Below are 237,141 nucleotides of genomic sequence, written 5' to 3' on the forward strand. Positions count from 1 at the left end.
GAATACTTTGATTTAATTTTAAAAAAAACTACTTTTAATGCTCGTTTATTATATAAAAGAAAGTGAGAGCATGTTCCTGAGATAATTAGCATGAAGTTTTTCCATGTTCACCACCTTTGAATTTGAGTTTCTTGAATATGTAATTCAACATATGAAAAAATGAATTTTATTATATTGTTTATGTTAAAATTTTCTATTTCAAACAAATATCTCATGTACATAATACTGTGGTCCTGTACAAAAAAAAAATCTATATAAAAGAATTATTATTTAAATCTTAATTAGTGTTTTTATATTTTATGAAAAATATAATTGGTATTTTTCTTTTTACCTCATTATTTAATACTGTATTATATAGTATTAATTAAAATATTTATTCAATCATCAGTTGTTTGACCATAATTAGAGTTGTGAACAGTTAATAATTACATTATGTATTAATGACTGATTTGATTTTCAAAATATTAAATTTTATAATTAATGATTAGCGTTGATTAACACAAGTTTCTAAGGATGTAAAGTCCCATTCTATCCCTCTATTTCACTACTAAATTATCAACATTTATTTATAATTGAGGAAAACCATTTCCTTCTTCCATTCATAACAATTACAATTTTAATATTTTAAAAATAAATAAATTTACTATTATTAGTTTTTTTTACAAAACTTTTCATATTTTTTTTATAAAAATTCATTTTTTTTTTATAAAAACTTTGATATTAGACATTATTATAAAACTTAACATCTCAATTATAATGACATCTCAAATAACAACAATCATACGTCAACACATGAAAAAATATTATTAAGATGATTATTTTTTTTAATAGTTAAAAAATTTGTCTAATCTTGTCAGTAATGTTTGATATAAATAATTTTTTAATAGTTTCTAATGTTATTTTAGACAACTCTTTTTTTAAAAAAAAATACTAATTCTATTTTATATATTTTTTATTTATTTAAATATTTATTAAATTTATTTGTCATTTTTCTAAAATAAAATATTTGTTCACTTAAATTTATTTATTTTAGAAATTTCCTTTTTTTATATTGTACTATTTATTTTAACTATCATATTATTTATAATATTAACTAATTCATTGTTGTATTTCAAGAAATTGATAAGAGTAGATTTGTATTTTATTAATACAATGTTTTTATGCTTAACCACTTAGATTTAATTATGCATTAATTTTGTTTAAATTTAAACTTCGTTGAAACTATTTTAAGACATAGAGTATAAAAAATTAATAATATAATATAAAAATACAACGATTGAAACTAAAAAATTGTAAATAAATAATTCATTTACAAAAAAAAAATTGATTTTTTTAATAAACATTTCCAAATGTATTTTAACCAGAAAATAAAAAATTATATAATAAATGTCATATTTTGTATATTTGTTATTTTATATTTTCAATCACTCAAACTAATTTTTTTTCTAAACACTCATCATTAAATAACTTAGTTTAATAACATTAGGCTACCAACTAGTTTTTTCAAGTTGTAGCCAAATTTTGAGCCAGTTTATCGAAACGAACCTATTATAATTTTTAAATAAGTCATTAACTTTTTATTTTCTTTCTAATGCACTCTTAAATTAATTACCATTTGCATCTTAAATAAAATAATGTATTTATTAAAAGTTTAAAAATATTTTAATGCATGTGAAGAAACTTTAAATTTAGATATTAATCCTTTAAATGAATGAGTGTTGGCAGACTTCAATATTTTACAGAAGCCATGCCAATAATATTATATGCGTTTCCATATTTAAACTAAGCAAAATAAAATATCATTAATGTTTTAGCATATAATAAATGCAAATCAAGATAATAGAATTTACATGAATTTAATGATTATGTCGTTTTTAAATCCCAAGACTTATATTCAGATTTTCTTTTTTCTTTTTTCTTCTCTCAAAATTATTATAATTCACAATTTTATTTAAATAAGTGCTTATTTGCTTCCATCAATGAATTTTCACTAGTAATTCAGCTTCACCAAACATGTTACCCAATTCTGTGTTGATACCCTCTTGTTCAATTTCTCGGTATCTTCAAGATGATAGAGAGGTTAAGTGATTATTCTTGCTACGTGTTTGGTTTGGATCAAACGTGCTTATTTTCTTGAAAAGTGATTTTTTTTTTTCATTTTTTCTTGATGATGAATTGAACAGGGTGGCAATTTCAATCTACCATTGGATTGCAATAACAATTCAGTTCCATCAAATTTGCTCACAAATTCCATGGCCATGTCCCCTTATGTGATGTCTCAATTTTCTCAAGACAGAGAGGTTAAGTGATTCCATTCATACTCTATTTACTTATTCCCTAAAAAATCACTTATTTTCTAAATAATCACTTATTTTGACTGTGAAATTAAGCAGAGAAGCAGCAGCAATTTGGTTCCATCAAATTTGGTAACAAATTCCATACAGAATCCCTTTTATCCCAGGTTTGAGTACACTCAAGAAGATAGAGAGGTGAAAAGTGATTCCATTGAAACTTCAGTTTCATGTTTTAGTTGATTTTTCCCAAAAAAGAAAATGAATTATTTTAACAAATTTTGCAGGGAAGCAATTTTATTCTACCATTGGATTTCAATAATAATTTAGCTTCATCGAATATGGTATCAAATCTCATGTCAAATCCCTTTTATTCAATGCCTCAATCTAATGAAGAAGATAGACAGGTAAAGTGATTCCTTCTAAACCCCCAATTTTTTTTTGGTTGTTTTGACTTCATTTTCACTATGTTTATAGTTCATTTTGGTTTCAACAAAATTTTCACTATAGTTTTTATGTAAGATAAGAGTTAAATTTGATATCTTGAATCATGAAAAAAAAATTCAAAATTGTGTCTAAGATAGTAAATCATAATGGTTTAGAAAGTTAATATTAAGATTACGGCGCGATTAGGGTTGGAGTCGGAAAGGTGTTACGCTGGAGTTTCTTTGTTTTTGGGTTTACTAATGTAGGTGCGTTTTGAGTATATTGTATAAGGGTTGAAACACTTATAAAGTGTTCAATTTTATTTTATTTATTTATTGTTGAGAAAAAAATATTAACTTAAATTTAAAAATTTTAAAAATAAAAAAAATTCTAAATTGTGCTTTTTAGTACATGTTATAAGTATTCATGGCCTTAATCTTTAAATTTTTTGTTTTTGTTGTTTTAGAATATTTTGTAGGGTGGAAAATGTGCACTTACCATATATATTCATGCATGAATCTAAAATTTTGTTTTTTAAAAAAAAAGGATTATTTATTGTTTAAAACAATTCTACGACAATTTATTAAATGTTGTCAATGGAGTTTTTCAAAAAGAAAATGCTACTCAAACACCTCAAAATATTAAAGATGATACTTAGAGATTGAAAAAAAAAACATATAAATTTCATAAGTGTTATGAAGTGATAAGAATAGACAAAAAAAATAAAAATCATAAATGTTGATGATGGTCTTGTTTTGTTTTTAAAAATGAGAAAAATGTGTTCATGCTTAGAGAAAGAAGTGTTATTGATAAAGCAGGGAAGTAATTGCAATCAAGCAATGGATTTCCGCAGTAATTCAATTTCATCAAATCTGGTACCAAATTCTATGTCAGTGCCCTCTTGTCCTATACTTCATTATCATCAAGAAAAAAATAGAGAGGTAAAGTCATTCAGTTTAAACTCCAATTCCTTTGTTTCAACTACATTTGATTTGTGTGTAGAAAGTTACTCTTTGAATTTTCTTATTTTCTGTATAAGGTTGAACCACCCATTAAGTGAATCTATTTAATTTTATTATTTCTTGTTGAAGTAAAAAAATCACATTTACTTAGTTAGAAAAATGACTTTTTTTTTTTTGTTTATCTTGACAAATTTAGAGGAGGAACACTTTCAATCTACCATTGGATTTCAAAGGTAATTCATCTTCAACAAATGTGTTATCAAACTCCATGTCAATACCCTCATATCCAATGCCTCAGTATTATCCAGAAAGCATACAGGTAAAGTAATTGCCTTTCTCACATGCTTTTTTTTTTCTACTGTTAATGGTTTGAAGCTTAATCATACCATTTTTTTTTTCAGGAGGGGAAACTCCGATCCTTCTGGGAGAAGCAGTTGTTGGATATTCAAGCTGCTGAAGGTTTTTAATGACATTTTTTTAAACTATGATATTGTTGATGTAAAGTAATAAACTAATGACTATATGTTAAAAACAATGTACTATGTTTCTTTGTTCCATTGTATTCAAATGAAATCACAAGTAGATTTCAGTTAACCACTTGATTTAATGGTATGTGTATGTGATTTGCAGCATTTAAGAGCCAGCACAAGTTGCCGCTAGCTCGAATCAGAAGGATCATGAAAACAGACGCAGATGTGCAGGTTTATAGTTCTGATTCCACCACATTCTCTGTTTAGTGTTTATTGCCTGTTTATAAATAATATCCATAATTGATCAATATTGCATCTTAGAGGTAGTGTGTTGGAGATATCGTATCGATTAGAGATTAAGACATTTCATATATATAAGTAGATGCAAATCTCACCTTATAAGTCGGTTTTATGAGGTTGAGTTAAACTTAAATTTCACTTCTTAATGTAATATCAAGGTCATTTTGAATTTATCCTATCGATGGTTTGTTAGGCTTATCAGGTCACCCATTATCGGATTCATAATATTTAGTCTCACGCACGAGTTGGTAGCCTCGGCGTGAGTGGGTGTGTTGGAGATTCCATAAGCAACACCTGATGATGAAATGTTTGTGTGGTAAGCAGATGGTGAGTGCTGAAACTCCCATGCTGATGTCAAAAGCATGTGAGATTTTCATCCAGGAGCTGACTTTTCGTGCATGGATGCGTGCTGAAGAGAGCAACAAGAGTACTGTGCAGCCATGTGATGTTGCCAAGGTTATTATGCAAAATGATGCCTTGCATTTCCTCACTGATATTGTCCCAGATAACCTCCAAAATTTCTGTGCTTATGGTGCTGCTGAGGTATCTCCATTCTTTTCTTCATCTTCTATTTCCTGTTACACCTTCCATTTACATTCATTCAGTGACTTCCTTAGTTAAAACACCCTTGTTTTGATTGTTCCAGAGAAATACAAGAAACACACCCTTTACTCTTAGTTGAATTTTCTATAAGTCTCACTTTCATTCTTGATTTTGTTGTTATCAGCAAATTTTAATTGATAGCATAGAAGGTATTAAATGAAGAATGTTAAAAAGTGTCTGTCACAAAGTACTCTTTTGTTTAGAAAAATAAATATTGTTTGTTTAGTATATAATGGAGATCTGAAGTTATTATTTAGCAATACTATACAAAAAGATAACAAGGCCTTAAGTTTTTCTTTTTATTTAAAGTTTTCACTTTAGATATCATTATTCAGTTAAGCCAACATCTTTAATAACAATAATCATCTGTCATGACATGAAAAAGTATTATTAAAAAAAATATATATAAAAAAATTATAATTATTAGATAAAATCCATATATTAACAAAAACCATACATAGTAGACTATCCTATTCATAAATTTTGTTAAGAATAAACTAGATATAAATCTATTATACAAGTTCTTTAAGTTTTCTCTGCATCATATGATGTAAAGTTGGGTGAGAGATTTGGTGTTATTATGATTCAGACTATTTGGTGATCTTGCTCGAGTTATTTGTGTGCTTGTGATAAAAAAAAATGGTTATTTTATTCTGAGGTAAACAAGCAAATAGGTTATTTTATTCAGTTTTAGAAAATTCACAATTGAGTTATGGTACACTTGTTATAGCAGGAAGAGCATGCTACTGGAAACTTTCCAGAAGGAAGACATTCAAGCCAAACTGCCCTGCCTGACACAGCTGGTTTTAGAAATCCTATGAATATGATGAACATGAGCAGAGTAAGTATGAAGTAAATTCAAATTAGTCTGAGAAAATTGTTATTCCTATTCGTGAATGTTTTTTTTATCAACAAAGAATAAATAAAATAAAATAAGACATTTCAGAGATGTCCAAACCTTTACACAGACACTTTAGGAGTGTTCCAACCCTTATACAGACAATTCTCTTACTCGTGAATGTGTTGATTTGTTTAGTTAAATTAATGGAATTTTCTTTGTTTACTTCATAGGGCTTGGGGGCAGGAAACCAAGTGATTCCTCAACCCAACAACAACAACATGATGCAGCCTCCCTTTGTTATGCCTTCAGATCAATTGCCTTACAATTTTCATCCCAAGGTAAGAGGAACATTGTTAAGTACTATATAATGAACATAGTGTTTCATATACACTTTACACCAAAGCAAAATAACCTTTTATTGTACCTTCTTTCACATGTTGATGTCAATGTTAAGATCAATGTCTTGCATAATGCAGTGAGCTTAGGGATGCACCACAGGGGTGATGAATGAAGTCATGGTGTGCCTCAAAACTGTCTTCAAAACCAGAGCAACAATTTACATTATCAAATAATTCCTCCATCCTTTTTCTGTTTTTGGGAAACATTACCCTATGTCATCTTCATGTTTGAACATCCTATAGATTATCTGCTGAGACCATCAATGACCCTTTTGGAATGGTTACATCAAAATCTAGTTTCAAGATTGGTTATATTATAACTGACAACATTTGCATAATTCACTTCATCATAGAGCAGTTTAGTGATTACATGCACGAAATTACCACCATAAGGGATATTTTAACTGCTTATTTTTGAATTTTGGAATGGATGATACAAGTTGATGAAATATGAAATCTAAGCTTTGGTATCTATGTAACACAGACACTGACTCGGATACTGATACAACATGGACTCAAATACAGAGATACGTATAATCTCTAAAATGTAGGACACGGGAACACATAAACACGGATCTACACAAGTATGTTTCAATTTTTGTGTAGGAGAAAGATGTTTCTCATGGCTAATTCAAAATGATTTATTCTTTTTTTTTGTAATCATAATAAAAAAATTTACAATAAATTTGAATTTTTAGAAAATTAATGTATTTCTCATTTTTAAAATTGTGTTAAAACTGTGTTAGAATTGTGAGAAATCCGACAAATACTCTTTGAATTAAACACTTCATTGATACGTTTCTTAGAATGTCGTACAAGTATCGATGTCCGACATAGACACACTATTTAAGAGACGTGTCCGAACCTCTTTGTTATACAATTTGGGCAAAACACTAGTCATATAAAAGGGTTATGCTCAAGTTGTCAGCAATGAAATTCTGCTTTTGCGAGAGATTGATTATTGCTGATGAACTTTGCATTACTTGATCTGTTTTATACTGCACATTTACAAAGCGAACATTTGTGGTAGAATCTTGTTAAGAAGATTAATTACCAAATTTTTTCAATTAAAAGCATATATGCTGGTGACAAAATGCAGTTCAAATGAATTTAACTCTGCATCTTGTTCACGTTCAACGGTTGAAAAGCAGTTCCATGCTTTCAATCAAAATCAAATTCATGATGCACTTAGAAAGTGGAGAAATTAGGTACATTTGGACAGGCTAAAATAGCAAATAAAAAGCAAAAAAGAAAGAAAGAATCACTTTATGAATAAAGTGGAGAAATTGGGGAACCACGCACACGTTTTAAAGAACCGATTGCAAACGCAAGTATCCCCAATTGGTTCCCTGCTAAAGTGATTTTCATTCAGCTTCTTCACTTTCTTTTATTGCCACCATTTCAACAAATTCCTCAGCTTTGCATCATATTTATCAGTATAACAATAACAAAGTGTTGATATTTGTAAATAATCACTCCATTAGACGCTTAAGAATTGCTTTTAAGAGGAAAAAAAAATCCTCTAGAGAAGAATATATATGAAAAAATGTAAAATATATGTTTGATAGTAAGTTTAAGGTGAGTAATGTTGCAACCCCACTTTCACGAAGATGCTTTATACCAACCATGCTTTTGTGTTGAGGGAATCTTGAAGCTTTAAGCCTTTAACTTTACGTAAAGTGGTGTTTTGAAGAACGTGACTTAAGGGGTGAGGCTTGTTATATAAAGGAGTTGGGCTAAGTGATGAATCAAGTGTAAGATCAAATTAACAAAGAGCTGGGAATGGGAGACTGAAGCAATCAGAATTTGTGGGAATGGGCTGATTGGGAAGCAATGAAAACTCAAGCAATTGTGTCTACATTTTCTTCCCAATTCCGCCCATTCCTATGATTTCTGATGATTCTTCCCTTTCCTCTTATTTGTTTTTTGCAATGTTCCTCAAGCTATTTTACTTACTTTTTTCTCTGTTTCTGTTATTGATGTTAGATTCTGGTTCAACACATGAAGTTCTTAGTTTTGAGTTTTATGTTTCTAGATGTTTTTTATATGGAGAACGGTTAAAGATGTCACATCGATTATAGATTAAAATATTTCATAGTATATAAATGGATACAAATCTCATTTTATAAGACAATTTTATAAAATTGAGTTAGATTTAAAGTTCATTTCTTAATAAGAACGAGTGGATTACTTGAGTTGTGATCATTTATTATACAAGTTCATCATTTATTTTTTGTTTCTTTTGTGTCTTTGATAACTGTCAAAAGATTTTACATCGACTAGAAATTAAACTATTTCATAATATATAAATGAATATAAATCTCACTTTATAAGACAATTTTATAAAATTAAGTTATATTTAAAGTTATTTTTGTTTACAGTGAATTACTTGTGTTATGATAATTTATTATACAAATTTATTTATGTCTTTGATAACTGTTTGTGTTTCTCTGTGAACGTAATCTTAAGCCATAAACCTTAAATTTTGGGACTTCATGTTGTTTACTACATCCAATTTTTCATTCTCAAATGTTAGATAAATTATTTGTTGGAGTGAATTTGTTAAGATAAAAATGTAAGTAATGTTCTTTAAAAGTACTATTTTCAATACACTTTTTACGGTTGACTTGTATTTATTAAAATATTATTAAAAATTATAATTTTTGCAGGTCTCGCAATTTATTTAATGAGTTTTTCTTTTGATTTTATATTTTAAATCAATTTTAATCAATAATAAATGTGTTGGAAGAACATATAAAAAAGTTTGCTACTAACACTTCTCTTGTTTATTTAAGAAAAAACTTACAAAATGTGGTTAATATTATCTAAATTTCTCAAAAAAAATTACCGTTCCTTTTCATGAATTTTAACCAGAAATTTTATTTCTATGAAGATGAAAATAAATATTAGAAAAATATCACGTCATAAAATATTTTTGTTGTCTTTTATTAGACAGGAAAAACTTTTATTTTCATAATAATAATTAAAGTATTTATATATGATAAATATAGATCTATTAGATTTAACAATATATAGAAATAATAAAATTCATTATTAAAAAGTTTAATATAAATATATATATATATATATATATATTTATGTAAAATATCTAAATATTTATGTTTGTTGATGTATATAATGGTTTACTTTTAATGAATTTTTTTATGAAGTATTAATTATTGTATTTGTTAAAGTATTAAAGTATTTCAAAATAATAATTAAAGTATTAAAGTAATTTTAATAAATTATAAATGCATTAATATTTGTATTTGCTAAACATTTATATATATAATTAAAAGTAGTAATATAATCAGATATTATATTTATTAAATATATTATAAGAATAACGTTGATTAACTATCATAAATAATCATTAATCAAGAAACGCTACGCGTAGACGAAACCTACACAAAGTAAACATAAAAATAAATGAAAAAACTAGTTTCATCAAAAGTTATGAGGTTCACACACGTCTTTTAAATTGTGCGTCTGTTATCTGATCTGGACATTAATACGATATTCGTAGGACATGTATTACAAATTTTCAGTAGTTTTTTTTTAATGTTGTAGCACGGTTCTAACACAGTTTAAAAAAAATACATTAATTTTTTAATATCTCAAACTTATTATATAATTTTTTATTGTGATTACAAAAATAAGGAACAAATCATTTTGAATCAGTCATGAGAAACATATTTTTCCTAAAAAAAATTGAAACATACTTGTGCACATAAATTTTTACTGTCAATTTATATAATTCATAATTATATAATATATAAATTCGTATTCTCATGTCCTACATTTTAGATATTATACATATCTTTGTGTCTGAATCCGTATCAGTTCTCATGTCATTGTCTATAATACATAGATAAAAAAATGTAAAATCCGCCTTAATAGTTAAAAAACAAAATAATTATTGTTATTTAGTGTCGACATGAGAAACACGAAATAATAAGATATAATAGGAAATAAAAAAAATACTCATTGATTTGATGGATGTTAAAGTTTTTATAAATTTTATAATTTAATTTAAATATGTTATATGTGTTATAAGAAAATTATGAAATAGAAATCAATTTTAGATACTAAAAATAATTAGTTACTATAGAATCTAAATAACTAGTAGTTAAATCTTTGGTAGTTAATTAGATATCAATTTATAAACTATTTAACAATAATAAAAACTAATTTAGAAACTATTTTTTTACTAATTTTAGTTTGTGATTGGCAGTTAATACAATATAAATAATTTTTTTTTTGGCCTAGCGTGAATAGAGCACTGCAATGCTGAGTGAGACAGTTGTGTGGGGTTAGTCCATGCTTATTGGTTATACAGGGAAAAAATAAATATAAGAGTGAGTTTTGTTTTTTATATCAGTACTATTTATGTTTGTTTTGGAAACATAATGTATTTAAAATAGTAATGATTTTTTTTTTCATTCTTATGCATATTTTTTTATATTTGAGATGTGAATTCAAATACTATAATTAGACAATATTAATATTATATGATTTTAATGAAATAATATGTAAAATAGTATACTTTGACAATATCTATATAATATGATTTTAATTAGTATTAAGACATTCTATTATTATATATATATATATATCATAATTTTTATATTATTGAATTATATTAAAATAGTAGTATATTTGAGAAAATTTCGTATAAGCTTAAAAGGTAACATAAATAATAATACTCTTTTATGAAAAACATTACGAATATAAAAAAAAACACCTATTTCTTGTTTAATTCTCATAAAAAGAAGTACTTAACCATTTATTTTAATTTAAATATTAAAAAATAAAGAAAGATATAACTTTTTTTATACCACATTGTTATTAAAAAATGTTAAAAACAATTCTTTAATAAATAAAATACATCCTTATGTTGATACTTAATTTATTATTATTCTTTTATAATTATCTACATAAAAAATTAAATAAATTATATTAGATATTTATTATATATATATATATATTAAAAGTGAGTACGATTTGAGATAAATATGATGTCAAGAAAGATTCGTTTAAGAAGAAAAAGATAGCAAATAAAACAGAATAAAAATATATACTATCCAAAACCTAAAATAATAGATATATAAACTAGTTACATTTTTTTATATAAAATGTAGTAATAGAAATTTATGGGCAGGTATTTTAAATAAATGTTTTAAATTCAATAATAATTTATGACTTGTGAATATTTAAAAAAAAATACAAGAAACATTTATTCTCTCAAACTTTAAAAAATAAAAATAAAAACTTTGTAGCATTTGTTAGAAATGTAAGTTAAAAAGTTAGTAATATTTGATGTTAAATAAAGAAACATAAAATTAAAATAAAGAAATAACATTTTACTTTACTTTTTTTATCACCAAATAATAAAATCCTTACACAAAAAATTGTTTAGGCTATATATCATGTCCCTTTTCAATTCATACAATATATTATTATATAGACCAAAACTACCTATTACATGTTACAAAAGTGATACAATAATTAACATACTCCTAATAGAGAACCAAACTTTCAGATTCACACAATACAAGAATATATACTTTATGTTACTAAATATATATGTTACAAAAACGTAATATAACTATCTCAATTTTTTTCATCTCATCCTTATATTTGACAATTTTAATTTTATACATTAAGGAAACTATTTGACAATGAACCAAAGTTATATATGAAGAAAACAAAAGATGCCCATAAATGTTAAGGGATTTATGGGAATTATAATTACACATCTATCAACTTTTTCGATCTCTTGTTATTCGTTTTTTTTAGGAAAACAATAATTGATGGTCCTCTTCAATACAAATGGATGTATTATTTTAAAAGGTAATCATCTCGTCCTTATTTATAGTGTTGATAGTTGGTGTACAATGTCACATAACTGTTGTCAGATGATGGGAAATGCAAGATGAGCAGTAGCTAATTTGGTAAGGGTAGAAAAATAAATATATGCATTCTACTTGTAGTGTGAAAGAATTATTTTTTGTTTTCATTATTTCAAACATGCAAGTTTGTTCTTAAATACAAGCTTGAGAAATGATCATTGAACTACTATAAACGAGAGAGTCCAATCAACATTCTCACTTTTTAGTAAGGATCCATCAGATGTCGATCGATCCGGTCTAGCAAGATGAGTTTCATCTGAACCCAAATCACAAGGTGGCCCATAACTAAGCGAAATTAACCTAGATTTTTGGAAATATTATTAACGAATTCCTCGTAATTATCATCAATAATAACAATAATTTGGATAAATATATAATCAATTATTATCGTACAAATTAATAAATTTTCATGGAATTTGATTTAAGAACACAATATCCCGATTTCCTCAAATACACTGACTTGATCATATAATACCTCTGATCATATATGTAATATCTCTTCTCTATTAATACGTTGACTTAATCGTACAATATCATTGATTATATTACATAAATAATTTGATTATATTACATAATACTCCGATCTTATATACATGATATTCATATTACATTTGACACAATACTCACTATATACAAATATACAATGAATTTAATACTCTTACCGACTTGAGTATCAAACTGCAGGTGAAGTCTCCATCATTCCTTAAAGCCAGTTCACAAAATTCGGACGGACCTTGTCTCAACGAGAACACTTAATTTTAATTTATAAAAATAAAAATGATTTAGCAATGGGTATAGTGGAGATAAGGTTGGATATTATGATATTGTATTCCTCCTCGTTAAAGGTAAAGCTAATTATTAAAATGCATGTACATATTATTTAGGGATATCCATTAAATGTACTTTTTGATACCCATTGTAGATTTTATATGCAAATATTATTCATCAAGTTTATATTTACCACATAATACTTTCATCTATATTATTTAAACTATTAATAAAACTTTGATATCTCATTTATAATATTCTATAACGTAATACTTATTCCATTCTCACACATAATAATATTATCTTTCTCGTAGCTACTATCTCAAATTAAACAACTCATAATATTCATCTTGCTTCAAAAATACACATTTATGCAACATTAGCAAATATGCTCATTACACTCCAACTATATATGTGTTTATTCATCTTTTGTCAAAAACAATTCAATAATCAAGTAAAGACAATGCAAGTGAAATAAGCATTTGAATTACAAGACACAACAATTAACCATTTAAAACTAACCTAAACTAGTAAAATATGTCTTAAAAAAACGGAAACAGTGAGGTGATTTTGCTTATACAATATTCTTCAATAAATATATAATTTTTTTTCTTGACAATCTCCTTGTCAAATAATGAGTAAAAGCTTGAAGTTTCCTGAGAAAATTTTCGCTTGAGTTATAGTTGTTTATTAGTTTAAACAAGAATATATATGCAGAACTTGTTTACCAACTAATTTAATGTTTATTGTTGAAAAATAAAATAAAAAGTTGAGAAAATGTAGGACCATAACAAATTAATTAAATAAGTATTCTTGATGGACGCTTTAAACCAAGTAAAAATTCAATAATGGTAGTAGTTTCAATAATTTACTTTTACATTTTTTAGGGAATTATTAGGATTGTACTGCTTTTCAATGATAAATTAAAAAATGAGAAAGGTTAGATAAGATCCAAATATGTATATATTATTATATGCATTTTATGTTGCAGCAGTGGCAATTTAGAAATTGAAAGAGATGTGTTATTGTTGTGGAAAAGATGGTAAATAAAATAATGTAAAGGTGGTATGCTTATGGGAATAATTGGTTTGTGCATCATTATCTGTCAGCAACATGGCAGACAATACCTAGATTTTTCCCATTTTGGAGAATACCTTTTCTGCATTCCAAATTTGGGAACAAAGTCTCCTACAACACTCTTCAAAATTCTCTTCCTTTAATTATCTAAAGGATATTTTTTTTTTAAATCTACGAATTTAGGTATCATTATAAAACTTTTTTAATTAGGTTAACACTTAAGTAATAACAACACTACTACAAGAAAATGATGAAATAAAAATCAATTTTTAGAAACCAAAATAATTAGTTGCAATAGTAATTAAATTAGAGACCATTTGGGAAACTAAAACAAAAATTGGTTTCTAAATTAGTTTCTATTATTGTTAAATAGTTTCTAAATTGGTATCTAATTAGCAACCAATGTTTTATCTACCAATTATTTAGTTTCTAAATTTAGTCTCTAAAATCTCGGTTGCTAATTAGAGACCAATTTAGAAACTATTTAACAATAATAGAAACTAATTTAGAAACCAATTTTTGTTTTAGTTTCTAAAATGGTCTCTAATTTAGTTACTATTGCAACTAATTATTTTGGTTTCTAAAAATTGGTTTCTATTTCATCATTTTCTTGTAGTGCAATCATCTATCATCACATAAAAAAAATACAAAAAAAATTAAACAGAACTAAACCAAAATTCATATATTAACAAAAATGATATATAGATAATCTATATATACTAATAAAAAACTCTAAAAAAATATTAGATAAAAAACTATTATACTAATAAAAATATTCTATATAAATAAAGTCTAAGTTAACAAGTTTATCCGCACATGCATCCCCTTCATATTAAAATGTGAGAAATCTTAAACTTGATTTTCCCCACAATAATTAAGAATTATGCAAAGGTTTTGTTACTACAATTTTCACTATTTTAAATGTATTTACTTTTCTCACTATAATTAATCATAATCTCTAATCTTGCAAGTTTAATTATATATACATATATAAATTTACAGGAATATATATCATCAAACAGTTTTTTTTTTATTTCCTTATATTAAATTTAACATTTTTAATTACTAAATATATTTTTGCACCTCAAGTTATATAATACTGTGGCTAGTTTTCTCAAAACATCATAGAACAAGAACAAAGGTTGACAAAGAAAAATGAGAACAAAAATATAAATGCATTGGTGAAAGAAGAAAAAAACTTTAGCATTTCTAGATTTATTGTACAATACTGGGGTAAAAAATATTTTTTTAATCTATTCTAATTATTATACACAATCTAAAAATCCCAGTATTATACATAGGATAATACTTTTAAAATTGGTTTTAAGAGAAGGTTTATTAATGCTGACATATACAATTATTTTTTAGAAAGCATTATATTTTTTTTAAGTTAATTAAGTGCTTTTTTCTGCTATCAATACATCTATCTCTTGGATATTAGCTAATATTTAAAAAATTCCATAGATAAATGAAAATGAAATTAAAAAGAGATGATAGGATTCGTTAAAATACAATATTTTTTAACATTATCAGCAAATTATTGCATTACAATATTAATATTATTCTTTTTTCAATAATCACTTTAACATAATTTAATATAATTTCTAATTAATTAACTGTGGCTAGATAATATTACATTAATAATTAATATATTAAAATTAAACTCTATAAATTTATGAAGTTAAATAATGATAGATCTTGATATCATTAATAAATATATATATTTTTAATTAAAAACTAATAATTTAACAACTCTTAAAATTATATATAATTTTATATGTAATCAATTTTAAAATAAATATATATAATAAAAAATAAGTTTATAATTAAATAATATAAAAATAATAATATTAAAAATTATAATATAGTTGTATAAAAAATTAGAGTTATGAATATATCTTTACTCTTTTACCCTACATTCCTTGAAAAACTAAAGAATGAATATAGAAGAGTGGGATATGAGTGGCATCAAATAAAAAGTAGGAGAAGTTGAACAAGTTGACATTGAAAAACAAAGAGATAGGAAAAATGATGAATAGGTATGTCACATGGCACTTGTCGCCGCCCCCATACATCTTTATCAACTTCACTTCAAAAAGATCACATCTTCTTTCTATTCTTCTCTGCATCTTACCAACTTGTATGAACCCTTCTAATTTTAAGTTCAAAAGATATTATTGTTAGATCAATCATCGAATTTGAGATATTGTTCGTTTTAGATGATGGGTGTTGTATAACGATTTTGTCTTTAAAAATACTTCGGTGAGTTAAGAGAGAAAAATGTATTTAAACTGTGAAACTATATTAACCATACCAAAACACCTTCTTTCTCCAATTATTGTTTATCAAATGAGGAACTTTCTATTTGCTGTTATACAGAAATGAAGAACAAATTCATCTGGTTTATGTGTTTGATCTATATACATATACATATACTTCACCTGTTATGTATAATATTAATCATCTGCAACAGCAACTTAATTTGATGGAAATAATTGGGTGACAGATCATAGATCTAGAGAGCAAAAGAATTGATATTCTTCAAACCATTATATTATTCTTTTAAAGTTTAGCTGAGAATTTTGCCAAAGACTTGAACTAAAGTAAAAGTGGGCTGTAATGTTCTTTGATGCTTATGCCAATAATGGCAAAGAACAGAGACTGAAGAAAATCAATCAATAGATTCCCCCGTGCTATGTCATCTATATCCTGTCTTCCAACGAACTTGCAAACCCTTATAACTGTTCAACACAATACAATCATAACTCTTACATTGACCACATTTTTCTTCACCTTTTTTGAGAAATTATTTGTTCCTTAGACACAACTAGACTAATCATAATACAATTAATTAATCACTCCTTAAATAGAATTAGAGAAGTATTAAATTTTTATCAACATGAGATAATCCTTAGATCCAAAGAAAAACTATAAATAGATGAGAATCTCAAAGAAAAAAAAGTAATAATTCTCTCACTGTAATAACCGTAATCTAGACATATTTATTATTAACTTATGTGTTAAAGTGTCTTTGTAAATACTTAGAGAAAATTCGACCATGTTCATGATGGAAAAAATGCACACGGAAGCAACACACAATCACGAATCAACTGCAGAAAAATAAACAACACAAGATTTAACGTGGTTCGGTTTCCAAGTGCAACCTACATCCACACAAGCAACTATTAGGTTTTATTAATTTCCTGTTGCGTACAAAATTACAAGCACAATGATCTCTTTAAATAGAGATAATAAAAGGATACAATGATTAAGCCCACTCACTAAACATGTGTCTAGTCAGCCCAACCCAATTGGTCCTGACTTCATACCCAACAGTTCAACCGTATAAGAACATAATAAAAAAACCAATGAGAAGATGTATATTGCAGTAACATGTGATATCATATTTTAGAAATGAGGCAGGGGTGTTGCAGAACCGGATCCTGCAAGTAGCACAATGAGAATATCAAAATCAAAGATGGATCAGAACTAATGACTAGTCAAAAAAGGAAATTGTTCAAATCTTATAAGAAAAACTTTAACATATTCCCATTGGACGTAAGATCATAACACTTTGTTTTTTGCATGGCACGTTTGGGTGAGTACATTCCATGATGATAACATTGTCTGTCATATTAAGTTCCATTTGAAATGACATTATTCACGCATCCCCATTATTAATATCTAGGTGATAATATACTGGGAATTAACTAAGAGGGATGTGTGAAAGCAATAAAGAAAGTGAAGGGGAAATGGCTTATTAATATTCATTTAGTTGTTGCAGGGAAAGAACGGTGTAAGGGAAGCATATATGCATTAGTTCCCTCTATAAATAGAGCACTTTGACACACATATTTCCATGTCTAATCTCTTCCTCTTGTTAGATAAGCAAGAAGGAAAGGACCATGTATCTCTCTCAATTCTTTCTCTCAGAAGCTCAAAAGCAATCTTATTTGGAGTTCTCATTTCAATTTGGTTTTCTCTGTCACCTTTTTTTCTGTGTTTTTTTATCTGATGTTCTCTCTTTTTTTATTTTACATCAACAGAAGGAGGTGTTGGTGCTGCTGTTGACAGAAGATAGAGAGCACAGATGATGAAATGCATGAAAGGAAATTGCATATTGCTCCTTTGTGCTTTCTATTCTTCTGCCATCATCCTTCTGTCTTCCCTCTTACTCCTTCTGAGAAATAATGTTTTGACAATTCTGAAAGTGGTATTCAACTAATTACATTATATGAAAATAGTAATATTGGAAATTGTAATGTGGTTGTATGAAAAATATAGGTTGTTAATGTATCATTATTCTTACCTCTTAAATTTTATCATGAAAAAACAAAATCCTTTATAGTTTTAATAGCTATATTTATTTGCTTTTGGCTCTATAGCTACTATAGTATAATCTGGGGTATAATTAGTTGATGTCATTTATGTCAGTGTCTTTTCTGTACTTTGATTACTTTATGAAAACTTTTTTTACTTAGAATCTGTTCTGTGTCGCAATTGTTTTGTAAAGGAAAAGGGACCACGTATATGCTTTTCAAGAAGATCATGCTTACCATTGCCAAATGAAAAGATTTGATTGAGTCTATTTAGCCATTGAATTTTGTTCTTTAAAATTTGACAACGGACTTCAATTGTTGCAGAAAGGCAGATGCATGGTCATTATAATAGAAGATACGTGGATTGAAGTTGTGATTTTTTCTTGACACCTCTTTGTTCTTGTTTCAATGCACTTCTTCTAGCTTGGTGTCGTGCTATCGATGTTTGTATCGGTCAGGACCGAACGACCGAATGGAAGCTCAATATTTGGTCAAGGTCGACCGACATCATCATATCCTAAGAAGATTAGTATGGTCAATCTATAACTAAATATATTAGATAATACGTTCTTAATTATCGTTCATATCTTTAATACAGTCCAATAACAAAAAGTCCATGATAATCATATAAATAGACACAAATTCCAAGGATCAGGTACGTCATCATTAGACATTGAATACACCAAGTGTCGAATACCTAAATTTTACTTGAACGTCGGAATATTTTTTGCAAGTACCATCCAAACTTGGAGTTCATAAGAACGAGAGATAGAGAAGCAAGAGGAGTACGGGGAGTTCACACAGAAGAGAAGGAGCAGACTGATCAGCAGACTGAGAAGAAAGGACAATATTTTTTTGATTTCAATCCGTTCGAGAACAATGTTGTTACTACCTTCGAAGGAGCCTTCTCAAATACAGATGCCATGAGTGTGGCAAGTAAGAAGCTGGTTTAGTGATGGTGAGGAGATTGGCTGAAGCATCTGTTATAATGGATACATACAGTACAATGTCAGCAATAGTATTATTCTAATAAAATGGCCCACAAATATAGTTTTGCTATGTGTGAACAAGGATTCTGCCATCACACTCAGCAGCAGTGTGAACAATGATTCTGCCACCAAAATTATTGAAATGATATATCTTGTTTTAAATATCCATAAGCTATTAATTAGGTGAAGAAAATTTGTTACCGCAAAAGGATTGAAAATGAGGTAATGTTTGTTCTGCATTAGGGAGAATGGAGCGAAAATGGAGGTACAATTAATGAAGCACGTTGCTTATGCCAACTTTTTTAGTGCATAGGGTGAATTTTCTGTACCAGAAGGGTGAAATTTTAGATAATATTTTATAAATCCGATAAAAATAAATCAGATAATGTTTTTTTAAAGATATGTATCGAATACAGTCCATAAATGAAATAATTCACTATTAACATTATAAACAAACATTGTTTACAATAAAGTATGTTTTTATCAATATATCATTCACTTTTATAAAGATCATTTATTTGATCGTCGGATAATCTTTTGTTGGTTAACTCTTAACCGAGTATCAGAGAATGAGAAGGGAGGAGAAGAAGGAGCGATCAAATGTCAAAGAATGAGTATGAAAAAAAAAAAGAATGACCTACCAAGAAACCAGAGACAATTGTTCAATAAATTAAAATAATTAAATTTTTAATAAATTAAAGTTAATTCATGTCTTATTTACAAAAGTTATTTTATATAATTTTTCCACTCCAACCCCTGCACAAACAAATCCAACAACACTATTTCAGCAAATAGAAACGTAGCAGAAAGAGCTCGTACTAGACTATCTGAAGAAAAAGACCAACACACAATGGGAACAATGTCTGCAACATAATACACAACTTCCTCGTCATTGCTATAAGCATATCCTAATATATGCCTAAAACAAAAGAAGAAAGTGCTGACAATAACCCCATCCACAATTCCAAGAATCACAACACGAACACTACATTGTGCTGCATTTGGATTCCCTGCTCCTAATTCATTGGAAATGCGAGTACTATAAAGCAAAATTCATAAGATCATTAACAATTGTGCAGTGCCATTGATCTTGTGTATAGAAATGAAGAAACAAATTTGAACCAAACCTTGCAGAGGCACCTACTGCATATGGAATTATGTAGTGCATGGTATTTGTGTTAAGGCTGAAAACAATGAAACATTTTAGAAAAAAAAACCTCTTAAGAGTTATTTCAACAACCAGAAATATTAACATTCTTTAGCCAAAACTTATTTGAACTCATAAATTTAAGTAATGAGCTTTCGATCGTGATTCTGTAATTCCCAATTTTTTTTTTAAAATGTTTTGTTAAAACCCTCTCTCTATTAACACAGACTTGATGTCGTAGACGTGACATTGGGTGAGAATGTGACATTGAGATTTTTTGTAATACTGATGAGAGTAATGTGGCACTTGAGGGCAATGAGAGTGATGTGACACTGAGGGCAGTTTTGTAAGAGTGTAAAAGTTTAGCATTTGAGTGTGGGTGCTGAGAATTTCGAATAAGGAATATCGAACGAAAGGGAAAAAGAAGCAGCGGTCTCATCAGAGGAAGGGAGAAAGAATCAACTGAAAGCACCCGTCAATCTCACTCTGCCACGTCAATACACCTCTACAACGTCAAATGTGTGTTATGTGCAGAATGTGTCAATATATCGGAAATATGAAACTGCAATAGCATATGCTGCTTCAACATGGCCAAGTCCCAATTTTTCGTAAAATCTACAGTTATGCAACTATAGAGCTACAGAGCTACTCTTACTTTTTCGTATAGTATTATCATATATAAGCATCAAGATTCAAAATATGGACTGTTACTGAACTTTTGATGTACATTAGCAAAATATTTTTTTTATAGGACAAAAGAATATTTTAATAAAAAGCAACCAAAGCACAAGAAATGTCAAGATAAATATGAGAATCATAAAAATTATGATATCATGGGATTAGGTTAATTAATCTTTGATTGTGTTTTTGTTCTGACTTGTCATGTGAGAAAGTTGGCAAAAACAAATATCTTAGGCTCTTAGCTCCATCAATAAGGAAAGTTAACAAAATTATTCACTAAGCTCCTCATGATGTCAAATAGTCAAAATGTCTGTTGCCTCTGATGTGCCCACATCACTTATTTAATCAGGAACATCTCCTTTTTAAAATATATTTTTGTTTGAACATATTCCTTCTTCACAAAGAACATATATATATCTTTAATCTACCATGAATTCTTTAACTGCTAGAGAGAGGTATAAGAGTTATAGTAAAGTTTTTCTTTCAATTTATTTTCATATATATATATATATATATATATGTTTATAAACAAACATTAACTTGTATATGTTTAAGATATATAACTTGTATACGTTGAAAACATGTTTTGTAATGTGATTAACTGATAAGATGAAATGAAAATTGTTGTTCTTGGTGTTTTGTATTGTAAAATTAATGAAATGTTTCTGTGATCTGTCTCTCAGTATAATTATCTTGCTTTGTTATTTGTTGAATTCAGTGACTAATTTGTCTCTTACAAATTGATGTACATGAAATTGTTAAATTAAATGGGAAAGAAATAAAAAAGTTGGATGACATAATCTAATTTTTAATATAACTTTGAAAGTTTCGTCAAGAAGTTTAATATGCCTCCATCATTTTGCTTTTCTCTCCATATATGTTTATCTTAATTAATATAAATTTCTATTACACAAAATACCCAAATAAACCTCCAATTATAATTAAACTGCAATAGAAAAAGATTTACATAAAAATTTAATCTTTTCCAATTTTAATCTTCTTAAAAGAAAAACAATGATAGACTGAGTTATAGATACTTCATCATCTCAAAAACTCAACTCATATTTATTTCTCTATCTTTCCTATATTGGAACATTTCTTTGGGAAAACCATAACAAAGCAAATTTTGAATTTTTTTTTGTTAGGTTCTTAAACATTAACTGGTGATGTGATTTGATCCATTTTGGTAGGGTGCTCTGGCATCAAATATTCTCTCCCTTGCCATCATTGCCTGAAAGAAAAAAAGCATTAATCCAGCATCTCATTAACACCAAACATGTGTTTCTACATGCAAAAGAAAAAGCATAATTGGATAGTGTTAAGGGTAGTATGAAATTTTTTGAACCTGTTTTTTCCAGTTTGTAAGAGCAGTGATAAGGGAAAGGAGAAAGGATTGGAGAATGGAACCAGTTACTATTCCAATCCAAAGACCCTTTGCTCTGTAATGTGCAACAAAACCAAGTAGGACACCCACAGGAATTCCAACCAGATAAAAAGCTCCAAGATTCACATAGGCTCCAAGATGTTGCCACCCACTTCCTCTAGCAACCCCTTTTTTTTTCAATAGGATCATTGATTAGCAGAAGAAGAATGTTGATTATTACCAACAAAATATGAGGAATTAACACACCACCAAATGTTAATAAGTCTTTTTCTAACACTTGTTTCACTGGCTAAGAAGCCCAGACACGGATACGGGCACGGATACGACACTGACACGGACACGGACATGGAGATACGGTTAAACTGAAAATTATAGGACACGGGACGGCTATATATAAATTAAAATGTAGTAATATATTTTGCTATATGAAAAAATATCAAGAAAAACATAATGTTTAACTTTTACTTTTTTTTGGAGATTTTAATATTTTGTTTGAGATTTTGTTTATATTTTATCAGAGATTTAGTGTGGAAGAGAAGAGGTCTTTAAAACACTGAACTGCGTCTTTTTTTCTAGCTTTTCTGATGTGTTTAAGGAGGGAAACGTGCCTCCTCCGACGTATCTAGAAAGAGGGTCGTTTCCGGCCCAATATAAAGCGTCCGACACCGGGCACGCTTCTGCCATGTGTCCGCGGTGTATCGGAAACACTGACGGCACCTTTTTAGACGTATCCGAGCTTCACAGTTCACTGGTTTAGATTTATTATAACACACCAAAATGAAAGGAGAAACATTGAATGATAAGTGAATTTCATGCAACTGTACAGTTTTCAGTCAATTAAAACAAATATCAAAGAAAACATTTGAAGGATTATGATCTGAGATATATCAGTACTGAGAGGAGGATAACTAACCTGAAAGAACTGATTGTAAACTGTCAGTAAAAATGGAGAGACAAAGCAGAGGGGTCATAACAGCCACGTAATGAACAACCACATGGTCATTGCTGTAGGCATAACCCAACACATGTCTGCAACTGTACAGCACTGCACATACAATGAGACCTTCTGTCACTGCAATCAACATTGTTGCAGAAACAGCCACTCGAACTGCTGCAGAATTTCCAGCTCCTAATTCATTCGAAACTCTAGTGCTGTCACATACAACACAATCAATGTGTCACTTTTTTAGTTACAATGCTTGCATTGCATGTCAATATTACAGTTTGATGAAGTGAGAGACAGACCTAACAGCAGCCCCAAAGCCATAGGGTAAGGTGAAATGTAATGTGGAGATTGTCAAGCTGACAATATAACAAAAGAAATCAAGTTAGAGTAGTTAATAAACTTTATAAAACCAGTATAAAACCGATATGTAAAGTGAGATTTTCACACATTTATATACTATAAAATGTTCTAATCTCTAGTTGAATTTTTAGTTAATATATGAATTTTTAACACACATCCTTCACGCAAGTTACCAACACGCAAGTTACCAATTTGTGTGTGAGACTATATATTGTCCGAGAATCTAAATCAACCTTATAAAATTGACTTATAAAGTAAGATTTGAACTCACTTATATACTATAAAATGTTTTAATATTTAGTAAATTTACGATCTCCAACAAATTCAAAACTATCATATAGATAAAACAGACAAACACACTTAATCTCTAGTTGATATGAGATTCCAACACACTCTTTCTCACGAGACTATTAACTTGTGCAAGAAACTACCATATAGATAGAACAGACGTCTCCAACTTTGGGTTAGGAAGAACTCCAGCCAGCAAAACAAGTATCTCGCAGGCCCACCATTTAAGACTGTAATCAAGGCAAAAAAAAGTTCAAGACAATGAATGTGCTGAAAAATATCAATTTGAAGAATATATATGGTGAATTCTTATAATCGAAACATGAAAATTTGAGAAACAGTTACCAAACCATGACTGCAGAAGGAACAGCAAAGCGAAAATACTCTCCAACGCCAAGCAAAGCTTTGCTGGAGAAAGGGATGCGTGTTTTGTGACAAGCTGAGGAAAACCTCACAAAGGACAAAAGCAGCATCACATTCAACCAAACGCAGAAGCTGAAGGCTATGGCGGCGCCGACATGTCCCAACTCCAACTTAAACACGAGGATCCAACATGTTACCACGTGGAAGCACAGAACAAGAGCAGAGGTTAGAATCATGGGAAAAATCAAACTCTGGGTCTGGAAAAATCGTGTGAGGGGTTTGAGAATTGCAGAACCAAACAAAGCAGGTATGAGGCAAAGGGCATATTTGCGAGCTTGGAGGGATATGATTGGGTCTTGGTGTAAGAGGATCAAAATTTTGTCCATGAAAATCCACAGAATAGTGATTGGGATAGAAACCAGAAGAAGAGATATAATGGCAGTGTAAGTGTATAGTCCAAATTTCTCATATTGTTTTGCTCCAAATGCTTGCCCACATAAAGTTTCCAATCCACCAGCCATTCCTGACTGCAGTATGAACTCAAATAATCAAACCACTCATGCATGTCATAATGTTTGTGACAGAAAGTAAGAGATTTTATCAAATCTAACCCTTTTTGTATACTTGTTCTTTGTGTGATGAATAATTGAATGAATTTGACTAGAAGAGAAAGTGCTTCTCAATAACTATGCCAACATCTTTTAATTTTCAAGTAACCATGCAAATTATAAATTTTTTTTGATATATATATATATATATAATAATAATAAAAGGTTTTGAGATTATTTGTCTTCCGAACTTATTTTGGGACAATTTTCTTGTACTGAAGTTCCTTGACCTCTTTTTACAGAGCCTCTGGTGAGAATTTGTATACATTTATTTATTTATTCGTAGTTAACGTTAATTATTTAATGCGCTCAGATAAACAATTTAATTAAACAGTTATTTAATAAATATGCATAATGTAAATGTTTATAAATAATTTTTTTTATTATAAAAAATAAAATTAGATTGCATTCGTATAAATAAATTATCTACTACGCTATACTATTTATTTACAAATAAACATTTTATAAACTCTTCAAAATATACAATTTATGATAGCCTCATTTGCATGAAAAAATATATACAATTGATACTATATAATTTATGTGCAGACTCTAAAAATAACCTAACATATGCCTAATGAAGGATTGTTCGTAGGAAATTGCACTCTCTAATAATAAAAGATGAAATTTTAATTTATTTTCTCTTAAATATTTTTATCAAGAAATAATAAATAACTTAACTCTTATACCAGAATTAAAAAAATAAATAAAATAGAACCTCATTTCTTAATCTATTCTAAATTCCTAAAAAAAAACTACGAGTTATTCCTTATTCTTTATTCAAAATCAACTAAAGAAGCTGAAGCTCATCTTTAAGAACAACTAGAAAAAATCAACATATCAAACACCAAAATGCATAAAAACATAAATAAATCATCAAACACTATCTTCTAATAATATTAAATTTTTTTAATCTCTTTCAAAAAATACAAAAAAGAAAACCAAAGACACAAGAAGAAAACCATAGAAATAATGAAAAAAGTAGAGAACCTACTTACCAAAACACTAAAGCCAAAAACATTGGTGAGAGAGGTTGCAATTGCAACACTTGAAAGAGCTAGCTGGTTAAGATGGCCAACCATTATCAATGACACCACTGGCAGAAGATATTGCAGCACAGTAGCAACCACCATTGGAGCTGCTATTCTTCCCACCTTCTTCATCTCCTCTTTCATTCCTCCCTTCCATGAACCTTCTTCCATCATCACTGCCTTATTCATCATCCTCAACCTTCTACACACTTTTATATGCACTCACTTTCAACTCTTTGCCTCCTCCTTTGTCCTCTTTCATCACAAGTAAGACAACTTTGCGTTATCACTCATCTCAGAACAAACTAATAAACAAAACAACCTTATACAAATCAGAAAACAGAATCTGTGCCCATAATGCAGATAATTTTAAGAACTACAACGTGCACATAATTAATGTACCAAATGGATGTATTAGTAAAAGCTAAATCACATAGACAGGATCAGAGTGATGATGTGTTATGTATATATTACCAAATGGAGCATGCAAGCTGGCTAAGATATGATATAGTATTCCATGAGTGCACATGACCGAATCCTTTCTGTACGCCAATTAATAGCAATTGGTAGAAACTGGTATATTTTTTATAAAAACTCTTACATTTCAATTAACAATAATCATCAATAATCATTTGTTATTATTGTTGGAGATCCACATCGACTAGAGATTAGAGCCTTTCATTGTATATAAGTGGGTGCAAACCTCAACTCTATGAACCGATTTTATGAGGTTGAGTTAGGCTTAAAGTCCACTTCATAATAATTATATGAAAAAAAATATTATTAAAAAATATTTTAATTAAAATTTATTTATTAACAAAAATGGTACATATTAAAAAACTCTAAAAAGAACTAATAGAAGTTTGTCATTTTCATATGGAATCTATTTTTTTTGTTGGGACCAATAGGAATTATTATTAGTCATCATTATATATCTTATTTGGCTAAATGCTAAGTTTTCTTCTTCTTAATACCATTTTGGTTTTCTTCTTCTTCCGTCATTTCACTCTTTGGATTTTTAGAAAACCTGCAATTTTAGTACAATTATCAAATTTCCATGTAATTTTTGTATTTTAGTTTAATTGAAATTTAGATATTGCATATTTATTTAAGGGTTAAATTTACCATTACTCTACTTTCACTCACGAAATTTAATTTTTGTCTTTAGTCCAAACTTTAAATTTCAGATGTATTTGTAGTAAGGAAACTATTAGAATAACTTCTTAACCATTTGTTTTTACTTAGCAAAAAGTTTTCACTATAGACTATGATTGTGAACTAGGATGTTAAAATATTTTTTGTTAACTCATCACCAACGTAAATGTTATAATATTATGATGCAGTTTATCCTGAAAATTTATTTTTCAAATAAAAAACAAATGTTGATAAAACATATCTCAATAATTTTTTTGTTATAAATATCTCTAAATCAGGGAGAAAAATCAATTTCACCTTAGATAAAAAATATATTTAACAAATGTAATCAATAAACAATTGAACATAATAAAATATAAAAATAAAATAAATAAATGTATGAGGATAAAATTATAGTTTTTTTTTAAATATAGAGACTAAAACTGCAAGAGCTTAGATTACAAAATCTCGTATTAAAAAAATCACACTTAACCTATTATTAATTAAATGGGAATAAAATACCTTTTGGTAAACAAAAAAAGTGTGAAATTATGAGATAGTTTTCTAAATATTCTCATACATTAATATTTTAATTGGTAATAGAGATTCAATGTAACAAAATCTTAATAATAAATTACTTATTTGTTTTTTTTTCTTTATTTTCAGGATTCTTTGTCTAATAGCTCATATCAAACCTCACTTTGGGATTATTATTACACAGATACTTTGGGTTGACTAATCCTCTGTTTGCACGTAAAGCCAAACTCCACCGACTGCAACTAAGCAATTACAAAAAACATTATTTTATAATTTTTATATAAATAAATACGTATATATTTTCATAAATATATATATATTATATATATATATATATTTTGGATTGTATAATCCAAAAGTAAAAAAAAAAAACTTATAGATTATGAAATATGGAAACTTTTTTTCATAAAAGAAAATACTTTTAGATTTTACAATGAAGAAGTAAAAAAAGTTCATAGATTACACAATTGAAAAATAAATAATTTTTCACATTCTGAAGAAAAAATATTTTAAAATTACACAATTTATTTTTTTAATTTTAAATTGTATAATCTAATTTTTTTTATTAAAAAATACTTTAAAATTGTACTAAAAATTATTTTTTCAGGTCAATCAAAATTTTCATATTTATTAGGTTGCAGAAGAAAATTACGGGGTTGTAAAAGGAAATCCTCAACAAATTCCATGGGGTACACCCTCATATTCCAAAGAGGATATTTCTGTCAAAAGATATAAAAATGTACACTGAAGAAGGAGAAATAGGAAGTGCGAAAAGCAGACAGCGTCTCATGGGTATTGGTCTATGAGCCCAAAAGGATTAGAAGTTCAAGCCCATTATTCCTATCAAACCCGGTTTCAAACTTTCGGTTCGGAGCTATGCCTCTGGTTTCGCCACTTCCCAACGTGTCTCTGCGCCTCTTCTCATTGCTGCCAAGTACGTGTAAGCTCTCTCTCTCTCTCTCTCTCTCTCTCTCTCTCTCTCTCTCTCTCTCTCTCTCTGTAGCAGCTTCGTTCATTCACTCATCTATGCACTGTTGCTTGCGTTTGTTATCGGTGAAGTCTCTTCATAGCGTGAACGAGCTTATTGGTTCAGTAGTTTTCTTTACAGAACAAAAAAAATGATAAAGAGGAGGTTCTTCAAGCTCGACCACGGTGACAGAGATGGCTCGGATCCGTCTTCTTCTTCTTCGGACTCAGAGCTCGAAGCCGAAGCAGAAGCCACTGAAGAAGAGTCGGAGGACGATGCTACTGCAGAAGCGAAACCGAATCATGATGAAGCCGGTTCAACTTCTTCTGGTTGGTTTATTTATTTAACTGTTTGTTTTTTTGTTTCGCTCTGTAAAATGTGTTTAGTAGTATTAGCACTTACGAGATATGTAGAATTGCATTAGCTGGTGTTGCTTTTTGATTACGGAATCATAGAGTTCACTATAAGAGCGACATGTGTTTTTGTTATAACGGGGTTTGTTATTTGTTAATGTTAGTCACTTTTTTTTGGTATTTTGGCACATTCAGGGTATGCAAGTGAGGATAGTTCTGCGAATGATATTGATGTCGACTCGACAGGTAACACAGAATTATGCTCTATCAGTAAGGAAACAAGTCATGCAAATGTACTCTTTCAGCTTATTGATGTAACGGAATAATGGTAACTACTATTTGTTAGGATATAAGGAGAAGATGAAGTTAATTAAGATAGTTAAATATTGATGAGGTATTTAGTTAGAGGGGTTAGTTAGACGTAAACAGAGGAGGAAGGATTAGATAAATTCAGATTTGTTGTTGTAAATTGAGCATTGACTCTTTATGAGGGAAAACACAGGGAGAAGAAGTTTCTCTCATATTATTTTTTTTTCCTCTTATTCAATAAAATTCTTTCTCATATCTATTTTTGGTTCCTAACATATTAGGCTTTGACCTTGGGTTTTTTCCTTTTCACAATATTAAATTCAATGAACAATTTTTCAGGGATATGTAGTCAAGAGAAAACCTTTATGCAGAAGATGTAGTTTGCCACTAGGGTTTGGTCTGTGCTTGTCTACTTGAGATTTAAGTCTTGAGCTTTTGTACTCATTCAAAATTCTTTTGTCATTTTACTTTTGAATGTCAAGTAGATGTCTATTATGGGATAATAGCATTCGTTGTATTAGTTATTTCTGTAACTTCCATGGCTTTATTCCTTGAGAAATAATCCTTTCATGATTATTTTAACATTGACGTAAAACATCAGGTATGCTCTTCAGTGAAGATGACGCTGGAGCTATAAATGAAAGACGCATGCTTTTTAACAAGGATTTACTGAGTAAACGTGATACTGAAAATTCTGATGTGATTGCTGAAAAGAAAACCTTACCGGCAGATGTGCCATCTTGTGTCTTAAAACACAAATCAGTATTTAAGTGCAAGATATGCCCCCGAATTACCTGTTTATCTGAAGACACCTTGAGGGATCATCTGCAATCAAAGGTAATGTGCTTTTCTTTTGGTGGCTTATTATGCTTAAGCAACAGCTTTTATTATTCGTAGTACTTTTAGTTTTGAGAAAAAATTCATAAACTCCTATCTTATTTATTCTTTGTCAATTACTGCATTTATTACATACATTTGGCTGGAAATTAGTACTGGGTTTGAAAGTTGTTCTGAGAAAGGAAACAGCGATAAGTTCATGGTTAATTACATACTCTAGGATAGGACCACCATACTTTGGGATCCTTCAACACATAGCTACATATTTTTATACAATCCTTGTAAAAGCAAAAGTTGTTCACCATTGAGTGTATATCGATAAAAAGGATGTTACGGTATATTGCTGGCAGCAAGTGTAGATCAGTATTATAATTAAATGAAGTGAGTTAGGAAGGGGAATTATTGCTGGACTCCTTTAAGTGAGTGACAGTATATAACTGGGTCAAAATGGCATGGAATTTCTGCAAAGGATGTGATGAATGTATGTGTAATTTATCTAGAGTATTTACTTTTTATTGGTCGAAAGGTTTGTCTCTCTAATCCGAAGAAAAAGAGAAGAAGATACTCTAATGAAACACTAGAAAGACAAAATAGTCTAATCTCCTCCCTTCTATAACTTAGCCACGATGTCATAATAAGTTCAATCAAAGAGAGATGGGTTACTTTTTCCCTGACAACCTGCATTTTTTTTATAAAACCCAGTAGTAGACTAACGTTAATAGTATTTTCCTCTGGCCTAATAAACCAAAAAAAAACTTCATAGATGTGGTAATGTCAAAGATTGTTCCCTCTGGAGGTGGAGGACTTGCTTTTAGTTTGCGTTTGCTAATAGTAATCGTTCATTCCAACTAAACCACCTAAGAGGGTAAAACTAGCATTTCATTCAACTCTCGACAATATGATCAACTTCGATTATCAACTTTTTCTTGTCATTTTGTAAAGCTTCTTATTGATTGAATGATGACTTTGTAATTACTGTAGAGACATGCTCGATCTGAAAAACTACTTAGTGAGGGTAGACTGAAGGCTATGCTCAACAGTGATGGTGAGATTGAGAATCAAGAGATAGCAGAGATGCCATCTAAAGATACCGAGGTTGGTTGTTCAACAGCTCAATTGCATTCTACTGCAACTCAGTTAAATAAAATAATTATCTGTTACTGAATTGAACATGCTTGGAAAACTAAATCATTTATGAACTTTTTAGGATGATGCTGAGAAGAATGACAAAGGGCAGAAGCAGCATAAAAAGAGATTCAGAAAGAAGGTAACGAACACCAGTATTTCATTTATAAGACATTTTAAATTGAAATTTTGAAACTGTAAGGTTTATGGAAATGTTTTCAATGGCAGAAAAGTGACAGAGGAAACACAAGAAAAATGCTTTCAACGAAAGGACCAGCCAAGAGAAAGCGAAAGAAATGACAAGTCTAATCTGTAGTGTAGTCAGCATTTTGTAGAGCAAATTTTGCCACCAATGCCAAATGCCTGCGTGTGCAAAGTCTGCGTAATCTGATACATGTATACTCTACTGAGGGTGCAAAGTCTGCGTAATCTGATATTTTGCTTTTTTTCTTTTAATTTGTTAGATGTTGCCCTCTGCTTCCTACAGTGTCTGAAAATATTTAATTTTTGGCTTTTCCCGTAGCATACCAATGTTTCCGAAATGAAAGTTTCCTTGTAAAGACTTGCCCAGTAAAGATTATTCAGATTATGAGGTTAAATTTGGCTGTGTTTTTTTTATCAGAAAATATTTAATTCTGTGCATCTGCCATGCCTCATAAGAATCTAAGGGTAAGCATTTATTAATTTAAAGAACTTTGGCAATCATAATTATAATTTAGAAAGTTTAAATCTTATGCGAACATGTCATTTAATATGGACTAACCAGAAAAAAAGGGGTGAAAAGCTATATCTTGATTTGAGATTATGGGTTAATCTAGTTGAGAAATTAAATTGCATAAATAATATTTAACATGAAAGTATTTTTATAAAATAAAATAGACTATATTTAAACTCTAGTAAAAATAATAATAAAGTAACTAAAAAAAGTTCTCAAATAATTAATCCATTAAATGCCACTAATATAGTTAGAAAGTGAATCTCTCCTTTCATAATGATGCCTGGAACTGGAAAATTTTAGCCTCCGAGCCTAAAAAAATAGAAATGGGAACCTGAAAGTAACAAAATGTGCATGTCCCTGGCGATAACTTGTATATTAGTTTTGGCGCCAGCCACAGTCACTATATAAGCACCTGAAATTAGTAAGAAAGAAAATAGCATTCCATTTCTGATTCCAGACCTGAAAATCCTCTTTCTTCTTCCATTCCAATTCCTTCTCCCAAATGTGATTGATTACTCTTCCAACTTCCATGGATTCTGAAACCCTAGACTCCACTCAGCTATACCTCACCGCCCTAACAACCCTCCAACAACCCCCTCCTCCACCCTCCGCCGCCCTCCCCCCACTCCCCTCCTCCGTCCCTCACTCCAAACTCATCCCCCACACCCGCTTCCTCGTCGATGCCTTCCGCCACGCCGGCCCCCACTCCCACTCCTACTTCCTCTCCCACTTCCACTCCGACCACTACACCGGCCTCTCCGCCTCCTGGTCCCGCGGCGTCATCTACTGCTCCGCCACCACCGCCTCTCTCCTCCGCCACATCCTCCACGTCCCCGCCGCCCTCGTTGTCCCCCTCCCCCTCCGCCAACCGCTCCTCATTGACGGCGTACAAGTCTCCCTCCTCGACGCCAACCACTGCCCCGGCGCCGTCCAGTTCCTCTTCGCCCTCCCCTGCGCCGATGGCACCGCCGCCCTAAGGTACGTCCACACCGGCGACTTCCGCTTTTCACCTTCCATGGTTTCCGAGCCCGCCCTCGCCTCCTTCGTCGGTGCCGATGCGGTGTTTCTCGACACCACGTATTGTAACCCTAAGTTCGTTTTCCCCTCGCAAGATGAATCCATTGATTACGTTGCCAGTGTTGTGGAGAGGATTGAACGTGAGTGTGGTGATAGTAATGATAAGGTTCTGTTTCTTGTTGCTACTTATGTTATTGGGAAGGAAAAGATTTTGCTTGAGCTTGCACGTAGGTTTAAGAGGAAGATACATGTTGATGCTAAGAAGATGGAGGTTTTGAGGGTTCTTGGGTATGGTGAGAGCGGTGAGTTTACTGAGAATGGGTTAGAGAGTAATATTCATGTAGTTGGGTGGAATGTGTTGGGGGAGACTTGGCCATACTTTAGGCCTAATTTTGTCAAGATGAAGGAGGTTATGGCTGAGAGAGGGGGTTCCTACTCCAGGGTTGTGGGCTTTGTTCCAACCGGGTGGACCTATGAGGTGAAGCGAGGTAGGTTTGCAGTGAAGTCCAAGGATTCATTTCAGATTCATCTTGTGCCCTATAGTGAGCACTCGAACTATGATGAGCTGAGGGAGTATGTGAAGTTTTTGAAGCCAAAGCGAGTTGTTCCGACTGTGGGTTTGGATGTTGAGAAGAGTGACAGCAAACATGCTGACAGAATTAGGAAGCATTTTGCCGGGTTGGTCGATGAGACTGCTAACAAGCACGAGTTTTTAAGGGGTTTTTGCCGTGCACCTGGTGAAGAGGGTTTCAAGGCTGAGAAGGGTGTTAGTGATGCTCTGGAACCAAGTCAAGGCATGGACAAAGAAAAGGTCATTCCATTGGAGGAGATAGAAGGTAATAAAAGTGTGGGTTTGCCTTCTTTTATGGGAGATACTTGTACACAAGATCCTACTTTGCTGAATGATGAAGAAAAAGAGAAAATAATTCGAGAACTTAGTTTTTGTTTGCCCAAGTGGGTCACCCGAGTCCAGATGCTGGATATGATCAGCATCTCAGGGAGCAACGTTGTTGAACTTGTTTCTAATTTCTATGAACGTGAAACTGAGTTTCATGAGCAAGTGATTTCCTGTCAAACTCCTGTTTCAACATCCAAGTGCTGCACAATAAATGACACTGATTCACTTGTAAAACCTAGCCTTAATAATACAAACAGGACATGCGAAAATATTGACATTTTTCCGAGTCAAGACTCCAAATCAACTATCCTGGGGCGTAAAGTATCCAGTCCCATATCTCCTGCCAAAAGTCCTGCCAAAAGGAAGAGAAGTAATGACAGTAAGCTAAACAAAAAAGGCAAAGTCAAAGCAAAATCTGAACCAAGTGGTTCGAAGCAGTCCACACTTACAAGATTCTTCAGTAAAGTAACACCTGAGATGCCTGGTGGTACTCAATCTGATAATTCTGAACCAAAGCTTGACCAAAGCTCTGAAGTTGTGGACTTGTTGCCGACTGATGTTGGACAAATATACAAGGATGAAATTGATCAATTTTTGCAGATAATAAATGGGAATGAGTCATTAAAGAATCATGCCATGACTATAATTAAGAAGACAAAAGGAGATGTCAATAAAGCACTGGATATATATTACTGTAATTCTGGAAATCTTAGCGAAAATGAAAATGAATTATCAGTTATAGAGGAGAGCACAATTGATAGACCTTTAGTAACGAAGCATGCGTCAGAGGGATTGAGAGTTACGCCTGATATGTCTGGGCAGAAAGTGTTAAAAGATAATGTAGATGCCACTCAACTATCTCTACCACCAGAGAAATACAGCCCTAAAGAACATGGTTTGTTTTAATTTTTATCCCCCCGGATATATTGGTTTAGAAGTTCTTCAACCCCTCACTTTTACTTCTACTTTTACTTTTTAATATTCATGTTCTGTCTTGTGACCTATGTATACAATCGACATAAATGAGCAGCATGTTGGACAGATGGACAGCCTGCACCATATTTACATATTGCACGAACCTTCAACCTGCTCGAGGGTGAGAGAGGAAAGATTAAAGCTACTTCATTGTTATGCAATATGTTCAGAAGGTTCACTTGTTACTAGTCGCACTCTTTGTATTATCCATTTCCACTCTCCTTTTTATGAATAATGAAACAGTTTTTCTTGTAATTGGCTAATTATAAAGAACATTGTTTGCATGCAATGTTTCTATCACACAGTCTGTTGGCCTTATCTCCAGCAGATGTGCTTCCTGCAGTGTATCTATGCACAAACAAAATTGCTGCAGACCATGAAAATAAGGTAAGTTTTCCTGGTCTGACAATTTGGGCTTATAATCTTTATCATTGATGAGAATGAAATGGCTGCTGAGTAATTTGAAAAAAAAATGAATAAATTAAAGTAAACATTTAACCTTTCCTTTGCTCTTTTATTTGTGCTGTATCAAGTTTTTGAAGCCTAGGACCTGAGTTCCTTGGCGAACACATTGACAATTTGTTATTTATGGCATTTCCCTTCATTGTTGTTTGAGGGCGACTGTTTGTATCAAAACTAGCCATTTTGCATCTCTAGTTTTTCTTTGAATTGCTATTCCTTTTTCTTCATTTTTTTATCACAACAAGGACTGTAGCTTTGATTTCAACACCCTAGTTATTTATTTATTGTTTTATGATAAAAGAGGTATTTCGAGCCTCTATTTATTTTTTAAAAATTAATAAATTCAATGATATCAATGGGTGGTTTGAAGAGTGTAATTATAAGAATAAATAGAGAATTGTTGGAGAACCTACGTCAACTAGAAATAAGGTCGGATTATAATATATAAGTGGGGTACAATCCTTACCTTACAAGTTTGTTTTGTGAGGTTGAGATAGACATAACCCACTTACTAAGATGGTATCAAAGTCATTCATAGCCTATCCTAGTTAAGTTCTTTGGGGTTATTATGCAACCATTATCAAGCCTATTAGATCACTTATAAATATCTAATCCTATGCTCGAGATGTTCATTCCTCAAGGTGAGGAGGTGTGTAAGAGACCTCACATTGATTAGGAATAAGGCCGAATTATAATATAGGGGTACAATTCTCACCAAGAAGAACTATGGAGGAAGATATAGGGGCAAAATGGAACACAAAAATGAGTATACCAAAGTCTCATATCCCCTTTATATATAGTTATAAATAACATGTGAACATGTAGGATGTAGGAAGCAGGGTCCACTATGTCACTCTGCATGATTTTTCTTCTCCCCTTGAAGTGAATAGTATTTCTTCTAGATTAAAAATTTACCACTAAAATCTATCAGCCAATTTAAAGGTCACTTTATTTATACCATAAAAATACCTATCTGCAAACATACATTACTGTTTCTGGGTGTTATTTAAGTTTGAATGCGAATAGGAGTCTACAGTATTGCAATAAGAGTGTTATTATGAACTAACAAAGTTCCTTACATTATATTATTAATTTCAGGAACTAAATATTGGTGGAAGTTTAGTCACTGCAGCACTTGAAGAGGCATGTGGAACAAATCGTTTGAAAATAAGGGAGATGTACAACAAATTTGGTGATCTTGGTTGGATGATTGTTTCATAATTTTTTACTGTTTTACTACTATACCTGTTCTATCTTTGAGGATTTTGAATAACTTAAATAACCTGCAATGGTTAAAGGTGATGTTGCTCAAGAATTTCGTCAAACACAGAGATTGCTTGCACCACCTACACCACTTCTAATTAAGGATGTTTTCTCTGCGCTACAAAAGATAAGGTATTGACAGCCATTCTGTTTCGTATGGTAACCTAAGATCACACAATGAATATAATACCTCCCAATTGTCTGTTCTTCAGATGTTTAGTTAAAGTTGGTGCCAGACTTAGGGTCATGGTTAATTTAATGTAATTCAAATGTTTGTATTGCTCTTTAGTTAGGTGGACTTTTAGTTCTGCTCCACATGCTCTTATGTAGTGTTCATCAGTGTACAAACAGGCAGTGGAAGTACATCTCGGAAGAAAGGCATTATTGTTCATCTCATGCACTCCTGCCGTGAGAAGGAGATGAAGTTTCTTGTTCGTACCTTGGTAAATATCTTTTCTTTTTGGTGCATAGAAGTTTGGTGGGAGGGAAGTTTATCCTATTTCAAGGTCAAGGCACTTACAGTTACAGATTGTTATATAGGTATTTATCCTTATTAGATGCACTATAAAGCTTATTAATGGCTTATAGTGGCACTTACAGATTGTTATGGTTAGGTATTTAGCCATATTTTAGATAAATTTCATCAAGGTATGTGTACATATACTGCTTCAACTGGGTCTATGGAAAAGAAAGATTCTAAGTAGTAGTGAGGAATTTGGATTTGGGCTTATCTTATCTCCAAACAGATGAGGATGTGTCTTGATTTATTTGCTATGCTGCAGACATGACATTTCTTATTGTGATCATAAACATGAGAAAGGGGACAAACCAATAAAGAATGAGAAGTTGACCAAGAAGTCAAGAATGAAGCACAGTTTATAAATTCACCCAGCCTTTACCTCACTTTATTCTTTAATCATCAGTGTCCCATAAATCACCTAGAATAAGTCCCTTTGTAGTCATCCTTGATTTTAGGGTCTTCAACTTGGTGCACATGACTTGGAATAGTTGTGTACACTTAAGAGTGTTTTTTCCCTTGTCATGGTCTTAGTTTGCTTTTGTGATTACTTGTTACTCTTTTTTCTTTTTCTTTTTTGTGTAATGTATATTGTTGCAAAATCATTGCTAAGTATCTTCACTGAATAATATAATTTATTAAGCTCAAAAAATAATGTTTGCCTTTAAAGATTAAGCAGAGAGGAAACATGATTTTGAGGAAATACTGTTTCCTAACCTTACCATTTAATAATACGGTCGTCCTCCATGCCATTAAAAGGCAGAAGCATGCGGCAACCATTCTTCTCAATATTGAATATGTAGAAACTATGTTAATCTGAAAGAAGAAGAGAGGGAAAACTAAGGTTTATTTCAACCGAAAAACTGAAATGTATTCATATGTTTAATCCGAGTACAACTGTCTGTATTTATATACATATTTAAAGGCAGCAAGCTAAGCCAATCATCTTACACTGACAGCTCAGCCTAGCTAACTGATAGATAATCAGTAGAACAGAGAGCTACTGAGTGAAATCCACATGTACAAAAACATAAAGATTTTTGTGTTTTATTATATAACGACAATCCCTCTGACAGATATTTGAAGGAAAGATGCGGTATTTTGTATTTTACACACATGATAATCAAGTTCAGTAGTAGGCAATTCCCTTGCACACCTTATCTATCTTCTGTTCACCTTCAATTTGGATATCTGACAGCTTCAATAGTTCCAACTTCCATTGCCTTTTAATGAATGGTGACTTAGAAATGGTAGTCGTACTTCATGTTGTTACTGAAGTTAAAAGGTTAAGTTATGGACATGAATCACTTTTACCATCATCAACTGTATGCAATTAAATCCAAAACAGATTTAACTTACCATTATATAACTTGTCACTGTCTTCTATCATAAGTTTTTTCACAATATGTGCTTAAGTTAGTTCATCGGCAGTCATATCAGGCTAGGTTGTGTAATATTCTCTCTACACATTAAATTTCAATATAGAATGTATGTATATGATGGTAACTGGTGGTATACACTCAAGTGCCTTGATATCAATAGATATTTTTATCCTTGTATGCTTGAGTCCAAGTTTGAACTCTGCTTCATGTGTAGGTCAGGAACCTAAGGATTGGGGCCATGCTTAGAACTGTTTTGCCTGCATTGGCTCATGCTGTTGCTATGAATTCTAGCCCCACTTTTCACCAAGGAGGAACTGCAGAAAATTTGAAGGAGAAACTTCAGGTTCATTCTGCAGTCATCTTTTACCTATGACTAAGTTTATGCATTAACGTGCTATTTTGTTTCCCTATCTGCTTTTTAATGATTGATTATTTTGTCATAATAATCACTTTTCATCTACCATTTACTATGTAGAGGAACTTCAATGTAATAGGAGATAAGATTATGTTAATGTTAGTATATAAGATAACCATATCGGAGAATACATTTAGAAAAAAGCATGAGTAACACATAATACAAGGCATTGTTAGAAGTTTCTAGTTCATGGGACTTGTTTTGTCGGTTAAAAATGCTCTAATAGTAGAAGTGACAATTTATATCTGCCAGACTGTCACTAAATATTTTTCCCTCACTCCCCAGGTTCTTTCTATGGCAGTTGTTGAAGCATATAACATACTGCCTAATCTGGTAAGTATTATACATTTGAATCGTGAGTCTTGTGTTTGGTAGATTTTCTGATTGAAACCACAGAATTCATGCATTCATTAGGCTGTTGTTAAGACTCTACAGTACTCTCATATAGTAGGAGATAGGAAGCTTGGTATCTAAATGTTTCTTTGTTTCTGAGCAGCTGTTGTTGAAAGTGAGAAAGTATAGGCATTCTAAGTTTATATCTACTGCATTGATTAATATGATCAAATACTGATCATGTTTGATATACAATTTTAGCAGTAATTTATCTTCAGGTTCCAATAACTTTGTTTGAGTTGTTCTGGTTTTCTCTCGATGGTCTGTAATTAATATTTGTTTGTTTTAAGGTTGATTCATGAAGAATAATCTGCCTAGTTTTGACTCTTAAGCAATAAAGCAGTCTCATGATGTTAAAAAAATGTCATTTACTTTATGCAGGATCTCATAGTTCCATCTCTCATGAACAAAGGCATTGATTTTTCCGTTTCAAGTTTATCAATGGTTCCAGGAATCCCTATTAAGCCTATGCTAGCAAAGTATATACTATTCGATATATTGCCCCTTTCTTGAAATCTTGATGATTTGATTTCAAGTTTCTAGAACCTTTTCTTAACTTCAGGAGTCTTCACGAGTCCTTTATTAACTCCCAATTGATTCCTGTATTTTCCATTTCTTCATAGGATCACCAATGGTATTCCTCAAGCACTGAAGCTATTTGAAAATAAAGCATTTACATGTGAATATAAGTATGCCCTATTCCTTAATTAGTTAGTTGTTTTCCTTTTATGTTCACTTCTCTCTTGACATCTCATTGCATTCAACGATGAACATAAAGGAGCAAGTTGTCATGTAATATTTTGGTGGGATATTTTAGTGGATCATGTGAAGTTTCAATCACAACAGGTTGGTTGTTAAAGCAATGTGCATATTAAAATAGTAATTTTATATGCAATTCTACATGACTTCAATGTTTATCAACTTTGTATGTCAATGCTATACAATCCTGTGTCCTATTTGATGAATCCTTTACAGTTGCACTGCCTGTCTTCTTGGTTATGCCTTTACAAACTTATGGGACAACGAGCTGTCTAGTTTCCTAGACTGTGAATTCTAAAGTTTTTGCGAGTTCACTATTAAAAAAAAAAAAAAAACATCTTTATGTATCAAAATTAAAGATTTAATCTTTTAAAAATGGTCTTGGAAGGTCAGGAAAGCTGGTACAAGGCAGATTCATCAGATTGCCTGTGAAAAAAAGAACCTAAATTTTTAACATTCTCAGTTTCCTAGACTGTGAATTCTAAAGTTTTTGCGAGTTCACTATTAAAAAAAAAAGAAAACATCTTTATGTATCAAAATTAAAGATTTAATCTTTTAAAAATGGTCTTGGAAGGTTAGGAAAGCTGGTAAAAGGCAGATTCATCAGATTGCCTGTGAAAAAAAGAACCTAAATTTTTAACATTCTCAGTTTCAAAATTTGAAATTCTAATCTGGTTTCTTATAGAAGAATTTCTAAAATTGGTCATTGTGCAGTGATTACTTGCACTATTGTACAAAATAGAGGTAGTAGTAGGTGCAGAAAGGTCAAGATAGCTTCATGTATAATCAATTTTATGTGAAACTTGTAGAATTGCTTGGATAGATTTAAAATTATGATCTTGTGTGTTTATTAATATCTTTCAATGTGGTGATTTTGTTAAGTAGTAAGATCCGCTTTGGCACTACTTCTCTCTCTTGTTCAAGATTAATTACATTTTTCTTTTACATCACTTGTTTGAGTTTAATGTAATCCCATCCCAGGTATGATGGTCAACGGGCTCAAATTCACAAATTAGTTGATGGATCCATTCGTGTTTTTTCAAGAAATGGGGACGAAACAACTTCAAGATTTCCTGATCTGATTGACATAATCAAGGAATCCAGCAAGCCTGTTGCATCAACTTTCATAATGGATGTGGAAGTACAAAAAAAGTTCTTTCCATGATATTCTTTATATTTGTTCTTGTTAACTTAGCTCCTAGTATTCATTCATAATTTTATAGTTCCTGCTCCTTTCAGGTTGTTGGTATTGACAGGAAAAATGGATGTAGGATTATGTCTTTCCAGGAGCTATCATCACGTGGGAGAGGTGGCAAAGATGCATTAGTGACTGCAGAGAGCATTAAGGTTGGACATTTGCATTTGGCCTATGAAACACGTGTCATCTGTATTAATTCTGTTCAGTAGTACAGTTCAAAATAGAAGACTCGACCTTAGAGGGAGCTTTATATTTTCACAAGGGTTGGCAAGAAGAAAACTACCCACCCCTACTCAATAAATATTTCAATAGAATGGATGTTGGTAACTGTTTGTTCTATGGACAGCATAGCTGTTTAACTTCAGGTTGTAATTAACTTAGATCAAAACCAATGAGTTGACAATGTTAGGTTAGGAATGTTATTATGTGACTCACTAACTTTTTGAAGGGTTTAATAGGATGAAGTATCAAAACATTTGTTTAATTATCAAGAACATGGACGTTAGAGAGGGATTGGAGAGCTCTGTTGAAATTATGCTCTTTTCTTCTTCTTCTTCTTCTTCTTCTTCTTCTTCTTTGTATTTTTCTATTTAGGTCATTTTGCTTTGATTTGGTTCCTTTGTATTTGGTGTGGTTTGGTTTTTGACTTAGTTCTTGTAGTAGGATTTCTTATCTTTCTTTGTACTTCTCTAGTTCTTTTCTTCAAATCTATTTACAGTTTAATTCTCTGGATTTAATTCTGATATCTTCTGTTCGTGCAGGTGGCTATATGCATCTTTGTCTTTGATATCATGTTTGCAAATGGAGAGCAGTAATTTTCTTTCACTCAAGTTTATATAAATTGGTGATGAGTTTAGCAAATGTGTCTCGTGAACATGTTGGCCTTGTTTGGTGCACTATACTAAATATGTTTTATCCTAACTACTGGATAGTATATTGATTGTGTGGGAGTATAGGGTCGTTTACAAGATGGTGCAATGTAGGATGGACCATAAAACTAGATAGGGTAAAAAAATGTGTGATTTTCTCATTTGTACAATAGTGCAGTTAATCAATGATGATCAAACATGTGAATCTCTAATTAGATGCAAAGTAGGTCTATGCGGGCAGTATTGATTTGCTCTATAATATATATGAGACAAATTATCCTTAAGCAGTTATTGATATTTCATTTGAATTTGCAGGTTATTGGGTTTTCCTCTACGCCTTAGACGAAAGTGTATGCATCTAATCATCTTATATTGTAAATCTCTGCATTTTCTGGCAGGCAAGGCAAAAATGTACTGTAACTTGTAATTACACTTTCATATTAATCTTTTTTTTTGTCTTGGAAATTATACAGATCTGAAGGATTTATTCTATGCTGAGAAACCTGGGTATTTTGAATATGCAAAGGAAACAACTGTAAGCGCTTCAGATTATGATTACTATTTTCTACAGAAATCTATTTAGTGAAGGCATATATATATGAGTACTTAAATGTAGATTGAAGCAGATGATGCTTGCTTAGCCTGTGAAGCCACATTAACTAAGATAAATGCTTTCCTGGAAGATGCACTCCGCTCTTCATGTGAAGGAATTATGGTGAAAACATTGGATGTTGAGGCTGGCTATTTTCCATCAAAGCGTTCTGACAAATGGTTAAAAGTTAGTTCTTGTCCCTCACGACTATGGACATTTTAGGTATTAAATCTGTATCATATTCTCATAATTCATTTTGTAGGTCAAGCGAGATTATGTGGATGGATTAAATGATACCCTTGATTTAGTACCGATTGGTGCTTGGCATGGAAATGGAAGGAAAGCTGGATGGTAATTTTAATCTTCATACTTTTTTTTCTCTTAAAATCATTTTAAGATGCTGCAATGAAACTTGCATTAACTTACAATCATTTTATCTCACATTTTTAGTAAGTTCTTTCAAAAGAATGTTTAGGTGAAGGCTAAAGAATGTTTTTGTATCTCTAGAAATTCCATGTCCTGCTAGGTTTATCAATCTCATGTAGTGACGGTAGCTTGTAACAACTAACCCCCAAAATGCTAGTTTATACTGCATGGTGGGTGGCTCTGCCGCACTTGTTGCCCTGAGGCAGAGCAGATAGAAGAGATGAGAAAGCATGGGGGAAAATATGTAGAGGTCAGGCTTTTTTAACCTTTTGGGTGGTTGAGTTTACCCCTTAAAATCCTAAAAAATGACAGTTTTGAGGGGGGGAATTCGTTTTCTGTCAGCTACCACAAAATTATCACTTCTTTGGCCATGAGAGTGGCTACCACTCCTGAAAACAGAGAAAGCACCACACTAGGAATTCTGTGGCGGTTGACATTGGCTTCACTAAAAAATCTAATTTGAACTACTGGATGGAATATAAGTTCCTCCCAACCAATGAAATTATTTAGTTCTGGGCTTGAATGTGCAACTGACCTATCAAACAGCAGTGTGACTGGACATCGAACTCTTACTGGAGGTTAGGTTGCGAAACAAAGGGGCTAGGTAATTAGAAACCCTTACATTCAGTAGTTACAGTAAACATATAATTGGGGTTTGGATTTTGAATATTGAGAAACAACTGTTGGTGTCTTACTTTTTATGGATCCTAGTGAATTATTCTTTAATCATCCATGGATGTAGGCCTACACTTCTCAGTGCATAGTGCATGTCGTTTCATTCTCAGATGCTTAGGTATGAAATTTTTAGTATGAAATTTTTAGGTGAATTATGTGTTAGGTGCAACCAATAAAACAACAGTCCTATCTAACAAATTTAAAATAGAGTATAATCAATAATTGTGATGCATTGTAGTAAGTATATCAACAAAAGTCAGAGTGACACTTTAGTTTGAAAAAGGTGTTTTAAATATTATGTTCCATGTGATTGGTAAAGAATGAGGATGATTATGTCGAACAACAGGCTAGGCTTGGTAATTGGGAGAGAAATTTGTGTCTATGTAGTGAAATCATGAAGTTTTATTATTTTGCTCACTGGTTGATATGCCATAGGACTTTGTTAAAAAAATGGAAAATGAAGTGGCAAAAAAGTGTATGCATTTTTCTGCGCCTACACAATGATTTTGTTTTTGTTATATGAAAGCATTTAACTTTATTGCTGTATATGTGCATCTTTTACTGTCGCAGGTATAGTCCATTTCTTGTGGCGTGTTTCAATCCTGAAACAGAGGAGTACCAAAGTGTATGTCGAGTGATGTCTGGATTCTCAGATTCATTTTATATAGAGGTATAAATTGTTGACTTAAAAACATTCTGCGCTGTGCCAGCTAACTCAAAGTTCCACATACTCTTTTATCTTTTAAGTTAAGGATGTAATCTTAATTATATTTTTCCTAACCTGTGTTTGAAATATGAACCCTTAGAAACATCAAGGTCGTATCTATGTTATTTTTGCTTACATTGTTGAAGTTCATGATAGTTTATTGTTAACCGTCTTATGCTGACTTCTGCAAGTCAGTACTCGTTGATCATTCATATTCAGGTTAATGGTATTCGAGGTGCTTGAAAAAACATTTTAAACCTTGAAGAACAGCAAAATAATTTTTCAGGGTGGGGCGGACAATTTTGTCTGGCTACTTAATCAGAATATTTAAAATCAAATGAATCCTTTGTATTAGCAGAATAATAATTTATTTTGGTGTCCTTTCCAGGTCGAATTTGCATTCTGGGAGCAATATTTTGAGTATTTTGTTCATACAGGCTTGACAATATTTTTTTCAGTTTAGAGGAGTCAAGAATTGAATTAATTTGCTAAAATTTAATAGACATTAATATAAAGGTCTATTACGGTTTTATTATTTCTATGGCCTACTATCTGTGTTTATCATAGAATCTGGCTAGAACAGAGAAAAAGGTTGGGTGGGGAGGATGTTTGTGACAGTAATATGTAAAATTGGCGGATCTTTTATTGGTATCATGAAATTTATCCTGTAGTAATCATGCAGATTGAACTGGTCTTTCTTCAGTATTAACTCATCCAAAGTGCTTATTATTGCTTTCTTTTTTCTTTTTGAAGTTGTAATATTGATGCCAACATTTTTTATCATCACTGACACGAAATTATATTGCACTGCAGATGAAAGAATTCTTCTCTGGGGACAAAGTCTTGTCCAAAAAACCGCCATATTATCAAACAGGAGAGGTACCAGACATTTGGTTTTGTCCACAAGTCGTTTGGGAAATAAAAGGAGCAGACTTTACAGTATCCCCAGTTCATCATGCTGCAATTGGTTTAGTTCATCCATCTCGTGGCATTTCAATCAGATTTCCGAGATTTATTTGCTGTGTCTCAGACAGAAACCCAGAAGATTGTAGCACAGCTTCCGATATAGTTGAAATGTTTCATTCTCAGACTCGGAAGATGGATGTCACGGCTAAATAGTGAATGTGTATGGATGTGTATATAATCAGTTTTTTGATGTAAATCACTTAGGTATCAGCTTATTGAAGGTTTTAACGTTTTACATGTACAGTGTAGACATTTTAACGGCAGATATATTGGCTTGTAGGACTCTTGGTAGGACACAAAGAAGTTACCCTATCCCACTTAAGTTTTGCTAGCTTTTTTTTTTGTTCCAAACTGAGACTTTATGTCCATATTGATGTTGTGTTTCCTTTCGGTATTTGTGAGAACCACATTTTGATCCAACTTCTATTTGGACAAATGGATACACTACTGTCATGATAAAACTTTGTACGGGTTTGAGATACTTCAACAAACAGTCTTAGCATTCAATGTGGAGCGAAACCAACATTTTCTTTGTACTGGTTGGTTAAATGTTACATATTGTTATTCGTAGGATTGGTCTACATGAGTGCAGGTGGGGCCATTGCAAGTCATGAGTGTAGTGGTAATTCTTGGGAATCATTCCTTCAAAGAAAACATCAAACGTCTTGGTTGATGTATTTATTTTCTTTCACTTCTCCTTGAGCCTTTCTTGTCAAAGATGTCAATGGTGAGTTGGACCATCTATGCCATGAAGGATAAAAATATTAAACCATCAGCGGAAAGTGTTTAGAGAATGGTTCTAGAAGTTGAGAATTTCAAGGTTGAGATCTGAAATACAAGAAGGTTAAAGCTATGAGCCAATCACTTGGTCTAGGAGACTAACTAACTGTATCCAAATATATTTAAGATACTCAATAAATAAAATGACATTAGTGGTAGTTATAAAAACGAATCATGATCATATTCTACCGAATCCGGCTAACACTTTTGAGAAATCAGTCTCCAAATATATATTCCTATAAATTAAGGATATTCCTTAAAATCAACCAACACTGATATTTCATAGATTTGATTCATCACAAGAAAGATTCATAATTAAATACTATAAATAAACCATTTACAAATAAGTAATGTTTGTTTGTTTTCAAATACATTGTGTTATACTTATTGTCGGAATATCTTTTCAAATTAATCTAGACGAAACACTAACAATTAAAAGAGGACACAAACAATTGTACAATCAATCTTAAATACTATCTAAACCCAATTTATCTACTACAATTTCTTTTACCCTATGAGTGAAACTACTTGTAAAAGCACATGTGCATTAGTTCTTGACTTTTCCCAAGAAAAATATGGAAACCCGGTTTTCGATTGAATGCGACTTGCGAGGAGAGGAAACATGCGTCTCAATTATTTTAAGGAGCTTCTTTCAATCCATCACGCCCAAATTAGGAGACTAACCTGCTCATTCCATCTCACAACACTCATTTTATTTTTAAAATATGAAAATATTTTAATAATAAACCAGAAAGTTTATATTTCAACATTACGTTTATTTCATTTTTTTTAAAAAAAACTAACTAGTTTTTAGTTCCAACATTTCATTAATAGTTGATTATTTATTCTTCAAATTTTGAAAACCTTAGGTACCTTTATGAATAGTTACATTATTTTGCATGTGTTTTATTAACTTTTTAAAAAAATAGACTTATAATTCAAATTGGGTTTCTTTAAAGTTTAACCTATCTATTTTTCTCATGTCACGTACATATTTTAATATTTTAAGTAGCAACTTGATCTTAATTTTCTCATTTTACGTGGATAGGTCAGATTTATTTTAAAGTTTTAATATGTTAGACATAAATTTGATCTGTCAAAGGATCTAGTTTGCCATCTGATATATGTTCAATTCCCATAAATAAATAAAACAGATAATTAAACCTTGTAAACTAAAAATTACCTCAAACTTTTATAAATAGTCAATCCTAAAAAACTATAATATATAAGAAGTCTAGCTTCAATTTTACATGTTATTAGACTTAAGCAAACCTGATAGTCCTTAACCTACTTCCATTAAAATTAAAATACTTGTTACATAAATTTGTTTGAAAAGTATATGTAAAGTAAAAGAATAAATATATTGTTTTTTTGTTATATTTAATCTCAAACTAGTATATTAAAATTTTACTTCCATAATGTAAAAACTATTAGGCAAATACTAATAAATAAAAAGAAAAACTGTTATGGAGATAGAAAAACAATTTCTTTATGATTTCATAATGTAAAATATGATTTTCAATAAAAAAAATAGTTTTAATTTGTTAAGGAGTGATATTTAGACATGCCTTTTAAATTGTATATTCGTATCGGACACATGTATCAGATATCTACACTAGTAGAATATATAAAATGTCAAATTCAAAAAATATTTGTTGAATTTTTCAAATACTATTAAAGTTCTAACACCATTTTTTAAAAATTAAATATATTAATTTTTTAAAAATTCAAACTTATTTATATTAAATTTATTATAATTATAAAAATAATAAACAAATTTTTTAAAATCAACCATAAGAAACATTTTTTATTAAAAATAAAACCTAAAACATACTTATGCATATAAATCTTTATTATTAATTTATATAATTTATAATTATATAATATATAAATATGTATTTTCATAGAAATTATACGTATTTATGTATATCCGTATCTATACTATTAAAATGTAAATAGTAAAAGTGAGAAGGGTTTTGTTGGTATATGTGCAATTGGAGTCCATAGGGACTTGGATCCGAAAACCCGTACCCGGTGATTACGTGACAAACTGTCACTCAGTCCGTCTCACACACAACAGAACGGTGCAGCGGTAGTAATAGAAAGTGGTCAGCACCAACAAACAAACTCATTTCGTTACACAATACTCCACGCGCGATTCCAAATCCCTTTCTCTCTTTCTTCAATGGCCGGAATCCGCTTGCAGCCGGAGGACTCCGACGTCTCCCAACAGTCTCGAGCGGTGGCTCTCGCCGCCTCCGATCTGGTCTCCGACGACGACCGCTCCGTCGCCGCCGACTCCTGGTCCATCAAGAGCGAGTACGGCAGCACTCTCGACGATGACCAGCGCCACGCCGACGCCGCCGAAGCTCTCTCCAACGCCAACCTTCGACCTAACTCCGATTACAGGTTTTCCTCTCTCTCTCTCTCTATATATATATATATATGTATATATTCTCTCTCACTCACTCACGCACGTTCGTGCCTTGCTCTGGTGAATACGAGATTGTATCGAATTAATTGGAATTTGTGTTTTGTGAATTGCTGCTCTGTGGACCGGACTGTGTCGAAGTTGATTGCTAATTCGTTGATTGCATTTTCACTTCCTCGGATTTTGTTATGATGTGAGATTGCAAATTCGTGAATACTCATACTGTGAAATTAAAACTTGTTGGTTAGCTCTGAGCGAAATAATTTGAATTGATGTTAGGAGGAGGAGGAGGACGTTAGTGAAGTAGAATGTTAAGATCTGGTTCGTTTGGTTTTTGGCATTTGATTTTAGGGGAGCGACGGTGGTTTATATTTGTTGTCCGCTGATAATTTACGGATCTGATCTGAATCTTTGTAACCGTGAGGACTTTGGGAATTTGGAGTTTGTTTTTAGGATTTACAGTTGAGAAATGGTGTTTATATGAATAAATCGTCATTCTGGATTTACCAATGCAGACTGCCTTTCTTATTCCCTGTTCATTCTTGTGTGTGCAGTTCTGATAAGGATGAACCCGATTCTGAAGCGGTCTCATCCATGCTTGGATTTCAGAGTTATTGGGATTCTGCATATGCAGACGAGCTTACAAATTTTCGTGAACATGGTCATTCTGGTGAAGTCTGGTAAATAAAACTTCGATTGCGTAATTTGCTTTGCTGGTTTACATGACTTCGGTGTAGATGTTAACTGTGATTTTAAGTGGTGGAGAATTATAGTGCTTTTTCTGATTTTGGATCACCACGATTACATGTATTATGATTATATTCCTGTGTTTGAAAAGACGGATGGACATTTTAATGTAGGAACTTGTGGAAGGTATCAGAATAAGTTGGAAATATTATTTTGCATCATTTTATACCTTGAGTTTGAGTTTCTCTGCTTCCCCTCAGTGAGGGAGAAATTTGTTTGTTGGAATCACTACTTCATATTTTTCCAGTCTAGCCTATAATTTTGAGAATCTATACCTGTATTCCTTAACATATTAAAGAAATATGGATTCTCTTTTGCCTTTTATTAAAGTTTATTTGAACTTGTCAACTTCTATGCAGTGGTGCATTTATGTACAATTTGTTGGAAGTGATGCATTATTTTGGTTTTCATACCAATAATGTTTAGTTTTTTTTTTCTCTTTTATTTTCCATATGTGTAGGTTTGGAGTTGATGTGATGGAAATTGTTGCATCTTGGACAAAAGCCTTGTGTGTTGAAATTTCTCAAGGTCGCATACCAAATGATGTTGATGCTGTTAAGGCCGAAGCTGGTGAACTAGATGATAAACTTTTGTCTAGTTGGAGCGTATTAGACATTGGGACTGGCAATGGTTTACTTCTTCAAGAATTAGCTAAACAAGGGTATGGTTTCATGTTTAGCCATATTTCGGTAACAACCACTAATATATGTGTGTGAGTGTGTCAATAAATGAAAAAATATATTTCTAAATAACCGCAAAGGCCATTGTCTTTCTCTACTCTAATTTTGCAGCTACAATATTTTACCATCTTTTTTCTCTTCTCTAGACAAAAATTTGTCAGTGCCTTGTTCTATTTGTTGGACAGCAGAAAGTCTTACTATCTTGTACCAAATAAAGATGTGAAAACTTTTTGAATGATAATTTCTCGATGGTAAAGGTAATAAATGGTTTATAATAAATACTTTATAAAAATATATGAAAATTTAATTAAATACTTGAATCAAATCAATCCATATAATATAAGCTCATGGTCATGCATACCAGTGAAGCTATAAGGATGATATTTTTCTATACAAAAATCGTTTAAAAGTAATCTTATCCAGTTCATGATTATTTTTTTTAAAGGAAATGAATTGAATGACTAAAATGAAAATTTAGGGATGTGTGTGTGTGTCCAAAACCTCACTGGTTAAACATTGATAAGAAAGTTTCTCGGAATGAAACCAAATTTTTCTCTCTCTAGCTTCTTGCAATTCTGTATATAGGTTGTGAAGAGATGTCACAAGCATCTTATTAAGAAAAATCTTGCTATTTTTCAGGTTCTCTGATTTAACTGGGACTGATTATAGTGAAAGGGCTGTCAACCTTGCCCAAAGCCTTGCTAATCGTGATGGATTTTCCAATATCAAATTTTTGGTATGTTCTACTTTTAGTGTTTGTGAATATGCATATGCATCTCTAAATGCATAGTTTTGCTGAACTATTTCCTCGTGTATCCCAAAGGTAGTAGATTAGTAGTATCTGAGATTATTTGTTTAGCATGCCAAACATATATTGCTGTACTGTTTATAAGTGAACATCACAATATCCGGCTATTCCCCTTGATTTTTGATTCTCAATCCTAATACTGCGAGTATTTTTCAGCAAACTTACAAACTGAAATGATGATATGCAATTTTGAAAAGTCTGGATTATGGGCAACCTCTATAAGCTAGGTGACATAGTTCCACCTTTGGCCATTTGAATCACACTGCTTGCTCTATTCTTTTGCTGTTTCTTAGTTTGATCAATTTGTTTGGGACCCTCAATACTAGAATAAATCAGTTGGATCTTTGTTTTCTTTGTTATTTCCTCCATTTGCTGTTGTAATTTGTACATACATCTACCATACCCTTTTCATTGTACTTGATTTCTTGAATTGTTGGTATCTTTTTCATCAAAGTTACCACCAGTCTTCAACGTCAGGACTTAATCTGCAACTGCATGCCCTTTACATTGACCTGATTTCTTGAATTGTAACATACCCATTTTCATCAAGTATCACCAGTTTTGCAATACTTTATTACATAAGTTACACAGGCTTTATTAGCTTAGCTATTGGCTAGCATATATTCTAATATATTCGTAACACTTTTATCATATTTCATTATGTTTTGTTGTATTTGATAAATTGCATTTGTTTTGACCTTGGCATCCCTGTTCTGCATACAAGACTCTATCTTTACATTCTTGAAATGTCTTGTGCCTAATACATTGGTTTTAACTATTTTAAGGTTGATGATGTCCTCGAGACAAAGTTGGAACAAGAGTTTCAGCTTGTCATAGATAAAGGAACGCTCGATGCTATTGGATTGCATCCTGATGGTCCTGTCAAGAGGTAAAGAAAGTACTCATTTCTGTCGTAAGTCTATTGGAATGATGTTATTTTGCTTTATCAAACTGTGTTTAACATTGCTTTCCTGCTCATACTTATACAATAGTCTAGTTTGCATGGTACCGAGGAATTATATTATTGCTTTCTTAATTTCAGGATGATGTATTGGGATTCTGTTTTGAGGTTGGTTGCTCCTGGTGGAATACTTGTAAGCACTTCAAAATTCATTCAAATCTGATGTTGAATGTTTAAATTTACTACCTAGTTGTGGGGTCTTGTGGGTCATGGCATGAACTGTACCTATTACTAAGTGGTATTTATTCATTAAATTATTATTGATCTTTATCTCTTGTTTACTCGCTATCTTCCTCCCAAATTCCCGTGTTCGTGATATAGTTGCAGCAGCTCTTACTACTTAATAATGCTTGTCGTTTTGAACTTTCTGCTTGTTTGTTGTAAGGTGATCACATCATGTAACAGTACAAAGGATGAGTTGATACAAGAAGTGGAAAGTTTCAACCAACGAAAAATTTCTTCTGCTCAAGAACTTGAGGCAGGGAAGGACGAGGAATCGTGCAGAGAGCCCCCATTTCAGTATGTAAGTCATGTCCGCACATATCCGACATTCATGTTTGGTGGATCCGTAGGCTCCCGTGTTGCTACCGTGGCATTCCTTCGGAAATGAATATGCCTGTCATTTTCACTCATGATTTAGGACTCTGGTCAAATGGATTTGAAGTTGTGTGTGCGTAATAGGTAGATGCTTGTTCCTGACTTGTTTTTTGTCAGAGCGGTAAATAGTTTTACAAGATTTCTGTACCTTTGTCCTTTCGTTTGGGTGCATAGTTGCTCTCATTCGGAGTTTATACTTTACATTAGAAATGGGAAATACAACTAGTTCAGCGTGGCAAAAAGTTATGTTACTGCGGTTCTTTTGTTACTTGATTAAATTAGGTCGATGAAACAATATAGAATGAAAATTTCTGAAAACCCTCTAAATCATTTTACTGATTTTCTCATTTCCAAAGCATTGATTGAATTTATTATTTATTTAACACTTTTTTTAACAAAGAAGTAGGAGGATTTGTAGAAAGAATGGTTAGAAAATATAATATTTAATTTTATTCAATGGTAGAGTTTTACTTCGCACCAACAAATTCGTGACAATTTATTTACATTCTTTAATTAATTAATCCAGGATTTTTGAAAGGAAGATATGATATTAATATATAATTTTTTTTTCTTTATGATGATTCTATTTGGACAACTTTCTCTGAAAGTATTTTTATGAAAAAATTCTATTTTTCTTAAATCGAAATTAGTTTGTATATGTAAAAAAAAATAAACTTTTTTAAAGAAGCCAAATGACTTTAACTTATTGAACTAGCAAAATACACTTTTAAGTTAGTGTGTGTGGTGTTGAAATAGGAAGCTAAACAACATTTAGAATTCAATTCAATCCCTTTTTCTCAAGCGTACTAGCGAATTAGGTTTAGGAGGTATTACACACGTACATATATATTAAAATTAATAAGTAATAGTGGCATATAGTAATAAAAAATAATATTGAAATACTAATAATTTAAAATTTATATAAATTAAGTAATAATATGAAAATTAATATTAATAAATATAAGTTAATAAATGTTATAGATCGAATAATGTTAATTAAAATACCCAAGTTAATTATTGAAGAATTAATACCTAAATTTTTTTATCAATGCATTAGCAAAAGTAGAGGAAAATATTAAAATAAAGATGATTTAAGGTAATATAATAAAGGCAATAGTTAGTTAGATAAGGTAATAAAGTTTATCTTAACAATATTGCAACTGATATTGGAATTATTTTAATTTAACTTTAATCTTCGCTTTTTCAATCTATTAAATCAAATTTAAAATTTGATGCGTACGTTTATAAATATTATATTATAAAAACTAAATAAATACAAAATTATAATCGCGTAGTATTATTTAAGTTCCTATGTATCAACATCCTTACAACTAATTATATATATATATATTAAAAACTATTTTTTATCAATATTACCTTTAGAAAAAAAAACCAATAATTTTTTAATTAGATCAATTTTATATTACTTAATATAAAAAATTTATTTAATATTTATCATCTCACAAATCTGAAAATGTAATAGTATTTTGACCTCCTATTATATTTTTTAATTAATTAAGGAGTTAAAAAGAGTAAGAAATGGAGGCAATAAACCTTAAGAACGAAACCTCCTCCACTCACCACAACTCAATCCCAAACAAACCCCAATTTCTTCATTTCCTGCAACATTCCTCTATGGTTATGGCATCAATTTTGTCCTTATCTCTTTCCGTCCCCAATTCTCAATCTCTGGTAAGCTATTTCTTCTTTCTTTTCCCATTTCCATCACCGCACTCACCAACAATTGCGCTTTCTCTCAGGACCCCAACAAAATCTCCCATTCATCTTCCTCTGGTGCGTTCAATTATCGTTCCACTCATTAAGACTCTTCACTATGCTCCACTCTCTTTCTCATTTATACTAACTTTTCAGCAGGCAGAAGCAACACCAGGAGTGAAAGCTGTTGCTCTGCGCCATCGTTCCAACGAAGAAATATATTTCTCTCTTCCGTAGCCATTGTTGCCGGAACCTTGTGCAGCACTTCAGTTCACCAAATCGCTTTGGCCGCTGAATTTGCCGATAGTAATAACTCTATAAAACTCAACCGTGTCCATTTTCATTTTTGAATATGATGATGCTACTGTTACAATTATAATTATAATAATAACAAGGTTAAACATATAATTTATTTGTATTAAATCAGATAAAAAATAATTAGTTGATATTAACGAACTTAGAAACTATTTATTAATAATAAAATTAATTTAAATATCTATAATTTTATAATATTTCAAATAATATCTAATTTTGAACCTTAATTAAATTGGTCTATCACATTTTTAATTTAGTTAGCACCTCTATACCAAATTTAAAATGTGCTGTATTAAAAATGTATAAAGGAATGCATAAAGTAGTGACGGTGACAATAACCTAATCGATCATAATTTACACGTATCCTATTTAGTAAGTTTTAAGAATACGGACCAAATGGAGAATTGGCAATTTTTTAACCAAATAATATATATGACATTGTTGTGCTGCGTTGAGCCATGTAGAAAGTATAAGATAAGAAGTAGCATGGCGAAGACTTGCAATGTGATCTAGAATTTGTGTATACAGTGCCAGCTCTTAGAGGGAAGGATTATGGCAAGACAAAAATGCGATACCCAGACTATACTGAAACTGAATCAGGACTCCAATATAAGGTGATGTAGTAGTAGTAGTAGTTGTACATACTTTATTGGTTGATTAAGATGTTTTCTGTTATTAAAGTTTTTATTAATTTATGTACATCAAGAATACAGGACTTGCGACCGGGGAATGGCCCCAAACCCAAGATGGGAGAGACCGTAGTGGTAAGGCACTGAGACGTTTTGGCATTTTTTTATTTTAATTTTTTGTTACAGTTGATTGGTTAGAAATTTGAAGTCTTATATAGCCTGTTATGAAAAGGTTATAACACTCAGCGTCAAAATTGCTTTGGTGCTCTAGAGTCTAGAGATAGCAAACTTTCTTGGTTCACTGAAATGATTTCATTTGTATGGGATAGCTTTTTGGCAGATTTGACAACTTAATTGAATAACTCATTTCTTCAAGTGTAGTTTGCTTAAAAAATTATTGAGTTCAAAAAATATGGATAGAAAAAATGAAAAAATAGTGTTTGATTAGTTTTGAATGGCAAGATTTACAACTGAACACCCTGCAATTATTTTGCAACTGCAAGGGATCCACATATTTTAAACAGTTGTTCTCCCTTCTAATTAAAATAATTGAAACAACTTTGGGCTTTCAATTCCATCCAGGTTGATTGGGATGGCTACACCATAGGTTATTATGGCCGCATATTTGAAGCACGGAATAAAACCAAGGGCGGTTCCTTTGAGGTATGAAATTTGCATTTTATAAATCAATACTGTAGGTTTGATTGATTATTACACACCTATTCTGCTATTTTTCTATCATGCAGGGTGATGACAAAGACTTCTTCAGATTCAAAATAGGTTATAATGAGGTGAGAGACCTCATCATTTAATGATTAAACTAGTGTTCCTTGCAACTTTAGTAGGATCTTTGTTATACATTTTGAATACTATATCATGAACAATGTTTACGTTTTTTTGCTTCTATGTATGGACCCAGTGATGCAGGATGTGCTAGGGTCATAATTAAATTGCTATTTCTTATGTGAACTAGTTTTATACTTGACATTCTTTTTAGTAATTTTGTATTCCAACCGTTGGAAATGGGGTTTAGGATTTTCTCCCAAGTAACTGATATAATGTAAAAGAAAGATCTTTATTGAAACCCCTTTTTGCAAATGAGTATCAGCTCCTTGTGTTTCTGTTGTTTTGGAACTCTTTTGTCCATGTACTACACTTCCACAACATCCTGTAATGGCATTGTTTGGTTCCACTCTTATAACAAAATTATGAGTGATATAATATGTTTTTTCACCAGACCACAAGGTGCTCCCGTGCCATATGACTGTAGGACTAAATCCTTGTTGGGCATTGGCTTCCCCTGTTCACAAGATCCTTTCAGTGGGTGCCATATAACTTGTTTTTGTATACCTTTTTTTTTCAAATGAATTCATCATAATTGTTAATTCACTATAATTACCCAGTCCCTTATCAAAGCAAATAGATCCTTGGTTGAAAAAATAATTCCTTGTCTGCCTTGAAATGTTTCTTAGTTATATCCTCTACATGAATTACTACCAGATGTAATGCTTTCATGTAAACCCTAAACCCTAAACTACTTGATGTAATTTCACTTTGAAATTGCCAATAGACATTACTACCAGATGCTGAGATTCGAGAATATTAAGTGCTCAATTGTGCCCTATTTTTTGGGTTCTGCATCTCTCGTTTTGTAGACAGTCCTCTTACGTACTTTGAATGTTCAGGTAATACCTGCTTTTGAAGAGGCTGTTTCGGGCATGGCTCTTGGGGGCATTAGAAGGTGCTGCGTCTAATTGCTAGAAATATTTGATGCATTCTAGAGTTGTTTTATGAACAAGTTCTTTCCTGCCATTACAATAGCCTGAACTTTATTTCTTTTGCGAAGAATAGTATTTTGAAGTACGTCTAATTGGAAAATAGCACCATGCATATCACGCCTACAATTAGCAGTTGCAAGTTCATTAAGTGTAATCTTATTTTATTGAGTTGCAACTTTGTCGATTCTAACTCTAAATTTGCGGAACATCCTGAGTTTCATTTGCTGAATTGAAATCATGAATCAGTGGAAATATTTAGTTTAGAATCTTCTATTTAAATCATTTTAATCCATCAAAAAATCTGAACACGAAAGAAAATGTAGGCAAAATGTATTTTGGGTAATTTTTTGTGCGGAAGTAAATGTACAGGGAGAAAGATGCAAATTTCATTATGTTTGTGGATGTAGGATAATTGTGCCCCCAGAAATTGGATATCCTGAGAATGATTTCAACAGGGGTGCCCCAAGACCAACAACATTCTCGGTAAGAAGTGAATGTTTATGTTCATCCACTATCTGAATGGATTATGAGCAAGATGTAATGCAAATATATTTTACAGGGCCAACGAGCCTTGGATTTTGTGTTGAGGAATCAAGGGTTGATAGACAAGACTCTCTTGTTTGATATTGAGCTGTTGAAGATTGTTCCGAATTGATTGTCCAAATTCTAAATTGACTCTCAAATATTATCGTCAGAACAGTGAGGTTAGTTTCCCTGTCTTGAGCATGAAGAGTCTCAATTGACTTCAATTTTTAATGCCTTATTGCTAATTGTAGTAACGTTGTAGGTCTACCAATCTACAGAGGATGCATGGAAACCACTGTTCTGGCCTCGGGAATAGATGCTATGAGTTGTAAGTATATTGTGGTCCTGGTTGTTGGTGTCAACAGCAATAGTAACATATGAAGCATACAAAGTAATTCTTCCCCAACTATTGCAAAGTTAAATATACCGTATGGTACTGTAAGTACATGGAATGGATCATCATATGATCAAATACAAATTAGAAGTGGTTTGCATAAAAGGATTGCATGACTGCAAAACAATAGCTGTCGTGATGGCTACTACAACTTTTATTTATCCGTTTCTTTAATGTTCATAAAATTATAATATATAAGTGAATATAATTTTTTATTTTAATATATCGGTTCTGAAAGGTTGAGTTATATTTTGAAGCTTATTTCTTAAAATATCTTTTGGAACATATTATAATAAAGCTAATTGGGTCTAAATTGTCATTTGCTATAGGTTCCTTCTCAATTCTTGATGTTTTTTTGTCTGTTTAAGGAAATGTATTAAAGGTTTCAAAGGGTGTAAAAATATGATTAATTATAATATATATGGAGAACTAAACACTATCTAACAATAATTAACTTTTTTGTTGTTGTGGAATTGGTATAAATTGTTGATATTGCAGTCTCCCTGCTACTTGGAATGTCCCTTTCGTGTCCCGTCATCCTCTACTCCATTCTGTGTGCCTTATACAATTTTAGAAGAGGTTATTGGAAGGATGTGTAATCAATTCTGTGTATACTTATAACTTATGAGACTCTTTAAAATGTATGTGTGTCCATAGTAGATTAGTAGAGTATTTAATTTAAAAATTATTTATTAGATTTTAAATAATTTTAACACAGTTTTAATATAATTTAAAATAAATACATTATTTTTTAAAAACTTAAATTTATAGTATAAATTTTTATTATAATTATAAAGATTTTTTTAATCACATGAAAAAATATTTTTTTTCAGAAAAACTGAAACGTACATATAAATCTTTATAAATAATTTATAATTATATAATATATTCTACGTATATTTGTGTCAAAGACCAAAAATCAAAATATAAAAAATCTAAAAGAGTTTACACACGAAAAACTGAACCCTAGATTAATTTTACATCAAAGGTTTTAACGTAGTTATAATCGTATCAACTCATTAACATAACCATTCTAAAAAATAAGGAAATACACATTAACAAATTTGTTTATTTTAAAACATGTAAAAATAACTCGTTAAGATTAGTCTAATTTTGAATTCAATTTATAAAGAAAAAATGAGTAAAAATTGTAAGGAATCGGTAAGATCGAGAATGGTAATATATATAAAAATATGTAAACAGATTGAAGGATAATATTTATTATTTTTATTTATTTATTTTCATTATTTGGAGGATAATATTTTTAATTTTCTGAAGCATGGCTCCAAAATTTACGTGGTTCTGCTCGTGCACGGTAACGTTACTCAATTCGTCTTTTCCAACAAATTGTGATTAAGTATTCAAAAACGACACCGACATTTGGATTTTGTGATTGCATTTGGTGAATCTACATCAAATATAATTAAACAAAGTGATTGGACAATGTTTTGAAAACTAATAAAATCATAACATTTTGACCTTTCTTTAAATAAATGTTTAAACAAATTAGGGTTTGAGAACTCATATGGATCAAAATAAGTCTCTAAACTATATAAATTTTTACAAATTATTCTTCTTTTTTAAATCTATAACTTTTGTCTTTCCTAATCCTTTAACAAGAGCAAATTACAAAAATATATTAACTTGTTATTTTTATGCATAATAGTGACATCAAAATTTAGATTTAATAAAATATTACATAAACTATACAAAAATTTCATTTGCTAAATTGATCCCACTATATATCAAAATACATTAACTAAGCAGTACATATTGATGAAATATTTGTAGTATTTTTACGAAAACTTATTATACATATAAATACACATTAAATAATGGCATTTTTATTGTCAAAAATTGTAATATAGACTATTAGAATGGTCAAACTAAAGTGGATTTTAATTATATAAAATAAACCTTCAGTCTATAGAGAGAGAAAATGTCAAATTATATTAAGGGCATATGTAGTAGTTGTTAAACCATCCAATGATTTTCAATTATAAGTTATTAACAAAGAGCAATGATCTACTTATCATTATTTTTATCTAATTCTTTTTATTAGTAAAGAATAAAAAAATTAAACAAAATATTTATGGGATGAAAACAAAAAAAAATCTTATGAAATGATCATATATTATTAATATATCCTCGATTTATAGCCCAACCTTCATAGCATTTATATCATTATTTTTTTAACCATAGAAAAATCAAAGAGAACCCATTGCACATAATGATTGTGATATAAAGATGATCTCATATAACGATTAAAATCCACTCTATGAAATTATATCGGACTTTTAACTTATGTTCATCTTGTTTTTAACGAATTAATCTTGTTTTCAACGGATTAAATCTCCTCCAAAGTGATTCATATTGAGAGTCGTCTCCATAACAAATTTTTTCCCAAATCTTTCAAGCATTATAACAATTGTATCAAAATATATATAGAACACTACATGCAGTGAAAACAAGAAGATCCCTAATAATTAAAACTCCTCAACTTAACACTAATAAATCAAAATTAACTTTTATTTAATAATTTTTTTTATTATAAGATAATTAATAGAAGTTATAAATCTAATCATTCCATTATTACTGGAGAAAGAAGTTTTTCACACCTTTAATCAAAATCAAATCTACATGGTGATGGTGTTTGAGATACCATGAATCAAATTGGTGATGGTGTTTGAGATACCATGAATCATATGAACAAATCATGATCATAAAATGTGTTAAATTTCCAAATGGAAAGTTGTTGAAGCCTATAATACGATCGAATATTAATGCAGTTATGTGTGGTGCATCAAGTGAAGACACCAGAGTGAGTTTTTTTAAGGGAATTAGGGGCTTAAACTTCAAAGACAGCAAAGAACAAGAAAAATGTCAGAAATTATGAAACAAAAAGTATATATTGTTTCGTAAACTTCAACAATTGAAGTCGCATTAATTGGTAGCTGCATGCAGCTAGCCACCATGTGTGTGAGCTTCAGACAAAACTCTTTGGCACAGTTGTTAATCTCCTGTGACAGTGTAATGTTATCATATTATTATTATTATTTCATATTCGACAGCTACTTACACAAAAACCATCATCCTCTTAATATACGTACAACTCCTTAAAAACCAAATACCTTAAATACTCAGAAAAACTAATAATTAATCATATATTCTCTGAACAATACTCTTTGAGAAAGGGGTTGTTGAATTGTTCCTTATGCATTTGTCATGAGAATTACAAAAATGAGTCTGGGAGTATAATTCCACATAACGAATTTTTAGTTGCTCTCTGGTCCTTAAGTCAGTAAAAACATAAAAATGGTATTTTTAATCATATAAGAGTATGACATAATAATATTGTACTTTGGAACGAATATTTATAAATTAATCAGGTGGTATCATCTGAGTGGACCATTATGAGTAATTTAGATTAATCACATAATTGTTATTTATTATTTCATAAATAACTGTTCATTGTTTAAGCTCATTGATTAGGTTCTTTTACTCATGATGGTCATCGATGACAATAAAGACTCGATTACCATCTTCCGAACTCTTTAGCATTCTCAATTTATACATATTTTTATTTTAATCCTAGACTTATTTTTATAGTTTTAGAAAGGGATTACTATTATTATTTACCATTCACTGATTACTTTAAAAAAAATATTTATGAAGACTAAAATCAGTATATTCCTTTAAAATAGTAAAATTAAAATGTATCGCAATTTGCCCTGACTAAAAACATGTTTTGAGGAAGATTTAAAAATATTTTAACTTTTTAAAACTTTGCAATATTATGAAAAATATCAGGGGTGGGTTGATAACAAAACAATAATTTGACTGAGTTATCAGAATTCATTTGTAAGTTTAGAAATTGCACTTAGTGTGGCCACAAAAACAAAGAATTGTTCTTAAAAGGCAGATATGAAGCAGAGGATGTGTCCATCTGAGTTTCGTCAACGACGTTATAGGGTTCGATTATTACGTAAATCACAATATATATATATATAAGCAATGTCGTGTAATTTGTCGTTAGAATCAATCAACGTATTCGAGATATATCAGTTTTGAAGTTTTTGAGTTCTATAATGATTTTATCTTTAAAAATACATCGATAAATTAAGAGAAAAAATATATTTAAACTATCATTGATTTCAACTCTTTAATACAATGTGAGATTATATTTATTGAACGAAAATGCTTTGTTTTATGAATAGAATATGAACATTTATAATAGTTAAAGTTACATTCGGTGGAGTATATTTGTTTGGGTGAATAAAATTGTGGACGTTAAGGTGATGAATGGAAATTATCTTCTTTAAAGAAGGGAGCATTGTCGTTTATGTATGGCAACTACCTAAAAGTAAAGGACCCGTGAGAGCCATTAAAGAAGATAAATAACACAAAATTGTCGTTTATATATGGTCATATATAACTAAGGACGAGGTGTTGCCTCCTCAGAGGAAAAGCTCTATGCACGTTTTAAATTATGGCGTCTTTCAAACTCCATACACTTAATCTTGCAAATTTTGTCTTTAATTATATGTTATTATCTCTGATGTTCGGACACACCTTTTAAATAGTGTGTTTGTGTCAGACACACATATTCAACACTGATACTCGTACGACACTGGTAAGATATATATCGGTGAAGTGTACAATTTAAAAAATATTTATTGAATTTCTGATAATTATAACACGGTTCTAACACACTATTAAAAAAAAGAAATATATTAATTTTTTAAAAACTTAAATTTATTGTATAAATTTTTATTATGATTATAAAAATAAGGAACAAATCATTTTAAATCAGTCATGAGAAACATCTGCTAAAAAAAACTGAAACATATATGTGCATATAAATCTTTATTGTCAATTTATATAATCCATAATTAAATGATATATAAATCTTTGTTTCCGTGATATTTTAAAAATTATACATATCTCCGTATCTGTATCGTATCAGTATTGTGTGAGTGGACACGCTACATAAGTCAATAATATATCACATATATAGTTTTTTAAAATCTCGTAATTTTTGGAAAGAGAAAATCTTTATGTCTTCCAAAAGTTGAACAAAACGTGATGGGAAAAATCTAGAAATATAAATAAATTATGGTTGAGGGGAGATAAGTTAACCTTATTTTCAAAAGAATCTAAATAATGACAATATAGAAGTATTAAAAACATCTTTTTACACTGTTGCTTTACCGTGATGATGTTTTAAATTATTTACATCAATGACGTTACCATTATCGGATGAAATAATACTCAGTCAATATATAAAATACTAAAATTATAAAGAATTATTTTTTATATATTAATTTATATATATATATATATATATATATGCAAAGAAAATTGAAGTAACCAAGACTTTCTTACATTCGACAAAGCTCCCTCGCTGCTTGAAACTAAATTGATTTTGTTGGTTGTGCAAATCATCTATAATTGTTATAGCTTATTATATACAAGCTTAAGGAGATGGCAAAGAACTCCATGAAAAGAGATGTCTTTAAGTGTTAAAGACACTTTTTTTTTAAGTAACACATGTACTTTGGTAAAATTTTAAGAATTATAAAACTATGTGTTCGTACAAAGTATTCTTGTTGGAACGGAGTGTTCATCATTTGTTACGGGTTCTTGGTTTTCGACCTTCTGTTTTCAATCTTCAATCTTGTTATCACTTTGGTCTTTTGGGTAGGAGTATTTGCGATAACACTTTGATGTTCAAGTCAATTTTAAGGATAGGAGTGTCGAAAGTTCTAGGATTAGAGTTTTATTACCATATCCTTGAGGGATGACTTCTTATCTATAGGTATAATGTGTCATGTACTAATACCGCATAATATTTATTTAATGGTGATACTTAATTAATCTGAGATGTGGGACAACATGATTGAGAGACCCACTGATCGAGTGCTTACGTGTACACGGGTATTCGACCTCTTAAAGTTAATCAATAATAAAAAAGTATATTTAACATTTCTTGAAATCTTCCAAGTTGTCCTCAACTATCAAGTTTGTGAGTGTAATCTTATATTTTTTTTACTCTTTTAAACAAACAAATTTAAATATTGAAATATTTTGCCTTCTTTCATGAGAATGTGATTCTTTTAGAGGATTAATGTAATTGTATTATGTTGTGTCCATGTCTCCTGTTTCGTCTATGTCAATCTAGTTGATATGTAGTATGTCTTGGATTTCTAGTTAGTTGGGTATTAAAAAGTTTAACCTAGGTTTTTCTGTATAAAAGTTGAGACACCTGAAGTGTCTTGTTTTATTTTATTTATTTTTTGTTGATAAAGAAAATGAATTACTTTCGTGTGCCTTTGTTTTAAGAATAAAAAGGAATTGAGCAATGAATGATGAATAAAAAATTGAAATTCATTAAAAAGGGTAGCAATAACTAAAACAATTGTAATCCCCTCAATTTCCATGGCACAATGCAATGGATGGACAAAAGAAAAAACCAAACATTCTTGAACTCTATACATTTACACATAATAAATTTATAAAAATAAAAATTGCAGACGAACAAGTAGGGAAAGAAGACAAATGAAGAGTGTTCCACCAAAGCAAGTGAGACCAAGAGTACCACAAACCAAACCACTGAACTCCATTAAGCTTATTAACTCTTTGCTTCCTTTGGTTTTGTGGTTAGAAAGTGAGACATAGTTCCAACCATTTTGAGATTTGCAACACCTTTCCAATCTTTCCTTCACCTTCACCATCTCTATCCTCTTCTTCAGAACATTCAAATTCGCATCTATGTTGATCGATCTCTCTGATCATTCATCATCATCATTATCAGTATCATTATCATCATCATCGTTATCATTAGTATCAATATCATAGGATTATTATTATTATTCCAAATGAGATTACTAACCATAAGAACCAAAAGAAAAGAAAAAAAAGAAGAAAAAGATAGTGAGATTATTACCTTCATCTTGATAGTTTTGAACTTTGATCACTAGATGTGTATTGTTTCTCTTGAGATATGACCTTCTTGGTTGAAGAGAAAAGAAAGAAGGGAGAGAAGCAGCCATGTGAGTTTGGTAGAATAAAGAAAAATGGTGGAAGGTATTTATGGGTTTGTTAGGGTTGTAGGTACCCTTTTAGTTCTCTTATAGGACACTAGAAAAGGGTGTTTTAGGGGTCAAGAATGAAGGTGCAATGGCATGCTTTGAGGAAAATGATTTGATTTATAATATAATAAGAGAGATAAAAAAATAAAAAAATGCATATTGAACTAGGTAACGCGTACGTGAAGAGGAAAGGGTGTGGGAAAAGTCATGCTTGCAATTAATAAATGCTAATCACACCTTCACTTTGGTGTTATCTATTCATGGATTAGTTCAAGTGACCGGCTTAATTAACTAATCATTTTTGTTTTCTTCTCTCAACACATTACCCATGCATGCACACTTTTATTTTTCATTCAATTATATAATTAACCAATTCTATATCCTATGTTTCATATCTTTCATAATATATATCATGCAAAGTATTTATTTTGAAACATATGTGTATTTTAAATATTTATTATTATGATTTTTTACCATATGAACTAAGAAATGAAGCTCCATGCTTATTTTATCAGCAAAGAATTAAATAAATAAAACAGAGCATTCAGGATGCTCAAACCCTTATACAAAATCTATACGACGTTCCTACTTTATCATAAACATTTCACCGGCTAAACTTTAAGTTTTTCCACCTAAGTCCTTCAACAAAATAAACACAACAAAAAAAAAGAGAACTATTCAATATTATCGCATGCATTAGCTATATGAAGTTTAAATTCTTAGGACAAAACAAAATAAAAAAAAATCAACAAACTGATCCAAATTGTAATAAACAAAATTTCAAATTTAGTTAATGTGTAATATTTGTCATTCTTCAATCTATCAGGTCGACCTTTGCGCTAAATGCATTTATCGAACCATTCTTCTTTTCTTTTCCTCTGGTGTCGACCTTTGCGCTAAATGCATTTATCGAATCATTCTTCTTTTCTTTTCCTCTGGTGTGTATGAATTTTGTAATATCTTGCACCAGTCTATACACGTTTCATTCATCTTACTCCCTTAAAAAAATTGTATTTTTATGAAAATACAGTGCTTGACTTGACACATTCAACATTATTCTACATTAGTTTTGACAATAGTCTTGAGAGATTTCATGAGTTTACAATACATATTTGGCAAGCTGTATTCCTTGAAAATAATACTTTGAATACAATTTGTGTATGTTTTTTTGTGTGGATTTGTCTGTCATGTTTCAATCGGCATTAGTTTTACCAAGTCCAATTTGTACCACGTTCTCTATAACAAAAAAAAAAATGTATCCCATTTACTAAGGTAGTACTCATCTAAACTATTCTCAACATTTTTTTCCTTTTAAGAAAATATGCATATTTTTTTTGTGATATTTTGGATTGAAACCATTGATTAATTTATCACATAGTTATTCAAATTAATCAATATATAATTTATAATATAGCATTTATTCAACTATAATATGATACTATTGTGTCACTGGCGCCGCTGCAAAAGAAGAGAGAGATCACTTTGTGAAAAAAACTTTTATTTTTAAAAATTCATACGCAAAAATATTATATTTATTATGAAAAACTTATTTTAGAATATATTTCATGCATTCTGGAAATTCTATCCCAGAAATTGAGTTTTGGAAATCATTTTTCATAAATTACGTTTCAAAAATCCAGGTTTGAAAATTTTATAAATTCCTTTTAAAAATTCTAGAGAGTGTGTTTTGGAAAAATTTAAAAATAAACAACCCGAAAGTCAATTTAAAGAAGAATAAAATGATTATTTTCTAAAAATTTTGGGGTGCATTAAGAAATTATAGGAGTACAAAAAGAAGTAGCCGCGACCATAAGTTAGTAGAATAAGATTTATTCAATAATTAGGTTAGACCCAACCAATTTTTTGTATTACATTTTTAAATTTGGGTTTGCGGAATATTTTTCTCTTTTTAAATATGTTCCTGTATTTTTTTTCAGAAAAAATAAAATTTAATCTGATTTTTTTTCCAGAATATATATTTTAATTTTGGAATGAAAGATAAATTTTAAAATTAATTGAGTGTAAGTTTAAAAACACTGGGTACAAGAAGCAATTCAGCTGATTCAATGAATTGTCGTTGGAGAACTTTTATTGGGCTAACTGAAGCCCACCCAAGTTAGTTTTAACTTGTATTTGAAAATTATAGCCCCACCCACGTGAGGCAGATGAATAAGTACATAATATAGATGCGCAATAAAATTTGAATTTAAGCACTGCAAATTATGTAAACCTATTTCATATTTTGCTTTATAATAATAACAATAATAACAATAATAATAATAATAATAATAATAATAATAATAATAATAATAATAATAATAATAATAATAATAATAATAATAATAATAATAATAATGTATACCTATATATAAAGTCATTTCTCACTTTACCTGTTCTATTTTTTATTTTATTTTTATTTTATATTTTATTTTATTAATTAATTTTGGTTATTTGGTTATTTGGACATTTGAACATTTTATAAATTTAGAAGTTAATAAAATAGTTTCTTAATTTTTAAATTTTATTTTATTTGTTGTCATTTAACGAAAGAGAGTGGAGAGATTAGTAAGTTACTTTTATGTTTTAAAGTGATATTTTCTATTAAATAAAAAATTCAAGATATTCTCTAAATTCTTTTCCTATTTTATCCTTACTTCATATTTTATTTTATTAATTTGTTGGTTATTTGGATATTTTATAATTTTATTTTATTTATTGTTATTGAAGTGGAGGATTGATACGTTACTTTTTGTGTTTTGAAGTGATCTCCTTTTCTATTAAATAAAAAATGGTATTTTCTAAATTTTTATTAGATAATAGTGGAGAGACAAACGGGAAATGTGGGTTAATGAAGATGTGAGTTTATGGACGGTTAACTTTATATAGGAATACTGATTGAGAAAGAATATAGAAACATCCAAAAACAAAACTATTGTCTGATGTTATTTCATATCCCGCACAAATTCAATTCCGGTGTCTCTTATTTCATAACAAATATATGTTTATCAAGGAAGAATCGAAACCTAACATTAGTCAAAAAGCAAAGTGAGTGAAGACAAAATCGAAAAGTTACAAGTTATGATGCACCACTACCTAAGCAAACGCCTTCACTGGCCACCCTTCCAACATTTAAATGCGTACACAGTCTTCCTTGGCTACCACTACCGTCAAAGTGTCTCAAAGTTCGATCAAGGAAATCCTGTCTTGTGCCCTATTCACTAAGATCTTCGAATTAGCCCGTGACTTCCGCCTCCTCAATGCTTTTGAAATCATGAGATTCTAAAACGGTGTATTGTTCTTATACATTTCATCACGTCACTCCAGTGTGTCTTTTGCCTTCTGAATGCTTCAAAAACCCTAATTTTGAGATTCTAAAATTCTCTTCATATTTCATCTTTTTTATTTATCTTATTTTACTTTTCCTATTTCTTTAATGTATACATTTAATTTTATTTTTTTCAATAGACATTTTTAGTTTAATTTATAAAATAATAACTTCAATTTCTTTACTCATTAAGAATCACATTGTTAAAATATTAAGTTTTTCAATAATATTAAGCCTATTTAATTAAAAATAAATATAAATATAGGTAATAAAAGATTAATAAGATATTATTTAATTTGATTAAATTTTGTATTTATTTTTCAGATTTTAATATATTTAAATAATAAACGAAAAAGGATCAATAAACTGAATGATAAGATATTAATTAATTTGAATAATCGGTTTGTATATTTGATTTCAAATTTAAAGAAAAATATAAGTGATAAAACAATATGAATTGAATGATAAGATATTAAATGATAAGATATTATTTAATTTGAATAATTGGTTTTTGTATTGGATTTGGAAAAATATAATGGTTGCTAGTGGAGAGAGTGAAAGGATTGATATCTTACTTTTATGATTTAAACTAATTTTATTCACTATTTTTAAAATTAAAGATATTTATTGTGTCCTTATTTATTTGGTTTTATTTTGCGCACAGTTTCCAATATAATAAAGATTCAGATGTACAACAACACCAAAAGTTTTTATTATCTTGTATATCACTTCATGTATGAGAAGTATATATTAGTGTCTCATTCCAAATTAGTAAATAATATCAAACAATATTACATACCATAAATGTAAATAATTTACTTAATAGTAATATTTAAATACGTTGTTAGTACATATAAATTCATCAATTTTGACTTTGGTATTGTAAACTTTGTTCTCAAATATTGGTTTATAATTTTTAGAATATATATATAAATTTGTTGATTTTAAGAGTTTCTCTATATGCTAAAATGATATGTAATATTATTACGTATCAATAAAAAATAATCACTATAATCACTTATTTTTGTGTTGAACACATAATTATCTAGAGTCAGGTAATACTATGATCAAATAACAATTTTTAATTTTAAATAAATAAGAAATATTTTTGTAAAACAATCAAAATCAAAACTATTTCTGATGCGTTATTAAAAGAGACAAAAGGAGATGTTAATGTTAATAATTTTTTTTTTCACCTATTTCTCTATTTTTATTTTCATTAATTCTAATTTTCTCGCTGTACAAATCAATATTTTTGTATCCAAATTATAATACTATTTATTTATAGATTTGTTGATTTTTTTCTTAATTTGAAATCATAGTTACGTCTTGTGTTTCTTTAAAAATTATTGTATATTTATATTTAGAAATAATTTAATAGAAGAAATTGTAAGAAAGAGATAAAGATGACGCGTATTAGGTTTTTATTTTACGTTTTTACTATCCTTTTTAATTTAACCTACGTAGTAAAGAGATATTGTTCTGTTTGATTAGTACGTGGCATTACGATGAGGTGTGATGAATGGTTACAAAAGGAGGTGCGCGAAAATCGTTTAAGAAGTTAACGTGATGAAGGGTCAGGATTGAACCCTAGTGAAGATTGATGTGGTAATTTGGTTACCACAAAATATAAACCGGATCATGGCGCAACAACCCAACAGCACTGAATTTTTATTTTATGTTATAAATATTAGAGAGAACAGAACACAGAAGGCACAGCGCCGCCTCAAGCTCTATCCCTAATCCCTATCTCATTCCCTTTGCTCTCAACACGCTCTTGCCTCCGATCTAAGGTTCGTCTTTTCTTCATCTTTTTTCTTCTGATTGTTTCTTATGATTCACTTGCATCTGCACATGGTTTTTTTTTTTCATCATCGTGATCGTAATATTAATCTGAATAGTAATGTAAGTAACCCCATCGAACATGGAGCCACGCGTGTTCTATGTGAGGGTTTCCATCTGAAGCCCGCACCCAAAATTAACCCTAATTTGATTATTTTATTTTATTTTGCGTTTTAGGGTTAGGGTGCTCACCTTTAGACAGATGAATGAAAAGTTTGGGAATAATAATTTATGGTTTTGGTTTTGGTTTTTCATTAGCCTGATGTGTGAGTGGGTTGTTCGTGATGGGTTTTTGCTTGGTATTTTTCATTGGTTTCAATATATTGTTATGTATGTTTCGATGCTATAATTTTGACTATTGTTTTTTCTGGATTTGAATTGTAGGTGTTGTTGAAGCTTCGTTTTGTTGGCTTGGTATCTGTTTGGGTTCTGCTGTGGCAGATTCGAAGTGAAGGCGTCACGTTAAAGTTTCTTTCATGTTTGAACAGGCTACTATCCATTTGGGAGCAACTGAGCTGCTTGGAGAGTATTTTTCTTCTTCTAGGAAAAATTATAGACCCTCATCACCGCAGAGAGTTAGCTGTATGCATCGTGAGACATACCAGAAATTCACTCAGTTTTCTGGTAGCGGTTGGCCACCTTCCATTACCCCTGAAGGAGATTCTTTAGAGGCCGAAATTGCTGCTGCTTATAACTTGAATTCTAGCGTTTGCTGTTACTGAATATCTCTGAAACTCAACATGGCTTTACAGAACATTGGTGCTGGAAACAGCGATGATGCCTTCTACAGGTACAAGATGCCTCGAATGGTCACCAAAATTGAGGGCAGAGGTAATGGCATCAAAACAAATGTTGTCAATATGGTTGATATTGCGAAAGCCTTGGCTAGGCCAGCTTCCTACACAACAAAGTATTTCGGATGTGAGCTTGGAGCCCAATCAAAGTTTGATGAGAAAACCGGGACTTCCCATGTTAATGGTGCACATGAAACTGCAAAACTTGCTGGCCTTCTTGAGATCTTCATCAAGAAATATGTCCAGTGTTATGGTTGTGGGAATCCTGAAACTGAAATCTTAATTACTAAGAACCAGATGATCCAGCTGAAATGTGCTGCTTGTGGTTTTGTGTCTGATGTTGATATGAGGGACAAGCTGACTACTTTCATCGTTAAGAATCCTCCAGAAGTAAAGAAAGGATCTAAGGACAAGAAGGCCATGCGGAGAGCTGAGAAGGAGAGACTCAAGGAAGGGGAAGCAGCTGATGAGGAACTGAAGAAAGTGAAGAAAGAGGTTAAGAAGAAAGGTTCTTCATCTGCAAAGGATGGCACTGCAAAATCCACCATTTCAAAGAAGAAAGGAAGTGGCTCTGATGAAGACCGCAGATCGCCTACTCACAAACAAATTGAAGAGAAAGAGGAGGCTAAGGATGAAGATGATGATGATGATGATGGTGTGCAATGGCTGACAGATACGTCACTTGATGCTTCTCGTCAACGTATCAAAGAACAGTTAAGTGCCGTGACAGCTGATATGGTTATGCTTACTACTGATGAACCAGAGAAGAAGAAAAAAGCAGCAAGTAATCAAAATGGTGGTTCTCAGAATGGTAATTCAAAGAACTACGGGACTGTGGTCGCTGAAGTGAAAGCAAATTTGAAGAAAGGTTTTGGAGCAAGTGAATTGCTTTCTCATCTTGCAGCACTTCCTGTACCTGCTCAAGAAAAGATGAGTGCTCTGGTTGAAGCTCTATTCGAGGGAACAGAGAAAGGTTTTGGTAGAGAAACTCTTAAGAAGAAGAATTACTTCGCTGCAGCTGTTGCCGAGGAGGGATCCCAGATTTTATTGCTTCATGCTATTGAGGAATTCTGTTGCAAGCCTAATTCCAATGCTTTGAAAGAGGTTGCCCTGGTTCTGAAGACACTGTACGATGCTGATGTGTTGGAGGAAGAGGCCATAGTTCTGTGGTATCAAAAGGGATTGAAAGGCGATAACAAGAACTCCAAGATTTGGAAGAATGCTCAACCTTTCATTGACTGGCTTCAGAACGCAGAATCAGAATCGGATGAAGAATAACGTGTGATCATTATGATGGAGGAAGAAAAACTCTTTAAGATTTTCCTTTCCTTATGTTTGCTTGCTTGTGTCATGTCCTTTATTTCCAATAAAGGGTCCGTTGGCCCCATGTGTTGAACTACTCTAATCTTTAAACTTAAGGGTTCATGCCTGTCTGGTCTAGTAGCATGTACGTGTCAGTGTTTGGTTCTTGAGTATTTTGTTTTTTTATGATTATGTTTTATGCTTTTAATAAAACGTGTCTTGATAATATGATGGTGTTTTTTTGTTGTGTCTAATCGTGCTTGTTCAAATGTGGCTGATACCTGATATGAACATCCTCTAGCTTTGTAGGGAATTACTATAACATGTCCTTTTTCTTTACCCCTTATAGTTTTGATGGATTGTTAGGGAAATACTCCATCTCCTGCTATTATGATAATCGATTGAGTGTATTTTAGTCAAACTGCATGTCACACAATATTTTTATTCTTTACCCATTTCGGCTTTGTTGGGTTGTGGGGGGAGGTTTTTGTTGAGATGCTTCCGACAATAGCTTCTGTTATTGTGATTATCATCCGAGTAAGCATATTCTAGGCAACATGCATGTAATTTCATAATGTTTTTTTATTTACCCCTTTTGGTTTTGTTGGGTGAGGTTTTGATTGAGGATATGCATCTGAGAATAGCTTCCATGATTATGAACATGAATTGGGTAAGGCATATTTTAAGCCAATTGCGTGTGCTTCTCATTCACATACTCATTCCTCTATTTCCGTGTATACCGGTATGTGCTTCATCTATGTGTGGGCTCAAATCGAATACTTCTCGAAAGTACTTTCATTATTTTATTATTATCAGACCTTACTACTTTCTGTTCAAAATTATTTTTAAATATTTAGTTTTTAAAAGTTAAATCTTGTGTATTTTTAAGACGGATTAAACTTTTTTTTTATTTTGTTACGGTCTTTATTCAAAATTTATACATTTTTTTAATAATTATACATTACCAAGATTTCTTAACTTAATAAACAACGTTTTTATAATTTATTTATATTAATATTATTTATTTTAAAAGTTAAATTACATTCGTCCTAAGTAGTATTTGGTTTAGGAATAAAAAGAAAACGGTTCAGGAAAATATTCAGGAGTTTCTATGATGCTTAACATTTTTGACATAGTTTTATAACTAAAGAAAAAGGTGTTATATATATAAATATTACAAATGAATCATTTTTGACATTTTTGACATAGTTTTCTCTTTTTTATATTATATGATTTTTGTAGAATAAAATTTCTGACTGAGACTTAGGTGATAGGAGAGCTGAGACCTAGCTGATTATTTGAAATGTTGATGTGATATGAAGACCTAATATAAATATTTTTAAAAAATGAAAAGTAAAATGATTTCTTTAATTTCATTATTCAGTTTTTAGGTTTATAATAATTGTCTTTTTAAAATTAATATATGATAAATTTAAATTTATAAATACAATATAACTTGTAACATGTATAAATACATCAAAATTATTTCTTTATAAATAAATATGTTTATTTTATACTTTTAGAAAAGTCTAATTTTATTTTTTATTAAAATATATTTTAGATTATATAATTTTTAATATTTTAAATAATTTGAAAGTACTTTAACTATTTTAATTTTATAATAAATTAAATAATAAAATCATTTATAGCATATTAATAAGTGCAATGGTTAAAATAAATTATTTAATATAAAATATATTTTAAAATAGTAAAAATTAATATAATAAAAAAAAGTATAAATATTTAAAATATATTATTAAAGTAAAAAAATATATTAATATTATACCTGACATAATTAACAAAATAATTTCTTATTTTTATACAATGAAGAAGAGAAAAAGAAAATTACATGAAATTGAAGTATGAAGAGGCACTTAATTATATTTGAGAGTAAAATATAAGAAGTAATAAACAGGGAAAAGTCACATGAAATTTATAAATTAAGTGGTAGTTAGATTGAAATAGGTGCAACTAGTTGTGAAAGATCAACAACATACTTAATTTTGTCATGATGAAAGGTATAAATTGAATATTCTTAAACATAAATAAATATAATATAAGGGACTAGTGTGTCATATTTATTTGTGTTTTTTTCTCTAATAATACTTTTTGGATATTTCTTTCTGCACCCTACCATTTTTCTTCTTCCATCCTTATATTCTTTGAAATGCCAAATTATCCTTGTATTTTAATATTTTTACTTATATGAGTTTTCTCTTTAATTTTTTTACATTATATGATGTTTGTAGAATAAAATATCCGACTTTAAATGGATGGGTCAAGAATTTGTTTGTAAAGATTCTAATTCATTATTATTTTTTATTTCTATATTACATATAGGAGATTATTTAGGTAATTTCATTAGGATTCTTTTAATTTTTTTCTTCTGACTTTATTTATACATAAACTAATTTATAGATTTTATTACATATTTTTTCTAAATTTTTATTTTTATGTTATACACTAATTTTAACTTATATTTTTTTTATTGTAAAAAGACTCCGTCGCCATATGATAACACATGCGATTTTGAACTTAATGAGACTTAACCTATATATAAACATGTTCAGCCATATAAATGTGGTTATATAAGTATATATATATATATATATATATATATATATATATATATATATATATATAAACGTAAGGGCATAGGTAACGGGCAGCCTCGTCTCCTTCACAAAGTCTGAAGAAAGAGCCGCACCTTCTAATCACTTTCTTCTCTTTCGCTTCGCTCCGATTCCTCTCGCCTTGCGTTCCCTTCAACAGTTTCTGCAGGTATCGTCGCCTCCTTTCCTCGTTTTTTCTTTCAAATTATACGTTTCTTTCATTTCATTATTCAATTTTTATTCATACAATCGTTTATTTTCATTCCACCTGGAAAAACCTAGATCGTGTTATAACTCTTGTTGTAGCTATATCTGTTATCGATTTAATAGATTTATTTCTTGCCGATTAATTATTATTGTTATGGTTGTTGTTGATGATGTTTTCGATTTAATAAATTTATTTCTTGGCGATTCATTATTATTATTATTATTGTTGTTGTGGTTGTAGTTGCGTTAAGATTTTGACGCGATTAAGATCTGAGAATTTGTTGACGGTAATTTGGCTACATCGCTTTGTGTAACGATGTTCCGTCATACGCCAGGATTTGGCTGTGAATCTTTACCTATTTGTTGTCATCTCGTTAAAGTTATTTTGTATTATTGATGATTGGTTGTTAAGATTGTAATTATTTTGTATTGATTCATAGTTAGGTTTTTACTGCCTGTTTGGATTAACTTGTCTTGTTTCATCTTGATTGAGAAATTATTTTGCATTGCGATGATTGATTGTTAGGATTGAAATAATTTTTATTATGATTTTGATGTTAGGGCTTTTAGCTGCTTGTTTGGAATATAATACAGTATCCTGTTCTGGAATAGTTATACCATTGTTTATGAAAAGTGTTGATGTTAAAATAGTGATTATTTCTTGAAAATATGTTTGCGAAACGTACATGCCAAAGCCTGTTGGTGGTGTCTGAAATGTCTGTTGGTGGTGTCTGAAATGTGTTTTAATTTGGATTTATCTCAGATGGTTCTCAATTGAGCCAAGTTTGTATTAATAGATGTTTCATATCCTTCTGTATTGGATTGAGCTGTTGTTGTTTCACTGAACTACTTGTTGTTAGATGTCCATATAAAATCCATTTTGAAAGAGGTGTCTATGAAATATGCAGTATAATTATTACAATATTTTTTTCGGTGTGTTGTGGCATTCTTTTTATGGTAGTCACTCTTTCCAATTGTAATTAGCACCTCTTCCTTGTAGCTGTGTAATCATTTAATTTTGCCCGTCCAAGTTATAATATGCCTTTTACCTTTATAATACTGCATCCTTTTCAAAGTGCTTGGAGCAAATGTTTTAGAATTGTAACTGAAATAATGTAGCTTCTGGTTTTTGACTTAGGAATCCTGCAAGTTCTGCTGTAGCAGATTCCAAGGTGAAGGTGTCACGTTGAAGTTTCTTTCATGTTTGAACGGGCTATTATCCATTTCGGAGCAATTGAGTTGCTTGGAGAGTGTTTTTCGTCTTCTAGAAAAAAGAACAGGCTGGTGCCGAGGAGGCTCAGCTGTATGCATCGTGCGCCTTACCAGGAACACTCTGAGCTTTGTAGTTGCTGTTTGCAGCCCACAATTTCTCAAGGAGGGTCTTTGTGATAACAGACTACTTATTAACACCATTATTGCTTCTGCGTTAACTTTGAATTTCAGTATCTTCCACCTGTGACGTCAATTGTGTTTCTGAGACTTTCAGTATTTGTGTCATCATGGCCTTACAGAACATTGGTGCTGGTAACAGTGATGATGCCTTCTACAGGTACAAGATGCCTCGAATGGTCACCAAAATTGAGGGCAGAGGTAATGGCATCAAAACAAATGTTGTCAATATGGTTGATATTGCGAAAGCCTTGGCTAGGCCAGCTTCCTACACAACAAAGTATTTCGGATGTGAGCTTGGAGCCCAATCAAAGTTCGACGAGAAAACCGGGACTTCCCATGTTAATGGTGCACATGAAACTGCAAAACTTGCTGGCCTTCTTGAGATCTTCATCAAGAAATATGTCCAGTGTTATGGTTGTGGAAATCCTGAAACTGAAATCTTAATTACTAAGAACCAGATGATCCAGCTGAAATGTGCTGCTTGTGGGTTTGTGTCTGATGTTGATATGAGAGACAAGCTAACTACTTTCATCGTTAAGAACCCACCAGAAGTTAAGAAAGGATCCAAAGACAAGAAGGCCATGAGGAGAGCTGAGAAAGAGAGACTGAAGGAAGGTGAAATGGCTGATGAGGAACAGAAAAAAGTGAAGAAAGAGGTTATTAAGAAGAAAGGAACTTCATCTTCTAAGGATGGCGCTCCAAAATCTACCTCTTCAAGGAAAAAGGCAAATGGCTCTGATGAAGACAGGGCATCTCCTCCTCCTCGCAGTCTTGCTGATGAGAAGGATGAGGCTCATGACAATGAAGATGTGGATGACGACAACATACAATGGCAAACCGATACATCACTGCAGGCTGCTCGTCAACGAATCCAGGAACAGTTGAGTGCTGTGACAGCTGATATGGTCATGCTCTCCACAGATGAACCAGAGAAGAAGGAGAAAGCCAGAACTAAGGTAAGTGATAATTCTGAGAATGGTAACTCTTTGACCTACAGGACTCTGGTTGCAGAAGTCAAAGCAAATTTGAACAAAGGTGTTAAGGCAAAAGAGTTGGTGTCCCATCTAGCAGCACATCCTGCATCTGCTCAGGAGAAAATGAGTGCTCTGTATGAAGCCCTGTTTGGAGGCATCGAGAAAGGGTTTGCCAAAGAAGCAATTAAGAAGAAGAACTACCTTGCTGCTGCAGTTGCCGAGGAAGAGGGGTTGCAGTTGTTGCTGCTGTGTGCAATTGAGGAATTTTCTTGCAAGTCTACTTCCAATGCGTTGAAGGAAGTTGCCCTTGTTCTGAAGGCACTCTACGACGCTGATGTGTTGGAGGAAGAGCACATAGTGCAGTGGTATCAAAAGGGGCTGAAGGGCGATAACAAGAACTCTCAGATTTGGAAGAATGCTCAGCCCTTCATTGAATGGCTTCTGAATGCAGAATCAGAATCGGATGAAGAGTGATACCGTCCCTGAACTTTGTTACTTCTGTTGCTTTGCGTCTTTTATTTTCAATAAAACTTCTGGTTTCAAAACTAGTCAATGTGACGTTTGCCTTTTGTTTTTGGTCTCGTAAAATTATGATCACAAGACTTTCATAGTGTTGTTGTTTTTTGCTCCAGCTGTTCTGTCCTTACACTTCAAAGAAGAGTTGAATTTCGCCCTTAATTTTCTGGGCATTCAAATTTTACCGAATATACTCTTTTATTGTCCAAACTCAACTTTGTTCAGTTCAAGTTTTTGTGTGGCCTTTAATTTAATATAAAAAAGTATTTGTATACGACTAATTTAGCGTTTGCGGTAATGAGAAGGCTTTGATTTAAATTTAGGTTTTACGGATTTCATTCTTAGCAACTTGAAATTTAGAAGCAAAATAGATCTAGGTTTTTAAATGGTTACTGCACACAACTTTTTTTTTTATTGATTTTTTGTCTGAAAAAAAATGTTATTATAAAATGGTTGAGCATTTGTTTTAAATATATAATATTTTATAATAAAAAATTGTTGACCGATAAATTTTTTATAGTTATTATATTGTTTATAATTTCAATTTTTGTATAATAATCTATAATATTATCTTTAAGTAAATAACTAATTTAGTTTGATTCTTGAATTTTAATTTTGAACCAAATTATTTCGTTAGAGAAAAGAAAATCTGAATTAAGGAAATAAATTATTTATTTTTTAAACAGGCTTTCACTTTGAGTGCATGTTTGAAACCCTGTACAAAATCAAATTTATATCATGCATTCTTGACATAATGTTTTTGAGAATAACTTTAAGATTGATTCACATTGATGGTACTTAGACAGGAAACCAAATGCACTGTCATATACTTTTTGATATCTCATGTTAGGATTGTTTCTTATCCTGAATTTCTTATCCTGAAATCACTATTACTATTTTTTTTTAATAAACAAATGGCTTAATTATTTTATTTCAAAATTACTTCTTTTTCAGTGTGTAACAAACTTATCCTAAATCAACTGTAATGAGTAGTTGATGAAAAAAAAGTAAAACATGTATACTGTAGTGAAATTTGACTCATTTTATTTTGCTAGAAGCAATTGGTTGTGAAATGAAATGACAATCTTCTGATCTTATATATTGTATATACAACAACATCTGATTACACTAATGGCACTTTCAGAGGAGTAATTACATCAAATTTCTCTTCAATTTGTTCTGTTTTGGCCCTTAATTTGACATTAAAGATAATCATTACTCCACTCTGGAGTTTACCACTGATTCACTTATATGAATAACACGCAACTGAGGCCGTTCTATTTCATTTTCCTGGTGTGCTTGCAGATGACCCTATACAAAAGAAGAAGAAGAAAAAAAACTATGTACTTTGGATGTCACATCTAACTTGTGAAAATGATGATGAACAAAAACATTGAGTTTGCTGCTAACCTGGTATTGAAACTGTTGGATTGAAATAATAGCTTTAACCATTATATAAAATGGTACAATCATCCCAATGTTTCTCAAAACTACTGACTGCAAAGCATTGAACAAAGTTATTTCTCTTAGACTAACTGTCAAAATAGTCAATTTTTGTATTATATATACATATTTCTATGTTCTCTTACCATAAACACTGTGAATGAATATGCTCTTGCTCCTCTGAGTATAAATATGATTGGAAGTGTATGGCGTAAAACAAGAAGACCAATAAACTGCAATAGAAATGGAAACAACCTTATTGTAAGAATTTATAGCAAGGGATAGCACAAGACTCTAGAACAGCCAGTTCCACTCATTTACTTCTGTGACTTGCATAAAATAGAGTTATCAGTGTCACAATCTTCATATATAAATCCATTTGAAATCATCGCATCTCTAAGTTACAAGAAGTTATTATATGATCGATCAACCAATATCTATATCATACGATAATATTTTTCTTTTATAAAAGTTTTCATGTTAGACATTATTATACAACTTGATATCTTAGTTAGGTTAACACTTCAAGTAAAAACAATTATGTCATCACATGAAAAAAGTATTATTAAAAAAAATACAAAAAAATGAGAGACTTAAAACTCATATGTTAACAAAAACGGTACTTTGGTAGACTATACCTATTTATAAAGAATTCTAATAACATATCAGATGAAAACCTATTATACCAATGAAATGAATCTATATGAATAAGCTCTAAATTAACCAACTTATCAGCATACGTTTTTTTTTACGAAAATACGAATGATCATAAACCTAATTTTTCTACAGTAATTAAGACAGGTATTCATTGATTAGGTATTCATTGATTACGAAACTCACGGATAATAATTTTTCACCTCATCAAACTTTTATCATTTTTTTAATGCAAAACATACATGTTTAGGGAGAGAAAGGAAAATTACAATAATGGTAACAATGCGGCAAAATATGAGGCTTCTTGTAGAGGGGGCTGATGAATATTCAAAGTCTAGGTCTAGGAATTCATGATTAGCACTAAACATTGCTGTGAACTCATCCCTTCTTGAAATCTCCCAGTTCCCTCTGACAACAATCTTCTATATATCATCATTTCATCACAGAAACAAGAAATATATATGAATTAAGGCTATGAATTCAATGACTATTTCACATGTACCTAAAATTTATTGGAGAAGCATAGTGTAATAGTGGAGTCACAGTATAGCCAGGTTTGAGTTGCTGCAGTTACCAAAGTGGGAAAAACTCAAACACTTTCTCATTAAGTATGAACAGATTATGAGAACACCAATGAGTGAATAAGATAATATCTTAGAACAAACCTGTTGGCAAATTTCACATGTAGTATCTCCTTTCTCATTGCACCATCTTTGAACACATTTTTGGTGTGCATACTACAATGATCAAAAGAAAAGGTGCCAAAAACTCAGATAATTAAAAACATTCCAAACATTTGCACATATAAATATGTAGAACAACCTTCAACCAAATATGTTTAGTAATAATTATTTTAGTTTCAAAGTTTATGTTAAGTGAACCCAATAGAGAGACTAACATCTGCAAAGGCAATGAGCAAGGTGATCCTACCTTCAATGTGCCACAGCAAGAACAGGGTGTGTCCATGTTTGAATCTTCATCCTCACTGTGGCATATTCTACATTCCACCAATCTATTAGGAGATGATGACATGATAATATGCTCATCCATCTAGATCATGTCAACTAGTTGTCTCTTGCAACCTCCTTTTGATCTCAAAAGAAGTTCAAAGGAAAATTAGTGTTGTGTTTGGATTGGAGAGGAGATGTTTGAGAATTTAATGGAGTTGATGTGTAAGGATTTGAGAGAAAAATACAAAAAAAAATGACTAGTCGATGAATCAAGAACCCTTTTAAAGATGTCTGAGGATTTAATAGGGTTGATGTATAAGAATTTGAGAGAAAAGTGCAAAGAAAATGACTAATCGATGAATAAGAACCCTTTCAAAACATTTGTCTTTAGCACAATGTGAATCAATTTCATCATCTTTACATGCAGTTTATAATTACGAGTAGACTATTTTCTTCTCTTTCTAAATTTCTTTGGTTTGCTTGAGGTGCAGCAATAAGAGAAGAAAAGAACTTCCACGTACACACGGAAGGTATACTGTTAGCAATGCAAATCAAACAAAGACATTGCTTACCAAAGATGAACATTGCATTGGAATATCAAGTTTTTTAAATAGATGCTTGTCCAAATGTTTTATTGGTCAAATCCTTTCCCTCACTTTTCCTTGTCCTTTTCTCCTTTCATGTTCGGACACTTCTTTTAAATGAAATATTGGTATCGTCTTTTAAATGGAGAATCGATATCGGATACTCATATACTCATATGACACGTATTAGTAACACAACAGAATTCAATATGCACAATATGCACAATTTTTTCTTTGCTAAAAAAAATAAAATCTTTTTCAATTTTTGTGCGTTTAACGGGGTTATATATACAAACGGTTTGTTATATTTGAATAAATTTCTAACACTAAGAGAAAAGAAAGAAGAAAATGCTGATAAATATATTTTTTAAATTAAAATGAACTTAATTTTTAGAAACCTCTTCCCATGGTCACCTTTACCCATAATATCAAGTTAATTTTTATTTTTTTTTCTCAAGCTTATTTTTTCTTTCCGTCTCCTCCTCCTCTAATTACTAATAGTCACAGTTGAATGGACTCCAACGTGATCAATTTTAAGTCTTCCTAGAGAACAACAACATCATCACAAGAAAATTATACCCTTGTGGGAGACAGATTACATGGTGGTCACATACTTTGTGTTTTGCATCTGAGCAACATTTAAATTTTCCCAAATTATTCAAGGAATCTAAAATTTATACAAGAGTTTAGAAACTATATATAGCTACAAGAAAAATAAATGGAAGAAGTGGACTTGATTCATGGATGATAATGAATGACATCTACATCAATCATCATAAGAAGTATGAGGAGAAGATGTGCAACCAGGATCAAATGGATCTTCAGACCCACAGCAATGCCAGTACTGAAAAACTTTGCCAGAGTCAGGAGTATTCATGGTGCCCCCTTCATACACACTCTCAAACTTTCTCTTAGTTTCTCCTGTGGTAGAGGAAGATGCAAGAGATGTGAATTAAAGCCAACTTAAATCCAAACATTGATGCAAATGAAAAACTTAATATTGAAATTTGAAATGCACAAGATTTGCTTCCACTTTAGACTCACTAGCTAAACCTTTCCTTAAAATACTTGTATGAGAAATGAGTCTTCTAACTGCATAATCCCCATAATAGATTCTTCTTTAATCTCAGCTTTGTTAATAGTTTAGTTTCTTTTGTTTAGACTTTAGACTCACATCATGGCTATCTACCCATGTTTTGGCTAGAACTTTTGGCTTCAGAAAACACTATTTTAAGAGGGAAATCATAGGATCAACTAGGTATGAGTGCTAAAATCAGGAGTGCTTCATCATCAATGCCCATGAATATCATGAATTGCTCTTTGAGCTTTGTCAGGCAAAAATACTAATATGATGCAAATACAGCATAGGCTCTAGACAAGATAATAAGATTTCTAGCTTCCTTCCCTGCAGCATTAAATTTGTGTGTGTGTGTGTTAGTTACTTTAAATCGGGGTAAATCACAAACTGGATTTACACCTAACACAAGTAAGGTTCAGACCAACATGCTGAAAAGCACAGAATGATGACATGCTTTGTGAGCAGGACCTAATGAGTAAGAAAGGCCACATATCTATATTCCATTTCAAAAACAAAGAGGAAATCTCCCCCTTCAAATGAAGATAATGAGTTGGTTTTTATAGGCAAATGCTACATGTCCCAACTTCCAACTAATAAGTTGAGTTAACTTAAATTTTATAGTGATACTCCTACTCCAATCTGAGGATGAAAGATGTTTCCACCAAGTTCCAGAGACGTAGCTTTCAAGTCCCAAGGAAAAGAGAGTAGTTAAGGATAAAGTGAACAAGAAAAGGCATTGTGATAGCTTTAGAAAAGGTTAGCTGTTAGGTCCCGTAACAATGCACTTAGTGGAAGCCCTTCTATACCTCTCAAGTCTCTAGTATATCAATATCTCAACTTTTTTCAATGAAATGAATTTGGTTTTCACCAGAGAATATCAGATATAACAAGTTCTTGATAATGGTTTTTATAACTACATAGTCCTTCATTGAAGTAAAGAATTAAAGATAATATTTATAACTTGGCCATACTTTATCAGCAAAACCTCCATGAAGACAGGGAATTTCAGAAGAGAAAACAAAAGCTGTTATGGTAAACAAACTCAGTGAAATAAACCACCTCATCTTCACTTAATTAACATCAATCAATCAAGCAATGATGCGAGATTTTTGCCAGGAGTTTAATTAAATGCTTTGACATCATTGGAAGAATTCTTATTTTTCATATCAAATGTGAGGTTCTGAATGAATCAATAAAAATCTTGGAGGAACAGATACTTTATTTATGGGTACACAAACATTCATAACTCATGTAGCAATGAATTAGAGGGCACATTCCTGGACAGCTCAAGGTTTTGTGAGGTAACATGCATGAGAATAATCATCGCATGCCTTTATAATTTTTGAAGTAAAAATGGCAAAAGTTTTATCACCTGTTTAGCATTATTTAACACTGAAGATTGATAAAACATTCTAACGATCAGGACACGATCAAGAACATTTCAAAAGCTTAAATAGACACAAAATTGAAATACTACAATCTCGTAGCTATGTTCATGTAACTGGGGTTTATCTTTGTCTAATCGGGGTCAATTATTGCAGTGCAACATTGAGGATTCCTTCACCAGGTCTTCTAAAGACATCCAAAACTGTTAAAGGGGTTATTTCATGTCAAAAGCGAACTACTGAGTTCATGGATAAATTATAGTCAAGTTCTCATAAGAAACAGAAAAATCTTCATGCTAACAGTTTCATCATTTCATTTCCTTTGTAATTTGATTCAAACCAAAGAGAATAAATATCTTAAATTTGGGAGCATATTTGTCAACATTAATTTGGGGGCATTTCTATACAATATTTCTCTCTCTTTTCAAATCATAAATTTCAAAAGTAAAACCTAAACTTGGAGAAACGAAGTGGGTACCTCCAAAATGGGCAGTGTGAAATCGACAAGCAAGAGGGTGATTGAGAGAAGGGTCGAATTGGGTTTTGCAGTTCTTGCAAGTTCTGTGGCTGATGCTGCTTTTTTGGTTCAAACTTGAGCAACACCGAATAGATGGGTACGTGAATATGTTTGGGTTTGATGAAATAATGCATTGAGATTGCACAGTAAAAGGCATTTTGTTTCCATGGAGAAGAAGGTGGTGAGAAAAGGAAAGAGCCATGAACCAATCACGATTCACAGATAAGAAATGTGTTGCTGCTACTTTTCTCTCCTTTTCGTTTTGATTCTTTGAACACTGTCAACAACATTTTCTTTCGTGTTACCTTCAACTCTTTTTTTATCAGTGCCTTGACTTATTTATCAATTATAATGAAAAAAAAAAAAAAACTAACCAAACAACAAATAATTTATTTAATCGCTAAAAAAATGTAATTTATTTAACCAAATGAAATAATTCATCTGGCCCTATCTAAGTTACTTTGGTTAAAACTATTCATTTTATCATTTACATAAAAAAGTTTACAATAAAAAATCAGTAAAACAATGGAAACTTTATTTTTATTTTTATTTATATAATTATATTTAATATTAAAATTTAAATAAATATTATTATTATTCACACACTTATATTAATAATATAAATTTATATTACATTTTAATAAAGATGAATATATATATGAGATACCTAATAATATATTAAGAAGGAAATATAACTAAAATAATCAATGTACAACCAATCACAAATTTCATAATTTCATAATTGTATAATAACAATTGAAAAAAACTATTCCAAAACAGTAGTAGACAAATTTCTTCACTCTCTTAAAGATAATAACGTGATCCACACCTAGCAACCATTAAATAATAATAAATAAACTAAATTTTTAAAACTAAAAAACTGCTTGGTTAACTGCTTAAATTACAAAATAATAAAATAACAAAAATAAATTAATAAAATAGAAACAAATTTATGTATACCAAAAACACAAAAACAGTTATAATGAAAAATCTTATACCAAAATAAATTAATAAAATAAAAATAAATTTATGTATACCAAAAACACAGTTATAATGAAAAATCTTATATATTGGTATAGAATAGATATCAACCAATTAAATAAATAAAACAATTTACATGTTCATTGTGCACTTCAATATCAAAGGTAATAATTAAGATATTTAATACCTTGGGAATTAATTATTTTACACTTTTAAAAGAAACTCTAAATTTGCTATATACTTTTATGATAAGAAAAAACTGTAAAATTTATGCATGAGTTAGAATTTAGTTCGTAAAAATTTAAATAATAAATCTGAACATGCTAGTATGAGAAGTGTGAAAAAGAAAGTGTGGAAAATAGTTTTTGAAAAAAGCATTTTAAAAACTAATTTCTCAAATACAAAGCAAAGTGAAAAAAAAAAACTGACAATATTTGGGCCTGCAGAAGAAGACTTGAGCCCAAATCTAGGCCCAAATTACGTTGATGAGCATAAAAGAAAGGGGCATCACCACATGTAGCAAACACAGAAGAGAAAGAAGAGGGAGAAAGAGCGAAGAGAAGAAGAAGAAGAAGAAGAAGAAGATGGAGGTGAGTTTATCGTCAACGTCATGTATACCCTTAAGCGCAAAGTTGAAGCATAAGCATGCGCTTTTCCACTCTCAATTTCCCACTTCCACAGCTTCAACCAAAACCAGAAGAACCAAACCTTTGTTCATCGTTAACGCCTCCAGACCAACCTTGTCCTCCAACTGGCTCGTTTCTCCACACGATTTGTCTGCAACCACCTCTTCCGCGTGGCTTCCCAGATTCGAAGAGCTCGATACCACCAACATGCTTCTCCGCCAAAGAATTATCTTTTTGGGTTCTCAGGTTCTCTATCTACGTATAAATATTTGGGGTGGATTTTGTTGTTTCATCGTGTTATGAATACCCTTTGTCTCTCTGATTATGTTTTTAAGGGAAATTTTTGAACTTGTTCATGTGGGTTCATTCCAAAGGACGCTCACAATAACATAAGTATGAACAAACAGGAGAGAGATAGTGTGAATTTGACATGATAGTGTGAAATTGCTGTTGAGATATTGTTTGGTGCTCTGTGGATTTTGAATTTTTTTTTGACTTGTTAATGTGAGTTCATTCTGAACTGGGGTGCCCAGTATAAGAAAATAAAAATAAAAATAAAAATAAAATAAAGCACAGAAGTGAATGCAACTGAAGAGAGTGAGACAGTATTTGATGGTGTGTTTGTGAATTGCTTTGTTTGATCAGGTGGATGATATGACTGCAGATTTTATCATTAGTCAGCTTTTGTTTTTGGACGCTGAAGATTCAAAGAAAGACATCAAGTTATTTATAAATTCACCTGGTGGTTCTGTTACTGCTGGTATGTATTTTTTACGTTTTATCCAATAGAGACTAACGGATGCACTTGATTCTTAAGCCCAAATTTGTAATTAGATGTTAAATTTCTCAATCCCTGGCAGCAGCTATCGTGTTTAATAGCTCAGTTTAGTGTTTTGCCTGCTTGTGGTAACATAAACAGACACTTAGCTTAGAGAGAATTGACTGCAGCATTGTTATATATCTGCAGGTATAAGATAATTCAGAAAGCACTAAATTGTCTTTTTATACCCTGCTGTATTTTACTGGTAAAACAAGAAATTGACCATGCTGATTCACGAGCTAATTTGTATGTATGCAAATTTGAATCTCGTTTATGAAGATAAAAGATTGAATATATTGAATTTATTATGATAGGAAAGGAAACTTCTCTCAGTGAAGTTTGTGTCTTGTTAAGTTTAATGAATCTGAAATTTGTATGTGGTATGCTAATTGCTCTTTGTTTATCATTTCATGCAGGGATGGGAATCTATGATGCCATGAAGTTGTGCAAGGCAGATGTGTCAACTGTTTGCCTTGGGCTTGCTGCGTCCATGGGTGCATTTATCCTTGCTTCTGGTACAAAAGGGAAGAGGTATTGTATGCCGAATTCAAGAGTTATGATTCATCAGCCACTTGGAACTGCTGGTGGAAAGGTAAGATCACCCTCTTGTCGACTTTGATGATTGTCAATATGCAGTAGGTCTGAAGTTTTTCATTATTATTCTCATTTTCCTCAACATGATCAGGTTAAAAGTAAAGCTAATTTAGATTTCAAGCATGTAAGAGAAGAGTGGGATGTGGAAGGAATGCAATTCCCTTTACTGCAATTATCTATGTTTAACTCAATTCCAAGTTGATATGAGTAAAAGAACCTATGTTTTTAAAAACAATATACTCCACAAAATATGTTGCTTAAATATAACTGTGAAACTTATTAGTTGACATTATTTGATTTGTGTTTATGCTCATAACAAACTATCTTCTCGTATACTCTGCAAGTATATGAGACATGTGGTTTATTACAAATAAATTTCAATCACCAAACATGCTTTGCCATTACTGACTGAAGCCATTACTATAAACTTACCATCTAGACATGAAACTTTGTGATTAGTGCATTGTTCCAAGTTCTTTTAAGGATAAACCAAACATCATACTCATATTTTCTTTTGTTTACTAGACATTTGATGCTTTAGCAACCTGTTTCTTTTGGGCGGCACATTAGATGTGCAAGCAGAGTAATGATACGTTGACAACTCACATTTTTTATACAACCACATTACAACTCCCAATACTATTATTTTAATTTTTTTTCATATCATTTAATTTCAAACTTACCATTTATTATATATATTTATTTCTAAACCCATGACATCAATAGTTGTATACAACTATAAGGGTTGTCAAAGTATCATGTTCCATTAGGAATTCATGATGTCTATTGTGATTACTAGGCACATAGAATATGTATGATAAGTTATTGTATTAATGGCTTTGAGCAAAAGCTTTATTGGAAAATGATAAAATTTAATTGTAGGCTACTGATATGAGCATTCGTATAAGAGAAATGGCATATCACAAGATTAAGATCAACAAGATACTATCAAGAATTACAGGGAAGCCTGAAGAGCAGGTTAGATATGAAATGCATCCCCATTATCTAATATATGACATTAATTTGCTGTTAATTTTTACCCCTTTAATTGATTTGATTCAGATTGAAGTGGACACGGATCGAGACAATTTTATGAATCCATGGGAAGCTAAGGAGTATGGTTTAGTTGATGGGGTTATTGATGATGGAAAACCAGGATTAGTTGCACCAATTGGAGATGCAACACCACCACCAAAAACTCGGGTATGGGATCAATGGAATATTGAAGGAAGCCGAAAAGCGAAGAAAAAATTGCCCTCAGAGCACAAGTTTTTGAAGAAACCATCTAAAGAAGGAGAAACACCCGTTGCAGTATGAGTTTGGGGAAGAGTGGACTCAGAAATCTGTTTATTTTAATTTTAATCTACGTAACATTCATACTGTATATTAGTTTCTTAAATTTCTTTAATTGCTTCCAGTATATTTGATGCGTTAATGAATATAATAATGTTTTTATCCTCATGAGGGTTGGGCTGCTTTTGGATTCATAAAAACTTGAAGCCAAACAAAGAAAAAAACTTTTGAATTATGTAATCAAAATATTAAAAACAAATATTTTTGGAATATAAAAATTTATGGGATGATAGTTCAGGAAGAAGCAGTCAACTTCTCATAGTGCTAGGAAAGTAATCTGTTTATTCTATTCATCAGTTTCCAGCTGGATTTTTTACATTACATTTATTTTCTTGTTTACTTTTACTAAAACCTTTTTCTTTCATCTTTCTTTAAACGGTCAAATGAAGTATCACATTCTCTTTTACTATGTTATGTATAAGTCGGAGAAGAGATTAAAAAGTTATTTTGAATGCAAATCAAAAGAACTTCTATTTTATTGCACTTTCAAAAGACGAGTGGAAGTATCGGAGAATCAATTTTTATAATCAATAATTAGTGTTTAAAAAGTTAATCTAAAGATATCTAAACATTCCGAAGCAGATAATATGGAGTCATTGGGAGTGAAATCACCTAAGACATAATGAAGTTTTACATTGGTTACCTATTTTTTTTATCAAAAATTTGAGACCAAGCCTAACACTAGACAGTTTTGTAATAAGTGAAATCAAAAGGAAAATGGTACATTGAGCAAATTTGAAAATAAATTAGCTTCACGTGATTTTCTTTTAAGTTAGGCGACAAAATGAGTTGATTGCACCAAAAAAAGTATTCTAATGTCATGAACCTAACTGATGATATTGTCCAATATCAATTCATATGATCATACAAAGCCCCATCGTTGCCCTTTGATGTGGTATACTAAACAAAAGAATTGATTTAAGATTTTCTTATCATCATAGAAAGTTTTGATAAATGGTCATGCATACACAATCATCCACAAGCCCACTGTTCAACAACGGGAATTCTTTCATTTTTCCCGTAAGATCGTAACAGAAGTGCTCTGCTATGAAACATACAAACAGATTTCAGAAGGAAAATAGATACAGAAAATAGAGAATACAGATTCCTGAAGGGTTGGCTATGGCTCGTAATGTAGTGTATATTCACTGCAGAAATTAAATATTACATCTGTCTCGGTTGCTATGAAAGAACGCAAAACATCTATACATTAACAAAAATTGAGATCAAACACAGCAAAGTTGTAAACTCTTAAGCATTTGAAGCTCATCTTAAGACAACATTCAATTTGTTCTGCACTTGTTCTCTTACTTTCCACTGCATTGACAAGGGGGGAACAAGTGTTGGTAGCTTTCAAAATAAAATATGACAAAACAAGATCATGACTGCACTAGCATTTTAAGTATATTTAATACCTGCAGATCGTTAATTTCCTCGTCAGTAAGAGAACGTTCCATAGACCTATATGCAATCCTATAGCAGTGGCTGGTCATTCCTTTCTTGTTGGTAAAATTGTCTATTAATTGCACCTGCAATTTGAGAAGTAAAAACAGAAACAGAAAAAAGGACCAAACTTAGTACAGACTCATAGGGGAAGGATATTAAAACCATGTTAAAAAGCTAAATGATTAATCTAAGAAAAAGAGAAGAAAAGAAAGACTGCGAGGGTAAACAATTGAAAAGCCAAGTAAGGACAAGAAAACAAAAGATCGCTTTTTGCTCAATATTTTCTTCCTGGTAGTAATATTTCAGAGAACCTCAAACAACAGTGGTGGTCAGCCACGAATATTGACATGTGATGTGTCCAAGTGAAAAACAATGGAATGTGTGTGGTGGTTCCATCAGATCCATCTGAGGACTCACTGGGGAATAATTGTATGAAGCCAAAGACAACACCCAGATGATAGGTTATGCTATTAAAGATGGGCAAAGTTTACTCTAACTAAATATTCTAAGCAATCAGATGCAGAAAGGGACTAAGCTCTCGGACAAGAACAACCGGAGCTATGCTCCTCAAAAAGGAATAATCGTCTCTACCCATCCCTGAGGATTCTAACTGAAAAGATACGTAATAATCCTCCCCACTCCTTCATCCTCTCCCTATAATCATTCCTAACTGCCACATCAGCAACTCCTTGATTATCTTCTTTCTTCTCTTTCTTTTTCTTAATCTCAAACTCTTCATATTATGCATCATCACTAAGGAATCTTCATCTGACCCAGCAGTATAGCCGCTGCCATGTAGTCTATAATAGAATTAAGATACATGTTATGGCCTTTGTAGATGTTGATTGTAAAGGCTATTTCTAGTGTTTTGGTTTGAAAACTTATTCCCTAAAGAAGAACTCAGTTTTTCCTTTTCATATTAATTTCGGCCAATAAAATATTGAGGCAAATGAAGTTTTAAGCTTCTGGTTGAATGATTTTAGCAGGCTTATAATATGGGTATGGTGATTTGGTGATTTATTGCGAAACCAAACTGTCCATAAATATTGTAAACACTGGTCAACAACACTAGATCAGATAATTTCATACGCAAGAAAGCCACTAATTACAAATGCAAACAAATGTTTTAGTGTCACAAAGAAGTTCTGCCAAATTATTCAAAGATGTACCTCCTCTACGAGATCCCCTGCTATTCCTCTGACCACTTCGCACAGATTGTTTTCGGTAAATGATTCACTGAGCCAGAAACTCATGTCCTTGTAACATGGAGGATACTTCAAAGATAAACATAAAAGAATTAGAATGTTCTCACAATATTTAGCAATGTGTCCATTTATAAATTCTTCAGCACTAAAGATAAAAATCAAAACAGTCAGACATGCTGAGAACATAAATGATAAGATCTTGAAAGATTACTAAGTTAAAATGCCTTCTTGTCTGAGTTTTACATAGAAGATGGGCATCATTTCACAAGAATCTAAGGTGCAGAAAATATACTCTAAATTTGTTTAGTTTAAAATAACTAACTATCCAAATCTAATCATGACAGGCTTTTAACATAGTAAAGCAGCAGAGTCATGACATGACCCATGAAAAATGTAGGTCAACAGCTAACTGTAGACCATCAAAATTTCAATTACATGAATATTTCTCATCTAGCTTTCAAGTTTCAATATCAGAACATATTAAGGAATAAGAATAAGAGATATTCCTAGGCATGAAGATACTTAGAAAAAAAAATATAACAAATTAATCAAGGATAGGCAGGCATTTAAACATGTATATGTTACCTTTGAAAATGGCTTAAATTTGACTCCCAATTCACCATTGGAAAACTGTATATAAAATTATAAAAAGCAAGCATGTGCAAAACATTAGAGACGAGATTACAAAAGAACTAAACAAATAACATTGCAGATCTCAAGATGACTAAATCATAAATTTGTGACAATATTGAGGGATGCTTGTTGAACATATCCGTGAAATACCTGGGAGGTAAATCGCTCATCATTTGACCAAAAGAGACGAATATCAGGTATGTCAAACAGAACCATAGCTAACCTCTCCAACCCTAGGCCGAAAGCCCAAGCAACACTATTAGGTTTCCCATTTCTTTTCAGAATCTCTTGCTCTGTCACTCCACACCCCAAAACTTCCAACCAGTTTTCCTGCAATAAAAGATATATTAAACATTACTTGATGCTGTTACAAAACTAGAATCAGAAGAATTCAGGGGAAAATGACAGGAAAGAAGAGAAATAAATACAACAAGTGTAGGAATAAATAACAGGTGTAACAAACACCGATGTGCTTTTAAATGCATAACTTTTATCGGCAACATGATTAGTTACAGGAATCATATAAACACGGTATTTGAAGAGACAAAAATGTATAGCATACCTTGAAATATATTTCAAGTTCAAAAGATGGATTAGTAAATGGGAAATAAGTATCCACCCAGCGCATTTCCACAGCACCTGAACCAGGAAAAGGGAAAAATTATTAATAAGCAGTTATACTCGGCTTCAAAGGAATATCACAAGCTCATAACTAGGCACCTTGTGTACATAATTTCTTGTCCAAAGTCAAAAGTCATAAAGCAAATTTCTACATTAAATAATACTTTAAAGAGTTTTTTTTATCTTGTATTGAACAATAGGAAATGCATGCATATATATGCAATAATGATGAAGTATTTAAAAGATTTAAATTAATTACTTTCTTTGCTTTAACTAATTCATCTTACAAAGCCTCGTTAATTATCAAAATACAGCAATTAAAAATGAAGTATGTCTACCGGCCATTTCAAAATACCAAATAAATGACTTGCTAGACCCTCAAGGCATTTCTTTAAGTCTGTTGCTGCAAATAACGAGGCATCCATTCCTGATGCCTCCCAATCTTCTGGAGAAAAAACCCGAAAGCCTTCCATCTGCATGATAAAAAAGAGAAAATTATATTCAGTTAGTTTTTATAAGATTAAACTAGTTACTGCATATGGAGACATACTTGATGGAAGACAGGATAATGAGTTGAATCAATTGAATCCCTACGATAAACATCTCCAGTAACAAGGAAATGAGTGTAACCACTTCTCAATAATTTTGCCTGATGAGCACTTGTATGGCACCTTAAAACAGTCTGAGGGTCTACATAGTAAGTGTCATTGTAGCTCCTACTTACATGGTCTTCAGGAACCAAGACATCATCAAAATTCTGCAACAAGAAAAAGATTGTAAGTAGCCTAGACCTCATTAAAATTCTGCAACAAGGAGATTGTGACAAAGAAACCCAACGACATAGTTCAAAACACCACAATAAGCAAAAAGATAATCAATAAAACACAATGGTTAGAAGTACCATTTTAGCAGTGCTGAGGAGGCACATTTTACTTGTGCTGAAAATGTAATATTGACAATACATAGTAGTATTTTTAGCTAAGTTTTCAATGATTAATTTCATTAGTTCAAATGAATATGATTGTGAAACTTGCAATTCAACCTATAAATATGGTAGATGCATCAGAAACAAAGAAAAATTATACTCAAAAGCTACCATTAATATTTGTTTCATATATGCAGTTATCTACAAACAATGTTACCATAGTCACCTTTTTGAATAGCATTCTTTCTTTAACCCTCTTTTTCCACTATTTTATACAACCTTCCAAAAGGAAAGGATTAAAGAATCTGTAGATACCGGCTAAATAGCATCATAAAAGACTACTGAAGAATGAAGTCATTTGATCAAAGGCAAAACCATGTACAAGAAAAGAAAGAAGAATGATATAATTTCATCAAAAGCAGTTTCATGAAAGGACAGAAGAGTCATTTGTTTAAAGGCTGCCAAGCATGTTATAAGCCACACAAACCCAAACAAAAACTGCAACATGTTTCAAACAAGCATTGCAAAAGAAGGAAAAATATAAGGTCAATGAGTCGATCATATGTGAATATCCACTAATGCTAAAGCAAAAGCTCTGTTTTCTTTACCGGTCAGCTGAGCAAGTTCATATCAAAGAAATAATATATAATATGAATTATAAACATACGTAATTAAAATAAATCCAAAACTAAATTAGTATCAATTACTTTCAAAGTACTTATTTATCCTTTTTTAGAGGCCTTTTTGAGGATTTAAACTCAAAGTATATTGATCTTAAAAATTGAGATTTGTAATCTGATAATCTACAAATATTTTTTACCTACAGAAGAAAAGCAACTTGCAAATACTCAAATAACATCAAGTAACAAACAGAGAACTTTAATGGCATGAAATACTCAAACTAAAAATCAGAATATATCTAGAAGGAACTAAATGCAGAAGTAGCAAATAGTGTATCAACAAGCGTGAAACCGAGTAACAAAAAACTAATAATATCAGTGCATCACAACTAACTCCTTAATTTATTTTTCATACCTCCTTCACTGAAACAATAGGGCAAAGATCATCAAACTTTTCGAACTTATTTGAATAATTTGTGTCAAAATACTCATATATTGCATTCTTCAATGTCCCTAAAGGGTGTTGATCCCTCCTGTGAAGCTGCACTCCAAGTTTTGAAAATATATTGTCTGGCACATTATTTGTAGGATCATCCCTCACCACATCTAGAAGACCACAAATAAGAAATTATGAGAATTTAATATTGTATACACCAAAGAACAATTTTCACGTAGAAAGTAAAAATGTCAATAAATCAAGCAAATTATACACAGCCCAAAATATGTCAGTCACCTCTACAGCAGCAGTTACATCAAAATGTGAAAATTAAATAAAACGACTTCAATGCCATTGACCAGCAGAAAGTGTGAAAATAGGTAAACAGTCTAGGACATTCTCCTTAAAAATTACCATAAAAATAGTGATTCAAAACAATGGGAAAAATGGGAATATTAGTGCATGAACCAAGTTTGAAGGTTTTCTGTGGATCATACTATGTGATTACAGCTCAAATAAGCATCACGAGACAATAAACATTCAAATATAAAAGAAAAACCAAAGGTAATACCCAAAGTACCTTCTCTGCTTATCTTGACTCCACCAAAATCCAACACTGACGACACTGGCTGCCTCCACTTCTTCTGTGAAAGATTGTGAGTGGAAACGGAAGCAGCTGAAGATGAGAAAGGTAAACACGATCTAAAGCTTCTTAGGCCATTACTTTGGCAAAAGAAAGAGGCCCTAGCAAATACTGTGGCATGAACAGAAGAGATCACCATTGCCATGCACTTGAGAATCTTAACCAGCTATATTTGAAGCGCACTTGACAGTAGGCAGAAACAGATTTTACGAGGAAGCTCTACTCTTGATAAGCTCTTATCCTCCAGAATCCAGTGCCTCGCTGGAGGGAGGCTAAGTAGAGAAAACGCAATTTAGCCAAAATAAATCAAGATGGACAAAATGGTCACTTGGCCATATCACAATTTAAGAGGAAAAAATCCACAACTCAACCTCTTTTCTATCGAAAACTGATCATTTTTTTTTCTGAAAGGAGGTTAACAACAAATAGAGACCATAGACCAACAACCCCAACATTATGATGTCAACATGTATGCTTTCCGAATAAATAAAATGAAAGAAAATCACACCCAATAACACAGTATAACACAAAACACAACAATTAATTTTAATCCTATAAACTCAAGTGGTGTTCACCTTTATAATGGTATTTGGACCAGAAACATCTTCAAAACATATAGATAAGCACCAATTTCATCCCACACACAATGCACTGTAAACAAACTAAAACTTGCTTAGAAATTATAATGGACACTAACCTAAAATACTTAAAACAGAAACAAAAGGAAATTACAAATGTCTTTTAAAGGAAAGTAAAAAATTGTTAATAATGATTCAGTTTTATTTGCGTTTTTCACTTAGGGCCTGAATCAATTTTAGGATATTTTTGTTGGACATTTAAATTAAAATGCTTCTAATTTTCATTCTGTAATAATAATTTCAAGGTATCCTTTCACACATCATCTAGGAAAGGTTCTCAACTTTTGCTAAACATCTACGATACTTTAGTCCTCCATCCAACTTCCTTTTATTAGCTATAACAAACAGACAAACAAGCAAGCAAAATCCATTTCAGAACAATTTAAAAAGCTGCAATGAACCGCGTTATCCATTCTTACACATTAGAATACAACAAGCACACAAAGGTAGACATACCTAATCAAAGAGTTAAAAACTCACCAGCAATGAATTGTGTTTTGCAGGTTCGAGAACGACGAATAGAGGATCTGTCGAAGCGGACTGCAGCTGCGCCTGTTCAATTGATTGAGAGTTAGGGTTCCACTCAACATTTATTCTTTAAATGAAAATAACAATCTGTAACAAAATTTCGCAGAAATCGACTTCTGAAGGAAACTTCACAACGTGCAGTTACTGTGTATGTGTACGCGTTTGGTTTCAGAGTAGAATTGGTTTTGACGAAATTGAGTTTTGAGCGTAAGAAAGATAAGAGGCTAACATGGAAGAAGAAAAGCACCGGAAAACTCACCTCACCGTTGAAATGGTGGTTGTTGTGCAAAGTCGTTAGTGCAGTGTGTAATGTAAGAGTAGCTAATAGCTATGGTTCAGAACTTTGGACCCGTTTTTTTATCGGGCCTTCTTGCCCCACCCGCTTTTCGTTTTTTCGGATAAATTTGCTATTTTATTCATTTATTTTATCCACACACTCTTATCCCTCTATGTCTCTTTCTGTCGTGTTTAATTTGTTGCTGTAATTTTCATAGATTATCTGATATTTGGTTTAGAAATATTAAATGAAAAATTCATACTGGTATTTAACATTTCAAAAAATTAAATGGAAAATAGAACAGCAAAAAGGGAAAAATTTATAATACAAAATGTTTTATAATAACAAATTTTAAATAATGTATACATAGTAAAATGTTAACAAAATATATATATAATGAAAAATCAATTTGTGCTTTTTCTTAAGTGGTTATGTAACTTTTGTGTTTGAGAAAATTAGTTTGAAACTAAATTAGTAATAGTATGTATTTTTAAATGGTTAGTGAGGTATACAATGGAAATAGTTTCAGTTAGAGATATGATAAAAACTAATAAATAAATTTGTAGGTGTTTTTTTAAAAGATTTTAATCTATTTGATTTTGTAGTAATGAGTGGGTTTTTAAACTTGTTAACTATATTTAACTTGGCAAAATAAGTTGGTTGAGTTTTTTTGAAATGTTTGAAAGTCGTTATATAATGTTTATGTCATTTTTGTTTTTAAATAAATAAAACAACATTATTTTCATTTAAATATGATTTTTTATTCAAGTAAGATAATTCCAAAAGCGTCATCGTTAAAGCAAGAGAGAACATGTTCATTTACTTTTTTAACGACGAAATTCTCCCATTTTTATTACACTAAAGTTTGTTTGACAACAAATAGACACTATGTGTGTATATTTTTTTCAGCAAAATAATTTCTTTTGGAATTTATCTAATTTAATTACTACTTTGACAAAATCTAGTTATATTAATAAATAGAAAAAGTGGTGATAAAATAAACACAATTCAATTCAACGTTAATACTTACTTTGCCTCCCAATAAACTTTACATTGGATGCAAGAAAAACAGGACAAATGAAATAATAAAAAAAAAAACTAACCTATAGTTTGTCTACAAATGGATTTTTGAGAATTCCACTATTTATATTAAGTTTTATTAAACTAACATTTTAATTTAGGGTATTTAATCTAGTTTTATTAAGTTTTATTCTAAACAAACATTACAAAAGAATAAATTATATATATATATATATATGAAGTGATTTTGAATAAATATAGCATTAAAGTAATGAAGGTGACAAGATTAACTAAAAGCTCACACAAAAAAGAATTTAAAAAAATGCAACAATTGTTATGATTAAAAGAAGAGGACTCTAAAAAGAAGAGACTCTAATAGAGGTAGATAAATTATATAACAAAACATCAACTCTCATGCGTTGAGGATTGCACCTACTTATATACAATGAATTGTCTTCGTAAAATCAAACAAACATTTACTAAGATAGACTTTAAATGACTTTGATACCATATTACAATGTGAACTTTAAGCCTAAATCAACCTCATAAAACCCAACTCATGAGGTGAGGTTTGCACCCACTTATATATAATGAATTGTCTTCATCTCTAATCGATGTGGGATCTCCAACATGCAATATTTTTTTTTATCAACAATAAATAAATAAATTAAAAGAGGATATTTTAGGAGTGTCTCAACCCTTATATAAAAATCAAGAAAATCTTATCACCTAAGATACATTAGACTTGGACTTCTTTAACATTCCAGCTATCTAAACATAATCGTTCTACACCAAGTGTTGTACAACCTCAACACTGATACAACCTCAACACTGATGTTAGGACCGTTCTAAATTACAAAACTAAATTTGACCTTATTTTACAAAAGAAATCCATAGCCCTTCCACACCTACAAAAGCAAAAAAGAAAAAGAAAATGATTGGCATGGAAATTATTCTTTTTCCAATAATAATATAAAAGTTAAGAGAAAATATTTTTTTTTATATTTTATTAAAAAGGACTTATTGAAATTGAAAAATTGGGGAATGAATGTGATGGAAGAAAAAAGGAAAGTGTTGGAAGTGAGGAGAGAATTTTGATGTTTGGTTGTGTTGTGTTAAGCATGTGGGGTTGAATACTCCTTTTCTTCTTTTTGCCTTATTTTTTAGGGTTTGAAAGCTATAGCCACTTTGCACTTTAGGTTGGTCAAATATTCTCCTCTCCTATTGGAGGGTAAATAATATAACTAACTTTGGAAATTTTATGTTCACTCAATATATATAACATTCCTATATATCACATCTATTAACCAATTTTCACTTATTCATCATTCTTATTCATTATAATTAACCCAAATTGAGCTCAAACACTATACACCTCCTTTAATTCTTTTCTTTAAATATTTTCTCCAACTCTTTCACAAGTTTAAATATAACCTTAACATTTATTTCTAATAACACCTTTAAAATAATATTATTTAAAAATTATATATATACACACACGTAGGTTAAATATTTTATATTTATTGTTTATTTTTTTTAAAGTTTGTATTGCTATAAAAAATAGAAAATGATTGAAAATGGTTAACTGCTATATGATTGTTGTTAGATTCTAATGTTTTCATCTTCTTCCACAATAATAAAACTTACACGTACTGTTGAACATCGTATTTTATAAACTGTTTTTTACCAACTTTTTTTCACTTTATGATAAAGAATTTCTTTTATCTTTGCTTTCTCTTACCAACTTTTTTTTTCACTTTATAATGAACATTTTTTTTATCTTCGTTTCTCATACTAGTGTTGTCATAGAGAACATACTTGTGTTGTTTAGACACGTACTTTATTGTACTTGTTGGGATGGGAGGTGTGTCCTTTAAGACAACGTGTTGTAAAGAAAGAAAATAGGTTATGCATTCACACTTAACACACTTTTACACCACATCTAATTTTGCAAAGTATTATTTACAATAATTTTGTTCATTTTTACAATAACTATTCAAAAATTATATTAACGCCATTTTTCTGAATGAAAATATAAAACATTTTACATTACTAAAAAGAATATTCATAAAGAAAAAATAATAATAATAATAAGTGTTTCGGTCAAATTAAATTCTAATATGCTGTGATTTTTTTATTAAATTCAAAAGTTAATATGAATTTCAATTTAATACTAAACCATGGTTATTTGTTTCTATCAATTTAAAATATTAGAAATATGGTTCATATTTTATAGCCATAATGTGAAAGTAATGTAACTTAAATCTTAAGTTTCTTTTTTTTTTCTTAGTTAATGTGAAACTAACTAGTCGTACTTAATTTTTCAACAAATATTTGAGTTTAAAAGTTATTTGATTAAAATACAAATTATTTTAGGATGTCCAAATCAAAATATTATTTTATTATATGATAAAAAAACAATTAATGATGCGTTGCAAAAAAAATCTCAACGTATAAGTTTGAATCAATGTATGGAATGTTGGAAAGCAAGACATTCTTATCATTGACAGAAAAGGAAGACAGCCAAAAATCACTTTTTATAATTCTGCGTGGATTTTAAACAAGTGTTTATTTTTTCAATAGAACATGGCACCACAAGACCATATTTTAAAGCATATATCTTCCATGTTCTTCTTATAAACCACTAATCTAGCTTTATGGGCACCTATGTCCACTACATTTTTTTGTTTATTTTAATAATTTAATATTCTAGAAACCGCTTTAAAGTTTAACCTTTTAACCATTTTTTTTATCAATAATAATAAATAAATATCAATCATTTCACGAGTAAATCAATATATTCATTAGGTAACAAAATACTAATTAAACTACTTTAAAATTAATCAAACTACTCTTAAAAACAAGAATTTTCCATAAAATCAGTAAACTAAACCAGATCAAACTACCATAAACCCTAAACCAAATTCAGATGAAATTTTAAAGAAAAAGTTTATAAATGATTCGTCACTCCACTTTTTAAGATGAACTTGTTACTAGCACACTTCTAGACACCACTTTGGAAGTTCAACCTTCTCACCATGTGAATCTTTTAGTTTCTATATAAACACCACGCCCTCATGTTTGATTTGTGCCTTTGTCTTCTCTCTCACTCACTCATTTCATCTCCCCATCTTTGCCCTTTACCTTTTGGAAAGGAAAATGGGTGCACTTACCAACATCATCTCCAACTTTTGCACAGTTCCAAGCAGAAAGATCAAAACAATGCAGGTAGGGTTTCCTTTAATTTTCACGTGCCACAACACCTTCTCCCTCCACACTTTTCTAACTTCCCAAGTTTCATTTCTAGCTGTTGCAGCTACTTATATTATATATCATTCATCCTCATATATATGTTGCTCTTCGTTTTAGACAGTTGAGATCAAAGTCAAGATGGACTGTGATGGCTGTGAACGAAAAGTCAGAAATGCAGTAGCCAAAATGAAAGGTTCCAACTTCTAATCCAACTTTTATTACTTGATATCTACACATATTAGATACCTTGCATATATAATGTGTTGAATAATGTTTTCAGCAATGGTGGCTGACCTAAAATCTCACACTAACTATCTACTAAACTCCTTATACCACTAAGTTAACCCTAATGGGTTTTGAGATCAAATTTGAATTCTTATCCTCTTAAAGTTGAATTCCAGTTCAAGGTCTGCACATGTACAATTTTCATGCTTTCGTAAAGAACATTTTAGTACTTTACATATACTTCTTAAGCTTTTGAGTTATGTGAGTTGTAGCAAGCAAATATAGAAAGGGAAAACAAATTAACTGTTAGTTTTGAAAAGTCAGATAGAAGGTGTTGTGTTGTATTGTAAGGACATCTCAGAGCTTTTATATGGGTTATTTCTTAATGATAAAAAAATCAAAATCACATCTTAAATGTGCATTATGTGAATCAGATTTGACTTGAAGGTTAATGATGGTGTGTGCAATATGTTGCAGGAGTAAAATCTGTGGAGATAAACCGAAAGCAAAGCAGGGTGACAGTGAATGGTTGTGTTGATCCAAACAAGGTGTTGAATAGGGTAAAGAGAACTGGGAAGAAAAGAGCTGAGTTTTGGCCCTATGTTCCACAGCATGTGGTGACATATCCTCATGCCTCTGGGGTGTATGACAAAAGGGCACCCTCTGGCTATGTTCGCAACATGCAATCATTTACACCTTCTGCTGAGACAGAAGAGAAATTCATGTCCCTTTTCAGTGAAGACAACGTAAATGCATGCTCCATCATGTAATATATAATGTAAGCAACAATTAATATCTGACACAAAGGAGAAACTATTAGCTGATATCATACAACTGAATTTCCACCACTCTTTACTTGACAACATGAACATCTTTTCAATTTACACATATTTAAGAATTTGTGATCTCACACCACACGGCTCTTGTTATCGTAGATCTAGCAGCTTTTTCTTTACACTTGGTGCTTGGAAGTGTGATGCAGAAGGGTCAATGAATGAATGTATAGTACACACACCCTTTTTCTACTTTTGTGAATGTGCTTTGGGACAAAAACTCTGAATTGCCATGGTACCTATAGCTAGCCTCAATTATTGAAACTTCGTGGAAACTGAAAAACGCTGGAGTGCAATCAAACTTTAGAAGGTATATTAAAATATCAGAAATCATTTTCGAAAGGTGTTGAAGGGAATTTGATTCTTGCTGCCTACCACAGACAATTCGAATACTGTTACTCCTAACTCCCCATTAATCCAATGTGTATTCACTTATACCTTTTTACAAAAATTATTCACTGTATAAAGCATCATAACATGTCAGGTAAAGGACTATGTATTCAAAAACAAGGATAAGGATTGAATATATATATATATATATATATGGTACATTATATATATATATATATATGCATGCTTTTGGAATAAGACAACATATAACTTTTATGAAAAATAAAAAGACAGATTTTTATTTCACTTTGCTGCCCGTACACTAAACTCTAATTTAATTGACTATGTATAATTATATTTCATACATGCTATATATTTATATTTGCTTTTCAATTAATTTTTATTTTCATTTATACACTTATAATATAAAAAAGCAACTATTATTGTAACCCTAAATAGGGTTTTCACTCCCAGAAAAACCACTGTAAGTATTAATGTTAGTTGATTAGGAGAATTGAACAATAACCACGTATTTTCTCTTAATGATTGTAGATTATTACATGGTGTTGTACATAACAATCATTGTTGTTTTTTGCAATAATCTTTGTAGTGATAAAGTTGTTATCATGTTGTAATACTTTGCAAAAATGTTTGCAAGTGGACTACTTATTCTTAAGTTTTTGGGATCACTTTATCCGTTGAATCCCAGAAGGTTCCTTCTCTCTCTTTCACTTTCTTTTTTTTTCCAGCTACGTACATTTTATTCTCCTTTTTCTCTAAAAGTCTTTTGTTTTTTTTTTCAGGGATGATTTAATTAAATTATTTTTACTTTACTCTCTTTTCAACATATAACGCATAATATAGCTTTTAAAACAAACTAAATATTCATGATTTAGAGACTCTGTAAGGTAGCAAAAGACCTTAATGATGTCATTTAATAAAATGCATACATATATTTTTAATCGATTAAAAATGTGTTGCAAACAAAAACAAATCATTTATACAAGATCTATAGTTGTTTGTGAAGGTAAGTTAAAGTTTAATTACTTCTGCAATAAGCTATTTAAAATAGACTTATGAAGTGCATAACTCAATTATTTAATTTATTTTATATAATGAACATTATTATAAGTAGAGATATTTTGAGATAAGCATCCCTAGCATGATTTCTCATTGTTTTTTAAAGTCTGTCTCTCTATCAGGGTGTAAATGACTTTGTAAGTGGTTATAATAAAGTGTATTACTAAGATTTGTGTAATCTTCCTTTACATACTCCAACTGGGTTTTGAATCCAAGTTGGAGTATTGAATCCAATGGATTGTATAAGGCTGGTTGTTTAATGCTTTTTTGAGTTGGTTTGGTTGTTCCTTATTTAAATTGGAAGATGTTCTTTAATTGGAGGTTGGTAAGGCGCTAACTCTATGTATAAGGATTAGAACACCCCTGAAATGGTTCCCATTTATTTATTGCTGATTAAAAAATGATTTGTGTAATCTAAGATATAGGTAATTAATAATAAATAAAAGTATTGAAGGGAGTTATTTATTTTGAAGTAAACATCAATGGTTATCATAAAAATACTACAGGGAATATGCAGTCACTAACTTAGGGTTTATAAGTGAGGTTACTTAGTTACGTAGATAAGAAGTATGGTGCATGTTCGGGAAAGAGAATATTATAGAAATAATCAATTTTTAGTTATGCAAACTTCCACTTATTTCGACGGAAACGTTGAATCTGATCATATATTATTTTTTAAGTGGCTCAGCATGTTGTAGAGAATCACTTTTTTTAGGAAACAGAAAATCGCTTTAGATTGAAAAATATTATGAATTATATATTGACTTAGTAGTAGGTTTAATGTATACATTACAAAGAGTTATAACCCTATACATGGTTTATGATGAATTGGATAATACATAACATATTTGGAGATCACACATCACATAAAAAGAAGAAAACTGTCTTTTTTTTATTTATGATGTAAATTGCAGTGAGAATGTCCCAATCAGAATTAGGAAATATAATAATTATAATTATTTTTGTTGTATAAAATAAAAGACTGTGACAATATTTTATGAGCTGAATAATTGATTCTTTCGTTTCGATTGATATTATCTTGCTTCTTCTGTCAGTTCACTTGTTTTGGTTGAATTTTTCTTGTTTTCGCTCCTTGTTCATTATTTTCGTCTCTCGATTTAAAGGGTACTTACAAAAGACGTTTCGACATTCATTCAAGTAAATATTCGATATTCAGTACGATAAATACATAATAATGATGATGTACATTGTCTGATTGTTGTACCTATTTATATAGTTGTGATGAGTCTTATTACTATATATTAAGTCGAGATTAATATATGAATGATGATTAACTAGCTCTTCATATGGCTTAACCTTGTTAATCATAGTTTAATCTTAATGTATTTAAACATTTCGATCCATTGATATCGGATATCGAGACATTCCAAAACCATTTGGTTTGAACCGATACAATTCTATTTTTTGAGTTATTAAATTAGGAAAAGAGAATGAATGAAATTGGTATGTAGAGTTGGAGAAGAAACAAGATTGATCTAAGAGTATAAGCAATGATTGACATCCATTCCTTGCAGCTGACGACTGAAGTTATGCATAATAATCTTATATATATCTCACAATATTGTAGAACACAGATCCCTCTATGATTGAAATTTGACTTTAATGGAAGATAACAGTGTAATGCAGGCAGCACCAATAAGGAGAACACTGTAGTTGAATCTGATATGTTGTAATGGTAATCTTATCTGATGGAGGCATTTAGTTGATGAGGACCAGCCAAATACAAAAGAGAAGCTAAAGAAACCTTTATTTAATGCTTTGCTTTGGTAGCTACTAAGCAAATATATTCCACCCTTTTATAAGTAGCCATGACCATAAATATATATTCCAACTTAATAATCACTCTCCCTTTTGACCATTTTTGTTCTACCGTATCCCCTCTTGCATAATTTGCATCATAATAAACACCAACCCATCATTACTTTATTCATAACTAATGCCAAAAGGTAGCTCTCATAAAGACCTCAACCCTTCAAAATGGAGGCATTTTTCTAAAACAAGCTTCTTCTGCATGCTAAAGGGCCTCTTCTACTCAACTTTTCCATAACATGTTTTTGATTGACGTATAAAAACTCCACTAATTAAGAACCAACCTTTTGGTTAGATTTGTTTTCTGCATCATATTATATATGTACTTTCACAAAATTAATGAGTTACAGAATGCTGAGAACACGATCTACACAAGTTATCATTCATATAAGTTAAAGGTGCATTAGAGATTGAAACATTTCATTCTTTATAGATACAAATCTTACCTCATAAATCGATTTTATAAGGTTGAATTAGGTTTAAAGTTCACTTCTTAATATGGTATCAGAGTCATTGAACGTCTATTTTAATGATTTAGTGATTGTTTATTGAACTTATCAGATTATTCGTTATCGAATCGTTATCAAACCATTCATAATATATTGTTTCACGCACGAATTATCACTCACGGCCATGAGATGGTGTTCCGAATTTCATGTTTTACTGAAAGATGGGAAAGTGATACAAGTGATGTATACACATACGTAATAATATATATAAGCACGAAGAACAAAAGTCTTGCTAGCTATTTATGGGAACAATATTACATTCTGATATGACAGGGAACATATCGAAATCAGTGATTGGAGCAAATCCTTGAGTGATTCTTATAGAGTTGGAGCATAAGAATTGGGGACTTTTTTTTTGTCAAAGAAAAAATATATAATATATTGCAACTTTACTATATACAAAATATCCCTCTTGTAACTCTTCAACCGCATATCAAAGATTGTTTTGTCCTTATTCACTTGTGAGATTTACAAAATACCCTTCCTCCACTAAGATGTGTTCTGTGTACCCTTACCACCATTAATCTATGTACCCTTTAATCAAGTGTAAAACACTTGGGATTGATTTTATTTTCAATATTAGGCTCAAGAAAGTACTCACCATCATAATTACCCTTTAAGACATTTATAAGTTGGTCTAATATAGGTTCTACATTCATCTTTCTTCAACACTATATGTCTTCTTCCTGTTTTTTTTTTTTTTCATTTTGTGATAATTCTCTCATATGAGTATTAATTCGAGATAATTCTCATTCAAACTAGAAATAACAATGTGGGTTGACCCGTCTAAAAAAAATGAGTTGGGTTGGTCCGTCTCACATAACTGCATGTTGGTTTCATTTGTCCGCAAAACCTTCTTTTATATATATATATATATATATATTAATGTATATTATTTTAAATTTTAATATTTTATATCTTTGTTGCACTTCATGAGTCTACCTTTGACAATTAAATTTAAATAAATAAACATATGATTAACATCTACATCAAATAAATATGTCAATACATGTTTTCATGAATAAGAAAAAATAAAATAAAATATTGTTTAAGCTACTAAGAAGCTACCTTAATTAAATGTGATCTTGTGTTGACTTCAAAAACATAATTGTTGTTCTTTCATTTCAATAATATTGGATGCAGAATTGAATTGAATGAATAAAATATTATGCGGGTTAACCCGCACAGGTTGTGGGTTATGTTGGACGAACTTAAGTGAGCCAACGGATTAATAAAGTCAGTCTGCCCTGCATTTTTTCCCATCGGGCTACGGGATGACCTGTAGAGTCCGTCCTACATTGCTATTTCTAATTAAAACACTCGAATTCACGTCATTTTTAATTCCCATCTATTGTTGATTCATACTTCCATATCTGACACCTTAGCAGACTTATTACAAGAATTTTTTTATATAACTTAAGAAATTTATCCTTGAGAGAGATATCCTCATTCCACCTATTTTCCCAAAATATGAATTTAGTTCCCTTTCCTATCTGCCATGATATATTTTTATCAAACCACCCAAGTTGATTCCCTGATCTAGATATTTTCTTTAGATCTTTCCACCACACCGGTTCATTCTTGTCTTTGAGATTTCTTATTCAACATCTTCCAATCCGCATGTTTATATTTAGTATTTCTTTCCATAATTCATTATCTCTTGCTAGCCTCTATTTCCACTTGGTTACAAGTGCATAATTAAACAATTGTATATTCTTTAAGCCTAGCCCTCCTAATACCTTTGTTTTACATATTCTTGTCCATTTCACCCAAGCTATTTTTTTTTTCTTCCAAAAGAAATAGTCTTTGTATCTTTCTAATCTCGTTTAGGACATATTTAAGCAAACATATAAAAAAAATGAATAAGGGTAGAGAAAAATGACATATTTAAGCAAACACATCCTTTCATCAAAAGACAAGTACCTAACTTTTCATTGAGAAAACTTCTTCCTAATTTTAAGAATTATGACTTCTCATCCTCACTTTTCTTGGATTCTTCCAATATGTATCCCCATGGTAGCATCATCAATGAACATACATGTTCAATTGATTAGTTTGAACCTATATTCCATCTAGCTTACTCTTACGTAAGTTTATTTTCAATCCTAATGTCACTTCAAAACATCATAATATACTTTTGAGAGAGAAATAAAACATTTTGTATTTGATTATGACATATAAAAATAGGGTCACTTGCAATTTACATCATATTTATTCTTGTTTCCTTTTTTTTCCATCTTAACTCATATTATTTGGTTCTCATTTATTGATTTTTTATTGTTGATAAAAAAAAAAAAAAAAAACTCATATTATTAAATTTGTGGTTTATTGTATCTGCTAGTACTACAATGCAATAGAAACAATGTTAAGAGATCTCCTTGTCAAAATCTTTTAAAAGGAATAAATTCCCATTACCATTAACCAAAATCATGGATATTATCGTTGATAGAATGATTAGATGAATTGGGGAGACAGAATAGTTGTGATATCAGACAAAGATTGCGTATTTAAACTGATATTCTTTGCCTCCCTCAAACTGATAAATTCCTTATTTCCACTCCAAATTTGCATGTATTTGTTCTAAAATAATCATGGGGAGTTGATTGGAAGAAATGAACATTATTTGGTTTAGAATCTTAAGTTGAAACTTGTCATGGACAAAATGGCAATCTGACTTTGTGTTTGGTTGTTTTCATGATGAAAAGCTTGATTGATTCTGGAACTGTTGAAAGCTTACCTTTGTGTCAAAACTAATTTTGTTTTTAAACTTGTTCTTTTAATAATTTAAGAAAATAGTGAGTGGCAGTCAAATTCACATAAACTAGTAAAGATTTACTTCTTTTTATTTAAGTAGGAAAAGAACAACAACAAATATAGGAACTCGGTGACCTTCGACAGGAGCGTGGTAGATGCGTTCGAGGTATTTGCACTGGTACAAGTAAATGTTTGGTCTTGAATTTTTGCAAAGTCCTCTTGTAATTCCTTTACGTACCCCAACTGGGTTTTGAACCCAGTGGATTGTATGAGGTTGGTTGTTTAATGTTTTCTTGAGTTGGTTTGATTGTTCCTTATATAAGTTAGAAGGTGTTCCTTGGTTGGAGGTTGGTAAGACGCTAGCATAAGGGTTGAACCACCCATGAAGTGGTTTCCATTTATTTATTTTTTATTGCTGATAAAAAAAAATTCAATAAGCAATTTTAAGCCTATAACTTAACATTACAAAACCGATTTATAAGTAAAGTTTGTACACTTATATACTATGAAACATAATTTTTTATATCAATATTTGTCAACTCGTACGTGTGATTATTTATTATGATTGATAAATTCAAGAAATTTTCATGAAAATAAATGACTTTGATATCTTAAAAAATTGACTTTAAGTTTAACTTAACCTTTCAAAACCAATTTATAAAATAAGTTTGCATCCACTTATATATTATCTAGTTGTTAACCTGAAATCTCGAAGAAAAAAAACTAAAATTAAATGATAACAAAAACTCTACAAAATTAAAGTATAACATTCTTAGCTTGAATTCCAATTATCAATTCCTTTTCAGAAATGTCTATCTGTTTTTGGTAAACTAGTTAGATTTATTCTTAACCTCTAATATTAATTTCTCCTTACATTTTTTTAATGACTAAAAGCATCTCCAGCGCGATGCATAAAAGTTGTTTTGAGTTGCTTAGACGTAATTTTTCCATTGGACATGTCTACATGTCTTCGGTGAGACTTTCAAAATTATTTAAAAAACATTTTAGTTTTTTTTAGCAACTCAGCATTAAGAATAAAAACACTATCTTACTCGATGAAGCAATAAATATTATTATGAATAACTAAGCTTAAATTAAAAAATAATTGCTTAGAATTATTAAAAAAAATCATTTAAGAAAAAATGAGGGTAAATTTATTAGTGATAACAACTCATAAGTTGTTTTTGTGAGTTTATATAACTTATTTTCAAGCAGTTCAAACTCAATTTTGTTTCAATATAAGACGTTTTAAGAAACTTCAATCAATCAATATATATATATACACACACATTGATATAAATTAAATAAAAGTTAATTACAGCTTTTTGAAAAAAATAAAAAAATAGTTGATGATACACAACAATAATTTAATTTAAAGTAATATCAACTACCAAACATTTAAACAAATATGTAACGATAAAAATTAAACGACACTGAAAAAATATGATATGTTTCATAAAATTAATTTTTATTATTCTTTTTTTAAAATATGTTTGGTCAAATATACTTAAAGTTGAGGGTGAGTATCTCTATTGTCTTTTTTAAAATGCCGAGTAGACTCAAATCAGTATAAATGAGTTAAATATTTAATCCTGATATTAAATTAGAAAAAAGAATAAAAAAATAGTTCAACTGGGAAATTAAGTTAAATAAATAATAATGAAAATGATTAAAAAAATAAATTCATCTATAAGAGTAATTTAAATTAACATTTATTTTAATATTAAGTCCATTATTTTACATTGTTCATTTTAATATATATTGATTTTATGTTATGAAAATGCATTTCTAAAAATTTAGAGAATAACATATTGATAAACTATCATTACTTTCGAGTAATAAATTGTGCAAATTTTTTTAGTAAATTTTTTTTTATATTAAATAATTAAGAAATTTTTTAGACGGTGTAATTTGAAAGTTTTTTTTTTTAATAATCAAAACGATAAAGTAAAATTTTCATATTTATGAAGGTGTAAAAGTGAAGAGGGTGCAAAAGAAATTTCCAAACGTGTATTGTTCTGTATAGTGTTGGTTCTTAAAGAGTTCGAGTGATATATTGATAGGGGGTGTTGCTTCCTACACCCTAATAAATGTCTTTCTGCACTCCTTTTATTTTATTCCTTTTAAAAATATTTCTAGATTACTTTTTCCATAATATTTCTGGAATATATTTTTTAAAAAGTATTTTATGAATTTTGGATTTACCAGAAATATAAAAATGTGTTATTGAAATAATGTTTTGGAATGATTGTTTGTTTTTGGATTTTTTATTTTGAAAACATTCTTATTCCAGATTATGGAATCTTTATTCTCAAATCATCCAAAATTATGAAGGGTAATTTCGGTATATCGAAGAATGTGAGGGTGCGGGAAGAAACGCCCTTGATATGCAATAAAATAGGATATTTTCTTTAGGGCCCATGGGCTATTCTTGATCCAGCTGATTTTATGAGAATTTTGGGCCTTGTGTGATTTGGTATGTGGACTTTTACACCATCTCTTATGGGCTTGGGCTGAGAGAGTAAAGCGACGCCGTATCTGCAAATAATTGAGTTACCAACTAGTTTCAACATTTTTACTATTTTCCTACTCTTTCTCCTATTGTTTTAATAAAAAAATATTTTATCCATTCTTAATTCAAAATAAAAAAAATCTTAAAGTGAGCCTCTATGTTGAAACTTGCTGCTATTCGTATATTATAAATTGAAATACACACAAATTAGACTGTAAGATTCCCTTAATCGCTCAATTAAATAAAATTCAATGCATAAACTAAAATAATAGTTTCTATGTAATCAAAGCCTTTTACATCTCGGATAAATTTATATTTACTATTTTATACTTTGTAAAACAAATTAATTTTTTTTTAAAATTGATTTGTTCACTTGCCTCTTTATATATACACTACAAGAAAATCATAAAATAGAAACCAATATTTAGAGACAAAAATAATTTGTTGCAATAGTAACTAAATTAGAGACCATTTTAGAAACTAAAAGAAATTTTGGTTTCTAGATTAGTTTATATTATTGTTAAATAGTTTCTAAATTGGTATCTAATTAACAACCAAGATTTTAGAAACCAAATTTAAAAACTAAATAATGGATAGTTAAAAATTTGGTTGCTAATGAGATATCAATTTAAAAACTATTTAACAATAATAGAAACTAATTTAAAAACTAATTTTTTATTTAGTTTCTAAAATATTCCTAATTTAGTTAATTACATTCTAAAAACTGGTTTTTATTTCATGATTTTCTTGTAGTGATAATTAAAAATTTATTTATTTTTTCTACGCCATCATTTATTTATTTGGTCATGTAGAGTCTATATTTGGAAAAAAAAAACATTTTTTTAATGATCAGTTGTGACCTGAAGCAAATGATAATGTTATTTTGATCATTATACAGTGAAGAACAACACTGTGATATAACAGAATATAATTTTAAAAGCCAATTCATATTTATAACCATTAAATTAAACTAATAAATATCAAAGAATTTTGATCATAAATAAAGAAGCCAAGATCAAGAATCTATTAACAAGACTATCATATATAATAATTAAAGTATGGAGTTGAAATGTGGAATGCTATAGCTTTCACATTGAATATTTGATTTCTTCAATCATGCATGCTGTCATGAATCTATGATAGCAAGTGTTTGTTTTAACTTATAATAATAATTTCTGATTATCTGTCTGACATTTGACATAACATGCTTATGCCCTTGCTACAGTGTTACATCAAAACATACTTTATTCTTAAGCCCATGCTAATTATTTTGTTAATCATATTATACTAATGGCTTGTGTTTGTTACAACAAACTCATATGTAGAAAGTGAGAGAAAACTTTTGTTTATTTCACAAGCCACAACAAGACAACTTACTTAGCACAGTGATGTTTGAAAGAACCAATGTCATCATCATGAACGTTGATGTCAAGAATGGGTTTGGGGTTAATTTTTGTTAACAAAACTAATGCATAAACACTGTGATAAGTTTTTTATTTTTCAGAGAATAAATAAAATAAAATGAAACATTTTAGTGTCCTAATTCTTATACAGGAAAATTGAAACCAAACTTTTTAACACCTGGAGATCCAGAAGACTCTACAAAATATCAACGATAGTGACATAGATATGATAAGATTGATATATGCATGATCACGTCATAATACAATTACATTATCCCTACAAATGAGACACGTTCTCACAAAAGAAGACAAAATAAATATCACCCTACACTCTTCTCCAACACCTAAACGGAATCTTTGTGCAAACACAAATGAGTCAAACACTTAAGAACCATAAATATCAAACCAAACCTGTAAGAAAACTACGGAAACCAAAAACCTACAATGAAACACACCAAAAATTTCAAACCTGATCAAAACGTTAAACATAAATCACCCAAAATCAATTTCTGAAATACCTCATACAACATAAAATTCTAAACACCAAACCGAATAAGAGAAATCATTATGTTGAAGAAGTCTTTAATTTATTGATTGAGTAAAAAATGAAAACATTAAAGTAACATGTTTGTTTAGAATATTATAGATTACAGATGTCACATCAATTATAAATTAAAATATTTCATAGTATATAAATAGAAAAAAACCTATTTTATAAACAATTATAAAATGTTAAATTTTCAGTGATTAGCTATTAAAAAATAGTGAAGTTGGAAATTAAGTGAATGTTAATATTGCATGGTAGTGTGAAGTTGTATTATCCAATGGTACATTGAGGCAACCCTATGTGAGTTTTGATTGGAAAAGAATCTGATGGAGGGAGAGTGTTGGTTTATTAGGTGTGAGGGCAGAAGTTGGAATCTTAAGAAGTGGTCCAAGTCCTTAACTTGGAGGACAAGTGTCCTTTGTTATATCCACAACAATCTGTCATGCATATAAATGCATAATCCAAATTTAGATAGTTGATGGGAGGGACAGTGAGGATGATACCAAGAAGATGCCTTGTGTCCCCATCCTATATGTATAGGGTAGGCCTTTATCTTCTTCATCACCAATAAATGATAAGCCAATCAAATGGTGGTGCCTAAACACATGTGCTGTCTTTATGCCCATTCTATGTCTCTTCTTTAAATCATTTCATAATCTCAACCCTATCATAATTCTTATTTTTCTTATACCAATATATTTATTTATTGGTACCAGTAGTTTCAGGTCATTTTATTTTATTGGGTATAAAGTGAAGACCAATTGAGTTGTGTTAAGTAGACAACATGTTTTAGCGAGTAAGCTTAATTATTGTGTCTCTTTATTATCTCTATTTATTTATCATTGTACTTGTAATTGGTGTGAAACAGGATATAATGAAAACCTAATAGTTGTTCATGTGGATGTAGGTTGCAGTTGGCGACTGAACCACGTGTTGTTTATTTTTCTGCAGTTGATTCGTGATTGTGCGTTGTTTTCGCGTGCGTTTTTCCATCACATTTCAAAGTCGATATCAAAGTCGAGACTAATGATAATTTATATACTTTCTTCTCTCTCAATTTATTGAAATATTTTTTAAAGACAAAATCATGATCAATCATCAACTTTCAAAACAAACAATACTTTAAATGCGATTATTAATCTAACAACACTATCTCTAGAACTTAAAATTAAAATGAATATTTTTTATTAATAAATAGAAGTAGTTACTTTAACCCATATAAAATAATATCCAATAAAAAAAACATAACCTATCAAAATCTATATATCACTATGTGAGTTTAGGTTAAGCTACTAATTACATGATCTTATCAGTCACATAACTATTTATATATTTATATATATATATATATATATATTAATTGTAGTTAGACATAGTATTTAGATAAGAAAAAGATGGATTCTACATTTTTTTAATATAGATTTTTTACATAAATCCGCGTCTTGTTTAAACAGGTTTTACCAGAATATTATTTGGGTATTATTTGCAATCCATCTTATTAAGTACAAAATATAATTTTCTTTACATTTAATAGTAGTACTTTGTTTAACGAATTTAATAAATTTATTTAATACATGTAAATGCCAATCGATTCTTATATAAAATATTATATGAATGAATTTTTACCGTGTGAGTTTATGTTTAAATACGCAGGTTTCTCTAGATACTTAACTCTAAATATAGTGATAAATAATGTTTATGATTAGATATATTTTTATAAATCATGCTATATATAGGTAAAATCGATGTATTACGTTTTGTTGATTTGTTGTGTAATTTTACAATTTTCATAAAAAATTACTAGTTGCAAACTTTTTCTTTAATTACAAAGCACGGATGTGATATTTGTGAGAAAAAAAATGATATAAATGAATCAAAATATTAATGCAACACACTGAATTTTGTTGTTATATTAATCCTTTTAAAACCCTTTTTGATATCTTAGTGTTTAAGGTTTATGAATGAATTCTTTATTACTAGTTTCGTTAATTTATCATGCACAATATTCTATCATTAAAACCCATTATTATTTGAATTTTTTTATAAATTTGAATTTTTTTTCCAAGATCTTTCCAGCCCACTATATTTTAAAAACTCTTAAATATAATTTTATTTCAATTAAAAGTAAACAAATAGAAACATTTTTTTTTGTCTTGAAAAATAATAAAATATTTTTAGTGTCATTCTTATTCACATTATTTACTTTCACAAGTCTCAAACTCAATTAAAAAATATTGGATTTTATAGTACTACTCATACTAATAAAACAAATATGACTATGAATAATTTTTTTTAGTGGAAGTGATAAACTAAAATCTTTTAAGTTCTCAATTATGACAAAGAATAATGGAATGATGATTTTATTTGAAGAGTTTTAATTGTTGCTTTGCATGTACTCTTGTCTTCACTAAATTCCAACCATAAACTTTACTTCATCCTCTCATATATCCCATTTCATGCATCAATTATTCTTCATTTCTCACTCTTAATGTCAAATTTTAATTCTTGTTACTTCTTTTTTTACTTCAATTTCATCCTTCAAAATTTTAATTATTGTAACATGTTTTTCTATTTTTGTATACATTTTATATTTTATTTAAACAATTAAATTTGACTAGGGATTAAAGGTTAAAAATAATTTAGAATGATATTAAAGAAATTATAATATCAATTTTTTTTATAAAAAAAAAAAACTTCATTGAAATATTCGTAAAGCAGGTTCTGATAAATTTATATAAAAGTCGTTAAAAATAAAAATTATACAATATTAACTATGATAAATAGATGAAAATTATATATAAAAAAGAAAAGAAAGAGAACAATTATAATTAATATATACCGAAAAGGAAAGTTGTGTTTTTTTTTCAGAATACTTAACATAATTTAAATAACTATTTAAACTTTTCATTACTTCAAATAGTTGTAGTTATTTAGGATTTAGATATCAGTCATTAAATAATAGATAAAAAATAATTAGTCATCATATTAATTAAATTATATATTATTTTAAAAAATAAAAAGAAATATCTAAAATAACTTTTAATGTTAATAATAATTTCTAAATTGTTAAATAATTGTTAAATATCTTTAAAAAACACATAATCAGTTTGTTTAAGAAAAAGTAAGTAATAGGAATTGTCAAGGAGAACATTGATAATAACAGTGACATTTATAAACACTTCATACTAATCTTCCATAGGAAGATTGGAGTTTGGCAAGAAGTGTAAGATAAGATTATAAAAATAGGCAAATAAAAAAAATACAAAAATTGATATGTTTTTAGTGAAAGTTGTCAATATATATACAATATTAATTAAATTCATTAATCAGGCACTTAATTTGTTTTAATTAAAGTTGTTATTCAGGTTGACAATTTCAGTTTTTAAAAAATATAACTTTAGTGAATTTCTTTTCATCTACAAATAATAATTAATATTTTTTAAAATAAAATAAGAATATGCATGTAATTTCCTTTTAATGACTCATATTCAATAATTTAATTTATATTTTAATATAATTATTTTAGCATAAATACATGTATATTATTATTTTTTATATATTATATAATCTCTATAATCTATACTTTCATTCACATTCATATTATATAATTTAAAAATTTACACCTAAACCATATCCATTTATTTAAAATTGTATTAATCCTAAAATGTAATTCACAAACATAATCTAAATTTTTAAAAACAACCAAAATATTTTATACTGTAACAATATTTAAAAATAGTCATTATTCTTCCTCTAACTACATCGTTTTCAAACCCTTTGGAAGGATGACAACAAAACCTCTTATATATTAGATTTGAGAGTAAAATATAAGAAGTAATAAATAGGAAAAAGTGACATGAAATTTATGAATTAAGTGGTAGTTAGATTGAAATAGTTGCAACTAGTGTGAAAGATCAACATACACAATTTTGTCATGATGAAAGTATATATTGAATATTCTTAAACATAAATAAATATAATATAAGGGACTAGTGTGTCATATTTATTTGTGTTTTTTTCTCTAATAATACTTTTTGAGTATTTCTTCCTACACCCTACAATCTTCTTCTTTGCACCCTTATATTCTTTGAAATGCCAAATTATATTTTGGGTGATTCTGGAATAGAAGTTTCTTAAGTAAAAAGTGTTTCTGGAATAAAGGTTCCATTTTCATAATGAAAAATCAAGAGAGAAAAACCATTTCAGAATACCAAAACACATTTTTTTTTTATTTTTACAATGATAAATTTGAAATTCATAAAATATGGTCCGAAAAATATATTCTATAAATATTTCGAAAAAAAAGTAGTTTGGAAGTCATCTTTAAAAAGAAATAAAATGATATTTTTTTGAAAATAATGGAATGCAGAAAGCCATTTGTTAGAAGTATGACGAGAAACGTATATATATTTTTTTATGTGTTGTTACTTGAAAAAGTCTAATTGAGATATTAAGTTTGATAATGATGTATGAAATCATAACTTTTATAATAAATAAAATAAATAAATTTAACAATGCATGGTTGGCATAACAGATCTACTATCCTAAACTATATATAAAACATTTACGTGTTTTTTCACACGATTTTGTAATTAAACACATTCCTCTTTTATTTTTTATAATTGACAAAGTCAATCTTTGAGGGTTGAACAAAAACGATGACTTTTACTTTTACAACCAAAAAAACATTGTATACTTTAGTCGCGTAGGTTGTCCTCTAATATAATTTATGTATCATACACTAAATCAAATAATTAAAAACCATCAAAACTAAAATTATTATTTTAGACTTATAATAAAATTGAATGATTATAACTATATGGATCCAAATTAATCCAAAAGTATAATTAAACAAACTACATTTAATTTATACATGATATCAATATATCAGCATAAAAAATAGTTATTTTTATGAGAAGAAATGAAGTAATTATTTGATTACATTATCTCATTATCCATAAGTGAGTTCATTAAAAATATTTTATTTTCACATATTAAATATTAAGAAGTGATCAATTTGGTGTATTAAATTTTGTGACGTGGGAGAAAGAATAAGGGTAACCTCCTTCCCCAAGGCACAGAAAAGGGCAAAATGGTCATTCCACGTCAGCTTCGCCTTTTATATTGTCTTCGTTCTTCCCGACGAACTCGCCTTCCAATCTTTTGGGTTTTCATTTGCAAAGGAAGAATCTTCCTTTGCCATTCGACTTTCTTCATCCCTTCAGATCGAAAGGCCAATTTCTTTTTTTTTTCTCTATTTATTTATATTTTTTCCATTCCAATTCTTCAAAATTCTGGCAAGCGTTAAAACACGGAAACAGAGCATTTAATTGAGAATTTTTTTGATCAGAGGAAAAAAAAACGTAAAAGAATCGAAATTTTGATCCGTTTTAGCGAATTGGACGTGGTGTTCAATTGGGTTGTGGAATTTCAGGCGCAGGAATCTGTTCTCGTACGGCGAATTTTGATTGATTCTGTTCTGTGGTTGTGGGTCGGTGGTGATTGTGTATCGTTACGACGTCGCTGACATCGGAGGATGGACTGTAGGGTTTGTATGGCCCCCGACTCCGATTTGTGGGCCAGAGTTGGCGGTGCCGGAGGCGACAACCAGATTGACGGTGGTTTCAGCCACGAGAGTGAGCACGATTTAGCGCTTATGGTTAGCGATTTTTTAGAGAATGGAAGTAGTGGCGCTGAGTCTTGGTGTAGCAGTGACAGCGAATCAGGTCTCTCTGATTTCGCACAACTTGCAGAAAGGATTCAGGTAATTCGGCAATTTTTTGTTGGGGACAGTAATTAAAATCAAAATTACAGTTATGTTTGGAGTAAATTTGTGTGTAATTCTATTTCTTTTCTTAGTCCATGTTAGTTTTCTTAGCAAATTTCAAATTCCTTATCAATAATCTCTTTTTTTTTTTACTTTGATTGGAGATTGGTGCATGCTTTAGTATGACTCATATAAATGTTTTCTCCTTGATTTTGGTTTTAGTAGTTTTTTCATACATGATATAAATAGCTGAATTAAACACTAATTTAATACGTATGATCTAATGATAATTAATCATTAGGGCCATAGGTCACTTACACAGGTTCTTTCAGAGCTTTATAAGAACATTTAAGTGATGTCATGTCATACGTACACAATATGACACAAGTATTCATTTCTAATGTGCCTTGAAAAGTGTGAACCAGCTTAAGCAAACACATCCTAAAGTACTATGGCTTTAGTTTGGACATGCATTTCAAATCTCTGATTTTCATTTAGTTTTGGGTTTTTGATTGAGAAATTGCCACGTGTAGGATCTTATTTTCCATGGGCAGGGTTGGTGGCAGTTTCTAGTCCTTTTTCAATAACTTCAAACTCCAGCATTGCCACATTGGATTTTTATAGGGAAACAGAATAAAGAAAAAACAGAAAATAGATACAAAAAGAAACAGAATTGCTTTTTTTTTATAGTTTACTGTACAAGTGAATGCTTTCCTACCAATTATGTACTTTGGATAAAAGATATGGTTGAAAAAGTGACATTTTATGTACCTGGAAATAATATTTCGAGGTATCTCATGTTTTCAGTGTATTTATGGTGTGTTTGTTTAAGAAGATGAGAGAGGATGGAATTAATATAAGTTGTTTGTGGGTGAGAAAGAAAGGATAAATAATTCTAGAAATGGTGAGATCCACTGCACTAATTCTTACTCTCTTTTTTCTTTATCTCTTTTCATAACATCTTTAACTTTTACTTTATTTTTCACATCCAGTTATTCAATTTATTTTCATCCTACTTATTCTTAGTTATCATGGCATGGGTATTAGTGTGTATGAAGTTGCATAGCCTATTATTATCTTAGGGGATAGTCTCTGCTAAATCTATTTTACACATTGAGTCTATACATATGGATGATATGCAGAACCTATTACCTATGTTCTCCCCTTTTAAAATCAACAGACATTCTAACAACTTCCCTGACTATTTTTTATGTCTATGAAACAGATCTGTAAGCTATCGGTGGCCCAACATGAGAGTGAGTTGCTTTCAGTTGTACATTCCTTCATACGGTCAATGAATGAGACCAACCTTAAAGTTATGAATTCTGGTCCATGTTATGCTAGCTGTATCAGGTTTTATCTGGTGAGCTTGATGAGACTTTCTGGTTATGATGCTGGAGTTTGTGCATCTAAATGGCCGGGTAGTGGCAAAGTCCCTGGAGGTATACCATAGTTTGTATGTGTGTGTATATTACTTCTCCAAAATTACAATTCTACTTTTGCTTCATGTCTATCCATCACTAAGCTGCTACCATTTGTTTGCTTGGGGTGGTAAATATGAAACTACATGTACTGTTTGCATCAAGCTTTTTTTACCATGTTAAGTAATGTTAGGGTGGTAAAATGGCATATGCTTGAATTTCAGCTGAGATTGTTTGTTGAAACTTGTTGTGGCACAGGTGATCATGAATACATTGATGTTGTGGTTGACAACAATTCAGGAAGCCAAGAACGATTGATTGTTGATATTGATTTCAGAAGCCACTTTGAAATAGCTAGAGCTGTTGATTCATATGATAGGATACTGCATTCACTTCCTGTTGTCTATGTGGGTTCCTATGCAAGGCTGAAACAGTTTCTTGGAATAATGGAGGAAGCCACAAGATCTTCTTTGAAACAGAACTCTATGCCACTTCCTCCATGGAGATCTTTGGCATACTTGCAAGCCAAATGGCAGTCACCATGCGAAAGATACATGCATTCTGAAGGCAGTAACATTGGCCATGGCAATTGCTTTGATCACAAGCAATGCCGTGGACATCTGAAGAGATTGAAATCTTGTCTGCAATCAGGAATGGAAATAGAGAGAATGTTGAAGCCTAGAAATGGTGAAAGTAACTGGAGGATGAAACCTGAGAGATGGAGACACGCCATGTTCAGGCCTATTTGACATGTACAGGTTTTGGCTTTGAAATTGTGAAGAGACTGAAAGAAAATTATACAAAATTTTGCGGCTATTTTCCTTGCTCAATGAAGTCTTCATCTTTTGCTACCTAATAAGTCTGATCAACAAATAACAAAGAACAAAGAACAGGTTCATATAGGGAGCAGTTACAGACAACAATAAGCCATTTCACAATGCAATGGTTTCTCTGTTACTTGTCCATGTTTGAAGTGTCTGCAATTTTTCAAAGTCAAAGTTTTGGTTGGTGCCCAGTGACAATGGCCAAGAACTGGCTACCCATTGTGTCTCATAATTCTTCCTTGCCTCGTTTATTTGTTGGGTCTGGGAATTTTTGGTATCATACGTTCTTTTCCTATCTTTCATTCAATATAAATATATATAGTATCATTATGATTATTTTGTAGTGATAAACAATAATAGCCAAATTCTTAGTGCACTTACAAATTGTGACCTGCACCACTGATACATCTTGAAAATTTCAAAATTGTTCTTCATTCTGGAATTAAAAAACCCAGAATTATAAAAATGCATTATGAAAACGTAAATTTGGAATAGATTTTTTATTCTGCAAATGAAATTGAAATAGATTTTTTATTCTGAAAATGAAATTATGAAACAGAATTGAAAAATTAAAATTTCATTCCGGACGAAAAAAGTAATTCTGGAATAAAAAAATATGTTATAGAAAAAATAATTAGAAGAAAACAAAATTTAGAAATATATTTTGAAAATCAGAAAAGTGATTCCAGAATTTTGAAGTGTACTCCTTTTATTTATTTTATTTAAAAGTATTTTTTTCATTTCACATTAAAATCTGGTATAGGTTCAAATTTAGCAAGTTTTGGATCTAGGTCTAGTAAGATTTCACTTAAAGCACATTTTCATAAAATAAAATTGATATATTTTTTTTTATCTTAAATAAGAATTTTAGGACATAAAAATAAAATAAAAATCTATATCTTAAAACAAACTTACTCCTAAAAAGTGTAAAAATATATTATTAAAGTGAAGGTTTTATAAAATTCTTTATTAGATTAATAGGCTAAAGTGATGTGGTATAATGAAATTAAATAAAGATTTCATGCAATAATTATTGCAATGGAGATGGGGAAACAGTGCACTAGATATAATTATTGTTTTTAATAATGATTTAACTTGCAATAAAAAGCAACACAACTATGAAACTTGTCACACGTGCGCTAACTTTTGAACTTATGTGCTTGAAAGCTTCTCTACGAGTATTCATTTATCTTGTTCCTTTCAATCGCTTTAGGAATGAACAATAAACTAATTTTTCGATAAGATAAAAGTAGTTTATCTACAAGTTAAAAATTAAAATTTGAAGAAATAATAGGAGATAATTTTACTAATTAGTTAATCTATATTTTTATTTTAATGAAACTAATTTCGTTTATCTTTGGTTTTGTTATAAAAGTTTACGAAGTAGTTTCCAAAAACACTCACGTGCTTAATAAGATTTGAGTTGAAAGACAATAATTGGGCTACCAATCCCTGTGATAGTCCTTTAAAGAGGTATTTCTTTCTGTACCCATCAAAGTTTTTCCTGCACCCATCAATATTCAAAAATATTTTTTTTTTTAAAATGACTTTTGGATTAGCTTTTTTGGAATTTTTCTGGATACTTCTTTTCAGAATTTATAAGTGTATTTCGAAAAACATTTTCTGAAATTTCTTGAAAGCACTTTTCGAAAATAATTTCTGGATAAGATTTCCTAAACATGTATAATATGTTCCAAAATATGTTTTTTTTAAAATAAATTTTCAAGAACGAATTATGAAAAAAACTTGTTGGAAAGAGATCGAATTAAATGAGATATTTTAGTCATTTTACTTATTTGATGGGATGCAGAAAAACTTTGATGGTGCAGGAATAAACACCCTTTAAATATTCAACTAATGTTTTTTCTTCTTCTATACTCATAATTTTTAAATGCACCATATAATTTTTAAAATGACTATTTTATATTTTATAAATGTGATTCTCAGATTATTATTTTTAGAAAATTTCCAAAACTTTTGGAATATGATTTTTGGAACAAAATTTTCATAACATGATTTTTAGAATAAACTTTCTAAAATATATAAAATGTATTTTGAAACAAACTTTTCAGAATATGAGATACTTTTTGCAAAAAAAAAAATTTCCAAATATATATAAAATGCATTCTTAAATAAACTTTTCATAATAAAATTTCCAAAACAATTTTTTTAAACATATATGATACAACGAGGAAGGATATTTTAGTCTTTTTCATTTGTAATGTGGGGGTGCAAAAATAAAAGGCCTTCAAGTAACGTGACTGTAATTATTAATAAACCAATATTTGAGTCATAATCTCATCATTGAAGAATCGTTCTTTCAAAACAAATAAATTATTTAGAAGTACTATTCAATAAAATTTATAAATCACAACAAAACTTTCTTATTTCAAAAATATGAAAATTGTATTTTTAAAAGAGATAAAACTTTCATTTCAAAAAGAAGTTTTGAATCAACTGATATAATAATAGATTATTATTGAAAATAATCAATCAATTTGTTCGTTCATTAATATAAATAACACTTCAAAACAGTTTTAATTAATTATATTTTAACTTAATTAATTATATTTGAAAGGATGAGTTTTTCCAAAAATATGATATAATTAATTATTTATTATTCATTATTAATTATCTATAGAAAGAAAAATTTATATTTAAGCGACATAAATTATTCATCATTCATAATCAACTATTTATTATTTATAATTAATTATCTTTAAAAAATATGCATTTATATTTAATTGATATAATTGATTATTTTTGAAACGGGATAAAATTCAAATTTCGTTTAATTTGAGATAATCATCAATTATTATGTTCAGAATGATAAAAAAATAATTTTTAAATATAAAAATACTTTATATTACTTTTAAAAATTATTCATATTTTACATTTTAATCATATTATGATAATGAAAAAAAACATAATCAATATAAGATGTAATCATCACCAAATCAAGACATCATGTTTCATACATTTTGCTAAAAATCGTTTAAAAAACAATTTATTAATATGTATAGATAAAATATATAACTTCTTGTAAAATAGTTATTATATATATATATTAATATTAAACTTGCAAATTTTATTAAATAACAAACAACGTTTTTAGAATATGTGAAAGAGTGTATAATTATTATTTTCTTATTTGAATTACACTTGAAGTAGAGATGAAAGATATAAGAAGAAAAGAAATAAAAATGATAGAGTTGAGAGAAATGAATATAAATATAAAAATCCAAGAGAAGTGAAGTAATTTTCTTTACTTAATTAAATAATTGAAGGAGAGAACGAAAATATATAAATGAAGAGTATAACAAATATTTTATATTTAAAAAATTAAGTTTAACTCAGTTTTTCTTATTTTTCTCAAACAATAAGATGCTAATGTTTTTATTTTCTTTCTTTCTTTTGCATTCATTTATTTTATTTCTATATAAATTCTTTAAGAAATAAACTCTTTATTTATTTTTTCAATAGTTCATCATTTAATATTTTTTTGCTTTAACATTAACTTACAATTACCAAGACTCTCCTTATCTCCACCTGACTTGATTAATTTATTTTTAAATGTTGAAGTTATAACGCAAATTATTAATAATTTAAAATGTTCTCAGTAATAAAAAGAAATTAAACTCATTATCATCTAACGTTATCTATGATACTTTTTATTTTTTAAAAATATATTAAAGTAAAACGTTTTAACAAATACAAAATATTTAAATTTCTTCTAACTTTTAACTTTTATTCCAGTCACAAGACATTTCATACTTTTCGGTTATATTATTCAACTTTTTTTTAATCAATTAGAGTTAGTGTATTTTGATAAGAGTTTTTAATTTATTGTCTCATTTGTTATTAAAAATTATGTGAATTTTTATAAATATTTAATCTCACATAAATTTAAAATCTTAATATAAAAATAATAAGTGAAATATCTCACATCGATAAAAACAAAAATTTTATTAATATATATATATAAAAGTACAAGTATAACAGTCAATTTTATAAAATTAAATTAAATTAAATTTAAAATTTATTTTTTAAGAAATTTATCCATGTTCATAAAAGAATAATGGAAAACACAGTGTGAGAATTTATGATTTTTTTTAATAACGTTTGTTTATATTATAGTAGTAAACTTTTTTTTAAGTGATAAATGAATAAAACTGATGTTAATTATTATTTATTTATTTTTAGATATCTTTATTATTTATTTATTAGATAAGTGAACTACTGTCAAGATATTATTATTTATTTATATTTAGATGTTATTATTATTTATTTATTTTTAGTGTGAAGTGTAACTGCAAGTCTTGAGTTTCTTTTAATAACTTTGTTCTGTGTTTAGTTACTGTTAACTTCCGTTGCAAACTTTCTCAAATTTTTCTCCCCAACTTAGGCATGTATTTATAAATGATGGAAAAATAATCAAAAGAACAAAACAGAGACTTTTAATGCGTTTCAAACGCACCTTTAACTCATGTCGGTTCAATTTTCAGTTACCACTTCAAACTTTTTTTTTCCTTTCTTCTACTTTTCTTTATTCTTTATCTCTTCTTCTTTCAATGTCTCTATTTCTAAATATAATTTTATTCAAGTTCAAACATTTAGTCTATGTATATACCCAGACTTACCTAATAATATGTTTAATTAAAATTTAACTTTCATTGGGTAAACATTGTATATATAATTTGTTACTAAATCTTGTGTTTTTAATTTAGTGTATAAGGGTTTATTAGAAATAAATAGAAACTGATTTTAGAGACAAAAAATAATTAGTTGTTATAATGACTAAATTAGAAACCATTTTAGAGACTAAAAAAATTATTGATTTTTAAATTAATTTCTAAATTAATTTCTATTATTAATAAATAGTTTTTAAATTTATATATAATTATCTATCAAATTTTTTTTTTACATGTGTATATATAATTGATCACTATTTCCAATTACCGAACACATATAAGAATAATAATATTAGCACTTTTTAGTAAGATAACTTGTATAAACAATAAAAGTTTAAAATTAAAAGCATATGTAGGCTTGAGTGGGAAAATAATTAACTGCTTTGGAATAAATAATGGAGGAGAATATAGAGATAACGAATTTTTAACATTTTGAAAGAAAAAAAAATGTATTATAAGATAATTTTTGTTCAACACACTTCAATAGAAAGATATCATAGAGTAGATGAAGAAAACTCTCCTAGATAGAAATAAGGATTATGTTGAGAACAACGAGTGATAAGTATTTATGAGTATAAACAATTAAAATAATTTATTATATGATAAATTGATTACCATAATAAGGATTAATTTAAAGACAACGTTGAAAATATATAAAGATAAATGAATTGATTTATTACATGTTTGGTTCTCATATATATATATGATTTTCGACTATCAATAAAGAACTAAGTTAGAACTAAAATCTAGTAAGTGTATATTATTGAACTATGTTGACAATGTGAAGAGATATCACTTGTAGACACACTTCCCACAAGGTTTTTAGCATGAATGTACTTGCAGAAAATGAGCTACAATATGAGCAAAAAAAATTACATTACAAAGAAAATTGTCATAGTGCAAAAAGAGAGAAGAAGAAGCCTTCAAATGATACTCTTTTTAGTCAAAACATGACCACAAGGAACAAAATGCCAAATGAAATTAGTAACAACATATTTGACGATTAACAAAAGATAAATTTAATCCATTTTAAAACTTGCAATATGTTATCACAAGCCATTATATGATATATATATATATTGTATTTTGAATAAAGAAGAAAACCCTTTAAAGTTTCAAGAAGATGTGAGTGGTTCAAATGTTTTCTTGTACAAGCAAAAAGAAACGAAGGTTCTTCATATAAACAAGACATGAAAATTTGTAAAACTTTCAAAAGGTTGAAAAACAATTGGTTATAAATGAGTCTATAAGATCAAGGAAAATTATCAAATATACACTTGGAAAAGAGACATTAATTTCAATGAGATATTCTCACAAGTTGTTAGATTGACCATAATTAGAGTAATTTGGTTATGTGTATTGCAATTGAACATATTGAGTTTAAATAATTGTACATGCTACAATAATTCATTCATTATTAGTCTTGATTGAACATACCGAGTTTAAATAATTGTACATGCTACAATAAATTTGATGAAAATAATTCAAGAATTAAAGACACACTTAGTTATGGAGCTTGATATAATCAACAAAATAATTATCCAAATGTGTAATTACATTTAAAGATTAATGGAAGAAAGAACTTGAATACAAGCCTGAGATAATTATTATTATATTTTATGACAATATGTTTTGCATATTACAGAGAAATTTGTCTTTCAAGACAAAACAAATAAGTATATACAAAAGATTCATATTGATAAAAACTTAGTCAATACTAACAACAAATTTATATTGGATTGATTCTAATATGTCCTATTAGAAAAATAAACAATATAAAAATAAAGAATAAAACATGACAAACTTTTAATTTAATTTAAATCTTGAAGTGAAAGAATATAACTAGAAAAGTCCCACATTAGTTAAACTTTACTCTAATGCTTACTCTTCTTATTATAAAAAAGTTACAATATTTTTTTAATAAAATACACGGTCTAAAATAACCCATTTTTCTTTTATAACGTAATTGTATTTTCTTACTTTTTAATAAAAAGGATATCATTACTTTTTTCTTTAAGTTTAGAAAAATAGAGGAATTATATTTTTTTTCTACATTATCATTAATTCTTTTATTCTTTTTGCTTTTTAATTTTAGTAGTGAATTATTATGTTATTTTAGTTTTAACAAAATAATTCTTAAACCATTATCATTATAATGATCTTATTATATCTTAAAATGACAAATACAATTAAATGAAAAGCTTGATTCAAAATGTCCATTAAAAGAAGTGTAGCTGAATTAAATGCAATTAAAAGAAAGGTTCGTAAACCAATATAGTTAAAGCTTTGTTTATATAAAAATATAGATGTAATAGTAAATGTAAATTATTATAAGTTTAAATTAGTGTGATGGATTTGGAAGTAGGTCAGATCTCTTCAATCTAAATCAGTGTGATGGGATCATAAGTTCATAAGTTTGTAAGTATGTTAGAAAAAAAAAATATAAACTATCATTAGTTCTAAATCAGTGTGTGAATTAGTAAATATGTCAAAAGATAATGTTGTAATAGGTTCGTAAATTTGTTAATACGTCAAAAAAGAATGTAAATTATCTTCAATATGATGGATTTGTAAGTACCTCAGAAGAGAATATAAATTATCACCAAGACTAAATCAATGTGATGAGTTTATAAGTTTATAAGAAGATTATCATCGACCTAAATTAGTGTGATGGATTTGTAAGTACGTAAGATAAATTGGTAAATCCTTAAGAAGAGAAGATACATGCAAGGAAAAGATACTTATAAACTGAGAGAGAAAATTAAAATCCAAAGGAATTGAGAAAATGACCATTAATTAAGATTCAAGAACAAAAGCAACAACAAAAGGAATTGAGAAAATGACCATTAATTAAGATTCAAGAACAAAAGCAACAACAAACGAAGACATTATTAAGTAATTAAAACTCTAAAGAGTCTCCAGCAGAATCTGACTTGCATAGTGCAACGCAAAGATCTGAAAAAAGAAGAAGAAGAATTTCGTCAATCCAAGATCATAAAGACTAAAGCTCGATCTACGTGCATGCAAAAAACCGTAAAAGAAACCTCTGAGATCTAAGTGTCAAGAACAACTATTCCCCAGAATCGCTCCAAAAACTCCAAAACCTTCTGCTGGCTTTCATAGAACGATCCATTTGGATCATAGTAGTACTGCATTCACAAATAAAATAATAAAATTTTCATTTCATCTCAGCTGTGTTAAAAATACAAATAAACAACAGAAAAATAATAAATGATATCACAAAAAGCAAATAAAGTAAAAAAAGAAAAGGTTTACCCTATAAATTCTTCCACTCTGAACTCGTCGTTCCTCCGCCACCCAACCTGGAAGAAGCCAGCCGTAGCCCGTCGAAGTGCAGTCGCGGTAGGTGACGGCGGTGCCGGTGTGAAGACGCTGCGAGTTCGAGCTTTGGATTTTGCTGATGGTGGCGTTGGTCATTGCTTCGATTTGCTCCAAGGATAGCTTCCCTGAGGAAGAAGAAGAAGAAGAAGTGCGGGTGGTTCTGGTGTTACCCTCCATTGTTGAGTTGAGAGAGAAAAAAGCTTACAGAGCGAATGAAGAAGAAGAAGAAGAGGAGAAAAATGCAAAGCAAATGCTGTTACTCGCTCTCTCACTCTGCACCCTTATTTAATTAAGAAGTGATTTTGTCCTTATGTGAAACAGTTCAGAACATTCACGCTTCTCTTCCATTTCTTGTAACATATGTTTCCACAAAACAAAATGAAAAAAATAAATATTAATTACGATCTCACCTTCACATTAAGTAACATAAAAAAGGAAAATATTTTATACAAAAAAGGTAAAAAAACTGTCTAATTTTAAGAAAAAAAGAAGACGTTGGAAAAGCATAACAACGCATTAGAAATGTGTAATGTGACTGTGTTATTTATGTTGTTCAAATTGAGAAAAAAAAATATGGAAAGAGAAAATTACAAATTTGATGTTTCTTTCCTTTTTTTTTTATTTGGTTGGATAAAATATATATATAAGAACAAATAAAATAATATTTTGATGTAATTTTTTATATGTGTCTAAATTGAACAAAGGTTAGATAATTAAAAAAATTGAAACATTATTCTCCCTTAATTATTCATGAGTGAATTAAGAGTTGTTTTTGTGGTTCCTTGTCTCTTTTTCTTAAGTTTTCTTTGTGTGTAATTCAAGTAGATGAATAGGTTTTTGTTTGGAAGTCCTTTACTAATTAATATTTTGTCATCCTGACATGAAACATAGCATTAAAAAACAAAAACATTTTGAGAGAGACTAAATCAAATTTATGGGAAGAAATATAAAAAATAAAAATATTTTCAAGAGTAGCTTAAACAACTACTATTTGAGAGTTTAAATAAAAAAATAAAAGATAAGAAGACAAATAAAAGAACATTTTATAGTGTGTATAGATTCCACAAAGACAAAAAAAAAACGATTGAATTCAACAAAATTCAATTAGATTTATCTTCGTTTGTATTTAACACCCAGTCTGTTAGGGAGTACGAAAACTTATGTCTTTTGTGCTTCAACCATAACCACTACTTAAGTTGAGCCTTATATAACACTTCTTCCACATCCACCACACCTTGGTTAAACAGGACAACATTTCTATGCTCCCACAAACACCACACTATGGCTGCCCACACCCCTTTCCATACTAGATTTTGCTTATGGTTCGCTTGGAACAGATGGAAGTTCTCGAAGTGGGCCATAATGTCATTGTGTTGAACAAAAACAATTCCAATCCACTTGAAACACAAGGTCCAAACATGCCAAGCATGTTTACGTTCTATAAAAAGGTGTTGATAAGATTCATCCACGGTACCGCACAGCACACATACAGCAGAATTTAACTGGACCCCTCTCCTGCTCAACGCCAATCTTGTCGGAATTCTGCCCCTAAGCACCCTCCAAGCAGTGAGCAACACGTTGGGGAACGTCTTAACCTTCCACAGATGCTTAAACACCTCTACTTGGGGACCCCTTTCCGAATCCACTAAGCACTCATATGCCGACCTTACTGTGTAGCACCCGGACTCTCCGCTACTCCACACCTGAACATCGTTCACATCCTTTATAACACAAGCATTGACAATATAATTACGAAATTCAGATTCTAGTAGTGTTTCCCACTTGAACCTTACTCTTCTCCAACTTAAAGTCCATCGCCACGTCAAACCTACCCACACTCCAACCTCCTCCACCTTCTGACCTTGGTTCAGCGAAAGAGAGAACAACCTTGGGAATAGGGTTTTTAGATTCGAGTTACCAACCCACACGTCCTCCCATTGTTCATCACTTGAAAGAGATTTAAATTTTTTTTGCAAGACTAAGTCTTGAGAAACAAATTTAGAAGTATAACTCATTTAACAACAACTAATTTAGGACTTGTTGCGTTAGTAATATATTTGAGATGAGAGAATCCTTCTAAAACACCATAATTTTCAAGAGACAATGATTCATTTTTATTGTAGCAAATCATATGATTCATGGATATCCTCCAAAGATGACATATCAACAAAAATATCATCTTGAAATCTTGAACAAATTCCTGTATTTTCAACGTATTTTTTAAACTTTTGACCAAGAAGATATTCAGCCTCCACTTGGTCAATGACAACTTCAACAAGAATATCAAAATCAATAGTAGTTCTCTCAACTTACTACCCATGCATTAGGAATGTGTACATAACCTTGAATAATTATTGGTATCTAAAGTAGTTTTTATTATTAATAAAAAAACTATAAAATAATTCTAAATTGATATCTAATATGTAGCTAATTAGATAACAATCCAGACATTATTTTATAAATTTTATTAATAATATAAACTATTTTAGATATCAATAATTTATTTTTAATCTCTAAAATATTATTTAATTTAGTTAATATATATAGATTAATTATTTTTTGTCTCTAAAATTTATTTTTATTTAATGATTTTCTTGTAGTGATTACATAAATGTAAAATTTTATAAAAAAGAGACAAAGTTATCTATATATCACTTTATAGGGTTTTTTCCCTTTTGCACCTATAGTATCATTTATTCTTATAAAAAAAACTTGATTACACAAAAAAAAAAGTTAAAAGGTTAGTTAATTATTTGATTAAACATATATAATTGCAATAAAAATATAAAATACATTTTAAATATCCCATATGTATACATACAATATATATTGTTTTTAGAGATTAATATTAAGTTTGAATTTAAACACTAACCCTAACACCTTATACATATATGATATATGATTTGTTTGATGCTCTATGTTCTTTATGCAATTCATTTATTTCACACTTTTTTCTTCTACTTAGGATTTTGTGATAAGCAATTCTTGTGATATCCACGCATGTTCTACAAAACATAAATAAGTAAACAAATAAAAAGACATTATGAGATTTATGTAAGTCCTAAGAACACAAATATCCCCTATATTTCCTTATCTTAAAATTATAAAAGTTTAAAAAAAAATAAAAATCTGTGTGCTTATATAATTAATTTGAAAAAAAAAGACAAAACGAAAAGGTGTGATAAGGTAGTTAATTAATACATTAGAGATTAAAATAATTATTATGGTTCATAGGTTATTTATTATGTAATTTTTTTATCTTCTACTATATTTATATACTATAGCTTTTTTTTTTATCAGTACATACTAGTTTTTGCTAAATGTGATAAATTACGTTATTAATAAATAATTTTTTGTTTTGTTCATTTTTGGTATATTTTTTTATTTCCACAAGAACATAATCATGGATAAGAGTTTCATAATGGCACCTAGATATGATCTACTTGGTATTGGGATGGATGGAAATTTTTTCTAGATTTTGCATTTGAAAATATAAGATTTTTATATATATCCAAATAAGGAGTGTAAAAAATGTACTTGGAGGAACCAAAAGAAAGCATATGAGTATTTAATGTGTTAGATTTTATCGAAATGATAGATTTTTCACTGACAAGGCAGTTCTTCGAAAAAGGTATATAACAATGAATAAGGGAAATTTAATATTTATAGTGATTTGGATAACTTATTAGATTTTTTGGAAAATGAATTTGATAACATAATAGATGAAGATATATAATAAAGTGTTTGGTACTAAAACAACTAGAGTAGAGTTTTGCACTTAAGAGATTATTATTTATAATTAAATTTACGCACTTCAATTGGGTTTTGAACCCAGTGGATTATATGAGATTGTTTAATGCTTTCTTGAGTTTGGTTTAGTTGTTTCTTATTTAAGTTGGAAAATGTTCCTTGATTGGAGGTTGGTAAGGCGCTAGCTCTTTATTTATAAGTGTTGGACCACTCCTGAAGTGGTTTCTATTTATTTATTTTTTATTACTAATGATTTTTTTTATTTATAATTAAATGTTGTTTCAACTTTGGTGTTAGAAGCCAAGTTAAACCATCTCTATGAGAAAGAATGAAGAGGAAAAAACTAACCAAAAAGTGAATTCATGTAACATATTATTCTTTAATTTGTTTTTTTGTATTATTTAAGTTATTTTATTATGAATCATATCCTACTATTTTTTATTCAGAAAATCATAAAATCACAAAAATATAGCGTGATCATGATTTTTTTTTAAATATATTAAAATATTCATTATCGTGATGATTTAAAAATACAAATATTTAATCTAATGCCTTATAAATCTTAGATCCTTTAAAATATGTTTATAGTTTTTTTTTCATTGGTTTACTGACTAATAATAATGATGATTGTAAGTAAATATTTGAAAGGGTAAGTGAAATTAAATATATTTATAAAGTTATTTACTAATTAACATATCTTTTGAATGAATAGGCTAAAATGAAAAGGTTCTTAAAGCATGAAATTTGATAACTAATGAGGTAAGTTAAGTCTTTTTTTTTTTTGTTCAATAATTTAACATTGGGTCTTCTATTTATGATATTTAAATAAATAAAAACTTATTTCAACACAAAATCTAAACTTACAAGAAAATTACATTTTGGTCCATTAAAAAAAGGTTATTTATATAATTTGTTATCATATTTTAGTTTTTACTAATAAAAATTGTGATTCATCTCATTGTTTCTGCAAGTGTAGTTCTACAATTAGCATGAATGTACAAAGAAAATAAACTTTGATCTATATTATAAATTTCAATTTACAGAACTGAAAAAAAAATAGAAAGTGTTTTTTAATATATGCCCATGAGTTTTTTCTTGATTCCTCATGTCCTTTATTGCAATTTTTTCTTTCGATAAATTAATTGAAGTTATGGTATAAAAAGTTGCCTAGTATTTATAAAAAAATTAATAATCAGTTGTTATGAAATTCTTATACTATTGAGAAAGAAAAGGTTGCACCTTTTCTTATGTTGATTCTACCTTTACATAAATGATTCTTGTAAGAAAATTGAAACTTTTTTTTATTTCATTCAATGCATGTGATTAAGAGCCATCAATTAATCCAAAACAATGCTGTGTATTTATATGTAGCAAAAAAGTAAAATAAGTCCAGGTAGAAAAGGTTGATTGAGAAATTGAAGAACAATAGTAAAGCACATCTAAACACAATTACAAATTAATAAATTACCTTTATGAAGGAAGAGAACAAAATTTCATTTAACACAAAATAAAGTATTAGAAATTGAATTTTAAATCTAACTCAACCTTATAAAACTGGTTTATAAAGTTTGTAACTACTTATATCTCTAATCGATTTGGGATCTTCAATATACATCTCACACGTCGAAATTTGTCAACTTGTGTGTGAGAGTATATATCTATGGGTGATCCGATAACGATCAGCTTGTACGTGAGATTATATATTTATTGATGGTTCGATAGCGGTCTGATAACGAGTGACTTGATAAACTTCACAAACTTTTATTATAATAAACTTTAATTGACTCTAATACCATTTTAGAATGTAGAGTTTAAATTTAACTCAACTTTATAGAATTAACTCAAATGTTTTTATCTTTAATTTACGTGTATCTCTACCAATCATAAAATTTGATGGAGGATCATAAGAAACTAAATTAGATACATGTAAATTTGTATATTACCTCTTCATCTAATTGTCTATAACTATAATATCCTCGATTGCTCTAAGATTTCTCGCAAGTTGGGTGCCATAAAAACACCCTCTGGATCATAGTAATATATAAAAGTCTACTACCTGTTGATTGATGGTCTTTTCCTTTTTATAGCATCTTCCCATCACCTCTCTTTCTGAGGAATTATATAATAACATATTCACATGACAACTAACATTCAAATTCCACACTCATCCGAGATAAAAATATATTTAAAAATTTCCACAACAATATATGACCAAGTAATATCTCACAAATCAAAAAAATTTTCATGTAAATTTAATATAAATATAGAAAATAACTAAAAGAATATAAAATTACTTTCTCATCAAATTTTATCAAACTAAATGTTTTTTTTTTAGTTAAATATCTGAACAACATGATCGAACATCTAATTAATCACAATCCAACAGTACAATATACATAATCTAAAATCTACATATTTTACATCAATAGAAGAATAGTGTTATTAACAAAATTATTATTGAAAATTTTAAATTGTAATTATTGGCCATGGAAGAAATAAGGTGAAATAGAAGGAATACTAATTTCTGAAACATTATAAAGAAAATGGAGTTTAATGCACATTTATTTCTCGATATTGGAAGAAGATAATGACTTTAATGTGTCATAAATGAACATTTAAATTCTTGCATTCAATTACTTAACTTATTACGCATTCATTTATTCTATCTTTTACTTTTTTTCCCCTTAATATAAGATAAATTTTAGAGAGAAATTGATCATTTGTATAAGACATTTTATAAATTGTATATTTTTCTTCCAAGTTTGTTTCCATTAAGTAATTACGAGTATATATCTTTTTTATTAATAAAGTGTGAAAAGATAATTTTAAAAGTAATTAATGTAATGCTTATCTTTTATTCTTATGTTAATAGATAGATATAATAATGTATAATATACTTACAATTAGAAAATTAAGTAAAAAAAAATATGTTTATATATCTCTATCAAAATAAGTTAGGAAATTACTATTACGTAGCTCCTTAGCTAACACCTCCACTATCATGTGTATTGTATACTATTACAACAATTCATACATATTTTTAAATTGATACATTATTCTCAACATAATATGCATAAATCAAATTACAATTAAATTATCTGCAACTAAACATGCAAAAATTCTCAAACTATTTTAATTTTAAAGAAAAAAATTGTTAATTTTTATTTATTTTTTAAAAATTTTAAGAACGCACTTATTAATAATTTTATAATATATTCTTATATTATTTTAAGTTTTAAATAATTCATGCATGCATACTATGTATGTGTCGATAAAAAAAATAAGAAATTGTAGAACTTTTATATTATAATTTAAAAAAATATTATATTTCTTTCTTCGTGAAAAAATAGCTTTAAAGACAAATAAAGAGTAATAGATGACTAATTCACTTTAATTTTCATTTAATGTTCTGATTTAAATGGTATTTTATTTTAAGTTATAATTATGAATAATTAGTTATATAAATAAATAATTTAATTATGAATAAGTGATTGTGAAAGCAAAATTTCATTTGAAAAAGTGTTAGAAAGAAATCATAATGTTTCAAATTTATGTATTTTGAGAGAGAAAAAGAGAAAAAAAAATTAATTGTGCTAAGAATGTGATAAAAAGAAGGAGAAACAAATTTAAAAAATATAAGATAAATATAAAATGTGTGTTTGTGGGCGGATCTAAAATATATAATTTTAAACATACATCTACTTAATGTTTGCATATATAATATGCAATTCATTGAAACTTAAATTTTCCATAAACATGTATATATAAAAACAAAATGTTAAGAAAATAAAATGATTTTTCAACTAATATATATTTGTTGTTGTTACTTGTACCATCATTTTTTCACATATATAGGAACATGATAACAATTTATTTAAACACTCATTGGTGAATTAATTATTTTAGACAAATCACATATAGAATGCAATCTACATATATAAATCACATCACACTTTTTTTTAATTGAAGTTCATCAAAACAAATTAAACATGAATTACTTATATTAAAGAATACATAAATCTTCAATTACATTTCAATTATTCAAGGTAATTTATCATACTGAACGACTTTTAAAAGACTTGTATTAAATATCTCTCCCCAGAGACTAACACTTGATTCATCATAAGTATATTGCAAATCTATCATTGGCTTTTTATGTTATGGTAGTTCATTGTACCTACTTTGTAATAGTTTGATGCAAACACTTCTTTCGATGTCTCCTCACTTTATATATTAATCTATGTGATCAGATAATCAGTAAGATGTGATATATCTTTTTATAATGAGTTTTGTGCTTAATACTAAGATCTATTAAGATCACAATATCAACCTAGATACCACTCACAACACACTTGCCGATCTCTAAAAAAAAAACTCATAACACACTCTTAAAAGGGTTATAACACACTTAAAAAAGATCACACGTATGCAAATGTCATAATATGCCCATAAATATTTGTAACATACTCATAAAGAACCATCAAATAAACCACATGCGATATATAAAACCAAGTATATCATACACTTTTTTTATACATATTCATGCTTCTCATAATCATCACTAGTCTCACATGCATATATAAACACACACAAATACTTATATAAATCATCAAAACAACAATTTATAAGAAGAGAGAGTTGATTATGTCTCTCCCTTGATAAAACGATCACTCAATTCTTGAACACCTATCACTTGAGTATGACCTCAACACTTAAGTGATGTTACTTGTAAAATCTAATAAGTTCCAAAAACATCAAGCACACTGCTTCATCAACACTTGAATAATAATATTATAGCTAGAGCATCAACACTTAGTTGCATGAGCTCACATATTACTGGACCACATGTAACAGGTAACTCAAAGCTTGAGCAACATCTTTTCGTTTGAGCTTGCTTGCTTCAATGGAGAAAATTACTCTCAATCCTTCTGACTTAAATCTGAAGTTATAACTTGATAGATATTTTATGTGTTTAAAAGATACTTCAAACTACAAATTAGAGACCAATATAACTATATCACCTTCTTACTTTCAAAATCATAATATTTCAAGCTTTCATAGTTATGAACATATAATATATGATCACACTTCAACTTATATTAAATTTTAAATCACCCCAAGTTCACAAATCTAAACAATATAGTAATAAATAGATGTTATAATTAAAACATCATTTGTGTATTTCTAGAATATTACCATGTTCCAAGATTAAAAAAAAAATTATGAAACAAAACATTGAGGTATATAACTTATTTATTGACATTTCATTCTCTATCTATTTCAAATTTTATCTTTAAAAAAATAATTTTATATTACCAATATTATTTTTAATGTAAGGTAAATATCTTAAGGTACTCTTAAAGTGGCCTTTTACGTATTCGAATATGGATTCACTATTGTTACGAAGATAAACTTGATTAGGAATGAGTTTTGAAGTAAAAAGTAGCCCAAATTCCATTGTAGAAAAATGTTTTTAGGGTATTTGTAAGAGGAGAAGTGGTGAAAAATTACGAACAAAATTTAAAAAACATTTAAGAATGTGATAGAGTGTTGCTATTATTTATCAAAACATAGAAAAACAAGCACGCACCTTGGAAGCCCATTAGGTGCTACATCGAAACTCTCAAAGCAAAGTACCATTCAAAGCAAAATAACATTCAAAAGAGGCAAATTAAGAATCACAAGAAAAAAAAAATAACTCTAATTCAGTCCTACTAACTTCTACATTCATTTTTATGAAATTTTTTTATCTTTTATTGATGTACAATTTTTAATATATCCCAATATATCGAGACTGTTAACTCGTATATGTAAAAAAATATATATTTATGAATGGGACGATAGGAGTAACTTAATAAGCCTAACAAATTTTCATTAAAATTGATTTTAAAAGACTCTAATATCACATTAAACACTACAAGAAAATCATGAAATAGAAACCAATATTTAGAAACCAAAATAATTAGTTGCAATAGTAACTAAATTAGATACCATTTTAGAAACTAAACAAAAAATTGGTTTCTAAATTAGTTTCTATTATTGTTAAATAGTTTTTAAATTGGTATCTAATTAGCAACTAAAGTTTTAACTACCAAATATTTAGTTTCTAGATTTGGTCTCTAAAACCTTGGTGGCTAATTAGATATCAATTTAGAAACTATTTAACAATAATAGAAAATAATATAAACTAATTTAGAAACCAATTTTTAGTTTAGTTTCTAAAATAGTCTCTAATTTAGTTACTATTGCAACTAATTATTTTGGTCTCTAAAAATTGGTTTCTATTTCATGATTTTCTTGTAGTGAAAAAATAAACTTTAAACCTAATTTAAAGTTAAAAAATCAACTTATAAAATAAGATTTAAACATTTATATACTACGATATGTCAATATATATCTAATCGAGATACGAAATTAAAGAAAACTTGCAAAATATATAAAAGAGATAACAAAGAAACCTTGAATTTCCAACTTGAAATAAAAGGTATCCCAACATTGATTATGCTGAATACAAATGAAAAAAGCTTCTTTTAAAAGGGCAATTACTCTGCAGGAACAGAAGGGGTGGGAATAACTTCATTAGCAATAAGAAGGTATTCTGGGTCATCAAGCCAAAGCACTGCAAGATGAACAGGGGAAGTGCAGAGTCTATGAACTGCTTCAACTCTCCAAACGGTGTCTTCAGCTTCACGCCAACTGAACATAGCATTCAATGGCTTCTCTTCATTGTCACTTCCAAATCTCGACTTATCCCATTCTTTGCAGAGTTTCTGTGTTAGATAATGCAATGGTTGTCCGTACAATGTCTTCAAGGTTTTCGCCAAACCCTTCCAGCTCACAACCACCATCTCCTTTGAACCATGCCTTGGAATACTCTTCTTCTCCATCTTCTCTTGATATTCCTTCGCAAGCTCTAACAAAGCCTCTGCAATCATTTTAATTTCTTCTATTTTATTTTTTCTATTTCTCATACATTCTCATACATATTATAAAAAATCTAAAGTAATAAACAATTTTTTTAAAATGATAGTAAATTCTTGCAGTAAAAAAATCATTAAATAACAACCACTTTATTATCGTTAATGAATATGAATATTCTTTGTTTAATGTAGTGCATAAAGTGGAAAGAGAGAAAAACAGAGAAAATAAAATACAAAAGAAATTCTTATTTACTTGTATATTAGAGAGTAAAATACATGGTGTATATATAAAAAAAAGATTAAGACCAAATTGATAAAAAAAAAATGGGCCAAACGAACAAAACCTAATAACTTAAAACAGAAAAACTAAATATGTTAACACACTTTTAAAGACTAAAAATATTTAGTTACTTTATTGACTAAGTTAGATATTATTTTAGAGTTTTACTGATAAAAAAATTTAAAGACTAAAAAATTATTACTATCTAAAGTGATTTTTATTATTAATAAAAATTTATAAAATGGTGTCTAAATTGATAGGTTTTAACTACTAATATTTTAGTTTCTAAATTCTTTTACGAAAAACTAATAGACACTAATTTAGAATATGAAATAGTAAGTAATAAAACTAATGGTTAAATATCAATTTAAAAACTATTTTATAAACTTTTATTAATGATAAAAACTACTTTAAATAACATATTTTTTTAGTTTATAAAATTATTTCTGTTTTAGTTAAATATCAACTAATTATTTTGATCTCTAATTTTTTTTATTTAATAATTTTTTTAGTGATTATTTTTTAAAAAATTATCATAAAATTAAATAAATAATAATTACATCTTTCTATCTATACAAGTTTATTATGAATACATAACATACTAAAAGTTCTTCTTCAGCTAAATGGCGTGTAGCCTGCAATATACCAGATATTTCCCCATATTTTCTCCAATCTAATTTATTTATGACTATTAAGAAAAAAATTAGATTAATGTGAATTTTATTAAGGGAAATATTGAAATATAATAGTAATGATTGTATTTAAAGAATTAAATAAAACTTAATTTAAAAACTTCTAAAAAAAACTTGAACAATATTGTATACTTAAAGCTATGGTTAGGGTGGTTTGGCTAAAAAAAAATTCAAAATCACATTAATCCAACCGTTTGTAAGAAAATTCATAATTACCCAATTTGCATTTGGGATTAATACGTTTTGGGTTTAAAGTGGGTCAAATTTTAATTCTAACCTAAATTATTCTTTTAACTTTGTCTACTTTTTTTTTTAATTTATCTATTTTTGTGTCTTTTTAAATAATTTAAGACATAATATTTTAAGTCATTGATTTTTTTCTTCTCACATTTTTCAGGTTTAAGTCTAGCCCTATACAGGAATAAGTATAACTAAAGGTGATTTAGAAACTTGTATGAAAAAATAAATATTAAATAAATTTGATTATTATTCAGTTTATTCATAAGTGAAAAGAGTGTGCTTGAAATGTGATAAAATTAATTTTTGTATTTATATCTCTTAAATAATATGATATATATTAAATGATATATGCAATGTAATAAATAATGAAAAGAAAGAGATAAAACAAATATTATACTGTTTATTAAGAAAAATAGTTAAGTGCATTTAATACTTTTAATAAAGAGTACCCTTAATTATATTTATTGTAAATAATGATTAAGTTTAAGATAATGATATTTTTGAAATAGTAGCATTAAATAGTTTTTAGAAAATTTAAATTTGCTTATATATATTTAATTACACCAAATATAACGGATGGGGATAATATTGACTATATTTATCTCCGTGAAGTAAAACCCTTGTTGTGTCTAATATTTTACTGAAGTGAAAATTGTGTTTTATTTTAATATACATAGGATAATAATTTATTAAATATTCATACTCTTGTAGGTATCATCAAAATATTTATTAAATAGTTTTCTTTCAAAAAAAAATTAAAAATTCAATATTAAAAGAATAATATTTTTTCAATGTGAATGTCAAATGACAAAAAAATATAATTATATAAATTTTAAAACAAAGTATGAAATACCAAATAAGCTAAGGGTGTATAGAAATTTTAAATAGAATCAAGATGGATGTACATAATTATCCGTGTTCACATGTCCAATTTAAAAGTTGATTAGTATATACATTTATACCAAAATAATTTAAGTATTATTTGTCAACATAAACAAAGATAAAATTTATAATTACAAGTTTATTTATGTGTGTATATATATTCAAAAAAGGCAGTAATTAATATTATTTTCAAGTTTAAATATAAAAATTAAAAAAAAAAATCTAACATTCAACCATTCAAAAGAAACAAAACAGTGTAGAGTAAACTGTCTTTAAAAAAAATATTAATTTAAATTCTCAGAACATTATTTTTTACTTTTAATATAGCCACAAATTATTTATTTTTCTGTTCCAATAAAAACAATGTATTTATTAGGAAAATAAAATTATTTTAGGAAAAATACTATTTTAAAAGCATATTTATTATTTTACTTACGAGTAAAAAGTCCTATCCCTAAAAATTACCACCCATCCTTGAATTCATATCATTGTCCATATATTATTAACATGAAGAATATTAGTACATTATCTTCCACACTTTTTTTGATAATTTTTTTAAATGGATTGAAATTTATTGAAAACAATTGGTTATGTGTTGAGTATATATTATTACTCATCTAATGGCTATTTTTCTTGATTTAGATGTAGAATCGATTAAATTTTTCAATTACCCATAAAAATAGTTTTAGTATAACAAATAGTGTCATAAATTAGATAAATAGAAGAGATAAACCATATATATAAAAGATCTGAGAGTCTTTCTCTACCCATTTACTTTTTACTCAACACAAATTTGTTAATTTAAAAAAAAAAAGTTTGTCTAGAAGTTTAAAGACAAAGTTTTTTTTTTCTTTTTTAATGATATGAAAAAATATAATTGAAAATAAAATAAAAAATGTATAGAAAAAATAGATAGATTGGTATAATTAACCTGGATCAAGAGTTTGTTTGGACTTGAATGTTGTAGCATGTTGGTGAGTTGAAAGAGTCTTGTTCCCTTCTTCCCTTTCTCTTCTTCCATCCTCAGCAACACTAACAGCAACATTTCTAAGGTTATCATCAGACTCAGTTTCAGAATCCGACAGCAACATGTGTTTGTACTCAGCAGGACCATGGCGCCGAAACATTTTCAACTTTCACACCAATATGTCTCTCAGGTTTCTAGTGTAGTGTCTATGACAAATGCTTTTAAGAACCACTTTGGCTTATGATTTTATTACATTTAATTCTTTTCCTTAATGCAGTTTAATGTTAACTGTTATATTATTTTTACTTAGTGTTATAAGAAGTGATATATTGACAATTTATACTGTCAATAATTTCATCTACTTGTATAAAATTTTAAATATTTTTTTATAAAATGATGAAAATGCCTTTTTTTATATCATGAATTACAAATTGTATACTGAGTTAGTTGTCAATGTATTATTATTATTATAGTGTTATTCAACTATCTCAGCCAATGAAGTGTAGATGGAAAATTTGAACATTAAAATATTTAAAACAAGAGTTTAATTTTAATGCACTAAATATTTTTAAACTTTCTAACTACTACAAATCAATTCATTTATCAGTTTTAGAGTAATAATTCGTAACTCAAGCAATTATGTCATATATTACTTTGCTGTATATGAGATGTTAAAAAACTCTTATGTAATGTATTCTAACATTTTGTGTGAGTGCATGTGTTCTAATTAATGAGATGTAAATTTTTAAAAAAGGTGAAAAAGTTAGAAAATTATTTATTAAATATGAATTAAAAAAAAGGCATTTGAACTTTTCTTCTTTACATGAGTGTTAGGGAATTGACACAGTATTATTATGTTGTATATAGATAGGAAATGTCATTAATCTTAGGATGATTAGTTGAGAAAAGTGATTTTCTCAACTTATCATCCCTGTTTAGGGTTTAGGGTTTAGGGTTTAGGGTTTAGGGTTTAGAACTTGATTAAATTCATACTAAAATTTTGTAATGTTTGGATAACTTTCTTTAGGTTTATAAATTTTGGAGTGGTTCCCTGTTTGAAGTAGAATTTCCATCAGAATAAGGGATGTCAGGTAAGGGAAGTTAACTTTAACTTTCAATAGTACCTTAAACTGGAAGATTTGAATGTGGAGAGGATGTGGTCCCAAGTTTCAATTTCTCTTGTAAGGATGTTATTTGGTAAAATTGTTTGATTTTATGTTGTGCGAATATGTATAAATATTATATTTTGATAGTTTGAAAGTTAAATATTGTTTTTGATGTTGGAAAAGTTCTTGAATGTTATGAATTTTTAAATGTTATGTGTTTGAAAGATATGTACTATATATGAATGATGAAAATTGTATGAAATTGATGTCATACATTTGGGATAATGTATGAGTTATTCTTTGATGATACATTAAGTATGAAAAATCTATGTTTAATCGATATCCTCTAGCTTCACTAGCGATCTAAGTCATATAGAGTAAGATATTAGGTGGTGAGAAGCTGACGAGTGAGTTCACATACATTGGGTCCCCGCTATAGACAATCGATATTGGATGTTTAAACTTACCCTGATCTTTGATGTATGAATTAGATGTTAGTTTTTAGTAGAGACATACTTAATGAGTCTTCCGGAAGACAATTAATTTATGTGTAGTCAGTGTGATTGAAATGAAATCAAAGTACTATGGATTGAAATGAAATCTAATGATTGTGATAGAGAAATTGATCCATGTAATTTGGTTTGCTCTATTGATTAAATTATGTAAATTATAAAATTTTATTTTCACTAGGAAAAAAAAAGTAAGAAACTTAGATATTTTTAGTATCTATAAAATTTTATTATAAAGGAAATAATTATATTCTTGTATGAAAGAATTTCTATACCTGTTTATTTTTTAAAATCTAAGTATTAAAATAATTATTAAAGTGAGTTATAGGCCAAAAAAGAAATAAATTTATAATAATTTATTATTATTTACAAATTATTAAAATTTCAAAGCTATAATTCGTAAACATTTATTTCTATATAGTTGAAAATTTACAAAATATTAAACATGTTTAGAGCATAGATACACATTATAAGAAATTGATGAATACTCAATGATGTAGAATCTGAGTATTAAGTTTGAGACTTTAGATATTTAAAATTTTTCTTGATTACTTAAATCGTATATATATATAACATGATGTTGATGCTAATAAGTAAGTTTGAATTAAATATCATCTTTTAAAAATTTTCAAGTGTTATATATATTTAATTTATATGTGCAATGCCGTGTTAGATGATAAATGTGTTTTATTAAAATTATCAATTACTTTACATTAAATGCTTTGAATTATTAACCTATCTTTTTATTTTGATATTGTTTTGTAATTACAGTTATTATGTATTCACACCAAATCACATAGATATGTAAGTGAAGAGTTGCTAAGAAGTATTATGAGTTATATACATTTTTTTTTCTTTTTGGAATTCCTATGAAAAAAAAGTTTTCTACATGTATTTAAGATATTTTGGTGTAATATTATATATATATATAATGTTTAAAAAATTCCATTATAGAGAAAATTTTATATATTGTATTAATAATTTTATAAATATATTGCAGTGATACTTTATTTTATAACAAAATTTGATATACCCATAATAGAAAATTATGACAATTTTTTACTTATATGAATTAAAAAAAATCAATAAATGTAAAATAGTAATGTATACATTCATTTATCATGGAATATAAATGTATTTTCCATTAAAAAGTTAAAAGCAAATTGTTACACCCAGTTTATATAATTATCTCTGATACTAGTTGTAGAGTGCATTATATAACACTCCAATTATTATAACAAATATATATATAAAAAAAAAACTTTTGTAAATCTTAAATATGAATATTAATAAACTTAACATACAATATTAATAATGATGGTCTATGACTTGACCTACAAGCATAAGACTCAATTTTATCAAATATATGAATCTATATTTTTTTTTTGACGATTCACTATATAAGTTGTTGGAAAAGTGATTAAGCAGTTGAGTATTTAAAAACATTGATACAATTATAATTAATTTTCTTGAGAATGTCGGCTATTTATCAGTCTACATAGATATGTATACATTACCTAACCTTGACAATGGTGAACAAGTATCTCAGATAGTCCTAAGTTTGTCCTATAAATATCTTAATCTAAAATACTATTATCACTGTGGGAGAAATCCCACTATACACATGTTCCAAATTAACTGACATATGTATCACTTTGTATGCGAACTCATTATCCACTTAACGTCGTTAATGACAATCTAATAAAATTGACCACATTGAGTCATTCTAAAAATAGTTGAGACCACACTGGACATTTTAAAAATTGGGATGAAACTGATTTTTGGACCTTAATATAGAGAGTAAAAAGGTAATTAAGCCTGAATAGTAATAAATCATATAAGTATCCATACAATCATACATATAAAAATATTTTTCTACTAAAACATACATTCTTTTTCACAATGGATGGCTTACACAACTTCATTTGAACAAAATTCATAACTAGAAGAACAATTGATCTCCATAGAATTTTAGCTTTAGTAATTAATTTTTACTTAAGCAACAAATACCAGAGCATAACCTTGTTTTCACTTAAACGAAAATCTCTTACTTCAATGAGAACACCAATAAGATAACATTATATAACAACTTAAAAAATGCATCTTGAATTTCTATTTTTTATTACTCTCTAACATATTTCAAAATCTCAATTAAACCCATAATTAAAATATAAAAAAAAAACACATTTACCTCGTAACATCAAAATTTGTTAAATTAACTCAAGTTACTTTAATAGAAATATCATAAACAATTTAACTTACAATCTTTCATTGTATTCATTTCATTTCTAGTAAATTTATGTCAAGTATTTCTTTAACGCTTCTTAGTGCAACAAGTTCAACTACTCAAATGCATAATTAGTGGAAGACAATTAATAATGAAAGGACTACTCCATTATGTCCATTATGTGAATTTTATGAGAGCATTTGCATACAAAAAAAAATATAGCATATCTCTCCATGTTTTTCTTAAAACAGCAACTTTTCCAAATAAACAATATTTTGTTTCCACTTTTTAAAACACGTTTATCCAAACATATGTAAAAAATACCGAAAAAAGGTTGTTTTTATTAAGAAACAGTAGTTTTTTTTATCTTACAAACAAAGTTTAAACATATAGAACTTCCACTTGTGTGGTAGCTTTGTTTTTTTGAAGCTGTAACTTAGTAACGTGCTAAGTTTTTTTCCCCGATAAATGTAACATAAGCATTATATGCAATTAGTTTTCACGTTTCTCTTCAATTATCAAGGCTATCAGTCTTTTGATTTTCCAATTTCCCTTTGAATGGAAATTATATAACGACATCAAGAGAATGATTATTTTTTCTTTTTAGTGGGTTGTTCGACTTTTTCTTTTTTCGTGTGAGCTCTTTATACTCCTCTTGTCTCTCTGTCTTTTGTATTTGTAAACTCTAAGTTAGATGGTACCTATAAAATGTACTTCGACGTTTAAGTGAGATTTTAATATTTCAAATTTAATATATTTAGTGTATAATGATGACATACCTGATTCTTGAAATTTGTGTCTATTTATATTATTATGTCGAATTAAGGTAATTAAATATATAATCTAATATTTAATTGTTAATTAACTTTATTAATCTTCTTAAAATTCGATGGTGTTGGTCGAACCTAATGGACTTCTATTGGTCGTCCAATCGACCGTTAGAGTATTCTTTGTCCTTTTTATTTTATATGATTCAAAATTCAATAAACCTCTCCCTGATAATATTATTTTAGGGTTTGCCGTGTTTTTTGTTTTTTTTAATTTTGGGAAGATGGGCTTATGATGATGGGCCAAACTTAGAATAAAGCCCAGAAAGTGAGATTTGGGAAAGCGCGTAGGTGGCACAAATGGGACGTGAAAACGCGTAGGTTTTGTGAGACATTCTGACAGGTAGATGAGACGCAAAGTGAAACATATCTTACGAATGGTGACGTGTCAGCACCGCAACGCATTGCGCAGAGAGTCACACTTTTGGTCATTGTAATAATAAAGAAATGAATAAAATATGTTAAATGTTGAACATAAGAATGTAGTAACTTTTTGACCCACGACACCTACCCTGGCCCACCATGCTTTTATGACTTTTCTATTCAATTTTGAATCTGATTCTGAATTCCACCGCGTCCTCACCATAGCGTGCCCCTCTCTTCCTTCCTTTCCTCAAATTCATCATTCATCTTCAACCAATCAAACATCACTCAATTCCTGTGCTTCCCCTGTTTATTTTATTTTACCCTTCTACCCCACAAATAATTAATCACTAAACACTCACGCTAATATTTTGAATTATATTAAATTTTACTGGGATGGCCGACCGATCTACCTGACTCGGCCGACCCAGATAACCAAATCTCAACCTAAACGATAAAGTTGATCACGTGGCACACATGACGACGATATAGGACGTTCAAGTTAAAGGTTGACCTGGTTAGTAAGTCTAACCCATGGTTAAGGGATGATCTAATCCAACCCTAATCACAAACCAACTCCTTAATCCGACTCAACAACAAGGGTTCATCAAGATAATATAAATATCATACATTCCAATGACAAATGTACGTCATTATCTACAGTACTCTGACAGCCAAATACGACACCCTACTGACTTGAGTGTTGGAGTGCCATCTGCAGGTACTCCACCCGCCTGAGAAGCCACTCGACGAGAAAGACCGAAAAAGAATTGTTGGATACACGAAGACCGACCAAATAACATCCAGAAATCAGCAGTTCTTCCGATCCTCAAACCAATTCAAAAACAAAAATTAATAAAATATTTCACTAATATCTATTATGCGACCATTTTTCTTAAATATGTTCGAAATTCATATATCACCACTGTTTCTCTCCACTAACCGTCATTAAAATTAATTTTAATAATTAACGAAGTTAATTGAATAAATATTTTAACACCGTTATATTGATAAAATTAAATTAACTTATGAGAACAAATGAAGAAACACTCTTCAAAATGAAGAAATAAACATAAATATAATAAAGGGACACCAAATAGACGCACTATTCTGACCATGGTCCTAAAAAATAGTCCACTATTCCAACCCTATCCTTCTTCCTAACGTTCTCAATCTCCTTATAAACAAAATTTAACAAGACACAAACGTAAGACCGTTGCTTCTAACTTCCTACTTCAAACACGACATCACCATCATCATCCATGGCTACCACCACCTTTTTCTCCTCCTTCCTGCTGCTGCTGCTGCTCCATTTGGCCATCTCCGCCCACAGCATCGGCATAAACTACGGCACTCTGGGCGACAACCTACCGCCGCCGGCGACGGTGGCGAACTTTCTGAAGACCAGAACCACGATCGACCGCGTGAAGATCTACGACGTGAACCCGCAGATCCTGCAAGCCTTCGCGAACAGCGGCATCTCCATGACGGTGACAGCTCCCAACGGCGACATCGCCGTCCTGAAGCAAATCGACACGGCGAGGCAGTGGGTGGTCTCGCACATCAAACCCTTCCACCCGCAGACAAAAATAGAATACATCCTCGTGGGCAGCGAGGTCCTCCACTGGGGCGACGCCGACATGATCCGCGGCCTCACCCCCGCCATCAGAACCCTCCACGCCGCCCTCCTAGCCGAGGGCATAACCGACATTAAGGTATTCAATTCCGTTTCGTTCCGTTCACTTCTATTATTAGCTCCGTGTTCCTCGCACGTGTCACGCATTCAGATTTATCTCAGTTAATAATTTCTTTTGTCTGTTCTTCAGGTGACCACCGCTCACTCGTTGGCGATAATGCGGTCGTCGATTCCGCCGAGCGCGGGGAGGTTCCGACCGGGATACGCAAAGCACGTGTTGGGCCCGATGCTGAAGTTTTTGAAGGAGACGAGAATGCCCTTCATGGTGAACCCGTATCCCTATTTCGCGTACAACGGGAAGAACGTGAACTTCCTTCTCTTCAGGCCCAACCGCGGCTTGTACGACAGGTACACCAAGCTCAGCTACACCAACCAGTTCGACGCGCTGCTGGATGCGGTGCACTCCGCCATGAAGGACCTGGGCTACGGCGACGTGGACATCGTCGTCGGGGAAACGGGGTGGCCCTCCGTCTGCGACGGTTGGGACGCCTGCAGCGTGGCCAACGCTCAGTCCTTCAACGGCCAACTCGTGAAGCACTTGGCGTCCGGCAAGGGAACGCCGTTGATGCCCAACCGAACCTTCGAGTCCTTCGTCTTCGCGCTTTTCAATGAGAACCAAAAGCCCGGCCCAATTGCAGAACGCAACTGGGGCCTGTTCCAGCCCGATTTCACGCCCGTGTACGATTGCGGAATCATGCGAAACGGACAGGTTAATTTCTTGTCCTTTTACTCTGCGGGGCCCTTCTCTGCAGTACATTATTGCAGTCCTCTAAAACCAACCGTTGATTATTAATCCTTTTCCGCTAATCCAACGGTTGAGACAGAGGTTCATCCACCACCCCTGCTTTATCAATCAGAATTTGTCCCCCACCTCCTCTCTCACATGGCCACTTCATTATATTATTATCATTATTTCGTAACATATAAGAGTAACCAACGGTCACAAACACATTGAATCATTTAGTTTAAAATTTATGCACCACGTTGTGAACCAGTGTTGAAGATTCATAATTTTGAATGGATAAATGCAGAATGTTGCACCTGCAAAACCTGCACCTGCAGTTGGAGGTGGAAAATGGTGTGTGCCGAAGGCAGATGCGAACGATGCAGCTTTGCAAGCGAACATAAACTACGTGTGCAGCCAAGGAGTTGATTGCAAGCCAATCGAAGCAGGGGGAGTTTGCTATGCCGCCAACAATGTGAAGGCACTTGCCACTTACGCCATGAATGCGTACTACAAGGCCAATGGACGCCATGATTTCAACTGTGACTTCTCCAACACTGGTCTCATCACCACTACCAATCCAAGTCAGTCTCATCACACTTTTATCCATAATCATCATTTTCTGTTTCGGAACATGCAGACTTACGGTGTTTCTGTGTGTTATGTGCAGGTCATGATAAATGCCAAATCTGATTGAAGGTTGTTGCTATGGCGAGAGAGAGTGGCAATGTGGCTTTCTTTGCGGTTTCTACGCATTCATCTGCTCAAATTATTTAGTTTGTATATTGTTCTGGAAAAACAATGTTAAACTTGGCATGACATTTCATGTTCCATTGATATTAACATCAGTCGTAGGTTCTTCTGGTTCCTAAATTTCAGACTCTCTCCCTTTCATCTAAAATTAAGCCATTATTTAAAGAAATGAGCCGTTGTTACCTTTACTTTTGCAAGCTGTTCTTGATTAGCAGTAACGTGCTCCGTAATTTAGGCTTTCTTTGGTTTTCACTTTAGGTACAAGTTTTGGGGATTTTAAGAAGTTAACACAGTTTTTGCAACTTCGATACTAGATTTGAAATCAACCGACGGAATGGGTGGTGTGATATTCAATGTTATAAGATTAATAAATTTTTGTTAAGATAAATTTTAAATTTAATTCAAGGACGACTTATAAGATTAGATTTCTTCTATAATATGAATAAGATTTACAATTTTTTTATTTAATTCAATCATTAAAAATTAATTACCAGATTAGGTTTACACACTTATATACTATTTAATGCACATAATTTTAACATAATAAAGCTAAGTTTTGAAAAATGTTTATTTTTCCTTGCTCTCAATGGTATGCACAACGTGACATGATTAATCTCTGTTATGTTTAAAAGAATTATAGTAATTTTGAGTTGTTTACTTTCCAATTTTGTTGAAGGAGTTAACACGAGAAGAAGAAGTTAACATCTTAGGCTTATTGGTGACATCTTATGGCGAACAAATTCTTTTCAGCTTTTTCCTTTGTTCTTCTTGATTTTGTTTTGCAGCCTTTTTCCAGTGAGAGATATTAGTATAGTGATAACTAATTTTTTGGGTTTGATGTTTTAATAGAAAATTCTTTTTGTAATCACAATTTCTTCATTTAAAAATTCCGAACTTTAAAATATTTTTTAAAAGTTTGGGTCTAATTCCACTATAATCAACGAACTAATGATAATTATTCATCTTTTGAGTTACTTAAACAAACATTTTAATAGATTGCTGCATCTTATTGGATCGTGAGTATTTAAGATCAACCATACATAATTGAGAGTTTATTCCTACACCCCTAGTTTTTCTTCCTTCACCGCCATAATTTTTAAAACTCCAAAACTCTCCTTGACATTTTTAATTGAAAAAGGCACCTGCATTTTTTAATTATGGATTTGTGAATCCAGAATACATTTTTTGCATTACGGATTCTGAAATTCGGAAATATACTACAAATCCTCAAATATGAAAGATTATCGAACTCACAAATTCAAAAGATTTACGGATGTACCAATCTGAGAGTTTTGCGAATTCAATATTCTAGAAGACAAAAAAAAAGTGTGAATTCTCTGTTATGTAAACCTAGCGGAATGCACTGTCTGAAATCACAACATATACTGTGGAAACAAAAAATTACCTTCTTCTCCAAAGAGAAAACCGTTAAGAGAAACCACTGAACCACCACCAAGCCGTCGGAGACACCCCTAATCACCACTAAGAGAAACGTCTTCATGTGCTAAGAGATGGAGTAGCGTCGTCGCTAAGAGAGCAATGCAGTCTGTCTGTGTGCAAAGGACGAAGAAAGAGTAGAGTGTGGGTATTATGTGCATTTTAGGGCTTTTAGAAAATGTTAGGAATAGATCAGTCTTTGCAGACATTTTGGGGCTGCATTAAGAAAACTTAGGGGTGCAGGAAGAAACTGCCTACATAATTACTCTATGGGCCCATATACCAGGCCCATAAACCCTACACTTATTTGAAAGCATAAGCCCATCTTTCACACGCAATTATAAAAGAAATTCAAATAATGAGATTTAATTTAAATATGTTCGCCTATTTGCATAACATAACATATATTTCTCATATTCCAAAAAAAAAGAACCAACAAAACGTCTTTCACAATTCCCTTTGAGAAGAGTAATTTTTTTTTGTCTGTTTGGTAAAGCACTTTAATTGATTCTTTCGTTTCCTTAACAACAGACAAACACGATAAAGAAGTCTGAATAGAGAGAATTTAGTCCAAAATTTGGAAAAGGGATAATTTGGAATCACTCAGAAAATGAAAAATAAAAAAGAGATTAAACTAATAAACTTCAGCATGAAGTTGGACGCTTTTAAAAGCTTATAAACATGCATCTTTTCAACGAAATAAAACAATCAGAATATAATTTTTATGGTTCTTTGACTTTACTCTACCTTCTACTATTTGGAAATTAAAATGAACCACAAGTATTATTAAATAGTAACGATTTCAATAACTTTTTTTATCAACTATGTTAGCTCAAATTTCAATAGTATTCTCTTTATATGCTTTTCTACTGCCAAATTTCAATAATTCAATCATTTTTCTACTACTAAATTAACTTTTTCATGTATGCTTAAATAAAAATTGTTGATCTTTATAAAATTTAGTTAAAGATTTTGTTCTTCAATTTTTTTTAAAATTAAAAAAATTTAGTGCATATTTTGTTAGTGTATATTACGTAATTTGAAAGCATATTTTACTCTTAATGCGTTATTTATTAATTAAGTCTTCTACCTTAAAAATCTATGTAATAATTAATGCATATTTTGTAACAATATATATAAAAGTAAATATGTACCTTTATATTTCACTTAATATATATATATATATAATATTACAAGATAATCATTAAATAAAAAATAATTAATTATGATAGTGATTAAATTAAATATTATTTTAAAAATGTTAAGAAATATTAATATCTAAATAGTTTTTATTAAGTAGTATTTAATTTAATTAATATATTAATTAATTAATTTTATCTCTAAAATTAGTTTTTATTTAATAATTTTATTATAATGATATTTAAGATTATATATATTCTAATAAATAATTAATTTCCATAACATTTGTTTAATGAACTATTACTAAGAAAACTTCATCAATAATTTACACTGTGCACATTTTCTGGATTTGTATTCTTTTCCTCCTTCTTCGTACTCATATAATTCATCTATTTTTTTTTATCAATATTGATGAACATTCTTAATTAAATAAATAGAATCACCTTGTTTTAAAAATTTCCATAAAGTGAAATCATTTTGATCCATTGAATTTCTCAATATCAAATCTACACTGCAACACCATGGAGAATATTATAATTCCACTTAGCAACTTAGATTTTTGAAGCCAATTGGTATTAAGTAATCAAAAGATATAATAAGAATAAAGAAACTCACAAAATTTTATGTGATTGGGTCACTAAGACTTACGTGCAATCAAAAGATTATACTATATTCATATAGAAAAAAAATTTTGTCACTAGTGTTTACTTGGTGTGATGATTTTTTTATATGTAAGGAAAGTTTTCAAAGATAAGATAGAGTGTGAGATGAGGAGAAATAATTGAATTTGTGAACATTAATTAATAAATTATTAATTTTTTTTCTTATATTCAATATCTAAAATTTAAAATAGTTCTATTTATTGATGTTTTTTAATTTAAGCATAGAAATTAGGTACGTGATGTCAATTTAAAAAAAAAATATAATTATGGTTTACTAAATGCATATTTGTTTTATTTAAATGTAAGTTATTCAGTTTGATTAAACTTGTTATTACCTAATTTAATCTCTAAATATGATTGGGTCTATAATGATGACGAAATTGAGCTGTGAAACATTAACACCACGTATTCTTTTATTAGATAAGAATGATTAATTAAGATATTTATTTATGAATATCAGACACATCTCTTAAATGATAGAATCTCGATATTTGTACGACACTTGAAGAATACGTATTGTCCAATACAAAATATATTTATTGGATTTCTGACAATTTTAACATGGTTCTAATACAATTTATAAATTTTATAAAAACTCAAACTTATTTACAATTTTTTATTATAACTATAAAAATAAGTAACAAATCTTTTTGAACCAATCATGAAAAACATTTTTTTGCTAAAAAAACTAAAACATACTTGTAGATATAAATCTTTATTATCAATTTATATAATTCATAATTATATAATATATAGATCCGTGTTTCCATATCTTACATTTTAAAGATGATACGTATCTCCATATTCATGTCGTATCAATGTCTATGTCAGTTTCTATGCTACATATTATTCTTCCTTACTCACACAAATCAGGGTATAACAAATTAAATTTGACATATATTACTAAAATCTAATTAAATTACCATAATCTAAATTCAAGGCTAAAATTTGTTATTTTGTACAACAGAATAGTTCGATCAAAATTTAATAATTTAATTTCAAATAACACAAACAATTTAACTCGTTTGGGTATCCATTATAATTAACAATGTTATCTAACAATATATTCTCACAATCTCTTTAGTGCATTCTTTAATTTGGCAATCTATATTTCAGCTTTCTTTGTACACCAATAAAATCTTTCAAGTTTTTGAATGTTATAATATTTTTTAACAGAAGTTTTTTCCTATAATTTGAAAAGGGAAAGAAAAGTGTGTTGAAAATGGTAAAGTGTGGCATTTGAAAATGTAGGTCAACATCAGTTGTTTGATTGTGTTGGATGTAGAGGAAGTGTGCATGTTAGATCATTGATCATAATTGGTAGATTTGGTGGCAATGAGGAAGATGTAGACATGATCTATGAAGTAGCCTTTGATTAAAAAGATAAAAAGATCTAACTTTTTGTTGAGACCTTATGTCAAAGTATCTGTCAATTCTGGTGCTTGAAACTGATAGACCTTTCCACAAAATTCACATCATCTACATATAATTTGTAGCAAACAAAAAAAATTTATGCCTATCAACTTTCTCATTTTACCCATTTAATTAGAAAGCATGTTAAATAATAATAGATAAATGATGTTCGTGATAAAGATATTTCATAATTTTTTTTATTTAGTATTTTATTTATAATTTTTTTTATAAAAACTATTATGTTATTATTGTGCAACTTTGACATCAAAGTAAATTCATAAAAATTTCTTCCTTTTGTGTATATTATCAGAGCCTGGTTTCGATCCAGGGACCTGTGGGTTATAGACCCACCACACTTCCGCTGCGCCACTCTGATATTCAATAATGTCATATGAAAATCTAATATTGACCAAATATAATAATATTTCATAATATCTAAGTAATTTTTTTCTACTTAGTAATTTATTTAATTTTTTTTTATAAAAACTATTATGTTAAGTATTACCATACAACTGGATATCAAAATAAATTCATAAAATACTTTTTCCTTTTTATCAGAGCCTAGTTTCGGATCCAAGGACATGGGATATGGACCCACCACGCTTCCGCTGCGCCACTCTAATATCCAATAATATTACATGAAAATCTAATATTAGATAATAATATTTCATAATATCTAAGTGATTTTTTTTCTACTTAGTAATTCATTTAAAATTTTTACAATGTTAAACATCACTATGCAACTTTGATATCAAAATAAATTCATAAAAACTTCTTCCTTTGTATCAGAGCCTAGTTTCGATCTAGGGACCTGTGGGTTATGGGCCCACCACACTTCCGCTGCACCACTCTGATATTTAATAATATTATATAAAAATCTAATATTGACCAAAGATATAATATCTAAGTAATTTTTTTCTACTTAGTAACTCATTTAAATTTTTTTACTTTTTTTTATAAAAAACTATTATGTTAGGCATTACAATGCAACTTGACATCAAAATAAATTCATAAAAAAATTTCTTCTTTTTATCAAAGTTTGGTTTCAATCCAAGAACCTATGAGTTATGGGTCCACCATGCTTCTGATGCGTCACTCTGATATTCAATAATATTATATGGAAATCTAATATTGACTAAGGATATTAATATTTCATAATATCTAAGTAAATTTTTTGTACTTAGTAACTCATTTAATTTTTTTTATAAAAGCTATTATGTTAAACATCATTATGTAACGTGACATCTCAGCTAGCTAACATATCAAGTAACAATAATCACCTGTCATTACATGAGAAAAGTATTATTAAAAAAAATATATGGAGAGTAAACCAAAACTCATATTATTACTCCATTGAATCTTATTAATTACTACATTACAAACCCTTCTAAAGTGAGTTGAATATGATTTAGGCATAGCTATCTTATGGGGTTGAAACATGATTATTATTAGCTAGGACCAAGGATAAAGTTGTTGTTGCATGTTGTCTCTCTTCATGTTCTCTCTATTTTAATTATTTTTGAAGGCAATGACAACTTTAAAAGGAAACACTTTTGTGAGAGAACTTTCAAGTTGTCAAATGAGGTAAGCCTAACTCCTCACCCCTCTCAAAAAAGCATGAAATGCATATATATCAACCACTCTCTTTTATTATGCTTAAATAAGAAGAATGCTTTGTGTATCATACAATCTGTTCTTACAGTTATATACAAAAATCCTAAACTTCAACCAATCGCATCATGTATGAGTCACCATACACTCTTTCATTAACTTTTTATTTTTATTTTTAATCACCTTGTTTAAGTTTTTTGAAATTACATGTAACTTAATTTAATTTTATAAATTACATTTAGTTTTGTTGGAGATTTCACATCGACTAGAGATTAGAGTCTTTCATTGTATATAAGTGGGTGCAAACCTCAACCCTATGAGTCGGTTTTATGGGGTTGAGTTAGGCTTAAAGTCCACTTTGTAACATGGTATCAAAGCCATTTCGAGACTATTCTAGCGAGTATTTGTTGGGCCTATCGTGCCACCCGCTATAGGGCCGCTATCAAAACACCCATAATATATAGTCCTACGCACGAGTTGGCAGTCTCGACGTGAGGGAGTGTGTTGGAGATTCCACATCGACTAAAGATTAGAGCCTTTCATTGTATATAAGTGGGTTCAAACCTCAACCCTATAAACCAATTTGATGGGGTTGAATTAAGGTTAAAGTTTACTTTGTAACAAATTTTTATATCTGATCGTATCAGAATTGATTCACACTCTCTGTTCATTTTCTATAGAAAGAAGTTGTTTATTTTTTGAAGAAAAAATAATTTTATATGCTTTTGCTGTTAATATGAAAGTCCACAGCATGAGGAAATAGTAAAATAGTTTTAGCAATCCTATGAAAGTTAAAGACCTGTAAAGTTTAAACGAATGGGTGGTATTATGATTGCTGTGAGGTCATTTGCAGAGTAATTATGATTAATGAGTGCAATCCCATGGCTGCACATGATGTTCTTCTAAATTAATCTTCTTTAATTTGCCACCTAAGATTGTTTAGATGTGTCGGTGCTTCAGCTATTGACACCACAACAGGTTCCATCCTCCACATATTTAATTAGATTCACCATTTGGCAGATACACAAAAATTTGTCCTTTTTTAATGTTTTTTACTCTCAGATGCACACCAACAATCCCATCCAACATTAATGCATTTGAATATACTATTCTCCTAGTTCTTTGTGACACAAAGATGTTTTCTGAAAATAAATCATGATTTCTTCTAATCAACACTTATTGCCATTTACACTAAATATATGTATATATGAAATGTTGATATATTGACAATTTTATATCAGATTACACTAATATATATATATATATATATATATATATATATATATATATATATATATATATAATGTTGGTATATTGACAATTTTATATCAAATTATGATTAGAGAAAAAATTAAAATAAAATCATTTTAAAATTATATCGTATTAAAATTAGTGATATATAAAATGTTGATATGTTGACAATTTTATATTAAATTATAATTAAAAAAAAATTAAAATAAAATTATTTTAAAATTACATTGTATCACATCATTAGTGATATAGAATGTTGATATATTGACAATCTTACACTATATTATAATTAAAAAAATTAAATTTTAAAATTACATTGTATCATATAATAGTTGTATCATCATATCATAGAGTTGTAAAATGATGTTTTTGAAGTTGTTTGCAAAGTATATACTAGTGATGAATTATCTTTAATTGGTGGATGGATTGGTTAGGTTAGGTTAGATGATAAGAGCAAGTGGTAGTTTTTTGTTTTTGTTTTTTCCGTCTACCAAATATATTTCTGGTGCAATGATAACTCTTTTTGTTTGATGCGAAGATCACAAGTGACAATAACGAAGACAACACGTATTATTATCTTAACATTTACTCACATCAATGAACTTAATAAAACATTTTTCATTAATAAGATGCAATAACTTTAACAAATCTATATAGTATAGTGTATAGATTTTAATACATGTTCATTCTGTGTAGGGGCAAAACTTGGTTAGAGCACGCACGAGTGGCAGAGAATCTCTGCTTTTCTAGCCTCAGGATTCCCCTGTTTTCAAGCTTTAAAAACTGAATATTTTCCACCTAAAATCTTACACATGAATTCAATATAGAACAATTTTTCGAATCATTAATTAAATTCAGCATTTTAAAACTTGTACCCAGGATTTTGCTGGTCAAGGTTCTTACTCTAACATTTATTAATATTCACAACGCAGACACATGAAAATATATATATATATATATATATTATATATAATTATAAATTATATAAATTGACAATAAAAATTTATCTGCACATGTTTCATATTTTTTTTTGGAGCATAAAGGTGTTTTCATGGCTTTTTCAAAAGAATTTGTTCCTTACTTTTATAATCATAAAATTTTACACAATAAATTTAAGTTTTTAAAAAATTAATGTATTTTTTTTAAAAATTATATTAGAACTGAGTGAGAATTGTTAGAAACACAACAAATATTGTTTGAATTGGACATTTTACTGTTACGTATGTATCGTATAAATGTCGATGTTCGACACGAACATATTATTTAAAAGAAATGTTGAAATCTTATAGTCCGCATGTAGCATTAATAACATTTTAGTACAAAAAAAAAGTATTGGAGTATATGTTTATATTGTCTGAATTTGACATTTCACCATTACGTATTCTACTAGTATCGTATGAATGTCGATATTCAACACGAACACACTATTTAAGAGAAATGTTTGAGTTGAAAAAAGTTGATGTAGTATTAATAACATTTTAGTAAACATAAAAAGTATTTGAGTATATGTTTATTACTTTCTATAAGTACATGGTTGAAATATTTTAATTGTATTCTAATTTCTAACTCTGACTTTCCAAAATGGAATAGTTTGACCCTGTTTTTTTCTAAAATGGTTGAAAATTATGTGAAGTGGTTTTCCACGTTTTTGACTGCAATCAATTATTCGAGCATGGAAAAAAAAAATGAAGCCACAAAGAAAAATCCGAGGAGTACAACACTACAACACTAATACTACATAGTACATCCCATTGAAAGCATTGTTGTAGATTGGTGATGTTGTGTTGTGATATGAATCAAGATAGATAACCAACCAGTTTGTGTCCACCAAAACAAAACCCCTCAATTTCTCACCCACTAGCCATGGGAGAGAAAGAGAAAGAGAAAGAGAAGAGAAACAAGAACAAGAAGCAAAAGCACCAGCACCCCAATGACCAAACCACAAAGCACAACTCTGATTTCTCCTTCAAGCCAAGCTCAGAGGTGAAAGGTATCAGATTTGGAGGGCAATTCATAGTGAAGTCCTTCACAATCAGAAGGGCAAGACCCTTGGAGCTTCTCAAGGTTCTTTCTTTCCCACCAACCAACAACACCAACAAACCAAAGGACAAGCTTCCTTTCCCTTCCACCACAGCATTCCTTCCAACAAACTTCACCATCTTGGCTCACCATGCTTGGCACACCCTCACCCTTGGCCTTGGCACCAAGAAGTCCAAGGTTGTTCTTTTTGTGTTTGAAACTGAGGCCATGAAGGCCTCAGTGGACAGAATATGGCCCCCAGAGATAGCCCTTGGTGATGTGAACAAAAGGCTCATAAGGGGTCTCAATGGATGTGAGATGGCAAGGTTCAAGTTCAGAAAAGGGTGCATAACTTTCTATGTCTATGCTGTTAGACAAGTTGGAAACTTTGGCTTTTCCTGTGCTGAGGATCTAAGAACCATTCTCCAATCTGTGGTGGAGCTCAAAGATTTCTTGGATCACACTGCCATGCTTTCCATGCCTCACCAGAGAAGCATCAGTTACTCAGAATCACACCCCCAGGTAGCCATGGCTCATTAGGCCAAGCTCTGAATCAATCATCATTATCAGAGTTTTTTCTTATATATATATATATATAAATATAGATGTGTCTAAGTGCTTCCTTCTTCTTCACATTAACTTCATCTTAGGGTCTTCAAAGATAAATATTTTGGCTCAATTTGTTAACTTGGTTTCTAGTCTTTGGATTTTTGGGAGGCTTATTATTGGTTTATTTGTTCATGATCTTGTTTGATCTGTATTTTCTTTTGAATTTGGGGAAAATGAAAGTGTAATGTAGCGTGAATAATTGGGTACTAAATCGATGGTTATACAGTGGATGACTGAATCCAGGGGTTGCAATTGCAATTGTCCTTTTTGTTGACAACTGCTAAACTAATACAAATTTGTAAAAGTGGTTGCAGATTATGCTTACTTTTTTGTTCTTATTACCACCAACAATCTTGAACAATCTCGGTGGTTGAAATTGTATATTCCTAATTTATTCACAGCTATTACTTTAGAAATGAAAATGATTATGTGAAGTTATCTCTGTATATTTTAATCTGAAAGAATCCACTTCCATTATAATCAGCAAATCAGCAGCACATAAACAAGTTCATAGTGGAAAAGCAGCACATAAACAAGTTCAGTAGTGGAAAATTATGGTAAGAAAAACTTGTTTTTGTTCACTATGCAGATTAAATATATCAGAACATATTATAATCATGGTAACCAAGAGTTTGCTATTACTGGAAATAATCAAGAGACAAAAACTGCACAATTCATGTTTTCCTCAGCAAACTGTTTAGTGGGAAATTGTGTCACTATACTATGTAGTCCGTGATCCATGAACTGCATTACAAAAGTATTTCATTAATAACAAAATGCCAAATAATTCTGAAATTTTAATAAGTTATTGTGACTGTCTATGAAAAATGAAGATTATATTAAGTTAAATTATTGAATTTAGATGTGAAAATGGTAAAATAACACTGATAAAGTTTTGCTTAGTGGAATAGTGAAGATAGGTTCCATGGAGAAGGAACAAGCACAAGTGACAACCTTTCACTCTCCATAAAGTTTCCAATGGTGCAGAAAAGTGAAGGAAGAAAAAGAAAAGAAAGAGACCACATTTCTTTTTCCCCTGTGCCCACCTGTGGCTTTAATCATGGTGTGTTAGGACCCATGTCAAGTGGCTTTAATCTTCACAAGAATAATGTACATTTTTGTGTGTGAAACCTTGCAGATGCAGCTGCAAGCACAAATCCTTCACCTTTACTCATCATTCATATGTTGTGTGTGCTCATGAAACTTGATTAGGTTGAGGGGTCATGGGTCCTTTGAGATTGAAGTATTGACCCAATAAATGTGTAGGGCTGTAGGGTGGTGGTGCCACCACTAGGACGCATTATCGAGTGTCACATGTTGGAACTTCATAGTACTATACTATGTGGAAATGGAAACATTTTTGGCTGGAAAAAAACTTGAAAAAAAGGTATCAAGAAATGGTTTTTGCCCTTTGTTTTGTTGTGAGAAATGTTATGTGAAAATGGAAACCTTTTTCAGCTGCATAACTCATCATACGAATTCACGCCAGACATAACCTTGATATAAAGGTAATAATGGTTGAAATCCATAGCAGCAAAAACTGAAATTATTGACATAAGGAAAACACAAACACATCTAATTCTACTTTTATTCCTTATATGCTACTTTATATGTGATTTTGGAAGGAAACACACAACCACGTTAAAAAATAATTCATAAAATAAACACTACTAAAAAATTATTAAATAAAAATTAATTTTAAAACTAAAAATAATTAATTATTATATTAATTAAATTAGATACTATTTTAGAAACTAAAAAAATCATTAGTTTCTAAATGAATTATATTATCAATAAATATTTTTTAAATTAGTATTTAATTAGCTACTAAGGTTTTAACTACCAATTATTTAGATTCGTAGAAAATATTTGATAACTAATTAGATACCAATTTAAAATTTATTTATAAATATTAAAAATTAATTAGAAATCAATAACTTTTTTAATCTTTAAAATATTCTTTAATTTAGTCAATATAACAATTAATTTTTTTTAATCTTAAATTATTTTTATTTAATGTTTTTTTAGTAAAATAAAGAATAAAAAAGCTGCTATATTTGTACAGTTAAATATAAACAATAAAATAATCAATTAATTAATAAGGTGTGGGTACTTTTTATTTGCACTATACTATTTATGAATTTCATTTTGACTATTCTCTCTAAATAAATTATAATTTTTGGTCATTCTCATTTAAACAAAGTTCTCATTAATATTTTCATATTGTCTTTATATAAATTTAAACAGAATGTACAGGAGATTTCTTTACCTAATTTTTAAGATTTGATCATTATTTTTTATATTTAAATTTAATTTATAATTTCTTGTTACGAATACATTTTCATAAATTTAATTACTTTGCTATATTAAAATATCACTTGTAAACTAATATATCTAACTACAAATCTACAAGTTAATACTAATGTATTCGCACAATATACGAGTGTGTCTCATATTTTGGTTTGTTCGCATAACAATAAATTGAGAATAAGATGTATATTCACAGTTTGGATTAGTAGAGAAATATAATTAATTAAGTCTTTATTCTTCAAAAAAAAAAATTTAAAAAATAGATATCTTGTATCTCATTTTTTTTTAAAACGAGTATCTCACAAGTTATGCTTTCACTTTTGACTATTAAGGCTGATAAAAAAAACTTTTGACTATTAAGAAATTTCTTTATATTAATCTTTGTTTTTATTTTTGGTTAAGTGTTTAGTGTCATTGTTACTCACTTTTTAGTATTTCTATATATTATGAACTAATTTGTTCAAATATTGATATATTTTTTTTATTCCCAACAATACTCTTTTAAATATGGTAGATAGTGTTATATTTTTCTTTATTTTCAAGTGATAGTCTTTGTAGTGACTGGTAAATGTTGGTGGTTGAGCTAAGTTTTGTGGTGATTGTGTTTCAATTTACTTGTTTTTTTTTTCATTTTTTTTGGAAGACATAAAACTAAAAAAAAAAAACAACGAGATGCATAAATGAAGTACAAAAAAAAATAAAAATTAAAAGTCAAATACAATAAATTTTCTCGCAACCCTCTTACACACGCTCAACTGATAAAATTACTCTATTAAACATTACATTACGATAACTAGATATGTTGTAGTTAGAAGAAAGATGAGGGTGCGGAAGTGCAACTGAGCTTATTTACAAAGATGAGATTATGTTTCATGTAAAGTTATTTATATTTAAAAAATTTAAAAAAATTTAAATTGGTTAAAATCGACTTTTTCAAAATTGATACTAATGTAAAGGCAAAGAAATGGAGTTTGAGAGAGAGACAAGCAAATGCAGTGTTACCTATTAAAGCTTTTTGGCTTAAGCTGAGATTAGAAAAGGGCCCATTTATACAAAGTTCTTGGAAAATCAAGTTGGGCCTTCTAGTTTGGGCCTGCTCTATTATGTAGCTTGATTTTACTTCCTGCATCCTCATATTTCTTTTACAACCATCTTACTTTTCATAAAGATGACTCATGAAAAATTTTCAGTTCATGTTTCTGGATTTTTTAAGATGATTTAACGATTTTCAGAAGATGATTTTGGATGTATAATTTTCGAGACAAACTTTCCAAAATATATGAGATGAATTTCAAAACAAAATTTTCAGAATAAACTTTGTGAAACAAGCTTTTCAAAATACGTATAATACTTCCACAACAATTTTTCTAGAACATCTCTCACTTCTTCTTCTTCTTCCTATCAAAGAATGCAGCGCAATAAGGTATTTTAGTCCTTTTCTCTTTCTATGGGGGTATAGTTAGTAATTGTGGACTGCTGAAAGCAAAAACCCATGTAGCTTTGTAGCTAGGGCCCGCAAATAAGAGGAGGAAAAGTTCGGTTAAACGAAAGAGCACCGATCAAATAACGGTCTGTTTGGGTCGGGTTGAAGTTTTGATCGACGACGACGTTGAGGTGCTCTCTCTCTCTGTTCAACTCAATTTGGTATTTCTTCAAACCCATCTTTCACATATCATCTTTAACTCTTCTTTGAATATTCGATTTAGTACTATCCATTTGATTCCTTTTACCAATTTCTCAAAATAGGTATTTCGAAAATTGATAATCGATATGCTTTGACTCAGTTCTGACCATCACTGCTTCTTCAATTGTTTATTTCGTTTTCCTGTCACAATGTGTTTCTATACTCAAAATCAATCAACGGTAAGGAACTACACTGATGATGAAATCAATGTTTTCAATTTGACAAAACAACATTGATTTTAACTTGTTTTGAATATACTCTATCATACTATGTGTGTAAGTTGAATTGCATATCTGCTATGTGTTGTTTATTTCTGAACAATTTATTTGAATTCTGTGTGCGTTATGACAGGGGCAAGGAACTGGCAGTAGCTGCGGCATCTGAAAAAGAATGGAGTATACGTGTCTTTTGATCACCTTCTCTGCGACTGCGATCTTAGGGTTTGTCTTTGTAGTGTTTTTTGAAGCATATAAGAGAAGAAACAACCATCAGTATGTCCCTTTTTATACTATTCTAATATGTGCTCTAAAATGTTATATGTATATGTGGACTGGGATTATTGTTTGATATTTCCATTTTTTATTTTCAAAAGGCATATTGAAGTTCCAGCTATTTTTGAGGATCCTAGCTCATTGAAACAGGTAAATGTTTCCCTTTGCATTGTGCAAGAGCTTCTGTAGATATGCAAGATTTTGTAAGAAATATTTTATTTATTTACTTATTCTGGGGTTTTCTTTAATAATTCTAATCTAGTGAAATAAGTCTGGATTAACAGAATTTAGGAGTCCACTTTTCAAATTATCACCCCTTTAATAGTTTTTGTTTTTTTTTTTAACTTTCAGAGGATTGACTAGTGAAATCGGTATTGCAAATTGGTGACTTTGTTGCTGCAATGGTTTAGGAAATTTGTAGTTGTACAACTTTTAGTGAAAATTGCGGATCTAGAAGAAACGTGTTTTAGCCTTACCATGGAATTAAACATAAACATTACAAGCTAATGATCAAGAAGTGAGAAATTTAATGGAAATATGAAGTATGATCACTTTGTAGTGTTTTCCTATTTACATAATGGATGGACTCAGCATAAAACAATAGAAAGATATGCCACATGAGAGTAATACATGATTGAAGGGGAGACCATGTTAGAGTCACCAATTAATTTCTACATAATAACATGCTATGCATTTTAGATTTCATTAGTGCCACAAAAGCTGAAGCTACTGAGTACTTTTCTTCCATAAATGTAACATTGTTATGCTTTATATATTTAAGCTACAGCAAAATTAATCTCAACAATCACCCTCTAGTTTGAATAGTTTATCATTTGTCATATTACCGTCACTTGGTTTCATACTCCACCACACCATGATTTGAGTTCCTACTAATTTTTCATTGTTTGCAGTAGTGATCCTTAACTTAGTGAAGTTATTCAAATTGCACACATCTTTCTCTTTCATGACCAATCTCTTCTCATTTATGAGCTGGATTGGTTGGTCGTTTGTGGCATTTCCTTAATATCTAGTTTTAGAATTAGGTTCTAGTGTCAATTTTATGAGACTATTTTCATTACCGTGCTCCAACATTCTCTTATTTGGCCTTCATTGTGTATACTGATGGGCTTTTCTAGAAACTAAATAGCAATTTAATTTCGGTTACATATATTTTGTATCTTGCACATACATGTTTTTATTTTGTTTTGGGAGGTTTCAAGTTAAAGCAATAGCCTTATGAAGGTAGCTCCTTGTTGTGAATTTGTTTTGTCTGATACTCTTGCACATTTAGGTTCCTTGCCCACATATTGTCGATCCAGCCACAAAGTATATTTCATTGATTATTCCTGCATTCAATGAGGAGGACAGGCTTCCAGGAGCTCTTGATGAAACTATGAAGTAAGTGACAGCGTAGTGTTTTTAACTATATTTATGCTTTCAAGGTTAATACCAATAAAGGGATTTGGGTTTGGTTACAACTAAGTCAGTCTACTTTGGCTGTTCTGTTATGTAATTTTTGTTGGGTGTGTATAATATCAACTGCAATGAGTCTATTAGGCTACTATCGTAATTTTATATTCTGTTTTTGCATCTGGAAGAGCATCAGAGAGGATTGTCAAATGTATTATTGTATCTAAAAGTTTGTTACAAAAGATGAGCACAGCACCACCACTCCGGAGCCTCTGTCTCGTCAGGGAAAGATACCTGCCTAACTTACACTAAGCCCAAACGCATGCCGCCAACCCTCATACAAGTCTGTATTCCTGTTACCCCCACAACGAGTAACTGCCATCTCACTACTAACTCATGACGACCCCTGCCTTATTTCTTCTAGAATGTGCTTTCCACTTTGTGGGTTTCCTAGAACCTGTGTTCAGCACCAGTCCATTGGCCAATCCACTTCTTATCCCGGTGCCCATATCAGATCACCACCTATATCAGTACGTGTGTTCTGTGTATTCAATTGTTTCTGTAAGATGGTTGTTTATATGAAAGATGCCATCTGATATGAACCTCCCCTTCCCTGAAAAAGAGAAAGGTGTACAAACAATCATGGTAAGAAGACAAAAGAAAGGGAAAACCCAAACTTATATGCACTTTCTTTATGGTTCTATTTATTTGAATTGATTAGGACTTCATATGCATTGAGTATTGGTGTAGTTAGTTTCCTAGCTGCTTCTCTTGTTAAGTAACATAGGATTTATTATTTAAGTTTTGTAATATATGAGTGTAATCTATCTATACCTTAATTTGTAGTTATCTTCAACGGCGTACTTTAAAGGATCCTTCATTTACATATGAGGTACTTCTAGTTCCTTTTATTCTACTACATATTTTTTTTATCTATATATAACCCTGTTTTAATTCCATTCTCTTGGAACTCTGTTTTAGACTTCTAGATTCTAGCTTATTGTCTAGGGAATATTAATATATATTTAGTATTGTAAAGAAATTTCTACATTACATGATGAGGATATTTGGTGGACATATAAAAAAAGGCTTTATTTCACTCATGACCTTACTAATGTTAAGTGAAATACTTTCTATATTCATTAAAATCAGTTTGACCTAACATAGCATATGTGAAACACTCTACTCAACTTACTTTCTTTCAAATGCTAACTTCTCTGTGGGTACACGTCCACATTCTCTTCAAAATGGCACTTGAGCAGGTAATAATTATCGATGACGGGAGTGCCGATGATACAAAAAGAGTAGCTTTTGAATTTGTGAGGAAATACACAGTAGACAAGGTAAGGATCATCCTTCTAGGAAGAAATCATGGCAAAGGAGAAGCAATCAGAAAAGTGAGTCTAATTTAAACTATAATTTCTTAAAGTATACTCATGTCAAAAGTCAAATGCCCCTATATCAAACTATGCTTATTGATAATTAATTAAGGCTTTCTTCTTTCCTTGAAAGCATTGTATTACAGGGAATGTTGCATTCACGTGGTGAACTACTTCTTATGCTTGATGCCGATGGAGCAACTAAGGTCACCGACCTAGAAAAGCTTGAAAATCAGGTTAATGGAATGCTACAATGGCAGTTTTCATAGATCTTTCAATCAAATCTTAGAACAAATTTCCGGTGCCAAATGTTGATATGCATTGTCTAATGTTTTGGCATCAGATTCAAGCTGTGGCCAAAAGCAAATATCACCAGGGAGATTCAAGCAATACTGATCCTAGATTTAGAATTTCTGATATCCCAGTTGCTGTATTTGGTTCAAGAGCTCATCTAGAGGAAAAAGCTATAGCTACAGTTAAGTGTGGGCCTCTTCATTCTTTGTTTTATTGTTGCCACATGTGAAGATCATCTTGGTTGAATAACTTTCTTTAATGCTTTCAGAGGAAGTGGTACCGCAATTTTTTGATGAAGGGCTTCCATCTTGTGGTTCTCTTGGCTGCTGGTCCTGGAATTCGTGATACACAGGCAATTTCCTTCTTCATTAAATTTTTCCTTGCATTTTGCAATTTGATACTCATATGATTGGTATACAGCTTATGTGTACATAGAGACCAAAACTTCACCAGACATGGTAGTTGTGACATCAATGCCTGTTGACATTAGCATGATCTATCTTTTCCGTGCTTATCAAGCTTATGCAATGTTTGTGCTTGACCCCATTTATATTTTATGTTGGTTTTTATTCTGATATTGACCTAGTGCTTCCACAGTGTGGTTTCAAGATGTTCACTAGGGCTGCTGCCAGGAAGCTTTTTTCAAATGTCCACTTAAAAAGGTAATTGCTTTTGGATCTCTTATAGAATTCAATAATTTCTTTCAAACCAGCTTTGTACATATATGGTGAAACCTTTTTCAATTTTCTATAATAACCTTTATCATTTTTCTGTAGGTGGTGCTTTGATGTTGAATTAGTCTTTCTGTGCAAACGATTTAAGATCCCAATTTCGGAAGTTTCTGTGAATTGGTCTGAGATTCCAGGATCCAAGGTGAATCTTCTAAGTATACCCAACATGCTTTGGGAGCTTGTGCTCATGTCTGTAGGGTACAGGACTGGTATGTGGAGAATTTCTAACTCTACTTGAGCTTCCATGATCAACTAAACTAGGAAGAAATGGGACATTTTCCTATCAAACGAAGAGTCATGTATTTCTAGGGAACATGTACTCTCATACCGGCTCAAGGGAGAATAATGTGATATTTAATGTTTGTAGCCTTCCGGTTATGCCGTTCAGTTTCTGGTCATGGAGGCTTTCGGCTTCTTTGTTTTTCTAGTTTTGCGATTTGTACTAGGTAACAGTTTGTTCAACTAATTATTCTGTTATTTTTGGCTGGGAATAGTTTCTAATCACATGTTGATGCTTTTTTGTTCATCTCTCCTCGTAAAACAAGAAGGTGAAACCCTTGTCTCATGCATTGGCTAATACACTGACGCTGCTAGTGTTTGGTTTCACAGAATCTGAGACCCTTGTTTTATTTGTTGTTGGTTTGGTTGTTACTTCTTAAACTCACTTCTCGATGTGAAAACAAACATGGGAGACATTGGTGGATGGCTTGGCTTTGTTAATTGTGTAATCCCGTGTTCCTAAGCTCACCTTTCACACATTATTTTCGCACAATTCTCTCGCTTCTTACACTTGTCACATCACGACAAAAGTTGCGGAAGCTTTGAGCAGATAAATGTAATAAAAATATGATAGACCCGATAAGATATAGGGCAAAACAGTAATTATAATTTGAGAATCTGCTGTGGACACAACCTGTGATTATATTCGAAAGATATAAAGTTGTAGACTGGTACATGTTATTAATATATTAAAAAAAATATTTTCATTATTCCATGTAAAAGCTGAAATATTAGGTAGATATTTGAAGTTGTAGACTGGTAGTTGTTAATATATTACTTTTAGAAGAATATAAAAATATGAAGTGAAATATATATATGATGGCTTGAAAATCCTTTCTCTACTCTGGATGTATATTTCACACTAGTCATTTTAACAAATACTATCAAACAATTATTCTTTTTTTATTATTTTATTTTTAAGTTAAATTCTATGTTTTTTCAATATTAAATAGTTAAACATGTTTAATATCACAATTTAAATTATTTATTATAGATCTAAAATATAATATATTGATTTTGTGTTGACAACTTTTGGTAAGTTTATAAAATCTCTTTTTGAAAGGAATTATATATATTAAAAAATATTTACTATAAATGTTACTGTGCGATTAAAAATATTTATTTATTATACATTTAAACTATATATAATAATTATTTACAATTATAATGTACAAACTAAAATATTAGTAAGAAAATAACTACAAACCATTGTGTTATATTTAAATGGTTAAATTTAAAATTGAAGATATCTATACACACAAGTTCGAGTTCCTTTCATTTAAATGAATACATATATGTTGATAATTATATACATGACAGTGTGGTAGAAGTTTGTATATACGCACACGTATACAGTATTTATGCATAAGTTGTGAACCATAGATTGAGGAATTGAGATGAAGAAACAGTATTTTATAAGCTTATTGAGTCAAAAATGTGGTTGGTCATGAATGAGTAGTTCAAGGCACTCATGTAAACGACATGAACTTAAAGACAAAGACGTTTCAGCAAAACTTGCCTTTGAATGATCAGGCTTACATTGTTCCTTTTCCTTTCCTACTCACAAAGTTGGGTTTATTCAGTTATTCTACTTCTCATTACATATGCAACTCCACTTTTATAACAAATGTTAGTGCTTTTGGTAATGGAGCAGTTGCATGTGTTGCGTATGTACAAACGGAAATAATAGACTATATAATAAAACTAGTTTTCAAAATCTTATCCTCAAAAATCCTTCCAAAGAAAAACTGCAAATATGACTTCTCCTCTCATCCATGAAATCAAAGGGCAAGCATTTCGGTTCTTGAAGGAAAAGTTTAAAACTGCAAGGCTGGTTCTCACTGATGTTACACCAGTCCAGTTGTAAGTTTTTTTTTCATGACTAGTTTGATCTAAGTGTTATGAGTGGATAGGATGACTCCTCAGAGACAGATTAGTAAGAACCAAAATTGTATTTTCTTAATTTTAAGATTAGTGGGGTGAAAAAAATGTTAATAAGATTTGGAATTGTGTGTGGTACTTGAATTGAATTGTAGAAACCTATAGGAATAAGAAGATTTTTAAAAGTGGTATGATAGACCACATAGAAATTTTTACTATGGTGCAATTGAAGATATGGTCATAGGTGATTTCCAAAACTTGTGAAGTAAGTTTTTCATATTCTAATTGGTGTCTTGAACCTTTGATTTGCATGAAATCTATCAAAAAATGTTAGGCTTTTTCGCAGAGATTTTTCGGTTGTTAATTTGCTTTTATGCATATTATGTTTCCATTTGTGCATAATTTAGAGAAAAAATGTTTTAAATTAATTTTGTATAAGAGTTGAGATATAAAATTCTTCTATTTTATTTATTCGTTTTCTAGTGATTAAAAAAAGTATTTTGTTTCCTAACTAAGCCTCAAACAGAAATTATTACATGGTTTTGAATCGCCACGTGCTTGAGATTTTCAATTTACCAGTAAATGTAACTCGGTTATACATATCACATGGAGATCAGTCGGGATCATGATGTTTCTGAAGCATGCAATAATTCTTGTTTCAACTCAATCATGCTTTTAAGATTTTCAATATTTGCAAATGAAAAAGAGATCCTTCTCCCAAGATAACAAGGACAGCTGAAAAAGATTGAAGTTCTTTCTTATGGAACAAATCATTCTTCAAGTTATTTTTTATTTAAAAATGAAATAAAAATAACCCTTTTTCTTGGGATAGTGTGATTCTTCTGACAAAGAAGGAATATATCATCTACTTACTCCAACAAAGTATCAAAGGAATGTTATAATTCATGAAAAGTGATATAATGAAAAGTGATATATTGAAAAACTTGAATCAGTTTATAACTTTATTTATTTTTTCTAAAAATTCTATTTTATTTTGTAAAATAACATTTTTTCATATTATGAATCAAAAGATTATATACTAAAACAAACAAGTTGCAAATGTATCATTATTTTGCAGAATAAGTCTTTAGGAACATGTACAATTTCATATTTATTAATATATATCAAGATCAAAGTAAAAGATGTGAAACTGTTGAGTAGAAATGAGATAAATTTGAATTATTTGTTTTTGGTGCAATCAAACACTTTATTTCTTACATGTCTGACAATGATTTGTGTGTGTGAGTGTATCTGAAAGAATGACAGAAGAAGCCACCAATGAGAATCCATGGCCACCGAACACACGTACCACGAATGTAATATCACGAGCAGCCTTCGAAGTGGATGAATATGAGAGAATCGTGGAGATTTTGCATCACAGGTTTTGGTTTTCTTATGTCTTCATTTGGTTATTCTAATCTTACTCTTTTGGTTAAGTGTAATAATTGTGATCTAGTTTTGTGGAGAAAACAGGTTTTCGAAATTTGATAAAGGGTATTGGAGAGCCTCATACAAGGCTCTTATATTACTGGAACATCTTCTAACTCATGGACCTAAAAGAGTATCAGAGGAGTTTCAAACTGATGTTCATGTTATTCAAGAGATTGGACAATTTCAGCACATTGATGAGAAAGGGTAGGTGCTCTCTCAACTCAAATATTTTTTTTTGACCTAAACTTTGTAATGATGATTTTTTTTTTTACCTAAACTTTGTAATAATGATATATAGCACAAAAATCGATACGAAACGGATACGGACACGGAGACGGACACGAAAATGTGTATAAACTTTAAAATGTAAGATACGGAGATATAAATTCATATAATTATGAATTATATAAATTGACAATAAAGATTTATGTGTACAAATATGTTTTTGTTTTATTTAGTAAAAAAAAATTTGAGTTTAAAGTTATTGTATAAATTTTTAATAGGATTATAAAAGTAAGAAACAAATTTTTTTGAACAGCCATAAATTTGTTTGAATCATACTAGAATTATCAGAAATTACAAATATGTTTTGAATTTGACACTTCACATGTCTTACGAAAGTCGGTGTATGATAAATGAGTTCGACAAATACATGCCGTTTAAGATAAGTGTCTGAGTCTAATAGATAATGACCCTTGATGCATTGCTTCATTCAACAGGTTCAACTGGGGTTTGAGTGTCAGAAAATTATCAGAAAGAGTATTAAAGCTCTTAAGAAACAAGGATTTTCTGAGAGAAGAAAGAGCAGCAGCACGTCATCTTTCTCATGCAATCAAAGGGTTTGGAAGTTTTAACCATAGAAGCTCAGCAAAAGATGAAAGGTTAAGTGACTTGCCTTCTAAGATTTATGGGAGATGTAACTCTTACTATGATGATCACCAATATGAAAAATATGATTTCACAAGCTTAGGAAAGAAGCTTAGTCTCAAGGATGGAAATAATAGAGACCTTCAAATTATTGAAGACATGGACAACTCAGAGCTCTTAAAGCAAGAAAATGGCTCAAATTCAGCAGACACAGAAGAATATCACCCTTTCAATGATAAAGAGAAACTGACTATTGCTTCCTTGCTTTCTGTGTGATGAGATGTTACAAGAATTTACATAATATATATTACTTGAATTACATGTAAGTTTGGACCAATGTAGAATCAAAGAAAGTGGTATAAATATGTACAAATATATATAGTAGTGACAGTTAATGTTATAATATGATTTGTGATTCTTGAACTGATTGCAAATAGTTAAGGTAAAGAGAAACTCTGGTCACTATTTATGTAAGATAAAATAGTAATGATATATTGAGAATTTTTATTTTATATAATCAATTACAATCATCAATATTATTGTTTATCATTTAATTACAAATTTTCTTTTATTATATATATTTATATCTAAATCAATCACATAAAAAAATACAACTGATTTTCAAACTATCATTTCTCAATGATTCAAAGATTGAAATGAGTCAAACTTATTGAGAAGTAATTTGTATTTTTATAAGATGGAACCCATTATATAGTTCTAATATTTATGAAATTACAATGCCTTTTGAACCATACAGTGATTTTAAGTACTATCCCAATGCTATAAGTTTATTGTCCTGAAAATTTAGTTAATGGTAAACTGAGTAATCTAATAAATGAAGATTATGCATTTGATACAATGTTATATCAATTTTAAAAGATATAGAATACGCTTAAGAAAATTAAATTAACAAAATATATTAAGAAGATATTTCTTATTTTTTTAAAAGAAAATATTAATTCTGTTCATAAATGACTACTTCTTGACTAAGAGGGTAATCAATAATCAATAGTATGTAAATTTATCTTTTCCTCTGTATTAATGTTGTGTATAGCTTCAATCTCCCCATAGTGATGCACACGAAATGGGTGCAACTATGAGTGAATCATGCTTTGACAAAGACAACTTTAGATTATTATGCTTTCTTCCTCTGCCTTTATCAATATTATCTACCATTACTTCTTCACTAATTCTACTTGTTCTCAATAAATAAAATATCTATTTTATTCTTAATCTTTCGGATATTCATATAATATAAATAAAACAGTGTCCAAGGTCAACAAAAAAAGATAAAACACCCTTTTCCCTCTAATTAGGTGGATCCATCTCATTAGGATATGCAACCTTTTTATAAGATTAACTTTCAATTTAGGATCTTTACAATAAAATAAGGCATAATGTTAATTGGGCCTCATTATGCAACCTACCAACCAACCACAAACAGTTGTCCACCACTAAGAACATCTTCAATCCTAACTGAATATGCTCTGTCAGGTTCTTGTAATGCAGGACTGCCAGCAAATATTTGGAAGGAAGAAGAAAGAAAGGTCTTATAATAGCACTAATTGTCAGCAAAGTATTGTTTATAATACAAATAGAATCAATGAAACGGGTGGAAATGAATAGTGAAAAGTAGTATTTTTAATTGATGAAGTCTGTGAAACGTGTATATAAATGAAGTGACTTCAATTGTGTAGATAAAGGTATTTATTGGAGGTTAAAAAGTTGAGGTAGCATATAATAAAGAAGTGCTTGAAGCTTTAATTACAGGCCAACAAAAAAACAAAGCTAATTATATTGGTAGCAACAGTTTTTTAATTCTGGTTATTGTGTGATTTATAGCACTCAATGTAGCAGTTATATTGGAAGAAATAATAAAAGGAGACAAGGCAGAAAATAAATGAAGAGATAAAATTGTAGTTCAAAAGGATGATGGATTATAATTATGCATACAACGAGTACAAGCGTAGTTTAATAATCCAGCTAACTCATAAGGCAGAATGAACCAGTCAAAAACTTGTCAAAGTACATGAAAAGAACTGGACCATTTTCAAAAACAACTCTCCTCACCTTCTGCAAATAAATGACCACTCCAACAAGAGAATAACATGAACGGATAACAAAAGCTAGAATGAAAGGATTACAATCTGCAATGCATTGCTTCCAGACAAATCATCATAGTAGTCTTTCCCTTCAATAAACCTATTTCTTAAAACACTTTAAAAGCACTTTCTGTGAACAATTGATGGACCAGACTCGTCATATTCTGCCTTTGCAATCCACATCTGCACTCAAAACAAGGTTGTGTCAGTCATTATTAGTCATGGAAGAATGCATCTCCCACAGTAACATTCAAAGAAGCAGAGAAGAATAAAGGAAGAGAACAAACCTGCTGGAATGTGCTGAGAGATGCCAAGATGGAACCACCAATCCAGACACTGTACTTCCTCTCAGGTGGTGCTACAACCTTGATCTTCATGCTGCTGGGTGCCAAGGCAGAAATTTCCTTGCTCATTCTGTCAGCAATGCCAGGGAACATGGTTGTTCCTCCTGAAAGGACAATGTTGCCATAGAGGTCCTTCCTGATATCAACATCACACTTCATTATGGAGTTGTATGTGGTCTCGTGAATGCCGGCAGCTTCCATTCCTATCATGGATGGTTGGAACAGAACCTCTGGACATCTGAAACGCTCATCACCAATGGTGATGACCTGTCCATCAGGCAACTCGTAGCTCTTCTCCACAGATGAACTGGTCCTGGCTGTCTCGAGTTCTTGCTCGTAGTCAAGGGCAATGTAGGCCAGCTTTTCTTTAACATCCCTTACAATTTCCCGCTCTGCTGAGGTGGTGAAGGAATAACCACGTTCAGTCAAAATTTTCATCAAGAAATCAGTGAGGTCGCGACCAGCCAGATCGAGGCGAAGGATGGCATGGGGGAGAGCATAACCCTCATAGATGGGGACTGTGTGGCTGACACCATCACCAGAATCCAACACAATACCTGCAGAGAGAAGGCAAATGAATAAACTTGAAATCAATCACCTGATACATGGAAATAGCAGTTTTCAACAATCACAATTCCCAAATGCTTCCCAGTACACCAAATCTGTTCCTTCCCCATTTAGTAATATGTTAAGTGGAATAGTTTGCCCTCAAAAGAATCATTTACAGTTTATTCTAATGTATCTGAAAAATGGAATGTTGAGCATGCAAACTTCTAGATGCTCATTCATGTTCACATTTGTTAATCTCAACTTCAAAGCTCCCACATAAGTTCAAATCATACAACCTGAAGCTAATCAAATCAAACAATTCAAAATTAACTTACCAGTTGTACGACCACTTGCATACAGTGAAAGAACGGCCTGGATGGCAACATACATGGCAGGGGTGTTAAATGTCTCAAACATGATCTGGGTCATCTTTTCACGGTTAGCCTTGGGGTTAAGAGGAGCCTCAGTTAACAGAACTGGATGCTCTTCAGGGGCGACACGAAGTTCATTATAGAAGGTATGATGCCAAATCTTTTCCATATCATCCCAATTGCTCACAATTCCATGTTCAATAGGGTACTTAAGAGTCAAAATACCCCTCTTAGACTGTGCCTCATCACCAACGTATGCATCTTTTTGACCCATGCCAACCATCACACCAGTGTGACGGGGACGACCTACAATGCTGGGAAACACAGCTCGTGGGGCATCATCTCCAGCAAATCCAGCCTACAGAGATTCATTACAATTTTATTTCTCAATTTCAAATAAATAACAATTAAAATGATATTCCTATAAACCAAAAGAAGTATGTCAGACAGTTATTATGAAACAAATTTGATACAAAAAGGTAAGAAAACTCCAACATGTACCTTAACCATTCCTGTTCCATTGTCACAAACAAGAGGTTGGATATCCTCAGCGTCTGCCATCTTCTACTTTCTGCAGGATAAATGATTAATATTCAGTACAAGTGCACTGATTCTATAAACACAGCTAATAGAAGATCACGAGGGATATTTAGAATGAGAGAATCACTATGAATAAGTGACATAAATATCCAAAACAAAAAATTCAATGATAAGATCACAATTTAATCATACATTTTTAGCCTAATCAGTTCCAATTAACCTTAATTTTTTTGGTTTATAAACAAAAATTTGTCCAAGAAAAGACATGAACGGAGAGCTAAGCCATTTACAATAAAGCTAAGAAAAGAAGAATATAAGCTGAAATCTTATGCAACCCTTGCACTATTATTGTTCTAATTTTTTTATATTACTTTAGGCAGATTAGTCCCACAGCAAGTCATTTCAAAATAACATATATCAAAGCTAAGGGGTGGGTATATCATGGACAAAGCATCATATGACAAATTGATTATTGGTGTACTGATATAATCTAACACAGCAATATACAATAAAAACCTTGGGAAATTGATTACCGGCAAATACTTAACATAGAAAAGGACTTGTAACCCAAATTGCATGACAGATATAAATGTGTTCCAACAGAGTATATCCCAAATAAAGGTACATACATACTGTAAACATACCCACTCCAACATCCTACATTTTTCAGACAATAGAAGGGATGTTGTTAGAAGAATAAGTTGATGAGACATGCACCATAAGCCATGATAGTCGGTTGTTAGAAAGTTAGGGAACACGTAAAACCTTGCAAATATCCAAAGAAAGGGTCCACAAGCAAAGCATTATTACATTTCCTTTTCGGTATCTCTTCTTTCAATTTTGGGAGAGGGAGGTTCCATACACTTCACCATAATTTAAAACATAACTAATTAATTGCTTCACGGCCAAAAGTAAACTAATACAAATCATTGTGTTCTCTCAACCTCAAACAGCAATCCAGATTCGTCACCTACTCATCTGAAAACAACTTCACACACAACCATGCTCAACAACCACAGATCCATCCCCATCGACCACAAATCTCAAAGAAACAAACACAACGACGCATCATGTAACGATTAAAGCAAGTCAAAATTGCTGTTTTCTTCAAAATAAAAACCATTTCATAAACAACATCCAGATCGATCAATTAAAAAAGACCCAGATTGAGTTTTCTTGAAAAGGAGCTAGTGAAACATAACACAAACCAAGAATCTAACAATAATGCTTCTCACATCCACAAAGTGAGAGAAAAACAAAACTTTCTCACACCCAATGGAAGAAATCGAAATCCAACGACAACCCGATTGAAATCCAGCTACCCAACAAGCAATAAAGGGAGAACGAAGAATGTCCCCCATTGGAATGGAGCAAGAAAGGAAAATTGAAAGCTGAAATGGTAAAACAGAAAAGGAAGAAACAGATCCAAGCAAGATAGAAACGGATCGAAGGTTAGAAACTGACCTTGAGAAGGGAAATGGCGAGGGTGATGGAAGGCAAAGAGGGAGAGAAATGCAGAGCTAGTGATGAGGGAAACGAGAGAGAGAGAGAGAGGTACCAAGAAAAAATGGAAACTGGTATTCAATATAACAAGCATACGATGCAATATCAACCGTTGATTTCTCGTTTTAAATCAAACAATGATTTCCACGGTGCTTCGTTTTATTAGTTTTTGCGCTTCTATTTTTGTTACTGTTTTCTCTCTTTTCCACAAATTTTTTTGCCCTTTTTTTCTCAAGCACGCATTTTTGTCCTCTCGTTTTATCCTTCACTAATAACCATATATCTTATATTTTCTTATTTTATTTAGTTAAGAGATTAATTCTTTTTTAATTTTTCTTATGATAAATAATTGTTTGCGAGATTTTTTTTACAAATAATTAGTGTAAAAAATACTTTATATTGATCATGAATCGAAGGTAAAAATAAAAATAACAACTAAGAATAGAGCAATGGAAGGAAAACAATCTCTTTCCCAGCACAACGAAGATTGTTAAATAAGTAGAATTTCTTTCTGCATAATTTGTAGTCATTAATAACTTAAAATCTTTAATAATTAAAAATATTTATAATTCTGATAAATATCCCTTTTTTGTTAGTTATTAGTTATTGAAGTAAAGTTTAAGTTTTCTTTTGTTTATCTTATTTCTTAAATGCTCTTCTTTTGTTTTCGAGATCATCATCATACATTTTTTCTTTCGTACGAGATTAATTACTCACTAAAATAAATTTGTAATGAATAATAAAATTTGTAAGGAATAACACTGTACAAAAGTAACAGACTAACTTTTGGATTCTGTCAAAACATTAAAATTTTTTATACATCAACAACTTAAAAAAAAAATATGTTTACAATAAAATTATTAAATAAAAACTAATTTAAAAAGAAATAGTTATTATAATAATTAAATTAGAAACTATTTTAGAAACTATAAAAATTATTGATATCTAAATTAGTTTCTATTATTGATAAATAATTTTTAAATTGATATCTAATTAGCAACTAAAGTTTTTCTACTAAATTTAGAATCTAAATAATTGGTAGTTAAAACCTTAGTAGCTAATTAGATACCAATTTAGAAACTATTTATCAATATTAGAAACTAATTTAGGAACCAATAATTTTTTTTAATCTCTAAAATAGTTTTTAATTTAATCATTGTAGTAACTAATTACTTTTGGTCATTGAAATTAGTTTCTATTTAATGATTTTTTTTAATGTATGCATATATTTAATAAAAACAATAAAATAAAAGATAAATTTATATTTAAATAATGTAAAAATTTATTAAAATAATAATATTAGAAGTTACCACATGTAATAAAAAATTGGATTGTCAATAGTTAAAAAAAAAACTAGTACTGCAGGTAAAACCAAATTTATACCAATTTAACCAATTATGTTAAATTGAAAGTTATCTAATATCCAAGGTATAAAAAGGAAAATGGAGAAGAAAAAGAAAAAACACTCATTTCCCTCTAATTATGGAATGACAACAATGATAGATTTTTTTTTATTAAAAATAAAATACTACTATACAACTTGACATTTAAGTTATGCTGACACCTCAAATAACATAACATTGACACCTCAACTATGTTGACAGCTGACACCTGAAATAATAATGACTCACAACAATTGAGAACAATGAAAGGTTCTATGGATGCATTTCGTTAGGATTTGCAACCTTTTGGAAGATTAACTTTTAATTTAGGATCCACTTTACAATAAAATAAGTCCTAATGTTATTTGGGCCCGATTATGCAACTAGCCAACCACAAATAGTTGTCTAGCACTAACAACATCTTCAATCCTAACTCAACATGCTCTGTCAAGTCCCTCAAAATGCAAGACTACCAGCAAATATTTGAAAGCGAAGGAGAAATAAAGCTATATAAAAGTACTAATTGCCAGCAAAGCATTGTGTTTTAAATAATGCAACATACAAGAATAAAAGAAGGGGGTTGAAATGGATAATGAACAGCATTAGTAGTTGAGGTTGTTCGTGACACGTAGATATATGAACTTGGTTGACAAATTATTCAGGCTTTAATTATCTGCAGATAAAGGGATTTATTATAGCTTAAAAAGTTTATTTGCCATATGGCCATATAAATCAAAAGTGCTTCAAACTTTAATTACAGGCCACAAAAAACTGCATTAATTATAGTGGTACCAACACTGTTTATAATGAGCTAATTTAATTCACATGTGTTTGCTGGGAGAATATATATGGTTTATGCATCTATCAGAGTAATCAAATCATGTTTTTAAGGTTGTGCAGGACATCATAAGATCTGTTTTTTTATGTTTATCTATTTTATCTTCATACTTGTTTTGGGCATCAGATAAAATAAAACTATCAGAATTCAGAATAAAGTTGATAAACTTCTGAGTTTCATTTTGCTCTTTAGTTAGATCTTAGGGAGGATGATGATATAACAGAAGCCCATCTTATCAGTTGTTTGATGCAACATCATATTGTATAACGGTAAACAGCAGAGCCAATTTATATTTAATAAATGTAGTAAATTCTAAAATTGGTCTTTTGAATACCAAATTAAAACAGCATTAAAACATTACTGTAAAACACCACTATATCAGTTTTCCAAATATTTTGGCCACTAAATTAGTCCTCCAAAAATTTAAAACATACCCGCACAAACAAAACTCCAAAAAAACTAATCCAAACTGAATCCTTTGTAGTTTTTGCATATCAGACTACTGATAGTTAACTTTAAGCCCCAAAGCTTGGTATCTCACAATAAAAGGAATTCACAGAGGAGATGATCATTCTTTCTCATCAAGTTTCTGCTTGGTCCTATCAACTCCATCGACAGGAGGCAATGTTTACAAAGAAAAGAATGAGTCAACAACATTACAGAAAAAAGATCTAGACACTCTAGATTGCACCCTAGGTACTATAGTATAAGTGAAAACAGATGACACGAACCTTAAGGGAGAGTATAACAGTTAGATGTCCATGAATTTTTATTCGAGTTTGTATCAATGTTTTGTAATATTTTAAAATATTATATCAATTATAAATTAATTTAATAATGATAGAAGGTCATAACTAATGCATCTTGATTTCTTCCTTCTATGGGACGTAAGCATAAATCGGTCATCAAAACCTAATGCTGCAAGACAGAGCGACAATACTTCAAGAACAATATTGTTTTCATCGGAAATAAGTGTCGTGCCGCCGGTGGTAGAGGCGGTGGAAATGGCGGACCAGACGTCGACTTGGAAGATGTAAATGACTCAATTTTTGTCAAACTCACCATTTTAGATTAGTATTTATTTTTCTTTCGTAATGTGTTTAGAGTTATGTAGGTCATATATATATATATAATATTCTATGTTCATTCGGTTCTAATAATAAAAAAAAAAAATGAAACACAAATGTAAATTATGGCTAGCTTCAGTATAATTACAGCTACATGCGTCGAACACCAATTATTACTATTTCCTAATTTTGTTATTAAATTTTTATTTTTTTCATATTTTAAAAATAATATATTTTAATTTAAAAATATGTAATAAAATATGAGCATAACTTAAAAAATACATCATACATCATCATTTTCTTACTTGGTTAATGGTAATATATGTGGAAAAAACTTTTCATAAATATCTATTGAAAAGAAAAAGAAATCATTAATTAAAATTAATTTATACTCAAATTCTCTCTCTCTCTCTCTCTCTCTCTATATATATATATATATATATATATTGAAAAGCATGTACTTATGTATAAGATAAACTTTACTCATAAAAAAATCATTTCAATTTTTTTTAAATTTATCTCTTTATAAGTATTTTTGAATAATCTCATTTTAAACCTGTTTTCAACCAAAAATATGGTAGTCTAATATTTTAAAAAACATAGATAATAAAATTTACAATCATAATAATTTAATAATAAAACATGACATTAAAACTTGATACTGTAATTCGGCTTTTCTTATTCAGAAAATCAATGAAAATTTTATTTGATTGTACAAACTGCTCTTGTTCTATGCTCTTCTGTATATGTAATGATAAGCTTCTTCGGTTTTCGATACCAATCTTGGATTCCCTTTTGGTTCTGTGCTCAATGATGCTGTTCCCTTTTGGTGTAATCTTAGGTGAGTTGGTTACTGTTTTTAATACTTTCAGGATTTTGATAATTGTTGGATACCTGACATAGCAAACTGAAAATGCACTTAAGCCTTGTTTTTGTAGGCTTTTTCTGTAATCACTTATTTAAGGAGAAGAGATTAAGAGGGTAAAATGAATTATACTTCTCTCAGAAGTTAAAATCAACTCATGATTTCAACTTTTGGAGAAGTCATATGAGAGGACTTCAAAAAAAGTTTTATAAGTTGATTTTAACTAATGGGAAAAACTCGATTCATTTTACCTTTTTATTTTCTTGTCTGAAAAGTACTTGTAGAGATATATATTTTCAAACAAGGCCTTAGTTGTGGAATGTATAGTACCATTCATAGAAATTATGTGGAATGTATACTATACTACAATTATTTTTGTGTTTATGCTTTTGCTGATACCTAATTAATTTATTTCCAACCATCATTTTACCCATGCAGGGACCGCTACAACATTGCAACTAAACCAGACAAAATTTTATCTGTTGTTATGATAGTCTTGGCCGTCTTCTCTAACGTGGTGGCTATATACAGTGATGCTATGCCTTGATCAAGCAGAATCAAACTAAGCGACCCTGATGACCAGTGACCCTGATGCAGTTGATGCTTCATAAGCAACTAAGTTTCTCAATAACACTTCACTGTTTACGTCTAAACCAATTGTTGGAAGGTACAGTGTTACTGTTTTTACATCAAATCCAATGGTCGATATGTCTCCATTGGTGGTCATGAAACAAACCCCAGACTTTGAGAGTTCTGTGACTGAAGGAATTGCAATTTCCTCCATCAAGGGTGGTTTGTTGGTGGCATTATCTGAGCTTAAATTCCCATTTTCTGCTGTGCTTGCTTCTTTATCTTCGGAGAAAAATAAGTATTCAACAGGTTGCTTAATAAGTCCTACTCCAGGAAGGTTAGAAATTATAGTCCAAGGCAACCAAGTGATAACTTTCATGGTTCTACATTGCTGGAATTTCTTAATTAAGTTTACAAATGCTGTAACCAATTTTGAAAGAAAGCTCCAAATCTCACATAGAAATTGCTTAGCATAGTTTAAGAATGATTCTTCATTGTCCTCATTATCTTTGTGTTGATCCTCTAACTGGACTACATCTGATTGTTCTTCCAATTTAGGCACAATCATAGCATACAAAAAATCTAGCAAATCTGCAGACTGAGACAATGATCTCTAAATAATCCTTCTCTATCACCTTGAAAGGAGAAAGTTGTTTCCACAATCCTATCAACATGGCAACCAACATGTCATCTGCTAATTCCATTGATGAGAATTTGAACTCCAACAGCTTTCTCAACACAAATAGTGGAATCTGATTTTCAAGCATTAATATGTCCTTCAAGATTGCATTATGAGCAATTCTCCTCCCGGCATAATCCATGAAGTGAGACATTCTTGATGAAACTCCTGGTATCATCAGTGTTCCATCTTGAATGGTATAAACTTGAAGAAATTTATTAAGTTGTTATTTCTGTTACTCTGTTTTTGTTTAACAGAGTCTTATATATATATATATTTATTCTTTTTCAGGTATGATATAATAAAATACAATTCTCTTTCTTCTTCATTCTCTTCTCTTACTTTCTCCCTTTTCCACCGCTTCCACTGTTTTCTTCCACCACATCATGCGTGTCATGGCATACCACTGCCCTCTGTCTCAGAAGGCTAAGCACACCCAAGAAGGTTGCAGCACTGTGGTGTGAGTTATAAGAAAAACCAGAATCCAATACATGAAGACCAGAATCCAATATGGTATCAGCGCGGGTTAAAGTCCCGCTCTGCTTCCGCTCTTTCCTTTGTTCCTATTTCTGGGATTTTTTTTTTTGTGTGATTCGTGATGGAAACTAACTCTGACAGTGGCAAAGATTCCACTTCCGAATTCAAGCAGTAACCAAGATCCCACACAGAACCCAAGCAGCCCTTATTATCTACATCCTGGAGAAAATCCAGGAACGGTTTTAATCAATCTTGCTAATGGAGCCTTTACCTAGTATAATGCAAGACTACCAGCAAATATTTGAAAGCGAAGGAGAAATAAAGCTATATAAAAGTAATTATTGCCAGCAAAGCATTGTGTTTAAAATAATACAACACACAAGAATAAAAGAAGGGGGTTGAAATGGATAAAGAACAGCATTAGTAGTTGAGGTTGTTCGTGAAACGTAGTTAGATGAACTTGGTTGACAAATTATTCAGGCTTTAATTATCTGCAGATAAAGGGATTTATTATAGCTTAAAAAGTTTATTTGCCATATGGCCATATAAATCAAAAGTGCTTCAAACTTTAATTACAAGCCACAAAAAAACTGCATCAATTATAGTTTATAATGAACTAATTTAATTCACACGTGTTTGCTGGGTGAATATACATGGTTTATGCATCTATCAGAGTAATCAAATCATGATTTTTAAGGTTGTGCAGGACATCATAAGATCTGTTTTTTTAATGTTTATCTATTTTATCTTCATACTTGTTTTGGGCATCAGATAAAATAAAACTATCAGAATTCAGAATAAAGTTGATAAACTTCTGAGTTTCATTTTGCTCTTTAGTTAGATCTTAGGGAGGATGATGATATAACAGAAGCCCATCTTATCAGTTGTTTGATGCAACATCATATTGTATAACGGTAAACAGCAGAGCCAATTTATATTTAATAAATGTAGTAAATTCTAAAATTGGTCTTTTGAATACCAAATTAAAACATCATTAAAACATTACTGTAAAACACCACTATATCAGTTTTCCAAATATTTTGGCCACTAAATTAGTCCTCCAAAAATTTAAAACATACCCGCACAAATAAAACTCCAGAAAAAATGATATTCTAATCCAAACTGAATCCTTTGTAGTTTCTGCATATCAGACTACTGATAGTTAAATTTAAACCCCACAGCTTGGTATCTCACAATAAAAGGAATTCACAGGGGAGAGGATCATTCTTTCTCATCAGGTTTCTGCTTGGTCCTATTAACTCCATCGGCAGGAGGCAATGTCTACAAAGAAAAGAATGAGTCAAAAACATTACAGAAAAAAGATCTAGACCCTCTAGATTGCACCCTAGGTACTATAGTATAAGTGATAACAGATGACACGAACCTCAAGGGAGTATAACAGTTAGATGTCCATGTTTTTTTATTCAAGAGTTTCTATCAATGGTTTTGCACTTCAGTATCTATGATGCAATATAGGGAAAATTTAAATTCATACACTATAAGGATTTTGTGAACAAGTATAAATGTGTCTGAATGTACTACTACTACAACTTCAATATTTTCACTACAATATTTGCATTGAGTGTCTTGAATGTATGGTCATCGTACAAAATAATAGTTAGCAATAATTTCAACTGTGCATATGGCTTTTTGACAATTTAAAAAAAAAAGGCATTTCAAATAACATTGGTTTCAATCAAGCACATTAGCTCCCTGTGTGTTAAAACATATACTAGGCATTTAAAGTTTAAAGTTCAACAACTGAAAAAACACACATAACTTGCGCGTATTGTCATATTTCAAACTCAACACTGAATAAAGAGGGTACTATTGCTGAAGGCCATGAAAAAGTTAGATTAAAAACTTACAAGATTAGGCTTATAGATATTGTGAACAACAGAAGCACCAGCAAGAAGAGAAAAGACAACAACCACACAGGACCAGGCCAGTGACGGAGTCCCTGTCGGCTGCCTTCCACCACCGAATTTTCTATTCATCCTCACAAAATATTCAAAGCTCGGACCACACTAGACCTTCAAATATTGAGACACATCATGTAAACATAAATTGCCAACTGAAAAACCTAACCTTATTGTTAAAATACAAACACAAATTCAAAAAGTCAGAAAATTTGCCACGGGATATCCACACAAACTAAATTAATTGCACACACAATTCCAAGTTAACAGAATAAACCCCACAAACAGGAATAAAAGACAATGGCAGGTAAAAGAGAGCAAACATAGCCAAGAATAAGTGGGCTAGGATTCTAGGAAACAGCAGAAGCTGTGGTTCAAACCTGGTTGTCAAACTCGCGAGTCAACTCGCTGACTCGTCCGAGTTTACGTTTTCACCCACCTAACCGAGTTAACTCGGTAGTAAAATCGAATTTTGAGTAAATTCGCGAGTGTGCTCCGAGTTTGGCGAGTTCAGCTAGATTTTCGTTTTAACCCAAAACGAAGTCGTTCCTAAGTGGAAAATGAAATGAAATAAACTCACCTGGATTCGCGTTTCGTTTTTGGGTTCACGTCTGTTTTTGTGTTACTGCGTCTTCTCTGAACGAGTGCGGAGGTCGCGCGGAAGTGGCGATTCGACGGTGGTCGCGTGGTGCTGTTTTGGTGGTTGATGGTGCTGTCTTTTGGGTGTGCATTGCATATGTTATTTAGGGAATTAGGTTTTGTTTTTTTTAATTGAGCTGTATTAAATTGAGTTTTTTTTATTTATTTAAGGGAGATGATATATTGCCCCTAAAGTAAATATATTCATCCTAAATAATATATTAATTATTTTTAATTTAAAATGTTATTATATTATCATAAAAAGTTATTTAAATCAAAAAATGTATTCATAAATCAAAATTTAGAAAATTAAAAAAACTGCTATAAAAATTCAAATTAAACTATATTTTATTTTGTATAGTTGTTCTATTTAAAAGTTAAAAATGACTTTTTCGTATTTTTACCTAAGACATTTAGTGCAAAAAAATGATAAAGGTTATTATTTGAAAGAAATTATTGAATTGGATCCAATTTCATTTTAAAAAAAACTTTCTATCAGCAACCCTAACTAACATCTTGAAACCATAATGTGAAGCACTAGATCAATATCAGAATAAAAAACAACAAAATTAATTTATTCTCTAACCATTCATCCAATATGTCATGTTTTAAGTTGGTGAATTGCGCATGTAAATTAAAAATTAATGGTTGAATTAATATAGTCATTATAAAATAAAATATAATCATATTCGCAGTATAAACCAGATGAAAGAAATGATTGTTCAATTAGTTGATACAATTTGTTTGAAAAAACAAATTAGTTAGTTTATTTCTTTTGTATATTTTAAATGTATTCAAACATAAGTGTCAACACAACAATCTGTTATCAATCTGCCATCAAACGGTGTCAACACAACAATCTGTCATCAAACGAAATACTTTTGTTTTTAACTTTGGTGGTGGTACATTTAATGTGTCTCTTCCCACTATTAAACATAAGGTTTTCAAAGTCAAGACACTCATCTCGACAGATGGATATTGACTAGGGATGACAATGCGGTCGGATCCGTTTCACATAAACTCGTCCCGCATTTAGCCACAAAATACTTTGAATTTACATATTCTTCCGGTCCTTTACCCTTTCTTTTCGTAAGATGAGCGCATTGTACCGTGACCATATTGGTTGAACCATTATACATTGAGGTAGATAGTTTATTTCAAGGCATTGATTTGTGTTCTTCAATAGCTCGTGCAAAATTTGAAGAAATCACTATGGAGCTATTTGAAAAATGTATGGAGATCGTAGATAGGTGTCTTACGGATGCTAAGATAGACAAAAGCAGTGTACATGATTTAATGACCCGAAAGACTTAGCTCGACATGGGCTTGGATCGGCTTGACTAGACATTGGCATGGGCCAACTCAGCTCGATATCGGCCCTGACCGACTCAGGTCGACTCAATATCGGCCACTCAACTCGACTTGGTCCAGGGTTGACTCGGCTCGACTTTGACCCAAAATGACTTCATTCGACTTGGTCCCGGACAACTAATGTTTTTTTTTCAAACAAATTGTACTGAACTAGTTGAACCATAATTTCTTTACACATACTTGACGAACTTAAAACATTACTTGATAGTACATATTGAATGTTTGGAGTTAGGGTTAGGACTGCTGAAAGTTTTTTTCAAATGAAATTGGATCTCTGAATTCAATAATTTCGTTCAAATAATAACCTTTATCATTTTTTTCTATGATTTTGAATCTACATGTAAAATTACGAAAGGGAACTTTTAAATAGAACAAAGATACAAGATAAAATATATTTTAATTTGAATTTTCATAACACTTTTTTGAATTTTCTAAATTTTGATTTATGAATACATTTTTAAATTTAAATTTTCAAAACACTTTTCTGAATTTTTGTCAAGATTTATTTTCTAAAATATATTTCTAAATTTGGTTTTTGGAGTAGAACACAAAAATCTATTATAGAGTTCATTTTACAAAATATATTTTTTAATTCCATAATTCTAATTTCATAATGAATGAAAATTTTAATATTTCCAAATTGAATTAGTGCATGTTCAAAATCACTTGGGGTGCACCAAAATGCAAATAAAGCTAAATTATTATTAACATTCTTACTTTCCTTTAAGAGACATTTGTAAATACTTATTGTTTTCTTTTAAGTATTGGACAACTTTTCTTGTTCACACGTAATAAAACACACGCTTTATAACTTTTTATAGTAATATAATAATATTTTAAATTAAAAATAATTAATATATTATTTAGGATGAATATATTTACTATTTAGGGGCAATATATCATCTCCCTTAAATAAATAAAAAAACCCAGTTTAATACAACTCAATTAAAAAAAAACGACCTAATCCCTACCTACATTTTTATTTAATGTAATTTAATGTTATTTTCTTATTTAATGTCATTGTCTTCTCTCAAGTTCAATAAGAAAAACAATTTGAAAAATATAACGGAGAAAAATGGTATAAAAATTGAGAAAAAAAACTCAATAAACAATAATTATTAGAGTAAAAATGAGAATTTTCAAAGAGATATGTATATACTCATAAATATTTTTTTTATTTTTAAAAAAAGTTAATTTGTAATAAAAACAAAAAGAATTAAATCTATGTGGTTTAGAAAATATTTTATTTGGCATTGTTTCTGTTTATCATTTAAATCCATTTTTTTTAAAAAAAAATCTTCAAATAAATATTGCAAATATTTTTTCTATCTATTGCAAATATTTATCAAAGGTACTTATTTTTAGTATCTTACATTATTAAAATGATTTTGTCATTATCTTTTTTATCTATTTCCATAATCAAACTCACATTTTAATACAAAACATTATTATACACAACAATAACTTTCTTATAATTTTTCAAAAATCTTTTTTAAACATATCAAAACACAATAAGAAAATGATAATTAACTGTATTAATGATACTTCAAAATTACTAATAATACCTTCTAAATAATATTATTGAAAACAAAAAAAACAAAGATGTAATTTAAAATTTATCTCTCTCTCACTATATATATTTTTAGTTATATTTATTTTATTATATACGTAGTTTAAATATTTTATATCTATTGTTTTTTTTTAAAATTCTGTATTGTTATAAAAGATAGAAAGTTATTGATGAATTTGTTACCTTTATTAATTTTATATATCTTATTTAGAAAGAAGCGAAAAGAGAGAGAAAAATATATATTTTATTAAGAATTGTTGCTCAGTTTACACTCTATTAAGTATTATATTTATATAACATGAAAATATAACATTGAATATTATATTTATATAACAAACATAAAAGATAAATCTTAAAAGTAACGATTACAGAAAATTATAACTGATAAACAATTGACAATTTAAAATATTATATCATTTATATCTATTAACCTTCTCAAATAACAACCTAAACCTACATTCTTTTAGTTTTCCAAGACACTCTGTTGATAGTGTAACTTCTCTTTATGTAAGTATAAAAATCAACCCTTTCATCTTAATCCATATTCTCATATTCTTCTAGATCTCAGTTTTCATTCACATAAAGAAAAATGTCCAAGGACAATAAGGGATTGGCCATAGGAATAGACCTTGGCACAACATACTCGTGTGTTGCAGTATGGCAGCAACAACATAATAGAGTGGAGATCATCCATAATGATCAAGGTAACAAGACCACTTCTTCCTGTGTCTTTTACCGACCATCAAAGGTTGATAGGAGATGCCGCAAAAAATCAGGCTGCTATGAATCCAGAGAACACCATCTTCGGTATATGTTCTCTACTATTACTTTTTTTCCTTTGTTCAAACTTTACGCTAGAAAACTAGACTATCTATCAAAATAATATTTGTAACTCTTGTAGATGCTAAGAGGCTAATAGGTAGGAAGTATAGTGACCAAATTGTTCAAAAAGATAAAATGTTGTGGCCGTTTAAGATTGTTGCCGGTGTCAATGACAAGCCCATGATTTCTGTCAAGTACAAGGGTCAGGAGAAGAACCTTTGTGCGGAAGAAGTATCATCCATGGTCCTCTCAAAGATGCGGGACACTGCAGAGGCATACTTGCAAAAACCTGTGAAGAAAGCAGTGATTACTGTACCTGCCTATTTCAATGATTCTCAGCGCAAAGCCACCATGGATGCTGGTGCTATTATCGGCCTCAATGTTATTGGTATGATCAATGAACCCACTGCTGCAGCAATTGCATATGGTCTTGATAACAGAAATGATTGGGTTGGAGGGCGAAATATTTTTGTTTTTGACTTTGGTGGTGGTACATTTGATGTGTCTCTTCTCACTGTTAAGGGGAAGGTATTCAAAGTCAAGGCCACTGCAGGGAACACTCATCTTGGGGGAGAGGACATTGATAACAGAATGGTGAACTACTTTGTAAGGGAGATGAAAAGAAAAAATAAAGTGGACATAAGTGGGAATCCACGAGCCCTAAGGAGGTTGAAAAGTGCTTGCGAGAAAGCAAAAAGGACACTCTCATATAATGTTACTACAAACATTGACCTGGATAGTTTATTTCAAGGCATTGATTTGTGTTCTTCAATATCTCGTGCCAAATTTGAAGAAATCAATATGGAGCTTTTTGAAGAGTGTATGGAGACAGTAGATAGGTGTCTTAGGGATGCTAAGATGGACAAAAACAGTGTGCATGATGTTGTCCTTGTTGGTGGTTCTTCTAGGATTCCCAAAGTGCAGCAGCTACTGCAAGACTTTTTCAATGGGAAAGATCTTTGCACGAGCTTAAACCCTGATGAGGCTGTTGCTTACGGTGCAGCTGTGCAGGCTGCTTTGTTGAGTGAAGGCATTAAGAATGTTCCTGACCTGGTTGTGTTGGATATTACACCACTGTCACTTGGTAGGAGTATTGTAGGGGATATCATGAGCGTTGTCATTCCTAGGAATACTACTATTCCTGTAAAGAGATCGAAAGAATATCACACAATTGAAGACAATCAATCCTCAACCCTAATTGAGGTCTATGAGGGCGAGAGAACTAGAGCCACGGATAATAATTTGTTGGGTTCTTTTGTTCTTTCTGGATTTCCTCCAGCTCCTCGTGGCTATCCTAGCTGGGTAACTTTTGCACTAAATGAAAATGGCATTCTATCCATTTCTGCTGAGGATAAAGCTGGAAATAGGAATGAAATTACAATAACCAATGAGAAAGGAAGATTAACAGCTGCAGAAATAAGTATAAAGATTCAAGAAGCAGAAAATTACAAATCTGAAGATGAAAAGTTTCTTAAGAAAGCCAATGCAATGAATGATTTAGATTATCATGTTTACAAGATCAGAAAGGCATTAAAGAAAGAGGATATCGATTCAAAGTTGAGCTCAAAAGAAAAGGAAAATATCAGTTCTACTATGTCTAGAGCCATGGATATGCTTGATGATCGAAATCAAATCGAAGATTTAGTTGCTGTCGAAGACTGTCTGAAAGAGCTTCAAGTAATCTTTGAAAGAATTATGTCCTTTTTCTAATTTCGTTTTCAATTAGTATTTTGTTTCATAATTTAGTCTCCAATTAGATTTAAAATAAGTATGTTAATTTTTTTATCCAGAAAATTATTTAGGTCAAATTCAAACTAATTTTATGTTTTTTTATGTAACTATAATTCATTGAAATTTACAATTATTTGACAAATCTTCATTTATATATATGCGAATTATTTAATGCTAATGAATCATCATTTATTGAAAGGTCTTTTAAAACATGTATATAAAAATTATGTTAATTGTTATTATACTTAAAAAAAATATACTATTTAGTAGTTCCATATTGATAAGTCCTTTTAGCATTTTATTATTGATTGAAAATTATTAAAAAACATAACTTTTTAGTGAATTTTACTTTAATTTAATTACTTGTGTCTTTATTGATATTTATTATTTTTTACTTATATTGTATTATTTACCTTTATTAAAATAAAGTTTCATTTAACTAACTATTATAATTGTATTATAGTTAATTAAAATTCATAAAAGTAAATATTTCCTAAAATAAAAATTATATTTTAAATCAATGATATATAATTTATATTATAATACAAATTAATTTAAGTTAATGGATATTTTTTTAAAATATTAAAATTTAATTAAAAAAATAAAGGTAGAAATAATTAATTAAAAGGAATAAAATCTTAAAATAGTACATTTAGTCTTCCGTAGTTTAATTTTACTTTACAGTCTTCCGTAGTTTAAATCCAATATGACTAAAAAAATAGTAAAAATAAACAATTACTTTACAGTCTTCTGCAGTTTAATTCATTGTCACTAAGGAATTTGAAAACATAAAGTTTAAATAAATTAAAAGTATAATTTTTCTATATTTAAAAAATCTCTACATCACAATTTACTGTCATTTTTGTTTAGTATGTGAATTTACTGTAGTTAAGCTTTTTCACTTTCCATTATCAGTTTTTTCACACATCTTTCTTCCAAGTATTGCTACCATTATGATTTTTCAGGACAAGAATTAAATTGACTGATCTACAACTAAAATATTTGTCATTTTTTTAATATCAAGAATTCAAATCACATTTTATAATTTAAAAATAAACCATTTGTATGAATGATTTAATTTAACAAGAGAATAATTAATAATATATTCTTTGTTCACCTCTGGACTATGTCACTGTGTGCATACCCAGTCAATTTTAAATTTTAATTTTCTAATCTACCTTCTGGTGTACACAAACTCAACTTACCTCTCAATCTTAAATAATTATGATTTGCTTTTCTATTTCAAGAAAAAAATCAGTTAATTTCTAAAAAAAAATAAAATTATTTTTTTAAAAAAATTTAGATAATTAAACCAAATTTTCTTTAATTGTTTAATTTTTTTTTCAGCTTTTGTCCTCAACTTTAATACTAAAATAAAACTAAACTTTAAAAGGAGAACCTTATTAAAAAGAAAAAAGACTTTCAAAAATATTGGTAGCTTGTTCGTGAAGTATGAGGGTTTAAACAAAGTTATATTACTATATTTTCCATTATGAATCTTTCAAAGTTCTTCTATATATTTTCCATTATGAATCTTTCAAAGTTCTTCTATATATTTTCCATTATGAATCTTTTAAAGTTCTTCTATATATTTTCCATTATGAATCTTTCAAAATTCTTCTATACTCGTTGATAAGTTGTGAAGGAAAGGCCCCAAACACACATTCAGAGCTTTATGCACCATTTCTTCAAGGTAAAAGTCCTGAATCAACACCCTCATATATCTTTCTTCTGTATTAAGTGCATGTTCTGATACACATGTACATGTATGTCTAAATCATTCAATATTGAGAAAACTATAAACAAGAACAGTTTTCACTTCAAAATACTGATTTAATGAGATTGAGGTACCTCAGACCCAAAGTCATAAGATTCTAGACCAAGTAAGTATATCTTTTTATGTTGAAAAATACAAAAACTGATTTTTCTCTTCACAAGTTTAAGAGTTTCATTTTCTTCTTAGTTTCATTAAATACTTGTGACAGGATACTTGGTCATTTATTGTGTCAATTATTATGTTTAATGTTTGATTTATGAAAGTCAAAGTGGGTTCTTCCATTATCCCGCGTTACTTTCTATGGCTGACTTCACTTGTTTTGAATTTGAACACATTTTAGAATCACTTGAGAGAAAATGGCAGAACAAAAGAAGGAATGGGCTGTGGGAATTGACCTTGGCACAACATACTCATGTGTTGCTGTATGGCTAGAGGAACAGTGTCGAGTGGAGATCATTCACAATGACCAGGGCAATAGAACTACGCCTTCATGTGTGGCTTTCAAAGAGAATCAAAGATTGATTGGTGATGCTGCTAAAGATCAGGCTGCTCGTAACCCAACTAACACTGTCTTTGGTAAATAATTGCTTTTTATTGCGTGTGAATTCATTTAATGTTTACACTAGTTATTTGTGTTGGCTTTTAGTTCTGCAAATGATACCTTAACATTCATCATTTACTTTGTGCCAAAAGGTATACTTTTTGTCCAGTTCTCTAATTTGTTCTATAACTTTAAACTAATAAATATCATTCCATAAGACTACTTTGACTAACATCATTGAGGAATAGCCTTAAATTGTTGCTCTATTAATGGCTAATTTTGCAGATGTGAAAAGGTTAATCGGCAGAAGATACAGTGATCCCATTATCCAGGACGATCTAAAGTTGTGGCCATTTAAGGTCATTGCTGATTCTGATGACAAACCCATGATAGCTGTTTCATACAAGGGTCAGGAGAAACACATTTCAGCTGAAGAAATCTCATCTATGATCCTTACAAAGATGCGGGAGATTGCAGAAGCGTACTTGGAATCAGAGGTTAAGAATGTTGTGGTTACTGTGCCTGCTTATTTTAATGACTCTCAGCGACAAGCAACCAAAGATGCTGGTACCATTGCTGGCCTCAATGTCATGCGGATAATCAATGAGCCCACAGCTGCAGCTCTGGCATACGGCCTTGAAAAGAGAGCAAAATGTGGTGTTGGAGAAAGAAATATTTTCATCTTTGATCTTGGTGGTGGTACATTTGACGTGTCTTTGCTCTCATGAGTGTTGTGATTCCTAGGAACACCACCATTCCTGTTGAGAAAAAGGAAGTATATGTAAGAGCTCAAGATTTCCAATCGTATGTCTCAATAGTGGTTTACCAGGGTGAAAGGAAAAGAGCAAGTGATAACCATTTGCTTGGTTATTTTAATCTTTATGGCACTCCTTATGCTCTTCGAGGCCATCCTTTAGCTGTATGTTTCAGTATAGATGCTGATGGTATTCTAACTGTAATTGCTGAGGAAGAAAGCAGTGGAAGTAAGAACGGGATTACTGTAACCAAAGAACAGAGAAGACTATCAACTGAACAAATTATGAGAAAGATTCAAGATGCCGAGAAATACAAGGCTGAAGACCAGAAATACCAAAAGAAAGCTGAAGCAATTAATGCTTTGGATGATTTCGTTTACCAGATAAGGAAGGCTATAGATGATGTTGATATCAGTAATAAGCTTCGTTCACGAGACAAAACCAAGATCAACATGGCAATTGCAGAGTCCAAAAAATTGCTTGATGCTAGGCAGCAGACAGAAACAGAGGTGTTTGTGACTCATCTGAATGAGGTGAAGAGACTCATTAAACCCATTATGAGGATTAACTAGTTTGTTTCAAGTTTATGTTGGTGAAAATTGCAAAACTTTATGAACCATGTTATCTAAATAATATAATATTTCCATTTTCCACTATCAATCCTTTAACACATTTTTCTTCAAGGTCTTGCAAATATGAAGGTAGATATGCACTTGAGTACATTTCTTCTATATGGGTATTCAGATGGGCATTTGTTTCTAGACTGTTAACATAGCTCGGCCTAAAATGCAGTGTGGTTTGTGGTCTGGTGAAAAATACAAACAACCAATAAAATGAGTAGGTAGATAATTGGTTTGTTTAACAATCCAAACCTATTTCTCTACATCTTGAAACATTAGTCTAATAACTTTCGTCTGTGAGATACCCTGAGTTAAAGAAAAATATTGAAGAGCCAAAGGGTCTTGAAATCAGTGCAAATCTTAGAAATATTAAGCTGGACTTTTTGCATAGTAGACCCTCGTTCAACCCATTATGAGGATTGAATAGTTTGTTTCAAGTTTATGTTGTTCAAGATTGCAAAACTTTATGAACCATGTTATCTAAAAATATTTTAAAGTCAAGTGGGTTATCTAAAAACTTTATTTGAATATTTTTTTAATTTATTTATTTTTGTTAAAAAAAAAGTCCAAATTTAATTCTGTGGGCTTAAATTTTTATTTTATGGTTTTAGTTCTTACAATACTCATTTTGGATTTTTAAAAAAGGGCATTAATTAATAATTGAACATAAGTTTACAACTGGCTCTTGGAGTAACATATATATACATTGCTAACGTGCTTCTTTGACAATTAAGAAGTTGGTTTCCATGACTGCAACATTTTCATGCAAACATATATACTTTATTTTACAAAACCACCACTTCCAGAGCTTGAATCTATACTTTTATTTACAGAAAATTCTCAAAACAAAATGAACAACAAACATCATATTTATATGATACTCTAAACCCTAAGTCTAGTTTAATAACTAAACAACAACTATGGTAGATTTCTTGATCAATCTGAAACTAGGGCTTCCACTAGAGCAGCAATAGCAGTTATAGGATTTCCAAAAACAGCTGAAAATATTAGTTTAAATATCAACACAGCGATCTTAGTGTACTTCCTCAGTGTCCCTGATCTCCTCCAACTTCCTCCACTTGGTACCATTTCCATGCTTCTCACTGCAAGTTGAGAGTACTCTCGGTCACTCATCCCTATTGAATTGGTTTCTTGAGTAAAATAACCCCTATTCAAATTCTCAAGAATCAGTTGCTTAACACACGAAACATGGTAACAATATTTTCTCCCAGAACCTGAAGATACATAAGACCATCCTTTGACTCCATCCACAACATTCCTATGATTACACTTGACACACACTGAGGGAACCTTTTCACACAGTTGAAGAGAGATTTGCCCTTCTTCATCAGAAATGCTATCTTTCAGATATAAACAGCATGGATGTAGATCATAACCGGTAAGGGAGCAATGGTACACAAACCCTAGCACATCTTTTCCACAAGCATCGCAGTATCTAACGCGGTTTCCCGGTGCTTTCTCATAGAACTCGAATTGGCTCCTGTGGAAAAATCGATGAGAAGCATGGGAATCAGCATTTGCACACTCTTCATGGAGGATGTAACCACAATTCTTGTTTTGACAGTGGTAACTGCGTCCGAATCCCACTTCTTGACATCCACTGCATCTGAACGGAGACCCTGGTGGCTTCAATTGCATCGGTTGTTCTTTATGGCTGGGACAACCCCTCTTGGTAGTTTCCATCTCTCTTTTCTCACTTTTGTTTGTGATATAATCAAGGGTAGGTGTTGTGATACGAGTTCCTGTTAGAACAAGAAAACACAACAACAAAGAAAGTTAATGTAATGCTCAAATACAACAAAGGAAACTGAGATATATGCAAAAGCAGAACTGTTAAAACAAACTATGACTAGAGACAAACAGGCGCATGCAATTCTGAGGGGACAAATTCAAAGATGTGAAAGAATAATAGAAGTAAATTGCAGGGTTGATGTGCAGATAAGAAACAGAAAGGAAAACGTTTTGGTGAATACACTAATCAGATCTGATATAAACGACAGAGACAGAAACAGAAAATCAGAGAAAAACGACGATGGATGTAATATGCAATATAAGAAGAGATAGAAAGAAATTGAATAGGTATTTATGATATGAAGTGTCTATATATAAAATAGTACTAAAAAGTGTATAAGATGTCATTTTGTTGAACAATTATATTACTATTTATAAGCAACACGTTAAGTGAGAGCTTGACTCCTTAAAATAACATATATAACTTACTTGGAAAGCAAACAATTTCTGATATTTCGGTTATATCTTCTTTGATAAGAGACCATAACGCGTAGCTCAACTTTGTTATACCTTCTCATCTTTCTTTGTATTTTGTTTAGTTATTTAGTGATGATAAATAACATTTTAATATACACGTTACACGTTACAACCACGAATGTGTCATCAACGTTTTGGTTGTTCCTTCAAGGAAAATGTGGGAGATGTTATTGGGCAATTCTTTCTTCTTATACGCGTCTTTATCTTTAGTTAATTTCTTATATAACTTCGTAATATTATTTTTCAAAATTATCTTTTCCAACTATAATTTAGATGACAATTTCCTTTGATTGAATCGGTGAGGGAACGGTCATATAATAAAATATAATTAACTTCGGCACTTATTATATTGAGCATATACTATGTATCTACTTAGAAAGTACTGAGAAAGTGTAGTCCTAATGAATTAAGTTCACAATTTTCAAAGGTTGACTGCTGCGTGTCATTCATACATATCTGCTTTCAACTTTCAATTAAGTAATTCATCATATATACATATATAATGGTATATAAGGAGGATTTTTGTTGAAAGGGGTTGAATGTTAGGTGTATAGCTTCTAACTTAAATTCTAAATTTTAAATCCTAACAAACTTCTTTTAGCATCTCATCATTTTTAAAGAAGATTATTTTTATCCTTTTAAAAAGAACTTTGGTATTGTTTTTTTCAAAATATTTTCATAACATATTTTATTAATTCGGATTTACCAAACCAGAAATAAAAAAATGTATTCTGGAATGATTTTTTGTCTTCTGGATTTCCTATTCTAAAAACACTCTTTTCTTAGTGAAGTCCTATTCTGGAAACAATTTTTTCTTATGTAACTCTTATTCTGATAACACTTTTTTCTACTCCAAAATCACATAAAACAGTGAAAAGGTAATTTTAATATTTTAAAGATTATAGAGGTGCACGAAGAAATTCCCTATTCTTTTTTTGTTATATGTTGTATGGTTTGTAATGTTATTCTTTTTTAATTATGGGCTTGTAATGTTATTCAATTTCAATATTTTTTTTGTTATATGAGCTTGTAATGTTATCATTTTTCTATGCATAATCAAAACTCATTTTTCTAACTCATTTTATTTTAATAAAGGTATTCCTAAAATATTTATATAGGTTAAAATATTTCTAAAATATCTCATGTATTGAATAACTACAAACAATTTAAATTAGAACAATCCTTTTTTTAAAGTTGATGCCCGAAATTTTGGTGTGACTGAGAAAGTTCTTTGTATGTCTTATTTTATGAAAGAAATCTATTGGGATTTCTATTAACATCTGTTGTGGTAGAGAGACCAAGGACACTGAAATGCCGCACTTTTATTTATCATTAACTTTAATTATAATTCACTATGTTTATTAAATATTCATATAATATAAAATTTAACTATAAAAAACCATTTATCCTGACAAGTTATAATAATTTTATACGCTAGTTTTACTTTTTTTTTTAAAATCACATTTGCAAATTTGCATAAACAATTGATTTGTAAGAGTCCATATGATTTACTAAAAACCTGCACTCCAATGTATACACAATTTCGGGCAAAGGTATTTTCCTATTAGCAAGAGATAAAGAGATAGATGTGTTCAAGCAAAGACTGAATCCATAGAGTAAAATTCTCAAAGTTTTGCAATTTTGACCAACATAAACTTTAAACAAACTAGTTAATCCTCAAAATGGGTTCAATGAGGCTCTTCACCTCATTCAAATGATCCACAAACACCTTTGTTTCTGTCTGCTGGCTTGCATCAAGCAATTTTCTGGCTTCTGCAATTGCCATGTTGATCTTGGTTTTGTCTTGTGAATGAAGCTTATTACTGTTATCAACATCATCTATAGCATTCCTTAACTTGTAAACAAAGTGGTACTGTCTAGGCCGAAAGGTCGACCGAAAGGTTGTACCGAAAGTCTCAACCGAAAGGTTAAATATAAAAAGTAAATAAGTAAAATTAAATTAGTGATTATAGCAAAGCCCATAAGATGGGCCCAAATATACAGGTGTGTGTTTTCAAAATGTTAGGTGCAAAAAGAAAAGACCCAAGTAACTCTTAAGCCCAATAAGAGAGCCTTATAAATAGAGGTTCAACTCAAGAGGTAAGGAAGATTCAATTGATCTGATGAACATAAAACTATATCTGACTTTGGCATCGGAGCGCCTTGCAGGTACACACACCCACCTGTGAGGAGAAGAAGCCGAGAGCCCAACCCGAGAAGAAGCCGAGAGCCAAACTCGAGTAGGAGTCGCGAGAGCCCAACCCGAGAAGAAGCCGAGAGCCAAACTCGAGTAGAAGCCGCGAGAGCCCAACCCGAGAAGAAGCCGAAAGCCCGACTCGAGAAGAAGCCGCGAGAGCCCAACCCGAGAAGAAGCCGAGAGCCCAACTCGAGGAGAAGCCGAGAGAGTCCAGCCCAAGTTCGGAAGATTTGTAAAGGAGTTGATCTTATCAACCTTATTCTAGTGTTCTTGGTCCTTGTTGTAAGAACAAAAGTCATCCAAAGCATTAATTGCTTTAACTTTCTTTCGGTACTTCTGATCTTCAGCCTTGTATATCTCGGCATCTTGAATCATTCTCATAATTTGTTGAGTTGATAGTCTTCCCTTATCGTTGGTTACAGTAATCCCGTTCTTACTTCCACTGCTTTCTTCCTCAGCAACTACACTTAGAATACCATCAGCATCTATACTGAAACTTACACTTAAAGGATGGCCTCGAGGAGCATCAGGAATGCCATCAAGTTCAAAAAAACCAAGCAAATTGTTATCGCTTGCTTTTGTCCTTTCACCCTCGTAAACATCTATCAAGACACAGGATTGGAAATCTACGGTTGTTTCATATACTTTCCTTTTCTCAACAGGGATGATGGTGTTCCTAGGAATCACAACACTCATGAGATCTCCTTTTACAGATATACCAAGAGACAACGGCGTAACATCTAATAACACCAAGTTGGGAACAAACTTGTTGCCTTTAGTCAACAAAGCAGCCTGAATTGCTGCTCCATAAGCAACAGCTTCGTCAGGGTTAATGCTCATGCACAGTTCCTTCCCCATGAAGTAGTCTTGCAATAACTGCTGTACTTTGGGAATCCTAGAAGAGCCACCAACGAGAACAACATCATCTACATCACTCTTGTCCATCTTAGAATCAACAAGACACCTATCTACTGTCTCCATACACCTTTTAAAGAGATCCAAGTTGAATTCCTCAAATCTTGCGCGAGTGATTGATGAACAGAAGTCAAGGCTCCCAGATAAAGCATCTATCTCAATGTTGGTGTCAACTGCATATGAGAGCGTCCTTTTTGCTCTCTCACAGACAGTTCTCAACCTCCTCAAGGCTCTCCGGTTCCCATTTATGTCAACTTTGTTCTTTCTCTTGAACTCCTCAACAAAGTACTTCACCATTCTGTTATCCATGTCCTCTCCTCCAAGGTGCGTGTCACCAGCAGTGGCCTTGACTTCGAAGACATCACCCTTGATGGTGAGCAGAGACACGTCAAATGTACCACCACCAAGATCAAAGATGAAAATATTTCGCTCTCCAAGAAGACATTTCGCTCTCTTGTGAAGGCCGTATGCCAGAGCTGCAGCTGTGGGCTCATTGATTATCCGCATGACATTGAGGCCAGCAATAGTACCAGCATCTTTGGTTGCTTGTCGCTGAGAGTCATTAAAATAAGCAGGCACAGTAACCACAGCATTCTTAACTCCTGATTCCAAGTACGCTTCTGCAGTCTCCCGCATCTTTGTGAGAATCATAGATGAGATTTCTTCAGCTGAAATGTGTTTCTTCTGACCCTTGTATGAAACAGCTATCATGGGTTTGTCATCAGAATCAGCAATGACCTTAAATGGCCACAACTTTAGATCGTCCCGGATAATGGGATCACTGTATCTTCTGCCGATTAACCTTTTCACATCTGCAAAACCAGTCATTAATAGAGCAAGAATTTAAGACTATTCCTCAATGATGTTAGTCAAAGTAGTCTTATGGAATGATATTTATCAATTTAAAGTTATAGAACAAATTAGAGAACTGCAAAAAAAAATATACTCTTTGGCACAAAGTAAACGATGAATGTTAAGCTATCATTTTCGGAACTAAAAGGCAACACAAATAACTAATATAAACATTTAAATGAATTTACCAAAGACAGTGTTAGTTGGGTTAGTAGCAGCCTGATTTTTAGCAGCATCACCGATCAATCTTTGATTATCTGTGAAAGCCACAAATGAAGGCGTAGTTCTACAGCCCTGGTCATTGTGAATGATCTCCACTCGACACTGTTCCTCTAGCCATACAGCAACACACGAGTATGTTGTGCCAAGGTCGATTCCTATGGCCAATCCCTTGTTTTCTTTGGACATTGTTCTTTATGTGGATGAAGACTGTGAGATGAGGAAGAACATGAGAAGTATGAATGAAGATGAAAGGGTTGATTTTTATACTTACATAAAGAGAAATGGCACTATACACGAAGAGGTTGTCTTGGTGCATGTGCAAGGAAATTGGAAACGGAAAGACTCGCACGCCCATTCATATCACTCATTGATTTTGCTTCTTTATGGTTATGATGATATTCTGTGGAAAACGAAAAGACGTGCGAAGAATTAGAATGGAGATTTAAATTAAATAGTTTATATCTTTATAATTAAATTTTATTTAATAATTTTTGTGTAGTGGATGTTTTACTTCTAGATCAGCCGTTTTAATTCCTACAATGAAAGATTAAAATGACTCCAACTTTAAAGACTAAAATTATATTTTTATAATTTCATTTCATACACTAAATTAACTAAAATCCATAATTGTGGAAACTAATTTGTTAATATAGTGTTTTATTAAAATTTAGATGGATAAATTTCACCAGAAATGTACTAAGTGTGTATTCTATGTGTATTCTACATAATGTGTTTGGATTGAGAAAGAGATTTGTGAAGAGGAGATAAAATGAATTTGTAAGAATATGTGAGATTATTTGAATTGAAGAATGATAGAGTGAATTTGTATGAATGGTTTATTGAAATTTGAATTTTTTGAAGTGACAATCCAACATGCAGGCAGCGTAAAACTGTTGGAATACCTATTGGGAGAGTTTAGCAGAGTTAGTATAGCACAGTGTTTGAAGCAAAATTGTTTGTTGGAATGGGAAACAAAAAGTATGGTTAACAAAACAATATCCATTCTCTGTATCTTGATTGTCATGTCATGCATCTGGGTCTGAACAGTTATATTATTAGTCTTTCATGGTGGCATCTCAGTTCAAAATGGTCAAAATTTTCATTTTCATCAATGTCATTTGTTATCAATGTCATGATATTTAGTTTCTTCATTTGTTGTGTTTAATGTTTGCTTTGTCAAAACAAGAGAGATTTATTCATTAATGATAAGTAGTTAACTTTCCATGGCTGACTTCGATTCTTCTGAATCATAACACATTCTGCAATCACTAGAAAGAAATGGACTATTATATATATATGTCTATTATTATGTGGTGTACACACTTGAGTACATTTTCTTGTGAAGCATTTGGGGTTTAATAATGTTTTTCTTCATTTGCTTTTAGGGTTTGAAAGATATTAATATGGTGTAATTTTAAAATTTTATAAATAAATTTTAAAAAATTATTTAAATGGATAAGTTGTGTGGCTTCAATTAAATTATCAACTTTATTTACACTAACACAATTTATATATTTCAGTAATTTTTAAAAATTTTATTCATTTTAATAATTGAGGTATAATAATTTACATATTTCAGTAATTTTTAAAAAATTTATTATTTTAATAATTAAGGTATAATAATTTACACATTTCAGTAATTTTTAAAAATTTTCTCATTTTAGTAATTAATGCACATTATTGATAAAAAATAAATCTCCTAATCCCTAAAGTTATTCACAAATTTTCCTAAGTTTATTCGCAAATTTTCCTAAGGTTATTCGCAAATTTTCACTTATTAATCATTCTTATTATTATAACTAAAAACTAATTTATAGACCTCCTCCTCATGTAACTTCTTTATATTTCCTCTTAGTTAAAATATATTTTTCTTTATATTTCCTCTTAGTTAAAAAATATTTTTCTTTATATTTCCCCTTAGTTAAAATATTTTATTCAACTCTTTCAAAAGTTTAAATTATCCTTAACCTTCACTTCACTAAGGCATAATTAACGTATTAGTGATACTTGAAAATTACTAATAACACCTTTAAAATAATATTATTGAAAAAAAAACATAGATGTAATTTAAAATTTCTCTCCCTCTCACTTTATATATATATATATATATATATATAAATTATATTTGTCTTATTATATACACAGTTTAAATATTTTATATCTATTTTTTTTTAAATCTGTATTGTGATCAAAGATAGAAATGATTAATTTGTTACCTTTTATTAGTTTTATATATCTTATTTACAAAGAAGAGAGAAAGAAAAAAAATGATATATTTTTATTAAAGATTGATGTATTTATATAACTCACGAAAATATATAAAAAAATAAAAAAATAATGATAAAACAATTACAATTGATTAATACTAATAGTCATAAGTGATAGACCAAATAATAACTGATAAAACCGTTATAATAGAAAATCTAAAATATTTATGATTTATATAATAGATTTTTAATTATATTTATTTTATTATATACATAGTTTAAATATTTTATATCTATTTTTTTTTTAAATTCTGTATTGTTATAAAAGATAGAAAGTTATTGATGAATTTGTTACTTTTATATATCTTATTTTGAAAGAAGAGAAAAGAGAGAGAAAAATATATATTTTATTAAGAATTGTTGCTCAGTTTACACTCAATTAAGTAAAATAACGATACACCAAATTATAACCGATAAACAATTGACAATTTAAAATATTATATCATTTATATCTATTAACCTTCTCAAATAACAACTTAAACCTAAGTATTAAAATCAACCCTTTCATCTTCATCCATAACCTTCTCAAATAACAACCTAAACCTAAGCATAAAAATCAACCCTTTCATCTTCATCCATATTCTTATATTCTTCTGATCTCACAGTCTTCATTCACATAAAAAAGAATGTCAGAGGACAATAAGAGATTGGTCATAGGAATAGACCTTGGCACAACATACTCGTGTGTTACAGAGTCTATGAACTCCAGACACAAATACGAGTACGGATACGACACGGACACGGTTAAATTGAAAATTATAGGACACATGACACATCTATGTATAAATTAAAATGTAGTAACAACATAGAGTGGAAATCATCCATAATGACCAAGGTAACAACACCACCCTTATTGTGTTGCTTTTACCGAGCATAAAAGGTTGATAGGAGATGCTGCAAAAAAATCAGGCTGCTACCAGAGAACACCATCCTCAAGATCTCAGTTAGGCTGACACCTCAAGTAACAACAATCATTTACCATCACATGAAAAAAAATATTATTAAACAAAAGAAAAAAGAAAGAAAATACAAAAATACGGGAGGACTTGACCAAAACCCATATGTTAACAAAAACGATACATAAGTAGACTATACCTATTCATAAAGAATTTTAAGAACAGAGAAGGTGGAAGTCTATGTTTTCTACCCTAAAGTATTACTTTTTTTTAATCTTATAGATGTTAAGAGACTAATCGGTAAGAAGTACAAGGGTCAGAAAAATAAAGTGGACATAAGTGGGAATCTACGAGTCTATAGTCTATTGTATAGGTTTAATTAATTAAAATAATTTAAAGTTTCAATTATATATAAAAGAAAAAAAATGTAAAATTCAACTAAAGAAATAAATAAAATTTTAAATTTAAATATAATTTGATTATTTTTCATTTTATTATTAATTTTGTTATTTAAGTTAATTTATTTAAATAATTATAATATTATTTATGATTTTTAAATTATATTATATATATTTATATACAAAATTATTATTAATAATGATTTCTATTATTATAATTAACAAAATCAATATATTTCAAAAAGTAAATGACTATCATAATGTTGTAATCTTTAACTTTCATCCAGAACCATAAATGTGAATAAAATTGTTACAATTTGGTGTAAAACTAGAGACATATATAACATCCATTAATATAGATATTTTGTGTTTAGTATTTATTAAATTATTAATATAGATATAGTATCTTTATACTAATTTTTAATAATAAATATACTATATAGTATTTTTTATACTAACAAATTTGTCCAAGTAAATTAAAAATTAATAATGTACTTAAAGAGTGGTGTTGATATTTTTTTTTAATTATATATATATATCAAATTTATTCATTACTAAATTTTTTAAGACACCAAATTCATGATTAACTATTAAGTTGAATATGTAAATGGTATGACATTTATAAATTTATCATATTGCATGACATTTGTAAATTTATCATATTGCATGACATTTATAAATTACATGATAATTTACTATATATAACTATTAGGTTGGTTATGTTTTTTAAAATTTAACTTAGATAATTTATGTGGGTCTTATTTATATTTATTTAATTAAATTTTAATATTAAATATAATATATATATATATATATATATAAATTTCTCCTTTATTAACATTTAAAAAAATTAAAATTAGTCTCTTCTTCGTAAATTAAAATTAATTGTATATAGTAATTAATTGAAAATCTCTAATATACTTTATTAAAATAAATATAGTTTCAATAAGCTAAATATAGTTTTAATAAGCTAAATATAGTTTTATAAATAAATATAGTAGTCCATGGTAAAGAAAGGTGGATGGAATCTCCAAGAGATCCATGCATGTCAAGAGGATCATGTAATTCATGTCAACCATGTCAATGTCAATCTTGCCCGCCTGATGGATGAATAGAAGTCAATGCTCCCAAATAAAGCATCTATCTCAATGTTGGTGTAACACCTCTCTTTAACCTAAAATCTTGGCTCAGACAATTGAGACTTCTCATATACTATAAAGCCTTCTCTAAAAATGGAATAAATTCACGTTCTTTAGTTCTTCTAAAGTGGCTAGATTTGTCCGGAGGTAGTAAACTCCGTTACAAGAGGTTCTCTACAATGAATTAAAAATTTTGATTTAGTGTTAGGTTATTTTTTTTCCATGTGTTACCTTTGATTCCAGACCATTTTTAATTTCACTCTCTTATTCTTTTGTCTTATTTTAATTTCACTGATCTGTACTGAAGTTATCCTATGAATAAAGTAATATAATTTTTTAGATATTATGTGGGTTACCAGAACTGATACATTTATTTTAATTGATAGTTTTTCTTTTTTGTCTTAGAAAAGCATGAAGAGAAGTTTCCTTAAAATTGTTTTTCACGCACTTATTCCTTCCAATATTTAGAAATCTTGAAGGGGATTGGGATTCACATTGTAAGAGGACATGTTGTTTGTAAGAGGACCTGTTGTAGTTCATATGTGAGTCACAAACCCATTACCTTAAGGTTTTGGATAAGAGATGATGTCATAATCTCTCATATTTGTTGTTTAAGTTTGAAAAGACCCCATGTTCCTTAATATGATATTTTTGTCTATTCAGAAGTGGTTTCGCAGAAGTGACCATGAACTCAGCTTTGTAACATTTATTTATACTTTAACCATTATAAATAAAAAAGTAGACTTAAAATTATTGTTGAAATGTTAAAGATATTTGTATCCATGCTAATTAGGTTTTATTTGACAGATTGCTGGACTAGTACTTCTCATACAAAGAAATGGTATTAGCATCAACTTGTTAAACTCATTACATTTCTTGTACAACTTTTAAACTCAAATAAAACTTCTTATATATGCTTTGTGCTATTTGGAGAATTCAGGATTCGATAGTGATGATCTAGGAATTCAGGGATGTTGAGGGTGGAAATTTAATGGAATTAGGGTGCAGGCTTTATTGAATATTCGGCAATACTTTAGAGAGAAGTCTATTTTTGTCTCTAAATTCTCAAACATACAGATCAGAGAGTATTATTTGAATGCAATTTAAATGTTACTCTATAGGGCGCATCAATGACAACTCTATTGAGTAAACAGTGGCATAAGAGTTTTTATGAACTTATTAGGTATCAATATGAAACAGTAATTTTTTTTTTCAATATATAAATAAGAATGCATTAAAGAAGATTGGAACCCATACGATAGTGGGTAGCCTATTCCCCATTGCAACTAATGGGATTTGAGTGTTGCACCTCTAGGATGGAGTACGTGCTGTCTATGCTCTATTGTTTAAGAAAGTAAAAAAATAAAAAAAATAAAGAAGTTACGTTATAGATGATGAACAACCTTAAAGAACAGAAAATTGGAAATTTACAAATAGAAAAAAGAGTCGTGTTACATGTAATAATACCAAAATCACATTGTTCCCTTATTTTTGTTAAAAGAATTGTCTCAAGAATAAGTTAGATGGACAAACATATACAATGATAGATTTGGCAACAGATTCTAGGTTCTTTCTTCCTACACCTCCATACCTTCTTGTGTCACCCCATACTAAATATGAAAATATCATTTTATCCTTTTTTTTTCACCCTCTTGGATTTGAAATAATAAGCCTATGGATTATGTAATCTGGATAAATTCCGGATTATATAATTCGGAAGTCAATTTCATATTTAGAAAAGAATTCCGAATTATGTAATCCGGAAGCTAATAACACATCTGAAAAAAAAGACTTCTGGATTACATAATCTGGAAGCTAATCTTATGTATAGAAAAGACTTTCGGATTATGTAATCTGGAAGCTAATCACAAAAGACTTCCGGATTACATAATCCAGAAGCTAATTTTGAATCTAAAAAAAACTTCTAGATTACGTAATCCGAAATATTGAAAAGGGTATTTTTGGAATAAAAAAAATTTATGAGGGTGGCACAAGAAGGTATGGAGGTGCAGGAAGAAGCAGCCCATATTCTAAAGTCTCTATATGTTCCTTTAGCCCAAGTTGCCTTAAGCCTTCCTGAGATGTTTACTATGTTGAATTAAAAAATTGTATATTGGGCCCAATTTTGATGGTTCCTTCCTTCTCCATCACGATATTGGATGCTAATAGGTCTTTCTGATTTCTATTCCGGACTGAGGAAGCGAAAAGGCATCTCTTCACTAATAAATATTTAGAACAAAGTACATTCTGGTGGGCATAGGTTAAATTGTTGATCTTCTCTATTAATTGTTCTGACCTGTGTTTTTATTGTTAAAATAGTGGGTATTTTTTTTTTGTATTACTCATTGTTGGTGCGTCTTCCAGAACAACATGATATACCTCTTAGAGATGACTTTGGTTGATGGAATAAATATAGTTGCAGACATGTTGCAACCTACAACTGCAAGTGCCTTGGTAGATATTTTGACAATTGTTGTAGTAATTTTGTGAACGACTACAAAAAATGCCACCTAGAAGGTATAATGTTACTACCCAAAATCAGTCAATTGCTTTCTTGTCATAGGTTTTTCTTTTAACCTAACCACTGCTATTTTTTTCCATCTTTAAAAGGATTCAGATGCTCAAAGGAAGAAAAATCAATGAATTGGCTTCTAAAGAGTTTGGCCTCCGAACGCATGCCTCATGATAGGCAAGAATCTGGATTCATTGAACAAACTTGTGATCAATATTTCAATAATTTTCTCTTTCTATCCCAACACTGGGCAGTTGTCCATGGAAAATACACTCCTCGCTTGATCTTGCTGTGCAATAAGTTAGCTAAAGTAAAAGATGTATTGGATGAGAGGGTTGTGAGTCAAAATTTTCGAAGGAGACTGTCTTTCATTTTGAGGATGTTAAAGATACTTGGAAGTCTTTTGAAAGATGTTCCATATCACTAAAAAAAAAAACGGATTTACCTACGGACCAATGTAATAGCAGAAATCCGTAGGTAATCAGCATTACCTACAGATTTTCCACAAAAAAAAAATCGTATGTAATGTTGGTGTTGGTAATTTACATACGAAATATGATCCGTATGTAACATCAATCCATGGATAATACCCACGAACAGCAGTCCGTAGGTAATACCCTCGAACGTAGGTAATACCCATCGACCGCAGTCCATAGGTAAAATTTACACACATTACCCACCAACTCTATTCCATAAATAAAACAATAGATAATCTTACATGCATCAAAATATCCATTCATACATTTAAATGAATGCATTTTTTACAGTTGTATAATATTCAATATGAAATAATTGAACATATATTAATTGAACAATTTATTATCAAACATCATCCAATACATCTTACATAAAATAAAACACATTTAATTTCAAATTCAAATACATCATAGTTGAAGTCTCTCATTCTTTTCCTTATAATTTCGGACATGTTCCTTTAGCCGCAAAAAGTGTTGTGAATCATGACAAAAACTCAAAGCATGAACCACTGATACTGACTAGAGCACCTCTGATATTGGTTGGGAAAGCTTCATAGATGTATAGAGGGGCAGTCATGGATGCAATTCCAACTCCCAAACCAACTAAAACTCTTACCATAATGATCACCAATGGAACAGACACAACAACCATAACTAAAGCACCAAGAAAGAATGCAACATCAGGCACCAAAATAGATTTCTTTCTCCCTAGCTTGTCATTCATCCACCCTCCAAATGCAACACCAATTATAGTTGTTGCCACAGTCATACTTACAATGGTTTCCTGCAGAATAGTGGATTAAAACAATCAATCTTTCCACCCCCATTAGTTTCAAACGGAAGAAAGCAAAACAAACTTAATTTGGAGCCAAGTTCTCTTGTCAACTTGGTCAAATTCATCACGGATGTATAACAAGGCCCTGGAAATCACCCCTGAATGTGAGTAATTTAGTCAAAACAAATGTCATTTAAAGTGATCAAAGCAACGTCTTTCATAACCATTCACTACATGTTTGTTTGTCAAAACTATCTTATAGATTGTCTCAGGTTAAGGAATTATTTTAATTAAAAAAATCAATTTCGTTCAAAATCAAGCTCAATCCAACACATAATAAAGGTGATTTGAACAAGGCTTTTTTTTTTTATATAACCTGTATCATAACCAAAGAGAAGGCCTCTTATACCCGGAGATAAAACAAGGCGCATGATGTAAGGTGATTCAGTTGTCCTATGCTAGAATTCTTTGAACTCGGTTTTGTCTGCTACTCTTTCCTCCATCACGCTTGAAACATACACAAGTTAGAGATGATGCATGAAAGTGAACTGCATGTCAAAAACTCAAAATGGAATATGTAGAATACCATCAGCATTTATACTGAAACTTACACTTAAAGGATGGCCTCGAAGAGCATCAGGATTGCCATAAAGGTTATTTCAGAATGATTTTTTGTCTTCTGAATTTTCTATTCTAGTAACCGCCTTTGTTTACGGAACATCTATTCTAGAAACACCTTTTACTTATGAAATCCCTATTGCAGAATCATTCAAAACTATGAAGGATAAAGCGGAATCATTCAAAACTATGAAGGATAAATTCGAAATTACAAAGAATATAAGGGTGTAGGAAGAAAAATGTGGAGGTAGAGAAATAAACACCCAAAAAAAATAACATTACAAGCCATAAAAGCCCATATAACAAAAACAAACGAATTGCAAATAACAAATTATTTCAATCCTAAACCCTAACGAATTATTTCTTCCTGCATCCTAAACATTCATATGGGTGCAGAAAAAACAAATAACATTACAAGCCCATACACCTAACATTCAATCCCATCACAAAAAATCCTCCTTACCATTTTATATATATATATATATATATATATATATATATATGATGGATTACTTAATTGAAAGTTGAAAGCAGATATGTACGAATGACACGCAGCAGTCAACCTTTGAAAATTGTGAACTTAATTCATTAGGACTACACTTTCTCAGTACTTTCTCAGTAGATACATAGTATATGCTCAATATATATAAGTGTCATCTAAATTATAGTTGGAAAAGATAATTTTGAAAAATAATATTACGAAGTTATATAAGAAATTAACTAAAGATAAAGACGCGTATAAGAAGAAAGAATAGCCCAATAACATCTCCCACATTTTCCTTGAAGGAACCAAAGCGATGAAGACACATTCGTGGTTGTAATGTGTATGTTTCGAAGGATAACTAACTGAATTTCTCAGCAATGTGTCCAAGCCAGAAAATTATCATATTCTGCTATTAAAGAAAGATGAAAAGGAATACTATACGCGTTATGTCTCGTATCAAAGAAGATATAACCGACCATTTCAGAAATTGTTTGCTTTCCAAGTAAGTTATGTCTGTTATTTTAAGGAATCAAGCTCTCACTTAACTTGTTGCTTTATAAATAGTAATATAAATGTTCTTCAACAAAATGACATCTTATAGACTTTCTGGTACTATTTTATATTTTATATATAGAAAACTTCATATCATAAATACCTATTCAATTTCTTTCTATCTCTTATATTACATATTACATCCATCATCGTTTTTCTCTGATTTTCTGTTTCTGTCTCTCTCGTTTATATCAGATCTGATTAGTGTTTTCACCAAAACGTTTTCCTTTCTGTTTCTTATCTGCACATCAACCCTACAATTTACTTCTATTATTCTTTCACATCTTTGAATTTGTCCCCTCAGAATTGCATGAGCCTGTTTGTCTCTAGTTATAGTTTGTTTTAACAGTTCTTCTTTTGCATATATCTCACTTTCCTTTGTTGTATTTGAGCATTGCATTAACTTTCTTTGTTGTTGTGTTTTCTTGTTCTAACAGGAACTCGTATCTCAACACCTACCCTTGATTATATCACAAACAAAAGTGAGAAAAGAGAGATGGAAACTACCAAGAGGGGTTGTCCCAGACATCAAGAACAACCGATGCAATTGAAGCCACCAGGGTCTCCGTTCAAATGCAGTGGATGTCGAGAAGTGGGGTTCGGACGTAGTTACCACTGTCAAAACAAGAACTGTGGTTACATCCTCCATGAAGAGTGTGCAAATGCTGATTCCCATGCTTCTCATCGATTTTTCCACAGGAGCCAATTCGAGTTGTGTGAGAAAGCACCGGGAAACCGCGATAGATACTGTGATGCTTGTGGAAAGGATGTGCTAGGGTTTGTGTACCATTGCTCCCTTACCGGTTATGATCTACATCCATGCTGTTTATATCTGAAAGATAGCATTTCTGATGAAGAAGGACAAATCTCACTTCAACTGTGTGAGAAGGTTCCCTCAGTGTGTGTCAGGTGTAATCATAGGAATGTTGTGGATGGAGTCAAAGGATGGTCTTATGTATCTTCAGGTTCTGGGAGAAAATATTGTTACCATGTTTCGTGTGTTAAGCAACTGATTCTTGAGAATTTGAATAGAGGTTATTTTACTCAAGAAACCAATTCAGTTGGGATGAGTAATCGAGAGTACTCTCAACTTGCAGTGAGAAGCATGGAAATGGTACCAAGTGGAGGAAGTTGGAGGAGATCAGGGACAGTGAGGAAGTACACTAAGATTGCTGTGTTGGTATTTAAACTAATATTTTCAGCTGTTTTTGGAAATCCTATAACTGCTATTGCTGCTCTTGTGGAAGCCCTAGTTTCAGATTGATCAAGAGATCTACCATGATTGTTGTTTGGTTATTAAACTAGACTTAGGGTTTAGAGTATCATATAAATTTGATGTTTGTTGTTCATTTGGCTTTGATAAAAGTATAGATTCAAGCTCTGGAAGTGGTGGTTTTGTAAAAAAAAGTATATATGTTTGCATGAAAATGTTGCAGTCATGGAAACCAACTTCTTAATTGTCAAAGAAGCACGTTAGCAATGTTCTTTTGTTTTATATATTCTTGTCACCATTCAGTAGTTTTCAATATATATATATATATATATATATATATATATATATATATATATATATATATATATATATATATATATATGTTACTCCAAGAGACAGTTCTAAACTTATGTTCAATTATTTTAATTAATGCACCATTTTTAAAAATCCAAAATGAGAATTGTTTGAATAAAACCATAAAATAAAAATTTAAATTCACATGACTATATTTAGTATTTTTTATCACTAAAAAAAATAAATTAAAAAAACACTTAAGTGTCTCAATCCTTATACTAATGCATAAAGTTGTAACTCTCTTATTAACAAACTGCATTATATATAATGACGCAATATATATATATATATATATATATATATATAATATGAAGATGTGCTTAAAGAATTTGTATTTTAATTCTCTTTTGTGTATATTTCAAGTTTTTCATGCAGGTTAGAACATTACAAGTGCTTATTTATTTGTATATTTTTACTTAGTAATGAAAAAGACAATAAGTAGAATATGCATTTTATAAATGCATTATATATATATATAAGCTTTTGAAAGGAGTTGTCTAAAACTATTTAATTAAGCTCTCACAGTTATCTGGTTTTATGAAATTGTACATGAATAGGTTGAAGGTGTCGTAGCAATTTCTTGGTACTTTGACATTAACAAACATATAATTTCTTAATAATTCAGTCATTATCAGGTCAATTGGGTTGTAAATGCAGGGAAAAATATAGTTTGTGGAAGAAAATTATATGCATGGAATATAGCAACTTCGTGGAAAATTGATGTGTATTACCTTTTCTTTTCATGTCAGCTAAACCGAAAGTGTTGCATAAAGTTTGATTGGATAAAAAATAATCAACAATAATTGATCCATGCAGTGTGTATCTTCTCATCAAGAAAGGATAAAAAAGATGCTTAAATTTTTTCTTTGTTTTCTTTTCTTTAATTTAAAATTTACACTTTTTTATATCTAAGAAAAAAAATACATGGAATTTATTTTAATAACCAAAAAGACTAATTAATGAACGTGAATAACTATGACTGGCTGAACCTTTCAGAGATATTTTCAAATTACGACACTTCAACAGAAAAATTGAGAGGTATAAAAAAATATAATGTTTGCAGCACAACCTAAATAGGCTGAAACAGACTTTTTTTTGTGCTCACGTATTTATTTAAAAGATAAATACTAATGGGTATGAAGATGGTGGTTAAAGAACCTTTCCATGAATATTAATCTTTACATAGAAAACACTAATTGAGTTGACAATGAAGAATAAGATGAGTATTATAAAAGAAGGATTAAGTTAACAATGAAGAGTATTAAAAATAATATATTTATTAGTATTTAAAATAGAGTCTTCAAGACTTAATAGTTAATGTTAGATATTAATTTAAAATTTTGTATTAGACTAATGTTTCAAGATGTAAAGAAATAGGTTTCTCTTTTAACAAGTTTCATTTCATAGAACTATCAAAGAATAAAAAACCTCTTAGGATTGTTAAACAAACCAATTATCTACCGACTCATTTTATTGGTTGTTTGTATTTTTCACCAGACCATAAAAGCCACACTGCATTTTAGACCGAGCTATGTTAACAGTCTAATATTTTATGAAGAAACTGGAAATATATTATGAAGAAAAATGTGTTCAAAGATTAATAGTAGAAACCGGAAATATTTTATTAATTAGATAAAATGTTTCATAAAGTTTTGCGATTTTGACAAACATAAACTTGAAACAAACTAGTTAATCTTCATAATGGGTTCAATGAGGCTCTTCACCGCTTTCAGATGATCCACAAACACCTCTGTTTCTGTCTGCTTGCTAGCATCAAGCAATTTTTTGGTCTCTGCAATTGCCATGTTAATCTTGACTTGGTCTCGTAAACGAAGCTTATTTCTGTTATCAACATCATCTATAGCATGCCGTATCTTGTAAACGAAGTCATCCAAAGCATTAACTGCTTCAACTTTCTTTTGGTACTTCTCGTCTTCAGCCTTATATTTCTCGGCATCTTCAATCATTCTCATAATTTGTTGAGTCGATAGTCTTCCCTGGTTGTTGGTTATAGTAATCCAGTTCTTACTTCCACTGCTTTCTTCCTCAGCAATTACAGTTAGAATACCATCAACATCTATACTGAAAGTTACACTTAAAGGATGGCCTCGAAGAGCATCAGGATTGCCATAAAGCTTAAAAGAACCAAGAAAATTGTTATCGCTTGCTCTTGTTCTTTCACCCTCGAAAACATTTATTGAGACAGATGATCTGAAATCTTTGTTTCTTTCAAATCCTTCCTTTTTCTGAACAGGAATGATGGTGTTCCTAGGAATCACAACACTCATGAGATCTTCACATATAGCTACACCAAGTGACAGCGGCGTAACATCTAATAACAGTAAGTTGGGAACAAACTTGTTGCTTTTAGTTAGCAAAGCAGCCTGAATTGCTGCTCCATAAGCAACAGCTTCATCAGGGTTGATGCTCATGCACAGTTCTTTCCCCTTGAAGTAGTCTTGCAATAGCTGCTGCACTTTGGGAATCCTAGAAGAACCTCCAACCAGCACAACATCATCTACATCACTCTTGTCCATCTTAGAATCAACAAGACACTTATCTACTGTCTCCATACACCTTTTAAAGAGGTCCATGTTCAGTTCCTCAAATCTTGCACGACTGAGTGATGAATAAAAGTCAATGCTCCCTGATAAAGCATCTACCTCAATGGTGGTGGAAACAGCATATGAGAGTGTCCTTTTTGCTCTCTCACAAGCAGTTCTCAACCTCCTCAAGGTTTTCGGGTTCCCATTTATGTCAACTTTGTTCTTTCTATTGAACTCCTGTACAAAGTACTTCACCACTCTGTTATCCATGTCCTCTCCTCCAAGGTGTGTGTCACCAGCAGTGGCCTTGACTTCGAAGACATCACCCTTGATTGTGAGCAGAGACACGTCAAATGTACCACCACCAAAATCAAAGATGAAAATATTTCGCTCTCCAACAACACATTTTGCTCTCTTGTCAAGGCCGTATGCCAGAGCTGCAGCTGTGGGCTCATTGATTATCCGCATGACATTGAGTCCAGCAATGGTACCAGCATCTTTGGTTGCTTGTCGCTGAGAGTCATTAAAATAAGCAGGCACAGTAACCACAACATTCTTAACCCCTGATTCCAAGTACGCTTCTGCAGTCTCCCGCATCTTTGTGAGAATCATAGATGAGATTTCTTCAGCTGAAAGGTGTTTCTTCTGACCCTTGTATGAAACAGCTATCATGGGTTTGTCATCAGAATCAGCAATGACCTTAAATGGCCACAACTTTAGATCGTCCCGGATAATGGGATCACTGTATCTTCTGCCGATTAACCTTTTCACATCTGCAAAACCAGTCATTAATAGAGCAAGAATTTAAGACTATTCCTCAATGATGTTAGTCAAAGTAGTCTTATGAAATCAATTTAAAGTTATAGAACAGATTAGAGAACTGGAAAAAAAAGTACACTTTTTGGCACAAAGTAAATGATGAATGTTAAGGTATCATTTGCGGAACTAAAAGCCAACACAAATAACTAGTCTAAACATTTAAATGTATTCACATGCAATAAAAAGCAATTATTTACCAAAGACAGTGTTAGTTGGATTAGTGGCAGCCTGATGTTTAGCAGCATCACCAATCAATCTTTGATTATCTGTGAAAGCCACAGATGAAGGCGTAGTTCTATTGCCCTGGTCATTGTGAATGATCTCCACTCGACACTGTTCCTCTAGCCATACAGCAACACATGAGTATGTTGTGCCAAGGTCAATTCCCACAGCCCATTCCTTCTTTTGTTCTGCCATTTTCTTTCAACTGATTCTAAAATGTGTTCAAACTCAAAACAAGTGAAGTCAGCCATAGAAAGCAACGCGGGATAATGGAAGAACCCACTTTGGCTTTCATAAATCAAACATTAAACATAATAATCGGTACAATAAATGACCAAGTATTCTCTCACAAGTAATTAATGAAACTAAGAAGAAAAGGAAACTCGAACCTTGTGAAGAGAAAAAATCAGTTTTTTTTTGTATTTTTCAACGTACAAAGAGATACTTACTTTGGTCCAGAATCTTATGACTTTGGGTTTGAGTCCTCAATCTCATTAAATCAGTATTTTGAAGTGAAAACTGTTCTTGTTTATCTTTTTCTCGATATTAAATGATCCATAGAAAACAATATAGAGAACATGTACTTGATAGAGAAGAAAGATATATGAGGGTGTTGATTCAGAACTTTTACCTTCAAGTAATGATGAATAAAGCTCTGAATGTGAGTTCGGGGCCTTTCCTTCACAAACTTGTCAACCAAGAGTATATGATAAACTAAAACAAGATGTTTCTTTCAAACATTCATAACGGGTAATATAGTTATATAACTTTGTTTCACCAGCAAACAGCAATTATTGACTTAAATTCTCTATGTAACACCATTTATATTTTTATTTCTCTATCTAACACTTTTTTTTAATTATTTTTCTATCTAGTATTCTTTTATTTTTATTTTCTTATCTAACATCATTTTATTTTTTATTTTTCTATCTAACACAATTTAAAAAATAAATAAATAATAAATTTAAAGAAAAAGTGATCATTTTAATTTTTAAATACATTAAAAAATAAATATTTTTAATGTTTAAAATAGTTAGAAATATAATTAATGAATAAAGAAATGATTTTTTATAAAATAAAAATAAAAAGTAATAAATTTAAAATCATAATGGGAAAACTAGATGCTTCTTTGAAAGATTCATAATGGGAAATATAGTAAGATAACTTTGTTTAGACCCTCAACCTACTTCGCGAGCAAGCTGCCACTGAATTGACTCTAAAGTCTTTCCATTTATTCTTTTTAATTTTAAAGTTTTGTTTTTTTTTAGGACATTCTCCTATTAAAGTTAAAGTTGGGTACAACAACTCTAAAGTCTTTCCATTTATTCTTTTTAATTTTAAAGTTTTGTTTTTTTAGGACATTCTCCTATTATAGTTAAAGTTGAGGACAAAACTGGAAAAATTAAAATTAAACAATTAAAGAAAATTTGGTTTAATTTTCTAAATTAACTAAAATCCATAATTATGGAAACTAATTTATTAATATAGTGTTATATTGTAATTTAGATGCAGAACCACATAATTATAGACATGTCTACTTTTCATGGTAGCAAAACTTGGAAGAAAGATGTGAGGAAGGACTGATTATGGAAAGTGAAAAAGATAAATTTAGATTACTACAATTCATTCATAGAAAGTTAACTACTTAGCATTAATGAATAAATCTCTCTGTTTACATAAAGCAAACATTAAACACAACAAAAATGGAGAAACTAAATATCATGACATTGATAACAAATGACATTTAAAAATGAAAAATTTGACCATTTTGAACTAAGATGCGACCATGAAAGATTAACAGTATAAGAGCACAGAAACTTTATCTTTTCAAATTCCTTAGTGACAATGAATTAAACGACCCTTCTTTTCTTAATCAATTAATCGAAACTTAATATTGAAACAAATATTAATTTTATTATTTTTTAGTCGTATTGGTGATGTAGAGTATCAATACTATATGTACTATGTTAAAGGATGTTTTTAATCCTCAAGATACAAACTCTATTACAATATATATATATATATATATAATATTGTTTTCATTGAAACAAATTAGGGTTTCACTAATAGATAAGAGTGTGAGACTGCATAAAAACATTAGAAACTATTCACGTCTTATTCAGAAATTTAGTTCAAGGATTTGGGAGTTTCATTTTAGTACATTTTCAGAACTAAATTGCAGAATATTTACTAAGTAGTAAAAAAATTCCAGGGTTCAGTCTGTAGAAAAAGGTATTGAAAATGAAATTACAAAAAAATAAACCTTGATACAGTGCACCAAATTCTTATGAGTTATTTTTTAACCTGTTTCGATAAATTTAATCAATAAATATTATATAATGAAAAAATATGAAAAAAAAAGTATAAACAAAGAAGATCCTTTTTTGGTTAAAAAAAAACTGATACCGAACACAGAATAAGTATAAACGAAGAAGATCCTTTATTGCAAACTTTAGCTTATTGAATATATTAAAACAATGAGTGGGTAAGGTATCCCTGTTTAAGACTTTCAAATTATGCTTTGTTTAAGACACTCCCTGTTTCAAACTAAATGCATCTTGTTTTACACTTTGAACACCCCCTTTGACCAATGCCAATTGCAAATTCAGACCCATTCACTGTCCCAATAGGTATTCTTTTCAAGAAATTTCTCCATGAAATGTATTTAGAAGAAAAAGAAAAATAAGATTAGGTCGCTTTGTACTTATATTTTCTAACCGAACTTGCATTGTCATCAATGACAATTATGAATAAAACAAACATACTCAATCAGTCTTTACTGATTAGTTATTTATAAAGCAATAAATGGTAATCATACAACCAATCCAAAAACTACCACATAAATATCTATAAATATCTGAATAATTCATCTTCTTCTACACTCTTAACTCTCATACTTTAAACATTTTTAAGTAGATCTCCCTCTTTATTGAAGATCAACTGAAAAACCATTCTTAAATAAATATTTGATCGACACTCTCCGAGTTTACTTTGAGTGAAAAAAAAAACTTAAATATTAATTGAAATATAATATTATATTATTTCATATTGTATACATTACTTCGTAAATGTAATCTGATTTAAATTTATAAAAAATAATTCAATCTTTTATCTTATTTCTCTCTCCTCAGAATACCTATAGATAAATCTCTCTAAACATGCTCTTATTCGAAGTCGTTTTATTTAAAAAAATTACCCCCCATATTCCAATTATTTTCCACCGTACAAGTGTGAATTTGTGGAATGAAAACAGTGGAAAATTCCAACAAGCACGACCAAAGGTTGGAAGGAAGCATCCAATATAGTCCGGTAAACAAAAGAATAAACAAACCAAGGCACTAATCAAATGTAGGACACAAAACAGGGGAAGGTTTCGATACCATTTCGTCTTTCGTACGACTTATTGAAGAATATATGCTCTTGGAACCTACCATTAACACTATAAATTACTAGGGAGAAAATCAAACTCTTTTCATCAAAGCACTAGCATTTGAAAACTACCTTCCATTTGACCTCAAGTAGAAGAGAAAAATGAGTGTAGAAATTTTGGATGGTGCCACCATAGTGAAGTTCCTTCAGGATGAGGAAGCATTCAGCGTATCAGTACGTAACCGTTTTGCTCGCCTTGACACAGACAATGATGGGCTTCTCTCCTATGCAGAGATGTTGAAGGAGCTTCAAAGCCTTAGGGTGTTGGAAACCCACTTCGGTATTGATGTGGAGCCAGACCCAGATGAACTTGCTCATGTGTATGAATCCTTGTTCGTGCAATTCGATCACAACTTGAATGGCACCATTGATCTTGAAGAATTCGAGAAGGAAACCAGAAAGATGATGCTTGCCATGGCTGATGGATTGGGTTTCTTGCCAGTTCAGATGGTCCTGGAAGAAGACAGCATCCTCAAAACAGCTGTTGAAAGAGAGTCTAATAAACTAGCTGCTTGAGTGCTACTTTACACAAGCTTCTGATCAACAAAGTTCTTCTACTAGTATTGTAACATTTTAATGCCCTGTTTGTTGCTATTACTGTGTTTCCAGTAAACCGTTTTAAGCTGGTTTCTTTTTTTCTTACTAATGGAATGAACTAAACTATGACTCTTTCTTCCTACACTTTCATACCTTCTTGTGCCACCCTCATCTGAAAATACCGTTTTATCATTTTTGTGTCATCCCATATTTCAGATGTAATCCAGAAGCTTATCACACATCTCACACATCTGGAAAAAAAACTTCCGAATTGCATAATCCGGAAGCTAATCGTATATAAAAGTCGACTTCTGGATTATGTAATCCAGAAGCTAATTCCAAAAGACTTCTGGATTACATAATCCGGAAGCTAATTCTGAATCTAGAAAAAAACTTCTGGATAATGTAATCCAGAATATTAAAATACCCATTTTTGAGGTTGCACAAGAAGGTATGGAGGTGCAGGAAGAAGCATCCCTAAACTATCTCAATCTGACCCTTTACATGTCCAAGGAAAATTTGCGTCCGAGAATGGCTAAAATTACGACTCTAAGTCCAAAAGCCCCATTAGAACCAATCTTCTTTATTTCACAACTCTTTTACTCCTCTTCCTATCTCTTTTCTTTCTTCCAGTGTATATACGCCCATTTGGTGTACAAATATTATTTTTCCATTATCATTTAAATTTAAGAAATTTGACTGGCTACGCAAACATGAGATTCCCCGTGAGCACAATCCACTAACATCTAAAGAAACCATCAACAGGAACCTCGCATGCCTAGAGGAATTTTAGTTTGTTTTCGAATTAATAGTCAATGGATTATCCATGCTCTATTCATTAAATTACTGTAAAGTTACAAGAACATATACATCTCAGGAGACTGAATGAAGGAAAGAATTCCTTCACCAAACAAGTCAAACAATGATACCAGGATCCGTCCAGAATTAAGCTCGTCCTTCCAAACCTGGGTGAGAGCAGCAGATGTCTTCAATGCCTGAGTATCATCCCTGTTACTTCTAAGTTCGCCATCTAAAGAAGTCTCAATTTTCATCTGTGCAGAAGATGATGAGCCAATTATTGAATCAACTGAAGAAGCTTGAGTCTCTGTCTCCTCTGGCTTGTGAACTGGTGAGGAATTCATTAGGACCACACCATCCTCAACGTCGGTAGCAGCTTTTTTCAAAGGTGGCTGCTGTTCCGATTGGTCAGGGCCTGCCTTGCGTTTACCTTCGTAATCAATCATGCAAAGGAGTAAGCATACAAACAAAGGACGGAAAAGTACAAAGTTGATAATTGATTCTGACTTTGACAAAACTACAGACCAGACATAGGAATCTCGATTGGACCACGGCAAACTTTATTAAATAATAATCATAACATTGATGTATAAGTCAGCACCTCCCAGTACATCAGTTATTAAGAATTTCGTAAGAAAATAACAACCAAGTAACAGAACCGGTAACTTCAGCGACAGAAAATTCAAACACTATTGGTCTGAAAGCATTAAAATGAATATTTAGATGACATCCTAGTAGAGAAACGCGAATACCAGCTTAGTTTACCAGTTCATCACCATATTCCTGGTCATATGGCCAGTTACTTGTAATGGAAAGATTTCCTTATCTTTTCATAAACATAAAAATTTATCATTATTTAATTATTTAGAAATATTAGACTTAAGTGAAGAAAAAATTACTAACATTCAGTAGACCAGCACTTTAGGTGTATTTATTAAAAGATGTGGACCTTTCACAATTGAAATGTTGAATATTATAAAATGCTATTGAGATTATTGGAATTTAGGCATAGAGGCAGGAAGAGGGCTAAAAGAGAATTAAAAACTAATTAATATAGACTAGGATGCATTAAAATATTTTATACCGTTGTTATGTTCATAAAACAGAGCACTATATATTTATCATTATTAGTTGCGCCTATATGTCTGCAATTTTTATTACACCACCGTCTAATAAGTTTTTTTTATAAATATATATATATATATATATATGTGTGTGTGTGTGTGTGTGTGTCTTATTATTTTTTATTTATGTGATTTTTTTTATTCAATGAAAAATAAGATAATTAAATATATTATTTATTGTACATTGTATTTAAGTTATGTTCTAATAAAAAAACTTAATTATATAGAATCAAACATTCTAAACACTTCTTAATTGTACTTAGAACATGGGCAATAACTTTTCTTTTAATCTAGGTCTGTTACTTTCTTTTGCTCCACAATGTTTTAACTTCGTTTTTGTTCTTTTCAATTCTTTACATAGGTGTCCTTCATTGTGAAGTTTTTATTGTGGCTTTAAAATATTGTTAAGGGTGACATAGGAAAACAATTTGTATACACCAAATGGAAGAAACCCCATTATATAGTTACTATAGTTCTTGATAGTCCCAGCTAATATACAGAAACAGTTAGGAAAAGAAAAGGAAATATGGTAAACAAACAATACAAAGAGACAATGAGGAAATAGGAAAAGTAAGTTTTGAGGATAATAATGATAAGATATTTTCATATATTCTAACAAAAATTGATTATTTACCTGATGAAGCAATTCGTTTTAAAGTAACAGTTGCATTTCTAAATTTCAATTATAATCCTCCATACATGAATTTATTGAGATTTGAAATTAAATCAAATTTATTATGCCTATACTATGTGCCTGTATGATTTAGTAGAGACAATTATGAGCACAATTAACTATTGCTTCAACCCTGACGTAGTTAGATCTCTTACTTTTGTGGATATTATACATATGTTTTCCTTGTACTAAATGCCCAAACGAAAAAGTGTCTTCCCTCCAATGGGCAGGCTTAAAAAGATTATACTAGATATTTCATGAACTAGTGACCAGTATTTTCTAGGGAAACAAGGAAAATACTCACGAGATGAAGAAGTCAGAACTTTTGCATTAGTCTTCCAGACAGACTGAAGAGAAGGAGTTGGAATAGTTGGGAACATCTTTAGTCGGTCGTATATACACTGACCTGCAGCACGCTGAATGATAAATTACATACAATTATCAGAACAACCACATTATATTGAGACTGACATTTTTCAGTTGTAAAAGCAGCTATTTTTTACTAGCAAGTGGCTGTATGTGACAGCATATCTTACCAGCAAGGCTCCATAAACACGCCAAGCTTCATGCCTTTTCATTTCATTTTTCTGCTTCTCAAGAATCATCTCTGAATCAAGAAGTCGCATATATATCTCAAGGTTTGGCAGCAAAAGAAGGCGAACCTATTTCCAAAGCAATGGGGAGAAACATAAAAAACATATCACAGCCTCATATGTAAGCATCAAACCTAACTTGACTTAAACTAAGAAACGCATTATATACTACTGTTCTGGGTAAAGAATCCAACTAGAATGCTCTTCCCAGATCAATAAGTGTTTTCAGAATTTCGTAGTTAAAAATCTGCTCCTTTTCTTCTAATGATGCCCCTTTTATAGAAGATTCCCGCTTTGCATAGAGTTTGAAGTCCCATCAGTAAATCCCGTGCAAATGAAAACAAACACAAACACCCATGTATTAGGAATCATTTTAGGGTTTCTACGAGAATCTTGATATTGTGCCACGAACATAGCATGGATTGACAGGGTCTCCCAGAGGCCCATCACTTTGAGTAACTACCTACCAATGGGACCGTCCAAGAACCGATCACTTAACTAATAATTATAACTTAGAAAATCGATCATGTGACCTCCAGGTGGTCCACAGATTGTCCAAGGGCCGCCCTACCGTTCAACAGGCATACGTCCAAAGGGTGGCTGAGGGGGTATGATCACCTAACATCCATTCCTAAGACCTAGGACACCGATCACTTAACTAATAATTATAACTTAGGAAATCAATCACTTAACTAATAATTATAACTTAGGAAATCAATCACGTGACCTCCAGATGATCCACAGATAGTCCAAGGGTCGCCCTACGGTTCAACGGGCATATCATCCAAAGGGTGGCCAAGGGGGTGTGATCGCCTAACATTCGTCCCTGGGACCTAGGACACCACAACTACCATACAAGGTTCTTTTTAAATTAGTCATTTAAACCTTAAAGTTTTAAATCAGTCACTATTGAATTTATAAGGAAATAGCTTGTTCTTTCCACATTAAACTCGAGAACCTAATGATAAGATGATGACAAGCATATATAGTCATTGCATTGGGAAGTTATCATCTTAACCAACAAAAGTATTTTTCCAATTGTTGGCCTTTGACCAACTCCACAATCACCAAGAACATGGGAGAGACACATACCACATTGGGTCCCAGTGCTCCTAACCCCTGAATAGCACCATAGTGTTGCGTCATTGCCTTCTTAGGATCCAAGAATGCATTCAGCAATGTTTTGGTCAACCGAGACTGGAGATTACTGTAGACATGTCCAAACCTGCATGAAACAAGAAATTAATATTAGAAAAAGGCAATGAAATCAATAAAAGGTCAGCAAATTAGCCACACAACAATTTCAAACAAAGATATGGTACCTAAAACCATCAAGCACAACTAGACTTTCTAGCTTACAATTCAATGACTCAACACTTGGAACCAAATTCTACATCTTCAAAGGCCAATTACTATGCCAGGATGTTGTTTGATAAATCAACAAAAGGCATAAGCTTTGATACACAATAAATTTGAAGTGTGTCCTTGAACTGGTTCTCCAAAAACTTAGGTGAATTTGAAAGGAAATACAGAATAAATTTAGTATTCTTTGTCTTTGCTACTATGAAATAAAAAGACATGAACAAATTGCAACAACCAACAAATAAATGGGATACCATACTGTACTAGCCGAGCATGGAGGTACACATACCAATAAATATAGAAAATTGCTTGTTTCCATATATGCAAAACAAACAACAGAATAGATTGGGTATATCTCACCTTTTGCATATTGAGGCAACCAGGTTAGCCGTAAAGTCTCTAAGTTCCCAGTGGTTGTCTGCCAACCTACTGCCCAACCTTTTAGCAACGAGGCAGGTCACAACCGATGGCATCAACTGGTGTAGCTGAAGCATGCACAAACAGAAAGAAAAGAGGTAAGAGACGATCTCACATTAACCCGTTCAAGTTAACAAAGTAATAAATAAATGGCTTTTCTGAAAACGTGGTGGTGTTTCATCCATGTAGCTAAATCCAGCTACATGGATTCTAGTTATTTATGCTACTTTCATTTCACAACACTCCATAATCATTCAAACAATATATTCTACACATTATAAAATAAACATGGAAACCACCTTATGAGATAATAAAAGCCATGAAGTACTAGCAAATAGCCTGGACTCCCTACCTAAACCATTGCTATCTGGCCAGAAAAAGACCATACTAAAACAGAACCCAAGCCTGACCTTTGAGGCTGATGGAGCAGCCTACATAGCAGGCCACAAGAGAGTACAGAGGCAAGCTCATATTTTTATTTGCTTTCAAATTTTTATGGGGCCAACCAGTCAAGTGTTTTTAGGGCCATCTTTATGGACAAGAAACAAATGACAAATCAATTTAAATATCTCAGGATGCTTTCACACAGTTCAATGTAGACAATGGAATTCCAAATAGAAAGAGATGAAACAACCAGTATTTATGTAAATATTAATAATACTACGTTGCTTAAACAAAGATCATACTTTGTCAGCAAGAATATAAACAAATACACTAAATCAACAATAGGTGAACTTACATAAGGTTCAATATGGATGTGAGGGTTCAGCAGAAGGCTACTAACAACTCGCATCAAGGCAAATAGAAGAGGAAAATTATTCAAACCACGGGAAACCTGACAAGAAATAAGAAGCACGCAGTTGTAATGAGCTACAATAAGGTGAAATTTCTATTTTTATCCACTAACATCATAAAAGGAAAATATTATTACCTCATCAGCTATAAAGCATGTGAAATAAGGAACTAGTGGATGAAGTCCTGAATCAGTAGACAAACTTACTAACGCTTCCTTAAAGAGAGCTGAATCAGATTCACTCAAAGTAAGCTCAGCAACTTTGTCAAAATACAGCTGCAAGAAACAGTAAAAATAATGAAAATGAACCACGAGATGTGAAACAGGATAGCTCATGGTGGCTTAAGAATTTTAATACCTGAAGCTCTCTGGATAATACATGCTTAACAGGCAATTTGATGTCAACTGGAAGGTCATCATCTTTGTGCTCATGCTTTTTTATATCAGAAGGAGCTGAAATTACTGCAAATAAAATAATAAGTAAATAAACATTCTTAAAAGGGTAGCAGAGTATAATTGCAGGTAAATTGGAAGAGTTACAAAATAATAGATCTTGAAGAATTAAGCCGCCAAACAGTTCCTGTTTATTTTGTTTGCATGATGTACATCTCCACAATTATAAGGAGCAATATATATGTGTATATATATATATATATATATATATATATAATTCTATGGGTGTGCACACACACAACCAAATAATCAGAAAATCAGTATATTTTATCTGATTTGTATACTTCTAGTCTTCCATTTCTAATTTATAGTGATTTAGTTTGCATGAAGATGCTGATGATTTATCAATAAGGATGTTTTCCACATATTTTAGACTCACAAAGATTACCATGCTACGGTGACAAAAAAAATCACTTAAATAACACCTCTAGCAATCTAAACACTAACTCAAGAAAAAATTCTTGATATCATGAACCAGAGGAAGTCAAAAGGACAAGCTAACATCAAACAAATAATACATCCAAGGATTCCTCATTACATCCATCTAAATTTTAGTTAAACGTACAAATCATAATACTGGTAGAAGTCAAGGTGAGAGACCTACCTTCTACAGGAGCATTTTCTGGAATAGCAGGTTGCACACCTTCAATGGCAAGCCAGTGGCATGTAACTGCAGTATCAAGAGGTGCTTTTGGTAAAGAAGCTTCAATAACCTATGATTAACAGAAGCTATAATTTTAACGAGGAGATGCACAGGTTTAACTCCAACTGAAGTGAATCAATGAAAATGATTGAGTATACCCTTACATCTTTTAAATCGACATCCTTGTCATCAATATAAAACAAGTCTCTGTGTCCAACAGCTCTTTTGAACCGCAAAGGACCACCAGATGCAAATCCATATATTGGCTGTCACAAGGGGGAAAACTCACGATAATGAGATCGGAGACAAGAACTATACTTTTTTTCTCACAGTGAAAAAAAGAAATTCACAAAAGTTTCCACAAGGTAGTTCTAATATGCATCTTCTATTTGGAAATAGCAAGAACCCGTAGAATTATAGTCCTCACTACTCACAATGCACAGCCAAATTCTCAGTTTGACGATAAATGAAGCTAGTCATATTATATATTATTTCTACAACTTTTGATTACACTACTGAACAAGTTGAACAATGAAAATCAAATTGCTATAAACTTATCTTTGCACAGATCAAAATACCCATAATAAAGCATACTTTGTAGTTAATACACACATATATATCTGGAATCATAAACCAATAATCATCTAATCTAATCAATATAAATGAAGAACCATTGAAAACAAAACAAAAACGGAAAACTGATATACTGCTTGTACTTATGGGGCTCTGCAATTAAAGATCACAAAGACATTCGATTCACTTGATCGAAACAAACTTATTTTAATTCGTAAAATGAATAGTGAAAAAGAAAACATTCCTCAAAACTAAAGGAGCCACTCAAACACTTTTCTACTGTCACTCCAAAATTCAATCATTTAAGAAGCACACTTACTTCAACATTCTTCAAGTTCAGTGCAACATCAACATCATCCGCGGTGAGAATGGTTCTCTTAGAGTGCCGCATGCACTTAATTGCCTCCTGAGGTTTGCACAAACAGTGATAAGAGTTAGGAGTTAGGTCAACACAACACTCATTTAATCAGTTAGAATTAACGAAACTACAGATGAAAGCACACTCAAAAGAGTTGATAACTGCAAAAAAGGAAAAGAGCAGAGAAGACCTGCATAATCTGGCGCATGCGGTATTCGACATCGGGAGCGACGGCGAGAGCGACATCGGGAGACAAGGTGTTTATCCCAATGCTCTGCGCGATAACTTCGATCGTCTCTTTGGGAACAATGCTCATCTTCAACCGCACGCTACTCTTGCCGCTTCCTCAAACTGAAAGAGTGTTAGGAATTTGAATGCAAAACGCAAACCCTAACGCACATGGTTTTTCATCATCGCATCAATTCACAAACTCCTTCGTTGCTTTCTCTGACTTCAGGTTCGATTTCGGTTACTCCTGGGCGGTGTTGGAGTCCAATTCGCGACACTGGCGCGTGCGGTGCGGTGGGAGGCTCTCTCTCGTGTCAATTATAAGGTGTTTTGCAGAAGACAAACGTCTACCATAGACCCTCTCTTATTATTATTTTTTCTAATCTTCGTTTTATTCTTAATTAAAAAATTAAAATTAATTTCTTCTATTTCTATTTTTTGTTCTTGTAATATTCTATTTCTTATTTGCATGATGACCTCTTTCAACTATTCATAATTTTATATTTATAATAAATTTTAATTATTTACCCAACGAGACCAGAAGTCTTATTATAAGGTTTTGATGCATTAAGATGAAGAGGAAATTAACAAGTCTAAAATTTAAAAAAAAAAATTAAATACCATGTTTTTAATTACGATCCAAAAGTTAATCCGCTTAATAATAAGAGATTTATAATAATTATTAAGAGGTTTATAATAAGTGTATAAGTATTCACAATTTTTAAGAAAAAAAAGTTATTATTGTACTAATTACATCTAACACTAATATCGAATATTTACTTAAACGTCGGAACATCTTTATCTTTTCTAAATGTCTTTTCTAAATGTCTTTCGACTGAGAACATACGAAAAAAAGGTTTAAATGGAGTAGAGGAACGAGATCATAGAAAGAAAAAATTAGTCAAAAACTAGTTCGAAAACAGCGAGGACCAACCAATAATTGTTTAACCGTAGAAATTCTCTCTGTTACATTTTTACTAAAACAACTTCATATTATTGCTATTCTTTCAACATATTATTTTTAATTCATAAATTTATTTTTATTTGCATACGTATATTTTTAACATACTCGTACCTATATCTAAATTAAAGTTTAAACAGTATTAATATAAAATTATAAATAACTATAAAGAACCTTGTATCATAATATAAGTTATAATAAAGAGAATACAAGAAACAAAGCAACAAAAACTAAAGAAGAAAAGCACATTCTATATATTCTGGAGAATCAAAACAAGTACAAATTCTGCTTCATATTTTGGGAAGGAAAAAAGTACAGAAAAGAGATAAACAAGGTACAAACTAATCCATGACAATTAGGTCACAATTATTTTGCTACAAAAAGGAATTGAATTGAACTGGGGAACAAGAAAGAATTGCAAACTTATAATACATGAAGATTATCATTAAATTTGTGCATCAATTAGCCTTCTTTGGCAAAGCAAAGGAAGTGAAAGTTGAAGCAATGGCAGTGAACAAAAATCCAATGAGAAGAAGACTTGCAGAAGCGTTTGCCTTGTCAGTGAACGAGTTGGAGGGTACACCTCTACCCAACTCTACGGTCAAACCAAATCCAGCAGCTGAACCCGAAATCATAAAGTATGATATAATCTGATACAAATTAACAACGCAAACTTGTTTAATTATAATCACAATTAATGTATTATTAATCTCTACTAATTATTGCAAAAGCTTGATTAAGATACCTTGTCACCAAAGAAATCAAACCAACGGCCACCATCACCACTTAATACACGGTTTCCTGATACCACAGTGAAGATTGAGAACGCCATTTGCAGCAGGTTATACGCAAATCCAATGATTATCGTCGATATCATGTATCTGCATTTACAAAACAGTATCGTTTTTTTCACTTTCATTCAGACAAGCACAAAAACAACTCACTTTCTCTAGCTTTTACTTATATATATATATATATATATATATATATATATATATATATATATATATATATATATATATATATATATATATCAACTCTAGATAATATATATATATCTGCATCTGTAAAAGAAAATAGTAGACAAATTTGGTTTTTGCTATCCTTTTTTAAAATCAACTTTTATATAACTAGTTTCAGAGTGAAATTTTTGGAGATGAGAACTAGTTTCAGAGTGAAATTCTTGGAGATGAGAAAAATGGATGCAAATCTTATTTTATAAGTCGGTTTTACATAAAGGCTACTTCATAATAAGGTCTCAAAGTTATTTAGAGTTTAAACTAACTAGGTTTTATTTTTTATCGGCAAAAAAAAAAAAATAAATAAATAAATATGAATCGTTTGAGGGTGATTCAACTTTTATACATCTTGAAAAAATAGTTCACAATAATCCAAACAAAATCAACAGCCCAACACAAGTAGAAAGAATCACCTACTCATCCTGAAACAAATCATTTGTTTTTAATCGAAAACATACAAATTAAATTATCAAAACACTAATCTGAAAAAGAAAAACAAACTGAAACCCAGGACCAGACCTTCAATATTGAGCTATGGAGAAAATTTCAAAATGATCAATCACTTCTCTCTTAAAAATATGTTTATTTCTATTCCTATGACACCAAAACTCACTAACCAAAGCAATTCAAATATTTCCAAAAGCTAAGTTAACAGCTATAGGAAACTAACTAGATTTTGTTGGTCTTATCAGAATATTCGCTATTGAACCACATAAATATCCAGTCCCAAACAAGTTAGCACCATCAGCAGATGTGTTGTAAACAAGTCAATTTTATATGATCGAGTTAGACTTCCGTTATTTTTTAATAAGAATCTTTCTCACATGCATGCTAATTATATAAACCTCAAAAGGGTATGTATTATAGATGAGAATGTGTATATACATTAGAAAGTGTAGTATAATGCAGGCTTACCGATAAGCATAGAAATCACTGAACTTGATTTGTACAGCGGTGTCATCATCAGTTTGCTTGAGTGTGGCAATGAGAATGAGGGCAATGAGAAGGAACACAAAGGTTAAGACCCTCAAAAGGAGAAGCACAGTTCTTGTTGAAGCTGTGGAGGAATTGGAGGGTGTGGTGTTCACCATCTCAGCCATTTTCCAAGTATCTCAAAACCTTGTTTCTGTGAATAATTTAGGTGCAATTTTAGACCTTTTTATAACACCAGAATGATGAACATTTTCTCCAATTCTCATCGTTTACTACTGAAAGTGATTTGGTCAAGTGGATGCATAATGGTTCCAAATGAAACGTAAATGGCTGACTTTGAAAGTGTTGGCATACCTAATCAATTCGTTAACTATTTACTCTCATTGCTTTGCATATCATTGTTACGGCTTCACAATTGGTTGACTTTGACCATATTAGAGCGTGTTGATTTTAGAACTATATTTCATTCACTTCTTTCACGCTGGGCTTCGTCAATCTTCTATAAAATTTGTCACTAATAGAATTAAAATATTTTTAAAATACTTTTTGAATTTAAGTCATTGGTATTTTTGTATAAAAGCCAATAATTTCAAAATGGTTGCTTTTAGTATGAGAAAAAATTGTAATTTTTTAATTAATAAAAAAAATTATATATCAATCGCATCTATCATACAAAAGAGAGAACAACTTTTAATCTAAACAATCTCGTTTTTTATTCATTTTTCTTAAATTTATTATTTTCCTCTCCTTTAAATTCACGTTGAAATTCAGAATAAAGAATTAGTATATTTTTTAAGATTTTGACTTTTATACCTCCATTTTAAAAATAATTAATTCTCCCTATACGAGGCCATGACCTCACTCAATACTAAAAAAAATAAAAGTCTGTTTTACTCTTATTTTTCTGAATATTTATATCCGCAACCCAAATAAAACATTCAAATAAGACAGTTATGGATATACAAATTCAGAACTTCTGTCTTTCAGATATGTAGTAGAAAATTTTCTGATACTAAAATCAGAAAGTTTTTTTTCATTCCAGATTTCGGAAAAAATAACAAAAACAATTTAAGATTTAAAAAAAAATGATATTGATATGGTGCTGGAAGAATTAGCCTTGAAAATATCTTACATTAAACTCTAATTATGAAATCTTTGACGGCTATGCTCAATCAGTATGACGTGGTATGTAATTTGACGGCTACATGGGCTTATTTATGGCATCCACATGTTTATTTATTTTCGTTCTTAAATATTTTCAAGCTTTAATTTGGGTCTCTTTTCAATTAAAAAGTTTATGTGTACCTGTAAAATTTTAATTTTGATTTAAATCTGTACAATTCATAAGTTTTGTTTTGGTTCATAACTTGTTATCTTATTTTAATCATAAATCGTTAATAGCTTATCAATTTTCACAATCATCTTATCAACATAATCATACGCTTTAGGGTTTAGGTTTTAAAATAATTGAAAGTTGAATTAGGAACCAATATATTACATTACTAGTTTAATAAACTCTTACAAACAAACATATATAAAAAAATAATCAAATTTTTTTGTCATTCCAATGTTACTATATAAAATTGATTGTTTTTCTAATAACAACTTTGAGATATTTATAATAATAAAATTATTACAATAAATTTTTATTATATTTTTATAATAACAAATAAATTTTCTAACATAAATTATATTATAACATTCTATTAATATTGAGTTATTAAACATTTTAACATTCTAATCTATACTTAAAATCCTTCAAAACTTTAAAGTCTAAACTAGAAAATAATAGTATAAAGTAGAAATAAATAACATACTTCTCTAATAAATATAAAAAAATTACTTTATATATATATATATACATTTATTTTAAAGAACAAAAGGTTAAGAACATAGGTTACTTTGTTTGTTTGATTGTTTAGGGTTTAGGATATCAAAAGTGTCAAATATACTTATTGGAATTTTAAGTTGTTTAACCTAATAATTAACTCGATCATATATTTAATTATTTATTTATTGTTATTTTGATATCTAAACATATTAGTACCACCTTAGGATTTATTTTTTTAATTTTAGGATAAAAAAATACTAAAAATGTTTTTTTTTCATGGAAATGGATGAATTTTAAAAAAATTGTTTACATAATTAAGTTATTTGTAAACACAACTTTATAAAAAGATAAACTATACTCACAAATTTATTTAAAAGGAAGTGAAATTGTATTTACAAGTACGATTTCAGCTAAAAATAAGTTATGATTAAAGACATGATTTTAGTTTAAATAAAAAGTGAACTTGTATTTCACAACTTTATAATTTTTTTACCAAAGTTGTACTTGAAACTACAACTTCAACCCAAATTGAAGATAAAAATAAGATCATACATTAGAGTACAACTTCTTTATAAAATCATGTTTCTTATAAGTAATAATTTTTTAAAACTTACTCGTTTCAATAAATTTTATAAGAAAAATTGCACACTTTTAAAGATTCATTTAAAATTTGTTAGTTTGTGAAATTTTAAAATTTGTTAGTTTGTGAAATGTGGTTTCAAAAAGCATAATTTAATTTAGTAAAGATGTGCAAGATTGAGGAGAAAACACCATTAAGTAACTTGTAATCAAAGAATAGAAGGTGTTAGAAGATCTGTGGTTAATGTTGATTTTGGCTTAATCCCAAGTCCCACATCGGTGGGTTCATTGTTTGGGAAGGAGGTTTGAGGGTTATAAATTAAACTCTTCTCCTTCACTGTTATATATCCCAATTTGTAATATCTTCTCTCATAATAATAAAAAGGGAGTTGTTTTTGCTGTGCTCGGAGATTAGACTAAACAGGCCGAACTCCGTTAACAATTTTCGGGTGTGTTTTTTCCTCTTTATCTCTTTTATTATTCCGCTTTATTTATTCAATATTATTTGTCGGGTAGCTCTGTTAGGGTTTTGTTTTAGTGGGAAAATTACCCGTTTTCCCAACAAGTGGTATCAAGAGCCGAAGGTTCGCCTTGGGTTGTTTGAAATTATTTGTAATATTGAATATTATATTTTGAGTTTGTAATGACAAATCAAGAAGAAGAAGCCAAGGATGTATCCAGAGTGTCGGGCTCCTCTTCATCATGGTCGAGGTTCCCGGTGTCCACCTTGAAATTGGCGGTGGAAATATTTGATGGCACTGGACATTTTGGCATGTGGCAAGGAGAGGTCTTGGACTCTCTTTTTCAGCAGGGTCTTGATATTGCTATTGAAGGAGAGAAACCAAAAGAGGTAG

General features: G+C 30.3%; 29 protein-coding genes, 2 long non-coding RNA genes and 2 pseudogenes across 74 annotated transcripts; 19 read left to right on the plus strand and 14 right to left on the minus strand.

Moving 5' to 3' along the window:
• Positions 1-1,986: 1,986 nt before the first annotated feature.
• Positions 1,987-6,629, plus strand: LOC137826037 (uncharacterized; the record flags this gene model as incomplete). The annotated part of the gene is made up of 12 exons (XM_090294421.1): positions 1,987-2,079; positions 2,184-2,300; positions 2,394-2,489; positions 2,579-2,698; positions 3,536-3,658; positions 3,876-3,998; positions 4,081-4,138; positions 4,310-4,380; positions 4,774-4,992; positions 5,786-5,893; positions 6,124-6,231; positions 6,370-6,629. Coding segments are annotated over 12 exons (1,239 nt in total), but the record flags the coding sequence as incomplete, so codon positions are not given.
• An 11,149-nt stretch (positions 6,630-17,778) lies between these two features.
• Positions 17,779-19,520, plus strand: LOC137826647 (uncharacterized). The gene is made up of 2 exons (XR_011083564.2): positions 17,779-18,261; positions 18,692-19,520. It is a non-coding gene; the product is annotated as an uncharacterized LOC137826647 (long non-coding RNA).
• Positions 19,521-22,100: 2,580 nt separating this feature from the next.
• On the minus strand, positions 22,101-26,629 carry LOC137826259 (protein DETOXIFICATION 14). 2 transcript variants are annotated; one of them, XM_068632158.2, is made up of 8 exons: positions 26,567-26,629; positions 26,132-26,469; positions 24,508-25,052; positions 24,306-24,392; positions 23,814-23,870; positions 23,482-23,720; positions 22,530-22,735; positions 22,101-22,415 (listed from the first exon to the last, which is right to left on the minus strand). In XM_068632158.2, the coding sequence occupies exons 2-8, from the start codon at positions 26,354-26,356 to the stop codon at positions 22,341-22,343; spliced, it is 1,434 nt and encodes a 477-aa protein (XP_068488259.1). In that variant the 5' UTR covers positions 26,357-26,469; positions 26,567-26,629; the 3' UTR covers positions 22,101-22,340. The 2 variants fall into 2 exon arrangements, 1 of the variants encoding a protein (XP_068488259.1); XR_011083470.2 differs by lacking the exon at positions 26,567-26,629 and having other exon boundaries at positions 22,530-23,316; positions 26,132-26,553.
• A 2,054-nt stretch (positions 26,630-28,683) lies between these two features.
• LOC137823543 (stress response protein) lies at positions 28,684-32,025 on the plus strand. 3 transcript variants are annotated; one of them, XM_068628732.2, is made up of 7 exons: positions 28,684-28,769; positions 28,944-29,131; positions 29,351-29,401; positions 30,066-30,301; positions 31,283-31,396; positions 31,509-31,568; positions 31,655-32,025. In XM_068628732.2, the coding sequence occupies exons 2-7, from the start codon at positions 28,954-28,956 to the stop codon at positions 31,724-31,726; spliced, it is 711 nt and encodes a 236-aa protein (XP_068484833.2). In that variant the 5' UTR covers positions 28,684-28,769; positions 28,944-28,953; the 3' UTR covers positions 31,727-32,025. The 3 variants fall into 3 exon arrangements, with proteins under 3 accessions (XP_068484833.2, XP_090149947.1, XP_090149948.1); XM_090293821.1 differs by having other exon boundaries at positions 28,703-28,775; XM_090293822.1 differs by having other exon boundaries at positions 28,712-28,775; positions 28,932-29,131.
• A 395-nt stretch (positions 32,026-32,420) lies between these two features.
• LIG6 (DNA LIGASE 6) lies at positions 32,421-46,077 on the plus strand. 24 transcript variants are annotated; one of them, XR_016514786.1, is made up of 20 exons: positions 32,421-34,954; positions 35,090-35,207; positions 35,340-35,421; positions 36,595-36,697; positions 36,795-36,891; positions 37,100-37,202; positions 38,873-39,001; positions 39,359-39,406; positions 39,848-39,945; positions 40,090-40,155; positions 40,245-40,312; positions 41,207-41,366; positions 41,449-41,572; positions 42,185-42,234; positions 42,608-42,642; positions 42,766-42,827; positions 42,909-43,070; positions 43,147-43,235; positions 44,556-44,655; positions 45,505-46,077. XR_016514786.1 is itself a non-coding variant. In XM_068628730.2 (19 exons), exons 1-19 carry the CDS (start codon positions 32,674-32,676, stop codon positions 45,808-45,810), a joined length of 4,197 nt encoding a protein of 1,398 aa, XP_068484831.1. In that variant the 5' UTR covers positions 32,421-32,673; the 3' UTR covers positions 45,811-46,077. The 24 variants fall into 24 exon arrangements, 6 of the variants coding, with proteins under 6 accessions (XP_068484831.1, XP_068484832.1, XP_090149942.1 ...); XR_016514787.1 differs by having other exon boundaries at positions 41,465-41,572; positions 42,919-43,070; XR_016514788.1 differs by having other exon boundaries at positions 36,595-36,688; positions 41,465-41,572.
• Positions 46,078-48,408: 2,331 nt separating this feature from the next.
• On the plus strand, positions 48,409-52,903 carry AR401 (S-adenosyl-L-methionine-dependent methyltransferases superfamily protein). Its single transcript, XM_068630029.1, has 7 exons — positions 48,409-48,846; positions 49,423-49,548; positions 50,076-50,276; positions 50,935-51,031; positions 51,889-51,992; positions 52,146-52,197; positions 52,450-52,903. The coding sequence occupies exons 1-7, from the start codon at positions 48,623-48,625 to the stop codon at positions 52,672-52,674; spliced, it is 1,029 nt and encodes a 342-aa protein (XP_068486130.1). The 5' UTR covers positions 48,409-48,622; the 3' UTR covers positions 52,675-52,903.
• A 1,291-nt stretch (positions 52,904-54,194) lies between these two features.
• On the plus strand, positions 54,195-58,241 carry LOC137826107 (FKBP-like peptidyl-prolyl cis-trans isomerase family protein). Of its 5 annotated transcripts, none has more exons than XM_090294224.1 (11): positions 54,195-54,353; positions 54,422-54,455; positions 54,534-54,683; positions 55,221-55,306; positions 55,399-55,456; positions 55,904-55,984; positions 56,068-56,112; positions 57,007-57,062; positions 57,507-57,582; positions 57,659-57,803; positions 57,887-58,241. In XM_090294224.1, exons 4-10 carry the CDS (start codon positions 55,245-55,247, stop codon positions 57,752-57,754), a joined length of 474 nt encoding a protein of 157 aa, XP_090150350.1. In that variant the 5' UTR covers positions 54,195-54,353; positions 54,422-54,455; positions 54,534-54,683; positions 55,221-55,244; the 3' UTR covers positions 57,755-57,803; positions 57,887-58,241. The 5 variants fall into 5 exon arrangements, with proteins under 5 accessions (XP_090150350.1, XP_090150349.1, XP_068488063.2 ...); XM_090294223.1 differs by having other exon boundaries at positions 54,537-54,683; XM_068631962.2 differs by having other exon boundaries at positions 54,204-54,353; positions 55,406-55,456.
• Positions 58,242-64,384: 6,143 nt separating this feature from the next.
• LOC150025331 (uncharacterized) lies at positions 64,385-65,141 on the minus strand. The gene is made up of 2 exons (XM_090294226.1): positions 64,965-65,141; positions 64,385-64,805 (listed from the first exon to the last, which is right to left on the minus strand). Exons 1-2 carry the CDS (start codon positions 65,068-65,070, stop codon positions 64,531-64,533), a joined length of 381 nt encoding a protein of 126 aa, XP_090150352.1. The 5' UTR covers positions 65,071-65,141; the 3' UTR covers positions 64,385-64,530.
• A 4,812-nt stretch (positions 65,142-69,953) lies between these two features.
• LOC137826587 (eukaryotic translation initiation factor 5) lies at positions 69,954-72,598 on the plus strand. The gene is made up of 2 exons (XM_068632600.2): positions 69,954-70,227; positions 70,661-72,598. The coding sequence occupies exon 2, from the start codon at positions 71,017-71,019 to the stop codon at positions 72,346-72,348; it is 1,332 nt and encodes a 443-aa protein (XP_068488701.1). The 5' UTR covers positions 69,954-70,227; positions 70,661-71,016; the 3' UTR covers positions 72,349-72,598.
• Positions 72,599-74,997: 2,399 nt separating this feature from the next.
• Positions 74,998-78,283, plus strand: LOC137823343 (eukaryotic translation initiation factor 5). Its single transcript, XM_068628432.1, has 2 exons — positions 74,998-75,153; positions 76,330-78,283. Exon 2 carries the CDS (start codon positions 76,691-76,693, stop codon positions 78,029-78,031), a length of 1,341 nt encoding a protein of 446 aa, XP_068484533.1. The 5' UTR covers positions 74,998-75,153; positions 76,330-76,690; the 3' UTR covers positions 78,032-78,283.
• An 812-nt stretch (positions 78,284-79,095) lies between these two features.
• LOC137825468 (uncharacterized) lies at positions 79,096-81,511 on the minus strand. Of its 2 annotated transcripts, XM_068631134.2 has the most exons (7): positions 81,101-81,511; positions 80,836-80,907; positions 80,673-80,734; positions 80,440-80,578; positions 79,663-79,749; positions 79,484-79,570; positions 79,096-79,384 (listed from the first exon to the last, which is right to left on the minus strand). In XM_068631134.2, the coding sequence occupies exons 1-7, from the start codon at positions 81,218-81,220 to the stop codon at positions 79,289-79,291; spliced, it is 663 nt and encodes a 220-aa protein (XP_068487235.1). In that variant the 5' UTR covers positions 81,221-81,511; the 3' UTR covers positions 79,096-79,288. The 2 variants fall into 2 exon arrangements, 1 of the variants encoding a protein (XP_068487235.1); XR_016514970.1 differs by lacking the exon at positions 80,440-80,578.
• Positions 81,512-82,266: 755 nt separating this feature from the next.
• LOC137823345 (carboxypeptidase) lies at positions 82,267-84,987 on the minus strand. The gene is made up of 2 exons (XM_068628434.2): positions 84,646-84,987; positions 82,267-82,625 (listed from the first exon to the last, which is right to left on the minus strand). Exons 1-2 carry the CDS (start codon positions 84,884-84,886, stop codon positions 82,471-82,473), a joined length of 396 nt encoding a protein of 131 aa, XP_068484535.1. The 5' UTR covers positions 84,887-84,987; the 3' UTR covers positions 82,267-82,470.
• Positions 84,988-86,186: 1,199 nt separating this feature from the next.
• CLPP3 (CLP protease proteolytic subunit 3) lies at positions 86,187-89,166 on the plus strand. Its single transcript, XM_068628433.2, has 5 exons — positions 86,187-86,537; positions 86,937-87,051; positions 87,528-87,703; positions 88,588-88,683; positions 88,768-89,166. Exons 1-5 carry the CDS (start codon positions 86,250-86,252, stop codon positions 89,020-89,022), a joined length of 930 nt encoding a protein of 309 aa, XP_068484534.1. The 5' UTR covers positions 86,187-86,249; the 3' UTR covers positions 89,023-89,166.
• An 805-nt stretch (positions 89,167-89,971) lies between these two features.
• LOC137823346 (phenylalanyl-tRNA synthetase class IIc family protein) lies at positions 89,972-97,149 on the minus strand. 4 transcript variants are annotated; one of them, XR_016514629.1, is made up of 12 exons: positions 97,013-97,149; positions 96,706-96,777; positions 95,525-95,859; positions 94,924-95,114; positions 93,514-93,720; positions 93,302-93,436; positions 92,905-92,981; positions 92,493-92,672; positions 92,295-92,339; positions 91,674-91,778; positions 90,474-90,587; positions 89,972-90,375 (listed from the first exon to the last, which is right to left on the minus strand). XR_016514629.1 is itself a non-coding variant. In XM_068628436.2 (12 exons), exons 3-12 carry the CDS (start codon positions 95,730-95,732, stop codon positions 90,325-90,327), a joined length of 1,296 nt encoding a protein of 431 aa, XP_068484537.1. In that variant the 5' UTR covers positions 95,733-95,859; positions 96,706-96,777; positions 97,013-97,149; the 3' UTR covers positions 89,972-90,324. The 4 variants fall into 4 exon arrangements, 3 of the variants coding, with proteins under 3 accessions (XP_068484537.1, XP_068484538.1, XP_068484539.1); XM_068628436.2 differs by having other exon boundaries at positions 93,319-93,436; XM_068628437.2 differs by having other exon boundaries at positions 93,319-93,436; positions 97,018-97,115.
• A 3,948-nt stretch (positions 97,150-101,097) lies between these two features.
• On the plus strand, positions 101,098-102,849 carry LOC137823347 (heavy metal-associated isoprenylated plant protein 21). Of its 4 annotated transcripts, none has more exons than XM_068628441.2 (4): positions 101,098-101,278; positions 101,424-101,495; positions 102,005-102,305; positions 102,463-102,568. In XM_068628441.2, the coding sequence occupies exons 1-3, from the start codon at positions 101,128-101,130 to the stop codon at positions 102,295-102,297; spliced, it is 516 nt and encodes a 171-aa protein (XP_068484542.1). In that variant the 5' UTR covers positions 101,098-101,127; the 3' UTR covers positions 102,298-102,305; positions 102,463-102,568. The 4 variants fall into 4 exon arrangements, with proteins under 4 accessions (XP_068484542.1, XP_068484544.1, XP_068484541.1 ...); XM_068628443.2 differs by having other exon boundaries at positions 101,099-101,278; positions 101,420-101,495; positions 102,463-102,849; XM_068628440.2 differs by having other exon boundaries at positions 101,099-101,278; positions 102,005-102,568.
• A 15,625-nt stretch (positions 102,850-118,474) lies between these two features.
• LOC137823348 (cruciferin (DUF506)) lies at positions 118,475-121,673 on the plus strand. The gene is made up of 3 exons (XM_068628445.1): positions 118,475-119,089; positions 120,318-120,534; positions 120,772-121,673. Exons 1-3 carry the CDS (start codon positions 118,862-118,864, stop codon positions 121,260-121,262), a joined length of 936 nt encoding a protein of 311 aa, XP_068484546.1. The 5' UTR covers positions 118,475-118,861; the 3' UTR covers positions 121,263-121,673.
• Positions 121,674-139,662: 17,989 nt separating this feature from the next.
• LOC137823454 (protein RDM1) lies at positions 139,663-143,261 on the minus strand. The gene is made up of 2 exons (XM_068628595.2): positions 143,066-143,261; positions 139,663-140,045 (listed from the first exon to the last, which is right to left on the minus strand). Exons 1-2 carry the CDS (start codon positions 143,259-143,261, stop codon positions 139,663-139,665), a joined length of 579 nt encoding a protein of 192 aa, XP_068484696.2.
• A 5,927-nt stretch (positions 143,262-149,188) lies between these two features.
• LOC137827148 (glucan endo-1,3-beta-glucosidase) lies at positions 149,189-151,426 on the plus strand. The gene is made up of 4 exons (XM_068633366.1): positions 149,189-149,848; positions 149,960-150,538; positions 150,861-151,137; positions 151,224-151,426. Exons 1-4 carry the CDS (start codon positions 149,396-149,398, stop codon positions 151,244-151,246), a joined length of 1,332 nt encoding a protein of 443 aa, XP_068489467.1. The 5' UTR covers positions 149,189-149,395; the 3' UTR covers positions 151,247-151,426.
• Positions 151,427-160,428: 9,002 nt separating this feature from the next.
• On the plus strand, positions 160,429-161,772 carry LOC137823772 (uncharacterized). Its single transcript, XM_068629037.2, has one exon. The coding sequence runs from the start codon at positions 160,684-160,686 to the stop codon at positions 161,377-161,379; it is 696 nt and encodes a 231-aa protein (XP_068485138.1). The 5' UTR covers positions 160,429-160,683; the 3' UTR covers positions 161,380-161,772.
• A 3,479-nt stretch (positions 161,773-165,251) lies between these two features.
• LOC137823771 (Nucleotide-diphospho-sugar transferases superfamily protein) lies at positions 165,252-170,273 on the plus strand. Of its 6 annotated transcripts, XM_090293763.1 has the most exons (12): positions 165,316-165,402; positions 165,505-165,621; positions 165,794-165,933; positions 166,035-166,083; positions 167,225-167,331; positions 168,190-168,235; positions 168,606-168,740; positions 168,869-168,958; positions 169,066-169,197; positions 169,285-169,368; positions 169,614-169,678; positions 169,793-170,273. In XM_090293763.1, exons 3-12 carry the CDS (start codon positions 165,833-165,835, stop codon positions 169,983-169,985), a joined length of 1,002 nt encoding a protein of 333 aa, XP_090149889.1. In that variant the 5' UTR covers positions 165,316-165,402; positions 165,505-165,621; positions 165,794-165,832; the 3' UTR covers positions 169,986-170,273. The 6 variants fall into 6 exon arrangements, with proteins under 6 accessions (XP_068485136.1, XP_068485135.1, XP_090149893.1 ...); XM_068629035.2 differs by lacking the exon at positions 165,505-165,621 and having other exon boundaries at positions 165,252-165,372; XM_068629034.2 differs by lacking the exon at positions 165,505-165,621 and having other exon boundaries at positions 165,264-165,402.
• Positions 170,274-171,758: 1,485 nt separating this feature from the next.
• On the plus strand, positions 171,759-174,628 carry LOC137827061 (epsin-3). The gene is made up of 4 exons (XM_068633270.2): positions 171,759-171,889; positions 173,166-173,288; positions 173,381-173,542; positions 174,058-174,628. The coding sequence occupies exons 1-4, from the start codon at positions 171,783-171,785 to the stop codon at positions 174,479-174,481; spliced, it is 816 nt and encodes a 271-aa protein (XP_068489371.1). The 5' UTR covers positions 171,759-171,782; the 3' UTR covers positions 174,482-174,628.
• Positions 174,629-176,119: 1,491 nt separating this feature from the next.
• LOC137824113 (actin-11) lies at positions 176,120-179,859 on the minus strand. Its single transcript, XM_068629571.1, has 5 exons — positions 179,576-179,859; positions 178,073-178,142; positions 177,536-177,929; positions 176,595-177,208; positions 176,120-176,490 (listed from the first exon to the last, which is right to left on the minus strand). Exons 2-5 carry the CDS (start codon positions 178,130-178,132, stop codon positions 176,425-176,427), a joined length of 1,134 nt encoding a protein of 377 aa, XP_068485672.1. The 5' UTR covers positions 178,133-178,142; positions 179,576-179,859; the 3' UTR covers positions 176,120-176,424.
• A 4,347-nt stretch (positions 179,860-184,206) lies between these two features.
• On the minus strand, positions 184,207-185,241 carry LOC137824114 (putative UPF0481 protein At3g02645 pseudogene; annotated as a pseudogene).
• A 6,339-nt stretch (positions 185,242-191,580) lies between these two features.
• LOC137823455 (heat shock 70 kDa protein 4-like) lies at positions 191,581-193,523 on the plus strand (annotated as a pseudogene).
• Positions 193,524-195,136: 1,613 nt separating this feature from the next.
• Positions 195,137-197,277, plus strand: LOC137827113 (heat shock cognate 70 kDa protein). Its single transcript, XM_068633325.2, is given in 4 exon segments — positions 195,137-195,237; positions 195,662-195,897; positions 196,148-196,584; positions 196,587-197,277. Coding segments are annotated over 3 exon segments (1,260 nt in total). The 5' UTR covers positions 195,137-195,237; positions 195,662-195,677; the 3' UTR covers positions 197,190-197,277.
• Positions 197,278-197,978: 701 nt separating this feature from the next.
• On the minus strand, positions 197,979-199,331 carry LOC137826993 (uncharacterized). Its single transcript, XM_068633163.2, has 2 exons — positions 199,232-199,331; positions 197,979-199,000 (listed from the first exon to the last, which is right to left on the minus strand). Exon 2 carries the CDS (start codon positions 198,939-198,941, stop codon positions 198,174-198,176), a length of 768 nt encoding a protein of 255 aa, XP_068489264.1. The 5' UTR covers positions 198,942-199,000; positions 199,232-199,331; the 3' UTR covers positions 197,979-198,173.
• A 2,653-nt stretch (positions 199,332-201,984) lies between these two features.
• Positions 201,985-203,898, minus strand: LOC137825588 (heat shock cognate 70 kDa protein). Its single transcript, XM_068631288.2, has 2 exons — positions 203,679-203,898; positions 201,985-203,450 (listed from the first exon to the last, which is right to left on the minus strand). The coding sequence occupies exons 1-2, from the start codon at positions 203,896-203,898 to the stop codon at positions 201,985-201,987; spliced, it is 1,686 nt and encodes a 561-aa protein (XP_068487389.2).
• A 7,818-nt stretch (positions 203,899-211,716) lies between these two features.
• Positions 211,717-212,833, minus strand: LOC137825604 (uncharacterized). Its single transcript, XR_016515113.1, has 2 exons — positions 212,552-212,833; positions 211,717-212,184 (listed from the first exon to the last, which is right to left on the minus strand). It is a non-coding gene; the product is annotated as an uncharacterized LOC137825604 (long non-coding RNA).
• Positions 212,834-213,991: 1,158 nt separating this feature from the next.
• LOC137823457 (uncharacterized) lies at positions 213,992-215,297 on the plus strand. Its single transcript, XM_068628596.2, has one exon. The coding sequence runs from the start codon at positions 214,326-214,328 to the stop codon at positions 215,091-215,093; it is 768 nt and encodes a 255-aa protein (XP_068484697.1). The 5' UTR covers positions 213,992-214,325; the 3' UTR covers positions 215,094-215,297.
• A 1,696-nt stretch (positions 215,298-216,993) lies between these two features.
• Positions 216,994-219,778, minus strand: LOC137826125 (heat shock cognate 70 kDa protein). Of its 2 annotated transcripts, XM_068631983.1 has the most exons (3): positions 219,615-219,778; positions 218,959-219,194; positions 216,994-218,715 (listed from the first exon to the last, which is right to left on the minus strand). In XM_068631983.1, exons 2-3 carry the CDS (start codon positions 219,176-219,178, stop codon positions 217,082-217,084), a joined length of 1,854 nt encoding a protein of 617 aa, XP_068488084.1. In that variant the 5' UTR covers positions 219,179-219,194; positions 219,615-219,778; the 3' UTR covers positions 216,994-217,081. The 2 variants fall into 2 exon arrangements, with proteins under 2 accessions (XP_068488084.1, XP_090150477.1); XM_090294351.1 differs by lacking the exon at positions 219,615-219,778 and having other exon boundaries at positions 218,959-219,310.
• Positions 219,779-222,190: 2,412 nt separating this feature from the next.
• LOC137823908 (uncharacterized) lies at positions 222,191-223,093 on the plus strand. Its single transcript, XM_068629235.1, has one exon. It carries the CDS (start codon positions 222,515-222,517, stop codon positions 222,926-222,928), a length of 414 nt encoding a protein of 137 aa, XP_068485336.1. The 5' UTR covers positions 222,191-222,514; the 3' UTR covers positions 222,929-223,093.
• A 649-nt stretch (positions 223,094-223,742) lies between these two features.
• TAFII59 (TATA BOX ASSOCIATED FACTOR II 59) lies at positions 223,743-231,486 on the minus strand. Its single transcript, XM_068629234.2, has 12 exons — positions 230,927-231,486; positions 230,698-230,784; positions 229,970-230,071; positions 229,767-229,875; positions 229,068-229,171; positions 228,848-228,985; positions 228,656-228,751; positions 227,860-227,984; positions 227,230-227,362; positions 226,081-226,206; positions 225,849-225,960; positions 223,743-224,177 (listed from the first exon to the last, which is right to left on the minus strand). The coding sequence occupies exons 1-12, from the start codon at positions 231,050-231,052 to the stop codon at positions 223,804-223,806; spliced, it is 1,632 nt and encodes a 543-aa protein (XP_068485335.1). The 5' UTR covers positions 231,053-231,486; the 3' UTR covers positions 223,743-223,803.
• Positions 231,487-232,156: 670 nt separating this feature from the next.
• On the minus strand, positions 232,157-234,180 carry LOC137826200 (CASP-like protein 4D1). The gene is made up of 3 exons (XM_068632086.1): positions 233,860-234,180; positions 232,671-232,806; positions 232,157-232,575 (listed from the first exon to the last, which is right to left on the minus strand). The coding sequence occupies exons 1-3, from the start codon at positions 234,042-234,044 to the stop codon at positions 232,384-232,386; spliced, it is 513 nt and encodes a 170-aa protein (XP_068488187.1). The 5' UTR covers positions 234,045-234,180; the 3' UTR covers positions 232,157-232,383.
• Positions 234,181-237,141: the final 2,961 nt, after the last annotated feature.

Source organism: Phaseolus vulgaris, chromosome 8, assembly GCF_051622355.1.
Source record: "Phaseolus vulgaris cultivar YP4 chromosome 8, ASM5162235v1, whole genome shotgun sequence".
NCBI classification, from domain to species: domain Eukaryota; kingdom Viridiplantae; phylum Streptophyta; class Magnoliopsida; order Fabales; family Fabaceae; genus Phaseolus; species Phaseolus vulgaris.

Excerpts from the sequence above, each read along its gene's own strand:
- LOC137826259 (XM_068632158.2), bottom strand. The coding sequence starts at position 26,356 with ATGATGAATAAGGCAGTGATGATGGAAGAAGGTTCATGGAAGGGAGGA. Across the intron at positions 23,871-24,305 it reads ACGTCTGTTCTATCTATATG|CTTGACAATCTCCACATTAC; the intron begins GTAGTTTCTTGC and ends TTATATTGTCAG. Across the intron at positions 23,721-23,813 it reads GGCTTTGGGGCTGCTGTTAG|CACTAGAGTTTCGAATGAAT; the intron begins GTCTGTCTCTCA and ends TGTATGTGACAG.
- LOC137823543 (XM_068628732.2), top strand. The coding sequence starts at position 28,954 with ATGATAAAGAGGAGGTTCTTCAAGCTCGACCACGGTGACAGAGATGGC. Across the intron at positions 29,132-29,350 it reads AGCCGGTTCAACTTCTTCTG|GGTATGCAAGTGAGGATAGT; the intron begins GTTGGTTTATTT and ends TGGCACATTCAG. Across the intron at positions 30,302-31,282 it reads GGGATCATCTGCAATCAAAG|AGACATGCTCGATCTGAAAA; the intron begins GTAATGTGCTTT and ends TAATTACTGTAG.
- LIG6 (XM_068628730.2), top strand. The coding sequence starts at position 32,674 with ATGGATTCTGAAACCCTAGACTCCACTCAGCTATACCTCACCGCCCTA. Across the intron at positions 39,946-40,089 it reads ATTAAGCCTATGCTAGCAAA|GATCACCAATGGTATTCCTC; the intron begins GTATATACTATT and ends ATTTCTTCATAG. Across the intron at positions 42,643-42,765 it reads TCTACGCCTTAGACGAAAGT|ATCTGAAGGATTTATTCTAT; the intron begins GTATGCATCTAA and ends GAAATTATACAG.
- AR401 (XM_068630029.1), top strand. The coding sequence starts at position 48,623 with ATGGCCGGAATCCGCTTGCAGCCGGAGGACTCCGACGTCTCCCAACAG. Across the intron at positions 49,549-50,075 it reads GGTCATTCTGGTGAAGTCTG|GTTTGGAGTTGATGTGATGG; the intron begins GTAAATAAAACT and ends CCATATGTGTAG. Across the intron at positions 50,277-50,934 it reads CAAGAATTAGCTAAACAAGG|GTTCTCTGATTTAACTGGGA; the intron begins GTATGGTTTCAT and ends GCTATTTTTCAG.
- LOC137826107 (XM_090294225.1), top strand. The coding sequence starts at position 54,297 with ATGGTTATGGCATCAATTTTGTCCTTATCTCTTTCCGTCCCCAATTCT. Across the intron at positions 55,307-55,398 it reads AATCAGGACTCCAATATAAG|AATACAGGACTTGCGACCGG; the intron begins GTGATGTAGTAG and ends ATGTACATCAAG. Across the intron at positions 56,113-57,006 it reads TCAAAATAGGTTATAATGAG|GTAATACCTGCTTTTGAAGA; the intron begins GTGAGAGACCTC and ends TTGAATGTTCAG.
- LOC150025331 (XM_090294226.1), bottom strand. The coding sequence starts at position 65,070 with ATGGCTGCTTCTCTCCCTTCTTTCTTTTCTCTTCAACCAAGAAGGTCA. Across the intron at positions 64,806-64,964 it reads TCAAAACTATCAAGATGAAG|AGAGATCGATCAACATAGAT; the intron begins GTAATAATCTCA and ends ATGAATGATCAG.
- LOC137826587 (XM_068632600.2), top strand. The coding sequence starts at position 71,017 with ATGGCTTTACAGAACATTGGTGCTGGAAACAGCGATGATGCCTTCTAC.
- LOC137823343 (XM_068628432.1), top strand. The coding sequence starts at position 76,691 with ATGGCCTTACAGAACATTGGTGCTGGTAACAGTGATGATGCCTTCTAC.
- LOC137825468 (XM_068631134.2), bottom strand. The coding sequence starts at position 81,220 with ATGGATGAGCATATTATCATGTCATCATCTCCTAATAGATTGGTGGAA. Across the intron at positions 80,735-80,835 it reads CATGTGAAATTTGCCAACAG|CAACTCAAACCTGGCTATAC; the intron begins GTTTGTTCTAAG and ends TGGTAACTGCAG. Across the intron at positions 80,579-80,672 it reads GCTTCTCCAATAAATTTTAG|AGGGAACTGGGAGATTTCAA; the intron begins GTACATGTGAAA and ends GATTGTTGTCAG.
- LOC137823345 (XM_068628434.2), bottom strand. The coding sequence starts at position 84,886 with ATGGCTCTTTCCTTTTCTCACCACCTTCTTCTCCATGGAAACAAAATG. Across the intron at positions 82,626-84,645 it reads TCACACTGCCCATTTTGGAG|GAGAAACTAAGAGAAAGTTT; the intron begins GTACCCACTTCG and ends CCTCTACCACAG.
- CLPP3 (XM_068628433.2), top strand. The coding sequence starts at position 86,250 with ATGGAGGTGAGTTTATCGTCAACGTCATGTATACCCTTAAGCGCAAAG. Across the intron at positions 87,052-87,527 it reads TGGTGGTTCTGTTACTGCTG|GGATGGGAATCTATGATGCC; the intron begins GTATGTATTTTT and ends CATTTCATGCAG. Across the intron at positions 88,684-88,767 it reads CAGGGAAGCCTGAAGAGCAG|ATTGAAGTGGACACGGATCG; the intron begins GTTAGATATGAA and ends GATTTGATTCAG.
- LOC137823346 (XM_068628436.2), bottom strand. The coding sequence starts at position 95,732 with ATGGCAATGGTGATCTCTTCTGTTCATGCCACAGTATTTGCTAGGGCC. Across the intron at positions 92,982-93,318 it reads TCTAGCAAGTCATTTATTTG|GTGCTGTGGAAATGCGCTGG; the intron begins GTATTTTGAAAT and ends TTCCTGGTTCAG. Across the intron at positions 90,588-91,673 it reads CAGGGGATCTCGTAGAGGAG|GTGCAATTAATAGACAATTT; the intron begins GTACATCTTTGA and ends CTCAAATTGCAG.
- LOC137823347 (XM_068628441.2), top strand. The coding sequence starts at position 101,128 with ATGTTTGATTTGTGCCTTTGTCTTCTCTCTCACTCACTCATTTCATCT. Across the intron at positions 101,279-101,423 it reads GAAAGATCAAAACAATGCAG|TTGAGATCAAAGTCAAGATG; the intron begins GTAGGGTTTCCT and ends CGTTTTAGACAG. Across the intron at positions 101,496-102,004 it reads TGCAGTAGCCAAAATGAAAG|GAGTAAAATCTGTGGAGATA; the intron begins GTTCCAACTTCT and ends AATATGTTGCAG.
- LOC137823348 (XM_068628445.1), top strand. The coding sequence starts at position 118,862 with ATGGACTGTAGGGTTTGTATGGCCCCCGACTCCGATTTGTGGGCCAGA. Across the intron at positions 119,090-120,317 it reads AACTTGCAGAAAGGATTCAG|ATCTGTAAGCTATCGGTGGC; the intron begins GTAATTCGGCAA and ends TCTATGAAACAG. Across the intron at positions 120,535-120,771 it reads TAGTGGCAAAGTCCCTGGAG|GTGATCATGAATACATTGAT; the intron begins GTATACCATAGT and ends GTTGTGGCACAG.
- LOC137823454 (XM_068628595.2), bottom strand. The coding sequence starts at position 143,261 with ATGTTTCGGCGCCATGGTCCTGCTGAGTACAAACACATGTTGCTGTCG. Across the intron at positions 140,046-143,065 it reads CAAACAAACTCTTGATCCAG|AGGCTTTGTTAGAGCTTGCG; the intron begins GTTAATTATACC and ends AAATGATTGCAG.
- LOC137827148 (XM_068633366.1), top strand. The coding sequence starts at position 149,396 with ATGGCTACCACCACCTTTTTCTCCTCCTTCCTGCTGCTGCTGCTGCTC. Across the intron at positions 150,539-150,860 it reads GAATCATGCGAAACGGACAG|AATGTTGCACCTGCAAAACC; the intron begins GTTAATTTCTTG and ends GGATAAATGCAG. Across the intron at positions 151,138-151,223 it reads CATCACCACTACCAATCCAA|GTCATGATAAATGCCAAATC; the intron begins GTCAGTCTCATC and ends TGTTATGTGCAG.
- LOC137823772 (XM_068629037.2), top strand. The coding sequence starts at position 160,684 with ATGGGAGAGAAAGAGAAAGAGAAAGAGAAGAGAAACAAGAACAAGAAG.
- LOC137823771 (XM_068629035.2), top strand. The coding sequence starts at position 165,833 with ATGGAGTATACGTGTCTTTTGATCACCTTCTCTGCGACTGCGATCTTA. Across the intron at positions 168,959-169,065 it reads TAGAAAAGCTTGAAAATCAG|ATTCAAGCTGTGGCCAAAAG; the intron begins GTTAATGGAATG and ends TTTTGGCATCAG. Across the intron at positions 169,679-169,792 it reads TCAAATGTCCACTTAAAAAG|GTGGTGCTTTGATGTTGAAT; the intron begins GTAATTGCTTTT and ends ATTTTTCTGTAG.
- LOC137827061 (XM_068633270.2), top strand. The coding sequence starts at position 171,783 with ATGACTTCTCCTCTCATCCATGAAATCAAAGGGCAAGCATTTCGGTTC. Across the intron at positions 173,289-173,380 it reads GTGGAGATTTTGCATCACAG|GTTTTCGAAATTTGATAAAG; the intron begins GTTTTGGTTTTC and ends TGGAGAAAACAG. Across the intron at positions 173,543-174,057 it reads CAGCACATTGATGAGAAAGG|GTTCAACTGGGGTTTGAGTG; the intron begins GTAGGTGCTCTC and ends TTCATTCAACAG.
- LOC137824113 (XM_068629571.1), bottom strand. The coding sequence starts at position 178,132 with ATGGCAGACGCTGAGGATATCCAACCTCTTGTTTGTGACAATGGAACA. Across the intron at positions 177,930-178,072 it reads ATGGAACAGGAATGGTTAAG|GCTGGATTTGCTGGAGATGA; the intron begins GTACATGTTGGA and ends GAATCTCTGTAG. Across the intron at positions 176,491-176,594 it reads CTCTCAGCACATTCCAGCAG|ATGTGGATTGCAAAGGCAGA; the intron begins GTTTGTTCTCTT and ends TTTTGAGTGCAG.
- LOC137826993 (XM_068633163.2), bottom strand. The coding sequence starts at position 198,941 with ATGGAAACTACCAAGAGGGGTTGTCCCAGCCATAAAGAACAACCGATG.
- LOC137825588 (XM_068631288.2), bottom strand. The coding sequence starts at position 203,898 with ATGTCCAAAGAAAACAAGGGATTGGCCATAGGAATCGACCTTGGCACA. Across the intron at positions 203,451-203,678 it reads CCCAACTAACACTGTCTTTG|ATGTGAAAAGGTTAATCGGC; the intron begins GTAAATTCATTT and ends CTGGTTTTGCAG.
- LOC137823457 (XM_068628596.2), top strand. The coding sequence starts at position 214,326 with ATGGAAACTACCAAGAGGGGTTGTCCCAGACATCAAGAACAACCGATG.
- LOC137826125 (XM_068631983.1), bottom strand. The coding sequence starts at position 219,178 with ATGGCAGAACAAAAGAAGGAATGGGCTGTGGGAATTGACCTTGGCACA. Across the intron at positions 218,716-218,958 it reads TCCAACTAACACTGTCTTTG|ATGTGAAAAGGTTAATCGGC; the intron begins GTAAATAATTGC and ends CTGGTTTTGCAG.
- LOC137823908 (XM_068629235.1), top strand. The coding sequence starts at position 222,515 with ATGAGTGTAGAAATTTTGGATGGTGCCACCATAGTGAAGTTCCTTCAG.
- TAFII59 (XM_068629234.2), bottom strand. The coding sequence starts at position 231,052 with ATGAGCATTGTTCCCAAAGAGACGATCGAAGTTATCGCGCAGAGCATT. Across the intron at positions 227,985-228,655 it reads ACATCCATATTGAACCTTAT|CTACACCAGTTGATGCCATC; the intron begins GTAAGTTCACCT and ends TGCATGCTTCAG. Across the intron at positions 226,207-227,229 it reads GAGCACTGGGACCCAATGTG|GTTCGCCTTCTTTTGCTGCC; the intron begins GTATGTGTCTCT and ends CTTTGGAAATAG.
- LOC137826200 (XM_068632086.1), bottom strand. The coding sequence starts at position 234,044 with ATGGCTGAGATGGTGAACACCACACCCTCCAATTCCTCCACAGCTTCA. Across the intron at positions 232,807-233,859 it reads AGTGATTTCTATGCTTATCG|ATACATGATATCGACGATAA; the intron begins GTAAGCCTGCAT and ends TTGTAAATGCAG. Across the intron at positions 232,576-232,670 it reads TTGATTTCTTTGGTGACAAG|ATTATATCATACTTTATGAT; the intron begins GTATCTTAATCA and ends AATTTGTATCAG.